This window comes from Pleurodeles waltl, chromosome 4_1 (assembly GCF_031143425.1).
Source record: "Pleurodeles waltl isolate 20211129_DDA chromosome 4_1, aPleWal1.hap1.20221129, whole genome shotgun sequence".
In the NCBI taxonomy this organism is placed as follows: domain Eukaryota; kingdom Metazoa; phylum Chordata; class Amphibia; order Caudata; family Salamandridae; genus Pleurodeles; species Pleurodeles waltl.
Window position 1 is genome coordinate 577,020,813 of NC_090442.1, and position 288,358 is coordinate 577,309,170.

Genomic DNA, 288,358 nt, shown 5'->3' on the forward strand with positions numbered 1-288,358 from the left:
ACCTACCATACCTGTGCACTTCTGAAAACTAGAGACCTAGGGGAATCCAAGATGGGGTGAGTTAAGTGGCTCGGACCAGGTTCTGTTACCCAGAATCCTTTGCAAACCTCAAAATTTGGCTAAAAAAACACATGTTCCTCACATTTCTGTGGCAAAAAGTTCTGGAATCTGAGAGGAGCCACACATTTCCTTCCACCCAGCGTTCCCCCACATCTCCCGATAAAAATGATACCTCACTTGTGTGGGTAGGCCTAGCGCCAGCGACAGGAAACGCCCCAAAGCGCAACGTGGACACATCCAAATTTTTGAAAGAAAACAGAGGTGTTTTTTGTAAAGTGCCTACCTGTAGATTTTGGCCTGTAGCTCAGCCGCCACCTATTGAAACCTACCACACCTGTGCATTTCTGAAAACTAGAGACCTAGGGGAATCCAAGATGGGGTGACTTGTGTGGCTCGGACCAGGTTCTGTTACCCAGAATCCTTTGCAAACCTCAAAATTTGGCTAAAAAAACACATGTTCCTCACATTTCTGTGGCAGAAAGTTCTGGAATCTGAGAGGAGCCACAAATTTCCTTCCACCCAGCGTTCCCCCACGTCTCCCGATAAAAATGATACCTCACTTGTGTGGGTAGACCTAGCGCCCGCGACAGGAAACGCCGCAAAGCGCAACGTGGACACATCCACATTTTTGAAAGAAAACCGAGGTGTTTTATGTAAAGTGCCTACCTGTAGATTTTGGCCTGTAGCTCAGCCGCCACCTAGGGAAACCTACCAAACCTGTGCATTTCTGAAAACTAGAGACCTAGGGGAATCCAAGATGGGGTGACTTGTGTGGCTCGGACCAGGTTCTGTTACCCAGAATCCTTTGCAAACCTCAAAATTTGGCTAAAAAAACACATGTTCCTCACATTTCTGTGGCAGAAAGTTCTGGAATCTGAGAGGAGCCACAAATTTCCTTCCACCCAGCTTTCCCCCACGTCTCCCGATAAAAATGATACCTCACTTGTGTAGGTAGGCCTAGCGCCCGCGACAGGAAACGCCCCAAAGCGCAATATGGACACATCCAAATTTTTGAAAGAAAACAGAGGTGTTTTTTGCAAAGTGCCTACCTGTAGATTTTGGCCTGTAGCTCAGCCGCCACCTAGGGAAACCTACCATACCTGTGCATTTCTGAAAACTAGAGACCTCGGGGAATCCAAGATGGGGTGAGTTGTGTGGCTCGGACCAGGTTCTGTTACCCAGAATCCTTTGCAAACCTCAAAATTTGGCTAAAAAAACACATGTTCCTCACATTTCTGTGGCAAAAAGTTCTGGAATCTGAGAGGAGCCACACATTTCCTTCCACCCAGCGTTCCCCCACGTCTCCCGATAAAAATGATACCTCACTTGTGTGGTAGGCCTAGCGCCCGCGACAGGAAACGCCCCAAAGCGCAACGTGGACACATCCAAATTTTTGAAAGAAAACAGAGGTGTTTTTTGTAAAGTGCCTACCTGTAGATTTTGGCCTGTAGCTCAGCCGCCACCTAGGGAAACCTACCAAACTTGTGCATTTCTGAAAACTAGAGACCTAGGGGAATCCAATATGGACTGACTTGTGTGGCTCGGACCAGGTTCTGTTACCCAGAATCCTTTGCAAACCTCAAAATTTGGCTAAAAAAACACATGTTCCTCACATTTCTGTGGCAAAAAGTTCTGGAATCTGAGAGGAGCCACACATTTCCTTCCACCCAGCGATCCCCCACGTCTCCCGATAAAAATGATACCTCACTTGTGTGGGTAGGCGTAGCGCCCGCGACAGGAAACGCCCCAAAGCGCAACGTGGACACATCCAAATTTTTGAAAGAAAACAGAGGTGTTTTTTGTAAAGTGCCTACCTGTAGATTTTGGCCTGTAGCTCAGCCGCCACCTAGGGAAACCTACCAAACCTGTGCATTTCTGAAAACTAGAGACCTAGGGGAATCCAATATGGACTGACTTGTGTGGCTCGGACCAGGTTCTGTTACCCAGAATCCTTTGCAAACCTCAAAATTTGGCTAAAAAAACACATGTTCCTCACATTTCTGTGGCAGAAAGTTCTGGAATCTGAGAGGAGCCACAAATTTCCTTCCACCCAGCGTTCCCCCACGTCTCCCGATAAAAATGATACCTCACTTGTGTGGGTAGGCCTAGCGCCCGCGACAGGAAGCGCCCCAAAGCACAACGTGGACACATCCAAATTTTTGAAAGAAAACAGAGGTGTTTTTTGCAAAGTGTCTACCTGTAGATTTTGGCCTGTAGCTCAGCAGCCACCTATTGAAACCTACCAAACCTGTGTATTTCTGAAAACTAGAGACCTAGGGGAATCCAAGATGGGGTGACTTGTGTGGCTCGGACCAGGTCCTGTTACCCAGAATCCTTTGCAAACCTCAAAATTTGGCTAAAAAAAAACATGTTCCTCACATTTCTGTGGCAGAAAGTTCTGGAATCTGAGAGGAGCCACAAATTTCATTCCACCCAGCGTTCCCCCACGTCTCCCGATAAAAATGATACCTCACTTGTGTGGGTAGACCTAGCGCCCGCGACAGGAAACGCCGCAAAGCGCAACGTGGACACATCCACATTTTTGAAAGAAAACAGAGGTGTTTTATGTAAAGTGCCTACCTGTAGATTTTGGCCTGTAGCTCAGCCGCCACCTAGGGAAACCTACCAAACCTGTGCATTTCTGAAAACTAGAGACCTAGGGGAATCCAAGATGGGGTGAGTTGTGTGGCTCGGACCAGGTTCTGTTACCCAGAATCCTTTGCAAACCTCAAAATTTGGCTAAAAAAACACATGTTCCTCACATTTCTGTGGCAAAAAGTTCTGGAATCTGAGAGGAGCCACACATTTCCTTCCACCCAGCATTCCCCCACGTCTCCCGATAAAAATGATACCTCACTTGTGTGGTAGGCCTAGCGCCCGCGACAGGAAACGCCCCAAAGCGCAACGTGGACACATCCAAATTTTTGAAAGAAAACAGAGGTGTTTTTTGTAAAGTGCCTACCTGTAGATTTTGGCCTGTAGCTCAGCCGCCACCTAGGGAAACCTATCAAACTTGTGCATTTCTGAAAACTAGAGACCTAGGGGAATCCAATATGGACTGACTTGTGTGGCTCGGACCAGGTTCTGTTACCCAGAATCCTTTGCAAACCTCAAAATTTGGCTAAAAAAACACATGTTCCTCACATTTCTGTGGCAGAAAGTTCTGGAATCTGAGAGGAGCCACAAATTTCCTTCCACCCAGCGTTCCCCCACGTCTCCCGATAAAAATGATACCTCACTTGTGTGGGTAGGCCTAGCGCCCGCGACAGGAAGCGCCCCAAAGCGCAACGTGGACACATCGAAATTTTTGAAAGAAAACAGAGGTGTTTTTTGCAAAGTGTATACCTGTAGATTTTGGCCTGTAGCTCAGCCGCCACCTATTGAAACCTACAAACCTGTGCATTTCTGAAAACTAGAGACCTAGGGGAATCCAAGATGGGGTGACTTGTGTGGCTCGGACAAGGTTCTGTTACCCAGAATCCTTTGCAAACCTCAAAATTTGGCTAAAAAAACACATGTTCCTCACATTTCTGTGGCAGAAAGTTCTGGAATCTGAGAGGAGCCACAAATTTCCTTCCACCCAGCGTTCCCCCACGTCTCCCGATAAAAATTATACCTCACTTGTGTGGGTAGGCCTAGCGCCCGCGACTGGAAACGCCCCAAAACGCAACGTGGACACATCCAAATTTTTGAAAGAAAACAGAGGTTTTTTTTGCAAAGTGCCAACCTGTAGATTTTGGCCTGTAGCTCAGCCGCCACCTAGGGAAACCTACCAAACCTGTACATTTCTGAAAACTAGAGACCTAGGGGAATCCAAAATGGGGTGACTTGTGTGGCTCGGACCAGGTTCTGTTACCCAGAATCCTTTGCAAACCTCAAAATTTGGCTAAAAAAACACATGTTCCTCACATTTCTGTGGCAGAAAGTTCTGGAATCTGAGAGGAGCCACAAATTTCCTTCCACCCAGCATTTCCCCACGTCTCCCGATAAAAATGGTACCTCACTTGTGTGGGTAGGCCTAGCGCCCGCGACAGGAAGCGCCCCAAAGCGCAACGTGGACACATCCAAATTTTTGAAAGAAAACAGAGGTGTTTTTTGTAAAGTGCCTACCTGTAGATTTTGGCCTGTAGCTCAGCCGCCACCTAGGGAAACCTACTAAACCTGTGCATTTCTGAAAACTAGAGACCTAGGGGAATCCAAAATGGGGTGACTTGTGTTGCTCGGACCAGGTTCTGTTACCCAGAATCCTTTGCAAACCTCAAAATTTGGCTAAAAAAACACATGTTCCTCACATTTCTGTGGCAAAAAGTTCTGGAATCTGAGAGGAGCCACACATTTCCTTCCACCCAGCGATCCCCCACGTCTCCCGATAAAAATGATACCTCACTTGTGTGGGTAGGCCTAGCGCCCGCGACAGGAAACGCCCCAAAGCGCAACGTGGACACATCCAAATTTTTGAAAGAAAACAGAGGTGTTTTTTGCAAAGTGTATACCTGTAGATTTTGGCATGTAGCTCAGCCGCCACCTATTGAAACCTACCAAACCTGTGCATTTCTGAAAACTAGAGACCTAGGGGAATCCAAGATGGGGTGACTTGTGTGGCTCGGACAAGGTTCTGTTACCCAGAATCCTTTGCAAACCCCAAAATTTGGCTAAAAAAACACATGTTCCTCACATTTCTGTGGCAGAATGTTCTGGAATCTGAGAGGAGCCACAAATTTCCTTCCACCCAGCGTTCCCCCACGTCTCCCGATAAAAATTATACCTCACTTGTGTGGGTAGGCCTAGCGCCCGCGACTGGAAACGCCCCAAAACGCAACGTGGACACATCCAAATTTTTGAAAGAAAACAGAGGTGTTTTTTGCAAAGTGCCAACCTGTAGATTTTGGCCTGTAGCTCAGCCGCCACCTAGGGAAACCTACTAAACCTGTGCATTTCTGAAAACTAGAGACCTAGGGGAATCCAAAATGGGGTGACTTGTGTGGCTCGGACCAGGTTCTGTTACCCAGAATCCTTTGCAAACCTCAAAATTTGGCTAAAAAAACACATGTTCCTCACATTTCTGTGGCAAAAAGTTCTGGAATCTGAGAGGAGCCACACATTTCCTTCTACCCAGCTTTCCCCCACGTCTCCCGATAAAAATGATACCTCACTTGTGTAGGTAGGCCTAGCGCCCGCGACAGGAAACGCCCCAAAGCGCAATATGGACACATCCAAATTTTTTAAAGAAAACAGAGGTGTTTTTTGCAAAGTGCCTACCTGTAGATTTTGGCCTGTAGCTCAGCCGCCACCTAGGGAAACCTACCATACCTGTGCATTTCTGAAAACTAGAGACCTCGGGGAATCCAAGATGGGGTGAGTTGTGTGGCTCGGACCAGGTTCTGTTACCCAGAATCCTTTGCAAACCTCAAAATTTGGCTAAAAAAACACATGTTCCTCACATTTCTGTGGCAAAAAGTTCTGGAATCTGAGAGGAGCCACACATTTCCTTCCACCTAGCATTCCCCCACGTCTCCCGATAAAAATGATACCTCACTTGTGTGGTAGGCCTAGCGCCCGCGACAGGAAACGCCCCAAAGCGCAACGTGGACACATCCAAATTTTTGAAAGAAAACAGAGGTGTTTTTTGTAAAGTGCCTACCTGTAGATTTTGGCCTGTAGCTCAGCCGCCACCTAGGGAAACCTACCAAACTTGTGCATTTCTGAAAACTAGAGACCTAGGGGAATCCAATATGGACTGACTTGTGTGGCTCGGACCAGGTTCTGTTACCCAGAATCCTTTGCAAACCTCAAAATTTGGCTAAAAAAACACATGTTCCTCACATTTCTGTGGGAGAAAGTTCTGGAATCTGAGAGGAGCCACAAATTTCCTTCCACCCAGCGTTCCCCCACGTCTCCCGATAAAAATGATACCTCACTTGTGTGGGTAGGCCTAGCGCCCGCGACAGGAAGCGCCCCAAAGCGCAACGTGGACACATCGAAATTTTTGAAAGAAAACAGAGGTGTTTTTTGCAAAGTGTATACCTGTAGATTTTGGCCTGTAGCTCAGCCGCCACCTATTGAAACCTACCAAACCTGTGCATTTCTGAAAACTAGAGACCTAGGGGAATCCAAGATGGGGTGACTTGTGTGGCTCGGACAAGGTTCTGTTACCCAGAATCCTTTGCAAACCCCAAAATTTGGCTAAAAAAACACATGTTCCTCACATTTCTGTGGCAGAAAGTTCTGGAATCTGAGAGGAGCCACAAATTTCCTTCCACCCAGCGTTCCCCCACGTCTCCCGATAAAAATTATACCTCACTTGTGTGGGTAGGCCTAGCGCCCGCGACTGGAAACGCCCCAAAACGCAACGTGGACACATCCAAATTTTTGAAAGAAAACAGAGGTGTTTTTTGCAAAGTGCCAACCTGTAGATTTTGGCCTGTAGCTCAGCCGCCACCTAGGGAAACCTACCAAACCTGTACATTTCTGAAAACTAGAGACCTAGGGGAATCCAAAATGGGGTGACTTGTGTGGCTCGGACCAGGTTCTGTTACCCAGAATCCTTTGCAAACCTCAAAATTTGGCTAAAAAAACACATGTTCCTCACATTTCTGTGGCAGAAAGTTCTGGAATCTGAGAGGAGCCACAAATTTCCTTCCACCCAGCATTTCCCCACGTCTTCCGATAAAAATGGTACCTCACTTGTGTGGGTAGGCCTAGCGCCCGCGACAGTAAGCTCCCCAAAGCGCAACGTGGACACATCCAAATTTTTGAAAGAAAACAGAGGTGTTTTTTGTAAAGTGCCTACCTGTAGATTTTGGCCTGTAGCTCAGCCGCCACCTAGGGAAACCTACTAAACCTGTGCATTTCTGAAAACTAGAGACCTAGGGGAATCCAAAATGGGGTGACTTGTGTGGCTCGGACCAGGTTCTGTTACCCAGAATCCTTTGCAAACCTCAAAATTTGGCTAAAAAAACACATGTTCCTCACATTTCTGTGGCAAAAAGTTCTGGAATCTGAGAGGAGCCACACATTTCCTTCCACCCAGCTTTCCCCCACGTCTCCCGATAAAAATGATACCTCACTTGTGTAGGTAGGCCTAGCGCCCGCGACAGGAAACGCCCCAAAGCGCAATATGGACACATCCAAATTTTTTAAAGAAAACAGAGGTGTTTTTTGCAAAGTGCCTACCTGTAGATTTTGGCCTGTAGCTCAGCCGCCACCTAGGGAAACCTACCATACCTGTGCATTTCTGAAAACTAGAGACCTCGGGGAATCCAAGATGGGGTGAGTTGTGTGGCTCGGACCAGGTTCTGTTACCCAGAATCCTTTGCAAACCTCAAAATTTGGCTAAAAAAACACATGTTCCTCACATTTCTGTGGCAAAAAGTTCTGGAATCTGAGAGGAGCCACACATTTCCTTCCACCTAGCATTCCCCCACGTCTCCCGATAAAAATGATACCTCACTTGTGTGGTAGGCCTAGCGCCCGCGACAGGAAACGCCCCAAAGCGCAACGTGGACACATCTAAATTTTTGAAAGAAAACAGAGGTGTTTTTTGTAAAGTGCCTACCTGTAGATTTTGGCCTGTAGCTCAGCCGCCACCTAGGGAAACCTACCAAACTTGTGCATTTCTGAAAACTAGAGACCTAGGGGAATCCAATATGGACTGACTTGTGTGGCTCGGACCAGGTTCTGTTACCCAGAATCCTTTGCAAACCTCAAAATTTGGCTAAAAAAACACATGTTCCTCACATTTCTGTGGCAGAAAGTTCTGGAATCTGAGAGGAGCCACAAATTTCCTTCCACCCAGCGTTCCCCCACGTCTCCCGATAAAAATGATACCTCACTTGTGTGGGTAGGCCTAGCGCCCGCGACTGGAAACGCCCCAAAACGCAACGTGGACACATCCAAATTTTTGAAAGAAAACAGAGGTGTTTTTTGCAAAGTGCCAACCTGTAGATTTTGGCCTGTAGCTCAGCCGCCACCTAGGGAAACCTACCAAACCTGTACATTTCTGAAAACTAGAGACCTAGGGGAATCCAAAATGGGGTGACTTGTGTGGCTCGGACCAGGTTCTGTTACCCAGAATCCTTCGCAAACCTCAAAATTTGGCTAAAAAAACACATGTTCCTCACATTTCTGTGGCAGAAAGTTCTGGAATCTGAGAGGAGCCACAAATTTCCTTCCACCCAGCATTTCCCCACGTCTCCCGATAAAAATGGTACCTCACTTGTGTGGGTAGGCCTAGCGCCCGCGACAGGAAGCGCCCCAAAGCGGAACGTGGACACATCCAAATTTTTGAAAGAAAACAGAGGTGTTTTTTGTAAAGTGCCTACCTGTAGATTTTGTCCTGCAGCTCAGCCGCCACCTAGGGAAACCTACTAAACCTGTGCATTTCTGAAAACTAGAGACCTAGGGGAATCCAAAATGGGGTGACTTGTGTGGCTCGGACCAGGTTCTGTTACCCAGAATCCTTTGCAAACCTCAAAATTTGGCTAAAAAAACACATGTTCCTCACATTTCTGTGGCAAAAAGTTCTGGAATCTGAGAGGAGCCACACATTTCCTTCCACCCAGCGATCCCCCACGTCTCCCGATAAAAATGATACCTCACTTGTGTGGGTAGGCCTAGCGCCCGCGACAGGAAAAGCCCCAAAGCGCAACGTGGACACATCGAAATTTTTGAAAGAAAACAGAGGTGTTTTTTGCAAAGTGTATACCTGTAGATTTTGGCCTGTAGCTCAGCCGCCACCTATTGAAACCTACCAAACCTGTGCATTTCTGAAAACTAGAGACCTAGGGGAATCCAAGATGGGGTGACTTGTGTGGCTCGGACAAGGTTCTGTTACCCAGAATCCTTTGCAAACCTCAAAATTTGGCTAAAAAAACACATGTTCCTCACATTTCTGTGGCAGAAAGTTCTGGAATCTGAGAGGAGCCACAAATTTCCTTCCACCCAGCGTTCCCCCACGTCTCCCGATAAAAATTATACCTCACTTGTGTGGGTAGGCCTAGCGCCCGCGACTGTAAACGCCCCAAAACGCAACGTGGACACATCCAAATTTTTGAAAGAAAACAGAGGTGTTTTTTGCAAAGTGCCAACCTGTAGATTTTGGCCTGTAGCTCAGCCGCCACCTAGGGAAACCTACCAAACCTGTACATTTCTGAAAACTAGAGACCTAGGGGAATCCAAAATGGGGTGACTTGTGTGGCTCGGACCAGGTTCTGTTACCCAGAATCCTTCGCAAACCCCAAAATTTGGCTAAAAAAACACATGTTCCTCACATTTCTGTGGCAGAAAGTTCTGGAATCTGAGAGGAGCCACAAATTTCCTTCCACCCAGCATTTCCCCACGTCTCCCGATAAAAATGGTACCTCACTTGTGTGGGTAGGCCTAGCGCCCGCGACAGGAAGCGCCCCAAAGCGGAACGTGGACACATCCAAATTTTTGAAAGAAAACAGAGGTGTTTTTTGTAAAGTGCCTACCTGTAGATTTTGTCCTGTAGCTCAGCCGCCACCTAGGGAAACCTACTAAACCTGTGCATTTCTGAAAACTAGAGACCTAGGGGAATCCAAAATGGGGTGACTTGTGTGGCTCGGACCAGGTTCTGTTACCCAGAATCCTTTGCAAACCTCAAAATTTGGCTAAAAAAACACATGTTCCTCACATTTCTGTGGCAAAAAGTTCTGGAATCTGAGAGGAGCCACACATTTCCTTCCACCCAGCGATCCCCCACGTCTCCCGATAAAAATGATACCTCACTTGTGTGGGTAGGCCTAGCGCCCGCGACAGGAAAAGCCCCAAAGCGCAACGTGGACACATCGAAATTTTTGAAAGAAAACAGAGGTGTTTTTTGCAAAGTGTATACCTGTAGATTTTGGCCTGTAGCTCAGCCGCCACCTATTGAAACCTACCAAACCTGTGCATTTCTGAAAACTAGAGACCTAGGGGAATCCAAGATGGGGTGACTTGTGTGGCTCGGACAAGGTTCTGTTACCCAGAATCCTTTGCAAACCTCAAAATTTGGCTAAAAAAACACATGTTCCTCACATTTCTGTGGCAGAAAGTTCTGGAATCTGAGAGGAGCCACAAATTTCCTTCCACCCAGCGTTCCCCCACGTCTCCCGATAAAAATTATACCTCACTTGTGTGGGTAGGCCTAGCGCCCGCGACTGTAAACGCCCCAAAACGCAACGTGGACACATCCAAATTTTTGAAAGAAAACAGAGGTGTTTTTTGCAAAGTGCCAACCTGTAGATTTTGGCCTGTAGCTCAGCCGCCACCTAGGGAAACCTACCATACCTGTGCATTTCTGAAAACTAGAGACCTCGGGGAATCCAAGATGGGGTGAGTTGTGTGGCTCGGACCAGGTTCTGTTACCCAGAATCCTTTGCAAACCTCAAAATTTGGCTAAAAAAACACATGTTCCTCACATTTCTGTGACAAAAAGTTCTGGAATCTGAGAGGAGCCACACATTTCCTTCCACCTAGCATTCCCCCACGTCTCCCGATAAAAATGATACCTCACTTGTGTGGTAGGCCTAGCGCCCGCGACAGGAAACGCCCCAAAGCGCAACGTGGACACATCCAAATTTTTGAAAGAAAACAGAGGTGTTTTTTGTAAAGTGCCTACCTGTAGATTTTGGCCTGTAGCTCAGCCGCCACCTAGGGAAACCTACCAAACTTGTGCATTTCTGAAAACTAGAGACCTAGGGGAATCCAATATGGACTGACTTGTGTGGCTCGGACCAGGTTCTGTTACCCAGAATCCTTTGCAAACCTCAAAATTTAGCTAAAAAAACACATGTTCCTCACATTTCTGTGGCAGAAAGTTCTGGAATCTGAGAGGAGCCACAAATTTCCTTCCACCCAGCGTTCCCCCACGTCTCCCGATAAAAATGATACCTCACTTGTGTGGGTAGGCCTAGCGCCCGCGACAGGAAGCGCCCCAAAGCGCAACGTGGACACATCGAAATTTTTGAAAGAAAACAGAGGTGTTTTTTGCAAAGTGTATACCTGTAGATTTTGGCCTGTAGCTCAGCCGCCACCTATTGAAACCTAGCAAACCTGTGCATTTCTGAAAACTAGAGACCTAGGGGAATCCAAGATGGGGTGACTTGTGTGGCTCGGACAAGGTTCTGTTACCCAGAATCCTTTGCAAACCTCAAAATTTGGCTAAAAAAACACATGTTCCTCACATTTCTGTGGCAGAAAGTTCTGGAATCTGAGAGGAGCCACAAATTTCCTTCCACCCAGCGTTCCCCCACGTCTCCCGATAAAAATTATACCTCACTTGTGTGGGTAGGCCTAGCGCCCGCGACTGGAAACGCCCCAAAACGCAACGTGGACACATCCAAATGTTTGAAAGAAAACAGAGGTGTTTTTTGCAAAGTGCCAACCTGTAGATTTTGGCCTGTAGCTCAGCCGCCACCTAGGGAAACCTACCAAACCTGTACATTTCTGAAAACTAGAGACCTAGGGGAATCCAAAATGGGGTGACTTGTGTGGCTCGGACCAGGTTCTGTTACCCAGAATCCTTCGCAAACCTCAAAATTTGGCTAAAAAAACACATGTTCCTCACATTTCTGTGGCAGAAAGTTCTGGAATCTGAGAGGAGCCACAAATTTCCTTCCACCCAGCATTTCCCCACGTCTCCCGATAAAAATGGTACCTCACTTGTGTGGGTAGGCCTAGCGCCCGCGACAGGAAGCGCCCCAAAGCGCAACGTGGACACATCCAAATTTTTGAAAGAAAACAGAGGTGTTTTTTGTAAAGTGCCTACCTGTAGATTTTGGCCTGTAGCTCAGCCGCCACCTAGGGAAACCTACTAAACCTGTGCATTTCTGAAAACTAGAGACCTAGGGGAATCCAAAATGGGGTGACTTGTGTGGCTCGGACCAGGTTCTGTTACCCAGAATCCTTTGCAAACCTCAAAATTTGGCTAAAAAAACACATGTTCCTCACATTTCTGTGGCAGAAAGTTCTGGAATCTGAGAGGAGCCACAAATTTCCTTCCACCCAGCGTTCCCCCACGTCTCCCGATAAAAATGATACCTCACTTGTGTGGGTAGGCATAGCGCCCGCGACAGGAAGCGCCCCAAAGCGCAACGTGGACACATCGAAATTTTTGAAAGAAAACAGAGGTGTTTTTTGCAAAGTGTATACCTGTAGATTTTGGCCTGTAGCTCAGCCGCCACCTATTGAAACCTACCAAACCTGTGCATTTCTGAAAACTAGAGACCTAGGGGAATCCAAGATGGGGTGACTTGTGTGGCTCGGACACGGTTCTGTTACCCAGAATCCTTTGCAAACCTCAAAATTTGGCTAAAAAAACACATGTTCCTCACATTTCTGTGGCAGAAAGTTCTGGAATCTGAGAGGAGCCACAAATTTCCTTCCACCCAGCGTTCCCCCACGTCTCCCGATAAAAATTATACCTCACTTGTGTGGGTAGGCCTAGCGCCCGCGACTGGAAACGCCCCAAAACGCAACGTGGACACATCCAAATTTTTGAAAGAAAACAGAGGTGTTTTTTGCAAAGTGCCAACCTGTAGATTTTGGCCTGTAGCTCAGCCGCCACCTAGGGAAACCTACCAAACCTGTACATTTCTGAAAACTAGAGACCTAGGGGAATCCAAGATGGGGTGACTTGTGTGGCTCGGACCAGGTTCTGTTTCCCAGAATCCTTTGCAAACCTCAAAATTTGGCTAAAAAAACACATGTTCCTCACATTTCTGTGGCAGAAAGTTCTGGAATCTGAGAGGAGCCACAAATTTCCTTCCACCCAGCGTTCCCCCACGTCTCCCGATAAAAATGATACCTCACTTGTGTGGGTAGGCCTAGCGCCCGCGACAGGAAACGCCCCAAAGCGCAACGTGGACACATCCAAATTTTTGAAAGAAAACAGAGGTGTTTTTTGCAAAGTGCCTACCTGTAGATTTTGGCCTGTAGCTCAGCCGCCACCTAGGGAAACCTACCAAACCTGTGCATTTCTGAAAACTAGAGACCTAGGGGAATCCAATATTGGCTGACTTGTGTGGCTCGGACCAGGTTCTGTTACCCAGAATCCTTTGCAAACCTCAAAATTTGGCTAAAAAAACACATGTTCCTCACATTTCTGTGGCAGAAAGTTCTGGAATCTGAGAGGAGCCACAAATGTCGTTCCACCCAGCGTTCCCCCACATCTCCCGATAAAAATGATACCTCACTTGTGTGGGTAGGCCTAGCGCCCGCGACAGGAAACGCCCCAAAGCGCAACGTGGACACATCCACATTTTTGAAAGAAAACAGAGGTGTTTTTTGCAAAGTGCCTACCTGTAGATTTTGGCCTGTAGCTCACCCGCCACCTAGGGAAACCTACTAAACCTGTGCATTTCTGAAAACTAGAGACCTAGGGGAATCCAAGATGGGGTGACTTGTGTGGCTCGGACCAGGTTCTGTTACCGAGAATCCTTTGCAAACCTCAAAATTTGGCTAAAAAAACACATGTTCCTCACATTTCTGTGGCAGAAAGTTCTGGAATCTGAGAGGAGCCACAAATTTCCTTCCACCCAGCGTTCCCCCACGTCTCCCGATAAAAATGATACCTCACTTGTGTGGGTAGGCCTAGCGCCCGCGACTGGAAACGCCCCAAAACGCAACGTGGACACATCCAAATTTTTGAAAGAAAACAGAGGTGTTTTTTGCAAAGTGCCAACCTGTAGATTTTGGCCTGTAGCTCAGCCGCCACCTAGGGAAACCTACCAAACCTGTACATTTCTGAAAACTAGAGACCTAGGGGAATCCAATATGGGGTGACTTGTGTGGCTCGGACCAGGTTCTGTTACCCAGAATCCTTTGCAAACCTCAAAATTTGGCTAAAAAAACACATGTTCCTCACATTTCTGTGGCAGAAAGTTCTGGAATCTGAGAGGAGCCACAAATTTCCTTCCACCCAGCGTTCCCCCACGTCTGCCGATAAAAATGACACCTCACTTGTGTGGGTAGGCCTAGCGCCCGCGACAGGAAACGCCCCAAAGCGCAACGTGGACACATCCAAATTTTTGAAAGAAAACAGAGGTGTTTTTTGCAAAGTGCCTACCTGTAGATTTTGGCCTGTAGCTCAGCCGCCACCTAGGGAAACCTACTAAACCTGTGCATTTCTGAAAACTAGAGACCTAGGGGAATCCAAAATGGGGTGACTTGTGTGGCTCGGACCAGGTTCTGTTACCCAGAATCCTTTGCAAACCTCAAAATTTGGCTAAAAAAACACATGTTCCTCACATTTCTGTGGCAAAAAGTTCTGGAATCTGAGAGGAGCCACACATTTCCTTCCACCCAGCGATCCCCCACGTCTCCCGATAAAAATGATACCTCACTTGTGTGGGTAGGCCTAGCGCCCGCGACAGGAAACGCCCCAAAGCGCAACGTGGACACATCCAAATTTTTGAAAGAAAACAGAGGTGTTTTTTGTAAAGTGCCTACCTGTAGATTTTGGCCTGTAGCTCAGCCACCACCTAGGGAAACCTACCAAACCTGTGCATTTCTGAAAACTAGAGACCTAGGGGAATCCAATATGGACTGACTTGTGTGGCTCGGACCAGGTTCTGTTACCCAGAATCCTTTGCAAACCTCAAAATGTGGCTAAAAAAACACATGTTCCTCACATTTCTGTGGCAGAAAGTTCTGGAATCTGAGAGGAGCCACAAATTTCCTTCCACCCAGCGTTCCCCCACGTCTCCCGATAAAAATGATACCTCACTTGTGTGGGTAGGCCTAGCGCCCGCGACAGGAAGCGCCCCAAAGCGCAACGTGGACACATCCAAATTTTTGAAAGAAAACAGAGGTGTTTTTTGCAAAGTGTCTACCTGTAGATTTTGGCCTGTAGCTCAGCCGCCACCTATTGAAACCTACCAAACCTGTGCATTTCTGAAAACTAGAGACCTAGGGGAATCCAAGATGGGGTGACTTGTGTGGCTCGGACCAGGGTCTGTTTCCCAGAATCCTTTGCAAACCTCAAAATTTGGCTAAAAAAACACATGTTCCTCACATTTCTGTGGCAGAAAGTTCTGGAATCTGAGAGGAGCCACAAATTTCCTTCCACGCAGCGTTCCCCCACGTCTCCCGATAAAAATGATACCTCACTTGTGTGGGTAAGCCTAGCGCCCGCGACAGGAAACGCCCCAAAGCGCAACGTGGACACATCCAAATTTTTGAAAGAAAACAGAGGTGTTTTTTGCAAAGTGCCTACCTGTAGATTTTGGCCTGTAGCTTAGCCGCCACCTAGGGAAACCTACTAAACCTGTGCATTTCTGAAAACTAGAGACCTAAGGGAATCCAAAATGGGGTGACTTGTGTGGCTCGGACCAGGTTCTGTTACCCAGAATCCTTTGCAAACCTCAAAATTTGGATAAAAAAACACATGTTCCTCACATTTCTGTGGCAAAAAGTTCTGGAATCTGAGAGGAGCCACACATTTCCTTCCACCCAGCGATCCCCCACGTCTCCCGATAAAAATGGTACCTCACTTGTGTGGGTAGGCCTAGCGCCCGCGACAGGAAACGCCCCAAAGCGCAACGTGGACACATCCAAATTTTTGAAAGAAAACAGAGGTGTTTTTTGCAAAGTGCCTACCTGTAGATTTTGGCCTGTAGCTCAGCCGCCACCTAGGGAAACCTACCAAACCTGTGCATTTCTGAAAACTAGAGACCTAGGGGAATCCAATATTGGCTGACTTGTGTGGCTCGGACCAGGTTCTGTTACCCAGAATCCTTTGCAAACCTCAAAATTTGGCTAAAAAAACACATGTTCCTCACATTTCTGTGGCAGAAAGTTCTGGAATCTGAGAGGAGCCACAAATGTCGTTCCACCCAGCGTTCCCCCACGTCTCCCGATAAAAATGATACCTCACTTGTGTGGGTAGGCCTAGCGCCCGCGACAGGAAACGCCCCAAAGCGCAACGTGGACACATCCACATTTTTGAAAGAAAACAGAGGTGTTTTTTGCAAAGTGCCTACCTGTAGATTTTGGCCTGTAGCTCACCCGCCACCTAGGGAAACCTACTAAACCTGTGCATTTCTGAAAACTAGAGACCTAGGGGAATCCAAGATGGGGTGACTTGTGTGGCTCGGACCAGGTTCTGTTACCGAGAATCCTTTGCAAACCTCAAAATTTGGCTAAAAAAACACATGTTCCTCACATTTCTGTGGCAGAAAGTTCTGGAATCTGAGAGGAGCCACAAATTTCCTTCCACCCAGCGTTCCCCCACGTCTCCCGATAAAAATGATACCTCACTTGTGTGGGTAGGCCTAGCGCCCGCGACTGGAAACGCCCCAAAACGCAACGTGGACACATCCAAATTTTTGAAAGAAAACAGAGGTGTTTTTTGCAAAGTGCCAACCTGTAGATTTTGGCCTGTAGCTCAGCCGCCACCTAGGGAAACCTACCAAACCTGTGCATTTCTGAAAACTAGAGACCTAGGGGAATCCAATATGGGGTGACTTGTGTGGCTCGGACCAGGTTCTGTTACCCAGAATCCTTTGCAAACCTCAAAATTTGGCTAAAAAAACACATGTTCCTCACATTTCTGTGGCAGAAAGTTCTGGAATCTGAGAGGAGCCACAAATTTCCTTCCACCCAGCGTTCCCCCACGTCTGCCGATAAAAATGACACCTCACTTGTGTGGGTAGGCCTAGCGCCCGCGACAGGAAACGCCCCAAAGCGCAACGTGGACACATCCAAATTTTTGAAAGAAAACAGAGGTGTTTTTTGCAAAGTGCCTACCTGTAGATTTTGGCCTGTAGCTCAGCCGCCACCTAGGGAAACCTACTAAACCTGTGCATTTCTGAAAACTAGAGACCTAGGGGAATCCAAAATGGGGTGACTTGTGTGGCTCGGACCAGGTTCTGTTACCCAGAATCCTTTGCAAACCTCAAAATTTGGCTAAAAAAACACATGTTCCTCACATTTCTGTGGCAAAAAGTTCTGGAATCTGAGAGGAGCCACACATTTCCTTCCACCCAGCGATCCCCCACGTCTCCCGATAAAAATGATACCTCACTTGTGTGGGTAGGCCTAGCGCCCGCGACAGGAAACGCCCCAAAGCGCAACGTGGACACATCCAAATTTTTGAAAGAAAACAGAGGTGTTTTTTGTAAAGTGCCTACCTGTAGATTTTGGCCTGTAGCTCAGCCACCACCTAGGGAAACCTACCAAACCTGTGCATTTCTGAAAACTAGAGACCTAGGGGAATCCAATATGGACTGACTTGTGTGGCTCGGACCAGGTTCTGTTACCCAGAATCCTTTGCAAACCTCAAAATGTGGCTAAAAAAACACATGTTCCTCACATTTCTGTGGCAGAAAGTTCTGGAATCTGAGAGGAGCCACAAATTTCCTTCCACCCAGCGTTCCCCCACGTCTCCCGATAAAAATGATACCTCACTTGTGTGGGTAGGCCTAGCGCCCGCGACAGGAAGCGCCCCAAAGCGCAACGTGGACACATCCAAATTTTTGAAAGAAAACAGAGGTGTTTTTTGCAAAGTGTCTACCTGTAGATTTTGGCCTGTAGCTCAGCCGCCACCTATTGAAACCTACCAAACCTGTGCATTTCTGAAAACTAGAGACCTAGGGGAATCCAAGATGGGGTGACTTGTGTGGCTCGGACCAGGGTCTGTTTCCCAGAATCCTTTGCAAACCTCAAAATTTGGCTAAAAAAACACATGTTCCTCACATTTCTGTGGCAGAAAGTTCTGGAATCTGAGAGGAGCCACAAATTTCCTTCCACGCAGCGTTCCCCCACGTCTCCCGATAAAAATGATACCTCACTTGTGTGGGTAAGCCTAGCGCCCGCGACAGGAAACGCCCCAAAGCGCAACGTGGACACATCCAAATTTTTGAAAGAAAACAGAGGTGTTTTTTGCAAAGTGCCTACCTGTAGATTTTGGCCTGTAGCTTAGCCGCCACCTAGGGAAACCTACTAAACCTGTGCATTTCTGAAAACTAGAGACCTAAGGGAATCCAAAATGGGGTGACTTGTGTGGCTCGGACCAGGTTCTGTTACCCAGAATCCTTTGCAAACCTCAAAATTTGGCTAAAAAAACACATGTTCCTCACATTTCTGTGGCAAAAAGTTCTGGAATCTGAGAGGAGCCACACATTTCCTTCCACCCAGCGATCCCCCACGTCTCCCGATAAAAATGATACCTCACTTGTGTGGGTAGGCCTAGCGCCCGCGACAGGAAGCGCCCCAAAGCGCAACGTGGACACATCCAAATTTTTGAAAGAAAACAGAGGTGTTTTTTGCAAAGTGTCTACCTGTAGATTTTGGCCTGTAGCTCAGCCGCCACCTATTGAAACCTACCAAACCTGTGCATTTCTGAAAACTAGAGACCTAGGGGAATCCAAGATGGGGTGACTTGTGTGGCTCGGACCAGGGTCTGTTTCCCAGAATCCTTTGCAAACCTCAAAATTTGGCTAAAAAAACACATGTTCCTCACATTTCTGTGGCAGAAAGTTCTGGAATCTGAGAGGAGCCACAAATTTCCTTCCACGCAGCGTTCCCCCACGTCTCCCGATAAAAATGATACCTCACTTGTGTGGGTAGGCCTAGCGCCCGCGACAGGAAAGCCCCAAAGCGCAACGTGGACACATCCAAATTTTTGAAAGAAAACAGAGGTGTTTTTTGCAAAGTGCCTACCTGTAGATTTTGGCCTGTAGCTCAGCCGCCACCTAGGGAAACCTACTAAACCTGTGCATTTCTGAAAACTAGAGACCTAGGGGAATCCAAAATGGGGTGACTTGTGTGGCTCGGACCAGGTTCTGTTACCCAGAATCCTTTGCAAACCTCAAAATTTGGCTAAAAAAACACATGTTCCTCACATTTCTGTGGCAAAAAGTTCTGGAATCTGAGAGGAGCCACACATTTCCTTCCACCCAGCGATCCCCCACGTCTCCCGATAAAAATGATACCTCACTTGTGTAGGTAGGCCTAGCGCCCGCGACAGGAAACGCCCCAAAGCGCAACGTGGACACATCCAAATTTTTGAAAGAAAACAGAGGTGTTTTTTGTAAAGTGCCTACCTGTAGATTTTGGCCTGTAGCTCAGCCGCCACCTAGGGAAACCTACCAAACCTGTGCATTTCTGAAAACTAGAGACCTAGGGGAATCCAATATGGACTGACTTGTGTGGCTCGGACCAGGTTCTGTTACCCAGAATCCTTTGCAAACCTCAAAATGTGGCTAAAAAAACACATGTTCCTCACATTTCTGTGGCAGAAAGTTCTGGAATCTGAGAGGAGCCACAAATTTCCTTCCACCCAGCGTTCCCCCACGTCTCCCGATAAAAATGATACCTCACTTGTGTGGGTAGGCCTAGCGCCCGCGACAGGAAGCGCCCCAAAGCGCAACGTGGACACATCCAAATTTTTGAAAGAAAACAGAGGTGTTTTTTGCAAAGTGTCTACCTGTAGATTTTGGCCTGTAGCTCAGCCGCCACCTATTGAAACCTACCAAACCTGTGCATTTCTGAAAACTAGAGACCTAGGGGAATCCAAGATGGGGTGACTTGTGTGGCTCGGACCAGGGTCTGTTTCCCAGAATCCTTTGCAAACCTCAAAATTTGGCTAAAAAAACACATGTTCCTCACATTTCTGTGGCAGAAAGTTCTGGAATCTGAGAGGAGCCACAAATTTCCTTCCACGCAGCGTTCCCCCACGTCTCCCGATAAAAATGATACCTCACTTGTGTGGGTAGGCCTAGCGCCCGCGACAGGAAACGCCCCAAAGCGCAACGTGGACACATCCAAATTTTTGAAAGAAAACAGAGGTGTTTTTTGCAAAGTGCCTACCTGTAGATTTTGGCCTGTAGCTCAGCCGCCACCTAGGGAAACCTACCAAACCTGTGCATTTCTGAAAACTAGAGACCTAGGGGAATCCAATATTGGCTGACTTGTGTGGCTCGGACCAGGTTCTGTTACCGAGAATCCTTTGCAAACCTCAAAATTTGGCTAAAAAAACACATGTTCCTCACATTTCTGTGGCAGAAAGTTCTGGAATCTGAGAGGAGCCACAAATGTCGTTCCACCCAGCGTTCCCTCACGTCTCCCGATAAAAATGATACCTCACTTGTGTGGGTAGGCCTAGCGCCCGCGACAGGAAACGCCCCAAAGCGCAACGTGGACACATCCAAATTTTTGAAAGAAAACAGAGGTGTTTTTTGCAAAGTGCCTACCTGTAGATTTTGGCCTGTAGCTCAGCCGCCACCTAGGGAAACCTACTAAACCTGTGCATTTCTGAAAACTAGAGACCTAGGGGAATCCAAGATGGGGTGACTTGTGTGGCTCGGACCAGGTTCTGTTACCGAGAATCCTTTGCAAACCTCAAAATTTGGCTAAAAAAACACATGTTCCTCACATTTCTGTGGCAGAAAGTTCTGGAATCTGAGAGGAGCCACAAATTTCCTTCCACCCAGCGTTCCCCCACGTCTCCCGATAAAAATGATACCTCACTTGTGTGGGTAGGCCTAGCGCCCGCGACTGGAAACTCCCCAAAACGCAACGTGGACACATCCAAATTTTTGAAAGAAAACAGAGGTGTTTTTTGCAAAGTGCCAACCTGTAGATTTTGGCCTGTAGCTCAGCCGCCACCTAGGGAAACCTACCAAACCTGTGCATTTCTGAAAACTAGAGACCTAGGGGAATCCAATATGGGGTGACTTGTGTGGCTCGGACCAGGTTCTGTTACCCAGAATCCTTTGCAAACCTCAAAATTTGGCTAAAAAAATACATGTTCCTCACATTTCTGTGGCAGAAAGTTCTGGAATCTGAGAGGAGCCACAAATTTCCTTCCACCCAGCGTTCCCCCACGTCTGCCGATAAAAATGACACCTCACTTGTGTGGGTAGGCCTAGCGCCCGCGACAGGAAACGCCCCAAAGCGCAACGTGGACACATCCAAATTTTTGAAAGAAAACAGAGGTGTTTTTTGCAAAGTGCCTACCTGTAGATTTTGGCCTGTAGCTCAGCCGCCACCTAGGGAAACATACCAAACCTGTGCATTTCTGAAAACTAGAGACCTAGGGGAATCCAAGATGGGGTGAGTTGTGTGGCTCGGACCAGGTTCTGTTACCCAGAATCCTTTGCAAACCTCAAAATTTGGCTAAAAAAACACATGTTCCTCACATTTCTGTGGCAGAAAGTTCTGGAATCTGAGAGGAGCCACAAATTTCCTTCCACCCAGCGTTCCCCCACATCTCGCGATAAAAATGATACCTCACTTGTTTGGGTTGGCCTAGCGCCCGCGACAGGAAACGCCCCAAAGCGCAACGTGGACACATTCAAATTTTTTAAAGAAAACAGAGGTGTTTTTTGCAAAGTGCCTACCTGTAGATTTTGGCCTGTAGCTCAGCCGCCACCTAGGGAAACCTACCAAACCTGTGCATTTCTGAAAACTAGAGACCTAGGGGAATCCAATATGGACTGACTTGTGTGGCTCGGACCAGGTTCTGTTACCCAGAATCCTTTGCAAACCTCAAAATGTGGCTAAAAAAACACATGTTCCTCACATTTCTGTGGCAGAAAGTTCTGGAATCTGAGAGGAGCCACAAATTTCCTTCCACCCAGCGTTCCCCCACGTCTCCCGATAAAAATGATACCTCACTTGTGTGGGTAGGCCTAGCGCCCGCGACAGGAAGCGCCCCAAAGCGCAACGTGGACACATCCAAATTTTTGAAAGAAAACAGAGGTGTTTTTTGCAAAGTGTCTACCTGTAGATTTTGGCCTGTAGCTCAGCCGCCACCTATTGAAACCTACCAAACCTGTGCATTTCTGAAAACTAGAGACCTAGGGGAATCCAAGATGGGGTGACTTGTGTGGCTCGGACCAGGGTCTGTTTCCCAGAATCCTTTGCAAACCTCAAAATTTGGCTAAAAAAACACATGTTCCTCACATTTCTGTGGCAGAAAGTTCTGGAATCTGAGAGGAGCCACAAATTTCCTTCCACGCAGCGTTCCCCCACGTCTCCCGATAAAAATGATACCTCACTTGTGTGGGTAGGCCTAGCGCCCGCGACAGGAAACGCCCCAAAGCGCAACGTGGACACATCCACATTTTTGAAAGAAAACAGAGGTGTTTTTTGCAAAGTGCCTACCTGTAGATTTTGGCCTGTAGCTCAGCCGCCACCTAGGGAAACCTACCAAACCTGTGCATTTCTGAAAACTAGAGACCTAGGGGAATCCAATATTGGCTGACTTGTGTGGCTCGGACCAGGTTCTGTTACCCAGAATCCTTTGCAAACCTCAAAATTTGGCTAAAAAAACACATGTTCCTCACATTTCTGTGGCAGAAAGTTCTGGAATCTGAGAGGAGCCACAAATGTCGTTCCACCCAGCGTTCCCTCACGTCTCCCGATAAAAATGATACCTCACTTGTGTGGGTAGGCCTAGCGCCCGCGACAGGAAACGCCCCAAAGCGCAACGTGGACACATCCAAATTTTTGAAAGAAAACAGAGGTGTTTTTTGCAAAGTGCCTACCTGTAGATTTTGGCCTGTAGCTCAGCCGCCACCTAGGGAAACCTACTAAACCTGTGCATTTCTGAAAACTAGAGACCTAGGGGAATCCAAGATGGGGTGACTTGTGTGGCTCGGACCAGGTTCTGTTACCGAGAATCCTTTGCAAACCTCAAAATTTGGCTAAAAAAACACATGTTCCTCACATTTCTGTGGCAGAAAGTTCTGGAATCTGAGAGGAGCCACAAATTTCCTTCCACCCAGCGTTCCCCCACGTCTCCCGATAAAAATGATACCTCACTTGTGTGGGTAGGCCTAGCGCCCGCGACTGGAAACTCCCCAAAACGCAACGTGGACACATCCAAATTTTTGAAAGAAAACAGAGGTGTTTTTTGCAAAGTGCCAACCTGTAGATTTTGGCCTGTAGCTCAGCCGCCACCTAGGGAAACCTACCAAACCTGTGCATTTCTGAAAACTAGAGACCTAGGGGAATCCAATATGGGGTGACTTGTGTGGCTCGGACCAGGTTCTGTTACCCAGAATCCTTTGCAAACCTCAAAATTTGGCTAAAAAAATACATGTTCCTCACATTTCTGTGGCAGAAAGTTCTGGAATCTGAGAGGAGCCACAAATTTCCTTCCACCCAGCGTTCCCCCACGTCTGCCGATAAAAATGACACCTCACTTGTGTGGGTAGGCCTAGCGCCCGCGACAGGAAACGCCCCAAAGCGCAACGTGGACACATCCAAATTTTTGAAAGAAAACAGAGGTGTTTTTTGCAAAGTGCCTACCTGTAGATTTTGGCCTGTAGCTCAGCCGCCACCTAGGGAAACCTACCAAACCTGTGCATTTCTGAAAACTAGAGACCTAGGGGAATCCAAGATGGGGTGAGTTGTGTGGCTCGGACCAGGTTCTGTTACCCAGAATCCTTTGCAAACCTCAAAATTTGGCTAAAAAAACACATGTTCCTCACATTTCTGTGGCAGAAAGTTCTGGAATCTGAGAGGAGCCACAAATTTCCTTCCACCCAGCGTTCCCCCACATCTCGCGATAAAAATGATACCTCACTTGTTTGGGTTGGCCTAGCGCCCGCGACAGGAAACGCCCCAAAGCGCAACGTGGACACATTCAAATTTTTTAAAGAAAACAGAGGTGTTTTTTGCAAAGTGCCTACCTGTAGATTTTGGCCTGTAGCTCAGCCGCCACCTAGGGAAAATTACCAAACCTGTGCATTTCTGAAAACTAGAGACCTAGGTGAATCCAAGATGGGGTGACTTGTGTGGCTCGGACCAGGTCCTGTTACCCAGAATCCTTTGCAAACCTCAAAATTTGACTAAAAAAACACATGTTACTCACATTTCTGTAGCAGAAAGTTCTGGAATCTGAGAGGAGCCACAAAATTCCTTCCACCCAGCATTCCCCCACGTCTCCCGATAAAAATGATACCTCACTTGTGTGGGTAGGCCTAGCGCCTGCGACAGGAAGCGCCCCAAAGCGCAATATGGACACATCCAAATTTTTGAAAGAAAACAGAGGTGTTTTTTGCAAAGTGCCTACCTGTAGATTTTGGCCTGTAGCTCAGCCGCCACCTAGGGAAACCTACCATACCTGTGCACTTCTGAAAACTAGAGACCTAGGGGAATCCAAGATGGGGTGAGTTGTGTGGCTCGGACCAGGTTCTGTTACCCAGAATCCTTTGCAAACCTCAAAATTTGGCTAAAAAAACACATGTTCCTCACATTTCTGTGGCAAAAAGTTCTGGAATCTGAGAGGAGCCACACATTTCCTTCCACCCAGCGTTCACCCACATCTCCCGATAAAAATGATACCTCACTTGTGTGGGTAGGCCTAATGCCCGCGACAGGAAAGGCCCCAAAGCGCAACGTGGACACATCCAAATTTTTGAAAGAAAACAGAGGTGTTTTTTGTAAAGTGTCTACCTGTAGATTTTGGCCTGTAGCTCAGCCGCCACCTAGGGAAACCTACCAAACCTGTGCATTTCTGAAAATTAGAGACCTAGGGGAATCCAATATGGACTGACTTGTGTCGCTCGGACCAGGTTCTGTTACCCAGAATCCTTTACAAACCTCAAAATTTGGCTAAAAAAACACATGTTCCTCACATTTCTGTGGCAAAAAGTTCTGGAATCTGAGAGGAGCCACACATTTCCTTCCACCCAGCGTTCCCCCACGTCTGCCGATAAAAATGATACCTCACTTGTGTGGGTAGGTCTAGCGCCCGCGACAGGAAACGCCCCAAAGCGCAACGTGGACACATCCAAATTTTTGAAAGAAAACAGAGGTGTTTTTTGCAAAGTGCCTACCTGTAGATTTTGGCCTGTAGCTCAGCCGCCACCTAGGGAAACCTACCAAACCTGTGCATTTCTGAAAACTAGAGACCTAGGGGAATCCAAGATGGGGTGAGTTGTGTGGCTCGGACCAGGTTCTGTTACCCAGAATCCTTTGCAAACCTCAAAATTTGGCTAAAAAAACACATGTTCCTCACATTTCTGTGGCAGAAAGTTCTGGAATCTGAGAGGAGCCACAAATTTCCTTCCACCCAGCGTTCCCCCACATCTCGCGATAAAAATGATACCTCACTTGTTTGGGTTGGCCTAGCGCCCGCAACAGGAAACGCCCCAAAGCGCAACGTGGACACATTCAAATTTTTTAAAGAAAACAGAGGTGTTTTTTGCAAAGTGCCTACCTGTAGATTTTGGCCTGTAGCTCAGCCGCCACCTAAGGAAAATTACCAAACCTGTGCATTTCTGAAAACTAGAGACCTAGGGGAATCCAAGATGGGGTGACTTGTGTGGCTCGGACCAGGTCCTGTTACCCAGAATCCTTTGCAAACCTCAAAATTTGGCTAAAAAAACACATGTTCCTCACATTTCTGTGGCAGAAAGTTCTGGAATCTGAGAGGAGCCACAAATTTCCTTCCACCCAGCGTTCCCCCACGTCTCCCGATAAAAATGATACCTCACTTGTGTGGGTAGGCCTAGCGCCTGCGACAGGAAGCGCCCCAAAGCGCAATATGGACACATCCAAATTTTTGAAAGAAAACAGAGGTGTTTTTTGCAAAGTGCCTACCTGTGGATTTTGGCCTGTAGCTCAGCCGCCACCTAGGGAAACCTACCATACCTGTGCATTTCTGAAAACTAGAGACCTAGGGGAATCCAAGATGGGGTGAGTTGTGTGGCTCGGACCAGGTTCTGTTACCCAGAATCCTTTGCAAACCTCAAAATTTGGCTAAAAAAACACATGTTCCTCACATTTCTGTGGCAAAAAGTTCTGGAATCTGAGAGGAGCCACACATTTCCTTCCACCCAGCGTTCCCCCACATCTCCCGATAAAAATGATACCTCACTTGTGTGGGTAGGCCTAGCGCCCGCGACAGGAAACGCCCCAAAGCGCAACGTGGACACATCCAAATTTTTGAAAGAAAACAGAGGTGTTTTTTGTAAAGTGCCTACCTGTAGATTTTGGCCTGTAGCTCAGCCGCCACCTAGGGAAACTTACCAAACCTGTGCATTTCTGAAAACTAGAGACCTAGAGGAATCCAATATGGACTGACTTGTGTGGCTCGGACCTGGTTCTGTTACCCAGAATCCTTTGCAAACCTCAAAATTTGGCTAAAAAAACACATGTTCCTCACATTTCTGTGGCAGAAAGTTCTGGAATCTGAGAGGAGCCACAAATTTCCTTCCACCCAGCGTTCCCCCACGTCTCCTGATAAAAATGATACCTCACTTGTGTGGGTAGGCCTAGCGCCCGCGACAGGAAGCGCCCCAAAGCGCAACGTGGACACATCCAAATTTTTGAAAGAAAACAGAGGTGTTTTTTGCAAAGTGTCTACCTGTAGATTTTGGCCTGTAGCTCAGCCGCCACCTATTGAAACCTACCAAACCTGTGCATTTCTGAAAACTAGAGACCTAGGGGAATCCAAGATGGGGTGACTTGTGTGGCTCGGACCAGGTTCTGTTACCCAGAATCCTTTGCAAACCTCAAAATTTGGCTAAAAAAACACATGTTCCTCACATTTCTGTGGCAGAAAGTTCTGGAATCTGAGAGGAGCCACAAATTTCCTTCCACCCAGCGTTCCCCCACGTCTCCCGATAAAAATGATACCTCACTTGTGTGGGTAGACCTAGCGCCCGCGACAGGAAACGCCGCAAAGCGCAACGTGGACACATCCACATTTTTGAAAGAAAACAGAGGTGTTTTATGTAAAGTGCCTACCTGTAGATTTTGGCCTGTAGCTCAGCCGCCACCTAGGGAAACCTACCAAACCTGTGCATTTCTGAAAACTAGAGACCTAGGGGAATCCAAGATGGGGTGACTTGTGTGGCTCGGACCAGGTTCTGTTACCCAGAATCCTTTGCAAACCTCAAAATTTGGCTAAAAAAACACATGTTCCTCACATTTCTGTGGCAGAAAGTTCTGGAATCTGAGAGGAGCCACAAATTTCCTTCCACCCAGCGTTCCCCCACGTCTCCCGATAAAAATGATACCTCACTTGTGTAGGTAGGCCTAGCGCCCGCGACAGGAAACGCCCCAAAGCGCAATATGGACACATCCAAATTTTTGAAAGAAAACAGAGGTGTTTTTTGCAAAGTGCCTACCTGTAGATTTTGGCCTGTAGCTCAGCCGCCACCTAGGGAAACCTACCATACCTGTGCATTTCTGAAAACTAGAGACCTCGGGGAATCCAAGATGGGGTGAGTTGTGTGGCTCGGACCAGGTTCTGTTACCCAGAATCCTTTGCAAACCTCAAAATTTGGCTAAAAAAACACATGTTCCTCACATTTCTGTGGCAAAAAGTTTTGGAATCTGAGAGGAGCCACACATTTCCTTCCACCCAGCGTTCCCCCACGTCTCCCGATAAAAATGATACCTCACTTGTGTGGGTAGGCCTAGCGCCCGCGACAGGAAACGCCCCAAAGCGCAACGTGGACACATCCAAATTTTTGAAAGAAAACAGAGGTGTTTTTTGTAAAGTGCCTACCTGTAGATTTTGGCCTGTAGCTCAGCCGCCACCTAGGGAAACCTACCAAACCTGTGCATTTCTGAAAACTAGAGACCTAGGGGAATCCAAGATGGGGTGACTTGTGTGGCTCGGACCAGGTTCTGTTACCCAGAATCCTTTGCAAACCTCAAAATTTGGCTAAAAAATCACATGTTCCTCACATTTCTGTGGCAGAAAGTTCTGGAATCTGAGAGGAGCCACAAATTTCCTTCCACCCAGCGTTCCCCCACGTCTCCCGATAAAAATGATACCTCACTTGTGTGGGTAGGCCTAGCGCCCGCGACAGGAAGCGCCCCAAAGCGCAACGTGGACACATGGAAATTTTTGAAAGAAAACAGAGGTGTTTTTTGCAAAGTGTATACCTGTAGATTTTGGCCTGTAGCTCAGCCGCCACCTATTGAAACCTACCAAACCTGTGCATTTCTGAAAACTAGAGACCTAGGGGAATCCAAGATGGGGTGACTTGTGTGGCTCGGACAAGGTTCTGTTACCCAGAATCCTTTGCAAACCTCAAAATTTGGCTAAAAAAACACATGTTCCTCACATTTCTGTGGCAGATAGTTCTGGAATCTGAGAGGAGCCACAAATTTCCTTCCACCCAGCGTTCCCCCACGTCTCCCGATAAAAATGATACATCACTTGTGTGGGTAGGCCTAGCGCCCGCGACTGGAAACGCCCCAAAACGCAACGTGGACACATCCACATTTTTGAAAGAAAACAGAGGTGTTTTTTGCAAAGTGCCAACCTGTAGATTTTGGCCTGTAGCTCAGCCGCCACCTAGGGAAACCTACCAAACCTGTGCATTTCTGAAAACTAGAGACCTAGGGGAATCCAAAATGGGGTGACTTGTGTGGCTCGGACCAGGTTCTGTTACCCAGAATCCTTTGCAAACCTCAAAATTTGGCTAAAAAAACACATGTTCCTCACATTTCTGTGGCAGAAAGTTCTGGAATCTGAGAGGAGCCACAAATTTCCTTCCACCCAGCGGTCCCCCACGTCTCCCGATAAAAATGATACCTCACTTGTGTGGGTAGGCCTAGCGCCCGCGACTGGAAACGCCCCAAAACGCAACGTGGACACATCCAAATTTTTGAAAGAAAACAGAGGTGTTTTTTGCAAAGTGCCAACCTGTAGATTTTGGCCTGTAGCTCAGCCGCCACCTAGGGAAACCTACCAAACCTGTGCATTTCTGAAAACTAGAGACCTAGGGGAATCCAAAATGGGGTGACTTGTGTGGCTCGGACCAGGTTCTGTTACCCAGAATAATTTGCAAACCTCAAAATTTGGCTAAAAAAACACATGTTCCTCACATTTCTGTGGCAGAAAGTTCTGGAATCTGAGAGGAGCCACAAATTTCCTTCCACCCAGCATTTCCCCACGTCTCCCGATAAAAATGGTACCTCACTTGTGTGGGTAGGCCTAGCGCCCGCGACAGGAAACGCCCCAAAGCGCAACGTGGACACATCCAAATTTTTGAAAGTAAAAAGAGGTGTTTTTTGCAAAGTGCCTACCTGTAGATTTTGGCCTGTAGCTCAGCCGCCACCTAGGGAAACCTACCAAACCTGTGCATTTCTGAAAACTAGAGACCTAGGGGAATCCAATATGGACTGACTTGTGTGGCTCGGACCAGGTTCTGTTACCCAGAATCCTTTGCAAACCTCAAAATTTGGCTAAAAAAACACATGTTCCTCATATTTCTGTGGCAGAAAGTTCTGGAATCTGAGAGGAGCCACAAATTTCCTTCCACCCAGCGTTCCCCCACATCTCGCGATAAAAATGATACCTCACTTGTTTGGGTTGGCCTAGCGCCCGCGACAGGAAACGCCCCAAAGCGCAACGTGGACACATTCAAATTTTTTAAAGAAAACAGAGGTGTTTTTTGCAAAGTGCCTACCTGTAGATTTTGGCCTGTAGCTCAGCCGCCACCTAGGGAAAATTACCAAACCTGTGCATTTCTGAAAACTAGAGACCTAGGGGAATCCAAGATGGGGTGACTTGTGTGGCTCAGACCAGGTCCTGTTACGCAGAATCCTTTGCAAACCTCAAAATTTGGCTAAAAAAAACACATGTTCCTCACATTTCTGTGGCAGAAAGTTCTGGAATCTGAGAGGAGCCACAAATTTCCTTCCACCCAGCGTTCCCCCACGTCTCCCGATAAAAATGATACCTCACTTGAGTGGGTAGGCCTAGCCCCTGCGACAGGAAGCGCCCCAAAGCGCAATATGGACACATCTATATTTTTGAAAGAAAACAGAGGTGTTTTTTGCAAAGTGCCTACCTGTAGATTTTGGCCTGTAGCTCAGCCGCCACCTAGGGAAACCTACCATACCTGTGCACTTCTGAAAACTAGAGACCTAGGGGAATCCAAGATGGGGTGAGTTAAGTGGCTCGAACCAGGTTCTGTTACCCAGAATCCTTTGCAAACCTCAAAATTTGGCTAAAAAAACACATGTTCCTCACATTTCTGTGGCAAAAAGTTCTGGAATCTGAGAGGAGCCACACATTTCCTTCCATCCAGCGTTCCCCCACATCTCCCGATAAAAATGATACCTCACTTGTGTGGGTAGGCCTAGCGCCCGCGACAGGAAACGCCCCAAAGCGCAACGTGGACACATCCAAATTTTTGAAAGAAAACAGAGGTGTTTTTTGTAAAGTGCCTACCTGTAGATTTTGGCCTGTAGCTCAGCCGCCACCTAGGGAAACCTACCAAACCTGTGCATTTCTGAAAACTAGAGACCTAGGGGAATCCAATATGGACTGACTTGTGTGGCTCGGACCAGGTTCTGTTACCCAGAATCCTTTGCAAACCTCAAAATTTGGCTAAAAAAACACATGTTCCTCACATTTCTGTGGCAGAATGTTCTGGAATCTGAGAGGAGCCACAAATTTCCTTCCACCCAGCGTTCCCCCACGTCTCCTGATAAAAATGATACCTCACTTGTGTGGGTAGGCCTAGCGCCCGCGACAGGAAGCGCCCCAAAGCGCAACGTGGACACATCCAAATTTTTGAAAGAAAACAGAGGTGTTTTTTGCAAAGTGTCTACCTGTAGATTTTGGCCTGTAGCACAGCTGCCACCTATTGAAACCTACCAAACCTGTGCATTTCTGAAAACTAGAGACCTAGGGGAATCCAAGATGGGGTGACTTGTGTGGCTCGGACCAGGTTCTGTTACCCAGAATCCTTTGCAAACCTTAAAATTTGGCTAAAAAAACACATGTTCCTCACATTTCTGTGGCAGAAAGTTCTGGAATCTGAGAGGAGCCACAAATTTCCTTCCACCCAGCGTTCCCCCACGTCTCCCGATAAAAATGATACCTCACTTGTGTGGGTAGACCTAGTGCCCGCGACAGGAAACGCCGCAAAGCGCAACGTGGACACATCCACATTTTTGAAAGAAAACAGAGGTGTTTTATGTAAAGTGCCTACCTGTAGATTTTGGCCTGTAGCTCAGCCGCCACCTAGGGAAACCTACCAAACCTGTGCATTTCTGAAAACTAGAGACCTAGGGGAATCCAAGATGGGGTGAGTTGTGTGGCTCGGACCAGGTTCTGTTACCCAGAATCCTTTGCAAACCTCAAAATTTGGCTAAAAAAACACATGTTCCTCACATTTCTGTGGCAAAAAGTTCTGGAATCTGAGAGGAGCCACACATTTCCTTCCACCCAGCGTTCCCCCACGTCTCCCGATAAAAATGATACCTCACTTGTGTGGGTAGGCCTAGCGCCCGCGACAGGAAACGCCCCAAAGCGCAACGTGGACACATCCAAATTTTTGAAAGAAAACAGAGGTGTTTTTTGTAAAGTGCCTACCTGTAGATTTTGGCCTGTAGCTCAGCCGCCACCTAGGGAAACCTACCAAACTTGTGCATTTCTGAAAACTAGAGACCTAGGGGAATCCAATATGGACTGACTTGTGTGGCTCGGAAAAGGTTCTGTTACCCAGAATCCTTTGCAAACCTCAAAATTTGGCTAAAAAAAACACATGTTCCTCATATTTCTGTGGCAGAAAGTTCTGGAATCTGAGAGGAGCCACAAATTTCCTTCCACCCAGCGTTCCCCCACGTCTCCCGATAAAAATGATACCTCACTTGTGTGGGTAGGCCTAGCGCCCGCGACTGGAAACGCCCCAAAACGCAACGTGGACACATCCAAATTTTTTAAAGAAAACAGAGGTGTTTTTTGCAAAGTGCCAACCTGTAGATTTTGGCCTGTAGCTCAGCCGCCACCTAGGGAAACCTACCAAACCTGTGCATTTCTAAAAACTAGAGACCTAGGGGAATCCAAAATGGGGTGACTTGTGTGGCTCGGACCAGGTTCTGTTACCCAGAATCCTTTGCAAACCTCAAAATGTGGCTAAAAAAACACATGTTCCTCACATTTCTCTGGCAGAAAGTTCTGGAATCTGAGAGGAGCCACAAATTTCCTTCTACCCAGCATTTCCCCACGTCTCCCGATAAAAATGGTACCTCACTTGTGTGGGTAGGCCTAGCGCCTGCGACAGGAAACGCCCCAAAGCGCAACGTGGACACATCCAAATTTTTTAAAGTAAACAGAGGTGTTTTTTGCAAAGTGCCTACCTGTAGATTTTGGCCTGTAGCTCAGCCGCCACCTAGGGAAACCTACCAAACCTGTGCATTTCTGAAAACTAGAGACCTAGGGGAATCCAAAATGGGGTGACTTGTGTGGCTCGGACCAGGTTCTGTTACCCAGAATCCTTTGCAAACCTCAAAATTTGGCTAAAAAAACACATGTTCCTCACATTTCTGTGGCAAAAAGTTCTGGAATCTGAGACGAGCCACACATTTCCTTCCACCCAGCGTTCCCCCACGTCTCCCGATAAAAATGATACCTCACTTGTGTGGGTAGGCCTAGCGCCCGCGACAGGAATCGCCCCAAAGCGCAACGTGGACACATCCTAATTTTTGAAAGAAAACAGAGGTGTTTTTTGTAAAGTGCCTACCTGTAGATTTTGGCCTGTAGCTCAGCCGCCACCTAGGGAAACCTACCAAACTTGTGCATTTCTGAAAACTAGAGACCTAGGGGAATCCAATATGGACTGACTTGTGTGGCTCGGACCAGGTTCTGTTACCCAGAATCCTTTGCAAACCTCAAAATTTGGCTAAAAAAACACATGTTCCTCACATTTCTGTGGCAGAAAGTTCTGGAATCTGAGAGGAGCCACAAATTTCCTTCCACCCAGCGTTTCCCCACGTCTCCCGATAAAAATGATACCTCACTTGTGTGGGTAGGCCTAGCGCCCGCGACTGGAAACGCCCCAAAACGCAACGTGGACACATACAAATTTTTGAAAGAAAACAGAGGTGTTTTTTGCAAAGTGCCTACCTGTAGATTTTGGCCTGTAGCTCAGCCGCCACCTAGGGAAACCTACCAAACCTGTGCATTTCTGAAAACTAGAGACCTAGGGGAATCCAAGATGGGGTGACTTGTGTGGCTCGGACCAGGTTCTGTTACCCAGAATCCTTTCCAAACCTCAAAATTTGGCTAAAAAAACACATGTTCCTCACATTTCTGTGGCAGAAAGTTCTGGAATCTGAGAGGAGCCACAAATTTCCTTCCACCCAGCGTTCCCCCACGTCTCCCGATAAAAATGATACCTCACTTGTGTGGGTAGGCCTAGCGCCCGCGACTGGAAACGCCCCAAAACGCAACGTGGACACATCCAAATTTTTGAAAGAAAACAGAGGTGTTTTTTGCAAAGTGCCTACCTGTAGATTTTGGCCTGTAGCTCAGCCGCCACCTAGGGAAACCTACCAAACCTGTGCATTTCTGAAAACTAGAGACCTAGGGGAATCCAAGATGGGGTGAGTTGTGTGGCTCGGACCAGGTTCTGTTACCCAGAATCCTTTGCAAACCTCAAAATTTGGCTAAAAATACACATGTTCCTCATATTTCTGTGGCAGAAAGTTCTGGAATCTGAGAGGAGCCACAAATTTCCTTCCACCCAGCGTTCCCCCACATCTCGCAATAAAAATGATACCTCACTTGTTTGGGTTGGCCTAGCGCCCGCGACAGGAAACGCCCCAAAGCGCAACGTGGACACATTCAAATTTTTTAAAGAAAACAGAGGTGTTTTTTGCAAAGTGCCTACCTGTAGATTTTGGCCTGTAGCTCAGCCGCCACCTAGGGAAAATTACCAAACCTGTGCATTTCTGAAAACTAGAGACCTAGGGGAATCCAAGATGGGGTGACTTGTGTGGCTCAGACCAGGTCCTGTTACGCAGAATCCTTTGCAAACCTCAAAATTTGGCTAAAAAAACACATGTTCCTCACATTTCTGTGGCAGAAAGTTCTGGAATCTGAGAGGAGCCACAAATTTCCTTCCACCCAGCGTTCCCCCACGTCTCCCGATAAAAATGATACCTCACTTGAGTGGGTAGGCCTAGCGCCTGCGACAGGAAGCGCCCCAAAGCGCAATATGGACACATCTATATTTTTGAAAGAAAACAGAGGTGTTTTTTGCAAAGTGCCTACCTGTAGATTTTGGTCTGTAGCTCAGCCGCCACCTAGGGAAACCTACCATACCTGTGCACTTCTGAAAACTAGAGACCTAGGGGAATCCAAGATGGGGTGAGTTAAGTGGCTCGGACCAGGTTCTGTTACCCAGAATCCTTTGCAAACCTCAAAATTTGGCTAAAAAAACACATGTTCCTCACATTTCTGTGGCAAAAAGTTCTGGAATCTGAGAGGAGCCACACATTTCCTTCCACCCAGCGTTCCCCCACATCTCCCGATAAAAATGATACCTCACTTGTGTGGGTAGGCCTAGCGTCCGCGACAGGAAACGCCCCAAAGCGCAACGTGGACACATCCAAATTTTTGAAAGAAAACAGAGGTGTTTTTTGTAAAGTGCCTACCTGTAGATTTTGGCCTGTAGCTCAGCCGCCACCTAGGGAAACCTACCAAACCTGTGCATTTCTGAAAACTAGAGACCTAGGGGAATCCAATATGGACTGACTTGTGTGGCTCGGACCAGGTTCTGTTACCCAGAATCCTTTGCAAACCTCAAAATTTGGCTAAAAAAACACATGTTCCTCACATTTCTGTGGCAGAATGTTCTGGAATCTGAGAGGAGCCACAAATTTCCTTCCACCCAGCGTTCCCCCACGTCTCCTGATAAAAATGATACCTCACTTGTGTGGGTAGGCCTAGCGCCCGCGACAGGAAGCGCCCCAAAGCGCAACGTGGACACATCCAAATTTTTGAAAGAAAACAGAGGTGTTTTTTGCAAAGTGTCTATCTGTAGATTTTGGCCTGTAGCTCAGCAGCCACCTATTGAAACCTACCAAACCTGTGCATTTCTGAAAACTAGAGACCTAGGGGAATCCAAGATGGGGTGACTTGTGTGGCTCGGACCAGGTTCTGTTACCCAGAATCCTTTGCAAACCTTAAAATTTGGCTAAAAAAACACATGTTCCTCACATTTCTGTGGCAAAAAGTTCTGGAATCTGAGAGGAGCCACACATTTCCTTCCACCCAGCGTTCCCCCACGTCTCCCGATAAAAATGATACCTCACTTGTGTGGGTAGGCCTAGCGCCCGCGACAGGAAACGCCCCAAAGCGCAACGTGGACACATCCAAATTTTTGAAAGAAAACAGAGGTGTTTTTTGTAAAGTGCCTACCTGTAGATTTTGGCCTGTAGCTCAGCCGCCACCTAGGGAAACCTACCAAACTTGTGCATTTCTGAAAACTAGAGACCTAGGGGAATCCAATATGGACTGACTTGTGTGGCTCGGAAAAGGTTCTGTTACCCAGAATCCTTTGCAAACCTCAAAATTTGGCTAAAAAAACACATGTTCCTCATATTTCTGTGGCAGAAAGTTCTGGAATCTGAGAGGAGCCACAAATTTCCTTCCACCCAGCGTTCCCCCACGTCTCCCGATAAAAATGATACCTCACTTGTGTGGGTAGGCCTAGCGCCCGCGACTGGAAACGCCCCAAAACGCAACGTGGACACATCCACATTTTTTAAAGAAAACAGAGGTGTTTTTTGCAAAGTGCCAACCTGTAGATTTTGGCCTGTAGCTCAGCCGCCACCTAGGGAAACCTACCAAACCTGTGCATTTCTGAAAACTAGAGACCTAGGGGAATCCAAAATGGGGTGACTTGTGTGGCTCGGACCAGGTTCTGTTACCCAGAATCCTTTGCAAACCTCAAAATTTGGCTAAAAAAACACATGTTCCTCACATTTCTGTGGCAGAAAGTTCTGGAATCTGAGAGGAGCCACAAATTTCCTTCTACCCAGCATTTCCCCACGTCTCCCGATAAAAATGGTACCTCACTTGTGTGGGTAGGCCTAGCGCCTGCGACAGGAAACGCCCCAAAGCGCAACGTGGACACATCCAAATTTTTTAAAGTAAACAGAGGTGTTTTTTGCAAAGTGCCTACCTGTAGATTTTGGCCTGTAGCTCAGCCGCCACCTAGGGAAACCTACCAAACCTGTGCATTTCTGAAAACTAGAGACCTAGGGGAATCCAAAATGGGGTGACTTGTCTGGCTCGGACCAGGTTCTGTTACCCAGAATCCTTTGCAAACCTCAAAATTTGGCTAAAAAAACACATGTTCCTCACATTTCTGTGGCAAAAAGTTCTGGAATCTGAGAGGAGCCACACATTTCCTTCCACCCAGCGTTCCCCCACGTCTCCCGATAAAAATGATACCTCACTTGTGTGGGTAGGCCTAGCGCCCGCGACAGGAAACGCCCCAAAGCGCAACGTGGACACATCCTAATTTTTGAAAGAAAACAGAGGTGTTTTTTGTAAAGTGCCTACCTGTAGATTTTGGCCTGTAGCTCAGCCGCCACCTAGGGAAACCTACCAAACTTGTGCATTTCTGAAAACTAGAGACCTAGGGGAATCCAATATGGACTGACTTGTGTGGCTCGGACCAGGTTCTGTTACCCAGAATCCTTTGCAAACCTCAAAATTTGGCTAAAAAAACACATGTTCCTCACATTTCTGTGGCAGAAAGTTCTGGAATCTGAGAGGAGCCACAAATTTCCTTCCACCCAGCGTTTCCCCACGTCTCCCGATAAAAATGATACCTCACTTGTGTGGGTAGGCCTAGCGCCCGCGACTGGAAACGCCCCAAAACGCAACGTGGACACATACAAATTTTTGAAAGAAAACAGAGGTGTTTTTTGCAAAGTGCCAACCTGTAGATTTTGGCCTGTAGCTCAGCCGCCACCTAGGGAAACCTACCAAACCTGTGCATTTCTGAAAACTAGAGACCTAGGGGAATCCAAAATGGGGTGACTTGTGTGGCTCGGACCAGGTTCTGTTACCCAGAATCCTTTGCAAACCTCAAAATTTGGCTAAAAAAACACATGTTCCTCACATTTCTGTGGCAGAAAGTTCTGGAATCTGAGAGGAGCCACAAATTTCCTTCCACCCAGCATTTCCCCACGTCTCCCGATAAAAATGGTACCTCACTTGTGTGGTTAGGCCTAGCGCCCGCGACAGGAAACGCCCCAAAGCGCAACGTGGACACATCCAAATTTTTGAAAGTAAACAGAGGTGTTTTTTGTAAAGTGCCTACCTGTAGATTTTGGCCTGTAGCTCAGCCGCCACCTAGGGAAACCTACCAAACCTGTGCATTTCTGAAAACTAGAGACCTAGGGGAATCCGAAATGGGTTGACTTGTGTGGCTCGGACCAGGTTCTGTTACCCAGAATCCTTTGCAAACCTCAAAATTTGGCTAAAAAAACACATGTTCCTCACATTTCTGTGGCAAAAAGTTCTGGAATCTGAGAGGAGCCACACATTTCCTTCCACCCAGCGTTCCCCCACGTCTCCCGATAAAAATTATACCTCACTTGTGTGGGTAGGCCTAGCGCCCGCGTCAGGAAACGCCCCAAACCGCAACGTGGACACATCCAAATTTTTTAAAGAAAACAGAGGTGTTTTTTGTAAAGTGCCTACCTGTAGATTTTGGCCTGTAGCTCAGCCGCCACCTAGGGAAACCTACCAAACCTGTGCATTTCTGAAAACTAGAGACCTAGGGGAATCCAATATGGACTGACTTGTGTGGCTCGGACCAGGTTCTGTTACCCAGAATCCTTTGCAAACCTCAAAATTTGGCTAAAAAAACACATGTTCCTCACATTTCTGTGGCAGAAAGTTCTGGAATCTGAGAGGAGCCACAAATTTCCTTCCACCCAGCGTTCCCCCACGTCTCCCAATAAAAATGATACCTCACTTGTGTGGGTAGGCCTAGCGCCCGCGACAGGAAGCACCCCAAAGCGCAACGTGGACACATCGAAATTTTTGAAAGAAAACAGAGGTGTTTTTTGCAAAGTGTCTACCTGTAGATTTTGGCCTGTAGCTCAGCCGCCACCTATTGAAACCTACCAAACCTGTGCATTTCTGAAAACTAGAGACCTAGGGGAATCCAAGATGGGGTGACTTGTGTGGCTCGGACCAGGTTCTGTTACCCAGAATCCTTTGCAAACCTCAAAATTTGGCTAAAAAAACACATGTTCCTCACATTTCTGTGGCAGAAAGTTCTGGAATCTGAGAGGAGCCACAAATTTCCTTCCACCCAGCGTTCCCCCACGTCTCCCGATAAAAATGATACCTCACTTGTGTGGGTAGGCCTAGCGCCCGCGACAGGAAACGCCCCAAAGCGCAACGTGGACACATCCACATTTTTTAAAGAAAACAGAGGTGTTTTTTGTAAAGTGCCTACCTGTAGATTTTGGCCTGTAGCTCATTCGCCACCTAGGGAAACCTACCAAACCTGTGCATTTCTGAAAACTAGAGACCTAGGGGAATCCAATATTGGCTGACTTGTGTGGCTCGGACCAGGTTCTGTTACCCAGAATCCTTTGCAAACCTCAAAATTTGGCTAAAAAAACACATGTTCCTCACATTTCTGTGGCAGAAAGTTCTGGAATCTGAGAGGAGCCACAAATGTCCTTCCACCCAGCGTTCCCCCACGTCTCCCGATAAAAATGATACCTCACTTGTGTGGGTAGGCCTAGCGCCCGCGACAGGAAACGCCCCAAAGCGCAACGTGGACACATCCAAATTTTTTAAAGAAAACAGAGGTGTTTTTTGCAAAGTGCCTACCTGTAGATTTTGGCCTGTAGCTCAGCCGCCACCTAGGGAAACCTACTAAACCTGTGTATTTCTGAAAACTAGAGACCTAGGGGAATCCAAGATTATGGTGACTTGTGTGGCTCGGACAAGGTTCTGTTACCGAGAATCCTTTGCAAACCTCAAAATTTGGCTAAAAAAACACATGTTCCTCACATTTCTGTGGCAGAAAGTTCTGGAATCTGAGAGGAGCCACAAATTTCCTTCCACCCAGCGTTCCCCCACGTCTCCCGATAAAAATGATACCTCACTTGTGAGGGTAGGCCTAGCGCCCGTGACTGGAAACGCCCCAAAACGCAACGTGGACACATCCAAATTTTTGAAAGAATACAGAGGTGTTTTTTGCAAAGTGCCAACCTGTAGATTTTGGCCTGTAGCTCAGCCGCCACCTAGGGAAACCTACCAAACCTGTGCATTTCTGAAAACTAGAGACCTAGGGGAATCCAAAATGGGGTGACTTGTGCGGCTCAGACCAGGTTCTGTTACCCAGAATCCTTTGCAAACCTCAAAATTTGGCTAAAAAAACACATGTTCCTCACATTTCTGTGGCAGAAAGTTCTGGAATCTGAGAGGAGCCACAAATTTCCTTCCACCCAGCGTTTCCCCACGTCTCCCGATAAAAAAGGTACCTCACTTGTGTGGGTAGGCCTAGCGCCCGCGACAGGAAACGCCCCAAAGCGCAACGTGGACACATCCACATTTTTTAAAGTAAACAGAGGTGTTTTTTGCAAAGTGCCTACCTGTAGATTTTGGCCTGTAGCTCCGCCGCCACCTAGGGAAACCTACCAAACCTGTGCATTTCTGAAAACTAGAGACCTAGGGGAATCCAAAATGGGGTGACTTGTGTGGCTCGGACCAGGTTCTGTTACCCAGAATCCTCTGCAAACCTAAAAATTTGGCTAAAAAAACACATGTTCCTCACATTTCTGTGGCAAAAAGTTCTGGAATCTGAGAGGAGCCACACATTTCCTTCCACCCAGCGTTCCCCCACGTCTCCCGATAAAAATGATACCTCACTTGTGTGGGTAGGCCTAGCGCCTGCGACAGGAAACGCCCCAAAGCGCAACTTGGACACATCCAAATTTTTGAAAGAAAACAGAGGTGTTTTTTGTAAAGTGCCTACCTGTAGATTTTGGCCTGTAGCTCAGCCGCCACCTAGGGAAACCTACCAAACCTGTGCATTTCTGAAAACTAGAGACCCAGGGGAATCCAATATGGACTGACTTGTGTGGCTCGGACCAGGTTCTGTTACCAAGAATCCTTTGCAAACCTCAAAATTTGGCTAAAAAAACACATGTTCCTCACATTTCTGTGGCAGAAAGTTCTGGAATCTGAGAGGAGCTACAAATTTCCTTCCACCCAGCGTTCCCCCACGTCTCCCGATAAAAATGATACCTCACTTGTGTGGGTAGGCCTAGCGCCCGCGACAGGAAGCGCCCCAAAGCGCAACGTGGACACATCCAAATTTTTGAAAGAAAACAGAGGTGTTTTTTGCAAAGTGTCTACCTGTAGATTTTGGCCTGTAGCTCAGCCGCCACCTATTGAAACCTACCAAACCTGTGCATTTCTGAAAACTAGAGACCTAGGGGAATCCAAGATGGGGTGACTTGTGTGGCTCGGCCCAGGTTCTGTTACCCAGAATCCTTTGCAAACCTCAAAATTTGGCTAAAAAAACACATGTTCCTCACATTTCTGTGGCAGAAAGTTCTGGAATCTGAGAGGAGCCACAAATTTCCTTCCACCCAGCTTTCCCCCACGTCTCCCGACAAAAATGATACCTCACTTGTGTGGGTAGTCCTAGCGCCCGCGACAGGAAATGCCCCAAAGCGCAACGTGGACACATCCAAATTTTTAAAAGAAAACAGAGGTGTTTTTTGTAAAGTGCCTACCTGTAGATTTTGGCCTGTAGCTCAGCCGCCACCTAGGGAAACCTACCAAACCTGTGCATTTCTGAAAACTAGAGACCTAGGGGAATCCAATATTGGCTGACTTGTGTGGCTCGGACCAGGTTCTGTTACCCAGAATCCTTTGCAAACCTCAAAATTTGGCTAAAAAAACACATGTTCCTCACATTTCTGTGGCAGAAAGTTCTGGAATCTGAGAGGAGCCACAAATGTCCTTCCACCCAGCGTTCCCCCACGTCTCCCGATAAAAATAATACCTCACTTGTGTGGGTAGGCCTAGCGCCCGCGACAGGAAACGCCCCAAAGCGCAACGTGGACACATCCACATTTTTTAAAGAAAACAGAGGTGTTTTTTGCAAAGTGCCTACAAGTAGATTTTGGCCTGTAGCTCAGCCGCCACCTAGGGAAACCTACTAAACCTGTGCATTTCTGAAAACTAGAGACCTAGGGGAATCCAAGATGGGGTGACTTGTGTGGCTCGGACCAGGTTCTGTTACCGAGAATCCTTTGCAAACCTCAAAATTTGGCTAAAAAAACACATGTTCCTCACATTTCTGTGGCAGAAAGTTCTGGAATCTGAGAGGAGCCACAAATTTCCTTCCACCCAGCGTTCCCCCACGTCTCCCGATAAAAATGATACCTCACTTGTGTGGGTAGGCCTAGCGCCTGCGACTGGAAACGCCCCAAAACGCAACGTGGACACATCCAAATTTTTGAAAGAAAACAGAGGTGTTTTTTGTAAAGTGCCTACCTGTAGATTTTGGCCTGTAGCTCAGCCGCCACCTAGGGAAACCTACCAAACCTGTGCATTTCTGAAAACTAGAGACCCAGGGGAATCCAATATGGACTGACTTGTGTGGCTCGGACCAGGTTCTGTTACCAAGAATCCTTTGCAAACCTCAAAATTTGGCTAAAAAAACACATGTTCCTCACATTTCTGTGGCAGAAAGTTCTGGAATCTGAGAGGAGCCACAAATTTCCTTCCACCCAGCGTTTCCCCATGTCTCCCGATAAAAATGGTACCTCACTTGTGTGGGTAGGCCTAGCGCCCGCGACAGGAAACGCCCCAAAGCGCAAAGTGGACACATCCAAATTTTTGAAAGTAAACAGAGGTGTTTTTTGCAAAGTGCCTACCTGTAGATTTTGGCCTGTAGCTCAGCCGCCACCTAGGGAAACCTACCAAACCTGTGCATTTCTGAAAACTAGAGACCTAGGGGAATCCAAGTTGGGGTGACTTGTGTGGCTCGGACCAGGTTCTGTTACCCAGAATCCTTTGCAAACCTCAAAATTTGGCTAAAAAAATACATGTTCCTCACATTTCTGTGGCAGAAAGTTCTGGAATCTGAGAGGAGCCACAAATTTCCTTCCACCCAGCGTTCCCCCACGTCTGCCGATAAAAATGATACCTCACTTGTGTGGGTAGGCCTAGCGCCTGCGACAGGAAACGCCCCAAAGCGCAACGTGGACACATCCAAATTTTTGAAAGAAAACAGAGGTGTTTTTTGCAAAGTGCCTACCTGTAGATTTTGGCCTGTAGCTCAGCCGCCACCTAGGGAAACCTACCAAACCTGTGCATTTCTGAAAACTAGAGACCTAGGGGAATCCAAGATGGGGTGAGTTGTGTTACTCGGACCAGGTTCTGTTACCCAGAATCCTTTGCAAACCTCAAAATTTGGCTAAAAAAACACATGTTCCTCACATTTCTGTGGCAGAAAGTTCTGGAATCTGAGAGGAGCCACAAATTTCCTTCCACCCAGCGTTCCCCCACATCTCGCGATAAAAATGATACCTCACTTGTTTGGGTAGGCCTAGCGCCCGCGACAGGAAACGCCCCAAAGCGCAACGTGGACACATTCAAATTTTTTAAAGAAAACAGAGGTGTTTTTTGCAAAGTGCCTACCTGTAGATTTTGGCCTGTAGCTCATCCGCCACCTAGGGAAAATTACCAAACCTGTGCATTTCTGAAAACTAGAGACCTAGGGGAATCCAAGATGGGGTGATTTGGGTGATTTGTGTGGCTCGGACCAGGTCCTGTTACCCAGAATCCTTTGCAAACCTCAAAATTTGGCTAAAAAAACACATGTTCCTCACATTTCTGTGGCAGAAAGTTCTGGAATCTGAGAGGAGCCACAAATTTACTTCCACCCAGCGTTTCCCCACGTCTCCCGATAAAAATGATACCTCACTTGTGTGGGTAGACCTAGCGCCCGCGACAGGAAACGCCCCAAAGCGCAACGTGGACACATCCACATTTTTGAAAGAAAACAGAGGTGTTTTTTGTAAAGTGCCTACCTGTAGATTTTGGCCTGTAGCTCAGCCGCCACCTAGGGAAACCTACCAAACCTGTGCATTTCTGAAAACTAGAGACCTAGGGGAATCCAATATGGGCTGACTTGTGTGGCTCGGACCAGGTTCTGTTACCCAGAATCCTTTGCAAACCTCAAAATTTGGCTAAAAAAACACATGTTCCTCACATTTCTGTGGCAGAAAGTTCTGGAATCTGAGAGGAGCCACAAATGTCCTTCCACCCAGCGTTCCCCCACGTCTCCCGATAAAAATGATACCTCACTTGTGTGGGTAGGCCTAGCGCCCGCGACAGGAAGCGCCCCAAAGCGCAACGTGGACACATCCAAATTTTTGAAAGAAAACAGAGGTGTTTTTTGCAAAGTGCCTACCTGTAGATTTTGGCCTGTAGCTCAGCCGCCACCTAGGGAAACCTACCATACCTGTGCATTTCTGAAAACTAGAGTCCTAGGGGAATCCAAGATGGGGTGAATTGTGTGGCTCGGACCAGGTTCTGTTACCCAGAATCCTTTGCAAACCTCAAAATTTGGCTAAAAAAACACATGTTCCTCACATTTCTGTGGCAAAAAGTTCTGGAATCTGAGAGGAGCCACACATTTCCTTCCACCCAGCGTTCCCCCACGTCTCCCGATAAAAATGATACCTCACTTGTGTGGGTAGGCCTAGCGCCCGCGACAGGAAACGCCCCAAAGCGCAACGTGGACACATCCAAATTTTTTAAAGAAAACAGAGGTGTTTTTTGTAAAGTGCCTACCTGTAGATTTTGGCCTGTAGCTCAGCCGCCACCTAAGGAAACCTCCCAAACCTGTGCATTTCTGAAAACTAGAGACCTAGGGGAATCCAATATGGGCTGACTTGTGTGGCTCGGACCAGGTTCTGTTACCCAGAATCCTTTGCAAACCTCAAAATTTGGCTAAAAAAACACATGTTCCTCACATTTCTGTGGCAGAAAGTTCTGGAATCTGAGAGGACCCACAAATTTCCTTCCACCCAGCGTTCCCCCACGTCTCCCGATAAAAATGATACCTCACTTGTGTGGGTAGGCCTAGCGCCCATGACAGGAAACGCCCCAAAGCGCAACGTGGACACATCCAAATGTTTGAAAGAAAACAGAGGTGTTTTTTGTAAAGTGCCTACCTGTAGATTTTGGCCTGTAGCTCAGCCGCCACCTAGGGAAACCTACCAAACCTGTGCATTTCTGAAAACTAGAGACCTAGGGGAATCCAAGATGGGGTGACTTGTGTGGCTCGGACCAGGTTCTGTTACCCAGAAACCTTTGCAAACCTCAAAATTTGGCTTAAAAAACACATGTTCCTCACATTTCTGTGGCAGATAGTTCTGGAATCTGAGAGGAGCCACAAATTTCCTTCCACGCAGCGTTCCCCCACGTCTGCCGATAAAAATTATACCTCACTTGTGTGGGTAGGCCTAGCACCCGCGACAGGAAACGCCCCAAAGCGCAACGTGGACACATCCAAATTTTTGAAAGAAAACAGAGGTGTTTTTTGCAAAGTGCCTACCTGTAGATTTTGGCCTGTAGCTCAGCCGCCACCTAGGGAAACCTACCAAACCTGTGCATTTCTGAAAACTAGAGACCTAGGGGAATCCAAGATGGGGTGACTTGTGTGGCTCGGACCAGGTTCTGTTACCCAGAATCCTTTGCAAACCTCAAAATTTGGCTAAAAAAACACATGTTTCTCACATTTCTGTGGCAGAAAGTTCTGGAATCTGAGAGGAGCCACAAATTTCCTTCCACCCAGCGTTCCCCCACATCTCGCGATAAAAATGATACCTCACTTGTTTGGGTAGGCCTAGCGCCCGCGACAGGAAACGCCCCAAAGCGCAACGTGGACACATTCAAATTTTTTAAAGAAAACAGAGGTGTTTTTTGCAAAGTGCCAACCTGTAGATTTTGGCCTGTAGCTCAGCCGCCACCTAGGGAAAATGACCAAACCTGTGTATTTCTGAAAACTAGAGACCTAGGGGAATCCAAGATGGGGTGACTTGTGTGGCTCGGACGAGGTCCTGTTACCCAGAATCCTTTGCAAACCTCAAAATTTGGCTAAAAAAACACATGTTCCTCACATTCCTGTGGCAGAAAGTTCTGGAATCTGAGAGGAGCCACAAATTTCCTTCCACCCAGCGTTTCCCCATGTCTCCCGATAAAAATGGTACCTCACTTGTGTGGGTAGGCCTAGCGCCCGCGACAGGAAACGCCCCAAAGCGCAACGTGGACAAAGCCAAACTTTTGAAGGAAAACAGAGGTGCTTTTTGCAAAGTGCCTACCTGTAGATTTTGGCCTGTAACTCAGCCGCCACCTAGGGAAACCTACCAAACCTGTGCATTTCTGAAAACTAGAGACCTAGGGGAATCCAAGATGGGGTGACTTGTGTGGCTCGGACCAGGTTCTGTTACCCAGAATCCTTTGTAAACCTCAAAATTTGGCTAAAAAAACACATGTTCCTCACATTTCTGTGGCAGAAAGTTCTGGAATATGAGAGGAACCACAAATTTCCTTCCACCCAGCGTTCCCCCACGTCTCCCGATAAAAATGGTACCTCACTTGTGTGGGTAGGCCTAGCGCCCGCGACAGGAAACGCCCCAAAGCGCAAAGTGGACACATCCAAATTTTTGAAAGTAAACAGAGGTGTTTTTTGCAAAGTGCCTACCTGTAGATTTTGGCCTGTAGCTCAGCCGCCACCTAGGGAAACCTACCAAACCTGTGCATTTCTGAAAACTAGAGACCTAGGGGAATCCAAGTTGGGGTGACTTGTGTGGCTCGGACCAGGTTCTGTTACCCAGAATCCTTTGCAAACCTCAAAATTTGGCTAAAAAAATACATGTTCCTCACATTTCTGTGGCAGAAAGTTCTGGAATCTGAGAGGAGCCACAAATTTCCTTCCACCCAGCGTTCCCCCACGTCTGCCGATAAAAATGATACCTCACTTGTGTGGGTAGGCCTAGCGCCTGCGACAGGAAACGCCCCAAAGCGCAACGTGGACACATCCAAATTTTTGAAAGAAAACAGAGGTGTTTTTTGCAAAGTGCCTACCTGTAGATTTTGGCCTGTAGCTCAGCCGCCACCTAGGGAAACCTACCAAACCTGTGCATTTCTGAAAACTAGAGACCTAGGGGAATCCAAGATGGGGTGAGTTGTGTTACTCGGACCAGGTTCTGTTACCCAGAATCCTTTGCAAACCTCAAAATTTGGCTAAAAAAACACATGTTCCTCACATTTCTGTGGCAGAAAGTTCTGGAATCTGAGAGGAGCCACAAATTTCCTTCCACCCAGCGTTCCCCCACATCTCGCGATAAAAATGATACCTCACTTGTTTGGGTAGGCCTAGCGCCCGCGACAGGAAACGCCCCAAAGCGCAACGTGGACACATTCAAATTTTTTAAAGAAAACAGAGGTGTTTTTTGCAAAGTGCCTACCTGTAGATTTTGGCCTGTAGCTCATCCGCCACCTAGGGAAAATTACCAAACCTGTGCATTTCTGAAAACTAGAGACCTAGGGGAATCCAAGATGGGGTGATTTGGGTGATTTGTGTGGCTCGGACCAGGTCCTGTTACCCAGAATCCTTTGCAAACCTCAAATTTGGCTAAAAAAAGACATGTTCCTCACATTTCTGTGGCAGAAAGTTCTGGAATCTGAGAGGAGCCACAAATTTACTTCCACCCAGCGTTTCCCCACGTCTCCCGATAAAAATGATACCTCACTTGTGTGGGTAGACCTAGCGCCCGCGACAGGAAACGCCCCAAAGCGCAACGTGGACACATCCACATTTTTGAAAGAAAACAGAGGTGTTTTTTGTAAAGTGCCTACCTGTAGATTTTGGCCTGTAGCTCAGCCGCCACCTAGGGAAACCTACCAAACCTGTGCATTTCTGAAAACTAGAGACCTAGGGGAATCCAATATGGGCTGACTTGTGTGGCTCGGACCAGGTTCTGTTACCCAGAATCCTTTGCAAACCTCAAAATTTGGCTAAAAAAACACATGTTCCTCACATTTCTGTGGCAGAAAGTTCTGGAATCTGAGAGGAGCCACAAATGTCCTTCCACCCAGCGTTCCCCCACGTCTCCCGATAAAAATGATACCTCACTTGTGTGGGTAGGCCTAGCGCCCGCGACAGGAAGCGCCCCAAAGCGCAACGTGGACACATCCAAATTTTTGAAAGAAAACAGAGGTGTTTTTTGCAAAGTGCCTACCTGTAGATTTTGGCCTGTAGCTCAGCCGCCACCTAGGGAAACCTACCATACCTGTGCATTTCTGAAAACTAGAGTCCTAGGGGAATCCAAGATGGGGTGAATTGTGTGGCTCGGACCAGGTTCTGTTACCCAGAATCCTTTGCAAACCTCAAAATTTGGCTAAAAAAACACATGTTCCTCACATTTCTGTGGCAAAAAGTTCTGGAATCTGAGAGGAGCCACACATTTCCTTCCACCCAGCGTTCCCCCACGTCTCCCGATAAAAATGATACCTCACTTGTGTGGGTAGGCCTAGCGCCCGCGACAGGAAACGCCCCAAAGCGCAACGTGGACACATCCAAATTTTTTAAAGAAAACAGAGGTGTTTTTTGTAAAGTGCCTACCTGTAGATTTTGGCCTGTAGCTCAGCCGCCACCTAAGGAAACCTCCCAAACCTGTGCATTTCTGAAAACTAGAGACCTAGGGGAATCCAATATGGGCTGACTTGTGTGGCTCGGACCAGGTTCTGTTACCCAGAATCCTTTGCAAACCTCAAAATTTGGCTAAAAAAACACATGTTCCTCACATTTCTGTGGCAGAAAGTTCTGGAATCTGAGAGGACCCACAAATTTCCTTCCACCCAGCGTTCCCCCACGTCTCCCGATAAAAATGATACCTCACTTGTGTGGGTAGGCCTAGCGCCCGTGACAGGAAACGCCCCAAAGCGCAACGTGGACACATCCAAATGTTTGAAAGAAAACAGAGGTGTTTTTTGTAAAGTGCCTACCTGTAGATTTTGGCCTGTAGCTCAGCCGCCACCTAGGGAAACCTACCAAACCTGTGCATTTCTGAAAACTAGAGACCTAGGGGAATCCAAGATGGGGTGACTTGTATGGCTCGGACCAGGTTCTGTTACCCAGAATCCTTTGCAAACCTCAAAATTTGGCTTAAAAAACACATGTTCCTCACATTTCTGTGGCAGATAGTTCTGGAATCTGAGAGGAGCCACAAATTTCCTTCCACGCAGCGTTCCCCCACGTCTGCCGATAAAAATTATACCTCACTTGTGTGGGTAGGCCTAGCACCCGCGACAGGAAACGCCCCAAAGTGCAACGTGGACACATCCACATTTTTGAAAGAAAACAGAGGTGTTTTTTGCAAAGTGCCTACCTGTAGATTTTGGCCTGTAGCTCAGCCGCCACCTAGGGAAACCTACCAAACCTGTGCATTTCTGAAAACTAGAGACCTAGGGGAATCCAAGATGGGGTGACTTGTGTGGCTCGGACCAGGTTCTGTTACCCAGAATCCTTTGCAAACCTCAAAATTTGGCTAAAAAAACACATGTTTCTCACATTTCTGTGGCAGAAAGTTCTGGAATCTGAGAGGAGCCACAAATTTCCTTCCACCCAGCGTTCCCCCACATCTCGCGATAAAAATGATACCTCACTTGTTTGGGTAGGCCTAGCGCCCGCGACAGGAAACGCCCCAAAGCGCAACGTGGACACATTCAAATTTTTTAAAGAAAACAGAGGTGTTTTTTGCAAAGTGCCAACCTGTAGATTTTGGCCTGTAGCTCAGCCGCCACCTAGGGAAAATGACCAAACCTGTGTATTTCTGAAAACTAGAGACCTAGGGGAATCCAAGATGGGGTGACTTGTGTGGCTCGGACGAGGTCCTGTTACCCAGAATCCTTTGCAAACCTCAAAATTTGGCTAAAAAAACACATGTTCCTCACATTCCTGTGGCAGAAAGTTCTGGAATCTGAGAGGAGCCACAAATTTCCTTCCACCCAGCGTTTCCCCATGTCTCCCGATAAAAATGGTACCTCACTTGTGTGGGTAGGCCTAGCGCCCGCGACAGGAAACGCCCCAAAGCGCAAAGTGGACACATCCAAATTTTTGAAAGTAAACAGAGGTGTTTTTTGCAAAGTGCCTACCTGTAGATTTTGGCCTGTAGCTCAGCCGCCACCTAGGGAAACCTACCAAACCTGTGCATTTCTGAAAACTAGAGACCTAGGGGAATCCAAGTTGGGGTGACTTGTGTGGCTCGGACCAGGTTCTGTTACCCAGAATCCTTTGCAAACCTCAAAATTTGGCTAAAAAAATACATGTTCCTCACATTTCTGTGGCAGAAAGTTCTGGAATCTGAGAGGAGCCACAAATTTCCTTCCACCCAGCGTTCCCCCACGTCTGCCGATAAAAATGATACCTCACTTGTGTGGGTAGGCCTAGCGCCTGCGACAGGAAACGCCCCAAAGCGCAACGTGGACACATCCAAATTTTTGAAAGAAAACAGAGGTGTTTTTTGCAAAGTGCCTACCTGTAGATTTTGGCCTGTAGCTCAGCCGCCACCTAGGGAAACCTACCAAACCTGTGCATTTCTGAAAACTAGAGACCTAGGGGAATCCAAGATGGGGTGAGTTGTGTTACTCGGACCAGGTTCTGTTACCCAGAATCCTTTGCAAACCTCAAAATTTGGCTAAAAAAACACATGTTCCTCACATTTCTGTGGCAGAAAGTTCTGGAATCTGAGAGGAGCCACAAATTTCCTTCCACCCAGCGTTCCCCCACATCTCGCGATAAAAATGATACCTCACTTGTTTGGGTAGGCCTAGCGCCCGCGACAGGAAACGCCCCAAAGCGCAACGTGGACACATTCAAATTTTTTAAAGAAAACAGAGGTGTTTTTTGCAAAGTGCCTACCTGTAGATTTTGGCCTGTAGCTCATCCGCCACCTAGGGAAAATTACCAAACCTGTGCATTTCTGAAAACTAGAGACCTAGGGGAATCCAAGATGGGGTGATTTGGGTGATTTGTGTGGCTCGGACCAGGTCCTGTTACCCAGAATCCTTTGCAAACCTCAAAATTTGGCTAAAAAAACACATGTTCCTCACATTTCTGTGGCAGAAAGTTCTGGAATCTGAGAGGAGCCACAAATTTACTTCCACCCAGCGTTTCCCCACGTCTCCCGATAAAAATGATACCTCACTTGTGTGGGTAGACCTAGCGCCCGCGACAGGAAACGCCCCAAAGCGCAACGTGGACACATCCACATTTTTGAAAGAAAACAGAGGTGTTTTTTGTAAAGTGCCTACCTGTAGATTTTGGCCTGTAGCTCAGCCGCCACCTAGGGAAACCTACCAAACCTGTGCATTTCTGAAAACTAGAGACCTAGGGGAATCCAATATGGGCTGACTTGTGTGGCTCGGACCAGGTTCTGTTACCCAGAATCCTTTGCAAACCTCAAAATTTGGCTAAAAAAACACATGTTCCTCACATTTCTGTGGCAGAAAGTTCTGGAATCTGAGAGGAGCCACAAATGTCGTTCCACCCAGCGTTCCCCCACGTCTCCCGATAAAAATGATACCTCACTTGTGTGGGTAGGCCTAGCGCCCGCGACAGGAAGCGCCCCAAAGCGCAACGTGGACACATCCAAATTTTTGAAAGAAAACAGAGGTGTTTTTTGCAAAGTGCCTACCTGTAGATTTTGGCCTGTAGCTCAGCCGCCACCTAGGGAAACCTACCATACCTGTGCATTTCTGAAAACTAGAGTCCTAGGGGAATCCAAGATGGGGTGAATTGTGTGGCTCGGACCAGGTTCTGTTACCCAGAATCCTTTGCAAACCTCAAAATTTGGCTAAAAAAACACATGTTCCTCACATTTCTGTGGCAAAAAGTTCTGGAATCTGAGAGGAGCCACACATTTCCTTCCACCCAGCGTTCCCCCACGTCTCCCGATAAAAATGATACCTCACTTGTGTGGGTAGGCCTAGCGCCCGCGACAGGAAACGCCCCAAAGCGCAACGTGGACACATCCAAATTTTTGAAAGTAAACAGAGGTGTTTTTTGCAAAGTGCCTACCTGTAGAATTTGGCCTGTAGCTCAGCCGCCACCTAGGGAAACCTACCAAACCTGTGCATTTCTGAAAACTAGAGACCTAGGGGAATCCAAGTTGGGGTGACTTGTGTGGCTCGGACCAGGTTCTGTTACCCAGAATCCTTTGCAAACCTCAAAATTTGGCTTAAAAAACACATGTTCCTCACATTTCTGTGGCAGATAGTTCTGGAATCTGAGAGGAGCCACAAATTTCCTTCCACGCAGCGTTCCCCCACGTCTGCCGATAAAAATTATACCTCACTTGTGTGGGTAGGCCTAGCACCCGCGACAGGAAACGCCCCAAAGCGCAACGTGGACACATCCACATTTTTGAAAGAAAACAGAGGTGTTTTTTGCAAAGTGCCTACCTGTAGATTTTGGCCTGTAGCTCAGCCGCCACCTAGGGAAACCTACCAAACCTGTGCATTTCTGAAAACTAGAGACCTAGGGGAATCCAAGATGGGGTGACTTGTGTGGCTCGGACCAGGTTCTGTTACCCAGAATCCTTTGCAAACCTCAAAATTTGGCTAAAAAAACACATGTTTCTCACATTTCTGTGGCAGAAAGTTCTGGAATCTGAGAGGAGCCACAAATTTCCTTCCACCCAGCGTTCCCCCACATCTCGCGATAAAAATGATACCTCACTTGTTTGGGTAGGCCTAGCGCCCGCGACAGGAAACGCCCCAAAGCGCAACGTGGACACATTCAAATTTTTTAAAGAAAACAGAGGTGTTTTTTGCAAAGTGCCAACCTGTAGATTTTGGCCTGTAGCTCAGCCGCCACCTAGGGAAAATGACCAAACCTGTGTATTTCTGAAAACTAGAGACCTAGGGGAATCCAAGATGGGGTGACTTGTGTGGCTCGGACGAGGTCCTGTTACCCAGAATCCTTTGCAAACCTCAAAATTTGGCTAAAAAAACACATGTTCCTCACATTCCTGTGGCAGAAAGTTCTGGAATCTGAGAGGAGCCACAAATTTCCTTCCACCCAGCGTTTCCCCATGTCTCCCGATAAAAATGGTACCTCACTTGTGTGGGTAGGCCTAGCGCCCGCGACAGGAAACGCCCCAAAGCGCAAAGTGGACACATCCAAATTTTTGAAAGTAAACAGAGGTGTTTTTTGCAAAGTGCCTACCTGTAGATTTTGGCCTGTAGCTCAGCCGCCACCTAGGGAAACCTACCAAACCTGTGCATTTCTGAAAACTAGAGACCTAGGGGAATCCAAGTTGGGGTGACTTGTGTGGCTCGGACCAGGTTCTGTTACCCAGAATCCTTTGCAAACCTCAAAATTTGGCTAAAAAAATACATGTTCCTCACATTTATGTGGCAGAAAGTTCTGGAATCTGAGAGGAGCCACAAATTTCCTTCCACCCAGCGTTCCCCCACGTCTGCCGATAAAAATGATACCTCACTTGTGTGGGTAGGCCTAGCGCCCGCGTCAGGAAACGCCCCAAACCGCAACGTGGACACATCCAAATTTTTTAAAGAAAACAGAGGTGTTTTTTGTAAAGTGCCTACCTGTAGATTTTGGCCTGTAGCTCAGCCGCCACCTAGGGAAACCTACCAAACCTGTGCATTTCTGAAAACTAGAGACCTAGGGGAATCCAATATGGACTGACTTGTGTGGCTCGGACCAGGTTCTGTTACCCAGAATCCTTTGCAAACCTCAAAATTTGGCTAAAAAAACACATGTTCCTCACATTTCTGTGGCAGAAAGTTCTGGAATCTGAGAGGAGCCACAAATTTCCTTCCACCCAGCGTTCCCCCACGTCTCCCAATAAAAATGATACCTCACTTGTGTGGGTAGGCCTAGCGCCCGCGACAGGAAGCACCCCAAAGCGCAACGTGGACACATCGAAATTTTTGAAAGAAAACAGAGGTGTTTTTTGCAAAGTGTCTACCTGTAGATTTTGGCCTGTAGCTCAGCCGCCACCTATTGAAACCTACCAAACCTGTGCATTTCTGAAAACTAGAGACCTAGGGGAATCCAAGATGGGGTGACTTGTGTGGCTCGGACCAGGTTCTGTTACCCAGAATCCTTTGCAAACCTCAAAATTTGGCTAAAAAAACACATGTTCCTCACATTTCTGTGGCAGAAAGTTCTGGAATCTGAGAGGAGCCACAAATTTCCTTCCACCCAGCGTTCCCCCACGTCTCCCGATAAAAATGATACCTCACTTGTGTGGGTAGGCCTAGCGCCCGCGACAGGAAACGCCCCAAAGCGCAACGTGGACACATCCACATTTTTTAAAGAAAACAGAGGTGTTTTTTGTAAAGTGCCTACCTGTAGATTTTGGCCTGTAGCTCATTCGCCACCTAGGGAAACCTACCAAACCTGTGCATTTCTGAAAACTAGAGACCTAGGGGAATCCAATATTGGCTGACTTGTGTGGCTCGGACCAGGTTCTGTTACCCAGAATCCTTTGCAAACCTCAAAATTTGGCTAAAAAAACACATGTTCCTCACATTTCTGTGGCAGAAAGTTCTGGAATCTGAGAGGAGCCACAAATGTCCTTCCACCCAGCGTTCCCCCACGTCTCCCGATAAAAATGATACCTCACTTGTGTGGGTAGGCCTAGCGCCCGCGACAGGAAACGCCCCAAAGCGCAACGTGGACACATCCAAATTTTTTAAAGAAAACAGAGGTGTTTTTTGCAAAGTGCCTACCTGTAGATTTTGGCCTGTAGCTCAGCCGCCACCTAGGGAAACCTACTAAACCTGTGTATTTCTGAAAACTAGAGACCTAGGGGAATCCAAGATTATGGTGACTTGTGTGGCTCGGACAAGGTTCTGTTACCGAGAATCCTTTGCAAACCTCAAAATTTGGCTAAAAAAACACATGTTCCTCACATTTCTGTGGCAGAAAGTTCTGGAATCTGAGAGGAGCCACAAATTTCCTTCCACCCAGCGTTCCCCCACGTCTCCCGATAAAAATGATACCTCACTTGTGAGGGTAGGCCTAGCGCCCGTGACTGGAAACGCCCCAAAACGCAACGTGGACACATCCAAATTTTTGAAAGAATACAGAGGTGTTTTTTGCAAAGTGCCAACCTGTAGATTTTGGCCTGTAGCTCAGCCGCCACCTAGGGAAACCTACCAAACCTGTGCATTTCTGAAAACTAGAGACCTAGGGGAATCCAAAATGGGGTGACTTGTGCGGCTCAGACCAGGTTCTGTTACCCAGAATCCTTTGCAAACCTCAAAATTTGGCTAAAAAAACACATGTTCCTCACATTTCTGTGGCAGAAAGTTCTGGAATCTGAGAGGAGCCACAAATTTCCTTCCACCCAGCGTTTCCCCACGTCTCCCGATAAAAAAGGTACCTCACTTGTGTGGGTAGGCCTAGCGCCCGCGACAGGAAACGCCCCAAAGCGCAACGTGGACACATCCACATTTTTTAAAGTAAACAGAGGTGTTTTTTGCAAAGTGCCTACCTGTAGATTTTGGCCTGTAGCTCCGCCGCCACCTAGGGAAACCTACCAAACCTGTGCATTTCTGAAAACTAGAGACCTAGGGGAATCCAAAATGGGGTGACTTGTGTGGCTCGGACCAGGTTCTGTTACCCAGAATCCTCTGCAAACCTAAAAATTTGGCTAAAAAAACACATGTTCCTCACATTTCTGTGGCAAAAAGTTCTGGAATCTGAGAGGAGCCACACATTTCCTTCCACCCAGCGTTCCCCCACGTCTCCCGATAAAAATGATACCTCACTTGTGTGGGTAGGCCTAGCGCCTGCGACAGGAAACGCCCCAAAGCGCAACTTGGACACATCCAAATTTTTGAAAGAAAACAGAGGTGTTTTTTGTAAAGTGCCTACCTGTAGATTTTGGCCTGTAGCTCAGCCGCCACCTAGGGAAACCTACCAAACCTGTGCATTTCTGAAAACTAGAGACCCAGGGGAATCCAATATGGACTGACTTGTGTGGCTCGGACCAGGTTCTGTTACCAAGAATCCTTTGCAAACCTCAAAATTTGGCTAAAAAAACACATGTTCCTCACATTTCTGTGGCAGAAAGTTCTGGAATCTGAGAGGAGCTACAAATTTCCTTCCACCCAGCGTTCCCCCACGTCTCCCGATAAAAATGATACCTCACTTGTGTGGGTAGGCCTAGCGCCCGCGACAGGAAGCGCCCCAAAGCGCAACGTGGACACATCCAAATTTTTGAAAGAAAACAGAGGTGTTTTTTGCAAAGTGTCTACCTGTAGATTTTGGCCTGTAGCTCAGCCGCCACCTATTGAAACCTACCAAACCTGTGCATTTCTGAAAACTAGAGACCTAGGGGAATCCAAGATGGGGTGACTTGTGTGGCTCGGCCCAGGTTCTGTTACCCAGAATCCTTTGCAAACCTCAAAATTTGGCTAAAAAAACACATGTTCCTCACATTTCTGTGGCAGAAAGTTCTGGAATCTGAGAGGAGCCACAAATTTCCTTCCACCCAGCTTTCCCCCACGTCTCCCGACAAAAATGATACCTCACTTGTGTGGGTAGTCCTAGCGCCCGCGACAGGAAATGCCCCAAAGCGCAACGTGGACACATCCAAATTTTTAAAAGAAAACAGAGGTGTTTTTTGTAAAGTGCCTACCTGTAGATTTTGGCCTGTAGCTCAGCCGCCACCTAGGGAAACCTACCAAACCTGTGCATTTCTGAAAACTAGAGACCTAGGGGAATCCAATATTGGCTGACTTGTGTGGCTCGGACCAGGTTCTGTTACCCAGAATCCTTTGCAAACCTCAAAATTTGGCTAAAAAAACACATGTTCCTCACATTTCTGTGGCAGAAAGTTCTGGAATCTGAGAGGAGCCACAAATGTCCTTCCACCCAGCGTTCCCCCACGTCTCCCGATAAAAATAATACCTCACTTGTGTGGGTAGGCCTAGCGCCCGCGACAGGAAACGCCCCAAAGCGCAACGTGGACACATCCACATTTTTTAAAGAAAACAGAGGTGTTTTTTGCAAAGTGCCTACAAGTAGATTTTGGCCTGTAGCTCAGCCGCCACCTAGGGAAACCTACTAAACCTGTGCATTTCTGAAAACTAGAGACCTAGGGGAATCCAAGATGGGGTGACTTGTGTGGCTCGGACCAGGTTCTGTTACCGAGAATCCTTTGCAAACCTCAAAATTTGGCTAAAAAAACACATGTTCCTCACATTTCTGTGGCAGAAAGTTCTGGAATCTGAGAGGAGCCACAAATTTCCTTCCACCCAGCGTTCCCCCACGTCTCCCGATAAAAATGATACCTCACTTGTGTGGGTAGGCCTAGCGCCTGCGACTGGAAACGCCCCAAAACGCAACGTGGACACATCCAAATTTTTGAAAGAAAACAGAGGTGTTTTTTGTAAAGTGCCTACCTGTAGATTTTGGCCTGTAGCTCAGCCGCCACCTAGGGAAACCTACCAAACCTGTGCATTTCTGAAAACTAGAGACCCAGGGGAATCCAATATGGACTGACTTGTGTGGCTCGGACCAGGTTCTGTTACCAAGAATCCTTTGCAAACCTCAAAATTTGGCTAAAAAAACACATGTTCCTCACATTTCTGTGGCAGAAAGTTCTGGAATCTGAGAGGAGCCACAAATTTCCTTCCACCCAGCGTTTCCCCATGTCTCCCGATAAAAATGGTACCTCACTTGTGTGGGTAGGCCTAGCGCCCGCGACAGGAAACGCCCCAAAGCGCAAAGTGGACACATCCAAATTTTTGAAAGTAAACAGAGGTGTTTTTTGCAAAGTGCCTACCTGTAGATTTTGGCCTGTAGCTCAGCCGCCACCTAGGGAAACCTACCAAACCTGTGCATTTCTGAAAACTAGAGACCTAGGGGAATCCAAGTTGGGGTGACTTGTGTGGCTCGGACCAGGTTCTGTTACCCAGAATCCTTTGCAAACCTCAAAATTTGGCTAAAAAAATACATGTTCCTCACATTTCTGTGGCAGAAAGTTCTGGAATCTGAGAGGAGCCACAAATTTCCTTCCACCCAGCGTTCCCCCACGTCTGCCGATAAAAATGATACCTCACTTGTGTGGGTAGGCCTAGCGCCTGCGACAGGAAACGCCCCAAAGCGCAACGTGGACACATCCAAATTTTTGAAAGAAAACAGAGGTGTTTTTTGCAAAGTGCCTACCTGTAGATTTTGGCCTGTAGCTCAGCCGCCACCTAGGGAAACCTACCAAACCTGTGCATTTCTGAAAACTAGAGACCTAGGGGAATCCAAGATGGGGTGAGTTGTGTTACTCGGACCAGGTTCTGTTACCCAGAATCCTTTGCAAACCTCAAAATTTGGCTAAAAAAACACATGTTCCTCACATTTCTGTGGCAGAAAGTTCTGGAATCTGAGAGGAGCCACAAATTTCCTTCCACCCAGCGTTCCCCCACATCTCGCGATAAAAATGATACCTCACTTGTTTGGGTAGGCCTAGCGCCCGCGACAGGAAACGCCCCAAAGCGCAACGTGGACACATTCAAATTTTTTAAAGAAAACAGAGGTGTTTTTTGCAAAGTGCCTACCTGTAGATTTTGGCCTGTAGCTCATCCGCCACCTAGGGAAAATTACCAAACCTGTGCATTTCTGAAAACTAGAGACCTAGGGGAATCCAAGATGGGGTGATTTGGGTGATTTGTGTGGCTCGGACCAGGTCCTGTTACCCAGAATCCTTTGCAAACCTCAAAATTTGGCTAAAAAAACACATGTTCCTCACATTTCTGTGGCAGAAAGTTCTGGAATCTGAGAGGAGCCACAAATTTACTTCCACCCAGCGTTTCCCCACGTCTCCCGATAAAAATGATACCTCACTTGTGTGGGTAGACCTAGCGCCCGCGACAGGAAACGCCCCAAAGCGCAACGTGGACACATCCACATTTTTGAAAGAAAACAGAGGTGTTTTTTGTAAAGTGCCTACCTGTAGATTTTGGCCTGTAGCTCAGCCGCCACCTAGGGAAACCTACCAAACCTGTGCATTTCTGAAAACTAGAGACCTAGGGGAATCCAATATGGGCTGACTTGTGTGGCTCGGACCAGGTTCTGTTACCCAGAATCCTTTGCAAACCTCAAAATTTGGCTAAAAAAACACATGTTCCTCACATTTCTGTGGCAGAAAGTTCTGGAATCTGAGAGGAGCCACAAATGTCCTTCCACCCAGCGTTCCCCCACGTCTCCCGATAAAAATGATACCTCACTTGTGTGGGTAGGCCTAGCGCCCGCGACAGGAAGCGCCCCAAAGCGCAACGTGGACACATCCAAATTTTTGAAAGAAAACAGAGGTGTTTTTTGCAAAGTGCCTACCTGTAGATTTTGGCCTGTAGCTCAGCCGCCACCTAGGGAAACCTACCATACCTGTGCATTTCTGAAAACTAGAGTCCTAGGGGAATCCAAGATGGGGTGAATTGTGTGGCTCGGACCAGGTTCTGTTACCCAGAATCCTTTGCAAACCTCAAAATTTGGCTAAAAAAACACATGTTCCTCACATTTCTGTGGCAAAAAGTTCTGGAATCTGAGAGGAGCCACACATTTCCTTCCACCCAGCGTTCCCCCACGTCTCCCGATAAAAATGATACCTCACTTGTGTGGGTAGGCCTAGCGCCCGCGACAGGAAACGCCCCAAAGCGCAACGTGGACACATCCAAATTTTTTAAAGAAAACAGAGGTGTTTTTTGTAAAGTGCCTACCTGTAGATTTTGGCCTGTAGCTCAGCCGCCACCTAAGGAAACCTCCCAAACCTGTGCATTTCTGAAAACTAGAGACCTAGGGGAATCCAATATGGGCTGACTTGTGTGGCTCGGACCAGGTTCTGTTACCCAGAATCCTTTGCAAACCTCAAAATTTGGCTAAAAAAACACATGTTCCTCACATTTCTGTGGCAGAAAGTTCTGGAATCTGAGAGGACCCACAAATTTCCTTCCACCCAGCGTTCCCCCACGTCTCCCGATAAAAATGATACCTCACTTGTGTGGGTAGGCCTAGCGCCCATGACAGGAAACGCCCCAAAGCGCAACGTGGACACATCCAAATGTTTGAAAGAAAACAGAGGTGTTTTTTGTAAAGTGCCTACCTGTAGATTTTGGCCTGTAGCTCAGCCGCCACCTAGGGAAACCTACCAAACCTGTGCATTTCTGAAAACTAGAGACCTAGGGGAATCCAAGATGGGGTGACTTGTGTGGCTCGGACCAGGTTCTGTTACCCAGAAACCTTTGCAAACCTCAAAATTTGGCTTAAAAAACACATGTTCCTCACATTTCTGTGGCAGATAGTTCTGGAATCTGAGAGGAGCCACAAATTTCCTTCCACGCAGCGTTCCCCCACGTCTGCCGATAAAAATTATACCTCACTTGTGTGGGTAGGCCTAGCACCCGCGACAGGAAACGCCCCAAAGCGCAACGTGGACACATCCAAATTTTTGAAAGAAAACAGAGGTGTTTTTTGCAAAGTGCCTACCTGTAGATTTTGGCCTGTAGCTCAGCCGCCACCTAGGGAAACCTACCAAACCTGTGCATTTCTGAAAACTAGAGACCTAGGGGAATCCAAGATGGGGTGACTTGTGTGGCTCGGACCAGGTTCTGTTACCCAGAATCCTTTGCAAACCTCAAAATTTGGCTAAAAAAACACATGTTTCTCACATTTCTGTGGCAGAAAGTTCTGGAATCTGAGAGGAGCCACAAATTTCCTTCCACCCAGCGTTCCCCCACATCTCGCGATAAAAATGATACCTCACTTGTTTGGGTAGGCCTAGCGCCCGCGACAGGAAACGCCCCAAAGCGCAACGTGGACACATTCAAATTTTTTAAAGAAAACAGAGGTGTTTTTTGCAAAGTGCCAACCTGTAGATTTTGGCCTGTAGCTCAGCCGCCACCTAGGGAAAATGACCAAACCTGTGTATTTCTGAAAACTAGAGACCTAGGGGAATCCAAGATGGGGTGACTTGTGTGGCTCGGACGAGGTCCTGTTACCCAGAATCCTTTGCAAACCTCAAAATTTGGCTAAAAAAACACATGTTCCTCACATTCCTGTGGCAGAAAGTTCTGGAATCTGAGAGGAGCCACAAATTTCCTTCCACCCAGCGTTTCCCCATGTCTCCCGATAAAAATGGTACCTCACTTGTGTGGGTAGGCCTAGCGCCCGCGACAGGAAACGCCCCAAAGCGCAACGTGGACAAAGCCAAACTTTTGAAGGAAAACAGAGGTGCTTTTTGCAAAGTGCCTACCTGTAGATTTTGGCCTGTAACTCAGCCGCCACCTAGGGAAACCTACCAAACCTGTGCATTTCTGAAAACTAGAGACCTAGGGGAATCCAAGATGGGGTGACTTGTGTGGCTCGGACCAGGTTCTGTTACCCAGAATCCTTTGTAAACCTCAAAATTTGGCTAAAAAAACACATGTTCCTCACATTTCTGTGGCAGAAAGTTCTGGAATATGAGAGGAACCACAAATTTCCTTCCACCCAGCGTTCCCCCACGTCTCCCGATAAAAATGGTACCTCACTTGTGTGGGTAGGCCTAGCGCCCGCGACAGGAAACGCCCCAAAGCGCAAAGTGGACACATCCAAATTTTTGAAAGTAAACAGAGGTGTTTTTTGCAAAGTGCCTACCTGTAGATTTTGGCCTGTAGCTCAGCCGCCACCTAGGGAAACCTACCAAACCTGTGCATTTCTGAAAACTAGAGACCTAGGGGAATCCAAGTTGGGGTGACTTGTGTGGCTCGGACCAGGTTCTGTTACCCAGAATCCTTTGCAAACCTCAAAATTTGGCTAAAAAAATACATGTTCCTCACATTTCTGTGGCAGAAAGTTCTGGAATCTGAGAGGAGCCACAAATTTCCTTCCACCCAGCGTTCCCCCACGTCTGCCGATAAAAATGATACCTCACTTGTGTGGGTAGGCCTAGCGCCTGCGACAGGAAACGCCCCAAAGCGCAACGTGGACACATCCAAATTTTTGAAAGAAAACAGAGGTGTTTTTTGCAAAGTGCCTACCTGTAGATTTTGGCCTGTAGCTCAGCCGCCACCTAGGGAAACCTACCAAACCTGTGCATTTCTGAAAACTAGAGACCTAGGGGAATCCAAGATGGGGTGAGTTGTGTTACTCGGACCAGGTTCTGTTACCCAGAATCCTTTGCAAACCTCAAAATTTGGCTAAAAAAACACATGTTCCTCACATTTCTGTGGCAGAAAGTTCTGGAATCTGAGAGGAGCCACAAATTTCCTTCCACCCAGCGTTCCCCCACATCTCGCGATAAAAATGATACCTCACTTGTTTGGGTAGGCCTAGCGCCCGCGACAGGAAACGCCCCAAAGCGCAACGTGGACACATTCAAATTTTTTAAAGAAAACAGAGGTGTTTTTTGCAAAGTGCCTACCTGTAGATTTTGGCCTGTAGCTCATCCGCCACCTAGGGAAAATTACCAAACCTGTGCATTTCTGAAAACTAGAGACCTAGGGGAATCCAAGATGGGGTGATTTGGGTGATTTGTGTGGCTCGGACCAGGTCCTGTTACCCAGAATCCTTTGCAAACCTCAAATTTGGCTAAAAAAAGACATGTTCCTCACATTTCTGTGGCAGAAAGTTCTGGAATCTGAGAGGAGCCACAAATTTACTTCCACCCAGCGTTTCCCCACGTCTCCCGATAAAAATGATACCTCACTTGTGTGGGTAGACCTAGCGCCCGCGACAGGAAACGCCCCAAAGCGCAACGTGGACACATCCACATTTTTGAAAGAAAACAGAGGTGTTTTTTGTAAAGTGCCTACCTGTAGATTTTGGCCTGTAGCTCAGCCGCCACCTAGGGAAACCTACCAAACCTGTGCATTTCTGAAAACTAGAGACCTAGGGGAATCCAATATGGGCTGACTTGTGTGGCTCGGACCAGGTTCTGTTACCCAGAATCCTTTGCAAACCTCAAAATTTGGCTAAAAAAATACATGTTCCTCACATTTCTGTGGCAGAAAGTTCTGGAATCTGAGAGGAGCCACAAATTTCCTTCCACCCAGCGTTCCCCCACGTCTGCCGATAAAAATGATACCTCACTTGTGTGGGTAGGCCTAGCGCCTGCGACAGGAAACGCCCCAAAGCGCAACGTGGACACATCCAAATTTTTGAAAGAAAACAGAGGTGTTTTTTGCAAAGTGCCTACCTGTAGATTTTGGCCTGTAGCTCAGCCGCCACCTAGGGAAACCTACCAAACCTGTGCATTTCTGAAAACTAGAGACCTAGGGGAATCCAAGATGGGGTGAGTTGTGTTACTCGGACCAGGTTCTGTTACCCAGAATCCTTTGCAAACCTCAAAATTTGGCTAAAAAAACACATGTTCCTCACATTTCTGTGGCAGAAAGTTCTGGAATCTGAGAGGAGCCACAAATTTCCTTCCACCCAGCGTTCCCCCACATCTCGCGATAAAAATGATACCTCACTTGTTTGGGTAGGCCTAGCGCCCGCGACAGGAAACGCCCCAAAGCGCAACGTGGACACATTCAAATTTTTTAAAGAAAACAGAGGTGTTTTTTGCAAAGTGCCTACCTGTAGATTTTGGCCTGTAGCTCATCCGCCACCTAGGGAAAATTACCAAACCTGTGCATTTCTGAAAACTAGAGACCTAGGGGAATCCAAGATGGGGTGATTTGGGTGATTTGTGTGGCTCGGACCAGGTCCTGTTACCCAGAATCCTTTGCAAACCTCAAATTTGGCTAAAAAAAGACATGTTCCTCACATTTCTGTGGCAGAAAGTTCTGGAATCTGAGAGGAGCCACAAATTTACTTCCACCCAGCGTTTCCCCACGTCTCCCGATAAAAATGATACCTCACTTGTGTGGGTAGACCTAGCGCCCGCGACAGGAAACGCCCCAAAGCGCAACGTGGACACATCCACATTTTTGAAAGAAAACAGAGGTGTTTTTTGTAAAGTGCCTACCTGTAGATTTTGGCCTGTAGCTCAGCCGCCACCTAGGGAAACCTACCAAACCTGTGCATTTCTGAAAACTAGAGACCTAGGGGAATCCAATATGGGCTGACTTGTGTGGCTCGGACCAGGTTCTGTTACCCAGAATCCTTTGCAAACCTCAAAATTTGGCTAAAAAAACACATGTTCCTCACATTTCTGTGGCAGAAAGTTCTGGAATCTGAGAGGAGCCACAAATGTCCTTCCACCCAGCGTTCCCCCACGTCTCCCGATAAAAATGATACCTCACTTGTGTGGGTAGGCCTAGCGCCCGCGACAGGAAGCGCCCCAAAGCGCAACGTGGACACATCCAAATTTTTGAAAGAAAACAGAGGTGTTTTTTGCAAAGTGCCTACCTGTAGATTTTGGCCTGTAGCTCAGCCGCCACCTAGGGAAACCTACCATACCTGTGCATTTCTGAAAACTAGAGTCCTAGGGGAATCCAAGATGGGGTGAATTGTGTGGCTCGGACCAGGTTCTGTTACCCAGAATCCTTTGCAAACCTCAAAATTTGGCTAAAAAAACACATGTTCCTCACATTTCTGTGGCAAAAAGTTCTGGAATCTGAGAGGAGCCACACATTTCCTTCCACCCAGCGTTCCCCCACGTCTCCCGATAAAAATGATACCTCACTTGTGTGGGTAGGCCTAGCGCCCGCGACAGGAAACGCCCCAAAGCGCAACGTGGACACATCCAAATTTTTTAAAGAAAACAGAGGTGTTTTTTGTAAAGTGCCTACCTGTAGATTTTGGCCTGTAGCTCAGCCGCCACCTAAGGAAACCTCCCAAACCTGTGCATTTCTGAAAACTAGAGACCTAGGGGAATCCAATATGGGCTGACTTGTGTGGCTCGGACCAGGTTCTGTTACCCAGAATCCTTTGCAAACCTCAAAATTTGGCTAAAAAAACACATGTTCCTCACATTTCTGTGGCAGAAAGTTCTGGAATCTGAGAGGACCCACAAATTTCCTTCCACCCAGCGTTCCCCCACGTCTCCCGATAAAAATGATACCTCACTTGTGTGGGTAGGCCTAGCGCCCGTGACAGGAAACGCCCCAAAGCGCAACGTGGACACATCCAAATGTTTGAAAGAAAACAGAGGTGTTTTTTGTAAAGTGCCTACCTGTAGATTTTGGCCTGTAGCTCAGCCGCCACCTAGGGAAACCTACCAAACCTGTGCATTTCTGAAAACTAGAGACCTAGGGGAATCCAAGATGGGGTGACTTGTATGGCTCGGACCAGGTTCTGTTACCCAGAATCCTTTGCAAACCTCAAAATTTGGCTTAAAAAACACATGTTCCTCACATTTCTGTGGCAGATAGTTCTGGAATCTGAGAGGAGCCACAAATTTCCTTCCACGCAGCGTTCCCCCACGTCTGCCGATAAAAATTATACCTCACTTGTGTGGGTAGGCCTAGCACCCGCGACAGGAAACGCCCCAAAGCGCAACGTGGACACATCCACATTTTTGAAAGAAAACAGAGGTGTTTTTTGCAAAGTGCCTACCTGTAGATTTTGGCCTGTAGCTCAGCCGCCACCTAGGGAAACCTACCAAACCTGTGCATTTCTGAAAACTAGAGACCTAGGGGAATCCAAGATGGGGTGACTTGTGTGGCTCGGACCAGGTTCTGTTACCCAGAATCCTTTGCAAACCTCAAAATTTGGCTAAAAAAACACATGTTTCTCACATTTCTGTGGCAGAAAGTTCTGGAATCTGAGAGGAGCCACAAATTTCCTTCCACCCAGCGTTCCCCCACATCTCGCGATAAAAATGATACCTCACTTGTTTGGGTAGGCCTAGCGCCCGCGACAGGAAACGCCCCAAAGCGCAACGTGGACACATTCAAATTTTTTAAAGAAAACAGAGGTGTTTTTTGCAAAGTGCCAACCTGTAGATTTTGGCCTGTAGCTCAGCCGCCACCTAGGGAAAATGACCAAACCTGTGTATTTCTGAAAACTAGAGACCTAGGGGAATCCAAGATGGGGTGACTTGTGTGGCTCGGACGAGGTCCTGTTACCCAGAATCCTTTGCAAACCTCAAAATTTGGCTAAAAAAACACATGTTCCTCACATTCCTGTGGCAGAAAGTTCTGGAATCTGAGAGGAGCCACAAATTTCCTTCCACCCAGCGTTTCCCCATGTCTCCCGATAAAAATGGTACCTCACTTGTGTGGGTAGGCCTAGCGCCCGCGACAGGAAACGCCCCAAAGCGCAAAGTGGACACATCCAAATTTTTGAAAGTAAACAGAGGTGTTTTTTGCAAAGTGCCTACCTGTAGATTTTGGCCTGTAGCTCAGCCGCCACCTAGGGAAACCTACCAAACCTGTGCATTTCTGAAAACTAGAGACCTAGGGGAATCCAAGTTGGGGTGACTTGTGTGGCTCGGACCAGGTTCTGTTACCCAGAATCCTTTGCAAACCTCAAAATTTGGCTAAAAAAATACATGTTCCTCACATTTCTGTGGCAGAAAGTTCTGGAATCTGAGAGGAGCCACAAATTTCCTTCCACCCAGCGTTCCCCCACGTCTGCCGATAAAAATGATACCTCACTTGTGTGGGTAGGCCTAGCGCCTGCGACAGGAAACGCCCCAAAGCGCAACGTGGACACATCCAAATTTTTGAAAGAAAACAGAGGTGTTTTTTGCAAAGTGCCTACCTGTAGATTTTGGCCTGTAGCTCAGCCGCCACCTAGGGAAACCTACCAAACCTGTGCATTTCTGAAAACTAGAGACCTAGGGGAATCCAAGATGGGGTGAGTTGTGTTACTCGGACCAGGTTCTGTTACCCAGAATCCTTTGCAAACCTCAAAATTTGGCTAAAAAAACACATGTTCCTCACATTTCTGTGGCAGAAAGTTCTGGAATCTGAGAGGAGCCACAAATTTCCTTCCACCCAGCGTTCCCCCACATCTCGCGATAAAAATGATACCTCACTTGTTTGGGTAGGCCTAGCGCCCGCGACAGGAAACGCCCCAAAGCGCAACGTGGACACATTCAAATTTTTTAAAGAAAACAGAGGTGTTTTTTGCAAAGTGCCTACCTGTAGATTTTGGCCTGTAGCTCATCCGCCACCTAGGGAAAATTACCAAACCTGTGCATTTCTGAAAACTAGAGACCTAGGGGAATCCAAGATGGGGTGATTTGGGTGATTTGTGTGGCTCGGACCAGGTCCTGTTACCCAGAATCCTTTGCAAACCTCAAAATTTGGCTAAAAAAACACATGTTCCTCACATTTCTGTGGCAGAAAGTTCTGGAATCTGAGAGGAGCCACAAATTTACTTCCACCCAGCGTTTCCCCACGTCTCCCGATAAAAATGATACCTCACTTGTGTGGGTAGACCTAGCGCCCGCGACAGGAAACGCCCCAAAGCGCAACGTGGACACATCCACATTTTTGAAAGAAAACAGAGGTGTTTTTTGTAAAGTGCCTACCTGTAGATTTTGGCCTGTAGCTCAGCCGCCACCTAGGGAAACCTACCAAACCTGTGCATTTCTGAAAACTAGAGACCTAGGGGAATCCAATATGGGCTGACTTGTGTGGCTCGGACCAGGTTCTGTTACCCAGAATCCTTTGCAAACCTCAAAATTTGGCTAAAAAAACACATGTTCCTCACATTTCTGTGGCAGAAAGTTCTGGAATCTGAGAGGAGCCACAAATGTCGTTCCACCCAGCGTTCCCCCACGTCTCCCGATAAAAATGATACCTCACTTGTGTGGGTAGGCCTAGCGCCCGCGACAGGAAGCGCCCCAAAGCGCAACGTGGACACATCCAAATTTTTGAAAGAAAACAGAGGTGTTTTTTGCAAAGTGCCTACCTGTAGATTTTGGCCTGTAGCTCAGCCGCCACCTAGGGAAACCTACCATACCTGTGCATTTCTGAAAACTAGAGTCCTAGGGGAATCCAAGATGGGGTGAATTGTGTGGCTCGGACCAGGTTCTGTTACCCAGAATCCTTTGCAAACCTCAAAATTTGGCTAAAAAAACACATGTTCCTCACATTTCTGTGGCAAAAAGTTCTGGAATCTGAGAGGAGCCACACATTTCCTTCCACCCAGCGTTCCCCCACGTCTCCCGATAAAAATGATACCTCACTTGTGTGGGTAGGCCTAGCGCCCGCGACAGGAAACGCCCCAAAGCGCAACGTGGACACATCCAAATTTTTGAAAGTAAACAGAGGTGTTTTTTGCAAAGTGCCTACCTGTAGATTTTGGCCTGTAGCTCAGCCGCCACCTAGGGAAACCTACCAAACCTGTGCATTTCTGAAAACTAGAGACCTAGGGGAATCCAAGTTGGGGTGACTTGTGTGGCTCGGACCAGGTTCTGTTACCCAGAATCCTTTGCAAACCTCAAAATTTGGCTTAAAAAACACATGTTCCTCACATTTCTGTGGCAGATAGTTCTGGAATCTGAGAGGAGCCACAAATTTCCTTCCACGCAGCGTTCCCCCACGTCTGCCGATAAAAATTATACCTCACTTGTGTGGGTAGGCCTAGCACCCGCGACAGGAAACGCCCCAAAGCGCAACGTGGACACATCCACATTTTTTAAAGAAAACAGAGGTGTTTTTTGCAAAGTGCCTACCTGTAGATTTTGGCCTGTAGCTCAGCCGCCACCTAGGGAAACCTACCAAACCTGTGCATTTCTGAAAACTAGAGACCTAGGGGAATCCAAGATGGGGTGACTTGTGTGGCTCGGACCAGGTTCTGTTACCCAGAATCCTTTGCAAACCTCAAAATTTGGCTAAAAAAACACATGTTTCTCACATTTCTGTGGCAGAAAGTTCTGGAATCTGAGAGGAGCCACAAATTTCCTTCCACCCAGCGTTCCCCCACATCTCGCGATAAAAATGATACCTCACTTGTTTGGGTAGGCCTAGCGCCCGCGACAGGAAACGCCCCAAAGCGCAACGTGGACACATTCAAATTTTTTAAAGAAAACAGAGGTGTTTTTTGCAAAGTGCCAACCTGTAGATTTTGGCCTGTAGCTCAGCCGCCACCTAGGGAAAATGACCAAACCTGTGTATTTCTGAAAACTAGAGACCTAGGGGAATCCAAGATGGGGTGACTTGTGTGGCTCGGACGAGGTCCTGTTACCCAGAATCCTTTGCAAACCTCAAAATTTGGCTAAAAAAACACATGTTCCTCACATTCCTGTGGCAGAAAGTTCTGGAATCTGAGAGGAGCCACAAATTTCCTTCCACCCAGCGTTTCCCCATGTCTCCCGATAAAAATGGTACCTCACTTGTGTGGGTAGGCCTAGCGCCCGCGACAGGAAACGCCCCAAAGCGCAAAGTGGACACATCCAAATTTTTGAAAGTAAACAGAGGTGTTTTTTGCAAAGTGCCTACCTGTAGATTTTGGCCTGTAGCTCAGCCGCCACCTAGGGAAACCTACCAAACCTGTGCATTTCTGAAAACTAGAGACCTAGGGGAATCCAAGTTGGGGTGACTTGTGTGGCTCGGACCAGGTTCTGTTACCCAGAATCCTTTGCAAACCTCAAAATTTGGCTAAAAAAATACATGTTCCTCACATTTATGTGGCAGAAAGTTCTGGAATCTGAGAGGAGCCACAAATTTCCTTCCACCCAGCGTTCCCCCACGTCTGCCGATAAAAATGATACCTCACTTGTGTGGGTAGGCCTAGCGCCTGCGACAGGAAACGCCCCAAAGCGCAACGTGGACACATCCAAATTTTTGAAAGAAAACAGAGGTGTTTTTTGCAAAGTGCCTACCTGTAGATTTTGGCCTGTAGCTCAGCCGCCACCTAGGGAAACCTACCAAACCTGTGCATTTCTGAAAACTAGAGACCTAGGGGAATCCAAGATGGGGTGAGTTGTGTTACTCGGACCAGGTTCTGTTACCCAGAATCCTTTGCAAACCTCAAAATTTGGCTAAAAAAACACATGTTCCTCACATTTCTGTGGCAGAAAGTTCTGGAATCTGAGAGGAGCCACAAATTTCCTTCCACCCAGCGTTCCCCCACATCTCGCGATAAAAATGATACCTCACTTGTTTGGGTAGGCCTAGCGCCCGCGACAGGAAACGCCCCAAAGCGCAACGTGGACACATTCAAATTTTTTAAAGAAAACAGAGGTGTTTTTTGCAAAGTGCCTACCTGTAGATTTTGGCCTGTAGCTCATCCGCCACCTAGGGAAAATTACCAAACCTGTGCATTTCTGAAAACTAGAGACCTAGGGGAATCCAAGATGGGGTGATTTGGGTGTTTTGTGTGGCTCGCACCAGGTCCTGTTACCCAGAATCCTTTGCAAACCTCAAAATTTGGCTAAAAAAACACATGTTCCTCACATTTCTGTGGCAGAAAGTTCTGGAATCTGAGAGGAGCCACAAATTTACTTCCACCCAGCGTTTCCCCACGTCTCCCGATAAAAATGATACCTCACTTGTGTGGGTAGACCTAGCGCCCGCGACAGGAAACGCCCCAAAGCGCAACGTGGACACATCCACATTTTTGAAAGAAAACAGAGGTGTTTTTTGTAAAGTGCCTACCTGTAGATTTTGGCCTGTAGCTCAGCCGCCACCTAGGGAAACCTACCAAACCTGTGCATTTCTGAAAACTAGAGACCTAGGGGAATCCAATATGGGCTGACTTGTGTGGCTCGGACCAGGTTCTGTTACCCAGAATCCTTTGCAAACCTCAAAATTTGGCTAAAAAAACACATGTTCCTCACATTTCTGTGGCAGAAAGTTCTGGAATCTGAGAGGAGCCACAAATGTCGTTCCACCCAGCGTTCCCCCACGTCTCCCGATAAAAATGATACCTCACTTGTGTGGGTAGGCCTAGCGCCCGCGACAGGAAGCGCCCCAAAGCGCAACGTGGACACATCCAAATTTTTGAAAGAAAACAGAGGTGTTTTTTGCAAAGTGCCTACCTGTAGATTTTGGCCTGTAGCTCAGCCGCCACCTAGGGAAACCTACCATACCTGTGCATTTCTGAAAACTAGAGTCCTAGGGGAATCCAAGATGGGGTGAATTGTGTGGCTCGGACCAGGTTCTGTTACCCAGAATCCTTTGCAAACCTCAAAATTTGGCTAAAAAAACACATGTTCCTCACATTTCTGTGGCAAAAAGTTCTGGAATCTGAGAGGAGCCACACATTTCCTTCCACCCAGCGTTCCCCCACGTCTCCCGATAAAAATGATACCTCACTTGTGTGGGTAGGCCTAGCGCCCGCGACAGGAAACGCCCCAAAGCGCAACGTGGACACATCCAAATTTTTTAAAGAAAACAGAGGTGTTTTTTGTAAAGTGCCTACCTGTAGATTTTGGCCTGTAGCTCAGCCGCCACCTAAGGAAACCTCCCAAACCTGTGCATTTCTGAAAACTAGAGACCTAGGGGAATCCAATATGGGCTGACTTGTGTGGCTCGGACCAGGTTCTGTTACCCAGAATCCTTTGCAAACCTCAAAATTTGGCTAAAAAAACACATGTTCCTCACATTTCTGTGGCAGAAAGTTCTGGAATCTGAGAGGACCCACAAATTTCCTTCCACCCAGCGTTCCCCCACATCTCGCGATATAAATGATACCTCACTTGTGTGGGTAGGCCTAGCGCCCGCGACAGGAAACGCCCCAAGGCACAACTTGGACACATTCAAATTTTTTAAAGAAAACATAGGTGTTTTTTGCAAAGTGCCTACCTGTAGATTTTGGCCTGTAGCTCAGCCGCCCCACAAAGGAAACCTACCAAACCTGTGCATTTCTGAAAACTAGAGACCTAGGGGAATCCAAGATGGGGTGACTTGTGTGGGTCGGACCAGGTCCTGTTACCCATAATCCTTTGCAAACATCAAAATTTGGCTAAAAAAACACATGTTCCTCACATTTCCGTGGCAGAAAGTTCTGGAATCTGAGAGGAGCCACAAATTTACTTCCACCCAGCGTTCCCCCACATCTCCCGATAAAAATGATACCTCACTTGTGTGGGTAGACCTAGCGCCCGTGACAGGAAACGCCCCAAAGCGCAACGTGGACACATCCAAATGTTTGAAAGAAAACAGAGGTGTTTTTTGTAAAGTGCCTACCTGTAGATTTTGGCCTGTAGCTCAGCCGCCACCTAGGGAAACCTACCAAACCTGTGCATTTCTGAAAACTAGAGACCTAGGGGAATCCAAGATGGGGTGACTTGTGTGGCTCGGACCAGGTTCTGTTACCCAGAATCCTTTGCAAACCTCAAAATTTGGCTTAAAAAACACATGTTCCTCACATTTCTGTGGCAGATAGTTCTGGAATCTGAGAGGAGCCACAAATTTCCTTCCATGCAGCGTTCCCCCACGTCTGCCGATAAAAATTATACCTCACTTGTGTGGGTAGGCCTAGCACCCGCGACAGGAAACGCCCCAAAGCGCAACGTGGACACATCCAAATTTTTGAAAGAAAACAGAGGTGTTTTTTGCAAAGTGCCTACCTGTAGATTTTGGCCTGTAGCTCAGCCGCCACCTAGGGAAACCTACCAAACCTGTGCATTTCTGAAAACTAGAGACCTAGGGGAATCCAAGATGGGGTGACTTGTGTGGCTCGGACCAGGTTCTGTTACCCAGAATCCTTTGCAAACCTCAAAATTTGGCTAAAAAAACACATGTTTCTCACATTTCTGTGGCAGAAAGTTCTGGAATCTGAGAGGAGCCACAAATTTCCTTCCACCCAGCGTTCCCCCACATCTCGCGATAAAAATGATACCTCACTTGTTTGGGTAGGCCTAGCGCCCGCGACAGGAAACGCCCCAAAGCGCAACGTGGACACATTCAAATTTTTTAAAGAAAACAGAGGTGTTTTTTGCAAAGTGCCAACCTGTAGATTTTGGCCTGTAGCTCAGCCGCCACCTAGGGAAAATGACCAAACCTGTGTATTTCTGAAAACTAGAGACCTAGGGGAATCCAAGATGGGGTCACTTGTGTGGCTCGGACCAGGTCCTGTTACCCAGAATCCTTTGCAAACCTCAAAATTTGGCTAAAAAAAAACATGTTCCTCACATTCCTGTGGCAGAAAGTTCTGGAATCTGAGAGGAGCCACAAATTTACTTCCAGCCAGCGTTCCCCCACGTCTCCCGATAAAAATGATACCTCACTTGTGTGGGTAGACCTAGCGCCCGCGACAGGAAACGCCCCAAAGCGCAACGTGGACACATCCACATTTTTGAATGAAAACAGAGGTGTTTTTTGTAAAGTGCCTACCTGTAGATTTTGGCCTGTAGCTCAGCCGCCACCTAGGAAACCTACCAAACCTGTGCATTTCTGAAACCTAGAGACCTAGGGGAATCCAATATGGGCTGACTTGTGTGGCTCGGACCAGGTTCTGTTACCCAGAATCCTTTGCAAACCTCAAAATTTGGCTAAACAAACACATGTTCCTCACATTTCTGTGGCAGAAAGTTCTGGAATCTGAGAGGAGCTACAAATTTCCTTCCACCCAGCGTTCCCCCACGTCTCCCGATAAAAATGATACCTCACTTGTGTGGGTAGGCATAGCGCCCGCGACAGGAAGCGCCCCAAAGCGCAACGTGGACACATCGAAATTTTTGAAAGAAAACAGAGGTGTTTTTTGCAAAGTGTCTACCTGTAGATTTTGGCCTGTAGCTCAGCCGCCACCTATTGAAACCTACCAAACCTGTGCATTTCTGAAAACTAGAGACCTAGGGGAATCCAAGATGGGGTGACTTGTGTGGCTCGGACCAGGTTCTGTTACCCAGAATCCTTTGCAAACCTCAAAATTTGGCTAAAAAAACACATGTTCCTCACATTTCTGTGGCAGAAAGTTCTGGAATCTGAGAGGAGCCACAAATTTCCTTCCACCCAGCGTTCCCCCACGTCTCCCGATAAAAATGATACCTCACTTGTGTGGGTAGTCCTAGCGCCCGAGACAGGAAATGCCCCAAAGCGCAACGTGGACACATCCACATTTTTTAAAAGAAAACAGAGGTGTTTTTTGTAAAGTGCCTACCTGTAGATTTTGGCCTGTAGCTCAGCCGCCACCTAGGGAAACCTACCAAACCTGTGCATTTCTGAAAACTAGAGACCTAGGGGAATCCAATATTGGCTGACTTGTGTGGCTCGGACCAGGTTCTGTTACCCAGAATCCTTTGCAAACCTCAAAATTTGGCTAAAAAAACACATGTTCCTCACATTTCTGTGGCCGAAAGTTCTGGAATCTGAGAGGAGCCACAAATGTCCTTCCACCCAGCGTTCCCCCACGTCTCCCGATAAAAATGATACCTCACTTGTGTGGGTAGGCCTAGCGCCCGCGACAGGAAACGCCCCAAAGCGCAACGTGGACACATCCAAATTTTTGAAAGTAAACAGAGGTGTTTTTTGCAAAGTGCCTACCTGTAGATTTTGGCCTGTAGCTCAGCCGCCACCTAGGGAAACCTACCAAACCTGTGCATTTCTGAAAACTAGAGACCTAGGGGAATCCAAGTTGGGGTGACTTGTGTGGCTCGGACCAGGTTCTGTTACCCAGAATCCTTTGCAAACCTCAAAATTTGGCTAAAAAAATACATGTTCCTCACATTTCTGTGGCAGAAAGTTCTGGAATCTGAGAGGAGCCACAAATTTCCTTCCACCCAGCGTTCCCCCACGTCTGCCGATAAAAATGATACCTCACTTGTGTGGGTAGGCCTAGCGCCTGCGACAGGAAATGCCCCAAAGCGCAATATGGACACATCCAAATTTTTGAAAGAAAACAGAGGTGTTTTTTGCAAAGTGCCTACCTGTAGATTTTGGCCTGTAGCTCAGCCGCCACCTAGGGAAACCTACCATACCTGTGCATTTCTGAAAACTAGAGACCTAGGGGAATCCAATATGGACTGACTTGTGTGGCTCGGACCAGGTTCTGTTACCCAGAATCCTTTGCAAACCTCAAAATTTGGCTAAAAAAACACATGTTCCTCACATTTCTGTGGCAGAATGTTCTGGAATCTGAGAGGAGCCACAAATTTCCTTCCACCCAGCGTTCCCCCACGTCTCCTGATAAAAATGATACCTCACTTGTGTGGGTAGGCCTAGCGCCCGCGACAGGAAGCGCCCCAAAGCGCAACGTGGACACATCCAAATTTTTGAAAGAAAACAGAGGTGTTTTTTGCAAAGTGTCTACCTGTAGATTTTGGCCTGTAGCACAGCTGCCACCTATTGAAACCTACCAAACCTGTGCATTTCTGAAAACTAGAGACCTAGGGGAATCCAAGATGGGGTGACTTGTGTGGCTCGGACCAGGTTCTGTTACCCAGAATCCTTTGCAAACCTTAAAATTTGGCTAAAAAAACACATGTTCCTCACATTTCTGTGGCAGAAAGTTCTGGAATCTGAGAGGAGCCACAAATTTCCTTCCACCCAGCGTTCCCCCACGTCTCCCGATAAAAATGATACCTCACTTGTGTGGGTAGACCTAGTGCCCGCGACAGGAAACGCCGCAAAGCGCAACGTGGACACATCCACATTTTTGAAAGAAAACAGAGGTGTTTTATGTAAAGTGCCTACCTGTAGATTTTGGCCTGTAGCTCAGCCGCCACCTAGGGAAACCTACCAAACCTGTGCATTTCTGAAAACTAGAGACCTAGGGGAATCCAAGATGGGGTGACTTGTGTGGCTCGGACCAGGTTCTGTTACCCAGAATCCTTTGCAAACCTCAAAATTTGGCTAAAAAAACACATGTTCCTCACATTTCTGTGGCAGAAAGTTCTGGAATCTGAGAGGAGCCACAAATTTCCTTCCCCCCAGCGTTCCCCCACGTCTCCCGATAAAAATGATACCTCACTTGAGTAGGTAGGCCTAGCGCCCGCGACAGGAAACGCCCCAAAGCGCAATATGGACACATCCAAATTTTTGAAAGAAAACAGAGGTGTTTTTTGCAAAGTGCCTACCTGTAGATTTTGGCCTGTAGCTCAGCCGCCACCTAGGGAAACCTACCATACCTGTGCATTTCTGAAAACTAGAGACCTCGGGGAATCCAAGATGGGGTGAGTTGTGTGGCTCGGACCAGGTTCTGTTACCCAGAATCCTTTGCAAACCTCAAAATTTGGCTAAAAAAACACATGTTCCTCACATTTCTGTGGCAAAAAGTTCTGGAATCTGAGAGGAGCCACACATTTCCTTCCACCCAGCGTTCCCCCACGTCTCCCGATAAAAATGATACCTCACTTGTGTGGGTAGGCCTAGCGCCCGCGACAGGAAACGCTCCAAAGCGCAACGTGGACACATCCAAATTTTTGAAAGAAAACAGAGGTGTTTTTTGTAAAGTGCCTACCTGTAGATTTTGGCCTGTAGCTCAGCCGCCACCTAGGGAAACCTACCAAACTTGTGCATTTCTGAAAACTAGAGACCTAGGGGAATCCAATATGGACTGACTTGTGTGGCTCGGAAAAGGTTCTGTTACCCAGAATCCTTTGCAAACCTCAAAATTTGGCTAAAAAAACACATGTTCCTCATATTTCTGTGGCAGAAAGTTCTGGAATCTGAGAGGAGCCACAAATTTCCTTCCACCCAGCGTTCCCCCACGTCTCCCGATAAAAATGATACCTCACTTGTGTGGGTAGGCCTAGTTCCCGCGACTGGAAACGCCCCAAAACGCAACGTGGACACATCCAAATTTTTTAAAGAAAACAGAGGTGTTTTTTGCAAAGTGCCAACCTGTAGATTTTGGCCTGTAGCTCAGCCGCCACCTAGGGAAACCTACCAAACCTGTGCATTTCTAAAAACTAGAGACCTAGGGGAATCCAAAATGGGTTGACTTGTGTGGCTCGGACCAGGTTCTGTTACCCAGAATCCTTTGCAAACCTCAAAATTTGGCTAAAAAAACACATGTTCCTCACATTTCTGTGGCAGAAAGTTCTGGAATCTGAGAGGAGCCACAAATTTCCTTCTACCCAGCATTTCCCCACGTCTCCCGATAAAAATGGTACCTCACTTGTGTGGGTAGGCCTAGCGCCTGCGACAGGAAACGCCCCAAAGCGCAACGTGGACACATCCAAATTTTTTAAAGTAAACAGAGGTGTTTTTTGCAAAGTGCCTACCTGTAGATTTTGGCCTGTAGCTCAGCCGCCACCTAGGGAAACCTACCAAACCTGTGCATTTCTGAAAACTAGAGACCTAGGGGAATCCAAAATGGGGTGACTTGTGTGGCTCGGACCAGGTTCTGTTACCCAGAATCCTTTGCAAACCTCAAAATTTGGCTAAAAAAACACATGTTCCTCACATTTCTGTGGCAAAAAGTTCTGGAATCTGAGAGAAGCCACAAATTTCCTTCCACCCAGCGTTCCCCCACGTCTCCCGATAAAAATGATACCTCACTTGTGTGGGTAGGCCTAGCGCCCGCGACAGGAAGCGCCCCAAAGCGCAACGTGGACACATCCAAATTTTTGAAAGAAAACAGAGGTGTTTTTTGCAAAGTGCCTACCTGTAGATTTTGGCCTGTAGCTCAGCCGCCACCTAGGGAAACCTACCATACCTGTGCATTTCTGAAAACTAGAGACCTAGGGGAATCCAATATGGACTGACTTGTGTGGCTCGGACCAGGTTCTGTTACCCAGAATCCTTTGCAAACCTCAAAATTTGGCTAAAAAAACACATGTTCCTCACATTTCTGTGGCAGAATGTTCTGGAATCTGAGAGGAGCCACAAATTTCCTTCCACCCAGCGTTCCCCCACGTCTCCTGATAAAAATGATACCTCACTTGTGTGGGTAGGCCTAGCGCCCGCGACAGGAAGCGCCCCAAAGCGCAACGTGGACACATCCAAATTTTTGAAAGAAAACAGAGGTGTTTTTTGCAAAGTGTCTACCTGTAGATTTTGGCCTGTAGCACAGCTGCCACCTATTGAAACCTACCAAACCTGTGCATTTCTGAAAACTAGAGACCTAGGGGAATCCAAGATGGGGTGACTTGTGTGGCTCGGACCAGGTTCTGTTACCCAGAATCCTTTGCAAACCTTAAAATTTGGCTAAAAAAACACATGTTCCTCACATTTCTGTGGCAGAAAGTTCTGGAATCTGAGAGGAGCCACAAATTTCCTTCCACCCAGCGTTCCCCCACGTCTCCCGATAAAAATGATACCTCACTTGTGTGGGTAGACCTAGTGCCCGCGACAGGAAACGCCGCAAAGCGCAACGTGGACACATCCACATTTTTGAAAGAAAACAGAGGTGTTTTATGTAAAGTGCCTACCTGTAGATTTTGGCCTGTAGCTCAGCCGCCACCTAGGGAAACCTACCAAACCTGTGCATTTCTGAAAACTAGAGACCTAGGGGAATCCAAGATGGGGTGACTTGTGTGGCTCGGACCAGGTTCTGTTACCCAGAATCCTTTGCAAACCTCAAAATTTGGCTAAAAAAACACATGTTCCTCACATTTCTGTGGCAGAAAGTTCTGGAATCTGAGAGGAGCCACAAATTTCCTTCCCCCCAGCGTTCCCCCACGTCTCCCGATAAAAATGATACCTCACTTGTGTAGGTAGGCCTAGCGCCCGCGACAGGAAACGCCCCAAAGCGCAATATGGACACATCCAAATTTTTGAAAGAAAACAGAGGTGTTTTTTGCAAAGTGCCTACCTGTAGATTTTGGCCTGTAGCTCAGCCGCCACCTAGGGAAACCTACCATACCTGTGCATTTCTGAAAACTAGAGACCTCGGGGAATCCAAGATGGGGTGAGTTGTGTGGCTCGGACCAGGTTCTGTTACCCAGAATCCTTTGCAAACCTCAAAATTTGGCTAAAAAAACACATGTTCCTCACATTTCTGTGGCAAAAAGTTCTGGAATCTGAGAGGAGCCACACATTTCCTTCCACCCAGCGTTCCCCCACGTCTCCCGATAAAAATGATACCTCACTTGTGTGGGTAGGCCTAGCGCCCGCGACAGGAAACGCCCCAAAGCGCAACGTGGACACATCCAAATTTTTGAAAGAAAACAGAGGTGTTTTTTGTAAAGTGCCTACCTGTAGATTTTGGCCTGTAGCTCAGCCGCCACCTAGGGAAACCTACCAAACTTGTGCATTTCTGAAAACTAGAGACCTAGGGGAATCCAATATGGACTGACTTGTGTGGCTCGGAAAAGGTTCTGTTACCCAGAATCCTTTGCAAACCTCAAAATTTGGCTAAAAAAACACATGTTCCTCATATTTCTGTGGCAGAAAGTTCTGGAATCTGAGAGGAGCCACAAATTTCCTTCCACCCAGCGTTCCCCCACGTCTCCCGATAAAAATGATACCTCACTTGTGTGGGTAGGCCTAGCGCCCGCGACTGGAAACGCCCCAAAACGCAACGTGGACACATCCAAATTTTTTAAAGAAAACAGAGGTGTTTTTTGCAAAGTGCCAACCTGTAGATTTTGGCCTGTAGCTCAGCCGCCACCTAGGGAAACCTACCAAACCTGTGCATTTCTAAAAACTAGAGACCTAGGGGAATCCAAAATGGGGTGACTTGTGTGGCTCGGACCAGGTTCTGTTACCCAGAATCCTTTGCAAACCTCAAAATTTGGCTAAAAAAACACATGTTCCTCACATTTCTGTGGCAGAAAGTTCTGGAATCTGAGAGGAGCCACAAATTTCCTTCTACCCAGCATTTCCCCACGTCTCCCGATAAAAATGGTACCTCACTTGTGTGGGTAGGCCTAGCGCCTGCGACAGGAAACGCCCCAAAGCGCAACGTGGACACATCCAAATTTTTTAAAGTAAACAGAGGTGTTTTTTGCAAAGTGCCTACCTGTAGATTTTGGCCTGTAGCTCAGCCGCCACCTAGGGAAACCTACCAAACCTGTGCATTTCTGAAAACTAGAGACCTAGGGGAATCCAAAATGGGGTGACTTGTGTGGCTCGGACCAGGTTCTGTTACCCAGAATCCTTTGCAAACCTCAAAATTTGGCTAAAAAAACACATGTTCCTCACATTTCTGTGGCAAAAAGTTCTGGAATCTGAGACGAGCCACACATTTCCTTCCACCCAGCGTTCCCCCACGTCTCCCGATAAAAATGATACCTCACTTGTGTGGGTAGGCCTAGCGCCCGCGACAGGAAACGCCCCAAAGCGCAACGTGGACACATCCTAATTTTTGAAAGAAAACAGAGGTGTTTTTTGTAAAGTGCCTACCTGTAGATTTTGGCCTGTAGCTCAGCCGCCACCTAGGGAAACCTACCAAACTTGTGCATTTCTGAAAACTAGAGACCTAGGGGAATCCAATATGGACTGACTTGTGTGGCTCGGACCAGGTTCTGTTACCCAGAATCCTTTGCAAACCTCAAAATTTGGCTAAAAAAACACATGTTCCTCACATTTCTGTGGCAGAAAGTTCTGGAATCTGAGAGGAGCCACAAATTTCCTTCCACCCAGCGTTTCCCCACGTCTCCCGATAAAAATGATACCTCACTTGTGTGGGTAGGCCTAGCGCCCGCGACTGGAAACGCCCCAAAACGCAATGTGGACACATACAAATTTTTTAAAGAAAACAGAGGTGTTTTTTGCAAAGTGCCTACCTGTAGATTTTGGCCTGTAGCTCAGCCGCCACCTAGGGAAACCTACCAAACTTGTGCATTTCTGAAAACTAGAGACCTCGGGGAATCCAAGATGGGGTGAGTTGTGTGGCTCGGACCAGGTTCTGTTACCCAGAATCCTTTGCAAACCTCAAAATTTGGCTAAAAAAACACATGTTCCTCACATTTCTGTGGCAAAAAGTTCTGGAATCTGAGAGGAGCCACACATTTCCTTCCACCCAGCGTTCCCCCACGTCTCCCGATAAAAATGATACCTCACTTGTGTGGGTAGGCCTAGCGCCCGCGACAGGAAACGCCCCAAAGCGCAACGTGGACACATCCAAATTTTTGAAAGAAAACAGAGGTGTTTTTTGTAAAGTGCCTACCTGTAGATTTTGGCCTGTAGCTCAGCCGCCACCTAGGGAAACCTACCAAACTTGTGCATTTCTGAAAACTAGAGACCTAGGGGAATCCAATATGGACTGACTTGTGTGGCTCGGAAAAGGTTCTGTTACCCAGAATCCTTTGCAAACCTCAAAATTTGGCTAAAAAAACACATGTTCCTCATATTTCTGTGGCAGAAAGTTCTGGAATCTGAGAGGAGCCACAAATTTCCTTCCACCCAGCGTTCCCCCACGTCTCCCGATAAAAATGATACCTCACTTGTGTGGGTAGGCCTAGCGCCCGCGACTGGAAACGCCCCAAAACGCAACGTGGACACATCCAAATTTTTTAAAGAAAACAGAGGTGTTTTTTGCAAAGTGCCAACCTGTAGATTTTGGCCTGTAGCTCAGCCGCCACCTAGGGAAACCTACCAAACCTGTGCATTTCTAAAAACTAGAGACCTAGGGGAATCCAAAATGGGGTGACTTGTGTGGCTCGGACCAGGTTCTGTTACCCAGAATCCTTTGCAAACCTCAAAATTTGGCTAAAAAAACACATGTTCCTCACATTTCTGTGGCAGAAAGTTCTGGAATCTGAGAGGAGCCACAAATTTCCTTCTACCCAGCATTTCCCCACGTCTCCCGATAAAAATGGTACCTCACTTGTGTGGGTAGGCCTAGCGCCTGCGACAGGAAACACCCCAAAGCGCAACGTGGACACATCCAAATTTTTTAAAGTAAACAGAGGTGTTTTTTGCAAAGTGCCTACCTGTAGATTTTGGCCTGTAGCTCAGCCGCCACCTAGGGAAACCTACCAAACCTGTGCATTTCTGAAAACTAGAGACCTAGGGGAATCCAAAATGGGGTGACTTGTGTGGCTCGGACCAGGTTCTGTTACCCAGAATCCTTTGCAAACCTCAAAATTTGGCTAAAAAAACACATGTTCCTCACATTTCTGTGGCAAAAAGTTCTGGAATCTGAGACGAGCCACACATTTCCTTCCACCCAGCGTTCCCCCACGTCTCCCGATAAAAATGATACCTCACTTGTGTGGGTAGGCCTAGCGCCCGCGACAGGAAACGCCCCAAAGCGCAACGTGGACACATCCTAATTTTTGAAAGAAAACAGAGGTGTTTTTTGTAAAGTGCCTACCTGTAGATTTTGGCCTGTAGCTCAGCCGCCACCTAGGGAAACCTACCAAACTTGTGCATTTCTGAAAACTAGAGACCTAGGGGAATCCAATATGGACTGACTTGTGTGGCTCGGACCAGGTTCTGTTACCCAGAATCCTTTGCAAACCTCAAAATTTGGCTAAAAAAACACATGTTCCTCACATTTCTGTGGCAGAAAGTTCTGGAATCTGAGAGGAGCCACAAATTTCCTTCCACCCAGCGTTTCCCCACGTCTCCCGATAAAAATGATACCTCACTTGTGTGGGTAGGCCTAGCGCCCGCGACTGGAAACGCCCCAAAACGCAACGTGGACACATACAAATTTTTGAAAGAAAACAGAGGTGTTTTTTGCAAAGTGCCTACCTGTAGATTTTGGCCTGTAGCTCAGCCGCCACCTAGGGAAACCTACCAAACCTGTGCATTTCTGAAAACTAGAGACCTAGGGGAATCCAAGATGGGGTGACTTGTGTGGCTCGGACCAGGTTCTGTTACCCAGAATCCTTTGCAAACCTCAAAATTTGGCTAAAAAAACACATGTTCCTCACATTTCTGTGGCAGAAAGTTCTGGAATCTGAGAGGAGCCACAAATTTCCTTCCACCCAGCGTTCCCCCACGTCTCCCGATAAAAATGATACCTCACTTGTGTGGGTAGGCCTAGCGCCCGCGACTGGAAACGCCCCAAAACGCAACGTGGACACATCCAAATTTTTGAAAGAAAACAGAGGTGTTTTTTGCAAAGTGCCTACCTGTAGATTTTGGCCTGTAGCTCAGCCGCCACCTAGGGAAACCTACCAAACCTGTGCATTTCTGAAAACTAGAGACCTAGGGGAATCCAAGATGGGGTGAGTTGTGTGGCTCGGACCAGGTTCTGTTACCCAGAATCCTTTGCAAACCTCAAAATTTGGCTAAAAATACACATGTTCCTCATATTTCTGTGGCAGAAAGTTCTGGAATCTGAGAGGAGCCACAAATTTCCTTCCACCCAGCGTTCCCCCACATCTCGCGATAAAAATGATACCTCACTTGTTTGGGTTGGCCTAGCGCCCGCGACAGGAAACGCCCCAAAGCGCAACGTGGACACATTCAAATTTTTTAAAGAAAACAGAGGTGTTTTTTGCAAAGTGCCTACCTGTAGATTTTGGCCTGTAGCTCAGCCGCCACCTAGGGAAAATTACCAAACCTGTGCATTTCTGAAAACTAGAGACCTAGGGGAATCCAAGATGGGGTGACTTGTGTGGCTCAGACCAGGTCCTGTTACGCAGAATCCTTTGCAAACCTCAAAATTTGGCTAAAAAAACACATGTTCCTCACATTTCTGTGGCAGAAAGTTCTGGAATCTGAGAGGAGCCACAAATTTCCTTCCACCCAGCGTTCCCCCACGTCTCCCGATAAAAATGATACCTCACTTGAGTGGGTAGGCCTAGCGCCTGCGACAGGAAGCGCCCCAAAGCGCAATATGGACACATCTATATTTTTGAAAGAAAACAGAGGTGTTTTTTGCAAAGTGCCTACCTGTAGATTTTGGTCTGTAGCTCAGCCGCCACCTAGGGAAACCTACCATACCTGTGCACTTCTGAAAACTAGAGACCTAGGGGAATCCAAGATGGGGTGAGTTAAGTGGCTCGGACCAGGTTCTGTTACCCAGAATCCTTTGCAAACCTCAAAATTTGGCTAAAAAAACACATGTTCCTCACATTTCTGTGGCAAAAAGTTCTGGAATCTGAGAGGAGCCACACATTTCCTTCCACCCAGCGTTCCCCCACATCTCCCGATAAAAATGATACCTCACTTGTGTGGGTAGGCCTAGCGTCCGCGACAGGAAACGCCCCAAAGCGCAACGTGGACACATCCAAATTTTTGAAAGAAAACAGAGGTGTTTTTTGTAAAGTGCCTACCTGTAGATTTTGGCCTGTAGCTCAGCCGCCACCTAGGGAAACCTACCAAACCTGTGCATTTCTGAAAACTAGAGACCTAGGGGAATCCAATATGGACTGACTTGTGTGGCTCGGACCAGGTTCTGTTACCCAGAATCCTTTGCAAACCTCAAAATTTGGCTAAAAAAACACATGTTCCTCACATTTCTGTGGCAGAATGTTCTGGAATCTGAGAGGAGCCACAAATTTCCTTCCACCCAGCGTTCCCCCACGTCTCCTGATAAAAATGATACCTCACTTGTGTGGGTAGGCCTAGCGCCCGCGACAGGAAGCGCCCCAAAGCGCAACGTGGACACATCCAAATTTTTGAAAGAAAACAGAGGTGTTTTTTGCAAAGTGTCTATCTGTAGATTTTGGCCTGTAGCTCAGCCGCCACCTATTGAAACCTACCAAACCTGTGCATTTCTGAAAACTAGAGACCTAGGGGAATACAAGATGGGGTGACTTGTGTGGCTCGGACCAGGTTCTGTTACCCAGAATCCTTTGCAAACCTTAAAATTTGGCTAAAAAAACACATGTTCCTCACATTTCTGTGGCAGAAAGTTCTGGAATCTGAGAGGAGCCACAAATTTCCTTCCACCCAGCATTCCCCCACGTCTCCCGATAAAAATGATACCTCACTTGTGTGGGTAGACCTAGTGCCCGCGACAGGAAACACCGCAAAGCGCAACGTGGACACATCCACATTTTTGAAAGAAAACAGAGGTGTTTTATGTAAAGTGCCTACCTGTAGATTTTGGCCTGTAGCTCAGCCGCCACCTAGGGAAACCTACCAAACCTGTGCATTTCTGAAAACTAGAGACCTAGGGGAATCCAAGATGGGGTGACTTGTGTGGCTCGGACCAGGTTCTGTTACCCAGAATCCTTTGCAAACCTCAAAATTTGGCTAAAAAAACACATGTTCCTCACATTTCTGTGGCAGAAAGTTCTGGAATCTGAGAGGAGCCACGAATTTCCTTCCCCCCAGCGTTCCTCCACGTCTCCCGATAAAAATGATACCTCACTTGTGTAGGTAGGCCTAGCGCCCGCGACAGGAAACGCCCCAAAGCGCAATATGGACACATACAAATTTTTGAAAGAAAACAGAGGTGTTTTTTGCAAAGTGCCTACCTGTAGATTTTGGCCTGTAGCTCAGCCGCCACCTAGGGAAACCTACCATACCTGTGCATTTCTGAAAACTAGAGACCTCGGAGAATCCAAGATGGGGTGAGTTGTGTGGCTCGGACCAGGTTCTGTTACCCAGAATCCTTTGCAAACCTCAAAATTTGGCTAAAAAAACACATGTTCCTCACATTTCTGTGGCAAAATGTTCTGGAATCTGAGAGGAGCCACACATTTCCTTCCACCCAGCGTTCCCCCACGTCTCCCGATAAAAATGATACCTCACTTGTGTGGGTAGGCCTAGCGCCCGCGACAGGAAACGCCCCAAAGCGCAACGTGGACACATCCAAATTTTTGAAAGAAAACAGAGGTGTTTTTTGTAAAGTGCCTACCTGTAGATTTTGGCCTGTAGCTCAGCCGCCACCTAGGGAAACCTACCAAACTTGTGCATTTCTGAAAACTAGAGACCTAGGGGAATCCAATATGGACTGACTTGTGTGGCTCGGAAAAGGTTCTGTTACCCAGAATCCTTTGCAAACCTCAAAATTTGGCTAAAAAAACACATGTTCCTCATATTTCTGTGGCAGAAAGTTCTGGAATCTGAGAGGAGCCACAAATTTCCTTCCACCCAGCGTTCCCCCACGTCTCCCGATAAAAATGATACCTCACTTGTGTGGGTAGGCCTAGCGCCCGCGACTGGAAACGCCCCAAAACGCAACGTGGACACTTCCAAATTTTTTAAAGAAAACAGAGGTGTTTTTTGCAAAGTGCCAACCTGTAGATTTTGGCCTGTAGCTCAGCCGCCACCTAGGGAAACCTACCAAACCTGTGCATTTCTGAAAACTAGAGACCTAGGGGAATCCAAAATGGGGTGACTTGTGTGGCTCGGACCAGGTTCTGTTACCCAGAATCCTTTGCAAACCTCAAAATTTGGCTAAAAAAACACATGTTCCTCACATTTCTGTGGCAGAAAGTTCTGGAATCTGAGAGGAGCCACAAATTTCCTTCTACCCAGCATTTCCCCACGTCTCCCGATAAAAATGGTACCTCACTTGTGTGGGTAGGCCTAGCGCCTGCGACAGGAAACGCCCCAAAGCGCAACGTGGACACATCCAAATTTTTTAAAGTAAACAGAGGTGTTTTTTGCAAAGTGCCTACCTGTAGATTTTGGCCTGTAGCTCAGCCGCCACCTAGGGAAACCTACCAAACCTGTGCATTTCTGAAAACTAGAGACCTAGGGGAATCCAAAATGGGGTGACTTGTCTGGCTCGGACCAGGTTCTGTTACCCAGAATCCTTTGCAAACCTCAAAATTTGGCTAAAAAAACACATGTTCCTCACATTTCTGTGGCAAAAAGTTCTGGAATCTGAGAGGAGCCACACATTTCCTTCCACCCAGCGTTCCCCCACGTCTCCCGATAAAAATGATACCTCACTTGTGTAGGTAGGCCTAGCGCCCGCGACAGGAAACGCCCCAAAGCGCAACGTGGACACATCCAAATTTTTGAAAGAAAACAGAGGTGTTTTTTGTAAAGTGCCTACCTGTAGATTTTGGCCTGTAGCTCAGCCGCCACCTAGGGAAACCTACCAAACCTGTGCATTTCTGAAAACTAGAGACCTAGGGGAATACAAGATGGGGTGACTTGTGTGGCTCGGACCAGGTTCTGTTACCCAGAATCCTTTGCAAACCTTAAAATTTGGCTAAAAAAACACATGTTCCTCACATTTCTGTGGGAGAATGTTCTGGAATCTGAGAGGAGCCACAAATTTCCTTCCACCCAGCATTCCCCCACGTCTCCCGATAAAAATGATACCTCACTTGTGTGGGTAGACCTAGTGCCCGCGACAGGAAACACCGCAAAGCGCAACGTGGACACATCCACATTTTTGAAAGAAAACAGAGGTGTTTTATGTAAAGTGCCTACCTGTAGATTTTGGCCTGTAGCTCAGCCGCCACCTAGGGAAACCTACCAAACCTGTGCATTTCTGAAAACTAGAGACCTAGGGGAATCCAAGATGGGGTGACTTGTGTGGCTCGGACCAGGTTCTGTTACCCAGAATCCTTTGCAAACCTCAAAATTTGGCTAAAAAAACACATGTTCCTCACATTTCTGTGGCAGAAAGTTCTGGAATCTGAGAGGAGCCACGAATTTCCTTCCCCCCAGCGTTCCTCCACGTCTCCCGATAAAAATGATACCTCACTTGTGTAGGTAGGCCTAGCGCCCGCGACAGGAAACGCCCCAAAGCGCAATATGGACACATACAAATTTTTGAAAGAAAACAGAGGTGTTTTTTGCAAAGTGCCTACCTGTAGATTTTGGCCTGTAGCTCAGCCGCCACCTAGGGAAACCTACCATACCTGTGCATTTCTGAAAACTAGAGACCTCGGAGAATCCAAGATGGGGTGAGTTGTGTGGCTCGGACCAGGTTCTGTTACCCAGAATCCTTTGCAAACCTCAAAATTTGGCTAAAAAAACACATGTTCCTCACATTTCTGTGGCAAAATGTTCTGGAATCTGAGAGGAGCCACACATTTCCTTCCACCCAGCGTTCCCCCACGTCTCCCGATAAAAATGATACCTCACTTGTGTGGGTAGGCCTAGCGCCCGCGACAGGAAACGCCCCAAAGCGCAACGTGGACACATCCAAATTTTTGAAAGAAAACAGAGGTGTTTTTTGTAAAGTGCCTACCTGTAGATTTTGGCCTGTAGCTCAGCCGCCACCTAGGGAAACCTACCAAACTTGTGCATTTCTGAAAACTAGAGACCTAGGGGAATCCAATATGGACTGACTTGTGTGGCTCGGAAAAGGTTCTGTTACCCAGAATCCTTTGCAAACCTCAAAATTTGGCTAAAAAAACACATGTTCCTCATATTTCTGTGGCAGAAAGTTCTGGAATCTGAGAGGAGCCACAAATTTCCTTCCACCCAGCGTTCCCCCACGTCTCCCGATAAAAATGATACCTCACTTGTGTGGGTAGGCCTAGCGCCCGCGACTGGAAACGCCCCAAAACGCAACGTGGACACTTCCAAATTTTTTAAAGAAAACAGAGGTGTTTTTTGCAAAGTGCCAACCTGTAGATTTTGGCCTGTAGCTCAGCCGCCACCTAGGGAAACCTACCAAACCTGTGCATTTCTGAAAACTAGAGACCTAGGGGAATCCAAAATGGGGTGACTTGTGTGGCTCGGACCAGGTTCTGTTACCCAGAATCCTTTGCAAACCTCAAAATTTGGCTAAAAAAACACATGTTCCTCACATTTCTGTGGCAGAAAGTTCTGGAATCTGAGAGGAGCCACAAATTTCCTTCTACCCAGCATTTCCCCACGTCTCCCGATAAAAATGGTACCTCACTTGTGTGGGTAGGCCTAGCGCCTGCGACAGGAAACGCCCCAAAGCGCAACGTGGACACATCCAAATTTTTTAAAGTAAACAGAGGTGTTTTTTGCAAAGTGCCTACCTGTAGATTTTGGCCTGTAGCTCAGCCGCCACCTAGGGAAACCTACCAAACCTGTGCATTTCTGAAAACTAGAGACCTAGGGGAATCCAAAATGGGGTGACTTGTCTGGCTCGGACCAGGTTCTGTTACCCAGAATCCTTTGCAAACCTCAAAATTTGGCTAAAAAAACACATGTTCCTCACATTTCTGTGGCAAAAAGTTCTGGAATCTGAGAGGAGCCACACATTTCCTTCCACCCAGCGTTCCCCCACGTCTCCCGATAAAAATGATACCTCACTTGTGTGGGTAGGCCTAGCGCCCGCGACAGGAAACGCCCCAAAGCGCAACGTGGACACATCCTAATTTTTGAAAGAAAACAGAGGTGTTTTTTGTAAAGTGCCTACCTGTAGATTTTGGCCTGTAGCTCAGCCGCCACCTAGGGAAACCTACCAAACTTGTGCATTTCTGAAAACTAGAGACCTAGGGGAATCCAATATGGACTGACTTGTGTGGCTCGGACCAGGTTCTGTTACCCAGAATCCTTTGCAAACCTCAAAATTTGGCTAAAAAAACACATGTTCCTCACATTTCTGTGGCAGAAAGTTCTGGAATCTGAGAGGAGCCACAAATTTCCTTCCACCCAGCGTTTCCCCACGTCTCCCGATAAAAATGATACCTCACTTGTGTGGGTAGGCCTAGCGCCCGCGACTGGAAACGCCCCAAAACGCAACGTGGACACATACAAATTTTTGAAAGAAAACAGAGGTGTTTTTTGCAAAGTGCCAACCTGTAGATTTTGGCCTGTAGCTCAGCCGCCACCTAGGGAAACCTACCAAACCTGTGCATTTCTGAAAACTAGAGACCTAGGGGAATCCAAAATGGGGTGACTTGTGTGGCTCGGACCAGGTTCTGTTACCCAGAATCCTTTGCAAACCTCAAAATTTGGCTAAAAAAACACATGTTCCTCACATTTCTGTGGCAGAAAGTTCTGGAATCTGAGAGGAGCCACAAATTTCCTTCCACCCAGCATTTCCCCACGTCTCCCGATAAAAATGGTACCTCACTTGTGTGGTTAGGCCTAGCGCCCGCGACAGGAAACGCCCCAAAGCGCAACGTGGACACATCCAAATTTTTGAAAGTAAACAGAGGTGTTTTTTGTAAAGTGCCTACCTGTAGATTTTGGCCTGTAGCTCAGCCGCCACCTAGGGAAACCTACCAAACCTGTGCATTTCTGAAAACTAGAGACCTAGGGGAATCCGAAATGGGTTGACTTGTGTGGCTCGGACCAGGTTCTGTTACCCAGAATCCTTTGCAAACCTCAAAATTTGGCTAAAAAAACACATGTTCCTCACATTTCTGTGGCAAAAAGTTCTGGAATCTGAGAGGAGCCACACATTTCCTTCCACCCAGCGTTCCCCCACGTCTCCCGATAAAAATTATACCTCACTTGTGTGGGTAGGCCTAGCGCCCGCGTCAGGAAACGCCCCAAAGCGCAACGTGGACACATCCAAATTTTTGAAAGAAAACAGAGGTGTTTTTTGTAAAGTGCCTACCTGTAGATTTTGGCCTGTAGCTCAGCCGCCACCTAGGGAAACCTACCAAACCTGTGCATTTCTGAAAACTAGAGACCTAGGGGAATCCAATATGGACTGACTTGTGTGGCTCGGACCAGGTTCTGTTACCCAGAATCCTTTGCAAACCTCAAAATTTGGCTAAAAAAACACATGTTCCTCACATTTCTGTGGCAGAAAGTTCTGGAATCTGAGAGGAGCCACAAATTTACTTCCACCCAGCGTTCCCCCACGTCTCCCAATAAAAATGATACCTCACTTGTGTGGGTAGGCCTAGCGCCCGCGACAGGAAGCACCCCAAAGCGCAACGTGGACACATCGAAATTTTTGAAAGAAAACAGAGGTGTTTTTTGCAAAGTGTCTACCTGTAGATTTTGGCCTGTAGCTCAGCCGCCACCTATTGAAACCTACCAAACCTGTGCATTTCTGAAAACTAGAGACCTAGGGGAATCCAAGATGGGGTGACTTGTGTGGCTCGGACCAGGTTCTGTTACCCAGAATCCTTTGCAAACCTCAAAATTTGGCTAAAAAAACACATGTTCCTCACATTTCTGTGGCAGAAAGTTCTGGAATCTGAGAGGAGCCACAAATTTCCTTCCACCCAGCGTTCCCCCACGTCTCCCGATAAAAATGATACCTCACTTGTGTGGGTAGGCCTAGCGCCCGCGACAGGAAACGCCCCAAAGCGCAACGTGGACACATCCAAATTTTTTAAAGAAAACAGAGGTGTTTTTTGTAAAGTGCCTACCTGTAGATTTTGGCCTGTAGCTCATTCGCCACCTAGGGAAACCTACCAAACCTGTGCATTTCTGAAAACTAGAGACCTAGGGGAATCCAATATTGGCTGACTTGTGTGGCTCGGACCAGGTTCTGTTACCCAGAATCCTTTGCAAACCTCAAAATTTGGCTAAAAAAACACATGTTCCTCACATTTCTGTGGCAGAAAGTTCTGGAATCTGAGAGGAGCCACAAATGTCCTTCCACCCAGCGTTCCCCCACGTCTCCCGATAAAAATGATACCTCACTTGTGTGGGTAGGCCTAGCGCCCGCGACAGGAAACGCCCCAAAGCGCAACGTGGACACATCCAAATTCTTTAAAGAAAACAGAGGTGTTTTTTGCAAAGTGCCTACCTGTAGATTTTGGCCTGTAGCTCAGCCGCCACCTAGGGAAACCTACTAAACCTGTGTATTTCTGAAAACTAGAGACCTAGGGGAATCCAAGATGGGGTGACTTGTGTGGCTCAGACAAGGTTCTGTTACCGAGAATCCTTTGCAAACCTCAAAATTTGGCTAAAAAAACACATGTTCCTCACATTTCTGTGGCAGAAAGTTCTGGAATCTGAGAGGAGCCACAAATTTCCTTCCACCCAGCGTTCCCCCACGTCTCCCGATAAAAATGATACCTCACTTGTGAGGGTAGGCCTAGCGCCCGTGACTGGAAACGCCCCAAAACGCAACGTGGACACATCCAAATTTTTGAAAGAATACAGAGGTGTTTTTTGCAAAGTGCCAACCTGTAGATTTTGGCCTGTAGCTCAGCCGCCACCTAGGGAAACCTACCAAACCTGTGCATTTCTGAAAACTAGAGACCTAGGGGAATCCAAAATGGGGTGACTTGTGCGGCTCAGACCAGGTTCTGTTACCCAGAATCCTTTGCAAACCTCAAAATTTGGCTAAAAAAACACATGTTCCTCACATTTCTGTGGCAGAAAGTTCTGGAATCTGAGAGGAGCCACAAATTTCCTTCCACCCAGCGTTTCCCCACGTCTCCCGATAAAAAAGGTACCTCACTTGTGTGGGTAGGCCTAGCGCCCGCGACAGGAAACGCCCCAAAGCGCAACGTGGACACATCCAAATTTTTTAAAGTAAACAGAGGTGTTTTTTGCAAAGTGCCTACCTGTAGATTTTGGCCTGTAGCTCCGCCGCCACCTAGGGAAACCTACCAAACCTGTGCATTTCTGAAAACTAGAGACCTAGGGGAATCCAAAATGGGGTGACTTGTGTGGCTCGGACCAGGTTCTGTTACCCAGAATCCTCTGCAAACCTAAAAATTTGGCTAAAAAAACACATGTTCCTCACATTTCTGTGGCAAAAAGTTCTGGAATCTGAGAGGAGCCACACATTTCCTTCCACCCAGCGTTCCTCCACGTCTCCCGATAAAAATGATACCTCACTTGTGTGGGTAGGCCTAGCGCCTGCGACAGGAAACGCCCCAAAGCGCAACGTGGACACATCCAAATTTTTGAAAGAAAACAGAGGTGTTTTTTGTAAAGTGCCTACCTGTAGATTTTGGCCTGTAGCTCAGCCGCCACCTAGGGAAACCTACCAAACCTGTGCATTTCTGAAAACTAGAGACCCAGGGGAATCCAATATGGACTGACTTGTGTGGCTCGGACCAGGTTCTGTTACCAAGAATCCTTTGCAAACCTCAAAATTTGGCTAAAAAAACACATGTTCCTCACATTTCTGTGGCAGAAAGTTCTGGAATCTGAGAGGAGCTACAAATTTCCTTCCACCCAGCGTTCCCCCACGTCTCCCGATAAAAATGATACCTCACTTGTGTGGGTAGGCCTAGCGCCCGCGACAGGAAGCGCCCCAAAGCGCAACGTGGACACATCCAAATTTTTGAAAGAAAACAGAGGTGTTTTTTGCAAAGTGTCTACCTGTAGATTTTGGCCTGTAGCTCAGCCGCCACCTATTGAAACCTACCAAACCTGTGCATTTCTGAAAACTAGAGACCTAGGGGAATCCAAGATGGGGTGACTTGTGTGGCTCGGCCCAGGTTCTGTTACCCAGAATCCTTTGCAAACCTCAAAATTTGGCTAAAAAAACACATGTTCCTCACATTTCTGTGGCAGAAAGTTCTGGAATCTGAGAGGAGCCACAAATTTCCTTCCACCCAGCTTTCCCCCACGTCTCCCGACAAAAATGATACCTCACTTGTGTGGGTAGTCCTAGCGCCCGCGACAGGAAATGCCCCAAAGCGCAACGTGGACACATCCAAATTTTTAAAAGAAAACAGAGGTGTTTTTTGTAAAGTGCCTACCTGTAGATTTTGGCCTGTAGCTCAGCCGCCACCTAGGGAAACCTACCAAACCTGTGCATTTCTGAAAACTAGAGACCTAGGGGAATCCAATATTGGCTGACTTGTGTGGCTCGGACCAGGTTCTGTTACCCAGAATCCTTTGCAAACCTCAAAATTTGGCTAAAAAAACACATGTTCCTCACATTTCTGTGGCAGAAAGTTCTGGAATCTGAGAGGAGCCACAAATGTCCTTCCACCCAGCGTTCCCCCACGTCTCCCGATAAAAATGATACCTCACTTGTGTGGGTAGGCCTAGCGCCCGCGACAGGAAACGCCCCAAAGCGCAACGTGGACACATCCACATTTTTTAAAGAAAACAGAGGTGTTTTTTGCAAAGTGCCTACAAGTAGATTTTGGCCTGTAGCTCAGCCGCCACCTAGGGAAACCTACTAAACCTGTGCATTTCTGAAAACTAGAGACCTAGGGGAATCCAAGATGGGGTGACTTGTGTGGCTCGGACCAGGTTCTGTTACCGAGAATCCTTTGCAAACCTCAAAATTTGGCTAAAAAAACACATGTTCCTCACATTTCTGTGGCAGAAAGTTCTGGAATCTGAGAGGAGCCACAAATTTCCTTCCACCCAGCGTTCCCCCACGTCTCCCGATAAAAATGATACCTCACTTGTGTGGGTAGGCCTAGCGCCTGCGACTGGAAACGCCCCAAAACGCAACGTGGACACATCCAAATTTTTGAAAGAAAACAGAGGTGTTTTTTCTAAAGTGCCTACCTGTAGATTTTGGCCTGTAGCTCAGCCGCCACCTAGGGAAACCTACCAAACCTGTGCATTTCTGAAAACTAGAGACCCAGGGGAATCCAATATGGACTGACTTGTGTGGCTCGGACCAGGTTCTGTTACCAAGAATCCTTTGCAAACCTCAAAATTTGGCTAAAAAAACACATGTTCCTCACATTTCTGTGGCAGAAAGTTCTGGAATCTGAGAGGAGCCACAAATTTCCTTCCACCCAGCGTTTCCCCATGTCTCCCGATAAAAATGGTACCTCACTTGTGTGGGTAGGCCTAGCGCCCGCGACAGGAAACGCCCCAAAGCGCAAAGTGGACACATCCAAATTTTTGAAAGTAAACAGAGGTGTTTTTTGCAAAGTGCCTACCTGTAGATTTTGGCCTGTAGCTCAGCCGCCACCTAGGGAAACCTACCAAACCTGTGCATTTCTGAAAACTAGAGACCTAGGGGAATCCAAGTTGGGGTGACTTGTGTGGCTCGGACCAGGTTCTGTTACCCAGAATCCTCTGCAAACCTAAAAATTTGGCTAAAAAAACACATGTTCCTCACATTTCTGTGGCAAAAAGTTCTGGAATCTGAGAGGAGCCACACATTTCCTTCCACCCAGCGTTCCTCCACGTCTCCCGATAAAAATGATACCTCACTTGTGTGGGTAGGCCTAGCGCCTGCGACAGGAAACGCCCCAAAGCGCAACGTGGACACATCCAAATTTTTGAAAGAAAACAGAGGTGTTTTTTGTAAAGTGCCTACCTGTAGATTTTGGCCTGTAGCTCAGCCGCCACCTAGGGAAACCTACCAAACCTGTGCATTTCTGAAAACTAGAGACCCAGGGGAATCCAATATGGACTGACTTGTGTGGCTCGGACCAGGTTCTGTTACCAAGAATCCTTTGCAAACCTCAAAATTTGGCTAAAAAAACACATGTTCCTCACATTTCTGTGGCAGAAAGTTCTGGAATCTGAGAGGAGCTACAAATTTCCTTCCACCCAGCGTTCCCCCATGTCTCCCGATAAAAATGATACCTCACTTGTGTGGGTAGGCCTAGCGCCCGCGACAGGAAGCGCCCCAAAGCGCAACGTGGACACATCCAAATTTTTGAAAGAAAACAGAGGTGTTTTTTGCAAAGTGTCTACCTGTAGATTTTGGCCTGTAGCTCAGCCGCCACCTATTGAAACCTACCAAACCTGTGCATTTCTGAAAACTAGAGACCTAGGGGAATCCAAGATGGGGTGACTTGTGTGGCTCGGCCCAGGTTCTGTTACCCAGAATCCTTTGCAAACCTCAAAATTTGGCTAAAAAAACACATGTTCCTCACATTTCTGTGGCAGAAAGTTCTGGAATCTGAGAGGAGCCACAAATTTCCTTCCACCCAGCTTTCCCCCACGTCTCCCGACAAAAATGATACCTCACTTGTGTGGGTAGTCCTAGCGCCCGCGACAGGAAATGCCCCAAAGCGCAACGTGGACACATCCAAATTTTTAAAAGAAAACAGAGGTGTTTTTTGTAAAGTGCCTACCTGTAGATTTTGGCCTGTAGCTCAGCCGCCACCTAGGGAAACCTACCAAACCTGTGCATTTCTGAAAACTAGAGACCTAGGGGAATCCAATATTGGCTGACTTGTGTGGCTCGGACCAGGTTCTGTTACCCAGAATCCTTTGCAAACCTCAAAATTTGGCTAAAAAAACACATGTTCCTCACATTTCTGTGGCAGAAAGTTCTGGAATCTGAGAGGAGCCACAAATGTCCTTCCACCCAGCGTTCCCCCACGTCTCCCGATAAAAATGATACCTCACTTGTGTGGGTAGGCCTAGCGCCCGCGACAGGAAACGCCCCAAAGCGCAACGTGGACACATCCACATTTTTTAAAGAAAACAGAGGTGTTTTTTGCAAAGTGCCTACAAGTAGATTTTGGCCTGTAGCTCAGCCGCCACCTAGGGAAACCTACTAAACCTGTGCATTTCTGAAAACTAGAGACCTAGGGGAATCCAAGATGGGGTGACTTGTGTGGCTCGGACCAGGTTCTGTTACCGAGAATCCTTTGCAAACCTCAAAATTTGGCTAAAAAAACACATGTTCCTCACATTTCTGTGGCAGAAAGTTCTGGAATCTGAGAGGAGCCACAAATTTCCTTCCACCCAGCGTTCCCCCACGTCTCCCGATAAAAATGATACCTCACTTGTGTGGGTAGGCCTAGCGCCTGCGACTGGAAACGCCCCAAAACGCAACGTGGACACATCCAAATTTTTGAAAGAAAACAGAGGTGTTTTTTCTAAAGTGCCTACCTGTAGATTTTGGCCTGTAGCTCAGCCGCCACCTAGGGAAACCTACCAAACCTGTGCATTTCTGAAAACTAGAGACCCAGGGGAATCCAATATGGACTGACTTGTGTGGCTCGGACCAGGTTCTGTTACCAAGAATCCTTTGCAAACCTCAAAATTTGGCTAAAAAAACACATGTTCCTCACATTTCTGTGGCAGAAAGTTCTGGAATCTGAGAGGAGCCACAAATTTCCTTCCACCCAGCGTTTCCCCATGTCTCCCGATAAAAATGGTACCTCACTTGTGTGGGTAGGCCTAGCGCCCGCGACAGGAAACGCCCCAAAGCGCAAAGTGGACACATCCACATTTTTGAAAGTAAACAGAGGTGTTTTTTGCAAAGTGCCTACCTGTAGATTTTGGCCTGTAGCTCAGCCGCCACCTAGGGAAACCTACCAAACCTGTGCATTTCTGAAAACTAGAGACCTAGGGGAATCCAAGTTGGGGTGACTTGTGTGGCTCGGACCAGGTTCTGTTACCCAGAATCCTCTGCAAACCTAAAAATTTGGCTAAAAAAACACATGTTCCTCACATTTCTGTGGCAAAAAGTTCTGGAATCTGAGAGGAGCCACACATTTCCTTCCACCCAGCGTTCCTCCACGTCTCCCGATAAAAATGATACCTCACTTGTGTGGGTAGGCCTAGCGCCTGCGACAGGAAACGCCCCAAAGCGCAACGTGGACACATCCAAATTTTTGAAAGAAAACAGAGGTGTTTTTTGTAAAGTGCCTACCTGTAGATTTTGGCCTGTAGCTCAGCCGCCACCTAGGGAAACCTACCAAACCTGTGCATTTCTGAAAACTAGAGACCCAGGGGAATCCAATATGGACTGACTTGTGTGGCTCGGACCAGGTTCTGTTACCAAGAATCCTTTGCAAACCTCAAAATTTGGCTAAAAAAACACATGTTCCTCACATTTCTGTGGCAGAAAGTTCTGGAATCTGAGAGGAGCTACAAATTTCCTTCCACCCAGCGTTCCCCCACGTCTCCCGATAAAAATGATACCTCACTTGTGTGGGTAGGCCTAGCGCCCGCGACAGGAAGCGCCCCAAAGCGCAACGTGGACACATCCAAATTTTTGAAAGAAAACAGAGGTGTTTTTTGCAAAGTGTCTACCTGTAGATTTTGGCCTGTAGCTCAGCCGCCACCTATTGAAACCTACCAAACCTGTGCATTTCTGAAAACTAGAGACCTAGGGGAATCCAAGATGGGGTGACTTGTGTGGCTCGGCCCAGGTTCTGTTACCCAGAATCCTTTGCAAACCTCAAAATTTGGCTAAAAAAACACATGTTCCTCACATTTCTGTGGCAGAAAGTTCTGGAATCTGAGAGGAGCCACAAATTTCCTTCCACCCAGCTTTCCCCCACGTCTCCCGACAAAAATGATACCTCACTTGTGTGGGTAGTCCTAGCGCCCGCGACAGGAAATGCCCCAAAGCGCAACGTGGACACATCCAAATTTTTAAAAGAAAACAGAGGTGTTTTTTGTAAAGTGCCTACCTGTAGATTTTGGCCTGTAGCTCAGCCGCCACCTAGGGAAACCTACCAAACCTGTGCATTTCTGAAAACTAGAGACCTAGGGGAATCCAATATTGGCTGACTTGTGTGGCTCAGACCAGGTTCTGTTACCCAGAATCCTTTGCAAACCTCAAAATTTGGCTAAAAAAACACATGTTCCTCACATTTCTGTGGCAGAAAGTTCTGGAATCTGAGAGGAGCCACAAATGTCCTTCCACCCAGCGTTCCCCCACGTCTCCCGATAAAAATGATACCTCACTTGTGTGGGTAGGCCTAGCGCCCGCGACAGGAAACGCCCCAAAGCGCAACGTGGACACATCCACATTTTTTAAAGAAAACAGAGGTGTTTTTTGCAAAGTGCCTACAAGTAGATTTTGGCCTGTAGCTCAGCCGCCACCTAGGGAAACCTACTAAACCTGTGCATTTCTGAAAACTAGAGACCTAGGGGAATCCAAGATGGGGTGACTTGTGTGGCTCGGACCAGGTTCTGTTACCGAGAATCCTTTGCAAACCTCAAAATTTGGCTAAAAAAACACATGTTCCTCACATTTCTGTGGCAGAAAGTTCTGGAATCTGAGAGGAGCCACAAATTTCCTTCCACCCAGCGTTCCCCCACGTCTCCCGATAAAAATGATACCTCACTTGTGTGGGTAGGCCTAGCGCCTGCGACTGGAAACGCCCCAAAACGCAACGTGGACACATCCAAATTTTTGAAAGAAAACAGAGGTGTTTTTTCTAAAGTGCCTACCTGTAGATTTTGGCCTGTAGCTCAGCCGCCACCTAGGGAAACCTACCAAACCTGTGCATTTCTGAAAACTAGAGACCCAGGGGAATCCAATATGGACTGACTTGTGTGGCTCGGACCAGGTTCTGTTACCAAGAATCCTTTGCAAACCTCAAAATTTGGCTAAAAAAACACATGTTCCTCACATTTCTGTGGCAGAAAGTTCTGGAATCTGAGAGGAGCCACAAATTTCCTTCCACCCAGCGTTTCCCCATGTCTCCCGATAAAAATGGTACCTCACTTGTGTGGGTAGGCCTAGCGCCCGCGACAGGAAACGCCCCAAAGCGCAAAGTGGACACATCCAAATTTTTGAAAGTAAACAGAGGTGTTTTTTGCAAAGTGCCTACCTGTAGATTTTGGCCTGTAGCTCAGCCGCCACCTAGGGAAACCTACCAAACCTGTGCATTTCTGAAAACTAGAGACCTAGGGGAATCCAAGTTGGGGTGACTTGTGTGGCTCGGACCAGGTTCTGTTACCCAGAATCCTTTGCAAACCTCAAAATTTGGCTAAAAAAATACATGTTCCTCACATTTCTGTGGCAGAAAGTTCTGGAATCTGAGAGGAGCCACAAATTTCCTTCCACCCAGCGTTCCCCCACGTCTGCCGATAAAAATGATACCTCACTTGTGTGGGTAGGCCTAGCGCCTGCGACAGGAAACGCCCCAAAGCGCAACGTGGACACATCCAAATTTTTGAAAGAAAACAGAGGTGTTTTTTGCAAAGTGCCTACCTGTAGATTTTGGACTGTAGCTCAGCCGCCACCTAGGGAAACCTACCAAACCTGTGCATTTCTGAAAACTAGAGACCTAGGGGAATCCAAGATGGGGTGAGTTGTGTTACTCGGACCAGGTTCTGTTACCCAGAATCCTTTGCAAACCTCAAAATTTGGCTAAAAAAACACATGTTCCTCACATTTCTGTGGCAGAAAGTTCTGGAATCTGAGAGGAGCCACAAATTTCCTTCCACCCAGCGTTCCCCCACATCTCGCGATAAAAATGATACCTCACTTGTTTGGGTAGGCCTAGCGCCCGCGACAGGAAACGCCCCAAAGCGCAACGTGGACACATTCAAATTTTTTAAAGAAAACAGAGGTGTTTTTTGCAAAGTGCCTACCTGTAGATTTTGGCCTGTAGCTCATCCGCCACCTAGGGAAAATTACCAAACCTGTGCATTTCTGAAAACTAGAGACCTAGGGGAATCCAAGATGGGGTGATTTGGGTGATTTGTGTGGCTCGGACCAGGTCCTGTTACCCAGAATCCTTTGCAAACCTCAAAATTTGGCTAAAAAAACACATGTTCCTCACATTTCTGTGGCAGAAAGTTCTGGAATCTGAGAGGAGCCACAAATTTACTTCCACCCAGCGTTTCCCCACGTCTCCCGATAAAAATGATACCTCACTTGTGTGGGTAGACCTAGCGCCCGCGACAGGAAACGCCCCAAAGCGCAACGTGGACACATCCACATTTTTGAAAGAAAACAGAGGTGTTTTTTGTAAAGTGCCTACCTGTAGATTTTGGCCTGTAGCTCAGCCGCCACCTAGGGAAACCTACCAAACCTGTGCATTTCTGAAAACTAGAGACCTAGGGGAATCCAATATGGGCTGACTTGTGTGGCTCGGACCAGGTTCTGTTACCCAGAATCCTTTGCAAACCTCAAAATTTGGCTAAAAAAACACATGTTCCTCACATTTCTGTGGCAGAAAGTTCTGGAATCTGAGAGGAGCCACAAATGTCCTTCCACCCAGCGTTCCCCCACGTCTCCCGATAAAAATGATACCTCACTTGTGTGGGTAGGCCTAGCGCCCGCGACAGGAAGCGCCCCAAAGCGCAACGTGGACACATCCAAATTTTTGAAAGAAAACAGAGGTGTTTTTTGCAAAGTGCCTACCTGTAGATTTTGGCCTGTAGCTCAGCCGCCACCTAGGGAAACCTACCATACCTGTGCATTTCTGAAAACTAGATTCCTAGGGGAATCCAAGATGGGGTGAATTGTGTGGCTCGGACCAGGTTCTGTTACCCAGAATCCTTTGCAAACCTCAAAATTTGGCTAAAAAAACACATGTTCCTCACATTTCTGTGGCAAAAAGTTCTGGAATCTGAGAGGAGCCACACATTTCCTTCCACCCAGCGTTCCCCCACGTCTCCCGATAAAAATGATACCTCACTTGTGTGGGTAGGCCTAGCGCCCGCGACAGGAAACGCCCCAAAGCGCAACGTGGACACATCCAAATTTTTTAAAGAAAACAGAGGTGTTTTTTGTAAAGTGCCTACCTGTAGATTTTGGCCTGTAGCTCAGCCGCCACCTAAGGAAACCTCCCAAACCTGTGCATTTCTGAAAACTAGAGACCTAGGGGAATCCAATATTGGCTGACTTGTGTGGCTCGGACCAGGTTCTGTTACCCAGAATCCTTTGCAAACCTCAAAATTTGGCTAAAAAAACACATGTTCCTCACATTTCTGTGGCAGAAAGTTCTGGAATCTGAGAGGACCCACAAATTTCCTTCCACCCAGCGTTCCCCCACGTCTCCCGATAAAAATGATACCTCACTTGTGTGGGTAGGCCTAGCGCCCGTGACAGGAAACGCCCCAAAGCGCAACGTGGACACATCCAAATGTTTGAAAGAAAACAGAGGTGTTTTTTGTAAAGTGCCTACCTGTAGATTTTGGCCTGTAGCTCAGCCGCCACCTAGGGAAACCTACCAAACCTGTGCATTTCTGAAAACTAGAGACCTAGGGGAATCCAAGATGGGGTGACTTGTGTGGCTCGGACCAGGTTCTGTTACCCAGAATCCTTTGCAAACCTCAAAATTTGGCTTAAAAAACACATGTTCCTCACATTTCTGTGGCAGATAGTTCTGGAATCTGAGAGGAGCCACAAATTTCCTTCCACGCAGCGTTCCCCCACGTCTGCCGATAAAAATTATACCTCACTTGTGTGGGTAGGCCTAGCACCCGCGACAGGAAACGCCCCAAAGCGCAACGTGGACACATCCAAATTTTTTAAAGAAAACAGAGGTGTTTTTTGCAAAGTGCCTACCTGTAGATTTTGGCCTGTAGCTCAGCCGCCACCTAGGGAAACCTACCAAACCTGTGCATTTCTGAAAACTAGAGACCTAGGGGAATCCAAGATGGGGTGACTTGTGTGGCTCGGACCAGGTTCTGTTACCCAGAATCCTTTGCAAACCTCAAAATTTGGCTAAAAAAACACATGTTTCTCACATTTCTGTGGCAGAAAGTTCTGGAATCTGAGAGGAGCCACAAATTTCCTTCCACCCAGCGTTCCCCCACATCTCGCGATAAAAATGATACCTCACTTGTTTGGGTAGGCCTAGCGCCCGCGACAGGAAACGCCCCAAAGCGCAACGTGGACACATTCACATTTTTTAAAGAAAACAGAGGTGTTTTTTGCAAAGTGCCAACCTGTAGATTTTGGCCTGTAGCTCAGCCGCCACTATGGGAAAATGACCAAACCTGTGTATTTCTGAAAACTAGAGACCTAGGGGAATCCAAGATGGGGTGACTTGTGTGGCTCGGACGAGGTCCTGTTACCCAGAATCCTTTGCAAACCTCAAAATTTGGCTAAAAAAAAACATGTTCCTCACATTCCTGTGGCAGAAAGTTCTGGAATCTGAGAGGAGCCACAAATTTCCTTCCACCCAGCGTTTCCCCATGTCTCCCGATAAAAATGGTACCTCACTTGTGTGGGTAGGCCTAGCGCCCGCAACAGGAAACGCCCCAAAGCGCAAAGTGGACACATCCAAATTTTTGAAAGTAAACAGAGGTGTTTTTTGCAAAGTGCCTACCTGTAGATTTTGGCCTGTAGCTCAGCCGCCACCTAGGGAAACCTACCAAACCTGTGCATTTCTGAAAACTAGAGACCTAGGGGAATCCAAGTTGGGGTGACTTGTGTGGCTCGGACCAGGTTCTGTTACCCAGAATCCTTTGCAAACCTCAAAATTTGGCTAAAAAAATACATGTTCCTCACATTTCTGTGGCAGAAAGTTCTGGAATCTGAGAGGAGCCACAAATTTCCTTCCACCCAGCGTTCCCCCACGTCTGCCGATAAAAATGATACCTCACTTGTGTGGGTAGGCCTAGCGCCTGCGACAGGAAACGCCCCAAAGCGCAACGTGGACACATCCAAATTTTTGAAAGAAAACAGAGGTGTTTTTTGCAAAGTGCCTACCTGTAGATTTTGGCCTGTAGCTCAGCCGCCACCTAGGGAAACCTACCAAACCTGTGCATTTCTGAAAACTAGAGACCTAGGGGAATCCAAGATGGGGTGAGTTGTGTTACTCGGACCAGGTTCTGTTACCCAGAATCCTTTGCAAACCTCAAAATTTGGCTAAAAAAACACATGTTCCTCACATTTCTGTGGCAGAAAGTTCTGGAATCTGAGAGGAGCCACAAATTTCCTTCCACCCAGCGTTCCCCCACATCTCGCGATAAAAATGATACCTCACTTGTTTGGGTAGGCCTAGCGCCCGCGACAGGAAACGCCCCAAAGCGCAACGTGGACACATTCAAATTTTTTAAAGAAAACAGAGGTGTTTTTTGCAAAGTGCCTACCTGTAGATTTTGGCCTGTAGCTCATCCGCCACCTAGGGAAAATTACCAAACCTGTGCATTTCTGAAAACTAGAGACCTAGGGGAATCCAAGATGGGGTGATTTGGGTGATTTGTGTGGCTCGGACCAGGTCCTGTTACCCAGAATCCTTTGCAAACCTCAAAATTTGGCTAAAAAAACACATGTTCCTCACATTTCTGTGGCAGAAAGTTCTGGAATCTGAGAGGAGCCACAAATTTACTTCCACCCAGCGTTTCCCCACGTCTCCCGATAAAAATGATACCTCACTTGTGTGGGTAGACCTAGCGCCCGCGACAGGAAACGCCCCAAAGCGCAACGTGGACACATCCACATTTTTGAAAGAAAACAGAGGTGTTTTTTGTAAAGTGCCTACCTGTAGATTTTGGCCTGTAGCTCAGCCGCCACCTAGGGAAACCTACCAAACCTGTGCATTTCTGAAAACTAGAGACCTAGGGGAATCCAATATGGGCTGACTTGTGTGGCTCGGACCAGGTTCTGTTACCCAGAATCCTTTGCAAACCTCAAAATTTGGCTAAAAAAACACATGTTCCTCACATTTCTGTGGCAGAAAGTTCTGGAATCTGAGAGGAGCCACAAATGTCCTTCCACCCAGCGTTCCCCCACGTCTCCCGATAAAAATGATACCTCACTTGTGTGGGTAGGCCTAGCGCCCGCGACAGGAAGCGCCCCAAAGCGCAACGTGGACACATCCAAATTTTTGAAAGAAAACAGAGGTGTTTTTTGCAAAGTGCCTACCTGTAGATTTTGGCCTGTAGCTCAGCCGCCACCTAGGGAAACCTACCATACCTGTGCATTTCTGAAAACTAGAGTCCTAGGGGAATCCAAGATGGGGTGAATTGTGTGGCTCGGACCAGGTTCTGTTACCCAGAATCCTTTGCAAACCTCAAAATTTGGCTAAAAAAACACATGTTCCTCACATTTCTGTGGCAAAAAGTTCTGGAATCTGAGAGGAGCCACACATTTCCTTCCACCCAGCGTTCCCCCACGTCTCCCGATAAAAATGATACCTCACTTGTGTGGGTAGGCCTAGCGCCCGCGACAGGAAACGCCCCAAAGCGCAACGTGGACACATCCAAATTTTTTAAAGAAAACAGAGGTGTTTTTTGTAAAGTGCCTACCTGTAGATTTTGGCCTGTAGCTCAGCCGCCACCTAAGGAAACCTCCCAAACCTGTGCATTTCTGAAAACTAGAGACCTAGGGGAATCCAATATGGGCTGACTTGTGTGGCTCGGACCAGGTTCTGTTACCCAGAATCCTTTGCAAACCTCAAAATTTGGCTAAAAAAACACATGTTCCTCACATTTCTGTGGCAGAAAGTTCTGGAATCTGAGAGGACCCACAAATTTCCTTCCACCCAGCGTTCCCCCACGTCTCCCGATAAAAATGATACCTCACTTGTGTGGGTAGGCCTAGCGCCCGTGACAGGAAACGCCCCAAAGCGCAACGTGGACACATCCAAATGTTTGAAAGAAAACAGAGGTGTTTTTTGTAAAGTGCCTACCTGTAGATTTTGGCCTGTAGCTCAGCCGCCACCTAGGGAAACCTACCAAACCTGTGCATTTCTGAAAACTAGAGACCTAGGGGAATCCAAGATGGGGTGACTTGTGTGGCTCGGACCAGGTTCTGTTACCCAGAATCCTTTGCAAACCTCAAAATTTGGCTTAAAAAACACATGTTCCTCACATTTCTGTGGCAGATAGTTCTGGAATCTGAGAGGAGCCACAAATTTCCTTCCACGCAGCGTTCCCCCACGTCTGCCGATAAAAATTATACCTCACTTGTGTGGGTAGGCCTAGCGCCCGCGACAGGAAACGCCCCAAAGCGCAACGTGGACACATTCAAATTTTTTAAAGAAAACAGAGGTGTTTTTTGCAAAGTGCCAACCTGTAGATTTTGGCCTGTAGCTCAGCCGCCACCTAGGGAAAATGACCAAACCTGTGTATTTCTGAAAACTAGAGACCTAGGGGAATCCAAGATGGGGTGACTTGTGTGGCTCGGACGAGGTCCTGTTACCCAGAATCCTTTGCAAACCTCAAAATTTGGCTAAAAAAAAACATGTTCCTCACATTCCTGTGGCAGAAAGTTCTGGAATCTGAGAGGAGCCACAAATTTCCTTCCACCCAGCGTTTCCCCATGTCTCCCGATAAAAATGGTACCTCACTTGTGTCGGTAGGCCTAGCGCCCGCGACAGGAAATGCCCCAAAGCGCAAAGTGGACACATCCAAATTTTTGAAAGTAAACAGAGGTGTTTTTTGCAAAGTGCCTACCTGTAGATTTTGGCCTGTAGCTCAGCCGCCACCTAGGGAAACCTACCAAACCTGTGCATTTCTGAAAACTAGAGACCTAGGGGAATCCAAGTTGGGGTGACTTGTGTGGCTCGGACCAGGTTCTGTTACCCAGAATCCTTTGCAAACCTCAAAATTTGGCTAAAAAAATACATGTTCCTCACATTTCTGTGGCAGAAAGTTCTGGAATCTGAGAGGAGCCACAAATTTCCTTCCACCCAGCGTTCCCCCACGTCTGCCGATAAAAATGATACCTCACTTGTGTGGGTAGGCCTAGCGCCTGCGACAGGAAACGCCCCAAAGCGCAACGTGGACACATCCAAATTTTTGAAAGAAAACAGAGGTGTTTTTTGCAAAGTGCCTACCTGTAGATTTTGGCCTGTAGCTCAGCCGCCACCTAGGGAAACCTACCAAACCTGTGCATTTCTGAAAACTAGAGACCTAGGGGAATCCAAGATGGGGTGAGTTGTGTTACTCGGACCAGGTTCTGTTACCCAGAATCCTTTGCAAACCTCAAAATTTGGCTAAAAAAACACATGTTCCTCACATTTCTGTGGCAGAAAGTTCTGGAATCTGAGAGGAGCCACAAATTTCCTTCCACCCAGCGTTCCCCCACATCTCGCGATAAAAATGATACCTCACTTGTTTGGGTAGGCCTAGCGCCCGCGACAGGAAACGCCCCAAAGCGCAACGTGGACACATTCAAATTTTTTAAAGAAAACAGAGGTGTTTTTTGCAAAGTGCCTACCTGTAGATTTTGGCCTGTAGCTCATCCGCCACCTAGGGAAAATTACCAAACCTGTGCATTTCTGAAAACTAGAGACCTAGGGGAATCCAAGATGGGGTGATTTGGGTGATTTGTGTGGCTCGGACCAGGTCCTGTTACCCAGAATCCTTTGCAAACCTCAAAATTTGGCTAAAAAAACACATGTTCCTCACATTTCTGTGGCAGAAAGTTCTGGAATCTGAGAGGAGCCACAAATTTACTTCCACCCAGCGTTTCCCCACGTCTCCCGATAAAAATGATACCTCACTTGTGTGGGTAGACCTAGCGCCCGCGACAGGAAACGCCCCAAAGCGCAACGTGGACACATCCACATTTTTGAAAGAAAACAGAGGTGTTTTTTGTAAAGTGCCTACCTGTAGATTTTGGCCTGTAGCTCAGCCGCCACCTAGGGAAACCTACCAAACCTGTGCATTTCTGAAAACTAGAGACCTAGGGGAATCCAATATGGGCTGACTTGTGTGGCTCGGACCAGGTTCTGTTACCCAGAATCCTTTGCAAACCTCAAAATTTGGCTAAAAAAACACATGTTCCTCACATTTCTGTGGCAGAAAGTTCTGGAATCTGAGAGGAGCCACAAATGTCGTTCCACCCAGCGTTCCCCCACGTCTCCCGATAAAAATGATACCTCACTTGTGTGGGTAGGCCTAGCGCCCGCGACAGGAAGCGCCCCAAAGCGCAACGTGGACACATCCAAATTTTTGAAAGAAAACAGAGGTGTTTTTTGCAAAGTGCCTACCTGTAGATTTTGGCCTGTAGCTCAGCCGCCACCTAGGGAAACCTACCATACCTGTGCATTTCTGAAAACTAGAGTCCTAGGGGAATCCAAGATGGGGTGAATTGTGTGGCTCGGACCAGGTTCTGTTACCCAGAATCCTTTGCAAACCTCAAAATTTGGCTAAAAAAACACATGTTCCTCACATTTCTGTGGCAAAAAGTTCTGGAATCTGAGAGGAGCCACACATTTCCTTCCACCCAGCGTTCCCCCACGTCTCCCGATAAAAATGATACCTCACTTGTGTGGGTAGGCCTAGCGCCCGCGACAGGAAACGCCCCAAAGCGCAACGTGGACACATCCAAATTTTTTAAAGAAAACAGAGGTGTTTTTTGTAAAGTGCCTACCTGTAGATTTTGGCCTGTAGCTCAGCCGCCACCTAAGGAAACCTCCCAAACCTGTGCATTTCTGAAAACTAGAGACCTAGGGGAATCCAATATGGGCTGACTTGTGTGGCTCGGACCAGGTTCTGTTACCCAGAATCCTTTGCAAACCTCAAAATTTGGCTAAAAAAACACATGTTCCTCACATTTCTGTGGCAGAAAGTTCTGGAATCTGAGAGGACCCACAAATTTCCTTCCACCCAGCGTTCCCCCACATCTCGCGATATAAATGATACCTCACTTGTGTGGGTAGGCCTAGCGCCCGCGACAGGAAACGCCCCAAGGCACAACTTGGACACATTCAAATTTTTTCAAGAAAACATAGGTGTTTTTTGCAAAGTGCCTACCTGTAGATTTTGGCCTGTAGCTCAGCCGCCCCACAAAGGAAACCTACCAAACCTGTGCATTTCTGAAAACTAGAGACCTAGGGGAATCCAAGATGGGGTGACTTGTGTGGGTCGGACCAGGTCCTGTTACCCATAATCCTTTGCAAACATCAAAATTTGGCTAAAAAAACACATGTTCCTCACATTTCCGTGGCAGAAAGTTCTGGAATCTGAGAGGAGCCACAAATTTACTTCCACCCAGCGTTCCCCCACATCTCCCGATAAAAATGATACCTCACTTGTGTGGGTAGACCTAGCGCCCGTGACAGGAAACGCCCCAAAGCGCAACGTGGACACATCCAAATGTTTGAAAGAAAACAGAGGTGTTTTTTGTAAAGTGCCTACCTGTAGATTTTGGCCTGTAGCTCAGCCGCCACCTAGGGAAACCTACCAAACCTGTGCATTTCTGAAAACTAGAGACCTAGGGGAATCCAAGATGGGGTGACTTGTGTGGCTCGGACCAGGTTCTGTTACCCAGAATCCTTTGCAAACCTCAAAATTTGGCTAAAAAAACACATGTTTCTCACATTTCTGTGGCAGAAAGTTCTGGAATCTGAGAGGAGCCACAAATTTCCTTCCACCCAGCGTTCCCCCACATCTCGCGATAAAAATGATACCTCACTTGTTTGGGTAGGCCTAGCGCCCGCGACAGGAAACGCCCCAAAGCGCAACGTGGACACATTCAAATTTTTTAAAGAAAACAGAGGTGTTTTTTGCAAAGTGCCAACCAGTAGATTTTGGCCTGTAGCTAAGCCGCCACCTAGGGAAAATGACCAAACCTGTGTATTTCTGAAAACTAGAGACCTAGGGGAATCCAAGATGGGGTGACTTGTGTGGCTCGGACGAGGTCCTGTTACCCAGAATCCTTTGCAAACCTCAAAATTTGGCTAAAAAAAAACATGTTCCTCACATTCCTGTGGCAGAAAGTTCTGGAATCTGAGAGGAGCCACAAATTTCCTTCCACCCAGCGTTTCCCCATGTCTCCCGATAAAAATGGTACCTCACTTGTGTGGGTAGGCCTAGCGCCCGCGACAGGAAATGCCCCAAAGCGCAAAGTGGACACATCCAAATTTTTGAAAGTAAACAGAGGTGTTTTTTGCAAAGTGCCTACCTGTAGATTTTGGCCTGTAGCTCAGCCGCCACCTAGGGAAACCTACCAAACCTGTGCATTTCTGAAAACTAGAGACCTAGGGGAATCCAAGTTGGGGTGACTTGTGTGGCTCGGACCAGGTTCTGTTACCCAGAATCCTTTGCAAACCTCAAAATTTGGCTAAAAAAATACATGTTCCTCACATTTCTGTGGCAGAAAGTTCTGGAATCTGAGAGGAGCCACAAATTTCCTTCCACCCAGCGTTCCCCCACGTCTGCCGATAAAAATGATACCTCACTTGTGTGGGTAGGCCTAGCGCCTGCGACAGGAAACGCCCCAAAGCGCAACGTGGACACATCCAAATTTTTGAAAGAAAACAGAGGTGTTTTTTGCAAAGTGCCTACCTGTAGATTTTGGCCTGTAGCTCAGCCGCCACCTAGGGAAACCTACCAAACCTGTGCATTTCTGAAAACTAGAGACCTAGGGGAATCCAAGATGGGGTGAGTTGTGTTACTCGGACCAGGTTCTGTTACCCAGAATCCTTTGCAAACCTCAAAATTTGGCTAAAAAAACACATGTTCCTCACATTTCTGTGGCAGAAAGTTCTGGAATCTGAGAGGAGCCACAAATTTCCTCCCACCCAGCGTTCCCCCACATCTCGCGATAAAAATGATACCTCACTTGTTTGGGTAGGCCTAGCGCCCGCGACAGGAAACGCCCCAAAGCGCAACGTGGACACATTCAAATTTTTTAAAGAAAACAGAGGTGTTTTTTGCAAAGTGCCTACCTGTAGATTTTGGCCTGTAGCTCATCCGCCACCTAGGGAAAATTACCAAACCTGTGCATTTCTGAAAACTAGAGACCTAGGGGAATCCAAGATGGGGTGATTTGGGTGATTTGTGTGGCTCGGACCAGGTCCTGTTACCCAGAATCCTTTGCAAACCTCAAAATTTGGCTAAAAAAACACATGTTCCTCACATTTCTGTGGCAGAAAGTTCTGGAATCTGAGAGGAGCCACAAATTTACTTCCACCCAGCGTTTCCCCACGTCTCCCGATAAAAATGATACCTCACTTGTGTGGGTAGACCTAGCGCCCGCGACAGGAAACGCCCCAAAGCGCAACGTGGACACATCCACATTTTTGAAAGAAAACAGAGGTGTTTTTTGTAAAGTGCCTACCTGTAGATTTTGGCCTGTAGCTCAGCCGCCACCTAGGGAAACCTACCAAACCTGTGCATTTCTGAAAACTAGAGACCTAGGGGAATCCAATATGGGCTGACTTGTGTGGCTCGGACCAGGTTCTGTTACCCAGAATCCTTTGCAAACCTCAAAATTTGGCTAAAAAAACACATGTTCCTCACATTTCTGTGGCAGAAAGTTCTGGAATCTGAGAGGAGCCACAAATGTCGTTCCACCCAGCGTTCCCCCACGTCTCCCGATAAAAATGATACCTCACTTGTGTGGGTAGGCCTAGCGCCCGCGACAGGAAGCGCCCCAAAGCGCAACGTGGACACATCCAAATTTTTGAAAGAAAACAGAGGTGTTTTTTGCAAAGTGCCTACCTGTAGATTTTGGCCTGTAGCTCAGCCGCCACCTAGGGAAACCTACCATACCTGTGCATTTCTGAAAACTAGAGTCCTAGGGGAATCCAAGATGGGGTGAATTGTGTGGCTCGGACCAGGTTCTGTTACCCAGAATCCTTTGCAAACCTCAAAATTTGGCTAAAAAAACACATGTTCCTCACATTTCTGTGGCAAAAAGTTCTGGAATCTGAGAGGAGCCACACATTTCCTTCCACCCAGCGTTCCCCCACGTCTCCCGATAAAAATGATACCTCACTTGTGTGGGTAGGCCTAGCGCCCGCGACAGGAAACGCCCCAAAGCGCAACGTGGACACATCCAAATTTTTTAAAGAAAACAGAGGTGTTTTTTGTAAAGTGCCTACCTGTAGATTTTGGCCTGTAGCTCAGCCGCCACCTAAGGAAACCTCCCAAACCTGTGCATTTCTGAAAACTAGAGACCTAGGGGAATCCAATATGGGCTGACTTGTGTGGCTCGGACCAGGTTCTGTTACCCAGAATCCTTTGCAAACCTCAAAATTTGGCTAAAAAAACACATGTTCCTCACATTTCTGTGGCAGAAAGTTCTGGAATCTGAGAGGACCCACAAATTTCCTTCCACCCAGCGTTCCCCCACATCTCGCGATATAAATGATACCTCACTTGTGTGGGTAGGCCTAGCGCCCGCGACAGGAAACGCCCCAAGGCACAACTTGGACACATTCAAATTTTTTAAAGAAAACATAGGTGTTTTTTGCAAAGTGCCTACCTGTAGATTTTGGCCTGTAGCTCAGCCGCCCCACAAAGGAAACCTACCAAACCTGTGCATTTCTGAAAACTAGAGACCTAGGGGAATCCAAGATGGGGTGACTTGTGTGGGTCGGACCAGGTCCTGTTACCCATAATCCTTTGCAAACATCAAAATTTGGCTAAAAAAACACATGTTCCTCACATTTCCGTGGCAGAAAGTTCTGGAATCTGAGAGGAGCCACAAATTTACTTCCACCCAGCGTTCCCCCACATCTCCCGATAAAAATGATACCTCACTTGTGTGGGTAGACCTAGCGCCCGTGACAGGAAACGCCCCAAAGCGCAACGTGGACACATCCAAATGTTTGAAAGAAAACAGAGGTGTTTTTTGTAAAGTGCCTACCTGTAGATTTTGGCCTGTAGCTCAGCCGCCACCTAGGGAAACCTACCAAACCTGTGCATTTCTGAAAACTAGAGACCTAGGGGAATCCAAGATGGGGTGACTTGTGTGGCTCGGACCAGGTTCTGTTACCCAGAATCCTTTGCAAACCTCAAAATTTGGCTTAAAAAACACATGTTCCTCACATTTCTGTGGCAGATAGTTCTGGAATCTGAGAGGAGCCACAAATTTCCTTCCACGCAGCGTTCCCCCACGTCTGCCGATAAAAATTATACCTCACTTGTGTGGGTAGGCCTAGCACCCGCGACAGGAAACGCCCCAAAGCGCAACGTGGACACATCCAAATTTTTGAAAGAAAACAGAGGTGTTTTTTGCAAAGTGCCTACCTGTAGATTTTGGCCTGTAGCTCAGCCGCCACCTAGGGAAACCTACCAAACCTGTGCATTTCTGAAAACTAGAGACCTAGGGGAATCCAAGATGGGGTGACTTGTGTGGCTCGGACCAGGTTCTGTTTCCCAGAATCCTTTGCAAACCTCAAAATTTGGCTAAAAAAACACATGTTTCTCACATTTCTGTGGCAGAAAGTTCTGGAATCTGAGAGGAGCCACAAATTTCCTTCCACCCAGCGTTCCCCCACATCTCGCGATAAAAATGATACCTCACTTGTTTGGGTAGGCCTAGCGCCCGCGACAGGAAACGCCCCAAAGCGCAACGTGGACACATTCAAATTTTTTAAAGAAAACAGAGGTGTTTTTTGCAAAGTGCCAACCTGTAGATTTTGGCCTGTAGCTCAGCCGCCACCTAGGGAAAATGACCAAACCTGTGTATTTCTGAAAACTAGAGACCTAGGGGAATCCAAGATGGGGTGACTTGTGTGGCTCGGACGAGGTCCTGTTACCCAGAATCCTTTGCAAACCTCAAAATTTGGCTAAAAAAAAACATGTTCCTCACATTCCTGTGGCAGAAAGTTCTGGAATCTGAGAGGAGCCACAAATTTCCTTCCACCCAGCGTTTCCCCATGTCTCCCGATAAAAATGGTACCTCACTTGTGTGGGTAGGCCTAGCGCCCGCGACAGGAAATGCCCCAAAGCGCAAAGTGGACACATCCAAATTTTTGAAAGTAAACAGAGGTGTTTTTTGCAAAGTGCCTACCTGTAGATTTTGGCCTGTAGCTCAGCCGCCACCTAGGGAAACCTACCAAACCTGTGCATTTCTGAAAACTAGAGACCTAGGGGAATCCAAGTTGGGGTGACTTGTGTGGCTCGGACCAGGTTCTGTTACCCAGAATCCTTTGCAAACCTCAAAATTTGGCTAAAAAAATACATGTTCCTCACATTTCTGTGGCAGAAAGTTCTGGAATCTGAGAGGAGCCACAAATTTCCTTCCACCCAGCGTTCCCCCACGTCTGCCGATAAAAATGATACCTCACTTGTGTGGGTAGGCCTAGCGCCTGCGACAGGAAACGCCCCAAAGCGCAACGTGGACACATCCAAATTTTTGAAAGAAAACAGAGGTGTTTTTTGCAAAGTGCCTACCTGTAGATTTTGGCCTGTAGCTCAGCCGAAACCTAGGGAAACCTACCAAACCTGTGCATTTCTGAAAACTAGAGACCTAGGGGAATCCAAGATGGGGTGAGTTGTGTTACTCGGACCAGGTTCTGTTACCCAGAATCCTTTGCAAACCTCAAAATTTGGCTAAAAAAACACATGTTCCTCACATTTCTGTGGCAGAAAGTTCTGGAATCTGAGAGGAGCCACAAATTTCCTTCCACCCAGCGTTCCCCCACATCTCGCGATAAAAATGATACCTCACTTGTTTGGGTAGGCCTAGCGCCCGCGACAGGAAACGCCCCAAAGCGCAACGTGGACACATTCAAATTTTTTAAAGAAAACAGAGGTGTTTTTTGCAAAGTGCCTACCTGTAGATTTTGGCCTGTAGCTCATCCGCCACCTAGGGAAAATTACCAAACCTGTGCATTTCTGAAAACTAGAGACCTAGGGGAATCCAAGATGGGGTGATTTGGGTGATTTGTGTGGCTCGGACCAGGTCCTGTTACCCAGAATCCTTTGCAAACCTCAAAATTTGGCTAAAAAAACACATGTTCCTCACATTTCTGTGGCAGAAAGTTCTGGAATCTGAGAGGAGCCACAAATTTACTTCCACCCAGCGTTTCCCCACGTCTCCCGATAAAAATGATACCTCACTTGTGTGGGTAGACCTAGCGCCCGCGACAGGAAACGCCCCAAAGCGCAACGTGGACACATCCACATTTTTGAAAGAAAACAGAGGTGTTTTTTGTAAAGTGCCTACCTGTAGATTTTGGCCTGTAGCTCAGCCGCCACCTAGGGAAACCTACCAAACCTGTGCATTTCTGAAAACTAGAGACCTAGGGGAATCCAATATGGGCTGACTTGTGTGGCTCGGACCAGGTTCTGTTACCCAGAATCCTTTGCAAACCTCAAAATTTGGCTAAAAAAACACATGTTCCTCACATTTCTGTGGCAGAAAGTTCTGGAATCTGAGAGGAGCCACAAATGTCGTTCCACCCAGCGTTCCCCCACGTCTCCCGATAAAAATGATACCTCACTTGTGTGGGTAGGCCTAGCGCCCGCGACAGGAAGCGCCCCAAAGCGCAACGTGGACACATCCAAATTTTTGAAAGAAAACAGAGGTGTTTTTTGCAAAGTGCCTACCTGTAGATTTTGGCCTGTAGCTCAGCCACCACCTAGGGAAACCTACCATACCTGTGCATTTCTGAAAACTAGAGTCCTAGGGGAATCCAAGATGGGGTGAATTGTGTGGCTCGGACCAGGTTCTGTTACCCAGAATCCTTTGCAAACCTCAAAATTTGGCTAAAAAAACACATGTTCCTCACATTTCTGTGGCAAAAAGTTCTGGAATCTGAGAGGAGCCACACATTTCCTTCCACCCAGCGTTCCCCCACGTCTCCCGATAAAAATGATACCTCACTTGTGTGGGTAGGCCTAGCGCCCGCGACAGGAAACGCCCCAAAGCGCAACGTGGACACATCCAAATTTTTTAAAGAAAACAGAGGTGTTTTTTGTAAAGTGCCTACCTGTAGATTTTGGCCTGTAGCTCAGCCGCCACCTAAGGAAACCTCCCAAACCTGTGCATTTCTGAAAACTAGAGACCTAGGGGAATCCAATATGGGCTGACTTGTGTGGCTCGGACCAGGTTCTGTTACCCAGAATCCTTTGCAAACCTCAAAATTTGGCTAAAAAAACACATGTTCCTCACATTTCTGTGGCAGAAAGTTCTGGAATCTGAGAGGACCCACAAATTTCCTTCCACCCAGCGTTCCCCCACATCTCGCGATATAAATGATACCTCACTTGTGTGGGTAGGCCTAGCGCCCGCGACAGGAAACGCCCCAAGGCACAACTTGGACACATTCAAATTTTTTAAAGAAAACATAGGTGTTTTTTGCAAAGTGCCTACCTGTAGATTTTGGCCTGTAGCTCAGCCGCCCCACAAAGGAAACCTACCAAACCTGTGCATTTCTGAAAACTAGAGACCTAGGGGAATCCAAGATGGGGTGACTTGTGTGGGTCGGACCAGGTCCTGTTACCCATAATCCTTTGCAAACATCAAAATTTGGCTAAAAAAACACATGTTCCTCACATTTCCGTGGCAGAAAGTTCTGGAATCTGAGAGGAGCCACAAATTTACTTCCACCCAGCGTTCCCCCACATCTCCCGATAAAAATGATACCTCACTTGTGTGGGTAGACCTAGCGCCCGTGACAGGAAACGCCCCAAAGCGCAACGTGGACACATCCAAATGTTTGAAAGAAAACAGAGGTGTTTTTTGTAAAGTGCCTACCTGTAGATTTTGGCCTGTAGCTCAGCCGCCACCTAGGGAAACCTACCAAACCTGTGCATTTCTGAAAACTAGAGACCTAGGGGAATCCAAGATGGGGTGACTTGTGTGGCTCGGACCAGGTTCTGTTACCCAGAATCCTTTGCAAACCTCAAAATTTGGCTTAAAAAACACATGTTCCTCACATTTCTGTGGCAGATAGTTCTGGAATCTGAGAGGAGCCACAAATTTCCTTCCACGCAGCGTTCCCCCACGTCTGCCGATAAAAATTATACCTCACTTGTGTGGGTAGGCCTAGCACCCGCGACAGGAAACGCCCCAAAGCGCAACGTGGACACATCCAAATTTTTGAAAGAAAACAGAGGTGTTTTTTGCAAAGTGCCTACCTGTAGATTTTGGCCTGTAGCTCAGCCGCCACCTAGGGAAACCTACCAAACCTGTGCATTTCTGAAAACTAGAGACCTAGGGGAATCCAAGATGGGGTGACTTGTGTGGCTCGGACCAGGTTCTGTTACCCAGAATCCTTTGCAAACCTCAAAATTTGGCTAAAAAAACACATGTTTCTCACATTTCTGTGGCAGAAAGTTCTGGAATCTGAGAGGAGCCACAAATTTCCTTCCACCCAGCGTTCCCCCACATCTCGCGATAAAAATGATACCTCACTTGTTTGGGTAGGCCTAGCGCCCGCGACAGGAAACGCCCCAAAGCGCAACGTGGACACATTCAAATTTTTTAAAGAAAACAGAGGTGTTTTTTGCAAAGTGCCAACCTGTAGATTTTGGCCTGTAGCTCAGCCGCCACCTAGGGAAAATGACCAAACCTGTGTATTTCTGAAAACTAGAGACCTAGGGGAATCCAAGATGGGGTGACTTGTGTGGCTCGGACCAGGTCCTGTTACCCAGAATCCTTTGCAAACCTCAAAATTTGGCTAAAAAAAAACATGTTCCTCACATTCCTGTTGCAGAAAGTTCTGGAATCTGAGAGGAGCCACAAATTTACTTCCAGCCAGCGTTCCCCCACGTCTCCCGATAAAAATGATACCTCACTTGTGTGGGTAGACCTAGCGCCCGCGACAGGAAACGCCCCAAAGCGCAACGTGGACACATCCACATTTTTGAAAGAAAACAGAGGTGTTTTTTGTAAAGTGCCTACCTGTAGATTTTGGCCTGTAGCTCAGCCGCCACCTAGGAAACCTACCAAACCTGTGCATTTCTGAAAACTAGAGACCTAGGGGAATCCAATATGGGCTGACTTGTGTGGCTCGGACCAGGTTCTGTTACCCAGAATCCTTTGCAAACCTCAAAATTTGGCTAAAAAAACACATGTTCCTCACATTTCTGTGGCAGAAAGTTCTGGAATCTGAGAGGAGCTACAAATTTCCTTCCACCCAGCGTTCCCCCACGTCTCCCGATAAAAATGATACCTCACTTGTGTGGGTAGGCCTAGCGCCCGCGACAGGAAGCGCCCCAAAGCGCAACGTGGACACATCGAAATTTTTGAAAGAAAACAGAGGTGTTTTTTGCAAAGTGTCTACCTGTAGATTTTGGCCTGTGGCTCAGCCGCCACCTATTGAAACCTACCAAACCTGTGCATTTCTGAAAACTAGAGACCTAGGGGAATCCAAGATGGGGTGACTTGTGTGGCTCGGACCAGGTTCTGTTACCCAGAATCCTTTGCAAACCTCAAAATTTGGCTAAAAAAACACATGTTCCTCACATTTCTGTGGCAGAAAGTTCTGGAATCTGAGAGGAGCCACAAATTTCCTTCCACCCAGCGTTCCCCCACGTCTCCCGATAAAAATGATACCTCACTTGTGTGGGTAGTCCTAGCGCCCGAGACAGGAAATGCCCCAAAGCGCAACGTGGACACATCCACATTTTTAAAAGAAAACAGAGGTGTTTTTTGTAAAGTGCCTACCTGTAGATTTTGGCCTGTAGCTCAGCCGCCACCTAGGGAAACCTACCAAACCTGTGCATTTCTGAAAACTAGAGACCTAGGGGAATCCAATATTGGCTGACTTGTGTGGCTCGGACCAGGTTCTGTTACCCAGAATCCTTTGCAAACCTCAAAATTTGGCTAAAAAAACACATGTTCCTCACATTTCTGTGGCCGAAAGTTCTGGAATCTGAGAGGATCCACAAATGTCCTTCCACCCAGCGTTCCCCCACGTCTCCCGATAAAAATGATACCTCACTTGTGTGGGTAGGCCTAGCGCCCGCGACAGGAAACGCCCCAAAGCGCAACGTGGACACATCCACATTTTTTAAAGAAAACAGAGGTGTTTTTTGCAAAGTGCCTACAAGTAGATTTTGGCCTGTAGCTCAGCCGCCACCTAGGGAAACCTACTAAACCTGTGCATTTCTGAAAACTAGAGACCTAGGGGAATCCAAGATGGGGTGACTTGTGTGGCTCGGACAAGGTTCTGTTACCGAGAATCCTTTGCAAACCTCAAAATTTGGCTAAAAAAACACATGTTCCTCACATTTCTGTGGCAGAAAGTTCTGGAATCTGAGAGGAGCCACAAATTTCCTTCCACCCAGCGTTTCCCCACATCTCCCGATAAAAATGGTACCTCACTTGTGTGGGTAGTTCTAGCGCCCGCGACAGGAAACGCCCCAAAGCGCAAAGTGGACACATCCAAATTTTTGAAAGTAAACAGGTGTTTTTTGCAAAGTGCCTACCTGTAGATTTTGGCCTGTAGCTCAGCCGCCACCTATGGAAACCTACCAAACCTGTGCATTTCTGAAAACTAGAGACCTAGGGGAATCCAAGTTGGGGTGACTTGTGTGGCTCGGACCAGGTTCTGTTACCCAGAATCCTTTGCAAACCTCAAAATTTGGCTAAAAAAATACATGTTCCTCACATTTCTGTGGCAGAAAGTTCTGGAATCTGAGAGGAGCCACAAATTTCCTTCCACCCAGCGTTCCCCCACGTCTGCCGATAAAAATGATACCTCACTTGTGTGGGTAGGCCTAGCGCCGGCGACAGGAAACGCCCCAAAGCGCAACGTGGACACATCCAAATTTTTGAAAGAAAACAGAGGTGTTTTTTGCAAAGTGCCTACCTGTAGATTTTGGCCTGTAGCTCAGCCGCCACCTAGGGAAACCTACCAAACCTGTGCATTTCTGAAAACTAGAGACCTAGGGGAATCCAAGATGGGGTGAGTTGTGTGGCTCGGACCAGGTTCTGTTACCCGGAATCCTTTGCAAACCTCAAAATTTGGCTAAAAAAACACATGTTCCTCAGATTTCTGTGGCAGAAAGTTCTGGAATCTGAGAGGAGCCACAAATTTCCTTCCACCCAGCGTTTCCCCACGTCTCCCGATAAAAATGGTACCTCACTTGTGTGGGTAGGCCTAGCGCCCGCGACAGGAAACGCCCCAAAGCGCAAAGTGGACACATCCAAATTTTTTAAAGTAAACAGAGGTGTTTTTTGCAAAGTGCCTACCTGTAGATTTTGGCCTGTAGCTCAGCCGCCACCTAGGGAAACCTACCAAACCTGTTCATTTCTGAAAACTAGAGACCTAGGGGAATCCAAGTTGAGGTGACTTGTGTGGCTCGGACCAGGTTCTGTTACCCAAAATCCTTTGCAAACCTCAAAATTTGGCTAAAAAAATACATGTTCCTCACATTTCTGTGGCAGAAAGTTCTGGAATCTGAGAGGAGCCACAAATTTCCTTCCACCCAGCATTCCCCCACGTCTGCCGATAAAAATGATACCTCACTTGTGTGGGTAGGCCTAGCGCCCGCGACAGGAAACGCCCCAAAGCGCAACGTGGACACATCCAAATTTTTGAAAGAAAACAGAGGTGTTTTTTGCAAAGTGCCTACCTGTAGATTTTGGCCTGTAGCTCAGCCGCCACCTAGGGAAACCTACCAAACCTGTGCATTTCTGAAAACTAGAGACCTAGGGGAATCCAAGATGGGGTGAGTTGTGTGGCTCGGACCAGGTTCTGTTACCCAGAATCCTTTGCAAACCTCAAAATTTGGCTAAAAAAACACATGTTCCTCACATTTCTGTGGCAGAAAGTTCTGGAATCTGAGAGGAGCCACAAATTTACTTCCACCCAGCGTTTCCCCACGTCTCCCGATAAAAATGATACCTCACTTGTGTGGATAGACCTAGCGCCCGCGACAGGAAACGCCCCAAAGCGCAACGTGGACACATCCAAATGTTTGAAAGAAAACAGAGGTGTTTTTTGTAAAGTGCCTACCTGTAGATTTTGGCCTGTAGCTCAGCCGCCACCTAGGGAAACTTACCAAACCTGTGCATTTCTGAAAACTAGAGACCTAGGGGAATCCAAGATGGGGTGACTTGTGTGGCTCGGACCAGGTTCTGTTACCCAGAATCCTTTGCAAACCTCAAAATTTGGCTTAAAAAACACATGTTCCTCACATTTCTGTGGCAGATAGTTCTGGAATCTGAGAGGAGCCACAAATTTCCTTCCACGCAGCGTTCCCCCACGTCTGCCGATAAAAATTATACCTCACTTGTGTGGGTAGGCCTAGCACCCGCGACAGGAAACGCCCCAAAGCGCAACGTGGACACATCCAAATTTTGGAAAGAAAACAGAGGTGTTTTTTGCAAAGTGCCTACCTGTAGATTTTGGCCTGTAGCTCAGCCGCCACCTAGGGAAACCTACCAAACCTGTGCATTTCTGAAAACTAGAGACCTAGGGGAATCCAAGATGGGGTGACTTGTGTGGCTCGGACCAGGTTCTGTTACCCAGAATCCTTTGCAAACCTCAAAATTTGGCTAAAAAAACACATGTTTCTCACATTTCTGTGGCAGAAAGTTCTGGAATCTGAGAGGAGCCACAAATTTCCTTCCACCCAGCGTTCCCCCACATCTCGCGATAAAAATGATACCTCACTTGTTTGGGTAGGCCTAGCGCCCGCGACAGGAAACGCCCCAAAGCGCAACGTGGACACATTCAAATTTTTTAAAGAAAACAGAGGTGTTTTTTGCAAAGTGCCAACCTGTAGATTTTGGCCTGTAGCTCAGCCGCCACCTAGGGAAAATGACCAAACCTGTGTATTTCTGAAAACTAGAGACCTAGGGGAATCCAAGATGGGGTGACTTGTGTGGCTCGGACCAGGTCCTGTTACCCAGAATCCTTTGCAAACCTCAAAATTTGGCTAAAAAAAAACATGTTCCTCACATTCCTGTTGCAGAAAGTTCTGGAATCTGAGAGGAGCCACAAATTTACTTCCAGCCAGCGTTCCCCCACGTCTCCCGATAAAAATGATACCTCACTTGTGTGGGTAGACCTAGCGCCCGCGACAGGAAACGCCCCAAAGCGCAACGTGGACACATCCACATTTTTGAAAGAAAACAGAGGTGTTTTTTGTAAAGTGCCTACCTGTAGATTTTGGCCTGTAGCTCAGCCGCCACCTAGGAAACCTACCAAACCTGTGCATTTCTGAAAACTAGAGACCTAGGGGAATCCAATATGGGCTGACTTGTGTGGCTCGGACCAGGTTCTGTTACCCAGAATCCTTTGCAAACCTCAAAATTTGGCTAAAAAAACACATGTTCCTCACATTTCTGTGGCAGAAAGTTCTGGAATCTGAGAGGAGCTACAAATTTCCTTCCACCCAGCGTTCCCCCACGTCTCCCGATAAAAATGATACCTCACTTGTGTGGGTAGGCCTAGCGCCCGCGACAGGAAGCGCCCCAAAGCGCAACGTGGACACATCGAAATTTTTGAAAGAAAACAGAGGTGTTTTTTGCAAAGTGTCTACCTGTAGATTTTGGCCTGTAGCTCAGCCGCCACCTATTGAAACCTACCAAACCTGTGCATTTCTGAAAACTAGAGACCTAGGGGAATCCAAGATGGGGTGACTTGTGTGGCTCGGACCAGGTTCTGTTACCCAGAATCCTTTGCAAACCTCAAAATTTGGCTAAAAAAACACATGTTCCTCACATTTCTGTGGCAGAAAGTTCTGGAATCTGAGAGGAGCCACAAATTTCCTTCCACCCAGCGTTCCCCCACGTCTCCCGATAAAAATGATACCTCACTTGTGTGGGTAGTCCTAGCGCCCGAGACAGGAAATGCCCCAAAGCGCAACGTGGACACATCCACATTTTTAAAAGAAAACAGAGGTGTTTTTTGTAAAGTGCCTACCTGTAGATTTTGGCCTGTAGCTCAGCCGCCACCTAGGGAAACCTACCAAACCTGTGCATTTCTGAAAACTAGAGACCTAGGGGAATCCAATATTGGCTGACTTGTGTGGCTCGGACCAGGTTCTGTTACCCAGAATCCTTTGCAAACCTCAAAATTTGGCTAAAAAAACACATGTTCCTCACATTTCTGTGGCCGAAAGTTCTGGAATCTGAGAGGATCCACAAATGTCCTTCCACCCAGCGTTCCCCCACGTCTCCCGATAAAAATGATACCTCACTTGTGTGGGTAGGCCTAGCGCCCGCGACAGGAAACGCCCCAAAGCGCAACGTGGACACATCCACATTTTTTAAAGAAAACAGAGGTGTTTTTTGCAAAGTGCCTACAAGTAGATTTTGGCCTGTAGCTCAGCCGCCACCTAGGGAAACCTACTAAACCTGTGCATTTCTGAAAACTAGAGACCTAGGGGAATCCAAGATGGGGTGACTTGTGTGGCTCGGACAAGGTTCTGTTACCGAGAATCCTTTGCAAACCTCAAAATTTGGCTAAAAAAACACATGTTCCTCACATTTCTGTGGCAGAAAGTTCTGGAATCTGAGAGGAGCCACAAATTTCCTTCCACCCAGCGTTTCCCCACATCTCCCGATAAAAATGGTACCTCACTTGTGTGGGTAGTTCTAGCGCCCGCGACAGGAAACGCCCCAAAGCGCAAAGTGGACACATCCAAATTTTTGAAAGTAAACAGGTGTTTTTTGCAAAGTGCCTACCTGTAGATTTTGGCCTGTAGCTCAGCCGCCACCTAGGGAAACCTACCAAACCTGTGCATTTCTGAAAACTAGAGACCTAGGGGAATCCAAGTTGGGGTGACTTGTGTGGCTCGGACCAGGTTCTGTTACCCAGAATCCTTTGCAAACCTCAAAATTTGGCTAAAAAAATACATGTTCCTCACATTTCTGTGGCAGAAAGTTCTGGAATCTGAGAGGAGCCACAAATTTCCTTCCACCCAGCGTTCCCCCACGTCTGCCGATAAAAATGATACCTCACTTGTGTGGGTAGGCCTAGCGCCGGCGACAGGAAACGCCCCAAAGCGCAACGTGGACACATCCAAATTTTTGAAAGAAAACAGAGGTGTTTTTTGCAAAGTGCCTACCTGTAGATTTTGGCCTGTAGCTCAGCCGCCACCTAGGGAAACCTACCAAACCTGTGAATTTCTGAAAACTAGAGACCTAGGGGAATCCAAGATGGGGTGAGTTGTGTGGCTCGGACCAGGTTCTGTTACCCGGAATCCTTTGCAAACCTCAAAATTTGGCTAAAAAAACACATGTTCCTCAGATTTCTGTGGCAGAAAGTTCTGGAATCTGAGAGGAGCCACAAATTTCCTTCCACCCAGCGTTTCCCCACGTCTCCCGATAAAAATGGTACCTCACTTGTGTGGGTAGGCCTAGCGCCCGCGACAGGAAACGCCCCAAAGCGCAAAGTGGACACATCCAAATTTTTTAAAGTAAACAGAGGTGTTTTTTGCAAAGTGCCTACCTGTAGATTTTGGCCTGTAGCTCAGCCGCCACCTAGGGAAACCTACCAAACCTGTTCATTTCTGAAAACTAGAGACCTAGGGGAATCCAAGTTGAGGTGACTTGTGTGGCTCGGACCAGGTTCTGTTACCCAGAATCCTTTGCAAACCTCAAAATTTGGCTAAAAAAATACATGTTCCTCACATTTCTGTGGCAGAAAGTTCTGGAATCTGAGAGGAGCCACAAATTTCCTTCCACCCAGCATTCCCCCACGTCTGCCGATAAAAATGATACCTCACTTGTGTGGGTAGGCCTAGCGCCCGCGACAGGAAACGCCCCAAAGCGCAACGTGGACACATCCAAATTTTTGAAAGAAAACAGAGGTGTTTTTTGCAAAGTGCCTACCTGTAGATTTTGGCCTGTAGCTCAGCCGCCACCTAGGGAAACCTACCAAACCTGTGCATTTCTGAAAACTAGAGACCTAGGGGAATCCAAGATGGGGTGAGTTGTGTGGCTCGGACCAGGTTCTGTTACCCAGAATCCTTTGCAAACCTCAAAATTTGGCTAAAAAAACACATGTTCCTCACATTTCTGTGGCAGAAAGTTCTGGAATCTGAGAGGAGCCACAAATTTCCTTCCACCCAGCGTTCCCCCACATCTCGCGATAAAAATGATACCTCACTTGTTTGGGTAGGCCTAGCGCCCGCGACAGGAAACGCCCCAAAGCGCAACGTGGACACATTCAAATTTTTTAAAGAAAACAGAGGTGTTTTTTGCAAAGTGCCTACCTGTAGATTTTGGCCTGTAGCTCAGCCGCCACCTAGGGAAAATTACCAAACCTGTGCATTTCTGAAAACTAGAGACCTAGGGGAATCCAAGATGGGGTGACTTGTGTGGCACGGACCAGGTCCTGTTACCCAGAATCCTTTGCAAACCTCAAAATTTGGCTAAAAAAACACATGTTCCTCACATTTCTGTGGCAGAAAGTTCTGGAATCTGAGAGGAGCCACAAATTTACTTCCACCCAGCGTTTCCCCACGTCTCCCGATAAAAATGATACCTCACTTGTGTGGATAGACCTAGCGCCCGCGACAGGAAACGCCCCAAAGCGCAACGTGGACACATCCACATTTTTGAAAGAAAACAGAGGTGTTTTTTGTAAAGTGCCTACCTGTAGATTTTGGCCTGTAGCTCAGCCGCCACCTAGGGAAACCTACCAAACCTGTGCATTTCTGAAAACTAGAGACCTAGGGGAATCCAATATGGGCTGACTTGTGTGGCTCGGACCAGGTTCTGTTACCCAGAATCCTTTGCAAACCTCAAAATTTGGCTAAAAAAACACATGTTCCTCACATTTCTGTGGCAGAAAGTTCTGGAATCTGAGAGGAGCCACAAATGTCCTTCCACCCAGCGTTCCCCCACGTCTGCCGATAAAAATTATACCTCACTTGTGTGGGTAGGCCTAGCACCCGCGACAGGAAACGCCCCAAAGCGCAACGTGGACACATCCAAATTTTTGAAAGAAAACAGAGGTGTTTTTTGCAAAGTGCCTACCTGTAGATTTTGGCCTGTAGCTCAGCCGCCACCTAGGGAAACCTACCAAACCTGTGCATTTCTGAAAACTAGAGACCTAGGGGAATCCAAGATGGGGTGAGTTGTGTGGCTCGGACCAGGTTCTGTTACCCAGAATCCTTTGCAAACCTCAAAATTTGGCTAAAAAAACACATGTTCCTCACATTTCTGTGGCAGAAAGTTCTGGAATCTGAGAGGAGCCACAAATTTCCTTCCACCCAGCGTTCCCCCACATCTCGCGATAAAAATGATACCTCACTTGTTTGGGTAGGCCTAGCGCCCGCGACAGGAAGCGCCCCAAAGCGCAACGTGGACACATCCAAATTTTTGAAAGAAAACAGAGGTGTTTTTTGCAAAGTGTCTACCTGTAGATTTTGGCCTGTAGCTCAGCCGCCACCTAGGGAAACCTACCATACCTGTGCATTTCTGAAAACTAGAGACCTAGGGGAATCCAAGATGGGATGAGTTGTGTGGCTCGGACCAGGTTCTGTTACCCAGAATCCTTTGCAAACCTCAAAATTTGGCTAAAAAAACACATGTTCCTCACATTTCTGTGGCAAAAAGTTCTGGAATCTGAGAGGAGCCACACATCTCCTTCCACCCAGCGTTCCCCCACGTCTCCCGATAAAAATGATACCTCACTTGTGTGGGTAGGCCTAGCGCCCGCGACAGCAAACGCCCCAAAGCGCAACGTGGACACATCCAAATTTTTGAAAGAAAACAGAGGTGTTTTTTGTAAAGTGCCTACCTGTAGATTTTGGCCTGTAGCTCAGCCGCCACCTAAGGAAACCTACCAAACCTGTGCATTTCTGAAAACTAGAGACCTAGGGGAATCCAATATGGGCTGACTTGTGTGGCTCGGACCAGGTTCTGTTACCCAGAATCCTTTGCAAACCTCAAAATTTGGCTAAAAAAACACATGTTCCTCACATTTCTGTGGCAGAAAGTTCTGGAATCTGAGAGGACCCACAAATTTCCTTCCACCCAGCGTTCCCCCACATCTCGCGATATAAATGATACCTCACTTGTGTGGGTAGGCCTAGCGCCCGCGACAGGAAACGCCCCAAAGCGCAACGTGGACACATTCAAATTTTTTAAAGAAAACAGAGGTGTTTTTTGCAAAGTGCCTACCTGTAGATGTTGGCCTGTAGCTCAGCCGCCACCTAGGGAAACCTACCAAACCTGTGCATTTCTGAAAACTAGAGACCTAGGGGAATCCAAGATGGGGTGACTTGTGTGGCTCGGACCAGGTCCTGTTACCCAGAATCCTTTGCAAACCTCAAAATGTGGCTAAAAAAACACATGTTCCTCACATTTCTGTGGCAGAAAGTTCTGGAATCTGAGAGGAGCCACAAATTTACTTCCACCCAGCGTTTCCCCACGTCTCCCGATAAAAATGATACCTCACTTGTGTGGGTAGGCCTAGCGCCCGCGACAGGAAACGCCCCAAAGCGCAACGTGGACACATTCAAATTTTTTAAAGAAAACAGAGGTGTTTTTTGCAAAGTGCCTACCTGTAGATTTTGGCCTGTAGCTCAGCCGCCACCTAGGGAAACCTACCAAACCTGTGCATTTCTGAAAACTAGAGACCTAGGGGAATCCAAGATGGGGTGACTTGTGTGGCTCGGACCAGGTTCTGTTACCCAGAATCCTTTGCAAACCTCAAAATTTGGCTAAAAAAACACATGTTCCTCACATTTCTGTGGCAGAAAGTTCTGGAATCTGAGAGGAGCCACAAATTTCCTTCCACCCAGCGTTCCCCCACATCTCGCGATAAAAATGATACCTCACTTGTTTGGGTAGGCCTAGCGCCCGCGACAGGAAACGCCCCAAAGCGCAACGTGGACACATTCAAATTTTTTAAAGAAAACAGAGGTGTTTTTTGCAAAGTGCCTACCTGTAGATTTTGGCCTGTAGCTCAGCCGCCACCTAGGGAAAATGACCAAACCTATGTATTTCTGAAAACTAGAGACCTAGGGGAATCCAAGATGGGGTGACTTGTGTGGCTCGGACCAGGTCCTGTTACCCAGAATCCTTTGCAAACCTCAAAATTTGGCTAAAAAAACACATGTTCCTCACATTTCTGTGGCAGAAAGTTCTGGAATCTGAGAGGAGCCACAAATTTACTTCCACCCAGCGTTCCCCCACGTCTCCCGATAAAAATGATACCTCACTTGTGTGGGTAGGCCTAGCGCCCGCGACAGGAAGCGCCCCAAAGCGCAACGTGGACACATCGAAATTTTTGAAAGAAAACAGAGGTGTTTTTTGCAAAGTGTCTACCTGTAGATTTTGGCCTGTAGCTCAGCCAACACCTATTGAAACCTACCAAACCTGTGCATTTCTGAAAACTAGAGACCTAGGGGAATCCAAGATGGGGTGACTTGTGTGGCTCGGACCAGGTTCTGTTACCCAGAATCCTTTGCAAACCTCAAAATTTGGCTAAAAAAACACATGTTCCTCACATTTCTGTGGCAGAAAGTTCTGGAATCTGAGAGGAGCCACAAATTTCCTTCCACCCAGCTTTCCCCCACGTCTCCCGATAAAAATGATACCTCACTTGTGTGGGTAGTCCTAGCGCCCGCGACAGGAAATGCCCCAAAGCGCAACGTGGACACATCCAAATTTTTACAAGAAAACAGAGGAGTTTTTTGTAAAGTGCCTACCTGTAGATTTTGGCCTGTAGCTCAGCCGCCACCTAGGGAAACCTACCAAACCTGTGCATTTCTGAAAACTAGAGACCTAGGGGAATCCAATATTGGCTGACTTGTGTGGCTCGGACCAGGTTCTGTTACCCAGAATCCTTTGCAAACCTCAAAATTTGGCTAAAAAAACACATGTTCCTCACATTTCTGTGGCAGAAAGTTCTGGAATCTGAGAGGAGCCACAAATGTCCTTCCACCCAGCGTTCCCCCACGTCTCCCGATAAAAATGATACCTCACTTGTGTGGGTAGGCCTAGCGCCCGCAACAGGAAACGCCCCAAAGCGCAACGTGGACACATCCACATTTTTTAAAGAAAACAGAGGTGTTTTTTGCAAAGTGCCTACAAGTAGATTTTGGCCTGTAGCTCAGCCGCCACCTAGGGAAACCTACTAAACCTGTGCATTTCTGAAAACTAGAGACCTAGGGGAATCCAAGATGGGGTGACTTGTGTGGCTCGGACAAGGTTCTGTTACCGAGAATCCTTTGCAAACCTCAAAATTTGGCTAAAAAAACACATGTTCCTCACATTTCTGTGGCAGAAAGTTCTGGAATCTGAGAGGAGCCACAAATTTCCTTCCACCCAGCGTTTCCCCACGTCTCCTGATAAAAATGGTACCTCACTTGTGTGGGTAGTCCTAGCGCCCGCGACAGGAAACGCCCCAAAGCGCAAAGTGGACACATCCAAATTTTTTAAAGTAAACAGAGGTGTTTTTTGCAAAGTGCCTACCTGTAGATTTTGGCCTGTAGCTCAGCCGCCACCTAGGGAAACCAACCAAACCTGTGCATTTCTGAAAACTAGAGACCTAGGGGAATCCAAGATGGGGTGACTTGTGTGGCTCGGACCAGGTTCTGTTACCCAGAATCCTTTGCAAACCTCAAAATTTGGCTAAAAAAATACATGTTCCTCACATTTCTGTGGCAGAAAGTTCTGGAATCTGAGAGGAGCCACAAATTTCCTTCCACCCAGCGTTCCCCCACGTCTGCCGATAAAAATGATACCTCACTTGTGTGGGTAGGCCTAGCGCCCGCGACAGGAAACGCCCCAAAGCGCAACGTGGACACATCCAAATTTTTGAAAGAAAACAGAGGTGTTTTTTGCAAAGTGCCTACCTGTAGATTTTGGCCTGTAGCTCAGCCGCCACCTAGGGAAACCTACCAAACCTGTGCATTTCTGAAAACTAGAGACCTAGGGGAATCCAAGATGGGGTGAGTTGTGTGGCTCGGACCAGGTTCTGTTACCCAGAATCCTTTGCAAACCTCAAAATTTGGCTAAAAAAACACATGTTCCTCACATTTCTGTGGCAGAAAGTTCTGGAATCTGAGAGGAGCCACAAATTTCCTTCCACCCAGCGTTTCCCCACGTCTCCCGATAAAAATGGTACCTCACTTGTGTGGGTAGGCCTAGCGCCCGCGACAGGAAACGCCCCAAAGCGCAAAGTGGACACATCCAAATTTTTTAAAGTAAACAGAGGTGTTTTTTGCAAAGTGCCTACCTGTAGATTTTGGCCTGTAGCTCAGCCGCCACCTAGGGAAACCTACCAAACCTGTGCATTTCTGAAAACTAGAGACCTAGGGGAATCCAAGTTGAGGTGACTTGTGTGGCTCGGACCAGGTTCTGTTACCCAGAATCCTTTGCAAACCTCAAAATTTGGCTAAAAAAACACATGTTCCTCACATTTCTGTGGCAGAAAGTTCTGGAATCTGAGAGGAGCCACAAATTTCCTTCCACCCAGCGTTCCCCCACATCTCGCGATAAAAATGATACCTCACTTGTTTGGGTAGGCCTAGCGCCCGCGACAGGAAACGCCCCAAAGCGCAACGTGGACACATTCAAATTTTTTAAAGAAAACAGAGGTGTTTTTTGCAAAGTGCCTACCTGTAGATTTTGGCCTGTAGCTCAGCCGCCACCTAGGGAAAATTACCAAACCTGTGCATTTCTGAAAACTAGAGACCTAGGGGAATCCAAGATGGGGTGACTTGTGTGGCACGGACCAGGTCCTGTTACCCAGAATCCTTTGCAAACCTCAAAATTTGGCTAAAAAAACACATGTTCCTCACATTTCTGTGGCAGAAAGTTCTGGAATCTGAGAGGAGCCACAAATTTACTTCCACCCAGCGTTTCCCCACGTCTCCCGATAAAAATGATACCTCACTTGTGTGGGTAGACCTAGCGCCCGCGACAGGAAACGCCCCAAAGCGCAACGTGGACACATCCACATTTTTTAAAGAAAACAGAGGTGTTTTTTGTAAAGTGCCTACCTGTAGATTTTGGCCTGTAGCTCAGCCGCCACCTAGGGAAACCTACCAAACCTGTGCATTTCTGAAAACTAGAGACCTAGGGGAATCCAATATGGGCTGACTTGTGTGGCTCGGACCAGGTTCTGTTACCCAGAATCCTTTGCAAACCTCAAAATTTGGCTAAAAAAACACATGTTCCTCACATTTCTGTGGCAAAAAGTTCTGGAATCTGAGAGGAGCCACACATCTCCTTCCACCCAGCGTTCCCCCACGTCTCCCGATAAAAATGATACCTCACTTGTGTGGGTAGGCCTAGCGCCCGCGACAGGAAACGCCCCAAAGCGCAACGTGGACACATCCAAATTTTTGAAAGAAAACAGAGGTGTTTTTTGTAAAGTGCCTACCTGTAGATTTTGGCCTGTAGCTCAGCCGCCACCTAAGGAAACCTACCAAACCTGTGCATTTCTGAAAACTAGAGACCTAGGGGAATCCAATATGGGCTGACTTGTGTGGCTCGGACCAGGTTCTGTTACCCAGAATCCTTTGCAAACCTCAAAATTTGGCTAAAAAAACACATGTTCCTCACATTTCTGTGGCAGAAAGTTCTGGAATCTGAGAGGAGCCACAAATTTCCTTCCACCCAGCGTTCCCCCACGTCTGCCGATAAAAATGATACCTCACTTGTGTGGGTAGGCCTAGCGCCCGCGACAGGAAACGCCCCAAAGCGCAACGTGGACACATCCAAATTTTTGAAAGAAAACAGAGGTGTTTTTTGCAAAGTGCCTACCTGTAGATTTTGGCCTGTAGCTCAGCCGCCACCTAGGGAAACCTACCAAACCTGTGCATTTCTGAAAACTAGAGACCTAGGGGAATCCAAGATGGGGTGAGTTGTGTTACTCGGACCAGGTTCTGTTACCCAGAATCCTTTGCAAACCTCAAAATTTGGCTAAAAAAACACATGTTCCTCACATTTCTGTGGCAGAAAGTTCTGGAATCTGAGAGGAGCCACAAATTTCCTTCCACCCAGCGTTCCCCCACGTCTCCCGATAAAAATGATACCTCACTTGTGTGAGTAGGCCTAGCGCCTGCGACTGGAAACGCCCCAAAACGCAACGTGGACACATCCAAATTTTTGAAAGAAAACAGAGGTGTTTTTTGCAAAGTGCCAACCTGTAGATTTTGGCCTGTAGCTCAGCCGCCACCTAGGGAAACCTACCAAACCTGTGCATTTCTGAAAACTAGAGACCTAGGGGAATCCAAAATGGGGTGACTTGTGTGGCTCGGACCAGGTTCTGTTACCCAGAATCCTTTGCAAACCTCAAAATTTGGCTAAAAAAACACATGTTCCTCACATTTCTGTGGCAGAAAGTTCTGGAATCTGAGAGGAGCCACAAATTTCCTTCCACCCAGCGTTCCCCCACATCTCGCGATAAAAATGATACCTCACTTGTTTGGGTAGGCCTAGCGCCCGCGACAGGAATCGCCCCAAAGCGCAACGTGGACACATTCAAATTTTTTAAAGAAAACAGAGGTGTTTTTTGCAAAGTGCCTACCTGTAGATTTTGGCCTGTAGCTCATCCGCCACCTAGGGAAAATTAATAAACCTGTGCATTTCTGAAAACTAGAGACCTAGGGGAATCCAAGATGGGGTGATTTGTGTGGCTCGGACCAGGTCCTGTTACCCAGAATCCTTTGCAAACCTCAAAATTTGGCTAAAAAAACACATGTTCCTCACATTTCTGTGGCAGAAAGTTCTGGAATCTGAGAGGAGCCACAAATGTCCTTCCATCCAGCGTTTCCCCATGTCTCCCGATAAAAATGGTACCTCACTTGTGTGGGTAGGCCTAGCGCCCGCGACAGGAAACGCCCCAAAGCGCAAAGTGGACACATCCAAATTTTTGAAAGTAAACAGAGGTGTTTTTTGCAAAGTGCCTACCTGTAGATTTTGGCCTGTAGCTCAGCCGCCACCTAGGGAAACCTACCAAACCTGTGCATTTCTGAAAACTAGAGACCTAGGGGAATCCAAGTTGGGGTGACTTGTGTGGCTCGGACCAGGTTCTGTTACCCAGAATCCTTTGCAAACCTCAAAATTTGGCTAAAAAAATACATGTTCCTCACATTTCTGTGGCAGAAAGTTCTGGAATCTGAGAGGAGCCACAAATTTCCTTCCACCCAGCGTTCCCCCACGTCTGCCGATAAAAATGATACCTCACTTGTGTGGGTAGGCCTAGCGCCTGCGACAGGAAACGCCCCAAAGCGCAACGTGGACACATCCAAATTTTTGAAAGAAAACAGAGGTGTTTTTTGCAAAGTGCCTACCTGTAGATTTTGGCCTGTAGCTCAGCCGCCACCTAGGGAAACCTACCAAACCTGTGCATTTCTGAAAACTAGAGACCTAGGGGAATCCAAGATGGGGTGAGTTGTATTACTCGGACCAGGTTCTGTTACCCAGAATCCTTTGCAAACCTCAAAATTTGGCTAAAAAAACACATGTTCCTCACATTTCTGTGGCAGAAAGTTCTGGAATCTGAGAGGAGCCACAAATTTCCTTCCACCCAGCGTTCCCCCACATCTCGCGATAAAAATGATACCTCACTTGTTTGGGTAGGCCTAGCGCCCGCGACAGGAAACGCCCCAAAGCGCAACGTGGACACATTCAAATTTTTTAAAGAAAACAGAGGTGTTTTTTGCAAAGTGCCTACCTGTAGATTTTGGCCTGTAGCTCAGCCGCCACCTAGGGAAACCTACCAAACCTGTGCATTTCTGAAAACTAGAGACCTAGGGGAATCCAAGATGGGGTGACTTGTGTGGCTCGGACCAGGTTCTGTTACCCAGAATCCTTTGCAAACCTCAAAATTTGGCTAAAAAAACACATGTTCCTCACATTTCTGTGGCAGAAAGTTCTGGAATCTGAGAGGAGCCACAAATTTCCTTCTACCCAGCGTTCCCCCACGTCTGCCGATAAAAACTATACCTCACTTGTGTGGGTAGGCCTAGCGCCCGCGACAGGAAACGCCCCAAAACGCAACGTGGACACATCCAAATTTTCGAAAGAAAACAGAGGTGTTTTTTGCAAAGTGCCTACCTGTAGATTTTGGCCTGTTGCTCAGCCGCCACCTAGGGAAACCTACCAAACCTGTGCATTTCTGAAAATTAGAGACCTAGGGTAATCCAAAATGGGGTGACTTGTGTGGCTCGGACCAGGTCCTGTTACCCAGAATCCTTTACAAACCTCAAAATGTGGCTAAAAAAACACATGTTCCTCACATTTCTGTGGCAGAAAGTTCTGGAATCTGAGAGGAGCCACAAATTTCCTTCCACCCAGCATTCCCCCACGTCTCGCGATAAAAATTATACCTCACTTGTGTGGGTAGGCCTAGGGCCCGCGACAGGAAACGCCCCAAAGCGCAACGTGGACACATTCAAATTTTTTAAAGAAAACAGAGGTGTTTTTTGCAAAGTGCCTACCTGTAGATGTTGGCCTGTAGCTCAGCCGCCACCTAGGGAAACCTACCAAACCTGTGCATTTCTGAAAACTAGAGACCTAGGGGAATCCAATATGGGCTGACTTGTGTGGCTCGGACCAGGTCCTGTGACCCAGAATCCTTTGCAAACATCACAATTTGGCAAAAAAAACACATGTTCCTCACATTCCGTGGCAGAAAGTTCTGGAATCTGAGAGGAGCCACAAATTTCCTTCCACCCAGCGTTCCCCCACGTCTCCCGATAAAAATGATACCTCACTTGTGTGGGTAGACCTAGCGCCCGCGACAGGAAACGCCCCAAAGCGCAACGTGGACACATCCAAATGTTTGAAAGAAAACAGAGGTGTTTTTTGTAAAGTGCCTATCTGTAGATTTTGGCCTGTAGCTCAGCCGCCACCTAGGGAAACCTACCAAACCTGTGCATTTCTGAAAACTAGAGACCTAGGGGAATCCAATATGGGCTGACTTGTGTGGCTCGGACCAGGTTCTGTTACCCAGAATCCTTTGCAAACCTCAAAATTTTGCTAAAAAAACGCATGTTCCTCACATATCTGTGGCAGAAAGTTCTGGAATCTGAGAGGAGCCACAAATTTCCTTCCACCCAGCGTTCCCCCACGTCTGCCGATAAAAATTATACCTCACTTGTGTGGGTAGGCCTAGCGCCCGCGACAGGAAACGCCCCAAAACGCAACGTGGACACATCCAAATTTTTGAAAGAAAACAGAGGTGTTTTTTGCAAAGTGCCTACCTGTAGATTTTGGCCTGTAGCTCAGCCGCCACCTAGGGAAACCTACCAAACCTGTGCATTTCTGAAAACTAGAGACCTAGGGGAATACAAAATGGGGTGACTTGTGTGGCTCGGACCAGGTTCTGTTACCCAGAATCCTTTGCAAACCTCAAAATTTGGCTAAAAAAACACATGTTCCTCACATTTCTGTGGCAGAAAGTTCTGGAATCTGAGAGGAGCCACAAATTTCCTTCCACCCAGCGTTCCCCCACGTCTCCCGATAAAAATGATACCTCACTTGTGAGGGTAGGCCTAGCGCCCGTGACTGGAAACGCCCCAAAACGCAACGTGGACACATCCAAATTTTTGAAAGAAAACAGAGGTGTTTTTTGCAAAGTGCCAACCTGTAGATTTTGGCCTGTAGCTCAGCCGCCACCTAGGGAAACCTACCAAACCTGTGCATTTCTGAAAACTAGAGACCTAGGGGAATCCAAAATGGGGTGACTTGTGCGGCTCAGACCAGGTTCTGTTACCCAGAATCCTTTGCAAACCTCAAAATTTGGCTAAAAAAACACATGTTCCTCACATTTCTGTGGCAGAAAGTTCTGGAATCTGAGAGGAGCCACAAATTTCCTTCCACCCAGCATTTCCCCACGTCTCCCGATAAAAAAGGTACCTCACTTGTGTGGGTAGGCCTAGCGCCCGCGACAGGAAACGCCCCAAAGCGCAACGTGGACACATCCACATTTTTTAAAGTAAACAGAGGTGTTTTTTGCAAAGTGCCTACCTGTAGATTTTGGCCTGTCGCTCCGCCGCCACCTAGGGAAACCTACCAAACCTGTGCATTTCTGAAAACTAGAGACCTAGGGGAATCCAAAATGGGGTGACTTGTGTGGCTCGGACCAGGTTCTGTTACCCAGAATCCTCTGCAAACCTCAAAATTTGGCTAAAAAAACACATGTTCCTCACATTTCTGTGGCAAAAAGTTCTGGAATCTGAGAGGAGCCACACATTTCCTTCCACCCAGCGTTCCCCCACGTCTCCCGATAAAAATGATACCTCACTTGTGTGGGTAGGCCTAGCGCCTGCGACAGGAAACGCCCCAAAGCGCAACGTGGACACATCCAAATTTTTGAAAGAAAGCAGAGGTGTTTTTTGTAAAGTGCCTACCTGTAGATTTTGGCCTGTAGCTCAGCCGCCACCTAGGGAAACCTACCAAACCTGTGCATTTCTGAAAACTAGAGACCCAGGGGAATCCAATATGGACTGACTTGTGTGGCTCGGACCAGGTTCTGTTACCCAGAATCCTTTGCAAACCTCAAAATTTGGCTAAAAAAACACATGTTCCTCACATTTCTGTGGCAGAAAGTTCTGGAATCTGAGTGGAGCTACAAATTTCCTTCCACCCAGCGTTCCCCCACGTCTCCCGATAAAAATGATACCTCACTTGTGTGGGTAGGCCTAGCGCCCGCGACAGGAAGCGCCCCAAAGCGCAACGTGGACACATCGAAATTTTTGAAAGAAAACAGAGGTGTTTTTTGCAAAGTGTCTACCTGTAGATTTTGGCCTGTAGCTCAGCCGCCACCTATTGAAACCTACCAAACCTGTGCATTTCTGAAAACTAGAGACCTAGGGGAATCCAAGATGGGGTGACTTGTGTGGCTCGGACCAGGTTCTGTTACCCAGAATCCTTTGCAAACCTCAAAATTTGGCTAAAAAAACACATGTTCCTCACATTTCTGTGGCAGAAAGTTCTGGAATCTGAGAGGAGCCACAAATTTCCTTCCACCCAGCTTTCCCCCACGTCTCCCGATAAAAATGATACCTCACTTGTGTGGGTAGTCCTAGCGCCCGCGACAGGAAATGCCCCAAAGCGCAACGTGGACACATCCAAATTTTTAAAAGAAAACAGAGGTGTTTTTTGTAAAGTGCCTACCTGTAGATTTTGGCCTGTAGCTCAGCCGCCACCTAGGGAAACCTACCAAACCTGTGCATTTCTGAAAACTAGAGACCTAGGGGAATCCAATATTGGCTGACTTGTGTGGCTCGGACCAGGTTCTGTTACCCAGAATCCTTTGCAAACCTCAAAATTTGGCTAAAAAAACACATGTTCCTCACATTTCTGTGGCAGAAAGTTCTGGAATCTGAGAGGAGCCACAAATGTCCTTCCACCCAGCGTTCCCCCACGTCTCCCGATAAAAATGATACCTCACTTGTGTGGGTAGGCCTAGCGCCCGCGACAGGAAACGCCCCAAAGTGCAACGTGGACACATCCACATTTTTTAAAGAAAACAGAGGTGTTTTTTGCAAAGTGCCTACAAGTAGATTTTGGCCTGTAGCTCAGCCGCCACCTAGGGAAACCTACTAAACCTGTGCATTTCTGAAAACTAGAGACCTAGGGGAATCCAAGATGGGGTGACTTGTGTGGCTCGGACCAGGTTCTGTTACCGAGAATCCTTTGCAAACCTCATAATTTGGCTAAAAAAACACATGTTCCTCACATTTCTGTGGCAGAAAGTTCTGGAATCTGAGAGGAGCCACAAATTTCCTTCCACCCAGCGTTCCCCCACGTCTCCCGATAAAAATGATACCTCACTTGTGTGGGTAGGCCTAGCGCCTGCGACTGGAAACGCCCCAAAACGCAACGTGGACACATCCAAATTTTTGAAAGAAAACAGAGGTGTTTTTTGCAAAGTGCCAACCTGTAGATTTTGGCCTGTAGCTCAGCCGCCACCTAGGGAAACCTACCAAACCTGTGCATTTCTGAAAACTAGAGACCTAGGGGAATCCAAAATGGGGTGACTTGTGTGGCTCGGACCAGGTTCTGTTACCCAGAATCCTTTGCAAACCTCAAAATTTGGCTAAAAAAATACATGTTCCTCACATTTCTGTGGCAGAAAGTTCTGGAATCTGAGAGGAGCCACAAATTTCCTTCCACCCAGCGTTCCCCCACGTCTGCCGATAAAAATGATACCTCACTTGTGTGGGTAGGCCTAGCGCCCGCGACAGGAAACGCCCCAAAGTGCAACGTGGACACATCCAAATTTTTGAAAGAAAACAGAGGTGTTTTTTGCAAAGTGCCTACCTGTAGATTTTGGCCTGTAGCTCAGCCGCCACCTAGGGAAACCTACCAAACCTGTGCATTTCTGAAAACTAGAGACCTAGGGGAATCCAAGATGGGGTGAGTTGTGTTACTCGGACCAGGTTCTGTTACCCAGAATCCTTTGCAAACCTCAAAATTTGGCTAAAAAAACACATGTTCCTCACATTTCTGTGGCAGAAAGTTCTGGAATCTGAGAGGAGCCACAAATTTCCTTCCACCCAGCGTTCCCCCACATCTCGCGATAAAAATGATACCTCACTTGTTTGGGTAGGCCTAGCGCCCGCGACAGGAAACGCCCCAAAGCGCAACGTGGACACATTCAAATTTTTTAAAGAAAACAGAGGTGTTTTTTGCAAAGTGCCTACCTGTAGATTTTGGCCTGTAGCTCATCCGCCACCTAGGGAAAATTACCAAACCTGTGCATTTCTGAAAACTAGAGACCTAGGGGAATCCAAGATGGGGTGATTTGTGTGGCTCGGACCAGGTCCTGTTACCCAGAATCCTTTGCAAACCTCAAAATTTGGCTAAAAAAACACATGTTCCTCACATTTCTGTGGCAGAAAGTTCTGGAATCTGAGAGGAGCCACAAATGTCCTTCCACCCAGCGTTTCCCCATGTCTCCCGATAAAAATGGTACCTCACTTGTGTGGGTAGGCCTAGCGCCCGCGACAGGAAACGCCCCAAAGCGCAAAGTGGACACATCCAAATTGTTGAAAGTAAACAGAGGTGTTTTTTGCAAAGTGCCTACCTGTAGATTTTGGCCTGTAGCTCAGCCGCCACCTAGGGAAACCTACCAAACCTGTGCATTTCTGAAAACTAGAGACCTAGGGGAATCCAAGATGGGGTGAGTTGTGTTACTCGGACCAGGTTCTGTTACCCAGAATCCTTTGCAAACCTCAAAATTTGGCTAAAAAAACACATGTTCCTCACATTTCTGTGGCAGAAAGTTCTGGAATCTGAGAGGAGCCACAAATTTCCTTCCACCCAGCGTTCCCCCACATCTCGCGATAAAAATGATACCTCACTTGTTTGGGTAGGCCTAGCGCCCGCGACAGGAAACGCCCCAAAGCGCAACGTGGACACATTCACATTTTTTAAAGAAAACAGAGGTGTTTTTTGCAAAGTGCCTACCTGTAGATTTTGGCCTGTAGCTCATCCGCCACCTAGGGAAAATTACCAAACCTGTGCATTTCTGAAAACTAGAGACCTAGGGGAATCCAAGATGGGGTGATTTGTGTGGCTCGGACCAGGTCCTGTTACCCAGAATCCTTTGCAAACCTCAAAATTTGGCTAAAAAAACACATGTTCCTCACATTTCTGTGGCAGAAAGTTCTGGAATCTGAGAGGAGCCACAAATGTCCTTCCACCCAGCGTTTCCCCATGTCTCCCGATAAAAATGGTACCTCACTTGTGTGGGTAGGCCTAGCGCCCGCGACAGGAAACGCCCCAAAGCGCAAAGTGGACACATCCAAATTTTTGAAAGTAAACAGAGGTGTTTTTTGCAAAGTGCCTACCTGTAGATTTTGGCCTGTAGCTCAGCCGCCACCTAGGGAAACCTACCAAACCTGTGCATTTCTGAAAACTAGAGACCTAGGGGAATCCAAGTTGGGGTGACTTGTGTGGCTCGGACCAGGTTCTGTTACCCAGAATCCTTTGCAAACCTCAAAATTTGGCTAAAAAAATACATGTTCCTCACATTTCTGTGGCAGAAAGTTCTGGAATCTGAGAGGAGCCACAAATTTCCTTCCACCCAGCGTTCCCCCACGTCTGCCGATAAAAATGATACCTCACTTGTGTGGGTAGGCCTAGCGCCTGCGACAGGAAACGCCCCAAAGCGCAACGTGGACACATCCAAATTTTTGAAAGAAAACAGAGGTGTTTTTTGCAAAGTGCCTACCTGTAGATTTTCGCCTGTAGCTCAGCCGCCACCTAGGGAAACCTACCAAACCTGTGCATTTCTGAAAACTAGAGACCTAGGGGAATCCAAGATGGGGTGAGTTGTGTTACTCGGACCAGGTTCTGTTACCCAGAATCCTTTGCAAACCTCAAAATTTGGCTAAAAAAACACATGTTCCTCACATTTCTGTGGCAGAAAGTTCTGGAATCTGAGAGGAGCCACAAATGTCCTTCCACCCAGCGTTCCCCCACATCTCGCGATAAAAATGATACCTCACTTGTTTGGGTAGGCCTAGCGCCCGCGACAGGAAACGCCCCAAAGCGCAACGTGGACACATTCAAATTTTTTAAAGAAAACAGAGGTGTTTTTTGCAAAGTGCCTACCTGTAGATTTTGGCCTGTAGCTCAGCCGCCACCTAGGGAAACCTACCAAACCTGTGCATTTCTGAAAACTAGAGACCTAGGGGAATCCAAGATGGGGTGAGTTGTGTGGCTCGGACCAGGTTCTGTTACCCAGAATCCTTTGCAAACCTCAAAATTTGGCAAAAAAAACACATGTTCCTCACATTTCTGTGGCAGAAAGTTCTGGAATCTGAGAGGAGCCACAAATTTCCTTCTACCCAGCGTTCCCCCACGTCTGCCGATAAAAACTATACCTCACTTGTGTGGGTAGGCCTAGCGCCCGCGACAGGAAACGCCCCAAAACGCAACGTGGACACATCCAAATTTTCGAAAGAAAACAGAGGTGTTTTTTGCAAAGTGCCTACCTGTAGATTTTGGCCTGTTGCTCAGCCGCCACCTAGGGAAATCTACCAAACCTGTGCATTTCTGAAAACTAGAGACCTAGGGTAATCCAAAATGGGGTGACTTGTGTGGCTCGGACCAGGTCCTGTTACCCAGAATCCTTTACAAACCTCAAAATGTGGCTAAAAAAACACATGTTCCTCACATTTCTGTGGCAGAAAGTTCTGGAATCTGAGAGGAGCTACAAATTTCCTTCCACCCAGCGTTCCCCCACATCTCGCGATAAAAATGATACCTCACTTGTTTGGGTAGGCCTAGCGCCCGCGACAGGAAACGCCCCAAAGCGCAACGTGGACACATTCAAATTTTTTAAAGAAAACAGAGGTGTTTTTTGCAAAGTGCCTACCTGTAGATTTTGGCCTGTAGCTCAGCCGCCACCTAGGGAAACCTACCAAACCTGTGCATTTCTGAAAACTAGAGACCTAGGGGAATCCAAGATGGGGTGACTTGTGTGGCTCGGACCAGGTTCTGTTACCCAGAATCCTTTGCAAACCTCAAAATTTGGCTAAAAAAACACATGTTCCTCACATTTCTGTGGCAGAAAGTTCTGGAATCTGAGAGGAGCCACAAATTTCCTTCTACCCAGCGTTCCCCCACGTCTGCCGATAAAAACTATACCTCACTTGTGTGGGTAGGCCTAGCGCCCGCGACAGGAAACGCCCCAAAACGCAACGTGGACACATCCAAATTTTCGAAAGAAAACAGAGGTGTTTTTTGCAAAGTGCCTACCTGTAGATTTTGGCCTGTTGCTCAGCCGCCACCTAGGGAAATCTACCAAACCTGTGCATTTCTGAAAACTAGAGACCTAGGGTAATCCAAAATGGGGTGACTTGTGTGGCTCGGACCAGGTCCTGTTACCCAGAATCCTTTACAAACCTCAAAATGTGGCTAAAAAAACACATGTTCCTCACATTTCTGTGGCAGAAAGTTCTGGAATCTGAGAGGAGCTACAAATTTCCTTCCACCCAGCATTCCCCCACGTCTCGCGATAAAAATTATACCTCACTTGTGTGGGTAGGCCTAGGGCCCGCGACAGGAAACGCCCCAAAGCGCAACGTGGACACATTCAAATTTTTTAAAGAAAACAGAGGTGTTTTTTGCAAAGTGCCTACCTGTAGATGTTGGCCTGTAGCTCAGCCGCCACCTAGGGAAACCCACCAAACCTGTGCATTTCTGAAAACTAGAGACCTAGGGGAATCCAATATGGGCTGACTTGTGTGGCTCGGACCAGGTCCTGTGACCCAGAATCCTTTGCAAACATCACAATTTGGCAAAAAAAACACATGTTCCTCATATTTCCGTGGCAGAAAGTTCTGGAATCTGAGAGGAGCCACAAATTTCCTTCCACCCAGCGTTCCCCCACGTCTCCCGATAAAAATGATACCTCACTTGTGTGGGTAGACCTAGCGCCCGCGACAGGAAACGCCCCAAAGCGCAACGTGGACACATCCAAATGTTTGAAAGAAAACAGAGGTGTTTTTTGTAAAGTGCCTATCTGTAGATTTTGGCCTGTAGCTCAGCCGCCACCTAGGGAAACCTACCAAACCTGTGCATTTCTGAAAACTAGAGAACTAGGGGAATCCAATATGGGCTGACTTGTGTGGCTCGGACCAGGTTCTGTTACCCAGAATCCTTTGCAAACCTCAAAATTTGGCTAAAAAAACGCATGTTCCTCACATTTCTGTGGCAGAAAGTTCTGGAATCTGAGAGGAGCCACAAATTTCCTTCCAACCAGCGTTCCCCCACGTCTGCCGATAAAAATTATACCTCACTTGTGTGGGTAGGCCTAGCGCCCGCGACAGGAAACGCCCCAAAACGCAACGTGGACACATCCAAATTTTTGAAAGAAAACAGAGGTGTTTTTTGCAAAGTGCCTACCTGTAGATTTTGGCCTGTAGCTCAGCCGCCACCTAGGGAAACCTACCAAACCTGTGCATTTCTGAAAACTAGAGACCTAGGGGAATCCAAAATGGGGTGACTTGTGTGGCTCGGACCAGGTTCTGTTACCCAGAATCCTTTGCAAACCTCAAAATTTGGCTAAAAAAACACATGTTCCTCACATTTCCGTGGCAGAAAGTTCTGGAATCTGAGAGGAACCACAAATTTCCTTCCACCCAGCGTTCCCCCACGTCTCCCGATAAAAATGATACCTCACTTGTGAGGGTAGGCCTAGCGCCCGTGACTGGAAACGCCCCAAAACGCAACGTGGACACATCCAAATTTTTGAAAGAAAACAGAGGTGTTTTTTGCAAAGTGCCAACCTGTAGATTTTGGCCTGTAGCTCAGCCGCCACCTAGGGAAACCTACCAAACCTGTGCATTTCTGAAAACTAGAGACCTAGGGGAATCCAAAATGGGGTGACTTGTGCGGCTCAGACCAGGTTCTGTTACCCAGAATCCTTTGCAAACCTCAAAATTTGGCTAAAAAAACACATGTTCCTCACATTTCTGTGGCAGAAAGTTCTGGAATCTGAGAGGAGCCACAAATTTCCTTCCACCCAGCGTTTCCCCACGTCTCCCGATAAAAAAGGTACCACACTTGTGTGGGTAGGCCTAGCGCCCGCGACAGGAAACGCCCCAAAGCGCAACGTGGACACATCCACATTTTTTAAAGTAAACAGAGGTGTTTTTTGCAAAGTGCCTACCTGTAGATTTTGGCCTGTAGCTCCGCCGCCACCTAGGGAAACCTACCAAACCTGTGCATTTCTGAAAACTAGAGACCTAGGGGAATCCAAAATGGGGTGACTTGTGTGGCTCGGACCAGGTTCTGTTACCCAGAATCTTCTGCAAACCTCAAAATTTGGCTAAAAAAACACATGTTCCTCACATTTCTGTGGCAAAAAGTTCTGGAATCTGAGAGGAGCCACACATTTCCTTCCACCCAGCGTTCCCCCACGTCTCCCGATAAAAATGATACCTCACTTGTGTGGGTAGGCCTAGCGCCTGCGACAGGAAACGCCCCAAAGCGCAACGTGGACACATCCAAATTTTTGAAAGAAAACAGAGGTGTTTTTTGTAAAGTGCCTACCTGTAGATTTTGGCCTGTAGCTCAGCCGCCACCTAGGGAAACCTACCAAACCTGTGCATTTCTGAAAACTAGAGACCCAGGGGAATCCAATATGGACTGACTTGTGTGGCTCGGACCAGGTTCTGTTACCCAGAATCCTTTGCAAACCTCAAAATTTGGCTAAAAAAACACATGTTCCTCACATTTCTGTGGCAGAAAGTTCTGGAATCTGAGAGGAGCTACAAATTTCCTTCCACCCAGCGTTCCCCCACGTCTCCCGATAAAAATGATACCTCACTTGTGTGGGTAGGCCTAGCGCCCGCGACAGGTAGCGCCCCAAAGCGCAACGTGGACACATCGAAATTTTTGAAAGAAAACAGAGGTGTTTTTTGCAAAGTGTCTACCTGTAGATTTTGGCCTGTAGCTCAGCCAACACCTATTGAAACCTACCAAACCTGTGCATTTCTGAAAACTAGAGACCTAGGGGAATCCAAGATGGGGTGACTTGTGTGGCTCGGACCAGGTTCTGTTACCCAGAATCCTTTGCAAACCTCAAAATTTGGCTAAAAAAACACATGTTCCTCACATTTCTGTGGCAGAAAGTTCTGGAATCTGAGAGGAGCCACAAATTTCCTTCCACCCAGCTTTCCCCCACGTCTCCCGATAAAAATGATACCTCACTTGTGTGGGTAGTCCTAGCGCCCGCGACAGGAAATGCCCCAAAGCGCAACGTGGACACATCCAAATTTTTAAAAGAAAACAGAGGTGTTTTTTGTAAAGTGCCTACCTGTAGATTTTGGCCTGTAGCTCAGCCGCCACCTAGGGAAACCTACCAAACCTGTGCATTTCTGAAAACTAGAGACCTAGGGGAATCCAATATTGGCTGACTTGTGTGGCTCGGACCAGGTTCTGTTACCCAGAATCCTTTGCAAACCTCAAAATTTGGCTAAAAAAACACATGTTCCTCACATTTCTGTGGCAGAAAGTTCTGGAATCTGAGAGGAGCCACAAATGTCCTTCCACCCAGCGTTCCCCCACGTCTCCCGATAAAAATGATACCTCACTTGTGTGGGTAGGCCTAGCGCCCGCGACAGGAAACGCCCCAAAGCGCAACGTGGACACATCCACATTTTTTAAAGAAAACAGAGGTGTTTTTTGCAAAGTGCCTACCTGTAGATGTTGGCCTGTAGCTCAGCCGCCACCTAGGGAAACCTACCAAACCTGTGCATTTCTGAAAACTAGAGACCTAGGGGAATCCAATATGGGCTGACTTGTGTGGCTCGGACCAGGTCCTGTGACCCAGAATCCTTTGCAAACATCACAATTTGGCAAAAAAAACACATGTTCCTCACATTTCCGTGGCAGAAAGTTCTGGAATCTGAGAGGAGCCACAAATTTCCTTCCACCCAGCATTCCCCCACGTCTCCCGATAAAAATGATACCTCACTTGTGTGGGTAGACCTAGCGCCCGCGACAGGAAACGCCCCAAAGCGCAACGTGGACACATCCAAATGTTTGAAAGAAAACAGAGGTGTTTTTTGTAAAGTGCCTATCTGTAGATTTTGGCCTGTAGCTCAGCCGCCACCTAGGGAAACCTACCAAACCTGTGCATTTCTGAAAACTAGAGACCTAGGGGAATCCAAAATGGGGTGACTTGTGTGGCTCGGACCAGGTTCTGTTACCCAGAATCCTTTGCAAACCTCAAAATTTGGCTAAAAAAACACATATTCCTCACATTTCCGTGGCAGAAAGTTCTGGAATCTGAGAGGAGCCACAAATTTCCTTCCACCCAGCGTTCCCCCACATCTCCCGATAAAAATTATACCTCACTTGTGAGGGTAGGCCTAGCGCCCGTGACTGGAAACGCCCCAAAACGCAACGTGGACACATCCACATTTTTGAAAGAAAACAGAGGTGTTTTTTGCAAAGTGCCAACCTGTAGATTTTGGCCTGTAGCTCAGCCGCCACCTAGGGAAACCTACCAAACCTGTGCATTTCTGAGAACTAGAGACCTAGGGGAATCCAAAATGGGGTGACTTGTGCGGCTCAGACCAGGTTCTGTTACCCAGAATCCTTTGCAAACCTCAAAATTTGGCTAAAAAAACACATGTTCCTCACATTTCTGTGGCAGAAAGTTCTGGAATCTGAGAGGAGCCACAAATTTTCTTCCACCCAGCGTTTCCCCACGTCTCCCGATAAAAAAGGTACCTCACTTGTGTGGGTAGGCCTAGCGCCCGCGACAGGAAACGCCCCAAAGCGCAACGTGGACACATCCACATTTTTTAAAGTAAACAGAGGTGTTTTTTGCAAAGTGCCTACCTGTAGATTTTGGCCTGTAGCTCCGCCGCCACCTAGGGAAACCTACCAAACCTGTGCATTTCTGAAAACTAGAGACCTAGGGGAATCCAAAATGGGGTGACTTGTGTGGCTCGGACCAGGTTCTGTTACCCAGAATCCTCTGCAAACCTCAAAATTTGGCTAAAAAAACACATGTTCCTCACATTTCTGTGGCAAAAAGTTCTGGAATCTGAGAGGAGCCACACATTTCCTTCCACCCAGCGTTCCCCCACGTCTCCCGATAAAAATGATACCTCACTTGTGTGGGTAGGCCTAGCGCCTGCGACAGGAAACGCCCCAAAGCGCAACGTGGACACATCCAAATTTTTGAAAGAAAACAGAGGTGTTTTTTGTAAAGTGCCTACCTGTAGATTTTGGCCTGTAGCTCAGCCGCCACCTAGGGAAACCTACCAAACCTGTGCATTTCTGAAAACTAGAGACCCAGGGGAATCCAATATGGACTGACTTGTGTGGCTCGGACCAGGTTCTGTTACCCAGAATCCTTTGCAAACCTCAAAATTTGGCTAAAAAAACACATGTTCCTCACATTTCTGTGGCAGAAAGTTCTGGAATCTGAGAGGAGCTACAAATTTCCTTCCACCCAGCGTTCCTCCACGTCTCCCGATAAAAATGATACCTCACTTGTGTGGGTAGGCCTAGCGCCCGCGACAGGAAGCGCCCCAAAGCGCAACGTGGACACATCGAAATTTTTGAAAGAAAACAGAGGTGTTTTTTGCAAAGTGTCTACCTGTAGATTTTGGCCTGTAGCTCAGCCAACACCTATTGAAACCTACCAAACCTGTGCATTTCTGAAAACTAGAGACCTAGGGGAATCCAAGATGGGGTGACTTGTGTGGCTCGGACCAGGTTCTGTTACCCAGAATCCTTTGCAAACATCAAAATTTGGCTAAAAAAACACATGTTCCTCACATTTCTGTGGCAGAAAGTTCTGGAATCTGAGAGGAGCCACAAATTTCCTTCCACCCAGCTTTCCCCCACGTCTCCCGATAAAAATGATACCTCACTTGTGTGGGTAGTCCTAGCGCCCGCGACAGGAAATGCCCCAAAGCGCAACGTGGACACATCCAAATTTTTACAAGAAAACAGAGGTGTTTTTTGTAAAGTGCCTACCTGTAGATTTTGGCCTGTAGCTCAGCCGCCACCTAGGGAAACCTACCAAACCTGTGCATTTCTGAAAACTAGAGACCTAGGGGAATCCAATATTGGCTGACTTGTGTGGCTCGGACCAGGTTCTGTTACCCAGAATCCTTTGCAAACCTCAAAATTTGGCTAAAAAAACACATGTTCCTCACATTTCTGTGGCAGAAAGTTCTGGAATCTGAGAGGAGCCACAAATGTCCTTCCACCCAGCGTTCCCCCACGTCTCCCGATAAAAATGATACCTCACTTGTGTGGGTAGGCCTAGCGCCCGCGACAGGAAACGCCCCAAAGCGCAACGTGGACACATCCACATTTTTTAAAGAAAACAGAGGTGTTTTTTGCAAAGTGCCTACAAGTAGATTTTGGCCTGTAGCTCAGCCGCCACCTAGGGAAACCTACTAAACCTGTGCATTTCTGAAAACTAGAGACCTAGGGGAATCCAAGATGGGGTGACTTGTGTGGCTCGGACCAGGTTCTGTTACCGAGAATCCTTTGCAAACCTCAAAATTTGGCTAAAAAAACACATGTTCCTCACATTTCTGTGGCAGAAAGTTCTGGAATCTGAGAGGAGCCACAAATTTCCTTCCACCCAGCGTTCCCCCACGTCTCCCGATAAAAATGATACCTCACTTGTGTGGGTAGGCCTAGCGCCTGCGACGGGAAACGCCCCAAAACGCAACGTGGACACATCCAAATTTTTTAAAGAAAACAGAGGTGTTTTTTGCAAAGTGCCAACCTGTAGATTTTGGCCTGTAGCTCAGCCGCCACCTAGGGAAACCTACCAAACCTGTGCATTTCTGAAAACTAGAGACCTAGGGGAATCCAAAATGGGGTGACTTGTGTGGCTCGGACCAGGTTCTGTTACCCAGAATCCTTTGCAAACCTCAAACTTTGGCTAAAAAAACACATGTTCCTCACATTTCTGTGGCAGAAAGTTCTGGAATCTGAGAGGAGCCACAAATTTCCTTCCACCCAGCGTTTCCCCATGTCTCCCGATAAAAATGGTACCTCACTTGTGTGGGTAGGCCTAGCGCCCGCGACAGGAAACGCCCCAAAGCGCAAAGTGGACACATCCAAATTTTTGAAAGTAAACAGAGGTGTTTTTTGCAAAGTGCCTACCTGTAGATTTTGGCCTGTAGCTCAGCCGCCACCTAGGGAAACCTACCAAACCTGTGCATTTCTGAAAACTAGAGACCTAGGGGAATCCAAGTTGGGGTGACTTGTGTGGCTCGGACCAGGTTCTGTTACCCAGAATCCTTTGCAAACCTCAAAATATGGCTAAAAAAATACATGTTCCTCACATTTCTGTGGCAGAAAGTTCTGGAATCTGAGAGGAGCCACAAATTTCCTTCCACCCAGCGTTCCCCCACGTCTGCCGATAAAAATGATACCTCACTTGTGTGGGTAGGCCTAGCGCCTGCGACAGGAAACGCCCCAAAGCGCAACGTGGACACATCCAAATTTTTGAAAGAAAACAGAGGTGTTTTTTGCAAAGTGCCTACCTGTAGATTTTGGCCTGTAGCTCAGCCGCCACCTAGGGAAACCTACCAAACCTGTGCATTTCTGAAAACTAGAGACCTAGGGGAATCCAAGATGGGGTGAGTTGTGTTACTCGGACCAGGTTCTGTTACCCAGAATCCTTTGCAAACCTCAAAATTTGGCTAAAAAAACACATGTTCCTCACATTTCTGTGGCAGAAAGTTCTGGAATCTGAGAGGAGCCACAAATTTCCTTCCACCCAGCGTTCCCCCACATCTCGCGATAAAAATGATACCTCACTTGTTTGGGTAGGCCTAGCGCCCGCGACAGGAAACGCCCCAAAGCGCAACGTGGACACATTCAAATTTTTTAAAGAAAACAGAGGTGTTTTTTGCAAAGTGCCTACCTGTAGATTTTGGCCTGTAGCTCATCCGCCACCTAGGGAAAATTACCAAACCTGTGCATTTCTGAAAACTAGAGACCTAGGGGAATCCAAGATGGGGTGATTTGTGTGGCTCGGACCAGGTCCTGTTACCCAGAATCCTTTGCAAACCTCAAAATTTGGCTAAAAAAACACATGTTCCTCACATTTCTGTGGCAGAAAGTTCTGGAATCTGAGAGGAGCCACAAATGTCCTTCCACTCAGCGTTCCCCCACGTCTGCCGATAAAAATTATACCTCACTTGTGTGGGTAGGCCTAGGGCCCGCGACAGGAAACGCCCCAAAGCGCAACGTGGACACATTCAAATTTTTTAAAGAAAACAGAGGTGTTTTTTGCAAAGTGCCTACCTGTAGATGTTGGCCTGTAGCTCAGCCGCCACCTAGGGAAACCCACCAAACCTGTGCATTTCTGAAAACTAGAGACCTAGGGGAATCCAATATGGGCTGACTTGTGTGGCTCGGACCAGGTCCTGTGACCCAGAATCCTTTGCATACATCACAATTTGGCAAAAAAAACACATGTTCCTCATATTTCCGTGGCAGAAAGTTCTGGAATCTGAGAGGAGCCACAAATTTCCTTCCACCCAGCGTTCCCCCACGTCTCCCGATAAAAATGATACCTCACTTGTGTGGGTAGACCTAGCGCCCGCGACAGGAAACGCCCCAAAGCGCAACGTGGACACATCCAAATGTTTGAAAGAAAACAGAGGTGTTTTTTGTAAAGTGCCTATCTGTAGATTTTGGCCTGTAGCTCAGCCGCCACCTAGGGAAACCTACCAAACCTGTGCATTTCTGAAAACTAGAGAACTAGGGGAATCCAATATGGGCTGACTTGTGTGGCTCGGACCAGGTTCTGTTACCCAGAATCCTTTGCAAACCTCAAAATTTGGCTAAAAAAACACATGTTCCTCACATTTCTGTGGCAGAAAGTTCTGGAATCTGAGAGGAGCCACAAATTTCCTTCCAACCAGCGTTCCCCCACGTCTGCCGATAAAAATTATACCTCACTTGTGTGGGTAGGCCTAGCGCCCGCGACAGGAAACGCCCCAAAACGCAACGTGGACACATCCAAATTTTTGAAAGAAAACAGAGGTGTTTTTTGCAAAGTGCCTACCTGTAGATTTTGGCCTGTAGCTCAGCCGCCACCTAGGGAAACCTACCAAACCTGTGCATTTCTGAAAACTAGAGACCTAGGGGAATCCAAAATGGGGTGACTTGTGTGGCTCGGACCAGGTTCTGTTACCCAGAATCCTTTGCAAACCTCAAAATTTGGCTAAAAAAACACATGTTCCTCACATTTCCGTGGCAGAAAGTTCTGGAATCTGAGAGGAACCACAAATTTCCTTCCACCCAGCGTTCCCCCACGTCTCCCGATAAAAATGATACCTCACTTGTGAGGGTAGGCCTAGCGCCCGTGACTGGAAACGCCCCAAAACGCAACGTGGACACATCCAAATTTTTGAAAGAAAACAGAGGTGTTTTTTGCAAAGTGCCAACCTGTAGATTTTGGCCTGTAGCTCAGCCGCCACCTAGGGAAACCTACCAAACCTGTGCATTTCTGAAAACTAGAGACCTAGGGGAATCCAAAATGGGGTGACTTGTGCGGCTCAGACCAGGTTCTGTTACCCAGAATCCTTTGCAAACCTCAAAATTTGGCTAAAAAAACACATGTTCCTCACATTTCTGTGGCAGAAAGTTCTGGAATCTGAGAGGAGCCACAAATTTCCTTCCACCCAGCGTTTCCCCACGTCTCCCGATAAAAAAGGTACCACACTTGTGTGGGTAGGCCTAGCGCCCGCGACAGGAAACGCCCCAAAGCGCAACGTGGACACATCCACATTTTTTAAAGTAAACAGAGGTGTTTTTTGCAAAGTGCCTACCTGTAGATTTTGGCCTGTAGCTCCGCCGCCACCTAGGGAAACCTACCAAACCTGTGCATTTCTGAAAACTAGAGACCTAGGGGAATCCAAAATGGGGTGACATGTGTGGCTCGGACCAGGTTCTGTTACCCAGAATCTTCTGCAAACCTCAAAATTTGGCTAAAAAAACACATGTTCCTCACATTTCTGTGGCAAAAAGTTCTGGAATCTGAGAGGAGCCACACATTTCCTTCCACCCAGCGTTCCCCCACGTCTCCCGATAAAAATGATACCTCACTTGTGTGGGTAGGCCTAGCGCCTGCGACAGGAAACGCCCCAAAGCGCAACGTGGACACATCCAAATTTTTGAAAGAAAACAGAGGTGTTTTTTGTAAAGTGCCTACCTGTAGATTTTGGCCTGTAGCTCAGCCGCCACCTAGGGAAACCTACCAAACCTGTGCATTTCTGAAAACTAGAGACCCAGGGGAATCCAATATGGACTGACTTGTGTGGCTCGGACCAGGTTCTGTTACCCAGAATCCTTTGCAAACCTCAAAATTTGGCTAAAAAAACACATGTTCCTCACATTTCTGTGGCAGAAAGTTCTGGAATCTGAGAGGAGCTACAAATTTCCTTCCACCCAGCGTTCCCCCACGTCTCCCGATAAAAATGATACCTCACTTGTGTGGGTAGGCCTAGCGCCCGCGACAGGAAGCGCCCCAAAGCGCAACGTGGACACATCGAAATTTTTGAAAGAAAACAGAGGTGTTTTTTGCAAAGTGTCTACCTGTAGATTTTGGCCTGTAGCTCAGCCAACACCTATTGAAACCTACCAAACCTGTGCATTTCTGAAAACTAGAGACCTAGGGGAATCCAAGATGGGGTGACTTGTGTGGCTCGGACCAGGTTCTGTTACCCAGAATCCTTTGCAAACCTCAAAATTTGGCTAAAAAAACACATGTTCCTCACATTTCTGTGGCAGAAAGTTCTGGAATCTGAGAGGAGCCACAAATTTCCTTCCACCCAGCTTTCCCCCACGTCTCCCGATAAAAATGATACCTCACTTGTGTGGGTAGTCCTAGCGCCCGCGACAGGAAATGCCCCAAAGCGCAACGTGGACACATCCAAATTTTTAAAAGAAAACAGAGGTGTTTTTTGTAAAGTGCCTACCTGTAGATTTTGGCCTGTAGCTCAGCCGCCACCTAGGGAAACCTACCAAACCTGTGCATTTCTGAAAACTAGAGACCTAGGGGAATCCAATATTGGCTGACTTGTGTGGCTCGGACCAGGTTCTGTTACCCAGAATCCTTTGCAAACCTCAAAATTTGGCTAAAAAAACACATGTTCCTCACATTTCTGTGGCAGAAAGTTCTGGAATCTGAGAGGAGCCACAAATGTCCTTCCACCCAGCGTTCCCCCACGTCTCCCGATAAAAATGATACCTCACTTGTGTGGGTAGGCCTAGCGCCCGCGACAGGAAACGCCCCAAAGCGCAACGTGGACACATCCACATTTTTTAAAGAAAACAGAGGTGTTTTTTGCAAAGTGCCTACCTGTAGATGTTGGCCTGTAGCTCAGCCGCCACCTAGGGAAACCTACCAAACCTGTGCATTTCTGAAAACTAGAGACCTAGGGGAATCCAATATGGGCTGACTTGTGTGGCTCGGACCAGGTCCTGTGACCCAGAATCCTTTGCAAACATCACAATTTGGCAAAAAAAACACATGTTCCTCACATTTCCGTGGCAGAAAGTTCTGGAATCTGAGAGGAGCCACAAATTTCCTTCCACCCAGCATTCCCCCACGTCTCCCGATAAAAATGATACCTCACTTGTGTGGGTAGACCTAGCGCCCGCGACAGGAAACGCCCCAAAGCGCAACGTGGACACATCCAAATGTTTGAAAGAAAACAGAGGTGTTTTTTGTAAAGTGCCTATCTGTAGATTTTGGCCTGTAGCTCAGCCGCCACCTAGGGAAACCTACCAAACCTGTGCATTTCTGAAAACTAGAGACCTAGGGGAATCCAAAATGGGGTGACTTGTGTGGCTCGGACCAGGTTCTGTTACCCAGAATCCTTTGCAAACCTCAAAATTTGGCTAAAAAAACACATATTCCTCACATTTCCGTGGCAGAAAGTTCTGGAATCTGAGAGGAGCCACAAATTTTCTTCCACCCAGCGTTTCCCCACGTCTCCCGATAAAAAAGGTACCTCACTTGTGTGGGTAGGCCTAGCGCCCGCGACAGGAAACGCCCCAAAGCGCAACGTGGACACATCCACATTTTTTAAAGTAAACAGAGGTGTTTTTTGCAAAGTGCCTACCTGTAGATTTTGGCCTGTAGCTCCGCCGCCACCTAGGGAAACCTACCAAACCTGTGCATTTCTGAAAACTAGAGACCTAGGGGAATCCAAAATGGGGTGACTTGTGTGGCTCGGACCAGGTTCTGTTACCCAGAATCCTCTGCAAACCTCAAAATTTGGCTAAAAAAACACATGTTCCTCACATTTCTGTGGCAAAAAGTTCTGGAATCTGAGAGGAGCCACACATTTCCTTCCACCCAGCGTTCCCCCACGTCTCCCGATAAAAATGATACCTCACTTGTGTGGGTAGGCCTAGCGCCTGCGACAGGAAACGCCCCAAAGCGCAACGTGGACACATCCAAATTTTTGAAAGAAAACAGAGGTGTTTTTTGTAAAGTGCCTACCTGTAGATTTTGGCCTGTAGCTCAGCCGCCACCTAGGGAAACCTACCAAACCTGTGCATTTCTGAAAACTAGAGACCCAGGGGAATCCAATATGGACTGACTTGTGTGGCTCGGACCAGGTTCTGTTACCCAGAATCCTTTGCAAACCTCAAAATTTGGCTAAAAAAACACATGTTCCTCACATTTCTGTGGCAGAAAGTTCTGGAATCTGAGAGGAGCTACAAATTTCCTTCCACCCAGCGTTCCTCCACGTCTCCCGATAAAAATGATACCTCACTTGTGTGGGTAGGCCTAGCGCCCGCGACAGGAAGCGCCCCAAAGCGCAACGTGGACACATCGAAATTTTTGAAAGAAAACAGAGGTGTTTTTTGCAAAGTGTCTACCTGTAGATTTTGGCCTGTAGCTCAGCCAACACCTATTGAAACCTACCAAACCTGTGCATTTCTGAAAACTAGAGACCTAGGGGAATCCAAGATGGGGTGACTTGTGTGGCTCGGACCAGGTTCTGTTACCCAGAATCCTTTGCAAACATCAAAATTTGGCTAAAAAAACACATGTTCCTCACATTTCTGTGGCAGAAAGTTCTGGAATCTGAGAGGAGCCACAAATTTCCTTCCACCCAGCTTTCCCCCACGTCTCCCGATAAAAATGATACCTCACTTGTGTGGGTAGTCCTAGCGCCCGCGACAGGAAATGCCCCAAAGCGCAACGTGGACACATCCAAATTTTTACAAGAAAACAGAGGTGTTTTTTGTAAAGTGCCTACCTGTAGATTTTGGCCTGTAGCTCAGCCGCCACCTAGGGAAACCTACCAAACCTGTGCATTTCTGAAAACTAGAGACCTAGGGGAATCCAATATTGGCTGACTTGTGTGGCTCGGACCAGGTTCTGTTACCCAGAATCCTTTGCAAACCTCAAAATTTGGCTAAAAAAACACATGTTCCTCACATTTCTGTGGCAGAAAGTTCTGGAATCTGAGAGGAGCCACAAATGTCCTTCCACCCAGCGTTCCCCCACGTCTCCCGATAAAAATGATACCTCACTTGTGTGGGTAGGCCTAGCGCCCGCGACAGGAAACGCCCCAAAGCGCAACGTGGACACATCCACATTTTTTAAAGAAAACAGAGGTGTTTTTTGCAAAGTGCCTACAAGTAGATTTTGGCCTGTAGCTCAGCCGCCACCTAGGGAAACCTACTAAACCTGTGCATTTCTGAAAACTAGAGACCTAGGGGAATCCAAGATGGGGTGACTTGTGTGGCTCGGACCAGGTTCTGTTACCGAGAATCCTTTGCAAACCTCAAAATTTGGCTAAAAAAACACATGTTCCTCACATTTCTGTGGCAGAAAGTTCTGGAATCTGAGAGGAGCCACAAATTTCCTTCCACCCAGCGTTCCCCCACGTCTCCCGATAAAAATGATACCTCACTTGTGTGGGTAGGCCTAGCGCCTGCGACGGGAAACGCCCCAAAACGCAACGTGGACACATCCAAATTTTTTAAAGAAAACAGAGGTGTTTTTTGCAAAGTGCCAACCTGTAGATTTTGGCCTGTAGCTCAGCCGCCACCTAGGGAAACCTACCAAACCTGTGCATTTCTGAAAACTAGAGACCTAGGGGAATCCAAAATGGGGTGACTTGTGTGGCTCGGACCAGGTTCTGTTACCCAGAATCCTTTGCAAACCTCAAACTTTGGCTAAAAAAACACATGTTCCTCACATTTCTGTGGCAGAAAGTTCTGGAATCTGAGAGGAGCCACATATTTCCTTCCACCCAGCGTTTCCCCATGTCTCCCGATAAAAATGGTACCTCACTTGTGTGGGTAGGCCTAGCGCCCGCGACAGGAAACGCCCCAAAGCGCAAAGTGGACACATCCAAATTTTTGAAAGTAAACAGAGGTGTTTTTTGCAAAGTGCCTACCTGTAGATTTTGGCCTGTAGCTCAGCCGCCACCTAGGGAAACCTACCAAACCTGTGCATTTCTGAAAACTAGAGACCTAGGGGAATCCAAGTTGGGGTGACTTGTGTGGCTCGGACCAGGTTCTGTTACCCAGAATCCTTTGCAAACCTCAAAATATGGCTAAAAAAATACATGTTCCTCACATTTCTGTGGCAGAAAGTTCTGGAATCTGAGAGGAGCCACAAATTTCCTTCCACCCAGCGTTCCCCCACGTCTGCCGATAAAAATGATACCTCACTTGTGTGGGTAGGCCTAGCGCCTGCGACAGGAAACGCCCCAAAGCGCAACGTGGACACATCCAAATTTTTGAAAGAAAACAGAGGTGTTTTTTGCAAAGTGCCTACCTGTAGATTTTGGCCTGTAGCTCGGCCGCCACCTAGGGAAACCTACCAAACCTGTGCATTTCTGAAAACTAGAGACCTAGGGGAATCCAAGATGGGGTGAGTTGTGTTACTCGGACCAGGTTCTGTTACCCAGAATCCTTTGCAAACCTCAAAATTTGGCTAAAAAAACACATGTTCCTCACATTTCTGTGGCAGAAAGTTCTGGAATCTGAGAGGAGCCACAAATTTCCTTCCACCCAGCGTTCCCCCACATCTCGCGATAAAAATGATACCTCACTTGTTTGGGTAGGCCTAGCGCCCGCGACAGGAAACGCCCCAAAGCGCAACGTGGACACATTCAAATTTTTTAAAGAAAACAGAGGTGTTTTTTGCAAAGTGCCTACCTGTAGATTTTGGCCTGTAGCTCATCCGCCACCTAGGGAAAATTACCAAACCTGTGCATTTCTGAAAACTAGAGACCTAGGGGAATCCAAGATGGGGTGATTTGTGTGGCTCGGACCAGGTCCTGTTACCCAGAATCCTTTGCAAACCTCAAAATTTGGCTAAAAAAACACATGTTCCTCACATTTCTGTGGCAGAAAGTTCTGGAATCTGAGAGGAGCCACAAATGTCCTTCCACCCAGCGTTTCCCCATGTCTCCCGATAAAAATGGTACCTCACTTGTGTGGGTAGGCCTAGCGCCCGCGACAGGAAACGCCCCAAAGCGCAACGTGGACACATCCAAATTTTTGAAAGAAAACAGAGGTGTTTTTTGCAAAGTGCCTACCTGTAGATTTTGGCCTGTAGCTCAGCCGCCACCTAGGGAAACCTACCAAACCTGTGCATTTCTGAAAACTAGAGACCTAGGGGAATCCAAGATGGGGTGAGTTGTGTTACTCGGACCAGGTTCTGTTACCCAGAATCCTTTGCAAACCTCAAAATTTGGCTAAAAAAACACATGTTCCTCACATTTCTGTGGCAGAAAGTTCTGGAATCTGAGAGGAGCCACAAATTTCCTTCCACCCAGCGTTCCCCCACATCTCGCGATAAAAATGATACCTCACTTGTTTGGGTAGGCCTAGCGCCCGCGACAGGAGACGCCCCAAAGCGCAACGTGGACACATTCAAATTTTTTAAAGAAAACAGAGGTGTTTTTTGCAAAGTGCCTACCTGTAGATTTTGGCCTGTAGCTCATCCGCCACCTAGGGAAAATTACCAAACCTGTGCATTTCTGAAAACTAGAGTCCTAGGGGAATCCAAGATGGGGTGATTTGTGTGGCTCGGACCAGGTCCTGTTACCCAGAATCCTTTGCAAACCTCAAAATTTGGCTAAAAAAACACATGTTCCTCACATTTCTGTGGCAGAAAGTTCTGGAATCTGAGAGGAGCCACAAATGTCCTTCCACTCAGCGTTTCCCCATGTCTCCCGATAAAAATGGTACCTCACTTGTGTGGGTAGGCCTAGCGCCCGCGACAGGAAACGCCCCAAAGCGCAAAGTGGACACATCCAAATTTTTGAAAGTAAACAGAGGTGTTTTTTGCAAAGTGCCTACCTGTAGATTTTGGCCTGTAGCTCAGCCGCCACCTAGGGAAACCTACCAAACCTGTGCATTTCTGAAAACTAGAGACCTAGGGGAATCCAAGATGGGGTGAGTTGTGTTACTCGGACCAGGTTCTGTTACCCAGAATCCTTTGCAAACCTCAAAATTTGGCTAAAAAAACACATGTTCCTCACATTTCTGTGGCAGAAAGTTCTGGAATCTGAGAGGAGCCACAAATTTCCTTCCACCCAGCGTTCCCCCACATCTCGCGATAAAAATTATACCTCACTTGTTTGGGTAGGCCTAGCGCCCGCGACAGGAAACGCCCCAAGGCGCAACGTGGACACATTCAAATTTTTTAAAGAAAACAGAGGTGTTTTTTGCAAAGTGCCTACCTGTAGATTTTGGCCTGTAGCTCATCCGCCACCTAGGGAAAATTACCAAACCTGTGCATTTCTGAAAACTAGAGACCTAGGGGAATCCAAGATGGGGTGATTTGTGTGGCTCGGACCAGGTCCTGTTACCCAGAATCCTTTGCAAACCTCAAAATTTTGCTAAAAAAACACATGTTCCTCACATTTCTGTGGCAGAAAGTTCTGGAATCTGAGAGGAGCCACAAATGTCCTTCCACCCAGCGTTTCCCCATGTCTCCCGATAAAAATTGTACCTCACTTGTGTGGGTAGGCCTAGCGCCCGCGACAGGAAACGCCCCAAAGCGCAAAGTGGACACATCCAAATTTTTGAAAGTAAACAGAGGTGTTTTTTGCAAAGTGCCTACCTGTAGATTTTGGCCTGTAGCTCAGCCGCCACCTAGGGAAACCTACCAAACCTGTGCATTTCTGAAAACTAGAGACCTAGGGGAATCCAAGTTGGGGTGACTTGTGTGGCTCGGACCAGGTTCTGTTACCCAGAATCCTTTGCAAACCTCAAAATTTGGCTAAAAAAATACATGTTCCTCACATTTCTGTGGCAGAAAGTTCTGGAATCTGAGAGGAGCCACAAATTTCCTTCCACCCAGCGTTCCCCCACGTCTGCCGATAAAAATGATACCTCACTTGTGTGGGTAGGCCTAGCGCCTGCGACAGGAAACGCCCCAAAGCGCAACGTGGACACATCCAAATTTTTGAAAGAAAACAGAGGTGTTTTTTGCAAAGTGCCTTCCTGTAGATTTTGGCCTGTAGCTCAGCCGCCACCTAGGGAAACCTACCAAACCTGTGCATTTCTGAAAACTAGAGACCTAGGGGAATTCAAGATGGGGTGAGTTGTGTTACTCGGAGCAGGTTCTGTTACCCAGAATCCTTTGCAAACCTCAAAATTTGGCTAAAAAAACACATGTTCCTCACATTTCTGTGGCAGAAAGTTCTGGAATCTGAGAGGAGCCACAAATTTCCTTCCACCCAGCGTTCCCCCACATCTCGCGATAAAAATTATACCTCACTTGTTTGGGTAGGCCTAGCGCCCGCGACAGGAAACGCCCCAAGGCGCAACGTGGACACATTCAAATTTTTTAAAGAAAACAGAGGTGTTTTTTGCAAAGTGCCTACCTGTAGATTTTGGCCTGTAGCTCATCCGCCACCTAGGGAAAATTACCAAACCTGTGCATTTCTGAAAACTAGAGACCTAGGGGAATCCAAGATGGGGTGATTTGTGTGGCTCGGACCAGGTCCTGTTACCCAGAATCCTTTGCAAACCTCAAAATTTTGCTAAAAAAACACATGTTCCTCACATTTCTGTGGCAGAAAGTTCTGGAATCTGAGAGGAGCCACAAATGTCCTTCCACCCAGCGTTTCCCCATGTCTCCCGATAAAAATTGTACCTCACTTGTGTGGGTAGGCCTAGCGCCCGCGACAGGAAACGCCCCAAAGCGCAAAGTGGACACATCCAAATTTTTGAAAGTAAACAGAGGTGTTTTTTGCAAAGTGCCTACCTGTAGATTTTGGCCTGTAGCTCAGCCGCCACCTAGGGAAACCTACCAAACCTGTGCATTTCTGAAAACTAGAGACCTAGGGGAATCCAAGTTGGGGTGACTTGTGTGGCTCGGACCAGGTTCTGTTACCCAGAATCCTTTGCAAACCTCAAAATTTGGCTAAAAAAATACATGTTCCTCACATTTCTGTGGCAGAAAGTTCTGGAATCTGAGAGGAGCCACAAATTTCCTTCCACCCAGCGTTCCCCCACGTCTGCCGATAAAAATGATACCTCACTTGTGTGGGTAGGCCTAGCGCCTGCGACAGGAAACGCCCCAAAGCGCAACGTGGACACATCCAAATTTTTGAAAGAAAACAGAGGTGTTTTTTGCAAAGTGCCTTCCTGTAGATTTTGGCCTGTAGCTCAGCCGCCACCTAGGGAAACCTACCAAACCTGTGCATTTCTGAAAACTAGAGACCTAGGGGAATTCAAGATGGGGTGAGTTGTGTTACTCGGAGCAGGTTCTGTTACCCAGAATCCTTTGCAAACCTCAAAATTTGGCTAAAAAAACACATGTTCCTCACATTTCTGTGGCAGAAAGTTCTGGAATCTGAGAGGAGCCACAAATTTCCTTCCACCCAGCGTTCCCCCACATCTCCCGATATAAATGATACCTCACTTGTGTGGGTATACCTAGCGCCCGCGACAGGAAACGCCCCAAAGCGCAACGTGGACACATCCACATTTTTGAAAGAAAACAGAGGTGTTTTTTGTAAAGTGCCTACCTGTAGATTTTGGCCTGTAGCTCAGCCGCCACCTAGGGAAACCTACCAAACCTGTGCATTTCTGAAAACTAGAGACCTAGGGGAATCCAATATGGGCTGACTTGTGTGGCTCGGACCAGGTTCTGTTACCCAGAATCCTTTGCAAACCTCAAAATTTGGCTAAAAAAACACATGTTCCTCACATTTCTGTGGCAGAAAGTTCTGGAATCTGAGAGGAGCCACAAATGTCCTTCCACCCAGCGTTCCCCCACGTCTCCCGATAAAAATGATACCTCACTTGTGTGGGTAGGCCTAGCGCCCGCGACAGGAAGCACCCCAAAGTGCAAGGTGGACACATCCAAATTTTTGAAAGAAAACAGAGGTGTTTTTTGCAAAGTGTCTACCTGTAGATTTTGGCCTGTAGCTCAGCCGCCACCTAGGGAAACCTACCATACCTGTGCATTTCTGAAAACTAGAGTCCTAGGGGAATCCAAGATGGGGTGAGTTGTGTGGCTCGGACCAGGTTCTGTTACCCAGAATCCTTTGCAAACCTCAAAATTTGGCTAAAAAAACACATGTTCCTCACATTTCTGTGGCAAAAAGTTCTGGAATCTGAGAGGAGCCACAAATGTCCTTCCACCCAGCGTTCCCCCACGTCTCCCGATAAAAATGATACCTCACTTGTGTGGGTAGGCCTAGCGCCCGCGACAGGAAACGCCCCAAAGCGCAACGTGGACACATCCAAATTTTTTAAAGAAAACAGAGGTGTTTTTTGTAAAGTGCCTACCTGTAGATTTTGGCCTGTAGCTCAGCCGCCACCTAAGGAAACCTCCCAAACCTGTGCATTTCTGAAAACTAGAGACCTAGGGGAATCCAATATGGGCTGACTTGTGTGGCTCGGACCAGGTTCTGTTACCCAGAATCCTTTGCAAACCTCAAAATGTGGCTAAAAAAACACATGTTCCTCACATTTCTGTGGCAGAAAGTTCTGGAATCTGAGAGGACCCACAAATTTCCTTCCACCCAGCGTTCCCCCACATCTCGCGATATAAATGATACCTCACTTGTGTGGGTAGGCCTAGCGCCCGCGACAGGAAACGCCCCAAAGCACAACTTGGACACATTCAAATTTTTTAAAGAAAACAGAGGTGTTTTTTGCAAAGTGCCTACCTGTAGATTTTGGCCTGTAGCTCAGCCGCCCCACAAAGGAAACCTACCAAACCTGTGCATTTCTGAAAACTAGAGACCTAGGGGAATCCAAGATGGGGTGACTTGTGTGGGTCGGACCAGGTCCTGTTACCCAGAATCCTTTGCAAACATCAAAATTTGGCTAAAAAAACACATGTTCCTCACATTTCCGTGGCAGAAAGTTCTGGAATCTGAGAGGAGCCACAAATTTACTTCCACCCAGCGTTCCCCCACATCTCCCGATAAAAATGATACCTCACTTGTGTGGGTAGACCTAGCGCCCGTGACAGGAAACGCCCCAAAGCGCAACGTGGACACATCCAAATGTTTGAAAGAAAACAGAGGTGTTTTTTGTAAAGTGCCTACCTGTAGATTTTGGCCTGTAGCTCAGCCGCCACCTAGGGAAACCTACCAAACCTGTGCATTTCTGAAAACTAGAGACCTAGGGGAATCCAAGATGGGGTGACTTGTGTGGCTCGGACCAGGTTCTGTTACCCAGAATCCTTTGCAAACCTCAAAATTTGGCTAAAAAAACACATGTTCCTCACATTTCTGTGGCAGATAGTTCTGGAATCTGAGAGGAGCCACAAATTTCCTTCCACGCAGCGTTCCCCCACGTCTGCCGATAAAAATTATACCTCACTTGTGTGGGTAGGCCTAGCACCCGCGACAGGAAATGCCCCAAAGCGCAACGTGGACACATCCAAATTTTTGAAAGAAAACAGAGGTGTTTTTTGCAAAGTGCCTACCTGTAGATTTTGGCCTGTAGCTCAGCCGCCACCTAGGGAAACCTACCAAACCTGTGCATTTCTGAAAACTAGAGACCTAGGGGAATCCAAGATGGGGTGACTTGTGTGGCTCGGACCAGGTTCTGTTACCCAGAATCCTTTGCAAACCTCAAAATTTGGCTAAAAAAACACATGTTCCTCACATTTCTGTGGCAGAAAGTTCTGGAATCTGAGAGGAGCCACAAATTTCCTTCCACCCAGCGTTCCCCCACATCTCGCGATAAAAATGATACCTCACTTGTTTGGGTAGGCCTAGCGCCCGCGACAGGAAACACCCCAAAGCGCAACGTGGACACATTCAAATTTTTTAAAGAAAACAGAGGTGTTTTTTGCAAAGTGCCTACCTGTAGATGTTGGCCTGTAGCTCAGCCGCCACCTAGGGAAACCTACCAAACCTGTGCATTTCTGAAAACTAGAGACCTAGGGGAATCCAATATGGGCTGACTTGTGTGGCTCGGACCAGGTCCTGTGACCCAGAATCCTTTGCAAACATCACAATTTGGCAAAAAAAACACATGTTCCTCACATTTCCGTGGCAGAAAGTTCTGGAATCTGAGAGGAGCCACAAATTTCCTTCCACCCAGCGTTCCCCCACGTCTCCCGATAAAAATGATACCTCACTTGTGTGGGTAGACCTAGCGCCCGCGACAGGAAACGCCCCAAAGCGCAACGTGGACACATCCAAATGTTTGAAAGAAAACAGAGGTGTTTTTTGTAAAGTGCCTATCTGTAGATTTTGGCCTGTAGCTCAGCCGCCACCTAGGGAAACCTACCAAACCTGTGCATTTCTGAAAACTAGAGACCTAGGGGAATCCAATATGGGCTGACTTGTGTGGCTCGGACCAGGTTCTGTTACCCAGAATCCTTTGCAAACCTCAAAATTTGGCTAAAAAAACGCATGTTCCTCACATTTCTGTGGCAGAAAGTTCTGGAATCTGAGAGGAGCCACAAATTTCCTTCCACCCAGCGTTCCCCCACGTCTGCCGATAAAAATTATACCTCACTTGTGTGGGTAGGCCTAGCGCCCGCGACAGGAAACGCCCCAAAACGCAACGTGGACACATCCAAATTTTTGAAAGAAAACAGAGGTGTTTTTTGCAAAGTGCCTACCTGTAGATTTTGGCCTGTAGCTCAGCCGCCACCTAGGGAAACCTACCAAACCTGTGCATTTCTGAAAACTAGAGACCTAGGGGAATCCAAAATGGGGTGACTTGTGTGGCTCGGACCAGGTTCTGTTACCCAGAATCCTTTGCAAACCTCAAAATTTGGCTAAAAAAACACATGTTCCTCACATTTCTGTGGCAGAAAGTTCTGGAATCTGAGAGGAGACACAAATTTCCTTCCACCCAGCGTTCCCCCACGTCTCCCGATAAAAATGATACCTCACTTGTGAGGGTAGGCCTAGCGCCCGTGACTGGAAACGCCCCAAAACGCAACGTGGACACATCCAAATTTTTGAAAGAAAACAGAGGTGTTTTTTGCAAAGTGCCAACCTGTAGATTTTGGCCTGTAGCTCAGCCGCCACCTAGGGAAACCTACCAAACCTGTGCATTTCTGAAAACTAGAGACCTAGGGGAATCCAAAATGGGGTGACTTGTGCGGCTCAGACCAGGTTCTGTTTCCCAGAATCCTTTGCAAACCTCAAAATTTGGCTAAAAAAACACATGTTCCTCACATTTCTGTAGCAGAAAGTTCTGGAATCTGAGAGGAGCCACAAATTTCCTTCCACCCAGCGTTTTCCCACGTCTCCCGATAAAAAAGGTACCTCACTTGTGTGGGTAGGCCTAGCGCCCGCGACAGGAAACGCCCCAAAGCGCAACGTGGACACATCCACATTTTTTAAAGTAAACAGAGGTGTTTTTTGCAAAGTGCCTACCTGTAGATTTTGGCCTGTAGCTCCGCCGCCACCTAGGGAAACCTACCAAACCTGTGCATTTCTGAAAACTAGAGACCTAGGGGAATCCAAAATGGGGTGACTTGTGTGGCTCGGACCAGGTTCTGTTACCCAGAATCCTCTGCAAACCTCAAAATTTGGCTAAAAAAACACATGTTCCTCACATTTCTGTGGCAAAAAGTTCTGGAATCTGAGAGGAGCCACACATTTCCTTCCACCCAGCGTTCCCCCACGTCTCCCGATAAAAATTATACCTCACTTGTGTGGGTAGGCCTAGCGCCTGCGACAGGAAACGCCCCAAAGCGCAACGTGGACACATCCAAATTTTTGAAAGAAAACAGAGGTGTTTTTTGTAAAGTGCCTACCTGTAGATTTTGGCCTGTAGCTCAGCCGCCACCTAGGGAAACCTACCAAACCTGTGCATTTCTGAAAACTAGAGACCCAGGGGAATCCAATATGGACTGACTTGTGTGGCTCGGACCAGGTTCTGTTACCCAGAATCCTTTGCAAACCTCAAAATTTGGCTAAAAAAACACATGTTCCTCACATTTCTGTGGCAGAAAGTTCTGGAATCTGAGAGGAGCTACAAATTTCCTTCCACCCAGCGTTCCCCCACGTCTCCCGATAAAAATGATACCTCACTTGTGTGGGTAGGCCTAGCGCCCGCGTCAGGAAGCGCCCCAAAGCGCAACGTGGACACATCGAAATTTTTGAAAGAAAACAGAGGTGTTTTTTGCAAAGTGTCTACCTGTAGATTTTGGCCTGTAGCTCAGCCGCCACCTATTGAAACCTACCAAAGCTGTGCATTTCTGAAAACTAGAGACCTAGGGGAATCCAAGATGGGGTGACTTGTGTGGCTCGGACCAGGTTCTGTTACCCAGAATCCTTTGCAAACCTCAAAATTTGGCTAAAAAAACACATGTTCCTCACATTTCTGTGGCAGAAAGTTCTGGAATCTGAGAGGAGCCACAAATTTCCTTCCACCCAGCTTTCCCCCACGTCTCCCGATAAAAATGATACCTCACTTGTGTGGGTAGTCCTAGCGCCCGCGACAGGAAATGCCCCAAAGCGCAACGTGGACACATCCAAATTTTTAAAAGAAAACAGAGGTGTTTTTTGTAAAGTGCCTACCTGTAGATTTTGGCCTGTAGCTCAGCCGCCACCTAGGGAAACCTATCAAACCTGTGCATTTCTGAAAACTAGAGACCTAGGGGAATCCAATATTGACTGACTTGTGTGGCTCGGACCAGGTTCTGTTACCCAGAATCCTTTGCAAACCTCAAAATTTGGCTAAAAAAACACATGTTCCTCACATTTCTGTGGCAGAAAGTTCTGGAATCTGAGAGGAGCCACAAATGTCCTTCCACCCAGCGTTCCCCCACGTCTCCCAATAAAAATGATACCTCACTTGTGTGGGTAGGCCTAGCGCCCGCGACAGGAAACGCCCCAAAGCGCAACGTGGACACATCCAAATTTTTTAAAGAAAACAGAGGTGTTTTTTGCAAAGTGCCTACAAGTAGATTTTGGCCTGTAGCTCAGCCGCCACCTAGGGAAACCTACTAAACCTGTGCATTTCTGAAAACTAGAGACCTAGGGGAATCCAAGATGGGGTGACTTGTGTGGCTCGGACCAGGTTCTGTTACCGAGAATCCTTTGCAAACCTCAAAATTTGGCTAAAAAAACACATGTTCCTCACATTTCTGTGGCAGAAAGTTCTGGAATCTGAGAGGAGCCACAAATTTCCTTCCACCCAGCGTTCCCCCACGTCTCCCGATAAAAATGATACCTCACTTGTGTGGGTAGGCCTAGCGCCTGCGACTGGAAACGCCCCAAAACGCAACGTGGACACATCCAAATTTTTGAAAGAAAACAGAGGTGTTTTTTGCAAAGTGCCAACCTGTAGATTTTGGCCTGTAGCTCAGCCGCCACCTATTGAAACCTACCAAACCTGTGCATTTCTGAAAACTAGAGACCTAGGGGAATCCAAGATGGGGTGACTTGTGTCGCTCGGACCAGGTTCTGTTACCCAGAATCCTTTGCAAACCTCAAAATTTGGCTAAAAAAACACATGTTCCTCACATTTCTGTGGCTGAAAGTTCTGGAATCTGAGAGGAGCCACAAATTTCCTTCCACCCAGCTTTCCCCCACGTCTCCCGATAAAAATGATACCTCACTTGTGTGGGTAGTCCTAGCACCCGCGACAGGAAATGCCCCAAAGCGCAACGTGGACACATCCAAATTTTTAAAAGAAAACAGAGGTGTTTTTTGTAAAGTGCCTACCTGTAGATTTTGGCCTGTAGCTCAGCCGCCACCTAGGGAAACCTACCAAACCTGTGCATTTCTGAAAACTAGAGACCTAGGGGAATCCAATATGGGCTGACTTGTGTGGCTCGGACCAGGTCCTGTGACCCAGAATCCTTTGCAAACATCACAATTTGGCAAAAAAAACACATGTTCCTCACATTTCCGTGGCAGAAAGTTCTGGAATCTGAGAGGAGCCACAAATTTCCTTCCACCCAGCGTTCCCCCACGTCTCCCGATAAAAATGATACCTCACTTGTGTGGGTAGACCTAGCGCCCGCGACAGGAAACGCCCCAAAGCGCAACGTGGACACATCCAAATGTTTGAAAGAAAACAGAGGTGTTTTTTGTAAAGTGCCTATCTGTAGATTTTGGCCTGTAGCTCAGCCGCCACCTAGGGAAACCTACCAAACCTGTGCATTTCTGAAAACTAGAGACCTAGGGGAATCCAATATGGGCTGACTTGTGTGGCTCGGACCAGGTTCTGTTACCCAGAATCCTTTGCAAACCTCAAAATTTGGCTAAAAAAACGCATGTTCCTCACATTTCTGTGGCAGAAAGTTCTGGAATCTGAGAGGAGCCACAAATTTCCTTCCACCCAGCGTTCCCCCACGTCTGCCGATAAAAATTATACCTCACTTGTGTGGGTAGGCCTAGCGCCCGCGACAGGAAACGCCCCAAAACGCAACGTGGACACATCCAAATTTTTGAAAGAAAACAGAGGTGTTTTTTGCAAAGTGCCTACCTGTAGATTTTGGCCTGTAGCTCAGCCGCCACCTAGGGAAACCTACCAAACCTGTGCATTTCTGAAAACTAGAGACCTAGGGGAATCCAAAATGGGGTGACTTGTGTGGCTCGGACCAGGTTCTGTTACCCAGAATCCTTTGCAAACCTCAAAATTTGGCTAAAAAAACACATGTTCCTCACATTTCTGTGGCAGAAAGTTCTGGAATCTGAGAGGAGCCACAAATTTCCTTCCACCCAGCGTTCCCCCACGTCTCCCGATAAAAATGATACCTCACTTGTGAGGGTAGGCCTAGCGCCCGTGACTGGAAACGCCCCAAAACGCAACGTGGACACATCCAAATTTTTGAAAGAAAACAGAGGTGTTTTTTGCAAAGTGCCAACCTGTAGATTTTGGCCTGTAGCTCAGCCGCCACCTAGGGAAACCTACCAAACCTGTGCATTTCTGAAAACTAGAGACCTAGGGGAATCCAAAATGGGGTGACTTGTGCGGCTCAGACCAGGTTCTGTTTCCCAGAATCCTTTGCAAACCTCAAAATTTGGCTAAAAAAACACATGTTCCTCACATTTCTGTAGCAGAAAGTTCTGGAATCTGAGAGGAGCCACAAATTTCCTTCCACCCAGCGTTTTCCCACGTCTCCCGATAAAAAAGGTACCTCACTTGTGTGGGTAGGCCTAGCGCCCGCGACAGGAAACGCCCCAAAGCGCAACGTGGACACATCCACATTTTTTAAAGTAAACAGAGGTGTTTTTTGCAAAGTGCCTACCTGTAGATTTTGGCCTGTAGCTCCGCCGCCACCTAGGGAAACCTACCAAACCTGTGCATTTCTGAAAACTAGAGACCTAGGGGAATCCAAAATGGGGTGACTTGTGTGGCTCGGACCAGGTTCTGTTACCCAGAATCCTCTGCAAACCTCAAAATTTGGCTAAAAAAACACATGTTCCTCACATTTCTGTGGCAAAAAGTTCTGGAATCTGAGAGGAGCCACACATTTCCTTCCACCCAGCGTTCCCCCACGTCTCCCGATAAAAATTATACCTCACTTGTGTGGGTAGGCCTAGCGCCTGCGACAGGAAACGCCCCAAAGCGCAACGTGGACACATCCAAATTTTTGAAAGAAAACAGAGGTGTTTTTTGTAAAGTGCCTACCTGTAGATTTTGGCCTGTAGCTCAGCCGCCACCTAGGGAAACCTACCAAACCTGTGCATTTCTGAAAACTAGAGACCCAGGGGAATCCAATATGGACTGACTTGTGTGGCTCGGACCAGGTTCTGTTACCCAGAATCCTTTGCAAACCTCAAAATTTGGCTAAAAAAACACATGTTCCTCACATTTCTGTGGCAGAAAGTTCTGGAATCTGAGAGGAGCTACAAATTTCCTTCCACCCAGCGTTCCCCCACGTCTCCCGATAAAAATGATACCTCACTTGTGTGGGTAGGCCTAGCGCCCGCGTCAGGAAGCGCCCCAAAGCGCAACGTGGACACATCGAAATTTTTGAAAGAAAACAGAGGTGTTTTTTGCAAAGTGTCTACCTGCAGATTTTGGCCTGTAGCTCAGCCGCCACCTATTGAAACCTACCAAACCTGTGCATTTCTGAAAACTAGAGACCTAGGGGAATCCAAGATGGGGTGACTTGTGTGGCTCGGACCAGGTTCTGTTACCCAGAATCCTTTGCAAACCTCAAAATTTGGCTAAAAAAACACATGTTCCTCACATTTCTGTGGCAGAAAGTTCTGGAATCTGAGAGGAGCCACAAATTTCCTTCCACCCAGCTTTCCCCCACGTCTCCCGATAAAAATGATACCTCACTTGTGTGGGTAGTCCTAGCGCCCGCGACAGGAAATGCCCCAAAGCGCAACGTGGACACATCCAAATTTTTAAAAGAAAACAGAGGTGTTTTTTGTAAAGTGCCTACCTGTAGATTTTGGCCTGTAGCTCAGCCGCCACCTAGGGAAACCTATCAAACCTGTGCATTTCTGAAAACTAGAGACCTAGGGGAATCCAATATTGACTGACTTGTGTGGCTCGGACCAGGTTCTGTTACCCAGAATCCTTTGCAAACCTCAAAATTTGGCTAAAAAAACACATGTTCCTCACATTTCTGTGGCAGAAAGTTCTGGAATCTGAGAGGAGCCACAAATGTCCTTCAACCCAGCGTTCCCCCACGTCTCCCAATAAAAATGATACCTCACTTGTGTGGGTAGGCCTAGCGCACGCGACAGGAAACGCCCCAAAGCGCAACGTGGACACATCCAAATTTTTTAAAGAAAACAGAGGTGTTTTTTGCAAAGTGCCTACAAGTAGATTTTGGCCTGTAGCTCAGCCGCCACCTAGGGAAACCTACTAAACCTGTGCATTTCTGAAAACTAGAGACCTAGGGGAATCCAAGATGGGGTGACTTGTGTGGCTCGGACCAGGTTCTGTTACCGAGAATCCTTTGCAAACCTCAAAATTTGGCTAAAAAAACACATGTTCCTCACATTTCTGTGGCAGAAAGTTCTGGAATCTGAGAGGAGCCACAAATTTCCTTCCACCCAGCGTTCCCCCACGTCTCCCGATAAAAATGATACCTCACTTGTGTGGGTAGGCCTAGCGCCTGCGACTGGAAACGCCCCAAAACGCAACGTGGACACATCCAAATTTTTGAAAGAAAACAGAGGTGTTTTTTGCAAAGTGCCAACCTGTAGATTTTGGCCTGTAGCTCAGCCGCCACCTATTGAAACCTACCAAACCTGTGCATTTCTGAAAACTAGAGACCTAGGGGAATCCAAGATGGGGTGACTTGTGTGGCTCGGACCAGGTTCTGTTACCCAGAATCCTTTGCAAACCTCAAAATTTGGCTAAAAAAACACATGTTCCTCACATTTCTGTGGCTGAAAGTTCTGGAATCTGAGAGGAGCCACAAATTTCCTTCCACCCAGCTTTCCCCCACGTCTCCCGATAAAAATGATACCTCACTTGTGTGGGTAGTCCTAGCACCCGCGACAGGAAATGCCCCAAAGCGCAACGTGGACACATCCAAATTTTTAAAAGAAAACAGAGGTGTTTTTTGTAAAGTGCCTACCTGTAGATTTTGGCCTGTAGCTCAGCCGCCACCTAGGGAAACCTACCAAACCTGTGCATTTCTGAAAACTAGAGACCTAGGGGAATCCAATATTGGCTGACTTGTGTGGCTCGGACCAGGTTCTGTTACCCAGAATCCTTTGCAAACCTCAAAATTTGGCTAAAAAAACACATGTTCCTCACATTTCTGTGGCAGAAAGTTCTGGAATCTGAGAGGAGCCACAAATGTCCTTCCACCCAGCGTTCCCCCACGTCTCCCAATAAAAATGATACCTCACTTGTGTGGGTAGGCCTAGCGCCCGTGACAGGAAACGCCCCAAAGCGCAACGTGGACACATCCACATTTTTAAAAGAAAACAGAGGTGTTTTTTGCAAAGTGCCTACAAGTAGATTTTTGCCTGTAGCTCAGCCGCCACCTAGGGAAACCTACTAAACCTGTGCATTTCTGAAAACTAGAGACCTAGGGGAATCCAAGATGGGGTGACTTGTGTGGCTCGGACCAGGTTCTGTTACCGAGAATCCTTTGCAAACCTCAAAATTTGGCTAAAAAAACACATGTTCCTCACATTTCTGTGGCAGAAAGTTCTGGAATCTGAGAGGAGCCACAAATTTCCTTCCACCCAGCGTTCCCCCACGTCTCCCGATAAAAATGATACCTCACTTGTGTGAGTAGGCCTAGCGCCTGCGACTGGAAACGCCCCAAAACGCAACGTGGACACATCCAAATTTTTGAAAGAAAACAGAGGTGTTTTTTGCAAAGTGCCAACCTGTAGATTTTGGCCTGTAGCTCAGCCGCCACCTAGGGAAACCTACCAAACCTGTGCATTTCTGAAAACTAGAGACCTAGGGGAATCCAAAATGGGGTGACTTGTGTGGCTCGGACCAGGTTCTGTTACCCAGAATCCTTTGCAAACCTCAAAATTTGGCTAAAAAAACACATGTTCCTCACATTTCTGTGGCAGAAAGTTCTGGAATCTGAGAGGAGCCACACATTTCCTTCCACCCAGCGTTTCCCCATGTCTCCCGATAAAAATGGTACCTCACTTGTGTGGGTAGGCCTAGCGCCCGCGACAGGAAACGCCCCAAAGCGCAAAGTGGACACATCCAAATTTTTGAAAGTAAACAGAGGTGTTTTTTGCAAAGTGCCTACCTGTAGATTTTGGCCTGTAGCTCAGCCACCACCTAGGGAAACCTACCAAACCTGTGCATTTCTGAAAACTAGAGACCTAGGGGAATCCAAGTTGGGGTGACTTGTGTGGCTCGGACCAGGTTCTGTTACCCAGAATCCTTTGCAAACCTCAAAATTTGGCTAAAAAAATACATGTTCCTCACATTTCTGTGGCAGAAAGTTCTGGAATCTGAGAGGAGCCACAAATTTCCTTCCACCCAGCGTTCCCCCACGTCTCGCGATAAAAATGATACCTCACTTGTGTGGGTAGGCCTAGGGCCCGCGACAGGAAACGCCCCAAAGCGCAACGTGGACACATTCAAATTTTTTAAAGAAAACAGAGGTGTTTTTTGCAAAGTGCCTACCTGTAGATGTTGGCCTGTAGCTCAGCCGCCACCTAGGGAAACCTACCAAACCTGTGCATTTCTGAAAACTAGAGACCTAGGGGAATCCAATATGGGCTGACTTGTGTGGCTCGGACCAGGTTCTGTTACCCAGAATCCATTGCAAACCTCAAAATGTGGCTAAAAAAACACATGTTCCTCACATTTCTGTGGCAGAAAGTTCTGGAATCTGAGAGGAGCCACAAATTTCCTTCCACCCAGCGTTCCCCCACGTCTGCCGATAAAAATGATACCTCACTTGTGTGGGTAGGCCTAGCGCCCGCGACAGGAAACGCCCCAAAGCGCAACGTGGACACATCCAAATTTTTGAAAGAAAACAGAGGTGTTTTTTGCAAAGTGCCTACCTGTAGATTTTGGCCTGTAGCTCAGTCGCTACCTAGGGAAACCTACCAAACCTGTGCATTTCTGAAAACTAGAGACCTAAGGGAATCCAAGATGGGGTGAGTTGTGTTACTCGGACCAGGTTCTGTTACCCAGAATCCTTTGCAAACCTCAAAATTTGGCTAAAAAAACACATGTTCCTCACATTTCTGTGGCAGAAAGTTCTGGAATCTGAGAGGAGCCACAAATTTCCTTCCACCCAGCGTTCCCCCACATCTCGCGATAAAAATGATACCTCACTTGTTTGGGTAGGCCTAGCGCCCGCGACAGGAAACGCCCCAAAGCGCAACGTGGACACATTCAAATTTTTTAAAGAAAACAGAGGTGTTTTTTGCAAAGTGCCTACCTGTAGATTTTGGCCTGTAGCTCATCCGCCACCTAGGGAAAATTACCAAACCTGTGCATTTCTGAAAACTAGAGACCTAGGGGAATCCAAGATGGGGTGATTTGTGTGGCTCGGACCAGGTCCTGTTACCCAGAATCCTTTGCAAACCTCAAAATTTGGCTAAAAAAACACATGTTCCTCACATTTCTGTGGCAGAAAGTTCTGGAATCTGAGAGGAGCCACAAATGTCCTTCCACCCAGCGTTTCCCCATGTCTCCCGATAAAAATGGTACCTCACTTGTGTGGGTAGGCCTAGCGCCCGCGACAGGAAACGCCCCAAAGCGCAAAGTGGACACATCCAAATTTTTGAAAGTAAACAGAGGTGTTTTTTGCAAAGTGCCTACCTGTAGATTTTGGCCTGTAGCTCAGCCGCCACCTAGGGAAACCTACCAAACCTGTGCATTTCTGAAAACTAGAGACCTAGGGGAATCCAAGATGGGGTGAGTTGTGTTACTCGGACCAGGTTCTGTTACCCAGAATCCTTTGCAAACCTCAAAATTTGGCTAAAAAAACACATGTTGCTCACATTTCTGTGGCAGAAAGTTCTGGAATCTGAGAGGAGCCACAAATTTCCTTCCACCCAGCGTTCCCCCACATCTCGCGATAAAAATGATACCTCACTTGTTTGGGTAGGCCTAGCGCCCGCGACAGGAAACGCCCCAAAGCGCAACGTGGACACATTCAAATTTTTTAAAGAAAACAGAGGTGTTTTTTGCAAAGTGCCTACCTGTAGATTTTGGCCTGTAGCTCATCCGCCACCTAGGGAAAATTACCAAACCTGTGCATTTCTGAAAACTAGAGACCTAGGGGAATCCAAGATGGGGTGATTTGTGTGGCTCGGACCAGGTCCTGTTACCCAGAATCCTTTGCAAACCTCAAAATTTGGCTAAAAAAACACATGTTCCTCACATTTCTGTGGCAGAAAGTTCTGGAATCTGAGAGGAGCCACAAATGTCCTTCCACCCAGCGTTTCCCCATGTCTCCCGATAAAAATGGTACCTCACTTGTGTGGGTAGGCCTAGCGCCCGCGACAGGAAACGCCCCAAAGCGCAAAGTGGACAAATCCAAATTTTTGAAAGTAAACAAAGGTGTTTTTTGCAAAGTGCCTACCTGTAGATTTTGGCCTGTAGCTCAGCCGCCACCTAGGGAAACCTACCAAACCTGTGCATTTCTGAAAAATAGAGACCTAGGGGAATCCAAGTTGGGGTGACTTGTGTGGCTCGGACCAGGTTCTGTTACCCAGAATCCTTTGCAAACCTCAAAATTTGGCTAAAAAAATACATGATCCTCACATTTCTGTGGCAGAAAGTTCTGGAATCTGAGAGGAGCCACAAATTTCCTTCCACCCAGCGTTCCCCCACGTCTGCCGATAAAAATGATACCTCACTTGTGTGGGTAGGCCTAGCGCCTGCGACAGGAAACGCCCCAAAGCGCAACGTGGACACATCCAAATTTTTGAAAGAAAACAGAGGTGTTTTTTGCAAAGTGCCTACCTGTAGATTTTGGCCTGTAGCTCAGCCGCCACCTAGGGAAACCTACCGAACCTGTGCATTTCTGAAAACTAGAGACCTAGGGGAATCCAGGATGGGGTGAGTTGTGTTACTCGGACCAGGTTCTGTTACCCAGAATCCTTTGCAAACCTCAAAATTTGGCTAAAAAAACACATGTTCCTCACATTTCTGTGGCAGAAAGTTCTGGAATCTGAGAGGAGCCACAAATTTCCTTCCACCCAGCGTTCCCCCACATCTCGCGATAAAAATGATACCTCACTTGTTTGGGTAGGCCTAGCGCCCGCGACAGGAAACGCTCCAAAGCGCAACGTGGACACATTCAAATTTTTTAAAGAAAACAGAGGTGTTTTTTGCAAAGTGCCTACCTGTAGATTTTGGCCTGTAGCTCATCCGCCACCTAGGGAAAATTACCAAACCTGTGCATTTCTGAAAACTAGAGACCTAGGGGAATCCAAGATGGGGTGATTTGTGTGGCTCGGACCAGGTCCTGTTACCCAGAATCCTTTGCAAACCTCAAAATTTGGCTAAAAAAACACATGTTCCTCACATTTCTGTGGCAGAAAGTTCTGGAATCTGAGAGGAGCCACAAATTTACTTCCACCCAGCGTTTCCCCACGTCTCCCGATAAAAATGATACCTCACTTGTGTGGGTAGACCTAGCGCCCGCGACAGGAAACGCCCCAAAGCGCAACGTGGACACATCCACATTTTTGAAAGAAAACAGAGGTGTTTTTTGTAAAGTGCCTACCTGTAGATTTTGGCCTGTAGCTCAGCCGCCACCTAGGGAAACCTACCAAACCTGTGCATTTCTGAAAACTAGAGACCTAGGGGAATCCAATATGGGCTGACTTGTGTGGCTCGGACCAGGTTCTGTTACCCAGAATCCTTTGCAAACCTCAAAATTTGGCTAAAAAAACACATGTTCCTCACATTTCTGTGGCAGAAAGTTCTGGAATCTGAGAGGAGCCACAAATGTCCTTCCACCCAGCGTTCCCCCACGTCTCCCGATAAAAATGATACCTCACTTGTGTGGGTAGGCCTAGCGCCCGCGACAGGAAGTGCCCCAAAGCGCAACGTGGACACATCCAAATTTTTGAAAGAAAACAGAGGTGTTTTTTGCAAAGTGTCTACCTGTAGATTTTGGCCTGTAGCTCAGCCGCCACCTAGGGAAACCTACCATACCTGTGCATTTCTGAAAACTAGAGTCCTAGGGGAATCCAAGATGGGGTGAGTTGTGTGGCTCGGACCAGGTTCTGTTACCCAGAATCCTTTGCAAACCTCAAAATTTGGCTAAAAAAACACATGTTCCTCACATTTCTGTGGCAAAAAGTTCTGGAATCTGAGAGGAGCCACACATTTCCTTCCACCCAGCGTTCCCCCACGTCTCCCGATAAAAATGGTACCTCACTTGTGTGGGTAGTCCTAGCACCCGCGACAGGAAATGCCCCAAAGCGCAACGTGGACACATCCAAATTTTTAAAAGAAAACAGAGGTGTTTTTTGTAAAGTGCCTACCTGTAGATTTTGGCCTGTAGCTCAGCCGCCACCTAAGGAAACCTCCCAAACCTGTGCATTTCTGAAAACTAGAGACCTAGGGGAATCCAATATGGGCTGACTTGTGTGGCTCGGACCAGGTTCTGTTACCCAGAATCCTTTGCAAACCTCAAAATTTGGCTAAAAAAACAAATGTTCCTCACATTTCTGTGGCAGAAAGTTCTGGAATCTGAGAGGACCCACAAATTTCCTTCCACCCAGCGTTCCCCCACATCTCGCGATATAAATGATACCTCACTTGTGTGGGTAGGCCTAGCGCCCGCGACAGGAAACGCCCCAAAGCACAACTTGGACACATTCAAATTTTTTTTTAAAAACAGAGGTGTTTTTTGCAAAGTGCCTACCTGTAGATTTTGGCCTGTAGCTCAGCCGCCCCACAAAGGAAACCTACCAAACCTGTGCATTTCTGAAAACTAGAGACCTAGGGGAATCCAAGATGGGGTGACTTGTGTGGGTCGGACCAGGTCCTGTTACCCAGAATCCTTTGCAAACATCAAAATTTGGCTAAAAAAACACATGTTCCTCTCATTTCCGTGGCAGAAAGTTCTGGAATTTGAGAGGAGCCACAAATTTACTTCCACCCAGCGTTCCCCCACATCTCCCGATAAAAATGATACCTCACTTGTGTGGGTAGACCTAGCGCCCGTGACAGGAAACGCCCCAAAGCGCAACGTGGACACATCCAAATGTTTGAAAGAAAACAGAGGTGTTTTTTGTAAAGTGCCTACCTGTAGATTTTGGCCTGTAGCTCAGCCGCCACCTAGGGAAACCTACCAAACCTGTGCATTTCTGAAAACTAGAGACCTAGGGGAATCCAAGATGGGGTGACTTGTGTGGCTCGGACCAGGTTCTGTTACCCAGAATCCTTTGCAAACCTCAAAATTTGGCTAAAAAAACACATATTCCTCACATTTCTGTGGCAGATAGTTCTGGAATCTGAGAGGAGCCACAAATTTCCTTCCACGCAGCGTTCCCCCACGTCTGCCGATAAAAATTATACCTCACTTGTGTGGGTAGGCCTAGCACCCGCGACAGGAAACGCCCCAAAGCGCAACGTGGACACATCCAAATTTTTGAAAGAAAACAGAGGTGTTTTTTGCAAAGTGCCTACCTGTAGATTTTGGCCTGTAGCTCAGCCGCCACCTAGCGAAACCTACCAAACCTGTGCATTTCTGAAAACTAGAGACCTAGGGGAATCCAAGATGGGGTGACTTGTGTGGCTCGGACCAGGTTCTGTTACCCAGAATCCTTTTCAAACCTCAAAATTTGGCTAAAAAAACACATGTTCCTCACATTTCTGTGGCAGAAAGTTCTGGAATCTGAGAGGAGCCACAAATTTCCTTCCACCCAGCGTTCCCCCACATCTCGAGATAAAAATGATACCTCACTTGTTTGGGTAGGCCTAGCGCCCGCGACAGGAAACGCCCCAAAGCGCAACGTGGACACATTCAAATTTTTTAAAGAAAACAGAGGTGTTTTTTGCAAAGTGCCTACCTGTAGATTTTGGCCTGTAGCTCAGCCGCCACCTAGGGAAAATGACCAAACCTGTGTATTTCTGAAAACTAGAGACCTAGGGGAATCCAAGATGGGGTGACTTGTGTGGCTCGGACCAGGTCCTGTTACCCAGAATCCTTTGCAAACCTCAAAATTTGGCTAAAAAAAAACATGTTCCTCACATTTCTGTGGCAGAAAGTTCTGGAATCTGAGAGGAGCCACAAATTTACTTCAACCCAGCGTTCCCCCACGTCTCCCGATAAAAATGATACCTCACTTGTGTGGGTAGACCTAGCGCCCGCGACAGGAAACGCCCCAAAGCGCAACGTGGACACAACCACATTTTTGAAAGAAAACAGAGGTGTTTTTTGTAAAGTGCCTACCTGTAGATTTTGGCCTGTAGCTCAGCCGCCACCTAAGGAAACCTCCCAAACCTGTGCATTTCTGAAAACTAGAGACCTAGGGGAATTCAATATGGGCTGACTTGTGTGGCTCGGACCAGGTTCTGTTACCCAGAATCCTTTGCAAACCTCAAAATTTGGCTAAAAAAACAAATGTTCCTCACATTTCTGTGGCAGAAAGTTCTGGAATCTGAGACGAGCCACACATTTCCTTCCACCCAGCGTTCCCCCACGTCTCCCGATAAAAATGATACCTCACTTGTGTGGGTAGGCCTAGCGCCCGCGACAGGAAACGCCCCAAAGCACAACTTGGACACATTCAAAAAATTTTTTAAAAACAGAGGTGTTTTTTGCAAAGTGCCTACCTGTAGATTTTGGCCTGTAGCTCAGCCGCCCCACAAAGGAAACCTACCAAACCTGTGCATTTCTGAAAACTACAGACCTAGGGGAATCCAAGATGGGGTGACTTGTGTGGGTCGGACCAGGTCCTGTTACCCAGAATCCTTTGCAAACATCAAAATTTGGCTAAAAAAACACATGTTCCTCACATTTCCGTGGCAGAAAGTTCTGGAATTTGAGAGGAGCCACAAATTTACTTCCACCCAGCGTTCCCCCACATCTCCCGATAAAAATGATACCTCACTTGTGTGGGTAGACCTAGCGCCCGTGACAGGAAACGCCCCAAAGTGCAACGTGGACACATCCAAATGTTTGAAAGAAAACAGAGGTGTTTTTTGTAAAGTGCCTACCTGTAGATTTTGGCCTGTAGCTCAGCCGCCACCTAGGGAAACCTACCAAACCTGTGCATTTCTGAAAACTAGAGACCTAGGGGAATCCAAGATGGGGTGACTTGTGTGGCTCGGACCAGGTTCTGTTACCCAGAATCCTTTGCAAACCTCAAAATTTGGCTAAAAAAACACATATTCCTCACATTTCTGTGGCAGATAGTTCTGGAATCTGAGAGGAGCCACAAATTTCCTTCCACGCAGCGTTCCCCCACGTCTGCCGATAAAAATTATACCTCACTTGTGTGGGTAGGCCTAGCACCCGCGACAGGAAACGCCCCAAAGCGCAACGTGGACACATCCAAATTTTTGAAAGAAAACAGAGGTGTTTTTTGCAAAGTGCCTACCTGTAGATTTTGGCCTGTAGCTCAGCCGCCACCTAGGGAAACCTACCAAACCTGTGCATTTCTGAAAACTAGAGACCTAGGGGAATCCAAGATGGGGTGACTTGTGTGGCTCGGACCAGGTTCTGTTACCCAGAATCCTTTGCAAACCTCAAAATTTGGCTAAAAAAACACATGTTCCTCACATTTCTGTGGCAGAAAGTTCTGGAATCTGAGAGGAGCCACAAATTTCCTTCCACCCAGCGTTCCCCCACATCTCGCGATAAAAATGATACCTCACTTGTTTGGGTAGGCCTAGCGCCCGCGACAGGAAACGCCCCAAAGCGCAACGTGGACACATTCAAATTTTTTAAAGAAAACAGAGGTGTTTTTTGCAAAGTGCCTACCTGTAGATTTTGGCCTGTAGCTCAGCCGCCACCTAGGGAAAATGACCAAACCTGTGTATTTCTGAAAACTAGAGACCTAGGGGAATCCAAGATGGGGTGACTTGTGTGGCTCGGACCAGGTCCTGTTACCCAGAATCCTTTGCAAACCTCAAAATTTGGCTAAAAAAAAACATGTTCCTCACATTTCTGTGGCAGAAAGTTCTGGAATCTGAGAGGAGCTCAAATTTACTTCAACCCAGCGTTCCCCCACGTCTCCCGATAAAAATGATACCTCACTTGTGTGGGTAGACCTAGCGCCCGCGACAGGAAACGCCCCAAAGCGCAACGTGGACACAACCACATTTTTGAAAGAAAACAGAGGTGTTTTTTGTAAAGTGCCTACCTGTAGATTTTGGCCTGTAGCTCAGCCGCCACCTAGGGAAACCTACCAAACCTGTGCATTTCTGAAAACTAGAGACCTAGGGGAATCCAATATGGGCTGACTTGTGTGGCTCGGACCAGGTTCTGTTACCCAGAATCCTTTGCAAACCTCAAAATTTGGCTAAAAAAACACATGTTCCTCACATTTCTGGGGCAGAAAGTTCTGGAATCTGAGAGGAGCTACACATTTCCTTCCACCCAGCGTTCCCCCACGTCTCCCGATAAAAATTATACCTCACTTGTGTGGGTAGGCCTAGCGCCCGCGACAGGAAGCGCCCCAAAGCGCAACGTGGACACATCGACATTTTTTAAAGAAAACAGAGGTGTTTTTTGCAAAGTGTCTACCTGTAGATTTTGGCCTGTAGCTCAGCCGCCACCTATTGAAACCTACCAAACCTGTGCATTTCTGAAAACTAGAGACCTAGGGGAATCCAAGATGGGGTGACTTGTGTGGCTCGGACCAGGTTCTGTTACCCAGAATCCTTTGCAAACCTCAAAATTTGGCTAAAAAAACACATGTTCCTCACATTTCTGTGGCAGAAAGTTCTGGAATCTGAGAGGACCCACAAATTTCCTTCCACCCAGCGTTCCCCCACATCTCGCGATATAAATGATACCTCTCTTGTGTGGGTAGGCCTAGCGCCCGCGACAGGAAACGCCCCAAAGCACAACTAGGACACATTCAAATTTTTTAAAGAAAACAGAGGTGTTTTTTGCAAAGTGCCTACCTGTAGATTTTGGCCTGTAGCTCAGCCGCCACCTAGGGAAACCTACCAAACCTGTGCATTTCTGAAAACTAGAGACCTAGGGTAATCCAAAATGGGGTGACTTGTGTGGCTCGGACCAGGTCCTGTTACCCAGAATCCTTTGCAAACCTCAAAATGTGGCTAAAAAAACACATGTTCCTCACATTTCTGTGGCAGAAAGTTCTGGAATCTGAGAGGAGCCACAAATTTCCTTCCACCCAGCATTCGCCCACGTCTCGCGATAAAAATGATACCTCACTTGTGTGGGTAGGCCTAGCGCCCGCGACAGGAAACGCCCCAAAGCGCAACGTGGACACATTCAAATTTTTGAAAGAAAACAGAGGTGTTTTTTGCAAAGTGCCTACCTGTAGATGTTGGCCTGTAGCTCAGCCGCCACCTAGGGAAACCTACCAAACCTGTGCATTTCTGAAAACTAGAGACCTAGGGGAATCCAAAATGGGGTGACTTGTGTGGCTCGGACCAGGTTCTGTTACCCAGAATCCTTTGCAAAGCTCAAAATTTGGCTAAAAAAACACATGTTCCTCACATTTCTGTGGCAGAAAGTTCTGGAATCTGAGAGGAGCCACAAATTTCCTTCCACCCAGCGTTCCCCCACGTCTCCCGAGGAAAATGATACCTCACTTGTGTGGGTAGGCCTAGCGCCCGCGACAGGAAACGCCCCAAAGCGCAACGTGGACACATCCACATTTTTTAAAGAAAACAGAGGTGTTTTTTGTAAAGTGCCTACCTGTAGATTTTGGCCTGTAGCTCAGCCGCCACCTAGGGAAACCTACCAAACCTGTGCATTTCTGAAAACTAGAGACCTAGGGGAATCCAAAATGGGGTGACTTGTGTGGCTCGGACCAGGTTCTGTTACCCAGAATCCTTTGCAAACCTCAAAATTTGGCTAAAAAAACACATGTTCCTCACATTTCTGTGGCAGAAAGTTCTGGAATCTGAGAGGAGACACAAATTTCCTTCCACCCAGCGTTTCCCCACGTCTCCCGATAAAAATGGTACCTCACTTGTGTGGGTAGGCCTAGCGCCCGCGACAAGAAACGCCCCAAAGCGCAACGTGGACACATCCAAATTTTTCAAAGTAAACAGAGGTGTTTTTTGTAAAGTGCCTACCTGTAGATTTTGGCCTGTAGCTCAGCCGCCACCTAGGGAAACCTACCAAACCTGTGCATTTCTGAAAACTAGAGACCTAGGGGAATCCAAAATGGGGTGACTTGTGTGGCTCGGACCAGGTTCTGTTACCCAGAATCCTTTGCAAAGCTCAAAATTTGGCTAAAAAAACACATGTTCCTCACATTTCTGTGGCAGAAAGTTCTGGAATCTGAGAGGAGCCACAAATTTCCTTCCACCCAGCGTTCCCCCACGTCTCCCGAGGAAAATGATACCTCACTTGTGTGGGTAGGCCTAGCGCCCGCGACAGGAAACGCCCCAAAGCGCAACGTGGACACATCCACATTTTTTAAAGAAAACAGAGGTGTTTTTTGTAAAGTGCCTACCTGTAGATTTTGGCCTGTAGCTCAGCCGCCACCTAGGGAAACCTACCAAACCTGTGCATTTCTGAAAACTAGAGACCTAGGGGAATCCAAGATGGGGTGAGTTGTGTGGCTCGGACCAGGTTCTGTTACCCAGAATCCTTTGCAAACCTCAAAATTTGGCTAAAAAAACACATGTTCCTCACATTTCTGTGGCAGAAAGTTCTGGAATCTAGAGGAGCCACAAATTTCCTTCCACCCAGCGTTCCCCCACATCTCGCGATAAAAATGATACCTCACTTGTTTGGGTAGGCCTAGCGCCCGCGACAGGAAACACCCCAAAGCGCAACGTGGACACATTCAAATTTTTTAAAGAAAACAGAGGTGTTTTTTGCAAAGTGCCTACCTGTAGATTTTGGCCTGTAGCTCAGCCGCCACCTAGGGAAAATTACCAAACCTGTGCATTTCTGAAAACTAGAGACCTAGGGGAATCCAAGATGGGGTGACTTGTGTGGCACGGACCAGGTCCTGTTACCCAGAATCCTTTGCAAACCTCAAAATTTGGCTAAAAAAACACATGTTCCTCACATTTCTGTGGCAGAAAGTTCTGGAATCTGAGAGGAGCCACAAATTTACTTCCACCCAGCGTTTCCCCACGTCTCCCGATAAAAATGATACCTCACTTGTGTGGGTAGACCTAGCGCCCGCGACAGGAAACGCCCCAAAGAGCAACGTGGACACATCCACATTTTTGAAAGAAAACAGAGGTGTTTTTTGTAAAGTGCCTACCTGTAGATTTTGGCCTGTAGCTCAGCCGCCACCTAGGGAAACCTACCAAACCTGTGCATTTCTGAAAACTAGAGACCTAGGGGAATCCAATATGGGCTGACTTGTGTGGCTCGGACCAGGTTCTGTTACCCAGAATCCTTTGCAAACCTCAAAATTTGGCTAAAAAAACACATGTTCCTCACATTTCTGTGGCAAAAAGTTCTGGAATCTGAGAGGAGCCACACATTTCCTTCCACCCAGCGTTCCCCCACGTCTCCCGATAAAAATGGTACCTCACTTGTGTGGGTAGTCCTAGCACCCGCGACAGGAAATGCCCCAAAGCGCAACGTGGACACATCCAAATTTTTAAAAGAAAACAGAGGTGTTTTTTGTAAAGTGCCTACCTGTAGATTTTGGCCTGTAGCTCAGCCGCCACCTAAGGAAACCTCCCAAACCTGTGCATTTCTGAAAACTAGAGACCTAGGGGAATCCAATATGGGCTGACTTGTGTGGCTCGGACCAGGTTCTGTTACCCAGAATCCTTTGCAAACCTCAAAATTTGGCTAAAAAAACAAATGTTCCTCACATTTCTGTGGCAGAAAGTTCTGGAATCTGAGAGGACCCACAAATTTCCTTCCACCCAGCGTTCCCCCACATCTCGCGATATAAATGATACCTCACTTGTGTGGGTAGGCCTAGCGCCCGCGACAGGAAACGCCCCAAAGCACAACTTGGACACATTCAAATTTTTTTTTAAAAACAGAGGTGTTTTTTGCAAAGTGCCTACCTGTAGATTTTGGCCTGTAGCTCAGCCGCCCCACAAAGGAAACCTACCAAACCTGTGCATTTCTGAAAACTAGAGACCTAGGGGAATCCAAGATGGGGTGACTTGTGTGGGTCGGACCAGGTCCTGTTACCCAGAATCCTTTGCAAACATCAAAATTTGGCTAAAAAAACACATGTTCCTCTCATTTCCGTGGCAGAAAGTTCTGGAATTTGAGAGGAGCCACAAATTTACTTCCACCCAGCGTTCCCCCACATCTCCCGATAAAAATGATACCTCACTTGTGTGGGTAGACCTAGCGCCCGTGACAGGAAACGCCCCAAAGCGCAACGTGGACACATCCAAATGTTTGAAAGAAAACAGAGGTGTTTTTTGTAAAGTGCCTACCTGTAGATTTTGGCCTGTAGCTCAGCCGCCACCTAGGGAAACCTACCAAACCTGTGCATTTCTGAAAACTAGAGACCTAGGGGAATCCAAGATGGGGTGACTTGTGTGGCTCGGACCAGGTTCTGTTACCCAGAATCCTTTGCAAACCTCAAAATTTGGCTAAAAAAACACATATTCCTCACATTTCTGTGGCAGATAGTTCTGGAATCTGAGAGGAGCCACAAATTTCCTTCCACGCAGCGTTCCCCCACGTCTGCCGATAAAAATTATACCTCACTTGTGTGGGTAGGCCTAGCACCCGCGACAGGAAACGCCCCAAAGCGCAACGTGGACACATCCAAATTTTTGAAAGAAAACAGAGGTGTTTTTTGCAAAGTGCCTACCTGTAGATTTTGGCCTGTAGCTCAGCCGCCACCTAGGGAAACCTACCAAACCTGTGCATTTCTGAAAACTAGAGACCTAGGGGAATCCAAGATGGGGTGACTTGTGTGGCTCGGACCAGGTTCTGTTACCCAGAATCCTTTTCAAACCTCAAAATTTGGCTAAAAAAACACATGTTCCTCACATTTCTGTGGCAGAAAGTTCTGGAATCTGAGAGGAGCCACAAATTTCCTTCCACCCAGCGTTCCCCCACATCTCGAGATAAAAATGATACCTCACTTGTTTGGGTAGGCCTAGCGCCCGCGACAGGAAACGCCCCAAAGCGCAACGTGGACACATTCAAATTTTTTAAAGAAAACAGAGGTGTTTTTTGCAAAGTGCCTACCTGTAGATTTTGGCCTGTAGCTCAGCCGCCACCTAGGGAAAATGACCAAACCTGTGAATTTCTGAAAACTAGAGACCTAGGGGAATCCAAGATGGGGTGACTTGTGTGGCTCGGACCAGGTCCTGTTACCCAGAATCCTTTGCAAACCTCAAAATTTGGCTAAAAAAAAACATGTTCCTCACATTTCTGTGGCAGAAAGTTCTGGAATCTGAGAGGAGCCACAAATTTACTTCAACCCAGCGTTCCCCCACGTCTCCCGATAAAAATGATACCTCACTTGTGTGGGTAGACCTAGCGCCCGCGACAGGAAACGCCCCAAAGCGCAACGTGGACACAACCACATTTTTGAAAGAAAACAGAGGTGTTTTTTGTAAAGTGCCTACCTGTAGATTTTGGCCTGTAGCTCAGCCGCCACCTAAGGAAACCTCCCAAACCTGTGCATTTCTGAAAACTAGAGACCTAGGGGAATTCAATATGGGCTGACTTGTGTGGCTCGGACCAGGTTCTGTTACCCAGAATCCTTTGCAAACCTCAAAATTTGGCTAAAAAAACAAATGTTCCTCACATTTCTGTGGCAGAAAGTTCTGGAATCTGAGACGAGCCACACATTTCCTTCCACCCAGCGTTCCCCCACGTCTCCCGATAAAAATGATACCTCACTTGTGTGGGTAGGCCTAGCGCCCGCGACAGGAAACGCCCCAAAGCACAACTTGGACACATTCAAAAAATTTTTTAAAAACAGAGGTGTTTTTTGCAAAGTGCCTACCTGTAGATTTTGGCCTGTAGCTCAGCCGCCCCACAAAGGAAACCTACCAAACCTGTGCATTTCTGAAAACTACAGACCTAGGGGAATCCAAGATGGGGTGACTTGTGTGGGTCGGACCAGGTCCTGTTACCCAGAATCCTTTGCAAACATCAAAATTTGGCTAAAAAAACACATGTTCCTCACATTTCCGTGGCAGAAAGTTCTGGAATTTGAGAGGAGCCACAAATTTACTTCCACCCAGCGTTCCCCCACATCTCCCGATAAAAATGATACCTCACTTGTGTGGGTAGACCTAGCGCCCGTGACAGGAAACGCCCCAAAGTGCAACGTGGACACATCCAAATGTTTGAAAGAAAACAGAGGTGTTTTTTGTAAAGTGCCTACCTGTAGATTTTGGCCTGTAGCTCAGCCGCCACCTAGGGAAACCTACCAAACCTGTGCATTTCTGAAAACTAGAGACCTAGGGGAATCCAAGATGGGGTGACTTGTGTGGCTCGGACCAGGTTCTGTTACCCAGAATCCTTTGCAAACCTCAAAATTTGGCTAAAAAAACACATATTCCTCACATTTCTGTGGCAGATAGTTCTGGAATCTGAGAGGAGCCACAAATTTCCTTCCACGCAGCGTTCCCCCACGTCTGCCGATAAAAATTATACCTCACTTGTGTGGGTAGGCCTAGCACCCGCGACAGGAAACGCCCCAAAGCGCAACGTGGACACATCCAAATTTTTGAAAGAAAACAGAGGTGTTTTTTGCAAAGTGCCTACCTGTAGATTTTGGCCTGTAGCTCAGCCGCCACCTAGGGAAACCTACCAAACCTGTGCATTTCTGAAAACTAGAGACCTAGGGGAATCCAAGATGGGGTGACTTGTGTGGCTCGGACCAGGTTCTGTTACCCAGAATCCTTTGCAAACCTCAAAATTTGGCTAAAAAAACACATGTTCCTCACATTTCTGTGGCAGAAAGTTCTGGAATCTGAGAGGAGCCACAAATTTCCTTCCACCCAGCGTTCCCCCACATCTCGCGATAAAAATGATACCTCACTTGTTTGGGTAGGCCTAGCGCCCGCGACAGGAAACGCCCCAAAGCGCAACGTGGACACATTCAAATTTTTTAAAGAAAACAGAGGTGTTTTTTGCAAAGTGCCTACCTGTAGATTTTGGCCTGTAGCTCAGCCGCCACCTAGGGAAAATGACCAAACCTGTGTATTTCTGAAAACTAGAGACCTAGGGGAATCCAAGATGGGGTGACTTGTGTGGCTCGGACCAGGTCCTGTTACCCAGAATCCTTTGCAAACCTCAAAATTTGGCTAAAAAAAAACATGTTCCTCACATTTCTGTGGCAGAAAGTTCTGGAATCTGAGAGGAGCTCAAATTTACTTCAACCCAGCGTTCCCCCACGTCTCCCGATAAAAATGATACCTCACTTGTGTGGGTAGACCTAGCGCCCGCGACAGGAAACGCCCCAAAGCGCAACGTGGACACAACCACATTTTTGAAAGAAAACAGAGGTGTTTTTTGTAAAGTGCCTACCTGTAGATTTTGGCCTGTAGCTCAGCCGCCACCTAGGGAAACCTACCAAACCTGTGCATTTCTGAAAACTAGAGACCTAGGGGAATCCAATATGGGCTGACTTGTGTGGCTCGGACCAGGTTCTGTTACCCAGAATCCTTTGCAAACCTCAAAATTTGGCTAAAAAAACACATGTTCCTCACATTTCTGGGGCAGAAAGTTCTGGAATCTGAGAGGAGCTACACATTTCCTTCCACCCAGCGTTCCCCCACGTCTCCCGATAAAAATTATACCTCACTTGTGTGGGTAGGCCTAGCGCCCGCGACAGGAAGCGCCCCAAAGCGCAACGTGGACACATCGACATTTTTTAAAGAAAACAGAGGTGTTTTTTGCAAAGTGTCTACCTGTAGATTTTGGCCTGTAGCTCAGCCGCCACCTATTGAAACCTACCAAACCTGTGCATTTCTGAAAACTAGAGACCTAGGGGAATCCAAGATGGGGTGACTTGTGTGGCTCGGACCAGGTTCTGTTACCCAGAATCCTTTGCAAAGCTCAAAATTTGGCTAAAAAAACACATGTTCCTCACATTTCTGTGGCAGAAAGTTCTGGAATCTGAGAGGACCCACAAATTTCCTTCCACCCAGCGTTCCCCCACATCTCGCGATATAAATGATACCTCTCTTGTGTGGGTAGGCCTAGCGCCCGCGACAGGAAACGCCCCAAAGCACAACTAGGACACATTCAAATTTTTTAAAGAAAACAGAGGTGTTTTTTGCAAAGTGCCTACCTGTAGATTTTGGCCTGTAGCTCAGCCGCCACCTAGGGAAACCTACCAAACCTGTGCATTTCTGAAAACTAGAGACCTAGGGTAATCCAAAATGGGGTGACTTGTGTGGCTCGGACCAGGTCCTGTTACCCAGAATCCTTTGCAAACCTCAAAATGTGGCTAAAAAAACACATGTTCCTCACATTTCTGTGGCAGAAAGTTCTGGAATCTGAGAGGAGCCACAAATTTCCTTCCACCCAGCATTCGCCCACGTCTCGCGATAAAAATGATACCTCACTTGTGTGGGTAGGCCTAGCGCCCGCGACAGGAAACGCCCCAAAGCGCAACGTGGACACATTCAAATTTTTGAAAGAAAACAGAGGTGTTTTTTGCAAAGTGCCTACCTGTAGATGTTGGCCTGTAGCTCAGCCGCCACCTAGGGAAACCTACCAAACCTGTGCATTTCTGAAAACTAGAGACCTAGGGGAATCCAAAATGGGGTGACTTGTGTGGCTCGGACCAGGTTCTGTTACCCAGAATCCTTTGCAAAGCTCAAAATTTGGCTAAAAAAACACATGTTCCTCACATTTCTGTGGCAGAAAGTTCTGGAATCTGAGAGGAGCCACAAATTTCCTTCCACCCAGCGTTCCCCCACGTCTCCCGAGGAAAATGATACCTCACTTGTGTGGGTAGGCCTAGCGCCCGCGACAGGAAACGCCCCAAAGCGCAACGTGGACACATCCACATTTTTTAAAGAAAACAGAGGTGTTTTTTGTAAAGTGCCTACCTGTAGATTTTGGCCTGTAGCTCAGCCGCCACCTAGGGAAACCTACCAAACCTGTGCATTTCTGAAAACTAGAGACCTAGGGGAATCCAAAATGGGGTGACTTGTGTGGCTCGGACCAGGTTCTGTTACCCAGAATCCTTTGCAAACCTCAAAATTTGGCTAAAAAAACACATGTTCCTCACATTTCTGTGGCAGAAAGTTCTGGAATCTGAGAGGAGACACAAATTTCCTTCCACCCAGCGTTTCCCCACGTCTCCCGATAAAAATGGTACCTCACTTGTGTGGGTAGGCCTAGCGCCCGCGACAAGAAACGCCCCAAAGCGCAACGTGGACACATCCAAATTTTTCAAAGTAAACAGAGGTGTTTTTTGTAAAGTGCCTACCTGTAGATTTTGGCCTGTAGCTCAGCCGCCACCTAGGGAAACCTACCAAACCTGTGCATTTCTGAAAACTAGAGACCTAGGGGAATCCAAAATGGGGTGACTTGTGTGGCTCGGACCAGGTTCTGTTACCCAGAATCCTTTGCAAAGCTCAAAATTTGGCTAAAAAAACACATGTTCCTCACATTTCTGTGGCAGAAAGTTCTGGAATCTGAGAGGAGCCACAAATTTCCTTCCACCCAGCGTTCCCCCACGTCTCCCGAGGAAAATGATACCTCACTTGTGTGGGTAGGCCTAGCGCCCGCGACAGGAAACGCCCCAAAGCGCAACGTGGACACATCCACATTTTTTAAAGAAAACAGAGGTGTTTTTTGTAAAGTGCCTACCTGTAGATTTTGGCCTGTAGCTCAGCCGCCACCTAGGGAAACCTACCAAACCTGTGCATTTCTGAAAACTAGAGACCTAGGGGAATCCAAGATGGGGTGAGTTGTGTGGCTCGGACCAGGTTCTGTTACCCAGAATCCTTTGCAAACCTCAAAATTTGGCTAAAAAAACACATGTTCCTCACATTTCTGTGGCAGAAAGTTCTGGAATCTGAGAGGAGCCACAAATTTCCTTCCACCCAGCGTTCCCCCACATCTCGCGATAAAAATGATACCTCACTTGTTTGGGTAGGCCTAGCGCCCGCGACAGGAAACACCCCAAAGCGCAACGTGGACACATTCACATTTTTTAAAGAAAACAGAGGTGTTTTTTGCAAAGTGCCTACCTGTAGATTTTGGCCTGTAGCTCAGCCGCCACCTAGGGAAAATTACCAAACCTGTGCATTTCTGAAAACTAGAGACCTAGGGGAATCCAAGATGGGGTGACTTGTGTGGCACGGACCAGGTCCTGTTACCCAGAATCCTTTGCAAACCTCAAAATTTGGCTAAAAAAACACATGTTCCTCACATTTCTGTGGCAGAAAGTTCTGGAATCTGAGAGGAGCCACAAATTTACTTCCACCCAGCGTTTCCCCACGTCTCCCGATAAAAATGATACCTCACTTGTGTGGGTAGACCTAGCGCCCGCGACAGGAAACGCCCCAAAGAGCAACGTGGACACATCCACATTTTTGAAAGAAAACAGAGGTGTTTTTTGTAAAGTGCCTACCTGTAGATTTTGGCCTGTAGCTCAGCCGCCACCTAGGGAAACCTACCAAACCTGTGCATTTCTGAAAACTAGAGACCTAGGGGAATCCAATATGGGCTGACTTGTGTGGCTCGGACCAGGTTCTGTTACCCAGAATCCTTTGCAAACCTCAAAATTTGGCTAAAAAAACACATGTTCCTCACATTTCTGTGGCAGAAAGTTCTGGAATCTGAGAGGAGCCACAAATGTCCTTCCACCCAGCTTTCCCCCACGTCTCCCGATAAAAATGATACCTCACTTGTGTGGGTAGGCCTAGCGCCCGCGACAGGAAGCGCCCCAAAGCGCAACGTGGACACATCCAAATTTTTTAAAGAAAACAGAGGTGTTTTTTGCAAAGTGTCTACCTGTAGATTTTGGCCTGTAGCTCAGCCGCCACCTAGGGAAACCTACCATACCTGTGCATTTCTGAAAACTAGAGACCTAGGGGAATCCAAGATGGGATGAGTTGTGTGGCTCGGACCAGGTTCTGTTACCCAGAATCCTTTGCAAACCTCAAAATTTGGCTAAAAAAACACATGTTCCTCACATTTCTGTGGCAAAAAGTTCTGGAATCTGAGAGGAGCCACACATCTCCTTCCACCCAGCGTTCCCCCACGTCTCCCGATAAAAATGATACCTCACTTGTGTGGGTAGGCCTAGCGCCCGCGACAGGAAACGCCCCAAAGCGCAACGTGGACACATCCAAATTTTTGAAAGAAAACAGAGGTGTTTTTTGTAAAGTGCCTACCTGTAGATTTTGGCCTGTAGCTCAGCCGCCACCTAAGGAAACCTACCAAACCTGTGCATTTCTGAAAACTAGAGACCTAGGGGAATCCAATATGGGCTGACTTGTGTGGCTCGGACCAGGTTCTGTTACCCAGAATCCTTTGCAAACCTCAAAATTTGGCTAAAAAAACACATGTTCCTCACATTTCTGTGGCAGAAAGTTCTGGAATCTGAGAGGACCCACAAATTTCCTTCCACCCAGCGTTCCCCCACATCTCGCGATATAAATGATACCTCTCTTGTGTGGGTAGGCCTAGCGCCCGCGACAGGAAACGCCCCAAAGCACAACTAGGACACATTCAAATTTTTTAAAGAAAACAGAGGTGTTTTTTGCAAAGTGCCTACCTGTAGATTTTGGCCTGTAGCTCAGCCGCCACCTAGGGAAACCTACCAAACCTGTGCATTTCTGAAAACTAGAGACCTAGGGTAATCCAAAATGGGGTGACTTGTGTGGCTCGGACCAGGTCCTGTTACCCAGAATCCTTTGCAAACCTCAAAATGTGGCTAAAAAAACACATGTTCCTCACATTTCTGTGGCAGAAAGTTCTGGAATCTGAGAGGAGCCACAAATTTCCTTCCACCCAGCATTCGCCCACGTCTCGCGATAAAAATGATACCTCACTTGTGTGGGTAGGCCTAGCGCCCGCGACAGGAAACGCCCCAAAGCGCAACGTGGACACATTCAAATTTTTGAAAGAAAACAGAGGTGTTTTTTGCAAAGTGCCTACCTGTAGATGTTGGCCTGTAGCTCAGCCGCCACCTAGGGAAACCTACCAAACCTGTGCATTTCTGAAAACTAGAGACCTAGGGGAATCCAAAATGGGGTGACTTGTGTGGCTCGGACCAGGTTCTGTTACCCAGAATCCTTTGCAAAGCTCAAAATTTGGCTAAAAAAACACATGTTCCTCACATTTCTGTGGCAGAAAGTTCTGGAATCTGAGAGGAGCCACAAATTTCCTTCCACCCAGCGTTCCCCCACGTCTCCCGAGGAAAATGATACCTCACTTGTGTGGGTAGGCCTAGCGCCCGCGACAGGAAACGCCCCAAAGCGCAACGTGGACACATCCACATTTTTTAAAGAAAACAGAGGTGTTTTTTGTAAAGTGCCTACCTGTAGATTTTGGCCTTTAGCTCAGCCGCCACCTAGGGAAACCTACCAAACCTGTGCATTTCTGAAAACTAGAGACCTAGGGCAATCCAAAATGGGGTGACTTGTGTGGCTCGGACCAGGTTCTGTTACCCAGAATCCTTTGCAAACCTCAAAATTTGGCTAAAAAAACACATGTTCCTCACATTTCTGTGGCAGAAAGTTCTGGAATCTGAGAGGAGACACAAATTTCCTTCCACCCAGCGTTTCCCCACGTCTCCCGATAAAAATGGTACCTCACTTGTGTGGGTAGGCCTAGCGCCCGCGACAAGAAACGCCCCAAAGCGCAACGTGGACACATCCAAATTTTTCAAAGTAAACAGAGGTGTTTTTTGCAAAGTGCCTACCTGTAGATTTTGGCCTGTAGCTCAGCCGCCACCTAGGGAAACCTACCAAACCTGTGCATTTCTGAAAACTAGAGACCTAGGGGAATCCAAGATGGGGTGACTTGTGTGGCTCGGACCAGGTTCTGTTACCCAGAATCCTTTGCAAACCTCAAAATTTGGCTAAAAAAACACATGTTCCTCACATTTCTGTGGCAGAAAGTTCTGGAATCTGAGAGGAGCTACAAATTTCCTTCTACCCAGCGTTCCCCCACGTCTGCCGATAAAAACTATACCTCACTTGTGTGGGTAGGCCTAGCGCCCGCGACAGGAAACGCCCCAAAACGCAACGTGGACACATCCAAATTTTCGAAAGAAAACAGAGGTGTTTTTTGCAAAGTGCCTACCTGTAGATTTTGGCCTGTTGCTCAGCCGCCACCTAGGGAAACCTACCACACCTGTGCATTTCTGAAAACTAGAGACCTAGGGTAATCCAAAATGGGGTGACTTGTGTGGCTCGGACCAGGTCCTGTTACCCAGAATCCTTTACAAACCTCAAAATGTGGCTAAAAAAACACATGTTCCTCACATTTCTGTGGCAGAAAGTTCTGGAATCTGAGAGGAGCCACAAATTTCCTTCCACCCAGCATTCCCCCACGTCTCGCGATAAAAATTATACCTCACTTGTGTGGGTAGGCCTAGGGCCCGCAACAGGAAACGCCCCAAAGCGCAACGTGGACACATTCAAATTTTTTAAAGAAAACAGAGGTGTTTTTTGCAAAGTGCCTACCTGTAGATGTTGGCCTGTAGCTCAGCCGCCACCTAGGGAAACCTACCAAACCTGTGCATTTCTGAAAACTAGAGACCTAGGGGAATCCAATATGGGCTGACTTGTGTGGCTCGGACCAGGTCCTGTGACCCAGAATCCTTTGCAAACATCACAATTTGGCAAAAAAAACACATGTTCCTCACATTTCCGTGGCAGAAAGTTCTGGAATCTGAGAGGAGCCACAAATTTCCTTCCACCCAGCGTTCCCCCACGTCTCCCGATAAAAATGATACCTCACTTGTGTGGGTAGACCTAGCGCCCGCGACAGGAAACGCCCCAAAGCGCAACGTGGACACATCCAAATGTTTGAAAGAAAACAGAGGTGTTTTTTGTAAAGTGCCTATCTGTAGATTTTGGCCTGTAGCTCAGCCGCCACCTAGGGAAACCTACCAAACCTGTGCATTTCTGAAAACTAGAGACCTAGGGGAATCCAATATGGGCTGACTTGTGTGGCTCGGACCAGGTTCTGTTACCCAGAAGCCTTTGCAAACCTCAAAATTTGGCTAAAAAAACGCATGTTCCTCACATTTCTGTTGCAGAAAGTTCTGGAATCTGAGAGGAGCCACAAATTTCCTTCCACCCAGCGTTCCCCACGTCTGCCGATAAAAATTATACCTCACTTGTGTGGGTAGGCCTAGCGCCCGCGACAGGAAACGCCCCAAAACGCAACGTGGACACATCCAAATTTTTGAAAGAAAACAGAGGTGTTTTTTGCAAAGTGCCTACCTGTAGATTTTGGCCTGTAGCTCAGCCGCCACCTAGGGAAACCTACCAAACCTGTGCATTTCTGAAAACTAGAGACCTAGGGGAATCCAAAATGGGGTGACTTGTGTGGCTCGGACCAGGTTCTGTTACCCAGAATCCTTTGCAAACCTCAAAATTTGGCTAGAAAAACACATGTTCCTCACATTTCTGTGGCAGAAAGTTCTGGAATCTGAGAGGAGCCACAAATTTCCTTCCACCCAGCGTTCCCCCACGTCTCCCGAGGAAAATGATACCTCACTTGTGTGGGTAGGCCTAGCGCCCGCGACAGGAAACGCCCCAAAGCGCAACGTGGACACATCCAAATTTTTGAAAGAAAACAGAGGTGTTTTTTGTAAAGTGCCTACCTGTAGATTTTGGCCTGTAGCTCAGCCGCCACCTAGGGAAACCTACCAAACCTGTGCATTTCTGAAAACTAGAGACCTAGGGGAATCCAATATGGGCTGACTTGTGTGGCTCGGACCAGGTTCTGTTACCCAGAATCCTTTGCAAACCTCAAAATTTGGATCAAAAAAACACATGTTCCTCACATTTCTGTGGCAGAAAGTTCTGGAATCTGAGAGGAGCCACAAATTTCCTTCCACCCAGCGTTCCCCCACGTCTCCCGATAAAAATGATACCTCACTTGTGTGGGTAGGCCTAGCGCCCGCGAGAAGGAAGCGCCCCAAAACGCAACGTGGACACATCCAAATTTTTGAAAGAAAACAGAGGTGTTTTTTGCAAAGTGTCTACCTGTAGATTTTGGCCTGTAGCTCAGCCGCCACCTATAGAAACCTACCAAACCTGTGCATTTCTGAAAACTAGAGACCTAGGGGAATCCAAGATGGGGTGACTTGTGTGGCTCGGACCAGGTTCTGTTACCCAGAATCCTTTGCAAACCTCAAAATTTGGCTAAAAAAACACATGTTCCTCACATTTCTGTGGCAGAAAGTTCTGGAATCTGAGAGGAGACACAAATTTCCTTCCACCCAGCGTTTCCCCACGTCTCCCGATAAAAATGGTACCTCACTTGTGTGGGTAGGCCTAGCGCCCGCGACAAGAAACGCCCCAAAGCGCAACGTGGACACATCCAAATTTTTCAAAGTAAACAGAGGTGTTTTTTGCAAAGTGTCTACCTGTAGATTTTGGCCTGTAGCTCAGCCGCCACCTAGGGAAACCTACCAAACCTGTGCATTTCTGAAAACTAGAGACCTAGGGGAATCCAAGATGGGGTGACTTGTGTGGCTCGGACCAGGTTCTGTTACCCAGAATCCTTTGCAAACCTCAAAATTAGGCTAAAAAAACACATGTTCCTCACATTTCTGTGGCAGAAAGTTCTGGAATCTGAGAGGAGCCACAAATTTCCTTCTACCCAGCGTTCCCCCATGTCTGCCAATAAAAACTATACCTCACTTGTGTGGGTAGGCCTAGCGCCCGCGACAGGAAACGCCCCAAAACGCAACGTGGACACATCCAAATTTTCGAAAGAAAACAGAGGTGTTTTTTGCAAAGTGCCTACCTGTAGATTTTGGCCTGTAGCTCAGCCGCCACCTAGGGAAACCTACCAAACCTGTGCATTTCTGAAAACTAGAGACCTAGGGTAATCCAAAATGGGGTGACTTGTGTGGCTCGGACCAGGTCCTGTTACCCAGAATCCTTTGCAAACCTCAAAATGTGGCTAAAAAAACACATGTTCCTCACATTTCTGTGGCAGAAAGTTCTGGAATCTGAGAGGAGCCACAAATTTCCTTCCACCCAGCATTCCCCCACGTCTCGCGATAAAAATGATACCTCACTTGTGTGGGTAGGCCTAGCGCCCGCGACAGGAAACGCCCCAAAGCGCAACGTGGACACATTCAAATTTTTTAAAGAAAACAGAGGTGTTTTTTGCAAAGTGCCTACCTGTAGATGTTGGCCTGTAGCTCAGCCGCCACCTAGGGAAACCTACCAAACCTGTGTATTTCTGAAAACTAGAGACCTAGGGGAATCCAATATGGGCTGACTTGTGTGGCTCGGACCAGGTCCTGTGACCCAGAATCCTTTGCAAACATCACAATTTGGCTAAAAAAACACATGTTCCTCACATTTCCGTGGCAGAAAGTTCTGGAATCTGAGAGGAGCCACAAATTTACTTCCACCCAGCGTTTCCCCACGTCTCCCGATAAAAATGATACCTCACTTGTGTGGGTAGACCTAGCGCCCGCGACAGGAAACGCCCCAAAGCGCAACGTGGACACATCCACATTTTTGAAAGAAAACAGAGGTGTTTTTTGTAAAGTGCCTACCTGTAGATTTTGGCCTGTAGCTCAGCCGCCACCTAGGGAAACCTACCAAACCTGTGCATTTCTGAAAACTAGAGACCTAGGGGAATCCAATATGGGCTGACTTGTGTGGCTCGGACCAGGTTCTGTTACCCAGAATCCTTTGCAAACCTCAAAATTTGGCTAAAAAAACACATGTTCCTCACATTTCTGTGGCAGAAAGTTTCTGGAATCTGAGAGGAGCCACAAATGTCCTTCCACCCAGCGTTCCCCCACGTCTCCCGATAAAAATGATACCTCACTTGTGTGGGTAGACCTAGCGCCCGCGACAGGAAACGCCCCAAAGCGCAACGTGGACACATCCAAATGTTTGAAAGAAAACAGAGGTGTTTTTAGTAAAGTGCCTACCTGTAGATTTTGGCCTGTAGCTCAGCCGCCACCTAGGGAAACCTACCAAACCTGTGCATTTCTGAAAACTAGAGACCTAGGGGAATCCAATATGGGCTGACTTGTGTGGCTCGGACCAGGTTCTGTTACCCAGAATCCTTTGCAAACCTCAAAATTTGGCTAAAAAAACGCATGTTCCTCACATTTCTGTGGCAGAAAAGTTCTGGAATCTGAGAGGAGCCACAAATTTCCTTCCACCCAGCGTTCCCCCATGTCTCCCGATAAAAATGATACCTCACTTGTGTGGGTAGGCCTAGCGCCCGCCGACGGGAAGCGCCCCAAATCGCAACGTGGACACATCCAAATTTTTGAAAGAAAACAGAGGTGTTTTTTTGCAAAGTGTCTACCTGTAGATTTTGGCCTGTAGCTCAGCCGCCACCTATAGAAACCTACCAAACCTGTGCATTTCTGAAAACTAGAGACCTAGGGGAATCCAAGATGGGGTGACTTGTGTGGCTCGGACCAGGTTCTGTTACCCAGAATCCTTTGCAAACCTCAAAATTTGGCTAAAAAAAACACATGTTCCTCACATTTCTGTGGCAGAAAGTTCTGGAATCTGCGAGGAGCCACAAATTTCCTTCCACCCAGCGTTCCCCCACGTCTCCCGATAAAAATGATACCTCACTTGTGTGGGTAGGCCTAGCGCCCGCGACAGGAAACGCCCCAAAGCGCAATGTGGACACATCCAAATTTTGAACGAAAACAGAGGTGTTTTTTGCAAAGTGCCTACCTGTAGATTTTGGCCTGTAGCTCAGCCGCCACCTAGGGAAACCTACCAAACCTGTGCATTTCTGAAAACTAGAGACCTAGGGGAATCCAATATGGGCTGACTTGTGTGGCTCGGACCAGGTTCTGTTACCCAGAATCCTTTGCAAACCTCAAAATGTGGCTAAAAAAACACATGTTCCTCACATTTCTGTGGCAGAAAGTTCTGGAATCTGAGAGGAGCCACAAATTTCCTTCCACCGAGCGTTCCCCCACGTCTCCCGATAAAAATGATACCTCACTTGTGTGGGTAGACCTTGCGCCCGCGACAGGAAACGCCCCAAAGCGCAACGTGGACACATCCAAATGTTTGAAAGAAAACAGAGGTGTTTTTTGTAAAGTGCCTACCTGTAGATTTTGGCCTGTAGCTCAGCCGCCACTTAGGGAAACCTACCAAACCTGTGCATTTCTGAAAACTAGAGACCTAGGGGAATCCAATATGGGCTGACTTGTGTGGCTCGGACCAGGTTCTGTTACCCAGAATCCTTTGCAAACCTCAAAATTTGGCTAAAAAAACACATGTTCCTCACATTTCTGTGGCAGAAAGTTCTGGAATCTGAGAGGAGCCACAAATTTCCTTCCACCCAGCGTTCCCCCACGTCTGCCGATAAAAATTATACCTCACTTGTGTGGGTAGGCCTAGCGCCCGCGACAGGAAACACCCCAAAACACAACGTGGACACATCCAAATTTTTGAAAGAAAACAGAGGTGTTTTTTGCAAAGTGCCTACCTGTAGATTTTGGCCTGTAGCTCAGCCGCCACCTAGGGAAACCTACCAAACCTGTGCATTTCTGAAAACTAGAGACCTAGGGGAATCCAAAATGGGGTGACTTGTGTGGCTCGGACCAGGTTCTGTTACCCAGAATCCTTTGCAAACCTCAAAATTTGGCTAAAAAAACACATGTTCCTCACATTTCTGTGGCAGAAAGTTCTGGAATCTGAGAGGAGCCACAAATTTCCTTCCACCCAGCGTTCCCCCACGTCTCCCGAGGAAAATGATACCTCACTTATGTGGGTAGGCTTAGCGCCCGCGACAGTAAACACCCCAAAGCGCAACGTGGACACATCCAAATTTTTGAAAGAAAACAGAGGTGTTTTTTGTAAAGTGCCTACCTGTAGATTTTGGCCTGTAGCTCAGCCGCCACCTAGGGAAACCTACCAAACCTGTGCATTTCTGAAAACTAGAGACCTAGGGGAATCCAAAATGGGGTGACTTGTGTGGCTCGGACCAGGTTCTGTTACCCAGAATCCTTTGCAAACCTCAAAATTTGGCTAAAAAAACACATGTTCCTCACATTTCTGGGGCAGAAAGTTCTGGAATCTGAGAGGAGACACAAATTTCCTTCCACCCAGCGTTTCCCCACGTCTCCCGATAAAAATGGTACCTCACTTGTGTGGGTAGGCCTAGCGCCCGCGACAAGAAACGCCCCAAAGCGCAACGTGGACACATCCAAATTTTTCAAAGTAAACAGAGGTGTTTTTTGCAAAGTGCCTACCTGTAGATTTTGGCCTGTAGCTCAGCCGCCACCTAGGGAAACCTACCAAACCTGTGCATTTCTGAAAACTAGAGACCTAGGGGAATCCAAGATGGGGTGACTTGTGTGGCTCGGACCAGGTTCTGTTACCCAGAATCCTTTGCAAACCTCAAAATTTGGCTAAAAAAACACATGTTCCTCACATTTCTGTGGCAGAAAGTTCTGAAATCTGAGAGGAGCCACAAATTTCCTTCTACCCAGCGTTCCCCCACGTCTGCCGATAAAAACTATACCTCACTTGTGTGGGTAGGCCTAGCGCCCGCGACAGCAAACGCCCCAAAACGCAACGTGGACACATCCAAATTTTCGAAAGAAAACAGAGGTGTTTTTTGCAAAGTGCCTACCTGTAGATTTTGGCCTGTAGCTCAGCCGCCACCTAGGGAAACCTACCAAACCTGTGCATTTCTGAAAACTAGAGACCTAGGGTAATCCAAAATGGGGTGACTTGTGTGGCTCGGACCAGGTCCTGTTACCCAGAATCCTTTACAAACCTCAAAATGTGGCTAAAAAAACACATGTTCCTCACATTTCTGTGGCAGAAAGTTCTGGAATCTGAGAGGAGCCACAAATTTCCTTCCACCCAGCATTCCCCCACGTCTCCCGATAAAAATGATACCTCACTTGTGTGGGTAGGCCTAGCGCCCGCGACAGGAAACGCCCCAAAGCGCAATGTGGACACATCCAAATTTTTGAAAGAAAACAGAGGTGTTTTTTGCAAAGTGCCTACCTGTAGATTTTGGCCTGTAGCTCAGCCGCCACCTAGGGAAACCTACCAAACCTGTGCATTTCTGAAAACTAGAGACCTAGGGGAATCCAATATGGGCTGACTTGTGTGGCTCGGACCAGGTTCTGTTACCCAGAATCCTTTGCAAACCTCAAAATGTGGCTAAAAAAACACATGTTCCTCACATTTCTGTGGCAGAAAGTTCTGGAATCTGAGAGGAGCCACAAATTTCCTCCCACCCAGCGTTCCCCCACGTCTCCCGATAAAAATGATACCTCACTTGTGTGGGTAGACCTAGCGCCCGCGACAGGAAACGCCCCAAAGCGCAACGTGGACACATCCAAATGTTTGAAAGAAAACAGAGGTGTTTTTTGTAAAGTGCCTACCTGTAGATTTTGGCCTGTAGCTCAGCCGCCACTTAGGGAAACCTACCAAACCTGTGCATTTCTGAAAACTAGAGACCTAGGGGAATCCAATATGGGCTGACTTGTGTGGCTCGGACCAGGTTCTGTTACCCAGAATCCTTTGCAAACCTCAAAATTTGGCTAAAAAAACGCATGTTCCTCACATTTCTGTGGCAGAAAGTTCTGGAATCTGAGAGGAGCCACAAATTTCCTTCCACCCAGCGTTCCCCCACGTCTGCCGATAAAAATTATACCTCACTTGTGTGGGTAGGCCTAGGGCCCGCGACAGGAAACACCCCAAAACGCAACGTGGACACATCCAAATTTTTGAAAGAAAACAGAGGTGTTTTTTGCAAAGTGCCTACCTGTAGATTTTGGCCTGTAGCTCAGCCGCCACCTAGGGAAACCTACCAAACCTGTGCATTTCTGAAAACTAGAGACCTAGGGGAATCCAAAATGGGGTGACTTGTGTGGCTCGGACCAGGTTCTGTTACCCAGAATCCTTTGCAAACCTCAAAATTTGGCTAAAAAAACACATGTTCCTCACATTTCTGTGGCAGAAAGTTCTGGAATCTGAGAGGAGCCACAAATTTCCTTCCACCCAGCGTTCCCCCACGTCTCCCGAGGAAAATGATACCTCACTTGTGTGGGTAGGCCTAGCGCCCGTGACAGGAAACGCCCCAAAGCGCAACGTGGACACATCCAAATTTTTGAAAGAAAACAGAGGTGTTTTTTGTAAAGTGCCTACCTGTAGATTTTGGCCTGTAGCTCAGCCGCCACCTAGGGAAACCTACCAAACCTGTGCATTTCTGAAAACTAGAGACCTAGGGGAATCCAAAATGGGGTGACTTGTGTGGCTCGGACCAGGTTCTGTTACCCAGAATCCTTTGCAAACCTCAAAATTTGGCTAAAAAAACACATGTTCCTCACATTTCTGTGGCAGAAAGTTCTGGAATCTGAGAGGAGCCACAAATTTCCTTCTACCCAGCGTTCCCCCACGTCTGCCGATAAAAACTATACCTCACTTGTGTGGGTAGGCCTAGCGCCCGCGACAGCAAACGCCCCAAAACGCAACGTGGACACATCCAAATTTTCGAAAGAAAACAGAGGTGTTTTTTGCAAAGTGCCTACCTGTAGATTTTGGCCTGTAGCTCAGCCGCCACCTAGGGAAACGTACCAAACCTCTGCATTTCTGAAAACTAGAGACCTAGGGTAATCCAAAATGGGGTGACTTGTGTGGCTCGGACCAGGTCCTGTTACCCAGAATCCTTTACAAACCTCAAAATGTGGCTAAAAAAACACATGTTCCTCACATTTCTGTGGCAGAAAGTTCTGGAATCTGAGAGGAGCCACAAATTTCCTTCCACCCAGCATTCCCCCACGTCTCGCGATAAAAATGATACCTCACTTGTGTGGGTAGGCCTAGGGCCCGCGACAGGAAACGCCCCAAAGCGCAACGTGGACACATTCAAATTTTTTAAAGAAAACAGAGGTGTTTTTTGCAAAGTGCCTACCTGTAGATGTTGGCCTGTAGCTCAGCCGCCACCTAGGGAAACCTACCAAACCTGTGCATTTCTGAAAACTAGAGACCTAGGGGAATCCAATATGGGCTGACTTGTGTGGCTCGGACCAGGTTCTGTTACCCAGAATCCTTTGCAAACCTCAAAATTTGGCTAAAAAAACGCATGTTCCTCACATTTCTCTGGCAGAAAGTTCTGGAATCTGAGAGGAGCCACAAATTTCCTTCCACCCAGCGTTCCCCCACGTCTGCCGATAAAAATTATACCTCACTTGTGTGGGTAGGCCTAGCGCCCGCGACAGGAAACGCCCCAAAGCGCAACGTGGACACATCCAAATTTTTGAAAGAAAACAGAGGTGTTTTTTGTAAAGTGCCTACCTGTAGATTTTGGCCTGTAGCTCAGCCGCCACCTAGGGAAACCTACCAAACCTGTGCATTTCTGAAAACTAGAGACCTAGGGGAATCCAATATGGGCTGACTTGTGTGGCTCGGACCAGGTTCTGTTACCCAGAATCCTTTGCAAACCTCAAAATTTGGATCAAAAAAACACATGTTCCTCAAATTTCTGTGGCAGAAAGTTCTGGAATCTGAGAGGAGCCACAAATTTCCTTCCACCCAGCGTTCCCCCACGTCTCCCGATAAAAATGATACCTCACTTTTGTGGGTAGGCCTAGCGCCCGCGACAGGAAGCGCCCCAAAGCGCAACGTGGACACATCCAAATTTTTGAAAGAAAACAGAGGTGTTTTTTGCAAAGTGTCTACCTGTAGATTTTGGCCTGTAGCTCAGCCGCCACCTATAGAAACCTACCAAACCTGTGCATTTCTGAAAACTAGAGACCTAGGGGAATCCAAGATGGGGTGACTTGTGTGGCTCGGACCAGGTTCTGTTACCCAGAATCCTTTGCAAACCTCAAAATTTGGCTAAAAAAAACACATGTTCCTCACATTTCTGTGGCAGAAAGTTCTGGAATCTGAGAGGAGCCACAAATTTCCTTCCACCCAGCGTTCCACCACGTCTCCCGATAAAAATGATACCTCACATTTGTGTGGGTAGGCCTAGCGCCCGCGACAGGAAACGCCCCAAAGCGCAATGTGGACACATCCAAATTTTTGAAAGAAAACAGAGGTGTTTTTTGTAAAGTGCCTACCTCTAGATTTTGGCCTGTAGCTCAGCCGCCACCTAGGGAAACCTACCAAACCTGTGCATTTCTGAAACCTAGAGACCTAGGGGAATCCAATATGGGCTGACTTGTGTGGCTCGGACCAGGTTCTGTTACCCAGAATCCTTTGCAAACCTCAAAATTTGGCTAAAAAAACACATGTTCCTCACATTTCTGTGGCAGAAAGTTCTGGAATCAGAGAGGAGCCACAAATTTCCTTCCACCCAGCGTTCCCCCACGTCTGCCGATAAAAATTATACCTCACTTGTGTGTGTAAGCCTAGCGCCCGCGTCAGGAAACGCCCCAAAACGCAACGTGGACACATCCAAATTTTTGAAAGAAAACAGAGGTGTTTTTTGCAAAGTGCCTACCTGTAGATTTTGGCCTGTAGCTCAGCCGCCACCTAGGGAAACCTACCAAACCTGTGCATTTCTGAAAACTAGAGACTTAGGGGAATCCAATATGGGCTGACTTGTGTGGCTAGGACCAGGTTCTGTTACCCAGAATCCTTTGCAAACCTCAAAATTTGGCTAAAAAAACACATGTTCCTCACATTTCTGTGGCAGAAAGTTCTGGAATCTGAGAGGAGCCACAAATTTCCTTCCACCCAGCGTTCCCCCACGTCTCCCGAGGAAAATGATACCTCACTTGCGTGGGTAGGCCTAGCGCCCGCGACAGGAAATGCCCCAAAGCGCAACGTGGACACATCCAAATTTTTGAACGAAAACAGAGGTGTTTTTTGTAAAGTGCCTACCTGTAGATTTTGGCCTGTAGCTCAGCCGCACCTAGGGAAACCTACCAAACCTGTGCATTTCTGAAAACTAGAGACCTAGGGGAATCCAATATGGGCTGACTTGTGTGGCTCGGACCAGGTTCTGTTACCCAGAATCCTTTGCAAACCTCAAAATTTGGCTAAAAAAACACATGTTCCTCACATTTCTGTGGCAGAAAGTTCTGGAATCAGAGAGGAGCCACAAATTTCCTTCCACCCAGCGCTCCCCCACGTCTCCCGATAAAAATGATACCTCACTTGTGTGGGTAGGCCTAGCGCCGGCGACAGGAAGCGCCTCAAAGCGCAACGTGGACACATCCAAATTTTTGAAAGAAAACAGAGGTGTTTTTTGCAAAGTGTCTACCTGTAGATTTTGGCCTGTAGCTCAGCCGCCACCTAGGGAAACCTACCAAACCTGTGCATTTCTGAAAACTAGAGACCTAGGGGAATCCAAGATGGGGTGACTTGTGTGGCTCGGACCAGGTTCTGTTACCCAGAATCCTTTGCAAACATCAAAATTTGGCTAAAAAAACACATGTTCCTCACATTTCCGTGGCAGAAAGTTCTGGAATCTGAGAGGAGCCACAAATTTACTTCCACCCAGCGTTCCCCCACGTCTCCCGATAAAAATGATACCTCACTTGTGTGGGTAGACCTAGCACCCGCGACAGGAAACGCCCCAAAGCGCAACGTGGACACATCCAAATGTTTGAAAGAAAACAGAGGTGTTTTTTGTAATGTGCCTACCTGTAGATTTTGGCCTGTAGCTCAGCCGCCACCTAGGGAAACCTACCAAACCTGTGCATTTCTGAAAACTAGGGACCTAGGGGAATCCAATATGGGCTGACTTGTGTGGCTCGGACCAGGTTCTGTTACCCAGAATCCTTTGCAAACCTCAAAATTTGGATCAAAAAAACACATGTTCCTCACATTTCTGTGGCAGAAAGTTCTGGAATCTGAGAGGAGCCACAAATTTCCTTCCACCCAGCGTTCCCCCACGTCTCCCGATAAAAATGATACCTCACTTTTGTGGGTAGGCCTAGCGCCCGCGACAGGAAGCGCCCCAAAGCGCAACGTGGACACATCCAAATTTTTGAAAGAAAACAGAGGTGTTTTTTGCAAAGTGTCTACCTGTAGATTTTGGCCTGTAGCTCATCCGCCACCTATAGAAACCTACCAAACCTGTGCATTTCTGAAAACTAGAGACCTAGGGGAATCCAAGATGGGGTGACTTGTGTGGCTCGGACCAGGTTCTGTTACCCAGAATCCTTTGCAAACCTCAAAATTTGGCTAAAAAAACACATGTTCCTCACATTTCTGTGGCAGAAAGTTCTGGAATCTGAGAGGAGCCACAAATGTCCTTCCACCCAGCGTTCCCCCACGTCTCCCGATAAAAATGATACCTCACTTGTGTGGGTAGGCCTAGCGCCCGCGACAGGAAACGCCCCAAAGCGCAACGTGGACACATCCAAATTTTTAAAAGAAAACAGAGGTGTTTTTTGTAAAGAGTCTACCTGTAGATTTTGGCCTGTAGCTCAGCCGCCACCTAGGGAAACCTACCAAACCTGTGCATTTCTGAAAACTAGAGACCTAGGGGAATCCAAAATGGGGTGACTTGTGTGGCTCGGACCAGGTTCTGTTACCCAGAATCCTTTGCAAACCTCAAAATTTGGCTAAAAAAACACATGTTCCTCACATTTCTGTGGCAGAAAGTTCTGGAATCTGAGAGGAGCCGCAAATTTCCTTCCACCCAGCGTTTCCCCACGTCTCCCGATAAAAATGGTACCTCACTTGTGTGGGTAGGCCTAGCGCCCGCGACAGGAAACGCCCCAAAGCGCAACGTGGACACATCCACATTTTTTAAAGTAAACAGAGGTGTTTTTGGCAAAGTGCCTACCTGTAGATTTTGGCCTGTAGCTCAGCCGCCACCTAGGGAAACCTACCAAACCTGTGCATTTCTGAAAACTAGAGACCTAGGGGAATCCAAGATGGGGTGACTTGTGTGGCTCGGACCAGGTTCTGTTACCCAGAATCCTTTGCAAACCTCAAAATTTGGCTAAAAAAACACATGTTCCTCACATTTCTGTGGCAGAAAGTTCTGGAATCTGAGAGGAGCCACAAATTTCCTTCCACCCAGCGTTCCCCCACGTCTCCCGTTGAAAATGATACCTCACTTGTGTGGGTAGGCCTAGCGCCCGTGACATGAAACGCCCCAAAGCGCAACGTGGACATATCCAAATTTTTTAAAGTAAACAGAGGTGTTTTTTGCAAAGTGTCTACCTGTAGATTTTGGCCTGTAGCTCAGCCGCCACCTATTGAAACCTACCAAACCTGTGCATTTCTGAAAACTAGAGACCTAGGGGAATCCAAGATGGGATGACTTGTGTGGCTCGGACCAGGTTCTGTTACCCAGAATCCTTTGCAAACCTCAAAATTTGGCTAAAAAAACACATGTTCCTCACATTTCTGTGGCAGAAAGTTCTGGAATCTGAGAGGAGCCACAAATTTCCTTCCACCCAGCGTTCCCCCACGTCTCCCGATAAAAATGATACCTCACTTGTGTGGGTAGGCCTAGCGCCCGCGACAGGAAACGCCCCAAAGCGCAACGTGGACACATCCACATTTTTGAAAGAAAACAGAGGTGTTTTTTGCAAAGTGCCTACCTGTAGATTTTGGCCTGTAGCTCAGCCGCCACCTAGGGAAACCTACCAAACCTGTTCATTTCTGAAAACTATAGACCTAGGGGAATCCAAGATGGGGTGACTTGTGTGGCTCGGACCAGGTTCTGCTACCCAGAATCCTTTGCAAACCTCAAAATTTGGCTAAAAAAACACATGTTCCTCACATTTCTGTGGCAGAAAGTACTGGAATCTGAGAGGAGCCACAAATTTCCTTCCAGCCAGCATTCCCCCACGTCTCCCGATAAAAATGATATCTCACTTGTGTGGGTAGGCCTAGCGCCCGCGACAGGAAATGCCCCAAAACGCAACGTGGACACATCCAAACTTTTGAAAGAAAACAGAGGTGTTTTTTGCAAAGTGCCTACCTGTAGATTTTGGCCTGTAGCTCAGCCGCCACCTAGGGAAACCTACCAAACCTGTGCATTTCTGAAAACTAGAGACCTAGGGGAATCCAAAATGGGGTGACTTGTGTGGCTCGGACCAGGTTCTGTTACCCAGAATCCTTTGCAAACCTCAAAATGTGGCTAAAAAAACACATGTTCCTCACATTTCTGTGGCAGAAAGTTCTGGAATCTGAGAGGAGCCACAAATTTCCTTCCACCCAGCGTTCCCCCACGTCTCCCGATAAAAATGATACCTCACTTGTATGGGTAGGCCTAGCGCCCGCGACAGGGAACGCCCCAAAGCGCAACGTGGACACATCCAAATTTTTGAAAGAAAACAGAGGTGTTTTTTGCAAAGTGCCTACCTGTAGATTTTGGCCTGTAGCTCAGCCGCCACCTAGGGAAACCTACCAAACCTGTACATTTCTGAAAACTAGAGAACTAGGGGAATCCAAGATGGGGTGACTTGGTGGCTCGGACCAGGTTCTGTTACCCAGAATCCTTTGCAAACCTCAAAATTTGGCTAAAAAAATACATGTTCCTCATATTTCTGTGGCAGAAAGTTCTGGAATCTGAGAGGAGCCACAAATTTCCTTCCACCCAGCGTTTCCCCACGTCTCATGATAAAAATGGTACCTCACTTGTGTGGGTAGGCCTAGCGCCCGCGACAGGAAACGCCCCAAAGCGCAACGTGGACACATCCAAATTTTTTAAAGTAAACAGAGGTGTTTTTTGCAAAGTGCCTACCTGTAGATTTTGGCCTGTAGCTCAGCCGCCACCTAGGGAAACCTACCAAACCTGTGCATTTCTGAAAACTAGAGACCTAGGGGAATCTAAAATGGGGTGACTTGTGTGGCTCGGACAAGGTTCTGTTACGCAGAATCCTTTGCAAACCTCAATATTTGGCTAAAAAAACACATGTTCCTCACATTTCTGTGGCAGAAAGTTCTGGAATCTGAGAGGAGCCACAAATTACCTTCCAGCCAGCATTCCCCCACGTCTCCCGATAAAAATGATACCTCACTTGTGTGGGTAGGCCTAGCGCCCGCGACAGGAAACGCCCCAAAGCGCATCGTGGACACATCCAAATTTTTTAATGAAAACAGAGGTGTTTTTTGCAAAGTGCCTACCTGTAGATTTTGGCCTGTAGCTCAGCCGCCACCTAGGGAAACCTACCAAATCTGTGCATTTCTGAAAACTAGAGACCTAGGGGAATCCAAAATGGGGTGACTTGTGTGGCTCGGACCAGGTTCTGTTACCCAGAATCCTTTGCAAACCTCAAAATTTGGCTAAAAAAACACATGTTCCTCACATTTCTGTGGCAGAAAGTTCTGGAATCTGAGAGGAGCCGCAAATTTCCTTCCACCCAGCGTTTCCCCACGTCTCTCGATAAAAATGGTACCTCACTTGTGTGGGTAGGCCTAGCGCCCGCGACAGGAAACGCCCCAAAGCGCAACGTGGACACATCCACATTTTTTAAAGTAAACAGAGGTGTTTTTTGCAAAGTGCCTACCTGTAGATTTTGGCCTGTAGCTCAGCCGCCACCTAGGGAAACCTACCAAACCTGTGCATTTCTGAAAACTAGAGACCTAGGGGAATCCAAGATGGGGTGACTTGTGTGGCTCGGACCAGGTTCTGTTACCCAGAATCCTTTGCAAACCTCAAAATTTGGCTAAAAAAACACATGTTCCTCACATTTCTGTGGCAGAAAGTTCTGGAATCTGAGAGGAGCCACAAATTTCCTTCCACCCAGCGTTCCCCCACGTCTCCCGTTGAAAATGATACCTCACTTGTGTGGGTAGGCCTAGCGCCCGTGACAGGAAACGCCCCAAAGCGCAACGTGGACATATCCAAATTTTTTAAAGTAAACAGAGGTGTTTTTTGCAAAGTGTCTACCTGTAGATTTTGGCCTGTAGCTCAGCCGCCACCTATTGAAACCTACCAAACCTGTGCATTTCTGAAAACTAGAGACCTAGGGGAATCCAAGATGGGGTGACTTGTGTGGCTCGGACCAGGTTCTGTTACCCAGAATCCTTTGCAAACCTCAAAATTTGGCTAAAAAAACACATGTTCCTCACATTTCTGTGGCAGAAAGTTCTGGAATCTGAGAGGAGCCACAAATTTCCTTCCACCCAGCGTTCCCCCACGTCTCCCGATAAAAATGATACCTCACTTTTGTGGGTAGGCCTAGCGCCCGCGACAGGAAACGCCCCAAAGCGCAACGTGGACACATTCAAATTTTTGAAAGAAAACAGAGGTGTTTTTTGTAAAGTGCCTACCTGTTGATTTTGGCCTGTAGCTCAGCCGCCACCTAGGGAAACCTACCAAACCTGTGCATTTCTGAAAACTAGAGACCTAGGGGAATCCAATATTGGCTGACTTGTTTGGCTCGGACCAGTTTCTGTTACCCAGAATCCTTTGCAAACCTCAAAATTTGGCTAAAAAAAAACATGTTCCTCACATTTCTGTTGCAGAAAGTTCTGGAATCTGAGAGGAGCCACAAATTACCTTCCACCCAGCGTTCCCCCATGTCTCCCGATAAAAATGATACCTCACTTGTGTGGGTAGGCCTAGCGCCCGCGACAGGAAACGCCCCAAAGCGCAACGTGGACACATCCACATTTTTAAAAGAAAACAGAGGTGTTTTTTGCAAAGTGCCTACCTGTAGATTTTGGCCTGTAGCTCAGCCACCACCTAGGGAAACCTACCAAACCTGTTCATTTCTGAAAACTATAGACCTAGGGGAATCCAAGATGGGGTGACTTGTGTGGCTCGGACCAGGTTCTGCTACCCAGAATCCTTTGCAAACCTCAAAATTTGGCTAAAAAAACACATGTTCCTCACATTTCTGTGGCAGAAAGTACTGGAATCTGAGAGGAGCCACACATTTCCTTCCAGCCAGCATTCCCCCACGTCTCCCGATAAAAATGATATCTCACTTGTGTGGGTAGGCCTAGCGCCCGCGACAGGAAACGCCCCAAAACGCAACGTGGACACATCCAAACTTTTGAAAGAAAACAGAGGTGTTTTTTGCAAAGTGCCTACCTGTAGATTTTGGCCTGTAGCTCAGCCGCCACCTAGGGAAACCTACCAAACCTGTGCATTTCTGAAAACTAGAGACCTAGGGGAATCCAAAATGGGGTGACTTGTGTGGCTCGGACCAGTTTCTGTTACCCAGAATCCTTTGCAAACCTCAAAATGTGGCTAAAAAAACACATGTTCCTCACATTTCTGTGGCAGAAAGTTCTGGAATCTGAGAGGAGCCACAAATTCCCTTCCACCCAGCGTTCCCCCACGTCTCCCGATAAAAATGATACCTCACTTGTGTGGGTAGGCCTAGCGCCCGCGACAGGGAACGCCCCAAAGCGCAACGTGGACACATCCAAATTTTTGAAAGAAAACAGAGGTGTTTTTTGCAAAGTGCCTACCTGTAGATTTTGGCCTGTAGCTCAGCCGCCACCTAGGGAAACCTAACAAACCTGTACATTTCTGAAAACTAGAGAACTAGGGGAATCCAAGATGGGGTGACTTTGTGGCTCGGACCAGGTTCTGTTACCCAGAATCCTTTGCAAACCTCAAAATTTGGCTAAAAAAATACATGTTCCTCATATTTCTGTGGCAGAAAGTTCTGGAATCTGAGAGGAGCCACAAATTTCCTTCCACCCAGCGTTTCCCCACGTCTCATGATAAAAATGGTACCTCACTTGTGTGGGTAGGCCAAGCGCCCGCGACAGGAAACGCCCCAAAGCGCAACGTGGACACATCCAAATTTTTTAAAGTAAACAGAGGTGTTTTTTGCAAAGTGCCTACCTGTAGATTTTGGCCGGTAGCTCAGCCGCCACCTAGGGAAACCTACCAAACCTGTGCATTTCTGAAAACTAGAGACCTAGGGGAATCTAAAATGGGGTGACTTGTGTGGCTCGGACAAGGTTCTGTTACCCAGAATCCTTTGCAAACCTCAATATTTGGCTAAAAAAACACATGTTCCTCACATTTCTGTGGCAGAAAGTTCTGGAATCTGAGAGGAGCCACAAATTACCTTCCAGCCAGCATTCCCCCACGTCTCCCGATAAAAATGATACCTCACTTGTGTGGGTAGGCCTAGCGCCCGCGACAGGAAACGCCCCAAAGCGCATCGTGGACACATCCAAATTTTTGAAAGAAAACAGAGGTGTTTTTTGCAAAGTGCCTACCTGTAGATTTTGGCCTGTAGCTCAGCCGCCACCTAGGGAAACCTACCAAACCTGTTCATTTCTGAAAACTAGAGAACTAGGGGAATCCAAGATGGGGTGACTTGTGTGGCTCGGACCAGGTTCTGTTACCCAGAATCCTTTGCAAACCTCAAAATTTGGCTAAAAAAATACATGTTCCTCACATTTCTGTGGCAGAAAGTTCTGGAATCTGAGAGGAGCCACAAATTTCCTTCCACCCAGCGTTTCCCCACGTCTCCCGATAAAAATGGAACCTCACTTGTATGGGTAGGCCTAGCGCCCGCGACAGGAAACGCCACAAAGCGCAACGTGGACACATCCAAATTTTTGAAAGTAAACAGAGGTGTTTTTTGCAAAGTGCCTACCTGTAGATTTTGGCCTGTAGCTCAGCCGCCACCTAGGGAAACCTACCAAACCTGTCCATTTCTGAAAACTAGAGACCTAGGGGAATCCAAAATGGGGTGACTTGTGTGGCTCGGACAAGGTTCTGTTACCCAGAATCCTTTGCAAACCTCAAAATTTGGCTAAAAAAACACATGTTCCTCACATTTCTGTGGCAGAAAGTTCTGGAATCTGAGAGGAGCCACAAATTTCCTTCCACCCAGCGTTCCCCCACGTCTCCCGATAAAAATGATACCTCACTTGTGTGGGTAGGCCTAGCGCCCGCGACAGGAAACGCCCCAAAGCACAACGCGGACACATCCAACTTTTTGAAAGAAAACAGAGGTGTTTTTTGCAAAGTGCCTACCTGTAGATTTTGGCCTGTAGCTCAGCCGCCACCTAGGGAAACCTACCAAACCTGTTCATTTCTAAAAACGAGAGACCTAGGGGAATCCAATATGGGGCGACTTGTGTGGCTCGGACCAGGTTCTGTTACCCAGAATCCTTTGCAAACCTCAAAATTTGGTTAAAAAAACACATGTTCCTCAAATTTCTGTGGCAGAAAGTTCTGGAATCTGAGAGGAGCCACAAATTTCCTTCCACCCAGCGTTCCCTCACGTCTCCCGATGAAAATGATACCTCACATGTGTGGGTAGGCCTAGCGCCCGCGACAGGAAACGCCCCAAAGCGCAACGTGGACACATCCAAATTTTTGAAAGAAAACAGAGGTGTTTTTTGCAAAGTGCCTACCTGTAGATTTTGGCCTGTAGCTCAGCCGCCACCTAGGGAAACCTTCTAAACCTGTGCATTTCTGAAAACTAGAGACCTAGGGGAATCCAATATGGGGTGACTTGTGTGGCTCGGACCAGGTTCTGTTACCCAGAATCCTTTGCAAACCTCAAAATTTGGTTAAAAAAACACATGTTCCTCACATTTCTTTGGCAGAAAGTTCTGGAATCTGAGAGGAGCCACAAATTTCCTTCCAGCCAGCATTCCCCCACGTCTCCCGATAAAAATGATACCTCACTTGTGTGGGTAGGCCTAGCGCCCGCGACAGGAAACGCCCCAAAGCGCATCGTGGACACATCCAAATTTTTGAAAGAAAACAGAGGTGTTTTTTGCAAAGTGCCTACCTGTAGATTTTGGCCTGTAGCTCAGCCGCCACCTAGGGAAACCTACCAAACCTGTTCATTTCTGAAAACTAGAGAACTAGGGGAATCCAAGATGGGGTGACTTGTGTGGCTCGGACCAGGTTCTGTTACCCAGAATCCTTTGCAAACCTCAAAATTTGGCTAAAAAAAGACATGTTCCTCACATTTCTGTGGGAGAAAGTTCTGGAATCTGAGAGGAGCCACAAATTTCCTTCCACCCAGCGTTCCCCCACGTCTCCCGATAAAAATGGTACCTCACCTGTGTGGGTAGGCCTAGCGCCCGCGACAGGAAACACCCCAAAGCGCAACGTGGATACATCCAACTTTTTGAAAGAAAACAGAGGTGTTTTTTGCAAAGTGCCTACCTGTAGATTTTGGCCTGTAGCTCAGCCGCCACCTAGGGAAACCTACCAAACCTGTGCATTTCTGAAAACTAGAGACCTAGGGGAATCCAAGATGGGGTGACTTGTGTGGCTCGGACCAGGATCTGTTACCCAGAATCCTTTGCAAACCTCAAAATTTGGCTAAAAAAACACATGTTCCTCACATTTCTGTGGCAGAAAGTTCTGGAATCTGAGAGTAGCCACAAATTTCCTTCCACCCAGCGTTCCCCCACGTCTCCCGATAAAAATGATACCTCACTTGTGTGGGTAGGCCTAGCGCCCGCGACAGGAAACACCCCAAAGCGCAACGTGGACACATCCAACTTTTTGAAAGAAAACAGAGGTGTTTTTTGCAAAGTGCCTACCTGTAGATTTTGGCCTGTAGCTCAGCCGCCACCTAGGGAAACCTACCAAACCTGTGCATTTCTGAAAACTAGAGACCTAGGGGAATCCAAGATGGGGTGACTTGTGTGGCTCGGACCAGGATCTGTTACCCAGAATCCTTTGCAAACCTCAAAATTTGGCTAAAAAAACACATGTTCCTCACATTTCTGTGGCAGAAAGTTCTGGAATCTGAGAGGAGCCACAAATTACCTTCCAGCCAGCATTCCCCCACGTCTCCCGATAAAAATGATACCTCACTTGTGTGGGTAGGCCTAGCGCCCGCGACAGGAAACGCCCCAAAGCGCATCGTGGACACATCCAAATTTTTGAATGAAAACAGAGGTGTTTTTTGCAAAGTGCCTACCTGTAGATTTTGGCCTGTAGCTCAGCCGCCACCTAGGGAAACCTACCAAATCTGTGCATTTCTGAAAACTAGAGACCTAGGGGAATCCAAAATGGGGTGACTTGTGTGGCTCGGACCAGGTTCTGTTACCCAGAATCCTTTGCAAACCTCAAAATTTGGCTAAAAAAACACATGTTCCTCACATTTCTGTGGCAGAAAGTTCTGGAATCTGAGAGGAGCCGCAAATTTCCTTCCACACAGCGTTTCCCCACGTCTCCCAATAAAAATGGTACCTCACTTGTGTGGGTAGGCCTAGCGCCCGCGACAGGAAACGCCCCAAAGCGCAACGTGGACACATCCAACTTTTTGAAAGAAAACAGAGGTGTTTTTTGCAAAGTGCCTACCTGTAGATTTTGGCCTGTAGCTCAGCCGCCACCTAGGGAAACCTACCAAACCTGTGCATTTCTGAAAACTAGAGACCTAGGGGAATCCAAGATGGGGTGACTTGTGTGGCTCGGACCAGGATCTGTTACCCAGAATCCTTTGCAAACCTCAAAATTTGGCTAAAAAAACACATGTTCCTCACATTTCTGTGGCAGAAAGTTCTGGAATCTGAGAGGAGCCACAAATTACCTTCCAGCCAGCATTCCCCCACGTCTCCCGATAAAAATGATACCTCACTTGTGTGGGTAGGCCTAGCGCCCGCGACAGGAAACGCCCCAAAGCGCATCGTGGACACATCCAAATTTTTGAATGAAAACAGAGGTGTTTTTTGCAAAGTGCCTACCTGTAGATTTTGGCCTGTAGCTCAGCCGCCACCTAGGGAAACCTACCAAATCTGTGCATTTCTGAAAACTAGAGACCTAGGGGAATCCAAAATGGGGTGACTTGTGTGGCTCGGACCAGGTTCTGTTACCCAGAATCCTTTGCAAACCTCAAAATTTGGCTAAAAAAACACATGTTCCTCACATTTCTGTGGCAGAAAGTTCTGGAATCTGAGAGGAGCCGCAAATTTCCTTCCACACAGCGTTTCCCCACGTCTCCCGATAAAAATGGTACCTCACTTGTGTGGGTAGGCCTAGCGCCCGCGACAGGAAACGCCCCAAAGCGCAACGTGGACACATCACATTTTTTAAAGTAAACAGAGGTGTTTTTTGCAAAGTGCCTACCTGTAGATTTTGGCCTGTAGCTCAGCCGCCACCTAGGGAAACCTACCAAACCTGTGCATTTCTGAAAACTAGAGACCTAGGGGAATCCAAGATGGGGTGACTTGTGTGGCTCGGACCAGGTTCTGTTACCCAGAATCCTTTGCAAACCTCAAAATTTGGCTAAAAAAACACATGTTCTTCACATTTCTGTGGCAGAAAGTTCTGGAATCTGAGAGGAGCCACAAATTTCCTTCCACCCAGCGTTCCCCCACGTCTCCCGTTGAAAATGATACCTCACTTGTGTGGGTAGGCCTAGCGCCCGTGACAGGAAACGCCCCAAAGCGCAACGTGGACATATCCAAATTTTTTAAAGTAAACAGAGGTGTTTTTTGCAAAGTGTCTACCTGTAGATTTTGGCCTGTAGCTCAGCCGCCACCTATTGAAACCTACCAAACCTGTGCATTTCTGAAAACTAGAGACCTAGGGGAATCCAAGATGGGGTGACATGTGTGGCTCGGACCAGGTTCTGTTACCCAGAATCCTTTGCAAACCTCAAAATTTGGCTAAAAAAACACATGTTCCTCACATTTCTGTGGCAGAAAGTTCTGGAATCTGAGAGGAGCCACAAATTTCCTTCCACCCAGCGTTCCCCCACGTCTCCCGATAAAAATGATACCTCACTTTTGTGGGTAGGCCTAGCGCCCGCGACAGGAAACGCCCCAAAGCGCAACGTGGACACATTCAAATTTTTGAAAGAAAACAGAGGTGTTTTTTGTAAAGTGCCTACCTGTTGATTTTGGCCTGTAGCTCAGCCGCCACCTAGGGAAACCTACCAAACCTGTGCATTTCTGAAAACTAGAGACCTAGGGGAATCCAATATTGGCTGACTTGTTTGGCTCGGACCAGTTTCTGTTACCCAGAATCCTTTGCAAACCTCAAAATTTGGCCAAAAAAAAACATGTTCCTCACATTTCTGTGGCAGAAAGTTCTGGAATCTGAGAGGAGCCACAAATTACCTTCCACCCAGCGTTCCCCCATGTCTCCCGATAAAAATGATACCTCACTTGTGTGGGTAGGCCTAGCGCCCGCGACAGGAAACGCCCCAAAGCGCAACGTGGACACATCCACATTTTTTAAAGAAAACAGAGGTGTTTTTTGCAAAGTGCCTACCTGTAGATTTTGGCCTGTAGCTCAGCCACCACCTAGGGAAACCTACCAAACCTGTTCATTTCTGAAAACTATAGACCTAGGGGAATCCAAGATGGGGTGACTTGTGTGGCTCGGACCAGGTTCTGCTACCCAGAATCCTTTGCAAACCTCAAAATTTGGCTAAAAAAACACATGTTCCTCACATTTCTGTGGCAGAAAGTACTGGAATCTGAGAGGAGCCACAAATTTCCTTCCAGCCAGCATTCCCCCACGTCTCCCGATAAAAATGATACCTCACTTGTGTGGGTAGGCCTAGCGCCCGCGACAGGGAACGCCCCAAAGCGCAACGTGGACACATCCAAATTTTTGAAAGAAAACAGAGGTGTTTTTTGCAAAGTGCCTACCTGTAGATTTTGGCCTGTAGCTCAGCCGCCACCTAGGGAAACCTACCAAACCTGTACATTTCTGAAAACTAGAGAACTAGGGGAATCCAAGATGGGGTGACTTTGTGGCTCGGACCAGGTTCTGTTACCCAGAATCCTTTGCAAACCTCAAAATTTGGCTAAAAAAATACATGTTCCTCATATTTCTGTGGCAGAAAGTTCTGGAATCTGAGAGGAGCCACAAATTTCCTTCCACCCAGCGTTTCCCCACGTCTCATGATAAAAATGGTACCTCACTTGTGTGGGTAGGCCTAGCGCCCGCGACAGGAAACGCCCCAAAGCGCAACGTGGACACATCCAAATTTTTTAAAGTAAACAGAGGTGTTTTTTGCAAAGTGCCTACCTGTAGATTTTGGCCTGTAGCTCAGCCGCCACCTAGGGAAACCTACCAAACCTGTGCATTTCTGAAAACTAGAGACCTAGGGGAATCTAAAATGGGGTGACTTGTGTGGCTCGGACAAGGTTCTGTTACCCAGAATCCTTTGCAAACCTCAATATTTGGCTAAAAAAACACATGTTCCTCACATTTCTGTGGCAGAAAGTTCTGGAATCTGAGAGGAGCCACAAATTACCTTCCAGCCAGCATTCCCCCACGTCTCCCGATAAAAATGATACCTCACTTGTGTGGGTAGGCCTAGCGCCCGCGACAGGAAACGCCCCAAAGCGCATCGTGGACACATCCAAATTTTTGAAAGAAAACAGAGGTGTTTTTTGCAAAGTGCCTACCTGTAGATTTTGGCCTGTAGCTCAGCCGCCACCTAGGGAAACCTACCAAACCTGTTCATTTCTGAAAACTAGAGAACTAGGGGAATCCAAGATGGGGTGACTTGTGTGGCTCGGACCAGGTTCTGTTACCCAGAATCCTTTGCAAACCTCAAAATTTGGCTAAAAAAATACATGTTCCTCACATTTCTGTGGCAGAAAGTTCTGGAATCTGAGAGGAGCCACAAATTTCCTTCCACCCAGCGTTTCCCCACGTCTCCCGATAAAAATGGAACCTCACTTGTATGGGTCGGCCTAGCGCCCGCGACAGGAAACGCCACAAAGCGCAACGTGGACACATCCAAATTTTTTAAAGTAAACAGAGGTGTTTTTTGCAAAGTGCCTACCTGTAGATTTTGGCCTGTAGCTCAGCCGCCACCTAGGGAAACCTACCAAACCTGTCCTTTTCTGAAAACTAGAGACCTAGGGGAATCCAAAATGGGGTGACTTGTGTGGCTCGGACAAGGTTCTGTTACCCAGAATCCTTTGCAAACCTCAAAATTTGGCTAAAAAAACACATGTTCCTCACATTTCTGTGGCAGAAAGTTCTGGAATCTGAGAGGAGCCACAAATTTCCTTCCACCCAGCGTTCCCACACGTCTCCCGATAAAAATGATACCTCACTTGTGTGGGTAGGCCTAGCGCCCGCGACAGGAAACGCCCCAAAGCGCAACGTGGACACATCCAACTTTTTGAAAGAAAACAGAGGTGTTTTTTGCAAAGTGCCTACCTGTAGATTTTGGCCTGTAGCTCAGCCGCCACCTAGGGAAACCTACCAAACCTGTTCATTTCTAAAAACGAGAGACCTAGGGGAATCCAATATGGGGTGACTTGTGTGGCTCGGACCAGGTTCTGTTACCCAGAATCCTTTGCAAACCTCAAAATTTGGTTAAAAAAACACATGTTCCTCAAATTTCTGTGGCAGAAAGTTCTGGAATCTGAGAGGAGCCACAAATTTCCTTCCACCCAGCGTTCCCCCACGTCTCCCGATGAAAATGATACCTCACTTGTGTGGGTAGGCCTAGCGCCCGCGACAGGAAACGCCCCAAAGCGCAACGTGGACACATCCAAATTTTTGAAAGAAAACAGAGGTGTTTTTTGCCAAGTGCCTACCTGTAGATTTTGGCCTGTAGCTCAGCCGCCACCTAGGGAAACCTACTAAACCTGTGCATTTCTGAAAACTAGAGACCTAGGGGAATCCAAGATGGGGTGACTTGTGTGGCTCGGACCTGGTTCTGTTACCCAGAATCCTTTGCAAACCTCAATATTTGGCTAAAAAAACACATGTTCCTCACATTTCTGTGGCAGAAAGTTCTGGAATCTGAGAGGAGCCACAAATTTCCTTCCAGGCAGCATTCCCCCACGTCTCCCGATAAAAATGATACCTCACTTGTGTGGGTAGGCCTAGCGCCCGCGACAGGAAACGCCCCAAAGCGCATCGTGGACACATCCAAATTTTTGAAAGAAAACAGAGGTGTTTTTTGCAAAGTGCCTACCTGTAGATTTTGGCCTGTAGCTCAGCCGCCACCTAGGGAAACCTACCAAACCTGTTCATTTCTGAAAACTAGAGAACTAGGGGAATCCAAGATGGGGTGACTTGTGTGGCTCGGACCAGGTTCTGTTACCCAGAATCCTTTGCAAACCTCAAAATTTGGCTAAAAAAAGACATGTTCCTCACATTTCTGTGGGAGAAAGTTTTGGAATCTGAGAGGAGCCACAAATTTCCTTCCACCCAGCGTTCCCCCACGTCTCCCGATAAAAATGGTACCTCACCTGTGTGGGTAGGCCTAGCGCCCGCGACAGGAAACACCCCAAAGCGCAACGTGGATACATCCAACTTTTTGAAAGAAAACAGAGGTGTTTTTTGCAAAGTGCCTACCTGTAGATTTTGGCCTGTAGCTCAGCCGCCACCTAGGGAAACCTACCAAACCTGTGCATTTCTGAAAACTAGAGACCTAGGGGAATCCAAGATGGGGTGACTTGTGTGGCTCGGACCAGGATCTGTTACCCAGAATCCTTTGCAAACCTCAAAATTTGGCTAAAAAAACACATGTTCCTCACATTTCTGTGGCAGAAAGTTCTGGAATCTGAGAGTAGCCACAAATTTCCTTCCACCCAGCGTTCCCCCACGTCTCCCGATAAAAATGATACCTCACTTGTGTGGGTAGGCCTAGCGCCCGCGACAGGAAACGCCCCAAAACGCAACGTGGACACATGAAAATTTTTGAAAGAAAACAGAGGTGTTTTTTGCAAAGTGCCTACCTGTAGATTTTGGCCTGTAGCTCAGCCGCCACCTAGGGAAACCTATCAAACCTGTGCATTTCTGAAAACTAGAGACCTAGGGGAATCCAAAATGGGGTGACTTGTGTAGCTCGGACCAGGTTCTGTTACCCAGAATCCTTTGCAAACCTCAAAATTTGGCTAAAAAAACACATGTTCCTCACATTTCTGTGGCAGAAAGTTCTGGAATCTGAGAGGAGCCACAAATTTCCTTCCACCCAGCGTTCCCCCACGTCTCCTGATAAAAATAATACCTCACTTGTGTGGGTAGGCCTAGCGCCCGCGACAGGAAACGCCCCAAAGCGCAACGTGGACACATCCAAATTTTTGAAAGAAAACAGAGGTTTTTTTTGCAAAGTGCCTACCTGTAGACTTTGGCCTGTAGCTCAGCCGCCACCTAGGGAAACCTACCAAAACTGTGCATTTCTGAAAACTAGAGACCTAGGGGAATCCAAGATGGGGTGACTTGTGTGGCTCGGACCAGGTTCTGTTACCCAGAATCCTTTGCAAACCTCAAAATTTGGCTAAAAAAACACATGTTCCTCACATTTCTGTGGCAGAAAGTTCTGGAATCCGAGAGGAGCCACAAATTTCCTTCCACCCAGCGTTCCCCCACGTCTCCCGATAAAAATGATACCTCACTTGTGTGGGTAGGCCTAGCGCCCGCGACAGGAAACACCCCAAAACGCAACGTGGACACATTCAAATTTTTTAAAGAAAACAGAGGTGTTTTTTGCAAAGTGCCTACCTGTAGATTTTGGCCTGTAGCTCAGCCGCCACCTAGGGAAACCTACCAAACATTTGCATTTCTGAAAACTAGAGACCTAGGGGAATCCAAGATGGGGTGACTTGTGTGGCTCGGACCAGGTTCTGTTACCCAGAATCCTTTGCAAACCTCAAAATTTGGCTAAAAAAACACATGTTCCTCACATTTCTGTGGGAGAAAGTTCTGGAATCTGAGAGGAGCCACAAATTTACTTTCACCCAGCGTTCCCCCTCGTCTCCCGATAAAAATGATACCTCACTTGTGTGGGTAGACCTAGCACCCGCGACAGGAAACGCCCCAAAGCGCAACGTGGACACATCCACATTTTTGAAAGAAAACAGAGGTGTTTTTTGTAAAGTGCCTACCTCTAGATTTTGGCCTGTAGCTCAGCCGGCACCTAGGGAAACCTACCAAACCTGTTCATTTCTGAAAACTAGAGACCTAGGGGAATCCAAGATGGGGTGACTTGTGTGGCTCGGACCAGGTTCTGTTACCCAGAATCCTTTGCAAACCTCAATATTTGGCTAAAAAAACACATGTTCCTCACATTTCTGTGGCAGAAAGTTCTGGAATCTGAGAGGAGCCACAAATTTCCTTCCAGGCAGCATTCCCCCACGTCTCCCGATAAAAATGATACCTCACTTGTGTGGGTAGGCCTAGCGCCCGCGACAGGAAACGCCCCAAAGCGCATCGTGGACACATCCAAATTTTTGAAAGAAAACAGAGGTGTTTTTTGCAAAGTGCCTACCTGTAGATTTTGGCCTGTAGCTCAGCCGCCACCTAGGGAAACCTACCAAACCTGTTCATTTCTGAAAACTAGAGAACTAGGGGAATCCAAGATGGGGTGACTTGTGTGGCTCGGACCAGGTTCTGTTACCCAGAATCCTTTGCAAACCTCAAAATTTGGCTAAAAAAAGACATGTTCCTCACATTTCTGAGGGAGAAAGTTCTGGAATCTGAGAGGAGCCACAAATTTCCTTCCACCCAGTGTTCCCCCACGTCTCCCGATAAAAATGGTACCTCACCTGTGTGGGTAGGCCTAGCGCCCGCGACAGGAAACACCCCAAAGCGCAACGTGGATACATCCAACTTTTTGAAAGAAAACAGAGGTGTTTTTTGCAAAGTGCCTACCTGTAGATTTTGGCCTGTAGCTCAGCCGCCACCTAGGGAAACCTACCAAACCTGTGCATTTCTGAAAACTAGAGACCTAGGGGAATCCAAGATGGGGTGACTTGTGTGGCTCGGACCAGGATCTGTTACCCAGAATCCTTTGCAAACCTCAAAATTTGGCTAAAAAAACACATGTTCCTCACATTTCTGTGGCAGAAAGTTCTGGAATCTGAGAGTAGCCACAAATTTCCTTCCACCCAGCGTTCCCCCACGTCTCCCGATAAAAATGATACCTCACTTGTGTGGGTAGGCCTAGCGCCCGCGACAGGAAACGCCCCAAAACGCAACGTGGACACATGAAATTTTTTTAAAGAAAACAGAGGTGTTTTTTGCAAAGTGCCTACCTGTAGATTTTGGCCTGTAGCTCAGCCGCCACCTAGGGAAACCTATCAAACCTGTGCATTTCTGAAAACTAGAGACCTAGGGGAATCCAAAATGGGGTGACTTGTGTAGCTCGGACCAGGTTCTGTTACCCAGAATCCTTTGCAAACCTCAAAATTTGGCTAAAAAAACACATGTTCCTCACATTTCTGTGGCAGAAAGTTCTGGAATCTGAGAGGAGCCACAAATTTCCTTCCACCCAGCGTTCCCCCACGTCTCCTGATAAAAATAATACCTCACTTGTGTGGGTAGGCCTAGCGCCCGCGACAGGAAACGCCCCAAAGCGCAACGTGGACACATCCAAATTTTTGAAAGAAAACAGAGGTTTTTTTTGCAAAGTGCCTACCTGTAGACTTTGGCCTGTAGCTCAGCCGCCACCTAGGGAAACCTACCAAAACTGTGCATTTCTGAAAACTAGAGACCTAGGGGAATCCAAGATGGGGTGACTTGTGTGGCTCGGACCAGGTTCTGTTACCCAGAATCCTTTGCAAACCTCAAAATTTGGCTAAAAAAACACATGTTCCTCACATTTCTGTGGCAGAAAGTTCTGGAATCCGAGAGGAGCCACAAATTTCCTTCCACCCAGCGTTCCCCCACGTCTCCCGATAAAAATGATACCTCACTTGTGTGGGTAGGCCTAGCGCCCGCGACAGGAAACGCCCCAAAACGCAACGTGGACACATTCAAATTTTTTAAAGAAAACAGAGGTGTTTTTTGCAAAGTGCCTACCTGTAGATTTTGGCCTGTAGCTCAGCCGCCACCTAGGGAAACCTACCAAACATTTGCATTTCTGAAAACTAGAGACCTAGGGGAATCCAAGATGGGGTGACTTGTGTGGCTCGGACCAGGTTCTGTTACCCAGAATCCTTTGCAAACCTCAAAATTTGGCTAAAAAAACACATGTTCCTCACATTTCTGTGGGAGAAAGTTCTGGAATCTGAGAGGAGCCACAAATTTACTTTCACCCAGCGTTCCCCCTCGTCTCCCGATAAAAATGATACCTCACTTGTGTGGGTAGACCTAGCACCCGCGACAGGAAACGCCCCAAAGCGCAACGTGGACACATCCACATTTTTGAAAGAAAACAGAGGTGTTTTTTGTAAAGTGCCTACCTCTAGATTTTGGCCTGTAGCTCAGCCGGCACCTAGGGAAACCTACCAAACCTGTTCATTTCTGAAAACTAGAGACCTAGGGGAATCCAATATGGGGTGACTTGTGTGGCTCGGACCAGGTTCTGTTACCCAGAATCCTTTGCAAACCTCAAAATTTGGCTAAAAAAACACATGTTCCTCACATTTCTGTGGCAGAAAGTTCTGGAATCTGAGAGGAGCCACAAATTTACTTCCACACAGCGTTCCCCCACGTCTCCCGATAAAAATGATACCTCACTTGTGTGGGTAGGCCTAGCGCCCGCGACAGGAAACGCCCCAAAGCGCAACGTGGACACATCCAAATTTTTGAAAGAAAACAGAGGTGTTTTTTGCAAAGTGCCAACCTGTAGATTTTGGCCTGTAACTCAGCCGCCACCTAGGGAAACCTACCAAACCTGTGCATTTCTGAAAACTAGAGACCTAGGGGAATCCAATATGGGCTGACTTGTGTGGCTCGGACCAGGTTCTGTTACCCAGAATCCTTTGCAAACCTCAAAATTTGGCTAAAAAAACACATGTTCCCCACATTTTTGTGGCAGAAAGTTCTGGAATCTGAGAGGAGCCACAAATGTCCTTCCACCCAGCGTTCCCCAATGTCTCCCGATAAAAATGATACCTCACTTGTGTGGGTAGGCCTAGCGTTCGCGACAGGAAACGCCCCAAAGCGCAACGTGGACACATTCAAATTTTTGAAAGAAAACAGAGGTGTTTTTTGCAAAGTGCCTACCTGTAGATTTTGGCCTTTATCTCAGCTGCCACCTAGGGAAACCTACCAAACCTGTGTATTTCTGAAAACTAGAGACCTAGGGGAATCCAATATGGGCTGACTTGTTTGGCTCGGACCAGGTTCTGTTACCCAGAATCCTTTGCAAACCTCAAAATTTGGCTAAAAAAACACATGTTACTCACATTTCTGTGGCAGAAAGTTCTGGAATCTGAGAGGAGCCACAAATTTACTTCCACCCAGCGTTCCCCCACGTCTCCCGATAAAAATGATACCTCACTTGTGTGGGTAGACCTAGCGCCCGCGACAGGAAACTCCCCAAAGCGCAACGTGGACACATCCACATTTTTGAAAGAAAACAGAGGTGTTTCTTGTAAAGTGCCAACCTGTAGATTTTGGCCTGTAGCTCAGCCGCCACCTAGGGAAACCTACCAAACCTGTGCATTTCTGAGAACTAGAGACCTAGGGGAATCCAATATGGGCTGACTTGTGTGGCTCGGACCAGGTTCTGTTACCCAGAATCCTTTGCAAACCTCAAAATTTGGCTAAAAAAACACATGTTCCCCACATTTCTGTGGCAGAAAGTTCTGGAATCCGAGAGGAGCCACAAATGTCCTTCCACCCAGCGTTCCCCAATGTCTCCCGATAAAAATGATACCTCACTTGTGTGGGTAGGCCTAGCGCCCCCGACAGGAAGCGCCCCAAAGCGCAACGTGGACACATCCACATTTTTTAAAGAAAACAGAGGTGTTTTTTGCAAAGTGTCTACCTGTAGATTTTGGCCTGTAGCTCAGCCGCCACCTAGGGAAACCTACCAAACCTGTGCATTTCTGAAAACAAGAGACCTAGGGGAATCCAAGATGGGGTGACTTGTGTGGCTCGGACCAGGTTCTGTTACCCAGAATCCTTTGCAAACCTCAAAATTTGGCTAAAAAAACACATGTTCCTCACATTTCTGTGGCAGAAAGTTCTGGAATCTGAGAGGAGCCACAAATTTCCTTCCACCCAGCGTTCCCCCACGTCTCCCGATAAAAATGATACCTCACTTGTGTGGGTAGGCCTAGCGCCCGCGACAAGAAACGCCCCAAAGCGCAATATGGACACATCCAAATTTTTGAAAGAAAACAGAGGTGTTTTTTGCAAAGTGCCTACCTGTAGATTTTGGCCTGTAGCTCATCCGCCACCTAGGGAAACCTACCATACCTGTGCATTTCTGAAAACTAGAGACCTAGGGGAATCCAAGATGGGGTGAGTTGTGTGGCTCGGACCAGGTTCTGTTACCCAGAATCCTTTGCAAACCTCAAAATTTGGCTAAAAAAACACATGTTCCTCACATTTCTGTGGCAAAAAGTTCTGGAATCTGAGAGGAGCCACACATTTCCTTCCACCCAGCGTTCCCCTACGTCTCCCGATAAAAATGATACCTCACTTGTGTGGGTAGGCCTAGCGCCCGCGACAGGAAACGCCCCAAAGCGCAACGTGGACACATCCAAATTTTTGAAAGAAAACAGAGGTGTTTTTTGCAAAGTGCCTACCTGTAGATTTTGGCCTGTAGCTCAGCCGCCACCTAGGGAAACCTACCAAACCTGTGCATTTCTGAAAACTAGAGACCTAGGGGAATCCAATATGGGCTGACTTGTGTGGCTCGGACCAGGTTCTGTTACCCAGAATCCTTTGCAAACCTCAAAATTTGGCTAAAAAAACACATGTTCCTCACATTTCTGTGGCAGAAAGTTCTGGCATCTGAGAGGAGCCACAAATTTCCTTCCACCCAGCGTTCCCCCACGTCTCGCGATAAAAATTATACCTCACTTGTGTGGGTAGGCCTAGCGCCCGCGACAGGAAACGCCCCAAAGCGCAACGTGGACACATTCAAATTTTTGAAAGAAAACAGAGGTGTTTTTTGCAAAGTGCCTACCTATAGATTTTGGCCTGTAGCTCAGCCGCCTCCTAGGGAAACCTACCAAATCTGTGCATTTCTGAAAACTAGAGACCTAGGGGAATCCAAGATGGGGTGACTTGTGTGGCTCGGACCAGGTCCTGTTACCCAGAATCCTTTGCAAACCTCAACATTTGGCTAAAAAAACACGTTCCTCACATTTCTGTGGCAGAAAGTTCTAGAATCTGAAAGGAGCCACAAATTTACTTCCACCCAGCGTTCCCCCACGTCTCCCGATAAAAATGATACCTCACTTGTGTGGGTAGACCTAGCGCCCGCGACAGGAAACGCCCCAAAGCGCAACGTGGACACATCCAAATTTTTGAAAGAAAACAGAGGTGTTTTTTGTAAAGTGCCTACCTGTAGATTTTGGCCTGCAGCTCAGCCGCCACCTAGGGAAACCTACCAAACCTGTGCATTTCTGAAAACTAGATACCTAGGGGAATCCAATATGGGCTGACTTGTGTGGCTCGGACCAGGTTCTGTTACCCAGAATCCTTTGCAAACCTCAAAATTTGGCTAAAAAAACACATGTTCCTCACATTTCTGTGGCAGAAAGTTCTGGAATCTGAGAGGAGCCACAAATTTCCTTCCACCCAGCGTTCCCCCACGTCTCCCGATAAAAATGATACCTCACTTGTGTGGGTAGGCCTAGCGCCCGCGACAGGAAACGCCCCAAAGCGCAACGTGGACACATCCAAATTTTTGAAAGAAAACAGAGGTGTTTTTTGCAAAGTGCCTACCTATAGATTTTGGCCTGTAGCTCAGCCGCCACCTAGGGAAACCTACCAAACCTGTTCATTTCTGAAAACTAGAGAACTAGGGGAATCCAAGATGGGGTGACTTGTGTGGCTCGGACCAGGTTCTGTTACCCAGAATCCTTTGCAAACCTCAATATTTGGCTAAAAAAACACATGTTCCTCACATATCTGTGGCAGAAAGTTCTGGAATCTGAGAGGAGCCACAAATTTCCTTCCAGCCAGCATTCCCCCACGTCTCCCGATAAAAATGATACCTCACTTGTGTGGGTAGGCCTAGCGCCCGCGACAGGAAACGCCCCAAAGCGCATCGTGGACACATCCAAATTTTTGAAAGAAAACAGAGGTGTTTTTTGCAAAGTGCCTACCTGTAGATTTTGGCCTGTAGCTCAGCCGCCACCTAGGGAAACCTACCAAACCTGTTCATTTCTGAAAACTAGAGAACTAGGGGAATCCAAGATGGGGTGACTTGTGTGGCTCGGACCAGGTTCTGTTACCCAGAATCCTTTGCAAACCTCAAAATTTGGCTAAAAAAATACATGTTCCTCACATTTCTGTGGCAGAAAGTTCTGGAATCTGAGAGGAGCCACAAATTTCCTTCCACCCAGCGTTTCCCCACGTCTCCCGATAAAAATGGAACCTCACTTGTATGGGTCGGCCTAGCGCCCGCGACAGGAAACGCCACAAAGCGCAACGTGGACACATCCAAATTTTTTAAAGTAAACAGAGGTGTTTTTTGCAAAGTGCCTACCTGTAGATTTTGGCCTGTAGCTCAGCCGCCACCTAGGGAAACCTACCAAACCTGTCCTTTTCTGAAAACTAGAGACCTAGGGGAATCCAAAATGGGGTGACTTGTGTGGCTCGGACAAGGTTCTGTTACCCAGAATCCTTTGCAAACCTCAAAATTTGGCTAAAAAAACACATGTTCCTCACATTTCTGTGGCAGAAAGTTCTGGAATCTGAGAGGAGCCACAAATTTCCTTCCACCCAGCGTTCCCACACGTCTCCCGATAAAAATGATACCTCACTTGTGTGGGTAGGCCTAGCGCCCGCGACAGGAAACGCCCCAAAGCGCAACGTGGACACATCCAACTTTTTGAAAGAAAACAGAGGTGTTTTTTGCAAAGTGCCTACCTGTAGATTTTGGCCTGTAGCTCAGCCGCCACCTAGGGAAACCTACCAAACCTGTTCATTTCTAAAAACGAGAGACCTAGGGGAATCCAATATGGGGTGACTTGTGTGGCTCGGACCAGGTTCTGTTACCCAGAATCCTTTGCAAACCTCAAAATTTGGTTAAAAAAACACATGTTCCTCAAATTTCTGTGGCAGAAAGTTCTGGAATCTGAGAGGAGCCACAAATTTCCTTCCACCCAGCGTTCCCCCACGTCTCCCGATGAAAATGATACCTCACTTGTGTGGGTAGGCCTAGCGCCCGCGACAGGAAACGCCCCAAAGCGCAACGTGGACACATCCAAATTTTTGAAAGAAAACAGAGGTGTTTTTTGCCAAGTGCCTACCTGTAGATTTTGGCCTGTAGCTCAGCCGCCACCTAGGGAAACCTACTAAACCTGTGCATTTCTGAAAACTAGAGACCTAGGGGAATCCAAGATGGGGTGACTTGTGTGGCTCGGACCTGGTTCTGTTACCCAGAATCCTTTGCAAACCTCAATATTTGGCTAAAAAAACACATGTTCCTCACATTTCTGTGGCAGAAAGTTCTGGAATCTGAGAGGAGCCACAAATTTCCTTCCAGGCAGCATTCCCCCACGTCTCCCGATAAAAATGATACCTCACTTGTGTGGGTAGGCCTAGCGCCCGCGACAGGAAACGCCCCAAAGCGCATCGTGGACACATCCAAATTTTTGAAAGAAAACAGAGGTGTTTTTTGCAAAGTGCCTACCTGTAGATTTTGGCCTGTAGCTCAGCCGCCACCTAGGGAAACCTACCAAACCTGTTCATTTCTGAAAACTAGAGAACTAGGGGAATCCAAGATGGGGTGACTTGTGTGGCTCGGACCAGGTTCTGTTACCCAGAATCCTTTGCAAACCTCAAAATTTGGCTAAAAAAAGACATGTTCCTCACATTTCTGTGGGAGAAAGTTCTGGAATCTGAGAGGAGCCACAAATTTCCTTCCACCCAGCGTTCCCCCACGTCTCCCGATAAAAATGGTACCTCACCTGTGTGGGTAGGCCTAGCGCCCGCGACAGGAAACACCCCAAAGCGCAACGTGGATACATCCAACTTTTTGAAAGAAAACAGAGGTGTTTTTTGCAAAGTGCCTACCTGTAGATTTTGGCCTGTAGCTCAGCCGCCACCTAGGGAAACCTACCAAACCTGTGCATTTCTGAAAACTAGAGACCTAGGGGAATCCAAGATGGGGTGACTTGTGTGGCTCGGACCAGGATCTGTTACCCAGAATCCTTTGCAAACCTCAAAATTTGGCTAAAAAAACACATGTTCCTCACATTTCTGTGGCAGAAAGTTCTGGAATCTGAGAGTAGCCACAAATTTCCTTCCACCCAGCGTTCCCCCACGTCTCCCGATAAAAATGATACCTCACTTGTGTGGGTAGGCCTAGCGCCCGCGACAGGAAACGCCCCAAAACGCAACGTGGACACATGAAAATTTTTGAAAGAAAACAGAGGTGTTTTTTGCAAAGTGCCTACCTGTAGATTTTGGCCTTTAGCTCAGCCGCCACCTAGGGAAACCTATCAAACCTGTGCATTTCTGAAAACTAGAGACCTAGGGGAATCCAAAATGGGGTGACTTGTGTAGCTCGGACCAGGTTCTGTTACCCAGAATCCTTTGCAAACCTCAAAATTTGGCTAAAAAAACACATGTTCCTCACATTTCTGTGGCAGAAAGTTCTGGAATCTGAGAGGAGCCACAAATTTCCTTCCACCCAGCGTTCCCCCACGTCTCCTGATAAAAATAATACCTCACTTGTGTGGGTAGGCCTAGCGCCCGCGACAGGAAACGCCCCAAAGCGCAACGTGGACACATCCAAATTTTTGAAAGAAAACAGAGGTTTTTTTTGCAAAGTGCCTACCTGTAGACTTTGGCCTGTAGCTCAGCCGCCACCTAGGGAAACCTACCAAAACTGTGCATTTCTGAAAACTAGAGACCTAGGGGAATCCAAGATGGGGTGACTTGTGTGGCTCGGACCAGGTTCTGTTACCCAGAATCCTTTGCAAACCTCAAAATTTGGCTAAAAAAACACATGTTCCTCACATTTCTGTGGCAGAAAGTTCTGGAATCCGAGAGGAGCCACAAATTTCCTTCCACCCAGCGTTCCCCCACGTCTCCCGATAAAAATGATACCTCACTTGTGTGGGTAGGCCTAGCGCCCGCGACAGGAAACACCCCAAAACGCAACGTGGACACATTCAAATTTTTTAAAGAAAACAGAGGTGTTTTTTGCAAAGTGCCTACCTGTAGATTTTGGCCTGTAGCTCAGCCGCCACCTAGGGAAACCTACCAAACATTTGCATTTCTGAAAACTAGAGACCTAGGGGAATCCAAGATGGGGTGACTTGTGTGGCTCGGACCAGGTTCTGTTACCCAGAATCCTTTGCAAACCTCAAAATTTGGCTAAAAAAACACATGTTCCTCACATTTCTGTGGGAGAAAGTTCTGGAATCTGAGAGGAGCCACAAATTTACTTTCACCCAGCGTTCCCCCTCGTCTCCCGATAAAAATGATACCTCACTTGTGTGGGTAGACCTAGCACCCGCGACAGGAAACGCCCCAAAGCGCAACGTGGACACATCCACATTTTTGAAAGAAAACAGAGGTGTTTTTTGTAAAGTGCCTACCTCTAGATTTTGGCCTGTAGCTCAGCCGGCACCTAGGGAAACCTACCAAACCTGTTCATTTCTGAAAACTAGAGACCTAGGGGAATCCAAGATGGGGTGACTTGTGTGGCTCGGACCAGGTTCTGTTACCCAGAATCCTTTGCAAACCTCAATATTTGGCTAAAAAAACACATGTTCCTCACATTTCTGTGGCAGAAAGTTCTGGAATCTGAGAGGAGCCACAAATTTCCTTCCAGGCAGCATTCCCCCACGTCTCCCGATAAAAATGATACCTCACTTGTGTGGGTAGGCCTAGCGCCCGCGACAGGAAACGCCCCAAAGCGCATCGTGGACACATCCAAATTTTTGAAAGAAAACAGAGGTGTTTTTTGCAAAGTGCCTACCTGTAGATTTTGGCCTGTAGCTCAGCCGCCACCTAGGGAAACCTACCAAACCTGTTCATTTCTGAAAACTAGAGAACTAGGGGAATCCAAGATGGGGTGACTTGTGTGGCTCGGACCAGGTTCTGTTACCCAGAATCCTTTGCAAACCTCAAAATTTGGCTAAAAAAAGACATGTTCCTCACATTTCTGAGGGAGAAAGTTCTGGAATCTGAGAGGAGCCACAAATTTCCTTCCACCCAGCGTTCCCCCACGTCTCCCGATAAAAATGGTACCTCACCTGTGTGGGTAGGCCTAGCGCCCGCGACAGGAAACACCCCAAAGCGCAACGTGGATACATCCAACTTTTTGAAAGAAAACAGAGGTGTTTTTTGCAAAGTGCCTACCTGTAGATTTTGGCCTGTAGCTCAGCCGCCACCTAGGGAAACCTACCAAACCTGTGCATTTCTGAAAACTAGAGACCTAGGGGAATCCAAGATGGGGTGACTTGTGTGGCTCGGACCAGGATCTGTTACCCAGAATCCTTTGCAAACCTCAAAATTTGGCTAAAAAAACACATGTTCCTCACATTTCTGTGGCAGAAAGTTCTGGAATCTGAGAGTAGCCACAAATTTCCTTCCACCCAGCGTTCCCCCACGTCTCCCGATAAAAATGATACCTCACTTGTGTGGGTAGGCCTAGCGCCCGCGACAGGAAACGCCCCAAAACGCAACGTGGACACATGAAATTTTTTTAAAGAAAACAGAGGTGTTTTTTGCAAAGTGCCTACCTGTAGATTTTGGCCTGTAGCTCAGCCGCCACCTAGGGAAACCTATCAAACCTGTGCATTTCTGAAAACTAGAGACCTAGGGGAATCCAAAATGGGGTGACTTGTGTAGCTCGGACCAGGTTCTGTTACCCAGAATCCTTTGCAAACCTCAAAATTTGGCTAAAAAAACACATGTTCCTCACATTTCTGTGGCAGAAAGTTCTGGAATCTGAGAGGAGCCACAAATTTCCTTCCACCCAGCGTTCCCCCACGTCTCCTGATAAAAATAATACCTCACTTGTGTGGGTAGGCCTAGCGCCCGCGACAGGAAACGCCCCAAAGCGCAACGTGGACACATCCAAATTTTTGAAAGAAAACAGAGGTTTTTTTTGCAAAGTGCCTACCTGTAGACTTTGGCCTGTAGCTCAGCCGCCACCTAGGGAAACCTACCAAAACTGTGCATTTCTGAAAACTAGAGACCTAGGGGAATCCAAGATGGGGTGACTTGTGTGGCTCGGACCAGGTTCTGTTACCCAGAATCCTTTGCAAACCTCAAAATTTGGCTAAAAAAACACATGTTCCTCACATTTCTGTGGCAGAAAGTTCTGGAATCCGAGAGGAGCCACAAATTTCCTTCCACCCAGCGTTCCCCCACGTCTCCCGATAAAAATGATACCTCACTTGTGTGGGTAGGCCTAGCGCCCGCGACAGGAAACGCCCCAAAACGCAACGTGGACACATTCAAATTTTTTAAAGAAAACAGAGGTGTTTTTTGCAAAGTGCCTACCTGTAGATTTTGGCCTGTAGCTCAGCCGCCACCTAGGGAAACCTACCAAACATTTGCATTTCTGAAAACTAGAGACCTAGGGGAATCCAAGATGGGGTGACTTGTGTGGCTCGGACCAGGTTCTGTTACCCAGAATCCTTTGCAAACCTCAAAATTTGGCTAAAAAAACACATGTTCCTCACATTTCTGTGGGAGAAAGTTCTGCAATCTGAGAGGAGCCACAAATTTACTTTCACCCAGCGTTCCCCCTCGTCTCCCGACAAAAATGATACCTCACTTGTGTGGGTAGACCTAGCACCCGCGACAGGAAACGCCCCAAAGCGCAACGTGGACACATCCACATTTTTGAAAGAAAACAGAGGTGTTTTTTGTAAAGTGCCTACCTCTAGATTTTGGCCTGTAGCTCAGCCGGCACCTAGGGAAACCTACCAAACCTGTTCATTTCTGAAAACTAGAGACCTAGGGGAATCCAATATGGGGTGACTTGTGTGGCTCGGACCAGGTTCTGTTACCCAGAATCCTTTGCAAACCTCAAAATTTGGCTAAAAAAACACATGTTCCTCACATTTCTGTGGCAGAAAGTTCTGGAATCTGAGAGGAGCCACAAATTTACTTCCACACAGCGTTCCCCCACGTCTCCCGATAAAAATGATACCTCACTTGTGTGGGTAGGCCTAGCGCCCGCGACAGGAAACGCCCCAAAGCGCAACGTGGACACATCCAAATTTTTGAAAGAAAACAGAGGTGTTTTTTGCAAAGTGCCAACCTGTAGATTTTGGCCTGTAACTCAGCCGCCACCTAGGGAAACCTACCAAACCTGTGCATTTCTGAAAACTAGAGACCTAGGGGAATCCAATATGGGCTGACTTGTGTGGCTCGGACCAGGTTCTGTTACCCAGAATCCTTTGCAAACCTCAAAATTTGGCTAAAAAAACACATGTTCCCCACATTTTTGTGGCAGAAAGTTCTGGAATCTGAGAGGAGCCACAAATGTCCTTCCACCCAGCGTTCCCCAATGTCTCCCGATAAAAATGATACCTCACTTGTGTGGGTAGGCCTAGCGTTCGCGACAGGAAACGCCCCAAAGCGCAACGTGGACACATTCAAATTTTTGAAAGAAAACAGAGGTGTTTTTTGCAAAGTGCCTACCTGTAGATTTTGGCCTTTATCTCAGCTGCCACCTAGGGAAACCTACCAAACCTGTGTATTTCTGAAAACTAGAGACCTAGGGGAATCCAATATGGGCTGACTTGTTTGGCTCGGACCAGGTTCTGTTACCCAGAATCCTTTGCAAACCTCAAAATTTGGCTAAAAAAACACATGTTACTCACATTTCTGTGGCAGAAAGTTCTGGAATCTGAGAGGAGCCACAAATTTACTTCCACCCAGCGTTCCCCCACGTCTCCCGATAAAAATGATACCTCACTTGTGTGGGTAGACCTAGCGCCCGCGACAGGAAACTCCCCAAAGCGCAACGTGGACACATCCACATTTTTGAAAGAAAACAGAGGTGTTTCTTGTAAAGTGCCAACCTGTAGATTTTGGCCTGTAGCTCAGCCGCCACCTAGGGAAACCTACCAAACCTGTGCATTTCTGAGAACTAGAGACCTAGGGGAATCCAATATGGGCTGACTTGTGTGGCTCGGACCAGGTTCTGTTACCCAGAATCCTTTGCAAACCTCAAAATTTGGCTAAAAAAACACATGTTCCCCACATTTCTGTGGCAGAAAGTTCTGGAATCCGAGAGGAGCCACAAATGTCCTTCCACCCAGCGTTCCCCAATGTCTCCCGATAAAAATGATACCTCACTTGTGTGGGTAGGCCTAGCGCCCCCGACAGGAAGCGCCCCAAAGCGCAACGTGGACACATCCACATTTTTTAAAGAAAACAGAGGTGTTTTTTGCAAAGTGTCTACCTGTAGATTTTGGCCTGTAGCTCAGCCGCCACCTAGGGAAACCTACCAAACCTGTGCATTTCTGAAAACAAGAGACCTAGGGGAATCCAAGATGGGGTGACTTGTGTGGCTCGGACCAGGTTCTGTTACCCAGAATCCTTTGCAAACCTCAAAATTTGGCTAAAAAAACACATGTTCCTCACATTTCTGTGGCAGAAAGTTCTGGAATCTGAGAGGAGCCACAAATTTCCTTCCACCCAGCGTTCCCCCACGTCTCCCGATAAAAATGATACCTCACTTGTGTGGGTAGGCCTAGCGCCCGCGACAAGAAACGCCCCAAAGCGCAATATGGACACATCCAAATTTTTGAAAGAAAACAGAGGTGTTTTTTGCAAAGTGCCTACCTGTAGATTTTGGCCTGTAGCTCATCCGCCACCTAGGGAAACCTACCATACCTGTGCATTTCTGAAAACTAGAGACCTAGGGGAATCCAAGATGGGGTGAGTTGTGTGGCTCGGACCAGGTTCTGTTACCCAGAATCCTTTGCAAACCTCAAAATTTGGCTAAAAAAACACATGTTCCTCACATTTCTGTGGCAAAAAGTTCTGGAATCTGAGAGGAGCCACACATTTCCTTCCACCCAGCGTTCCCCTACGTCTCCCGATAAAAATGATACCTCACTTGTGTGGGTAGGCCTAGCGCCCGCGACAGGAAACGCCCCAAAGCGCAACGTGGACACATCCAAATTTTTGAAAGAAAACAGAGGTGTTTTTTGCAAAGTGCCTACCTGTAGATTTTGGCCTGTAGCTCAGCCGCCACCTAGGGAAACCTACCAAACCTGTGCATTTCTGAAAACTAGAGACCTAGGGGAATCCAATATGGGCTGACTTGTGTGGCTCGGACCAGGTTCTGTTACCCAGAATCCTTTGCAAACCTCAAAATTTGGCTAAAAAAACACATGTTCCTCACATTTCTGTGGCAGAAAGTTCTGGCATCTGAGAGGAGCCACAAATTTCCTTCCACCCAGCGTTCCCCCACGTCTCGCGATAAAAATTATACCTCACTTGTGTGGGTAGGCCTAGCGCCCGCGACAGGAAACGCCCCAAAGCGCAACGTGGACACATTCAAATTTTTGAAAGAAAACAGAGGTGTTTTTTGCAAAGTGCCTACCTATAGATTTTGGCCTGTAGCTCAGCCGCCTCCTAGGGAAACCTACCAAATCTGTGCATTTCTGAAAACTAGAGACCTAGGGGAATCCAAGATGGGGTGACTTGTGTGGCTCGGACCAGGTCCTGTTACCCAGAATCCTTTGCAAACCTCAACATTTGGCTAAAAAAACACGTTCCTCACATTTCTGTGGCAGAAAGTTCTAGAATCTGAAAGGAGCCACAAATTTACTTCCACCCAGCGTTCCCCCACGTCTCCCGATAAAAATGATACCTCACTTGTGTGGGTAGACCTAGCGCCCGCGACAGGAAACGCCCCAAAGCGCAACGTGGACACATCCAAATTTTTGAAAGAAAACAGAGGTGTTTTTTGTAAAGTGCCTACCTGTAGATTTTGGCCTGCAGCTCAGCCGCCACCTAGGGAAACCTACCAAACCTGTGCATTTCTGAAAACTAGATACCTAGGGGAATCCAATATGGGCTGACTTGTGTGGCTCGGACCAGGTTCTGTTACCCAGAATCCTTTGCAAACCTCAAAATTTGGCTAAAAAAACACATGTTCCTCACATTTCTGTGGCAGAAAGTTCTGGAATCTGAGAGGAGCCACAAATTTCCTTCCACCCAGCGTTCCCCCACGTCTCCCGATAAAAATGATACCTCACTTGTGTGGGTAGGCCTAGCGCCCGCGACAGGAAACGCCCCAAAGCGCAACGTGGACACATCCAAATTTTTGAAAGAAAACAGAGGTGTTTTTTGCAAAGTGCCTACCTATAGATTTTGGCCTGTAGCTCAGCCGCCACCTAGGGAAACCTACCAAACCTGTTCATTTCTGAAAACTAGAGAACTAGGGGAATCCAAGATGGGGTGACTTGTGTGGCTCGGACCAGGTTCTGTTACCCAGAATCCTTTGCAAACCTCAATATTTGGCTAAAAAAACACATGTTCCTCACATATCTGTGGCAGAAAGTTCTGGAATCTGAGAGGAGCCACAAATTTCCTTCCAGCCAGCATTCCCCCACGTCTCCCGATAAAAATGATACCTCACTTGTGTGGGTAGGCCTAGCGCCCGCGACAGGAAACGCCCCAAAGCGCAACGTGGACACATCCAAATTTTTGAAAGAAAACAGAGGTGTTTTTTGCAAAGTGCCTACCTATAGATTTTGGCCTGTAGCTCAGCCGCCACCTAGGGAAACCTACCAAACCTGTTCATTTCTGAAAACTAGAGAACTAGGGGAATCCAAGATGGGGTGACTTGTGTGGCTCGGACCAGGTTCTGTTACCCAGAATCCTTTGCAAACCTCAAAATTTGGCTAAAAAAATACATGTTCCTCATATTTCTGTTGCAGAAAGTTCTGGAATCTGAGAGGAGCCACAAATTTCCTTCCACCCAGCGTTTCCCCACGTCTCCCGATAAAAATGGTACCTCACTTGTGTGGGTAGGCCTAGCGCCCGCAACAGGAAACGCCCCAAAGCGCAACGTGGACACATCCAAATTTTTTAAAGTAAACAGAGGTGTTTTTTGCAAAGTGCCTACCTGTAGATTTTGGCCTGTAGCTCAGCCGCCACCTAGGGAAACCTACCAAACCTGTGCATTTCTGAAAACTAGAGACCTAGGGGAATCTAAAATGGGGTGACTTGTGTGGCTCGGACAAGGTTCTGTTACCCAGAATCCTTTGCAAACCTCAATATTTGGCTAAAAAAACACATGTTCCTCACATATCTGTGGCAGAAAGTTCTGGAATCTGAGAGGAGCCACAAATTTCCTTCCAGCCAGCATTCCCCCACGTCTCCCGATAAAAATGATACCTCACTTGTGTGGGTACGCCTAGCGCCCGCGACAGGAAACGCCCCAAAACGCAACGTGGACACATCCAAACTTTTGAAAGAAAACAGAGGTGTTTTTTGCAAAGTGCCTACCTGTAGATTTTGGCCTGTAGCTCAGCCGCCACCTAGGGAAACCTACCAAACCTGTGCATTTCTGAAAACTAGAGACCAAGGGGAATCCAAAATGGGGTGACTTGTGTGACTCGGACCAGGTTCTGTTACCCAGAATCCTTTGCAAACCTCAAAATTTGGCTAAAAAAACACATGTTCCTCACATTTCTGTGGCAGAAAGTTCTGGAATCTGAGAGCAGCCACAAATTTCCTTCCACCCAGCGTTCCCCCACGTCTCCTGATAAAAATGATACCTCACTTGTGTGGGTAGGCCTAGCGCCCGCGACAGGAAGCGCCCCAAAGCGCAACGTGGACACATCCAACTTTTTGAAAGAAAACAGAGGTGTTTTTTGCAAAGTGCCTACCTGTAGATTTTGGCCTGTAGCTCAGCCGCCACCTAGGGAAACCTACCAAACCTGTTCATTTCTAAAAACTAGAGACCTAGGGGAATCCAAGATGTGGTGACTTGTGTGGCTCGGACCAGGTTCTGTTACCCAGAATCCTTTGCAAACCTCAAAATTTGGTTAAAAAAACACATGTTCCTCAAATTTCTGTGGCAGAAAGTTCTGGAATCTGAGAGGAGCCACAAATTTCCTTCCACCCAGCGTTCCCCCACGTCTCAGGATGAAAATGATACCTCACTTGTGTGGGTAGGCCTAGCGCCCGCGACAGGAAACGCCCCAAAGCGCAACGTGGACACATCCAAATTTTTTAAAGAAAACAGAGGTGTTTTTTGCAAAGTGCCTACCTGTAGATTTTGGCCTCTAGCTCAGCCGCCACCTAGGGAAACCTACTAAACTTGTGCATTTCTGAAAACTAGAGACCTAGGGGAATCCAAGATGGGGTGACTTGTGTGGCTCGGACCAGGTTCTGTTACCCAGAATCCTTGGCAAACCTCAAAATTTGGATAAAAAAAAACATGTTCCTCACATTTCTGTGGCAGAAAGTTCTGGAATCTGAGAGGAGCCACAAATTTCCTTCCACCCAGCGTTCCCCCACGTCTCCTGATAAAAATGATACCTCACTTGTGTGGGTAGGCCTAGCGCCCGCGACAGGAAACGCCCCAAAGCGCAACGTGGACACATCCAAATTTTTTAAAGAAAACAGAGGTGTTTTTTGCAAAGTGCCTACCTGTAGATTTTGGCCTGTAGCTCAGCCGCCACCGAGGGAAACCTACCAAACCTGTGCATTTCTGAAAACTAGAGACCTAGGGGAATCCAAAATGGGGTGACTTGTGTGGCTCGGACCAGGTTCTGTTACCCAGAATCCTTTGCAATCCTCAAAATTTGGCAAAAAAACACATGTTCCTCACATTTCTGTGGGAGAAAGTTCTGGAATCTGAGAGGAGCCACAAATTTCCTTCCACCCAGCGTTCCCCCACGTCTCCCGATAAGAATGATACATCACCTGTGTGGGTAGGCCTAGCGCCCGCGACAGGAAACACCCCAAAGCGCAACGTGGACACATCCAACTTTTTGAAAGAAAACAGAGGTGTTTTTTGCAAAGTGCCTACCTGTAGATTTTGGCCTGTAGCTCAGCCGCCACCTAGGGAAACCTACCAAACCGGTGCATTTCTGAAAACTAGAGACCTAGGGGAATCCAAGATGGGGTGACTTGTGTGGCTCGGACCAGGTTCTGTTACCCAGAATCCTTTGCAAACCTCAAAATTTGGCTAAAAAAATACATGTTCCTCATATTTCTGTGGCAGAAAGTTCTGGAATGTGAGAGGAGCCACACATTTCCTTCCACCCAGCGTTTCCCCACGTCTCCCGATAAAAATGGTACCTCACTTGTGTGGGTAGGCCTAGCGCCCGCAACAGGAAACGCCCCAAAGCGCAACGTGGACACATCCAAATTTTTTAAAGTAAACAGAGGTGTTTTTTGCAAAGTGCCTACCTGTAGATTTTGGCCTGTAGCTCAGCTGCCACCTAGGGAAACCTACCAAACCTGTGCATTTCTGAAAACTAGAGACCTAGGGGAATCTAAAATGGGGTGACTTGTGTGGCTCGGACAAGGTTCTGTTACCCAGAATCCTTTGCAAACCTCAATATTTGGCTAAAAAAACACATGTTCCTCACATTTCTGTGGCAGAAAGTTCTGGAATCTGAGAGGAGCCACAAATTTCCTTCCAGCCAGCATTCCCCCACGTCTCCCGATAAAAATGATACCTCACTTGTGTGGGTAGGCCTAGCGCCCGCGACAGGAAACGCCCCAAAACGCAACGTGGACACATCCAAACTTTTGAAAGAAAACAGAGGTGTTTTTTGTAAAGTGCCTACCTGTAGATTTTGGCCTGTAGCTCAGCCGCCACCTAGGGAAACCTACCAAACCTGTGCATTTCTGAAAACTAGAGACCTAGGGGAATCCAAAATGGGGTGACTTGTGTGACTCGGACCAGGTTCTGTTACCCAGAATCCTTTGCAAACCTCAAAATTTGGCTAAAAAAACACATGTTCCTCACATTTCTGTGGCAGAAAGTTCTGGAATCTGAGAGGAGCCACAAATTTCCTTCCACCCAGCGTTCCCCCACGTCTCCCGATAAAAATGATACCTCACTTGTGTGGGTAGGCCTAGCGCCCGCGACAGGAAACGCCCCAAAACGCAACGTGGACACATGAAAATTTTTGAAAGAAAACAGAGGTGTTTTTTGCAAAGTGCCTACCTGTAGATTTTGGCCTGTAGCTCAGCCGCCACCTAGGGAAACCTATCAAACCTGTGCATTTCTGAAAACTAGAGACGTAGGGGAATCCAAAATGGGGTGACTTGTGTAGCTCGGACCAGGTTCTGTTACCCAGAATCCTTTGCAAACCTCAAAATTTGGCTAAAAAAACACATGTTCCTCACATTTCTGTGGCAGAAAGTTCTGGAATCTGAGAGGAGCCACAAATTTCCTTCCACCCAGCGTTCCCCCACGTCTCCTGATAAAAATAATACCTCACTTGTGTGGGTAGGCCTAGCGCCCGCGACAGGAAACGCCCCAAAGCGCAACGTGGACACATCCAAATTTTTGAAAGAAAACAGAGGTTTTTTTTGCAAAGTGCCTACCTGTAGACTTTGGCCTGTAGCTCAGCCGCCACCTAGGGAAACCTACCAAAACTGTGCATTTCTGAAAACTAGAGACCTAGGGGAATCCAAGATGGGGTGACTTGTGTGGCTCGGACCAGGTTCTGTTACCCAGAATCCTTTGCAAACCTCAAAATTTGGCTAAAAAAACACATGTTCCTCACATTTCTGTGGCAGAAAGTTCTGGAATCCGAGAGGAGCCACAAATTTCCTTCCACCCAGCGTTCCCCCACGTCTCCCGATAAAAATGATACCTCACTTGTGTGGGTAGGCCTAGCGCCCGCGACAGGAAACACCCCAAAACGCAACGTGGACACATTCAAATTTTTTAAAGAAAACAGAGGTGTTTTTTGCAAAGTGCCTACCTGTAGATTTTGGCCTGTAGCTCAGCCGCCACCTAGGGAAACCTACCAAACATTTGCATTTCTGAAAACTAGAGACCTAGGGGAATCCAAGATGGGGTGACTTGTGTGGCTCGGACCAGGTTCTGTTACCCAGAATCCTTTGCAAACCTCAAAATTTGGCTAAAAAAACACATGTTCCTCACATTTCTGTGGGAGAAAGTTCTGGAATCTGAGAGGAGCCACAAATTTACTTTCACCCAGCGTTCCCCCTCGTCTCCCGATAAAAATGATACCTCACTTGTGTGGGTAGACCTAGCACCCGCGACAGGAAACGCCCCAAAGCGCAACGTGGACACATCCACATTTTTGAAAGAAAACAGAGGTGTTTTTTGTAAAGTGCCTACCTCTAGATTTTGGCCTGTAGCTCAGCCGGCACCTAGGGAAACCTACCAAACCTGTTCATTTCTGAAAACTAGAGACCTAGGGGAATCCAAGATGGGGTGACTTGTGTGGCTCGGACCAGGTTCTGTTACCCAGAATCCTTTGCAAACCTCAATATTTGGCTAAAAAAACACATGTTCCTCACATTTCTGTGGCAGAAAGTTCTGGAATCTGAGAGGAGCCACAAATTTCCTTCCAGGCAGCATTCCCCCACGTCTCCCGATAAAAATGATACCTCACTTGTGTGGGTAGGCCTAGCGCCCGCGACAGGAAACGCCCCAAAGCGCATCGTGGACACATCCAAATTTTTGAAAGAAAACAGAGGTGTTTTTTGCAAAGTGCCTACCTGTAGATTTTGGCCTGTAGCTCAGCCGCCACCTAGGGAAACCTACCAAACCTGTTCATTTCTGAAAACTAGAGAACTAGGGGAATCCAAGATGGGGTGACTTGTGTGGCTCGGACCAGGTTCTGTTACCCAGAATCCTTTGCAAACCTCAAAATTTGGCTAAAAAAAGACATGTTCCTCACATTTCTGAGGGAGAAAGTTCTGGAATCTGAGAGGAGCCACAAATTTCCTTCCACCCAGCGTTCCCCCACGTCTCCCGATAAAAATGGTACCTCACCTGTGTGGGTAGGCCTAGCGCCCGCAACAGGAAACACCCCAAAGCGCAACGTGGATACATCCAACTTTTTGAAAGAAAACAGAGGTGTTTTTTGCAAAGTGCCTACCTGTAGATTTTGGCCTGTAGCTCAGCCGCCACCTAGGGAAACCTACCAAACCTGTGCATTTCTGAAAACTAGAGACCTAGGGGAATCCAAGATGGGGTGACTTGTGTGGCTCGGACCAGGATCTGTTACCCAGAATCCTTTGCAAACCTCAAAATTTGGCTAAAAAAACACATGTTCCTCACATTTCTGTGGCAGAAAGTTCTGGAATCTGAGAGTAGCCACAAATTTCCTTCCACCCAGCGTTCCCCCACGTCTCCCGATAAAAATGATACCTCACTTGTGTGGGTAGGCCTAGCGCCCGCGACAGGAAACGCCCCAAAACGCAACGTGGACACATGAAATTTTTTTCAAGAAAACAGAGGTGTTTTTTGCAAAGTGCCTACCTGTAGATTTTGGCCTGTAGCTCAGCCGCCACCTAGGGAAACCTATCAAACCTGTGCATTTCTGAAAACTAGAGACCTAGGGGAATCCAAAATGGGGTGACTTGTGTAGCTCGGACCAGGTTCTGTTACCCAGAATCCTTTGCAAACCTCAAAATTTGGCTAAAAAAACACATGTTCCTCACATTTCTGTGGCAGAAAGTTCTGGAATCTGAGAGGAGCCACAAATTTCCTTCCACCCAGCGTTCCCCCACGTCTCATGATAAAAATAATACCTCACTTGTGTGGGTAGGCCTAGCGCCCGCGACAGGAAACGCCCCAAAGCGCAACGTGGACACATCCCAAATTTTTGAAAGAAAACAGAGGTTTTTTTTGCAAAGTGCCTACCTGTAGACTTTGGCCTGTAGCTCAGCCGCCACCTAGGGAAACCTACCAAAACTGTGCATTTCTGAAAACTAGAGACCTAGGGGAATCCAAGATGGGGTGACTTGTGTGGCTCGGACCAGGTTCTGTTACCCAGAATCCTTTGCAAACCTCAAAATTTGGCTAAAAAAACACATGTTCCTCACATTTCTGTGGCAGAAAGTTCTGGAATCCGAGAGGAGCCACAAATTTCCTTCCACCCAGCGTTCCCCCACGTCTCCCGATAAAAATGATACCTCACTTGTGTGGGTAGGCCTAGCGCCCGCGACAGGAAACGCCCCAAAACGCAACGTGGACACATTCAAATTTTTTAAAGAAAACAGAGGTGTTTTTTGCAAAGTGCCTACCTGTAGATTTTGGCCTGTAGCTCAGCCGCCACCTAGGGAAACCTACCAAACATTTGCATTTCTGAAAACTAGAGACCTAGGGGAATCCAAGATGGGGTGACTTGTGTGGCTCGGACCAGGTTCTGTTACCCAGAATCCTTTGCAAACCTCAAAATTTGGCTAAAAAAAACACATGTTCCTCACATTTCTGTGGGAGAAAGTTCTGGAATCTGAGAGGAGCCACAAATTTACTTTCACCCAGCGTTCCCCCTCGTCTCCCGATAAAAATGATACCTCACTTGTGTGGGTAGACCTAGCACCCGCGACAGGAAACGCCCCAAAGCGCAACGTGGACACATCCACATTTTTGAAAGAAAACAGAGGTGTTTTTTGTAAAGTGCCTACCTCTAGATTTTGGCCTGTAGCTCAGCCGGCACCTAGGGAAACCTACCAAACCTGTTCATTTCTGAAAACTAGAGACCTAGGGGAATCCAATATGGGGTGACTTGTGTGGCTCGGACCAGGTTCTGTTACCCAGAATCCTTTGCAAACCTCAAAATTTGGCTAAAAAAACACATGTTCCTCACATTTCTGTGGCAGAAAGTTCTGGAATCTGAGAGGAGCCACAAATTTACTTCCACACAGCGTTCCCCCACGTCTCCCGATAAAAATGATACCTCACTTGTGTGGGTAGGCCTAGCGCCCGCGACAGGAAACGCCCCAAAGCGCAACGTGGACACATCCAAATTTTTGAAAGAAAACAGAGGTGTTTTTTGCAAAGTGCCAACCTGTAGATTTTGGCCTGTAACTCAGCCGCCACCTAGGGAAACCTACCAAACCTGTGCATTTCTGAAAACTAGAGACCTAGGGGAATCCAATATGGGCTGACTTGTGTGGCTCGGACCAGGTTCTGTTACCCAGAATCCTTTGCAAACCTCAAAATTTGGCTAAAAAAACACATGTTCCCCACATTTTTGTGGCAGAAAGTTCTGGAATCTGAGAGGAGCCACAAATGTCCTTCCACCCAGCGTTCCCCAATGTCTCCCGATAAAAATGATACCTCACTTGTGTGGGTAGGCCTAGCGTTCGCGACAGGAAACGCCCCAAAGCGCAACGTGGACACATTCAAATTTTTGAAAGAAAACAGAGGTGTTTTTTGCAAAGTGCCTACCTGTAGATTTTGGCCTTTATCTCAGCTGCCACCTAGGGAAACCTACCAAACCTGTGTATTTCTGAAAACTAGAGACCTAGGGGAATCCAATATGGGCTGACTTGTTTGGCTCGGACCAGGTTCTGTTACCCAGAATCCTTTGCAAACCTCAAAATTTGGCTAAAAAAACACATGTTACTCACATTTCTGTGGCAGAAAGTTCTGGAATCTGAGAGGAGCCACAAATTTACTTCCACCCAGCGTTCCCCCACGTCTCCCGATAAAAATGATACCTCACTTGTGTGGGTAGACCTAGCGCCCGCGACAGGAAACTCCCCAAAGCGCAACGTGGACACATCCACATTTTTGAAAGAAAACAGAGGTGTTTCTTGTAAAGTGCCAACCTGTAGATTTTGGCCTGTAGCTCAGCCGCCACCTAGGGAAACCTACCAAACCTGTGCATTTCTGAGAACTAGAGACCTAGGGGAATCCAATATGGGCTGACTTGTGTGGCTCGGACCAGGTTCTGTTACCCAGAATCCTTTGCAAACCTCAAAATTTGGCTAAAAAAACACATGTTCCCCACATTTCTGTGGCAGAAAGTTCTGGAATCCGAGAGGAGCCACAAATGTCCTTCCACCCAGCGTTCCCCAATGTCTCCCAATAAAAATGATACCTCACTTGTGTGGGTAGGCCTAGCGCCCCCGACAGGAAGCGCCCCAAAGCGCAACGTGGACACATCCACATTTTTTAAAGAAAACAGAGGTGTTTTTTGCAAAGTGTCTACCTGTAGATTTTGGCCTGTAGCTCAGCCGCCACCTAGGGAAACCTACCAAACCTGTGCATTTCTGAAAACAAGAGACCTAGGGGAATCCAAGATGGGGTGACTTGTGTGGCTCGGACCAGGTTCTGTTACCCAGAATCCTTTGCAAACCTCAAAATTTGGCTAAAAAAACACATGTTCCTCACATTTCTGTGGCAGAAAGTTCTGGAATCTGAGAGGAGCCACAAATTTCCTTCCACCCAGCGTTCCCCCACGTCTCCCGATAAAAATGATACCTCACTTGTGTGGGTAGGCCTAGCGCCCGCGACAAGAAACGCCCCAAAGCGCAATATGGACACATCCAAATTTTTGAAAGAAAACAGAGGTGTTTTTTGCAAAGTGCCTACCTGTAGATTTTGGCCTGTAGCTCATCCGCCACCTAGGGAAACCTACCATACCTGTGCATTTCTGAAAACTAGAGACCTAGGGGAATCCAAGATGGGGTGAGTTGTGTGGCTCGGACCAGGTTCTGTTACCCAGAATCCTTTGCAAACCTCAAAATTTGGCTAAAAAAACACATGTTCCTCACATTTCTGTGGCAAAAAGTTCTGGAATCTGAGAGGAGCCACACATTTCCTTCCACCCAGCGTTCCCCTACGTCTCCCGATAAAAATGATACCTCACTTGTGTGGGTAGGCCTAGCGCCCGCGACAGGAAACGCCCCAAAGCGCAACGTGGACACATCCAAATTTTTGAAAGAAAACAGAGGTGTTTTTTGCAAAGTGCCTACCTGTAGATTTTGGCCTGTAGCTCAGCCGCCACCTAGGGAAACCTACCAAACCTGTGCATTTCTGAAAACTAGAGACCTAGGGGAATCCAATATGGGCTGACTTGTGTGGCTCGGACCAGGTTCTGTTACCCAGAATCCTTTGCAAACCTCAAAATTTGGCTAAAAAAACACATGTTCCTCACATTTCTGTGGCAGAAAGTTCTGGCATCTGAGAGGAGCCACAAATTTCCTTCCACCCAGCGTTCCCCCACGTCTCGCGATAAAAATTATACCTCACTTGTGTGGGTAGGCCTAGCGCCCGCGACAGGAAACGCCCCAAAGCGCAACGTGGACACATTCAAATTTTTGAAAGAAAACAGAGGTGTTTTTTGCAAAGTGCCTACCTATAGATTTTGGCCTGTAGCTCAGCCGCCTCCTAGGGAAACCTACCAAATCTGTGCATTTCTGAAAACTAGAGACCTAGGGGAATCCAAGATGGGGTGACTTGTGTGGCTCGGACCAGGTCCTGTTACCCAGAATCCTTTGCAAACCTCAACATTTGGCTAAAAAAACACGTTCCTCACATTTCTGTGGCAGAAAGTTCTAGAATCTGAAAGGAGCCACAAATTTACTTCCACCCAGCGTTCCCCCACGTCTCCCGATAAAAATGATACCTCACTTGTGTGGGTAGACCTAGCGCCCGCGACAGGAAACGCCCCAAAGCGCAACGTGGACACATCCAAATTTTTGAAAGAAAACAGAGGTGTTTTTTGTAAAGTGCCTACCTGTAGATTTTGGCCTGCAGCTCAGCCGCCACCTAGGGAAACCTACCAAACCTGTGCATTTCTGAAAACTAGATACCTAGGGGAATCCAATATGGGCTGACTTGTGTGGCTCGGACCAGGTTCTGTTACCCAGAATCCTTTGCAAACCTCAAAATTTGGCTAAAAAAACACATGTTCCTCACATTTCTGTGGCAGAAAGTTCTGGAATCTGAGAGGAGCCACAAATTTCCTTCCACCCAGCGTTCCCCCACGTCTCCCGATAAAAATGATACCTCACTTGTGTGGGTAGGCCTAGCGCCCGCGACAGGAAACGCCCCAAAGCGCAACGTGGACACATCCAAATTTTTGAAAGAAAACAGAGGTGTTTTTTGCAAAGTGCCTACCTATAGATTTTGGCCTGTAGCTCAGCCGCCACCTAGGGAAACCTACCAAACCTGTTCATTTCTGAAAACTAGAGAACTAGGGGAATCCAAGATGGGGTGACTTGTGTGGCTCGGACCAGGTTCTGTTACCCAGAATCCTTTGCAAACCTCAATATTTGGCTAAAAAAACACATGTTCCTCACATATCTGTGGCAGAAAGTTCTGGAATCTGAGAGGAGCCACAAATTTCCTTCCAGCCAGCATTCCCCCACGTCTCCCGATAAAAATGATACCTCACTTGTGTGGGTAGGCCTAGCGCCCGCGACAGGAAACGCCCCAAAGCGCAACGTGGACACATCCAAATTTTTGAAAGAAAACAGAGGTGTTTTTTGCAAAGTGCCTACCTATAGATTTTGGCCTGTAGCTCAGCCGCCACCTAGGGAAACCTACCAAACCTGTTCATTTCTGAAAACTAGAGAACTAGGGGAATCCAAGATGGGGTGACTTGTGTGGCTCGGACCAGGTTCTGTTACCCAGAATCCTTTGCAAACCTCAAAATTTGGCTAAAAAAATACATGTTCCTCATATTTCTGTTGCAGAAAGTTCTGGAATCTGAGAGGAGCCACAAATTTCCTTCCACCCAGCGTTTCCCCACGTCTCCCGATAAAAATGGTACCTCACTTGTGTGGGTAGGCCTAGCGCCCGCAACAGGAAACGCCCCAAAGCGCAACGTGGACACATCCAAATTTTTTAAAGTAAACAGAGGTGTTTTTTGCAAAGTGCCTACCTGTAGATTTTGGCCTGTAGCTCAGCCGCCACCTAGGGAAACCTACCAAACCTGTGCATTTCTGAAAACTAGAGACCTAGGGGAATCTAAAATGGGGTGACTTGTGTGGCTCGGACAAGGTTCTGTTACCCAGAATCCTTTGCAAACCTCAATATTTGGCTAAAAAAACACATGTTCCTCACATATCTGTGGCAGAAAGTTCTGGAATCTGAGAGGAGCCACAAATTTCCTTCCAGCCAGCATTCCCCCACGTCTCCCGATAAAAATGATACCTCACTTGTGTGGGTACGCCTAGCGCCCGCGACAGGAAACGCCCCAAAACGCAACGTGGACACATCCAAACTTTTGAAAGAAAACAGAGGTGTTTTTTGCAAAGTGCCTACCTGTAGATTTTGGCCTGTAGCTCAGCCGCCACCTAGGGAAACCTACCAAACCTGTGCATTTCTGAAAACTAGAGACCAAGGGGAATCCAAAATGGGGTGACTTGTGTGACTCGGACCAGGTTCTGTTACCCAGAATCCTTTGCAAACCTCAAAATTTGGCTAAAAAAACACATGTTCCTCACATTTCTGTGGCAGAAAGTTCTGGAATCTGAGAGCAGCCACAAATTTCCTTCCACCCAGCGTTCCCCCACGTCTCCTGATAAAAATGATACCTCACTTGTGTGGGTAGGCCTAGCGCCCGCGACAGGAAGCGCCCCAAAGCGCAACGTGGACACATCCAACTTTTTGAAAGAAAACAGAGGTGTTTTTTGCAAAGTGCCTACCTGTAGATTTTGGCCTGTAGCTCAGCCGCCACCTAGGGAAACCTACCAAACCTGTTCATTTCTAAAAACTAGAGACCTAGGGGAATCCAAGATGTGGTGACTTGTGTGGCTCGGACCAGGTTCTGTTACCCAGAATCCTTTGCAAACCTCAAAATTTGGTTAAAAAAACACATGTTCCTCAAATTTCTGTGGCAGAAAGTTCTGGAATCTGAGAGGAGCCACAAATTTCCTTCCACCCAGCGTTCCCCCACGTCTCAGGATGAAAATGATACCTCACTTGTGTGGGTAGGCCTAGCGCCCGCGACAGGAAACGCCCCAAAGCGCAACGTGGACACATCCAAATTTTTTAAAGAAAACAGAGGTGTTTTTTGCAAAGTGCCTACCTGTAGATTTTGGCCTCTAGCTCAGCCGCCACCTAGGGAAACCTACTAAACTTGTGCATTTCTGAAAACTAGAGACCTAGGGGAATCCAAGATGGGGTGACTTGTGTGGCTCGGACCAGGTTCTGTTACCCAGAATCCTTGGCAAACCTCAAAATTTGGATAAAAAAAAACATGTTCCTCACATTTCTGTGGCAGAAAGTTCTGGAATCTGAGAGGAGCCACAAATTTCCTTCCACCCAGCGTTCCCCCACGTCTCCTGATAAAAATGATACCTCACTTGTGTGGGTAGGCCTAGCGCCCGCGACAGGAAACGCCCCAAAGCGCAACGTGGACACATCCAAATTTTTTAAAGAAAACAGAGGTGTTTTTTGCAAAGTGCCTACCTGTAGATTTTGGCCTGTAGCTCAGCCGCCACCGAGGGAAACCTACCAAACCTGTGCATTTCTGAAAACTAGAGACCTAGGGGAATCCAAAATGGGGTGACTTGTGTGGCTCGGACCAGGTTCTGTTACCCAGAATCCTTTGCAATCCTCAAAATTTGGCAAAAAAAACACATGTTCCTCACATTTCTGTGGGAGAAAGTTCTGGAATCTGAGAGGAGCCACAAATTTCCTTCCACCCAGCGTTCCCCCACGTCTCCCGATAAGAATGATACATCACCTGTGTGGGTAGGCCTAGCGCCCGCGACAGGAAACACCCCAAAGCGCAACGTGGACACATCCAACTTTTTGAAAGAAAACAGAGGTGTTTTTTGCAAAGTGCCTACCTGTAGATTTTGGCCTGTAGCTCAGCCGCCACCTAGGGAAACCTACCAAACCGGTGCATTTCTGAAAACTAGAGACCTAGGGGAATCCAAGATGGGGTGACTTGTGTGGCTCGGACCAGGTTCTGTTACCCAGAATCCTTTGCAAACCTCAAAATTTGGCTAAAAAAATACATGTTCCTCATATTTCTGTGGCAGAAAGTTCTGGAATGTGAGAGGAGCCACACATTTCCTTCCACCCAGCGTTTCCCCACGTCTCCCGATAAAAATGGTACCTCACTTGTGTGGGTAGGCCTAGCGCCCGCAACAGGAAACGCCCCAAAGCGCAACGTGGACACATCCAAATTTTTTAAAGTAAACAGAGGTGTTTTTTGCAAAGTGCCTACCTGTAGATTTTGGCCTGTAGCTCAGCTGCCACCTAGGGAAACCTACCAAACCTGTGCATTTCTGAAAACTAGAGACCTAGGGGAATCTAAAATGGGGTGACTTGTGTGGCTCGGACAAGGTTCTGTTACCCAGAATCCTTTGCAAACCTCAATATTTGGCTAAAAAAACACATGTTCCTCACATTTCTGTGGCAGAAAGTTCTGGAATCTGAGAGGAGCCACAAATTTCCTTCCAGCCAGCATTCCCCCACGTCTCCCGATAAAAATGATACCTCACTTGTGTGGGTAGGCCTAGCGCCCGCGACAGGAAACGCCCCAAAACGCAACGTGGACACATCCAAACTTTTGAAAGAAAACAGAGGTGTTTTTTGTAAAGTGCCTACCTGTAGATTTTGGCCTGTAGCTCAGCCGCCACCTAGGGAAACCTACCAAACCTGTGCATTTCTGAAAACTAGAGACCTAGGGGAATCCAAAATGGGGTGACTTGTGTGACTCGGACCAGGTTCTGTTACCCAGAATCCTTTGCAAACCTCAAAATTTGGCTAAAAAAACACATGTTCCTCACATTTCTGTGGCAGAAAGTTCTGGAATCTGAGAGGAGCCACAAATTTCCTTCTACCCAGCGTTCCCCCACGTCTCCTGATAAAAATGATACCTCACTTGTGTGGGTAGGCCTAGCGCCCGCGACAGGAAGCGCCCCAAAGCGCAACGTGGACACATCCAAATTTTTTAAAGAAAACAGAGGTGTTTTTTGCAAAGTGCCTACCTGTAGATTTTGGCCTGTAGCTCAGCCGCCACCTAGGGAAACCTACCAAACCTGTTCATTTCTGAAAACTAGAGAACTAGGGGAATCCAAGATGTGGTGACTTGTGTTGCTCGGACCAGGTTCTGTTACCCAGAATCCTTTGCAAACCTCAAAATTTGGCTAAAAAAATACATGTTCCTCACATTTCTGTGGCAGAAAGTTCTGGAATCTGAGAGGAGCCACAAATTTCCTTCCACCCAGCCTTTCCCCACGTCTCCCGATAAAAATGGTACCTCACTTGTGTGGGTAGGCCTAGCGCCCGCGACAGGAAACGCCCCAAAGCGCAACGTGGACACATCCAAATTTTTGAAAGTAAACAGAGGTGTTTTTTGCAAAGTGCCTACCTGTAGATTTTGGCCTGTAGCTCAGCCGCCACCTAGGGAAACCTACCAAACCTGTGCATTTCTGAAAACTAGAGACCTAGGGGAATCCAAAATGGGGTGACTTGTGTGGCTCGGACAAGGTTCTGTTACCCAGAATCCTTTGCAAACCTCAATATTTGGCTAAAAAAACACATGTTCCTCACATTTCTGTGGCAGAAAGTTCTGGAATGTGAGAGGAGCCACAAATTTCCTTCCACCCAACGTTCCCCCACGTCTCCCGATGAAAATGATACCTCACTTGTGTGGGTAGGCCAAGCGCCCGCGATAGGAAACACCCCAAAGCGCAACGTGGACACATCCAAATTTTTTAAAGTAAACAGAGGTGTTTTTTGCAAAGTGCCTACCTGTAGATTTTGGCCTGTAGCTCAGCCGCCACCTAGGGAAACCTACCAAACCTGTGCATTTCTGAAAACTAGAGACCTAGGGGAATCTAAAATGGGGTGACTTGTGTGGCTCGGACAAGGTTCTGTTACTCAGAATCCTTTGCAAACCTCAATATTTGGCTAAAAAAACACATGTTCCTCACATTTCTGTGGCAGAAAGTTCTGGAATCTGAGAGGAGCCACAAATTTCCTTCCAGCCAGCATTCCCCCACGTCTCCCGATAAAAATGATACCTCACTTGTGTGGGTAGGCCTAGCGCCCGCGACAGGAAACGCCCCAAAACGCAACGTGGACACATCCAAACTTTTGAAAGAAAACAGAGGTGTTTTTTGCAAAGTGCCTACCTGTAGATTTTGGCCTGTAGCTCAGCCGCCACCTAGGGAAACCTACCAAACCTGTGCATTTCTGAAAACTAGAGACCTAGGGGAATCCAAAATGGGGTGACTTGTGTGGCTCGGACAAGGTTCTGTTACCCAGAATCCTTTGCAAACCTCAAAATTTGGCTAAAAAAACACATGTTCCTCACATTTCTGTGGCAGAAAGTTCTGGAATCTGAGAGGAGCCACAAATTTCCTTCCACCCAGCGTTCCCGCACGTCTCCCGATAAAAATGATACCTCACTTGTGTGGGTAGGCCTAGCGCCCGCGACAGGAAACGCCCCAAAGCGCAACGTGGACACATCCAACTTTTTGAAAGAAAACAGAGGTGTTTTTTGCAAAGTGCCTACCTTTAGATTTTGGCCTGTAGCTCAGCCGCCACCTAGTGAAACCTACCAAACATGTTCATTTCTAAAAACTAGAGACCTAGGGGAATCCAATATGGGGTGACTTGTGTGGCTCGGACCAGGTTCTGTTACCCAGAATCCTTTGCAAACCTCAAAATTTGGTTAAAAAAACACATGTTCCTCACATTTCTCTGGCAGAAAGTTCTGGAATCTGAGAGGAGCCACAAATTTCCTTCCACCCAGCGTTCCCCCACGTCTCCCGATGAAAATGATACCTCACTTGTGTGGGTAGGCCAAGCGCCAGCAACAGGAAACACCCCAAAGCGCAACGTGGACACATCCAAATTTTTTAAAGTAAACAGAGGTGTTTTTTGCAAAGTGCCTACCTGTAGATTTTGGCCTGTAGCTCAGCCGCCACCTAGGGAAACCTACCAAACCTGTGCATTTCTGAAAACTAGAGACCTAGGGGAATCTAAAATGGGGTGACTTGTGTGGCTCGGACAAGGTTCTGTTACCCAGAATCCTTTGCAAACCTCAATATTTGGCTAAAAAAACACATGTTCCTCACATTTCTGTGGCAGAAAGTTCTGGAATCTGAGAGGAGCCACAAATTTCCTTCCAGCCAGCATTCCCCCACGTCTCCCGATAAAAATGATACCTCACTTGTGTGGGTAGGCCTAGCGCCCGCGACAGGAAACGCCCCAAAACGCAACGTGGACACATCCAAACTTTTGAAAGAAAACAGAGGTGTTTTTTGCAAAGTGCCTACCTGTAGATTTTGGCCTGTAGCTCAGCCGCCACCTAGGGAAACCTACCAAACCTGTGCATTTCTGAAAACTAGAGACCTAGGGGAATCCAAAATGGGGTGACTTGTGTGACTCGGACCAGGTTCTGTTACCCAGAATCCTTTGCAAACTTCAAAATTTGGCTAAAAAAACACATGTTCCTCACATTTCTGTGGCAGAAAGTTCTGGAATCTGAGAGGAGCCACAAATTTCCTTCCACCCAGCGTTCCCGCACGTCTCCCGATAAAAATGATACCTCACTTGTGTGGGTAGGCCTAGCGCCCGCGACAGGAAACGCCCCAAAGCGCAACGTGGACACATCCAACTTTTTGAAAGAAAACAGAGGTGTTTTTTGCAAAGTGCCTACCTTTAGATTTTGGCCTGTAGGTCAGCCGCCACCTAGTGAAACCTACAAAATCTGTTCATTTCTAAAAACTAGAGACCTAGGGGAATCCAATATGGGGTGACTTGTGTGGCTCGGACCAGGTTCTGTTACCCAGAATCCTTTGCAAACCTCAAAATTTGGTTAAAAAAACACATGTTCCTCACATTTCTCTGGCAGAAAGTTCTGGAATCTGAGAGGAGCCACAAATTTCCTTCCACCCAGCGTTCCCCCACGTCTCCCGATGAAAATGATACCTCACTTGTGTGGGTAGGCCAAGCGCCCGCGACAGGAAACACCCCAAAGCGCAACGTGGACACATCCAAATTTTTTAAAGTAAACAGAGGTGTTTTTTGCAAAGTGCCTACCTGTAGATTTTGGCCTGTAGCTCAGCCGCCACCTAGGGAAACCTACCAAACCTGTGCATTTCTGAAAACTAGAGACCTAGGGGAATCTAAAATGGGGTGACTTGTGTGGCTCGGACAAGGTTCTGTTACCCAGAATCCTTTGCAAACCTCAATATTTGGCTAAAAAAACACATGTTCCTCACATTTCTGTGGCAGAAAGTTCTGGAATCTGAGAGGAGCCACAAATTTCCTTCCAGCCAGCATTCCCCCACGTCTCCCGATAAAAATGATACCTCACTTGTGTGGGTAGGCCTAGCGCCCGCGACAGGAAACGCCCCAAAACGCAACGTGGATACATCCAAACTTTTGAAAGAAAACAGAGGTGTTTTTTGCAAAGTGCCTACCTGTAGATTTTGGCCTGTAGCTCAGCCGCCACCTAGGGAAACCTACCAAACCTGTGCATTTCTGAAAACTAGAGACCTACGGGAATCCAAAATGGGGTGACTTGTGTGACTCGGACCAGGTTCTGTTACCCAGAATCCTTTGCAAACCTCAAAATTTGGCTAAAAAAACACATGTTCCTCACATTTCTGTGGCAGAAAGTTCTGGAATCTGAGAGGAGCCACAAATTTCCTTCCACCCAGCGTTCCCCCACGTCTCCTGATAAAAATGATACCTCACTTGTGTGGGTAGGCCTAGCGCCCGCGACAGGAAGCGCCCCAAAGCGCAACGTGGACACATCCAAATTTTTGAAAGAAAACAGAGGTGTTTTTTGCAAAGTGCCTACCTGTAGATTTTGGCCTGTAGCTCAGCCGCCACCTAGGGAAACCTACCAAACCTGTTCATTTCTGAAAACTAGAGAACTAGGGGAATCCAAGATGTGGTGACTTGTGTTGCTCGGACCAGGTTCTGTTACCCAGAATCCTTTGCAAACCTCAAAATTTGGCTAAAAAAATACATGTTCCTCACATTTCTGTGGCAGAAAGATCTGGAATCTGAGAGGAGCCACAAATTTCCTTCCACCCAGCGTTTCCCCACGTCTCCCGATAAAAATGGTACCTCACTTGTGTGGGTAGGCCTAGCGCCCGCGACAGGAAACGCCCCAAAGCGCAACGTGGACACATCCAAATTTTTGAAAGTAAACAGAGGTGTTTTTTGCAAAGTGCCTACCTGTAGATTTTGGCCTGTAGCTCAGCCGCCACCTAGGGAAACCTACCAAACCTGTGCATTTCTGAAAACTAGAGACCTACGGGAATCCAAAATGGGGTGACTTGTGTGACTCGGACCAGGTTCTGTTACCCAGAATCCTTTGCAAACCTCAAAATTTGGCTAAAAAAACACATGTTCCTCACATTTCTGGGGCAGAAAGTTCTGGAATCTGAGAGGAGCCACAAATTTCCTTCCACCCAGCGTTCCCCCACGTCTCCTGATAAAAATGATACCTCACTTGTGTGGGTAGGCCTAGCGCCCGCGACAGGAAGCGCCCCAAAGCGCAACGTGGACACATCCAAATTTTTGAAAGAAAACAGAGGTGTTTTTTGCAAAGTGCCTACCTGTAGATTTTGGCCTGTAGCTCAGCCGCCACCTAGGGAAACCTACCAAACCTGTTCATTTCTGAAAACTAGAGAACTAGGGGAATCCAAGATGTGGTGACTTGTGTTGCTCGGACCAGGTTCTGTTACCCAGAATCCTTTGCAAACCTCAAAATTTGGCTAAAAAAACACATGTTCCCCACATTTTTGTGGCAGAAAGTTCTGGAATCTGAGAGGAGCCACAAATGTCCTTCCACCCAGCGTTCCCCAATGTCTCCCGATAAAAATGATACCTCACTTGTGTGGGTAGGCCTAGCGTTCGCGACAGGAAACGCCCCAAAGCGCAACGTGGACACATTCAAATTTTTGAAAGAAAACAGAGGTGTTTTTTGCAAAGTGCCTACCTGTAGATTTTGGCCTTTATCTCAGCTGCCACCTAGGGAAACCTACCAAACCTGTGTATTTCTGAAAACTAGAGACCTAGGGGAATCCAATATGGGCTGACTTGTTTGGCTCGGACCAGGTTCTGTTACCCAGAATCCTTTGCAAACCTCAAAATTTGGCAAAAAAAACACATGTTACTCACATTTCTGTGGCAGAAAGTTCTGGAATCTGAGAGGAGCCACAAATTTACTTCCACCCAGCGTTCCCCCACGTCTCCCGATAAAAATGATACCTCACTTGTGTGGGTAGACCTAGCGCCCGCGACAGGAAACTCCCCAAAGCGCAACGTGGACACATCCACATTTTTGAAAGAAAACAGAGGTGTTTCTTGTAAAGTGCCAACCTGTAGATTTTGGCCTGTAGCTCAGCCGCCACCTAGGGAAACCTACCAAACCTGTGCATTTCTGAGAACTAGAGACCTAGGGGAATCCAATATGGGCTGACTTGTGTGGCTCGGACCAGTTTCTGTTACCCAGAATCCTTTGCAAACCTCAAAATTTGGCTAAAAAAACACATGTTCCCCACATTTCTGTGGCAGAAAGTTCTGGAATCCGAGAGGAGCCACAAATGTCCTTCCACCCAGCGTTCCCCAATGTCTCCCGATAAAAATGATACCTCACTTGTGTGGGTAGGCCTAGCGCCCCCGACAGGAAGCGCCCCAAAGCGCAACGTGGACACATCCACATTTTTTAAAGAAAACAGAGGTGTTTTTTGCAAAGTGTCTACCTGTAGATTTTGGCCTGTAGCTCAGCCGCCACCTAGGGAAACCTACCAAACCTGTGCATTTCTGAAAACAAGAGACCTAGGGGAATCCAAGATGGGGTGACTTGTGTGGCTCGGACCAGGTTCTGTTACCCAGAATCCTTTGCAAACCTCAAAATTTGGCTAAAAAAACACATGTTCCTCACATTTCTGTGGCAGAAAGTTCTGGAATCTGAGAGGAGCCACAAATTTCCTTCCACCCAGCGTTCCCCCACGTCTCCCGATAAAAATGATACCTCACTTGTGTGGGTAGGCCTAGCGCCCGCGACAAGAAACGCCCCAAAGCGCAATATGGACACATCCAAATTTTTGAAAGAAAACAGAGGTGTTTTTTGCAAAGTGCCTACCTGTAGATTTTGGCCTGTAGCTCATCCGCCACCTAGGGAAACCTACCATACCTGTGCATTTCTGAAAACTAGAGACCTAGGGGAATCCAAGATGGGGTGAGTTGTGTGGCTCGGACCAGGTTCTGTTACCCAGAATCCTTTGCAAACCTCAAAATTTGGCTAAAAAAACACATGTTCCTCACATTTCTGTGGCAAAAAGTTCTGGAATCTGAGAGGAGCCACACATTTCCTTCCACCCAGCGTTCCCCTACGTCTCCCGATAAAAATGATACCTCACTTGTGTGGGTAGGCCTAGCGCCCGCGACAGGAAACGCCCCAAAGCGCAACGTGGACACATCCAAATTTTTGAAAGAAAACAGAGGTGTTTTTTGCAAAGTGCCTACCTGTAGATTTTGGCCTGTAGCTCAGCCGCCACCTAGGGAAACCTACCAAACCTGTGCATTTCTGAAAACTAGAGACCTAGGGGAATCCAATATGGGCTGACTTGTGTGGCTCGGACCAGGTTCTGTTACCCAGAATCCTTTGCAAACCTCAAAATTTGGCTAAAAAAACACATGTTCCTCACATTTCTGTGGCAGAAAGTTCTGGCATCTGAGAGGAGCCACAAATTTCCTTCCACCCAGCGTTCCCCCACGTCTCGCGATAAAAATTATACCTCACTTGTGTGGGTAGGCCTAGCGCCCGCGACAGGAAACGCCCCAAAGCGCAACGTGGACACATTCAAATTTTTGAAAGAAAACAGAGGTGTTTTTTGCAAAGTGCCTACCTATAGATTTTGGCCTGTAGCTCAGCCGCCTCCTAGGGAAACCTACCAAATCTGTGCATTTCTGAAAACTAGAGACCTAGGGGAATCCAAGATGGGGTGACTTGTGTGGCTCGGACCAGGTCCTGTTACCCAGAATCCTTTGCAAACCTCAACATTTGGCTAAAAAAACACGTTCCTCACATTTCTGTGGCAGAAAGTTCTAGAATCTGAAAGGAGCCACAAATTTACTTCCACCCAGCGTTCCCCCACGTCTCCCGATAAAAATGATACCTCACTTGTGTGGGTAGACCTAGCGCCCGCGACAGGAAACGCCCCAAAGCGCAACGTGGACACATCCAAATTTTTGAAAGAAAACAGAGGTGTTTTTTGTAAAGTGCCTACCTGTAGATTTTGGCCTGCAGCTCAGCCGCCACCTAGGGAAACCTACCAAACCTGTGCATTTCTGAAAACTAGATACCTAGGGGAATCCAATATGGGCTGACTTGTGTGGCTCGGACCAGGTTCTGTTACCCAGAATCCTTTGCAAACCTCAAAATTTGGCTAAAAAAACACATGTTCCTCACATTTCTGTGGCAGAAAGTTCTGGAATCTGAGAGGAGCCACAAATTTCCTTCCACCCAGCGTTCCCCCACGTCTCCCGATAAAAATGATACCTCACTTGTGTGGGTAGGCCTAGCGCCCGCGACAGGAAACGCCCCAAAGCGCAACGTGGACACATCCAAATTTTTGAAAGAAAACAGAGGTGTTTTTTGCAAAGTGCCTACCTATAGATTTTGGCCTGTAGCTCAGCCGCCACCTAGGGAAACCTACCAAACCTGTTCATTTCTGAAAACTAGAGAACTAGGGGAATCCAAGATGGGGTGACTTGTGTGGCTCGGACCAGGTTCTGTTACCCAGAATCCTTTGCAAACCTCAATATTTGGCTAAAAAAACACATGTTCCTCACATATCTGTGGCAGAAAGTTCTGGAATCTGAGAGGAGCCACAAATTTCCTTCCAGCCAGCATTCCCCCACGTCTCCCGATAAAAATGATACCTCACTTGTGTGGGTAGGCCTAGCGCCCGCGACAGGAAACGCCCCAAAGCGCAACGTGGACACATCCAAATTTTTGAAAGAAAACAGAGGTGTTTTTTGCAAAGTGCCTACCTATAGATTTTGGCCTGTAGCTCAGCCGCCACCTAGGGAAACCTACCAAACCTGTTCATTTCTGAAAACTAGAGAACTAGGGGAATCCAAGATGGGGTGACTTGTGTGGCTCGGACCAGGTTCTGTTACCCAGAATCCTTTGCAAACCTCAAAATTTGGCTAAAAAAATACATGTTCCTCATATTTCTGTTGCAGAAAGTTCTGGAATCTGAGAGGAGCCACAAATTTCCTTCCACCCAGCATTTCCCCACGTCTCCCGATAAAAATGGTACCTCACTTGTGTGGGTAGGCCTAGCGCCCGCAACAGGAAACGCCCCAAAGCGCAACGTGGACACATCCAAATTTTTTAAAGTAAACAGAGGTGTTTTTTGCAAAGTGCCTACCTGTAGATTTTGGCCTGTAGCTCAGCCGCCACCTAGGGAAACCTACCAAACCTGTGCATTTCTGAAAACTAGAGACCTAGGGGAATCTAAAATGGGGTGACTTGTGTGGCTCGGACAAGGTTCTGTTACCCAGAATCCTTTGCAAACCTCAATATTTGGCTAAAAAAACACATGTTCCTCACATATCTGTGGCAGAAAGTTCTGGAATCTGAGAGGAGCCACAAATTTCCTTCCAGCCAGCATTCCCCCACGTCTCCCGATAAAAATGATACCTCACTTGTGTGGGTACGCCTAGCGCCCGCGACAGGAAACGCCCCAAAACGCAACGTGGACACATCCAAACTTTTGAAAGAAAACAGAGGTGTTTTTTGCAAAGTGCCTACCTGTAGATTTTGGCCTGTAGCTCAGCCGCCACCTAGGGAAACCTACCAAACCTGTGCATTTCTGAAAACTAGAGACCAAGGGGAATCCAAAATGGGGTGACTTGTGTGACTCGGACCAGGTTCTGTTACCCAGAATCCTTTGCAAACCTCAAAATTTGGCTAAAAAAACACATGTTCCTCACATTTCTGTGGCAGAAAGTTCTGGAATCTGAGAGCAGCCACAAATTTCCTTCCACCCAGCGTTCCCCCACGTCTCCTGATAAAAATGATACCTCACTTGTGTGGGTAGGCCTAGCGCCCGCGACAGGAAGCACCCCAAAGCGCAACGTGGACACATCCAACTTTTTGAAAGAAAACAGAGGTGTTTTTTGCAAAGTGCCTACCTGTAGATTTTGGCCTGTAGCTCAGCCGCCACCTAGGGAAACCTACCAAACCTGTTCATTTCTAAAAACTAGAGACCTAGGGGAATCCAAGATGTGGTGACTTGTGTGGCTCGGACCAGGTTCTGTTACCCAGAATCCTTTGCAAACCTCAAAATTTGGTTAAAAAAACACATGTTCCTCAAATTTCTGTGGCAGAAAGTTCTGGAATCTGAGAGGAGCCACAAATTTCCTTCCACCCAGCGTTCCCCCACGTCTCAGGATGAAAATGATACCTCACTTGTGTGGGTAGGCCTAGCGCCCGCGACAGGAAACGCCCCAAAGCGCAACGTGGACACATCCAAATTTTTTAAAGAAAACAGAGGTGTTTTTTGCAAAGTGCCTACCTGTAGATTTTGGCCTCTAGCTCAGCCGCCACCTAGGGAAACCTACTAAACTTGTGCATTTCTGAAAACTAGAGACCTAGGGGAATCCAAGATGGGGTGACTTGTGTGGCTCGGACCAGGTTCTGTTACCCAGAATCCTTGGCAAACCTCAAAATTTGGATAAAAAAAAACATGTTCCTCACATTTCTGTGGCAGAAAGTTCTGGAATCTGAGAGGAGCCACAAATTTCCTTCCACCCAGCGTTCCCCCACGTCTCCTGATAAAAATGATACCTCACTTGTGTGGGTAGGCCTAGCGCCCGCGACAGGAAACGCCCCAAAGCGCAACGTGGACACATCCAAATTTTTTAAAGAAAACAGAGGTGTTTTTTGCAAAGTGCCTACCTGTAGATTTTGGCCTGTAGCTCAGCCGCCACCGAGGGAAACCTACCAAACCTGTGCATTTCTGAAAACTAGAGACCTAGGGGAATCCAAAATGGGGTGACTTGTGTGGCTCGGACCAGGTTCTGTTACCCAGAATCCTTTGCAATCCTCAAAATTTGGCAAAAAAACACATGTTCCTCACATTTCTGTGGGAGAAAGTTCTGGAATCTGAGAGGAGCCACAAATTTCCTTCCACCCAGCGTTCCCCCACGTCTCCCGATAAGAATGATACATCACCTGTGTGGGTAGGCCTAGCGCCCGCGACAGGAAACACCCCAAAGCGCAACGTGGACACATCCAACTTTTTGAAAGAAAACAGAGGTGTTTTTTGCAAAGTGCCTACCTGTAGATTTTGGCCTGTAGCTCAGCCGCCACCTAGGGAAACCTACCAAACCTGTGCATTTCTGAAAACTAGAGACCTAGGGGAATCCAATATGGGCTGACTTGTGTGGCTCGGACCAGGTTCTGTTACCCAGAATCCTTTGCAAACCTCAAAATTTGGCTAAAAAAACACATGTTCCTCACATTTCTGTGGCAGAAAGTTCTGGAATCTGAGAGCAGCCACAAATTTCCTTCCACCCAGCGTTCCCCCACGTCTCCTGATAAAAATGATACCTCACTTGTGTGGGTAGGCCTAGCGCCCGCGACAGGAAGCACCCCAAAGCGCAACGTGGACACATCCAACTTTTTGAAAGAAAACAGAGGTGTTTTTTGCAAAGTGCCTACCTGTAGATTTTGGCCTGTAGCTCAGCCGCCACCTAGGGAAACCTACCAAACCTGTTCATTTCTAAAAACTAGAGACCTAGGGGAATCCAAGATGTGGTGACTTGTGTGGCTCGGACCAGGTTCTGTTACCCAGAATCCTTTGCAAACCTCAAAATTTGGTTAAAAAAACACATGTTCCTCAAATTTCTGTGGCAGAAAGTTCTGGAATCTGAGAGGAGCCACAAATTTCCTTCCACCCAGCGTTCCCCCACGTCTCAGGATGAAAATGATACCTCACTTGTGTGGGTAGGCCTAGCGCCCGCGACAGGAAACGCCCCAAAGCGCAACGTGGACACATCCAAATTTTTTAAAGAAAACAGAGGTGTTTTTTGCAAAGTGCCTACCTGTAGATTTTGGCCTCTAGCTCAGCCGCCACCTAGGGAAACCTACTAAACTTGTGCATTTCTGAAAACTAGAGACCTAGGGGAATCCAAGATGGGGTGACTTGTGTGGCTCGGACCAGGTTCTGTTACCCAGAATCCTTGGCAAACCTCAAAATTTGGATAAAAAAAAACATGTTCCTCACATTTCTGTGGCAGAAAGTTCTGGAATCTGAGAGGAGCCACAAATTTCCTTCCACCCAGCGTTCCCCCACGTCTCCTGATAAAAATGATACCTCACTTGTGTGGGTAGGCCTAGCGCCCGCGACAGGAAACGCCCCAAAGCGCAACGTGGACACATCCAAATTTTTTAAAGAAAACAGAGGTGTTTTTTGCAAAGTGCCTACCTGTAGATTTTGGCCTGTAGCTCAGCCGCCACCGAGGGAAACCTACCAAACCTGTGCATTTCTGAAAACTAGAGACCTAGGGGAATCCAAAATGGGGTGACTTGTGTGGCTCGGACCAGGTTCTGTTACCCAGAATCCTTTGCAATCCTCAAAATTTGGCAAAAAAACACATGTTCCTCACATTTCTGTGGGAGAAAGTTCTGGAATCTGAGAGGAGCCACAAATTTCCTTCCACCCAGCGTTCCCCCACGTCTCCCGATAAGAATGATACATCACCTGTGTGGGTAGGCCTAGCGCCCGCGACAGGAAACACCCCAAAGCGCAACGTGGACACATCCAACTTTTTGAAAGAAAACAGAGGTGTTTTTTGCAAAGTGCCTACCTGTAGATTTTGGCCTGTAGCTCAGCCGCCACCTAGGGAAACCTACCAAACCGGTGCATTTCTGAAAACTAGAGACCTAGGGGAATCCAAGATGGGGTGACTTGTGTGGCTCGGACCAGGTTCTGTTACCCAGAATCCTTTGCAAACCTCAAAATTTGGCTAAAAAAATACATGTTCCTCATATTTCTGTGGCAGAAAGTTCTGGAATGTGAGAGGAGCCACACATTTCCTTCCACCCAGCGTTTCCCCACGTCTCCCGATAAAAATGGTACCTCACTTGTGTGGGTAGGCCTAGCGCCCGCAACAGGAAACGCCCCAAAGCGCAACGTGGACACATCCAAATTTTTTAAAGTAAACAGAGGTGTTTTTTGCAAAGTGCCTACCTGTAGATTTTGGCCTGTAGCTCAGCTGCCACCTAGGGAAACCTACCAAACCTGTGCATTTCTGAAAACTAGAGACCTAGGGGAATCTAAAATGGGGTGACTTGTGTGGCTCGGACAAGGTTCTGTTACCCAGAATCCTTTGCAAACCTCAATATTTGGCTAAAAAAACACATGTTCCTCACATTTCTGTGGCAGAAAGTTCTGGAATCTGAGAGGAGCCACAAATTTCCTTCCAGCCAGCATTCCCCCACGTCTCCCGATAAAAATGATACCTCACTTGTGTGGGTAGGCCTAGCGCCCGCGACAGGAAACGCCCCAAAACGCAACGTGGACACATCCAAACTTTTGAAAGAAAACAGAGGTGTTTTTTGTAAAGTGCCTACCTGTAGATTTTGGCCTGTAGCTCAGCCGCCACCTAGGGAAACCTACCAAACCTGTGCATTTCTGAAAACTAGAGACCTAGGGGAATCCAAAATGGGGTGACTTGTGTGACTCGGACCAGGTTCTGTTACCCAGAATCCTTTGCAAACCTCAAAATTTGGCTAAAAAAACACATGTTCCTCACATTTCTGTGGCAGAAAGTTCTGGAATCTGAGAGGAGCCACAAATTTCCTTCTACCCAGCGTTCCCCCACGTCTCCTGATAAAAATGATACCTCACTTGTGTGGGTAGGCCTAGCGCCCGCGACAGGAAGCGCCCCAAAGCGCAACGTGGACACATCCAAATTTTTTAAAGAAAACAGAGGTGTTTTTTGCAAAGTGCCTACCTGTAGATTTTGGCCTGTAGCTCAGCCGCCACCTAGGGAAACCTACCAAACCTGTTCATTTCTGAAAACTAGAGAACTAGGGGAATCCAAGATGTGGTGACTTGTGTTGCTCGGACCAGGTTCTGTTACCCAGAATCCTTTGCAAACCTCAAAATTTGGCTAAAAAAATACATGTTCCTCACATTTCTGTGGCAGAAAGTTCTGGAATCTGAGAGGAGCCACAAATTTCCTTCCACCCAGCGTTTCCCCACGTCTCCCGATAAAAATGGTACCTCACTTGTGTGGGTAGGCCTAGCGCCCGCGACAGGAAACGCCCCAAAGCGCAACGTGGACACATCCAAATTTTTGAAAGTAAACAGAGGAGTTTTTTGCAAAGTGCCTACCTGTAGATTTTGGCCTGTAGCTCAGCCGCCACCTAGGGAAACCTACCAAACCTGTGCATTTCTGAAAACTAGAGACCTAGGGGAATCCAAAATGGGGTGACTTGTGTGGCTCGGACAAGGTTCTGTTACCCAGAATCCTTTGCAAACCTCAATATTTGGCTAAAAAAACACATGTTCCTCACATTTCTGTGGCAGAAAGTTCTGGAATCTGAGAGGAGCCACAAATTTCCTTCCACCCAACGTTCCCCCACGTCTCCCGATGAAAATGATACCTCACTTGTGTGGGTAGGCCAAGCGCCCGCGATAGGAAACACCCCAAAGCGCAACGTGGACACATCCAAATTTTTTAAAGTAAACAGAGGTGTTTTTTGCAAAGTGCCTACCTGTAGATTTTGGCCTGTAGCTCAGCCGCCACCTAGGGAAACCTACCAAACCTGTGCATTTCTGAAAACTAGAGACCTAGGGGAATCTAAAATGGGGTGACTTGTGTGGCTCGGACAAGGTTCTGTTACTCAGAATCCTTTGCAAACCTCAATATTTGGCTAAAAAAACACATGTTCCTCACATTTCTGTGGCAGAAAGTTCTGGAATCTGAGAGGAGCCACAAATTTCCTTCCAGCCAGCATTCCCCCACGTCTCCCGATAAAAATGATACCTCACTTGTGTGGGTAGGCCTAGCGCCCGCGACAGGAAACGCCCCAAAACGCAACGTGGACACATCCAAACTTTTGAAAGAAAACAGAGGTGTTTTTTGCAAAGTGCCTACCTGTAGATTTTGGCCTGTAGCTCAGCCGCCACCTAGGGAAACCTACCAAACCTGTGCATTTCTGAAAACTAGAGACCTAGGGGAATCCAAAATGGGGTGACTTGTGTGGCTCGGACAAGGTTCTGTTACCCAGAATCCTTTGCAAACCTCAAAATTTGGCTAAAAAAACACATGTTCCTCACATTTCTGTGGCAGAAAGTTCTGGAATCTGAGAGGAGCCACAAATTTCCTTCCACCCAGCGTTCCCGCACGTCTCCCGATAAAAATGATACCTCACTTGTGTGGGTAGGCCTAGCGCCCGCGACAGGAAACGCCCCAAAGCGCAACGTGGACACATCCAACTTTTTGAAAGAAAACAGAGGTGTTTTTTGCAAAGTGCCTACCTTTAGATTTTGGCCTGTAGCTCAGCCGCCACCTAGTGAAACCTACCAAACATGTTCATTTCTAAAAACTAGAGACCTAGGGGAATCCAATATGGGGTGACTTGTGTGGCTCGGACCAGGTTCTGTTACCCAGAATCCTTTGCAAACCTCAAAATTTGGTTAAAAAAACACATGTTCCTCACATTTCTCTGGCAGAAAGTTCTGGAATCTGAGAGGAGCCACAAATTTCCTTCCACCCAGCGTTCCCCCACGTCTCCCGATGAAAATGATACCTCACTTGTGTGGGTAGGCCAAGCGCCAGCAACAGGAAACACCCCAAAGCGCAACGTGGACACATCCAAATTTTTTAAAGTAAACAGAGGTGTTTTTTGCAAAGTGCCTACCTGTAGATTTTGGCCTGTAGCTCAGCCGCCACCTAGGGAAACCTACCAAACCTGTGCATTTCTGAAAACTAGAGACCTAGGGGAATCTAAAATGGGGTGACTTGTGTGGCTCGGACAAGGTTCTGTTACCCAGAATCCTTTGCAAACCTCAATATTTGGCTAAAAAAACACATGTTCCTCACATTTCTGTGGCAGAAAGTTCTGGAATCTGAGAGGAGCCACAAATTTCCTTCCAGCCAGCATTCCCCCACGTCTCCCGATAAAAATGATACCTCACTTGTGTGGGTAGGCCTAGCGCCCGCGACAGGAAACGCCCCAAAACGCAACGTGGACACATCCAAACTTTTGAAAGAAAACAGAGGTGTTTTTTGCAAAGTGCCTACCTGTAGATTTTGGCCTGTAGCTCAGCCGCCACCTAGGGAAACCTACCAAACCTGTGCATTTCTGAAAACTAGAGACCTAGGGGAATCCAAAATGGGGTGACTTGTGTGACTCGGACCAGGTTCTGTTACCCAGAATCCTTTGCAAACTTCAAAATTTGGCTAAAAAAACACATGTTCCTCACATTTCTGTGGCAGAAAGTTCTGGAATCTGAGAGGAGCCACAAATTTCCTTCCACCCAGCGTTCCCCCACGTCTCCTGATAAAAATGATACCTCGCTTGTGTGGGTAGGCCTAGCGCCCGCGACAGGAAGCGCCCCAAAGCGCAACGTGGACACATCCAAATTTTTGAAAGAAAACAGAGGTGTTTTTTGCAAAGTGCCTACCTGTAGATTTTGGCCTGTAGCTCAGCCGCCACCTAGGGAAACCTACCAAACCTGTTCATTTCTGAAAACTAGAGAACTAGGGGAATCCAAGATGTGGTGACTTGTGTTGCTCGGACCAGGTTCTGTTACCCAGAATCCTTTGCAAACCTCAAAATTTGGCTAAAAAAATACATGTTCCTCACATTTCTGTGGCAGAAAGATCTGGAATCTGAGAGGAGCCACAAATTTCTTTCCACCCAGCGTTTCCCCACGTCTCCCGATAAAAATGGTACCTCACTTGTGTGGGTAGGCCTAGCGCCCGCGACAGGAAACGCCCCAAAGCGCAACGTGGACACATCCAAATTTTTGAAAGTAAACAGAGGTGTTTTTTGCAAAGTGCCTACCTGTAGATTTTGGCCTGTAGCTCAGCCGCCACCTAGGGAAAGCTACCAAACCTGTGCATTTCTGAAAACTAGAGACCTAGGGGAATCTAAAATGGGGTGACTTGTGTGGCTCGGACAAGGTTCTGTTACCCAGAATCCTTTGCAAACCTCAATATTTGGCTAAAAAAACACATGTTCCTCACATTTCTGTGGCAGAAAGTTCTGGAATCTGAGAGGAGCCACAAATTTCCTTCCAGCCAGCATTCCCCCACGTCTCCCGATAAAAATGATACCTCACTTGTGTGGGTAGGCCTAGCGCCCGCGACAGGAAACGCCCCAAAACGCAACGTGGACACATCCAAACTTTTGAAAGAAAACAGAGGTGTTTTTTGCAAAGTGCCTACCTGTAGATTTTGGCCTGTAGCTCAGCCGCCACCTAGGGAAACCTACCAAACCTGTGCATTTCTGAAAACTAGAGACCTAGGGGAATCCAAAATGGGGTGACTTGTGTGGCTCGGACAAGGTTCTGTTACCCAGAATCCTTTGCAAACCTCAAAATTTGGCTAAAAAAACACATGTTCCTCACATTTCTGTGGCAGAAAGTTCTGGAATCTGAGAGGAGCCACAAATTTCCTTCCACCCGGCGTTCCCGCACGTCTCCCGATAAAAATGATACCTCACTTGTGTGGGTAGGCCTAGCGCCCGCGACAGGAAACGCCCCAAAGCGCAACGTGGACACATCCAACTTTTTGAAAGAAAACAGAGGTGTTTTTTGCAAAGTGCCTACCTTTAGATTTTGGCCTGTAGGTCAGCCGCCACCTAGTGAAACCTACAAAATCTGTTCATTTCTAAAAACTAGAGACCTAGGGGAATCCAATATGGGGTGACTTGTGTGGCTCGGACCAGGTTCTGTTACCCAGAATCCTTTGCAAACCTCAAAATTTGGTTAAAAAAACACATGTTCCTCACATTTCTCTGGCAGAAAGTTCTGGAATCTGAGAGGAGCCACAAATTTCCTTCCACCCAGCGTTCCCCCACGTCTCCCGATGAAAATGATACCTCACTTGTGTGGGTAGGCCAAGCGCCCGCGACAGGAAACACCCCAAAGCGCAACGTGGACACATCCAAATTTTTTAAAGTAAACAGAGGTGTTTTTTGCAAAGTGCCTACCTGTAGATTTTGGCCTGTAGCTCAGCCGCCACCTAGGGAAACCTACCAAACCTGTGCATTTCTGAAAACTAGAGACCTAGGGGAATCTAAAATGGGGTGACTTGTGTGGCTCGGACAAGGTTCTGTTACCCAGAATCCTTTGCAAACCTCAATATTTGGCTAAAAAAACACATGTTCCTCACATTTCTGTGGCAGAAAGTTCTGGAATCTGAGAGGAGCCACAAATTTCCTTCCAGCCAGCATTCCCCCACGTCTCCCGATAAAAATGATACCTCACTTGTGTGGGTAGGCCTAGCGCCCGCGACAGGAAACGCCCCAAAACGCAACGTGGATACATCCAAACTTTTGAAAGAAAACAGAGGTGTTTTTTGCAAAGTGCCTACCTGTAGATTTTGGCCTGTAGCTCAGCCGCCACCTAGGGAAACCTACCAAACCTGTGCATTTCTGAAAACTAGAGACCTACGGGAATCCAAAATGGGGTGACTTGTGTGACTCGGACCAGGTTCTCTTACCCAGAATCCTTTGCAAACCTCAAAATTTGGCTAAAAAAACACATGTTCCTCACATTTCTGTGGCAGAAAGTTCTGGAATCTGAGAGGAGCCACAAATTTCCTTCCACCCAGCGTTCCCCCACGTCTCCTGATAAAAATGATACCTCACTTGTGTGGGTAGGCCTAGCGCCCGCGACAGGAAGCGCCCCAAAGCGCAACGTGGACACATCCAAATTTTTGAAAGAAAACAGAGGTGTTTTTTGCAAAGTGCCTACCTGTAGATTTTGGCCTGTAGCTCAGCCGCCACCTAGGGAAACCTACCAAACCTGTTCATTTCTGAAAACTAGAGAACTAGGGGAATCCAAGATGTGGTGACTTGTGTTGCTCGGACCAGGTTCTGTTACCCAGAATCCTTTGCAAACCTCAAAATTTGGCTAAAAAAATACATGTTCCTCACATTTCTGTGGCAGAAAGATCTGGAATCTGAGAGGAGCCACAAATTTCCTTCCACCCAGCGTTTCCCCACGTCTCCCGATAAAAATGGTACCTCACTTGTGTGGGTAGGCCTAGCGCCCGCGACAGGAAACGCCCCAAAGCGCAACGTGGACACATCCAAATTTTTGAAAGTAAACAGAGGTGTTTTTTGCAAAGTGCCTACCTGTAGATTTTGGCCTGTAGCTCAGCCGCCACCTAGGGAAACCTACCAAACCTGTGCATTTCTGAAAACTAGAGACCTACGGGAATCCAAAATGGGGTGACTTGTGTGACTCGGACCAGGTTCTGTTACCCAGAATCCTTTGCAAACCTCAAAATTTGGCTAAAAAAACACATGTTCCTCACATTTCTGGGGCAGAAAGTTCTGGAATCTGAGAGGAGCCACAAATTTCCTTCCACCCAGCGTTCCCCCACGTCTCCTGATAAAAATGATACCTCACTTGTGTGGGTAGGCCTAGCGCCCGCGACAGGAAGCGCCCCAAAGCGCAACGTGGACACATCCAAATTTTTGAAAGAAAACAGAGGTGTTTTTTGCAAAGTGCCTACCTGTAGATTTTGGCCTGTAGCTCAGCCGCCACCTAGGGAAACCTACCAAACCTGTTCATTTCTGAAAACTAGAGAACTAGGGGAATCCAAGATGTGGTGACTTGTGTTGCTCGGACCAGGTTCTGTTACTCAGAATCCTTTGCAAACCTCAAAATTTGGCTAAAAAAATACATGTTCCTCACATTTCTGTGGCAGAAAGATCTGGAATCTGAGAGGAGCCACAAATTTCCTTCCACCCAGCGTTTCCCCACGTCTCCCGATAAAAATGGTACCTCACTTGTGTGGGTATGCCTAGCGCCCGCGACAGGAAACGCCCCAAAGCGCAACGTGGACACATCCAAATTTTTGAAAGTAAACAGAGGTGTTTTTTGCAAAGTGCCTACCTGTAGATTTTGGCCTGTAGCTCAGCCGCCACCTAGGGAAACCTACCAAACCTGTGCATTTCTGAAAACTAGAGACCTAGGGGAATCCAAAATGGGGTGACTTGTGTGGCTCGGACAAGGTTCTGTTACCCAGAATCCTTTGCAAACCTCAATATTTGGCTAAAAAAACACATGTTCCTCACATTTCTGTGGCAGAAAGTTCTGGAATCTGAGAGGAGCCACAAATTTCCTTCCAGCCAGCATTCCCCCACGTCTCCCGATAAAAATGATACCTCACTTGTGTGGGTAGGCCTAGCGCCCGCGACAGGAAACGCCCCAAAGCGCAACGTGGACACATCCAACTTTTTGAAAGAAAACAGAGGTGTTTTTTGCAAAGTGCCTACCTTTAGATTTTGGCCTGTAGCTCAGCCGCCACCTAGGGAAACCTACCAAACCTGTTCATTTCTAAAAACTAGAGACCTAGGGGAATCCAATATGGGGTGACTTGTGTGGCTCGGACCAGGTTCTGTTACCCAGAATCCTTTGCAAACCTCAAAATTTGGTTAAAAAAACACATGTTCCTCACATTTCTGTGGCAGAAAGTTCTGGAATCTGAGAGGAGCCACAAATTTCCTTCCACCCAGCGTTCCCCCACGTCTCCCGATGAAAATGATACCTCACTTGTGTGGGTAGGCCAAGCGCCCGCGACAGGAAACACCCCAAAGCGCAACGTGGACACATCCAAATTTTTGAAAGAAAACAGAGGTGTTTTTTGCAAAGTGCCTACCTGTAGATTTTGGCCTGTAGCTCAGCCTCCACCTAGGGAAACCTACTAAACCTGTGCATTTCTGAAAGCTAGAGACCTAGGGGAATCCAAGATGGGGTGACTTGTGTGGCTCGGACCAGGTTCTGTTACCCAGAATCCTTTGCAAACCTCAAAATTTGGCTAAAAAAACACATGTTCCTCATATTTCTGTGGCAGAAAGTTCTGGAATCTGAGAGGAGCCACAAATTTCCTTCCAGCCAGCATTCCCCCACGTCTCCCGATAAAAATGATACCTCACTTGTGTGGGTAGGCCTAGCGTCCGCGACAGGAAACGCCCCAAAACGCAACGTGGACACATCCAATCTTTTGAAAGAAAACAGAGGTGTTTTTTGCAAAGTGCCTACCTGTAGATTTTGGCCTGTAGCTCAGCCGCCACCTAGGGAAACCTACCAAACCTGTACATTTCTGAAAACTAGAGACCTAGGGGAATCCAAAATGGGGTGACTTGTGTGGCTCGGACCAGGTTCTGTTACCCAGAATCCTTTGCAAACCTCAAAATTTGGATAAAAAAACACATATTCCTCACATTTCTGTGGCAGAAAGTTCTGGAATCTGAGAGGAGCCACAAATTTCCTTCCACCCAGCGTTCCCCCACGTCTCCCGATAAAAATGATACCTCACTTGTGTGGGTAGGCCTAGCGCCCGCGACAGGAAACGCCCCAAAGCGCAACGTGGACACATCCTACTTTTTGAAAGAAAACAGAGGTGTTTTTTGCAAAGTGCCTACCTGTAGATTTTGGCCTGTAGCTCAGCCGCCACCTAGGGAAACCTACCAAACCTGTTCATTTCTAAAAACTAGAGACCTAGGGGAATCCAATATGGGGTGACTTGTGTGGCTCGGACCAGGTTCTGTTACCCAGAATCCTTTGCAAACCTCAAAATTTGGATTAAAAAAAACATGTTCCTCACATTTCTGTGGCAGAAAGTTCTAGAATCTGAGAGGAGGCACAAATTTCCTTCCGCCCAGCGTTCCCCCACGTCTCCTGATAAAAATGATACCTCACTTGTGTGGGTAGGCCTAGCGCCCGCGACAGGAAACACCCCAAAACGCAACGTGGACACATCCAAATTTTTTAAAGAAAACAGAGTTGTTTTTTGCAAAGTGCCTACCTGTAGATTTTGGCCTGTAGCTCAGCCGCCACCGAGGGAAACCTACCAAACCTGTGCATTTCTGAAAACTAGAGACCTAGGGGAATCCAAAATGGGGTGACTTGTGTGGCTCGGACCATGTTCTGTTACCCAGAATCCTTTGCAAACCTCAAAATTTGGCTAAAAAAACACATGTTCCTCACATTTCTGTAGGAGAAAGTTCTGGAATCTGAGAGGAGCCACAAATTTCCTTCCACCCAGCGTTCCCCCACGTCTCCCGATAAGAATGATACCTCACCTGTGTGGGTAGGCCTAGCGCCCGCGACAGGAAACACCCCAAAGCGTAACGTGGACACATCCAACTTTTTGAAAGAAAACAGAGGTGTTTTTTGCAAAGTGCCTACCTGTAGATTTTGGCCTGTAGCTCAGCCGCCACCTAGGGAAACCTACCAAACCTGTGCATTTCTGAAAACTAGAGACCTAGGGGAATCCAAGATGGGGTGACTTGTGTGGCTCGGACCAGGTTCTGTTACCCAGAATCCTTTGCAAACCTCAAAATTTGGCTAAAAAAACAAATGTTCCTCACATTTCTGTGGCAGAAAGTTCTGGAATCTGAGAGTAGCCACAAATTTCCTTCCACCCAGCGTTCCCCCACGTCTCCCGATAAAAATGATACCTCACTTGTGTGGGTAGGCCTAGCGCCCGCGGCAGGAAACGCCCCAAAACGCAACGTGGACACATTCAAATTTTTTAAAGAAAACAGAGGTGTTTTTTGCAAAGTGCCTACCTGTAGATTTTGGCCTGTAGCTCAGCCGCCACCTAGGGAAAACTACCAAACCTGTGCATTTCTGAAAACTAGAGACCTAGGGGAATCCAAGATGGGGTGACTTGTGTGACTCGGACCAGGTCCTGTTTCCCAGAATCCTTTGCAAACGTCAAAATTTGGCTAAAAAAACACATGTTCCTCACATTTCTGTGGGAGAAAGTTCTGGAATCTGAGAGGAGCCACAAATTTACTTTCACCCAGCGTTCCCCCTCGTCTCCCGATAAAAATGATACCTCACTTGTGTGGGTAGACCTAGCGCCCGCGACAGGAAACGCCCCAAAGCGCAACGTGGACACATCCACATTTTTGAAAGAAAACAGAGGTGTTTTTTGTAAAGTGCCTACCTCTAGATTTTGGCCTGTAGCTCAGCCGGCACCTAGGGAAACCTACCAAACCTGTTCATTTCTGAAAACTAGAGACCTAGGGGAATCCAATATGGGGTGACTTGAGTGGCTCGGACCAGGTTCTGTTACCCAGAATCCTTTGCAAACCTCAAAATTTGGCTAAAAAAACACATGTTCCTCACATTTCTGTGGCAGAAAGTTCTGGAATCTGAGAGGAGCCACAAATTTACTTCCACACAGCGTTCCCCCACGTCTCCCGATAAAAATGATACCTCACTTGTGTGGGTAGGCCTAGCGCCCGCGACAAGAAACGCCCCAAAGCGCAATATGGACACATCCAAATTTTTGAAAGAAAACAGAGGTGTTTTTTGCAAAGTGCCTACCTGTAGATTTTGGCCTGTAGCTCATCCGCCACCTAGGGAAACCTACCATACCTGTGCATTTCTGAAAACTAGAGACCTAGGGGAATCCAAGATGGGGTGAGTTGTGTGGCTCGGACCAGGTTCTGTTACCCAGAATCCTTTGCAAACCTCAAAATTTGGCTAAAAAAACACATGTTCCTCACATTTCTGTGGCAAAAAGTTCTGGAATCTGAGAGGAGCCACACATTTCCTTCCACCCAGCGTTCCCCTACGTCTCCCGATAAAAATGATACCTCACTTGTGTGGGTAGGCCTAGCGCCCGCGACAGGAAACGCCCCAAAGCGCAACGTGGACACATCCAAATTTTTGAAAGAAAACAGAGGTGTTTTTTGCAAAGTGCCTACCTGTAGATTTTGGCCTGTAGCTCAGCCGCCACCTAAGGAAACCTACCAAACCTGTGCATTTCTGAAAACTAGAGACCTAGGGGAATCCAATATGGGCTGACTTGTGTGGCTCGGACCAGGTTCTGTTACCCAGAATCCTTTGCAAACCTCAAAATTTGGCTAAAAAAACACATGTTCCTCACATTTCTGTGGCAGAAAGTTCTGGCATCTGAGAGGAGCCACAAATTTCCTTCCACCCAGCGTTCCCCCACGTCTCGCGATAAAAATTATACCTCACTTGTGTGGGTAGGCCTAGCGCCCGCGACAGGAAACGCCCCAAAGCGCAACGTGGACACATTCAAATTTTTGAAAGAAAACAGAGGTGTTTTTTGCAAAGTGCCTACCTATAGATTTTGGCCTGTAGCTCAGCCGCCTCCTAGGGAAACCTACCAAATCTGTGCATTTCTGAAAACTAGAGACCTAGGGGAATCCAAGATGGGGTGACTTGTGTGGCTCGGACCAGGTCCTGTTACCCAGAATCCTTTGCAAACCTCAACATTTGGCTAAAAAAACACGTTCCTCACATTTCTGTGGCAGAAAGTTCTAGAATCTGAAAGGAGCCACAAATTTACTTCCACCCAGCGTTCCCCCACGTCTCCCGATAAAAATGATACCTCACTTGTGTGGGTAGACCTAGCGCCCGCGACAGGAAACGCCCCAAAGCGCAACGTGGACACATCCAAATTTTTGAAAGAAAACAGAGGTGTTTTTTGTAAAGTGCCTACCTGTAGATTTTGGCCTGCAGCTCAGCCGCCACCTAGGGAAACCTACCAAACCTGTGCATTTCTGAAAACTAGATACCTAGGGGAATCCAATATGGGCTGACTTGTGTGGCTCGGACCAGGTTCTGTTACCCAGAATCCTTTGCAAACCTCAAAATTTGGCTAAAAAAACACATGTTCCTCACATTTCTGTGGCAGAAAGTTCTGGAATCTGAGAGGAGCCACAAATTTCCTTCCACCCAGCGTTCCCCCACGTCTCCCGATAAAAATGATACCTCACTTGTGTGGGTAGGCCTAGCGCCCGCGACAGGAAACGCCCCAAAGCGCAACGTGGACACATCCAAATTTTTGAAAGAAAACAGAGGTGTTTTTTGCAAAGTGCCTACCTGTAGATTTTGGCCTGTAGCTCAGCCGCCACCTAGGGAAACCTACCAAACCTGTTCATTTCTGAAAACTAGAGAACTAGGGGAATCCAAGATGGGGTGACTTGTGTGGCTCGGACCAGGTTCTGTTACCCAGAATCCTTTGCAAACCTCAAAATTTGGCTAAAAAAATACATGTTCCTCATATTTCTGTGGCAGAAAGTTCTGGAATCTGAGAGGAGCCACAAATTTCCTTCCACCCAGCGTTTCCCCACGTCTCCCGATAAAAATGGTACCTCACTTGTGTGGGTAGGCCTAGCGCCCGCAACAGGAAACGCCCCAAAGCGCAACGTGGACACATCCAAATTTTTTAAAGTAAACAGAGGTGTTTTTTGCAAAGTGCCTACCTGTAGATTTTGGCCTGTAGCTCAGCCGCCACCTAGGGAAACCTACCAAACCTGTGCATTTCTGAAAACTAGAGACCTAGGGGAATCTAAAATGGGGTGACTTGTGTGGCTCGGACAAGGTTCTGTTACCCAGAATCCTTTGCAAACCTCAATATTTGGCTAAAAAAACACATGTTCCTCACATATCTGTGGCAGAAAGTTCTGGAATCTGAGAGGAGCCACAAATTTCCTTCCAGCCAGCATTCCCCCACGTCTCCCGATAAAAATGATACCTCACTTGTGTGGGTAGGCCTAGTGCCCGCGACAGGAAACGCCCCAAAACGCAACGTGGACACATCCAAACTTTTGAAAGAAAACAGAGGTGTTTTTTGCAAAGTGCCTACCTGTAGATTTTGGCCTGTAGCTCAGCCGCCACCTAGGGAAACCTACCAAACCTGTGCATTTCTGAAAACTAGAGACCTAGGGGAATCCAAAATGGGGTGACTTGTGTGACTCGGACCAGGTTCTGTTACCCAGAATCCTTTGCAAACCTCAAAATTTGGCTAAAAAAACACATGTTCCTCACATTTCTGTGGCAGAAAGTTCTGGAATCTGAGAGGAGCCACAAATTTCCTTCCACCCAGCGTTCCCCCACGTCTCCTGATAAAAATGATACCTCACTTGTGTGGGTAGGCCTAGCGCCCGCGACAGGAAGCGCCACAAAGCGCAACGTGGACACATCCAAATTTTTGAAAGAAAACAGAGGTGTTTTTTGCAAAGTGCCTACCTGTAGATTTTGGCCTGTAGCTCAGCCGCCACCTAGGGAAACCTACCAAACCTGTTCATTTCTGAAAACTAGAGAACTAGGGGAATCCAAGATGTGGTGACTTGTGTTGCTCGGACCAGGTTCTGTTACCCAGAATCCTTTGCAAACCTCAAAATTTGGTTAAAAAAATACATGTTCCTCACATTTCTGTGGCAGAAAGTTCTGGAATCTGAGAGGAGCCACAAATTTCCTTCCACCCAACGTTTCCCCACGTCTCCCGATAAAAATGGTACCTCACTTGTGTGGGTAGGCCTAGCGCCCGCGACAGGAAACGCCCCAAAGCGCAACGTGGACACATCCAAATTTTTGAAAGTAAACAGAGGTGTTTTTTGCAAAGTGCCTACCTGTAGATTTTGGCCTGTAGCTCAGCCGCCACCTAGGGAAACCTACCAAACCTGTGCATTTCTGAAAACTAGAGACCTAGGGGAATCCAAAATGGGGTGACTTGTGTGGCTCGGACAAGGTTCTGTTACCCAGAATCCTTTGCAAACCTCAAAATTTGGCTAAAAAAACACATGTTCCTCACATTTCTGTGGCAGAAAGTTCTGGAATCTGAGAGGAGCCACAAATTTCCTTCCACCCAGCGTTACCCCACGTCTCCCGATAAAAATGATACCTCACTTGTGTGGGTAGGCCTAGCGCCCGCGACAGGAAACGCCCCAAAGCGCAACGTGGACACATCCAACTTTTTGAAAGAAAACAGAGGTGTTTTTTGCAAAGTGCCTACCTGTAGATTTTGGCCTGTAGCTCAGCCGCCACCTAGGGAAACCTACCAAACCTGTTCATTTCTAAAAACTAGAGACCTAGGGGAATCCAATATGGGGTGACTTGTGTGGCTCGGACCAGGTTCTGTTACCCAGAATCCTTTGCAAACCTCAAAATTTGGTTAAAAAAACACATGTTCCTCACATTTCTGTGGCAGAAAGTTCTGGAATCTGAGAGGAGCCACAAATTTCCTTCCACCCAGCGTTCCCCCACGTCTCCCGATGAAAATGATACCTCACTTGTGTGGGTAGGCCAAGCGCCCGCGACAGGAAACACCCCAAAGCGCAACGTGGACACATCCAAATTTTTTAAAGAAAACAGAGGTGTTTTTTGCAAAGTGCCTACCTGTAGATTTTGGCCTGTAGCTCAGCCTCCACCTAGGGAAACCTACTAAACCTATGCATTTCTGAAAGCTAGAGACCTAGGGGAATCCAAGATGGGGTGACTTGTGTGGCTCAGACCAGGTTCTGTTACCCAGAATCCTTTGCAAACCTCAAAATTTGGCTAAAAAAACGCATGTTCCTCACATTTCTGTGGCAGAAAGTTCTGGAATCTGAGAAGAGCCACAAATTTCCTTCCACCCAGCGTTCCCCCACGTCTCCCGATAAAAATGATACCTCACTTGTGTGGGTAGGCCTAGCGCCCGCGACAGGAAATGCCCCAAAGCGCAACATGGACACATCCAAATTTTTTAAAGAAAACAGAGGTGTTTTTTGCAAAGTGCCTACCTGTAGATTTTGGCCTGTAGCTCAGCTGCCACCTAGGGAAACCTACCAAACCTGTGCATTTCTGAAAACTAGAGACCTGGGGGAATCCAAGATGGGGTGAGTCTTTTTGCTCGGACCAGGTTCTGTTACCCAGAATCCTTTGCAAACCTCAAAATTTGGCTAAAAAAACACATGTTCCTCACATTTCTGTGGCAGAAAGTTCTGGAATCTGAGAGGAGCCACAAATTTCCTTCCACCCAGCGTTCCCCCACGTCTCCCGATGAAAATGATACCTCACTTGAGTGGGTAGGCCTAGCGCCCGCGATAGGAAACGCCCCAAAGCGCAACGTGGACACATCCAAATTTTTGAAAGAAAACAGAGGTGTTTTTTGCAAAGTGCCAACCTGTAGATTTTGGCCTGTAACTCAGCCGCCACCTAGGGAAACCTACCAAACCTGTGCATTTCTGAAAACTAGAGACCTAGGGGAATCCAATATGGGCTGACTTGTGTGGCTCGGACCAGGTTCTGTTACCCAGAATCCTTTGCAAAACTCAAAATTTGGCTAAAAAAACACATGTTCCCCACATTTTTGTGGCAGAAAGTTCTGGAATCTGAGAGGAGCCACAAATGTCCTTCCACCCAGCGTTCCCCAATGTCTCCCGATAAAAATGATACCTCACTTGTGTGGGTAGGCCTAGCGCTCGCGAAAGGAAACGACCCAAAGCGCAACGTGGACACATTCAAATTTTTGAAAGAAAACAGAGGTGTTTTTTGTAAAGTGCCTACCTGTAGATTTTGGCCTGCAGCTCAGCCGCCACCTAGGGAAACCTACCAAACCTGTGCATTTCTGAAAACTAGATACCTAGGGGAATCCAATATGGGCTGACTTGTGTGGCTCGGACCAGGTTCTGTTACCCAGAATCCTTTGCAAACCTCAAAATTTGGCTAAAAAAACACATGTTCCTCACATTTCTGTGGCAGAAAGTTCTGGAATCTGAGAGGAGCCACAAATTTCCTTCCACCCAGCGTTCCCCCACGTCTCCCGATAAAAATGATACCTCACTTGTGTGGGTAGGCCTAGCGCCCGCGACAGGAAACGCCCCAAAGCGCAACGTGGACACATCCAAATTTTTGAAAGAAAACAGAGGTGTTTTTTGCAAAGTGCCTACCTGTAGATTTTGGCCTGTAGCTCAGCCGCCACCTAGGGAAACCTACCAAACCTGTTCATTTCTGAAAACTAGAGAACTAGGGGAATCCAAGATGGGGTGACTTGTGTGGCTCGGACCAGGTTCTGTTACCCAGAATTCTTTGCAAACCTCAAAATTTGGCTAAAAAAATACATGTTCCTCATATTTCTGTGGCAGAAAGTTCTGGAATCTGAGAGGAGCCACAAATTTCCTTCCACCCAGCGTTTCCCCACGTCTCCCGATAAAAATGGTACCTCACTTGTGTGGGTAGGCCTAGCGCCCGCAACAGGAAACGCCCCAAAGCGCAACGTGGACACATCCAAATTTTTTAAAGTAAACAGAGGTGTTTTTTGCAAAGTGCCTACCTGTAGATTTTGGCCTGTAGCTCAGCCGCCACCTAGGGAAACCTACCAAACCTGTGCATTTCTGAAAACTAGAGACCTAGGGGAATCTAAAATGGGGTGACTTGTGTGGCTCGGACAAGGTTCTGTTACCCAGAATCCTTTGCAAACCTCAATATTTGGCTAAAAAAACACATGTTCCTCACATATCTGTGGCAGAAAGTTCTGGAATCTGAGAGGAGCCACAAATTTCCTTCCAGCCAGCATTCCCCCACGTCTCCCGATAAAAATGATACCTCACTTGTGTGGGTAGGCCTAGTGCCCGCGACAGGAAACGCCCCAAAACGCAACGTGGACACATCCAAACTTTTGAAAGAAAACAGAGGTGTTTTTTGCAAAGTGCCTACCTGTAGATTTTGGCCTGTAGCTCAGCCGCCACCTAGGGAAACCTACCAAACCTGTGCATTTCTGAAAACTAGAGACCTAGGGGAATCCAAAATGGGGTGACTTGTGTGACTCGGACCAGGTTCTGTTACCCAGAATCCTTTGCAAACCTCAAAATTTGGCTAAAAAAACACATGTTCCTCACATTTCTGTGGCAGAAAGTTCTGGAATCTGAGAGGAGCCACAAATTTCCTTCCACCCAGCGTTCCCCCACGTCTCCTGATAAAAATGATACCTCACTTGTGTGGGTAGGCCTAGCGCCCGCGACAGGAAGCGCCCCAAAGCGCAACGTGGACACATCCAAATTTTTGAAAGAAAACAGAGGTGTTTTTTGCAAAGTGCCTACCTGTAGATTTTGGCCTGTAGCTCAGCCGCCACCTAGGGAAACCTACCAAACCTGTTCATTTCTGAAAACTAGAGAACTAGGGGAATCCAAGATGTGGTGACTTGTGTTGCTCGGACCAGGTTCTGTTACCCAGAATCCTTTGCAAACCTCAAAATTTGGCTAAAAAAATACATGTTCCTCACATTTCTGTGGCAGAAAGTTCTGGAATCTGAGAGGAGCCACAAATTTCCTTCCACCCAGCGTTTCCCCACGTCTCCCGATAAAAATGGTACCTCACTTGTGTGGGTAGGCCTAGCGCCCGCGACAGGAAACGCCCCAAAGCGCAACGTGGACACATCCAAATTTTTGAAAGTAAACAGAGGTGTTTTTTGCAAAGTGCCTACCTGTAGATTTTGGCCTGTAGCTCAGCCGCCACCTAGGGAAACCTACCAAACCTGTGCATTTCTGAAAACTAGAGACCTAGGGGAATCCAAAATGGGGTGACTTGTGTGGCTCGGACAAGGTTCTGTTACCCAGAATCCTTTGCAAACCTCAAAATTTGGCTAAAAAAACACATGTTCCTCACATTTCTGTGGCAGAAAGTTCTGGAATCTGAGAGGAGCCACAAATTTCCTTCCACCCAGCGTTCCCCCACGTCTCCCGATAAAAATGATACCTCACTTGTGTGGGTAGGCCTAGCGCCCGCGACAGGAAACGCCCCAAAGCGCAACGTGGACACATCCAACATTTTGAAAGAAAACAGAGGTGTTTTTTGCAAAGTGCCTACCTGTAGATTTTGGCCTGTAGCTCAGCCGCCACCTAGGGAAACCTACCAAACCTGTTCATTTCTAAAAACTAGAGACCTAGGGGAATCCAATATGGGGTGACTTGTGTGGCTCGGACCAGGTTCTGTTACCCAGAATCCTTTGCAAACCTCAAAATTTGGTTAAAAAAACACATGTTCCTCACATTTCTGTGGCAGAAAGTTCTGGAATCTGAGAGGAGCCACAAATTTCCTTCCACCCAGCGTTCCCCCACGTCTCCCGATGAAAATGATACCTCACTTGTGTGGGTAGGCCAAGCGCCCGCGACAGGAAACACCCCAAAGCGCAACGTGGACACATCCAAATTTTTTAAAGAAAACAGAGGTGTTTTTTGCAAAGTGCCTACCTGTAGATTTTGGCCTGTAGCTCAGCCTCCACCTAGGGAAACCTACTAAACCTGTGCATTTCTGAAAGCTAGAGACCTAGGGGAATCCAAGATGGGGTGACTAGTGTGGCTCAGACCAGGTTCTGTTACCCAGAATCCTTTGCAAACCTCAAAATTTGGCTAAAAAAACGCATGTTCCTCACATTTCTGTGGCAGAAAGTTCTGGAATCTGAGAAGAGCCACAAATTTCCTTCCACCCAGCGTTCCCCCACGTCTCCCGATAAAAATGATACCTCACTTGTGTGGGTAGGCCTAGCGCCCGCGACAGGAAATGCCCCAAAGTGCAACATGGACACATCCAAATTTTTGAAAGAAAACAGAGGTGTTTTTTGCAAAGTGCCTACCTGTAGATTTTGGCCTGTAGCTCAGCTGCCACCTAGGGAAACCTACCAAACCTGTGCATTTCTGAAAACTAGAGACCTGGGGGAATCCAAGATGGGGTGAGTCTTTTTGCTCGGACCAGGTTCTGTTACCCAGAATCCTTTGCAAACCTCAAAATTTGGCTAAAAAAACACATGTTCCTCACATTTCTGTGGCAGAAAGTTCTGGAATCTGAGAGGAGCCACAAATTTCCTTCCACCCAGCGTTCCCCCACGTCTCCCGATGAAAATGATACCTCACTTGTGTGGGTAGGCCTAGCGCCCGCGACAGGAAACGCCCCAAAGCGCAACGTGGACACATCCAAATTTTTGAAAGAAAACAGAGGTGTTTTTTGCAAAGTGCCAACCTGTAGATTTTGGCCTGTAACTCAGCCGCCACCTAGGGAAACCTACCAAACCTGTGCATTTCTGAAAACTAGAGACCTAGGGGAATCCAATATGGGCTGACTTGTGTGGCTCGGACCAGGTTCTGTTACCCAGAATCCTTTGCAAAACTCAAAATTTGGCTTAAAAAACACATGTTCCCCACATTTTTGTGGCAGAAAGTTCTGGAATCTGAGAGGAGCCACAAATGTCCTTCCACCCAGCGTTCCCCAATGTCTCCCGATAAAAATGATACCTCACTTGTGTGGGTAGGCCTAGCGCTCGCGAAAGGAAATGCCCCAAAGCGCAACGTGGACACATTCAAATTTTTGAAAGAAAACAGAGGTGTTTTTTGTAAAGTGCCTACCTGTAGATTTTGGCCTGCAGCTCAGCCGCCACCTAGGGAAACCTACCAAACCTGTGCATTTCTGAAAACTAGATACCTAGGGGAATCCAATATGGGCTGACTTGTGTGGCTCGGACCAGGTTCTGTTACCCAGAATCCTTTGCAAACCTCAAAATTTGGCTAAAAAAACACATGTTCCTCACATTTCTGTGGCAGAAAGTTCTGGAATCTGAGAGGAGCCACAAATTTCCTTCCACCCAGCGTTCCCCCACGTCTCCCGATGAAAATGATACCTCACTTGTGTGGGTAGGCCTAGCGCCCGCGACAGGAAACGCCCCAAAGCGCAACGTGGACACATCCAAATTTTTGAAAGAAAACAGAGGTGTTTTTTGCAAAGTGCCTACCTGTAGATTTTGGCCTGTAGCTCAGCCGCCACCTAGGGAAACCTACCAAACCTGTTCATTTCTGAAAACTAGAGAACTAGGGGAATCCAAGATGGGGTGACGTGTGTGGCTCGGACCAGGTTCTGTTACCCAGAATCCTTTGCAAACCTCAAAATTTGGCTAAAAAAATACATGTTCCTCATATTTCTGTGGCAGAAAGTTCTGGAATCTGAGAGGAGCCACAAATTTCCTTCCACCCAGCGTTTCCCCACGTCTCCCGATAAAAATGGTACCTCACTTGTGTGAGTAGGCCTAGCGCCCGCAACAGGAAACGCCCCAAAGCGCAACGTGGACACATCCAAATTTTTTAAAGTAAACAGAGGTGTTTTTTGCAAAGTGCCTACCTGTAGATTTTGGCCTGTAGCTCAGCCGCCACCTAGGGAAACCTACCAAACCTGTGCATTTCTGAAAACTAGAGACCTAGGGGAATCTAAAATGGGGTGACTTGTGTGGCTCGGACAAGGTTCTGTTACCCAGAATCCTTTGCAAACCTCAATATTTGGCTAAAAAAACACATGTTCCTCACATATCTGTGGCAGAAAGTTCTGGAATCTGAGAGGAGCCACAAATTTCCTTCCAGCCAGCATTCCCCCACGTCTCCCGATAAAAATGATACCTCACTTGTGTGGGTAGGCCTAGCGCCCGCGACAGGAAACGCCCCAAAACGCAACGTGGACACATCCAAACTTTTGAAAGAAAACAGAGGTGTTTTTTGCAAAGTACCTACCTGTAGATTTTGGCCTGTAGCTCAGCCGCCACCTAGGGAAACCTACCAAACCTGTGCATTTCTGAAAACTAGAGACCTAGGGGAATCCAAAATGGGGTGACTTGTGTGACTCGGACCAGGTTCTGTTACCCAGAATCCTTTGCAAAACTCAAAATTTGGCTAAAAAAACACATGTTCCCCACATTTTTGTGGCAGAAAGTTCTGGAATCTGAGAGGAGCCACAAATGTCCTTCCACCCAGCGTTCCCCAATGTCTCCCGATAAAAATGATACCTCACTTGTGTGGGTAGGCCTAGCGCTCGCGAAAGGAAACGCCCCAAAGCGCAACGTGGACACATTCAAATTTTTGAAAGAAAACAGAGGTGTTTTTTGTAAAGTGCCTACCTGTAGATTTTGGCCTGTAGCTCAGCCGCCACCTAGGGAAACCTACCAAACCTGTGCATTTCTGAAAACTAGAGACCTAGGGGAATCCAAAATGGGGTGACTTGTGTGACTCGGACCAGGTTCTGTTACCCAGAATCCTTTGCAAACCTCAAAATTTGGCTAAAAAAACACATGTTCCTCACATTTCTGTGGCAGAAAGTTCTGGAATCTGAGAGGAGCCACAAATTTCCTTCCACCCAGCGTTCCCCCACGTCTCCTGATAAAAATGATACCTCACTTGTGTGGGTAGGCCTAGCGCCCGCGACAGGAAGCGCCCCAAAGCGCAACGTGGACACATCCAAATTTTTGAAAGAAAACAGAGGTGTTTTTTGCAAAGTGCCTACCTGTAGATTTTGGCCTGTAGCTCAGCCGCCACCTAGGGAAACCTACCAAACCTGTTCATTTCTGAAAACTAGAGAACTAGGGGAATCCAAGATGTGGTGACTTGTGTTGCTCGGACCAGGTTCTGTTACCCAGAATCCTTTGCAAACCTCAAAATTTGGCTAAAAAAATACATGTTCCTCACATTTCTGTGGCAGAAAGTTCTGGAATCTGAGAGGAGCCACAAATTTCCTTCCACCCAGCGTTTCCCCACGTCTCCCGATAAAAATGGTACCTCACTTGTGTGGGTAGGCCTAGCGCCCGCGACAGGAAACGCCCCAAAGCGCAACGTGGACACATCCACATTTTTGAAAGTAAACAGAGGTGTTTTTTGCAAAGTGCCTACCTGTAGATTTTGGCCTGTAGCTCAGCCGCCACCTAGGGAAACCTACCAAACCTGTGCATTTCTGAAAACTAGAGACCTAGGGGAATCCAAAATGGGGTGACTTGTGTGGCTCGGACAAGGTTCTGTTACCCAGAATCCTTTGCAAACCTCAAAATTTGGCTAAAAAAACACATGTTCCTCACATTTCTGTGGCAGAAAGTTCTGGAATCTGAGAGGAGCCACAAATTTCCTTCCACCCAGCGTTCCCCCACGTCTCCCGATAAAAATGATACCTCACTTGTGTGGGTAGGCCTAGCGCCCGCGACAGGAAACGCCCCAAAGCGCAACGTGGACACATCCAACTTTTTGAAAGAAAACAGAGGTGTTTTTTGCAAAGTACCTACCTGTAGATTTTGGCCTGTAGCTCAGCCGCCACCTAGGGAAACCTACCAAACCTGTTCATTTCTAAAAACTAGAGACCTAGGGGAATCCAATATGGGGTGACTTGTGTGGCTCGGACCAGGTTCTGTTACCCAGAATCCTTTGCAAACCTCAAAATTTGGTTAAAAAAACACATGTTCCTCACATTTCTGTGGCAGAAAGTTCTGGAATCTGAGAGGAGCCACAAATTTCCTTCCACCCAGCGTTCCCCCACGTCTCCCGATGAAAATGATACCTCACTTGTGTGGGTAGGCCAAGCGCCCGCGACAGGAAACACCCCAAAGCGCAACGTGGACACATCCAAATTTTTGAAAGAAAACAGAGGTGTTTTTTGCAAAGTGCCTACCTGTAGATTTTGGCCTGTAGCTCAGCCTCCACCTAGGGAAACCTACTAAACCTGTGCATTTCTGAAAGCTAGAGACCTAGGGGAATCCAAGATGGGGTGACTTGTGTGGCTCGGACCAGGTTCTGTTACCCAGAATCCTTTGCAAACCTCAAAATTTGGCTAAAAAAACGCATGTTCCTCACATTTCTGTGGCAGAAAGTTCTGGAATCTGAGAAGAGCCACAAATTTCCTTCCACCCAGCGTTCCCCCACGTCTCCCGATAAAAATGATACCTCACTTGTGTGGGTAGGCCTAGCGCCCGCGACAGGAAATGCCCCAAAGCGCAACATGGACACATCCAAATTTTTGAAAGAAAACAGAGGTGTTTTTTGCAAAGTGCCTACCTGTAGATTTTGGCCTGTAGCTCAGCTGCCACCTAGGGAAACCTACCAAACCTGTGCATTTCTGAAAACTAGAGACCTGGGGGAATCCAAGATGGGGTGAGTTGTTTTGCTCGGACCAGGTTCTGTTACCCAGAATCCTTTGCAAACCTCAAAATTTGGCTAAAAAAACACATGTTCCTCACATTTCTGTGGCAGAAAGTTCTGGAATCTGAGAGGAGCCACAAATTTCCTTCCACCCAGCGTTCCCCCACGTCTCCCGATGAAAATGATACCTCACTTGTGTGGGTAGGCCTAGCGCCCGCGACAGGAAACGCCCCAAAGCGCAACGTGGACACATCCAAATTTTTGAAAGAAAACAGAGGTGTTTTTTGCAAAGTGCCAACCTGTAGATTTTGGCCTGTAACTCAGCCGCCACCTAGGGAAACCTACCAAACCTGTGCATTTCTGAAAACTAGAGACCTAGGGGAATCCAATATGGGCTGACTTGTGTGGCTCGGACCAGGTTCTGTTACCCAGAATCCTTTGCAAAACTCAAAATTTGGCTAAAAAAACACATGTTCCCCACATTTTTGTGGCAGAAAGTTCTGGAATCTGAGAGGAGCCACAAATGTCCTTCCACCCAGCGTTCCCCAATGTCTCCCGATAAAAATGATACCTCACTTGTGTGGGTAGGCCTAGCGCTCGCGAAAGGAAACGCCCCAAAGCGCAATGTGGACACATTCAAATTTTTGAAAGAAAACAGAGGTGTTTTTTGCAAAGTGCCTACCTGTAGATTTTGGCCTGTATCTCAGCCGCCACCTAGGGAAACCTACCAAACCTGTGTATTTCTGAAAACTAGAGACCTAGGGGAATCCAATATGGGCTGATTTGTGTGGCTCGGACCAGGTTCTGTTACCCAGAATCCTTTGCAAACCTCAAAATTTGGCTAAAAAAACACATGTTCCTCACATTTCTGTGGCAGAAAGTTCTGGAATCTGAGAGGAGCCACAAATTTACTTCCACCCAGCGTTCCCCCACGTCTCCCGATAAAAATGATACCTCACTTGTGTGGGTAGACCTAGCGCCCGCGACAGGAAACTCCCCAAAGCGCAACGTGGACACATCCACATTTTTGAAAGAAAACAGAGGTGTTTTTTGTAAAGTGCCAACCTGTAGATTTTGGCCTGTAGCTCAGCCGCCACCTAGGGAAACCTACCAAACCTGTGCATTTCTGACAACTAGAGACCTAGGGGAATCCAATATGGGCTGACTTGTGTGGCTCGGACCAGGTTCTGTTACCCAGAATCCTTTGCAAACCTCAAAATTTGGCTAAAAAAACACATGTTCCCCACATTTCTTTGGCAGAAAGTTCTGGAATCTGAGAGGAGCCACAAATGTCCTTCCACCCAGCGTTCCCCAATGTCTCCCGATAAAAATGATACCTCACTTGTGTGGGTAGGCCTAGCGCCCGCGAGAGGAAACGCCCCAAAGCGCAATATGGACACATCCAAATTTTTGAAAGAAAACAGAGGTGTTTTTTGCAAAGTGCCTACCTGTAGATTTTGGCCTGTAGCTCATCCGCCACCTAGGGAAACCTACCATACCTGTGCATTTCTGAAAACTAGAGACCTAGGGGAATCCAAGATGGGGTGAGTTGTGTGGCTCGGACCAGGTTCTGTTACCCAGAATCCTTTGCAAACATCAAAATTTGGCTAAAAAAACACATGTTCCTCACATTTCTGTGGCAAAAAGTTCTGGAATCTGAGAGGAGCCACACATTTCCTTCCACCCAGCGTTCCCCTACGTCTCCCGATAAAAATGATACCTCACTTGTGTGGGTAGGCCTAGCGCCCGCGACAGGAAACGCCCCAAAGCGCAACGTGGACACATCCAAATTTTTGAAAGAAAACAGAGGTGTTTTTTGCAAAGTGCCTACCTGTAGATTTTGGCCTGTAGCTCAGCCGCCACCTAGGGAAACCTACCAAACCTGTGCATTTCTGAAAACTAGAGACCTAGGGGAATCCAATATGGGCTGACTTGTGTGGCTCGGACCAGGTTCTGTTACCCAGAATCCTTTGCAAACCACAAAATTTGGCTAAAAAAACACATGTTCCTTACATTTCTGTGGCAGAAAGTTCTGGAATCTGAGAGGAGCCACAAATTTCCTTCCACGCAGCGTTCCCCCACGTCTCGCGATAAAAATGATACCTCACTTGTGTGGGTAGACCTAGCGCACGCGACAGGAAACGCCCCAAAGCGCAACGTGGACACATCCAAATTTTTGAAAGAAAACAGAGGTGTTTTTTGCAAAGTGTCTACCTGTAGATTTTGGCCTGCAGCTCAGCCGCCACCTAGGGAAACCTACCAAACCTGTGCATTTCTGAAAACTAGAGACCTAGGGGAATCCAATATGTGCTGACTTGTGTGGCTCGGACCAGGTTCTGTTACCCAGAATCCTTTGCAAACCTCAAAATTTGGCTAAAAAAACACATGTTCCTCACATTTCTGTGGCAGAAAGTTCTGGAATCTGAGAAGAGCCACAAATTTCCTTCCACCCAGCGTTCCCCCACGTCTCCCGATAAAAATTATACCTCACTTGTGTGGGTAGGCCTAGCGCCCGCGACAGGAAGCGCCCCAAAGCGCAACGTGGACACATCCAAATTTTTGAAAGAAAACAGAGGTGTTTTTTGCAAAGTGTCTACCTGTAGATTTTGGCCTGTAGCTCAGCCGCCACCTAGGGAAACCTACTAAACCTGTGCATTTGTGAAAACTAGAGACCTAGGGGAATCCAAGATGGGGTGACTTGTGTGGCTCGGACCAGGTTCTGTTACCCAGAATCCTTTGCAAACCTCAATATTTGGCTAAAAAAACGCATGTTCCTCACATTTCTGTGGCAGAAAGTTCTGGAATCTGAGAAGAGCCACAAATTTCCTTCCACCCAGCATTCCCCCACGTCTCCCGATAAAAATGATACCTCACTTGTGTGGGTAGGCCTAGCGCCCGCGACAGGAAATGCCCCAAAGCGCAACATGGACACATCCAAATTTTTGAAAGAAAACAGAGGTGTTTTTTGCAAAGTGCCTACCTGTAGATTTTGGCCTGTAGCTCAGCCGCCACCTAGGGAAACCTACCAAACCTGTGCATTTCTGAAAACTAGAGACCTGGGGGAATCCAAGATGGGGTGAGTTGTTTTGCTCGGACCAGGTTCTGTTACCCAGAATCCTTTGCAAACCTCAAAATTTGGCTAAAAAAACACATGTTCCTCACATTTCTGTGGCAGAAAGTTCTGGAATCTGAGAGGAGCCACAAATTTCCTTCCACCCAGCGTTCCCCAACGTCTCGCGATAAAAATGATACCTCACTTGTGTGGGTAGGCCTAGCGCCCGCGACAGGAAACGCCCCAAAGCGCAACGTGGACACATCCAAATTTTTGAAAGAAAACAGAGGTGTTTTTTGTAAAGTCCTACCTGTAGATTTTGGCCTGTAGCTCAGCCGCCACCTAGGGAAACCTACAAAACCTGTGCATTTCTGAAAACTAGAGACCTAGGGGAATCCAATATTGTCTGACTTGTGTGGCTCGGACCAGGTTCTGTTACCCAGAATCCTTTGCAAACCTCAAAATTTGGCTAAAAAAACACATGTTCCTCACACTTCTGTGGCAGAAAGTTCTGGAATCTCAGAGGAGCCACAAATGTCCTTCCACCCAGCGTTCCCCCACGTCTCCCGATAAAAATGATACCTCACTTGTGTGGGTAGGCCTAGCGCCCGCGACAGGAAACGCCCCAAAGCGCAACGTGGACACATCCAAATTTTTGAAAGAAAACAGAGGTGTTTTTTGCAAAGTGCCTACCTGTAGATTTTGGCCTGTAGCTCAGCCGCCACCTAGGGAAACCTACCAAACCTGTGCATTTCTGAAAACTAGAGACCTAGAGGAATCCAAGATGGGGTGACTTGTGTGGCTCGGACCAGGTTCTGTTACCCAGAATCCTTTGCAAACCTCAAAATTTGGCTAAAAAAACACATGTTCCTCACATTTCTGTGGCAGAAAGTTCTGGAATCTGAGAGGAGCCACAAATTTCCATCCACCCAGCGTTCCGCCACGTCTCGCGATAAAAATGATACCTCACTTGTGTGGGTAGGCCTAGCGCCCGCGACAGGAAACGCCCCAAAGCGCAACGTGGACACATCCAAATTTTTGAAAGAAAACAGAGGTGTTTTTTGCAAAGTGCCTACCTGTAGATTTTGGCCTGTAGCTCATCCGCCACCTGGGGAAACCTACCAAACCCGTGCATTTCTGAAAACTAGAGACCTAGGGGAATCCAAGATGGGGTGACTTGTGTGGCTCGGACCAGGTTCTGTTACCCAGAATCCTTTGCAAAACTCAAAATTTGGCTAAAAAAACACATGTTCCCCACATTTCTGTGGCAGAAAGTTCTGGAATCTGAGAGGAGCCACAAATTTCCTTCCACCCAGCGTTCCCCAATGTCTCCCGATAAAAATGATACCTCACTTGTGTGGGTAGGCCTAGCGCTCGCGAAAGGAAACGCCCCAAAGCGCAATGTGGACACATTCAAATTTTTGAAAGAAAACAGAGGTGTTTTTTGCAAAGTGCCTACCTGTAGATTTTGGCCTGTATCTCAGCCGCCACCTAGGGAAACCTACCAAACCTGTGTATTTCTGAAAACTAGAGACATAGGGGAATCCAATATGGGCTGATTTGTGTGGCTCGGACCAGGTTCTGTTACCCAGAATCCTTTGCAAACCTCAAAATTTGGCTAAAAAAACACATGTTCCTCACATTTCTGTGGCAGAAAGTTCTGGAATCTGAGAGGAGCCACAAATTTACTTCCACCCAGCGTTCCCCCACGTCTCCCGATAAAAATGATACCTCACTTGTGTGGGTAGACCTAGCGCCCGCGACAGGAAACTCCCCAAAGCGCAACGTGGACACATCCACATTTTTGAAAGAAAACAGAGGTGTTTTTTGTAAAGTGCCAACCTGTAGATTTTGGCCTGTAGCTCAGCCGCCACCTAGGGAAACCTACCAAACCTGTGCATTTCTGACAACTAGAGACCTAGGGGAATCCAATATGGGCTGACTTGTGTGGCTCGGACCAGGTTCTGTTACCCAGAATCCTTTGCAAACCTCAAAATTTGGCTAAAAAAACACATGTTCCCCACATTTCTTTGGCAGAAAGTTCTGGAATCTGAGAGGAGCCACAAATGTCCTTCCACCCAGCGTTCCCCAATGTCTCCCGATAAAAATGATACCTCACTTGTGTGGGTAGGCCTAGCGCCCGCGAGAGGAAACGCCCCAAAGCGCAATATGGACACATCCAAATTTTTGAAAGAAAACAGAGGTGTTTTTTGCAAAGTGCCTACCTGTAGATTTTGGCCTGTAGCTCATCCGCCACCTAGGGAAACCTACCATACCTGTGCATTTCTGAAAACTAGAGACCTAGGGGAATCCAAGATGGGGTGAGTTGTGTGGCTCGGACCAGGTTCTGTTACCCAGAATCCTTTGCAAACATCAAAATTTGGCTAAAAAAACACATGTTCCTCACATTTCTGTGGCAAAAAGTTCTGGAATCTGAGAGGAGCCACACATTTCCTTCCACCCAGCGTTCCCCTACGTCTCCCGATAAAAATGATACCTCACTTGTGTGGGTAGGCCTAGCGCCCGCGACAGGAAACGCCCCAAAGCGCAACGTGGACACATCCAAATTTTTGAAAGAAAACAGAGGTGTTTTTTGCAAAGTGCCTACCTGTAGATTTTGGCCTGTAGCTCAGCCGCCACCTAGGGAAACCTACCAAACCTGTGCATTTCTGAAAACTAGAGACCTAGGGGAATCCAATATGGGCTGACTTGTGTGGCTCGGACCAGGTTCTGTTACCCAGAATCCTTTGCAAACCTCAAAATTTGGCTAAAAAAACACATGTTCCTTACATTTCTGTGGCAGAAAGTTCTGGAATCTGAGAGGAGCCACAAATTTCCTTCCACCCAGCGTTCCCCCACGTCTCGCGATAAAAATGATACCTCACTT